The sequence below is a fragment of the Bombus pascuorum genome, chromosome 8, assembly GCF_905332965.1.
Source record: "Bombus pascuorum chromosome 8, iyBomPasc1.1, whole genome shotgun sequence".
NCBI lineage: Eukaryota > Metazoa > Arthropoda > Insecta > Hymenoptera > Apidae > Bombus > Bombus pascuorum.
Genome location: NC_083495.1, coordinates 751366 through 955456, shown reverse-complemented (window position 1 = coordinate 955456; position 204091 = coordinate 751366). Strand labels below are relative to the sequence as shown.

The 204091-nt window shown below is 31.3% G+C and overlaps 7 protein-coding genes and 1 non-coding gene across 22 annotated transcripts; 6 read left to right on the top strand and 2 right to left on the bottom strand.

The window, feature by feature from the left end:
- The first annotated feature begins 523 nt into the window (after window positions 1–523).
- LOC132910212 (large ribosomal subunit protein P2) lies at window positions 524–3213 on the top strand. Of its 2 annotated transcripts, none has more exons than XM_060965789.1 (4): window positions 524–660; window positions 1254–1426; window positions 2869–2970; window positions 3045–3213. In XM_060965789.1, exons 2-4 carry the CDS (start codon window positions 1255–1257, stop codon window positions 3113–3115), a joined length of 345 nt encoding a protein of 114 aa, XP_060821772.1. In that variant the 5' UTR covers window positions 524–660; window position 1254; the 3' UTR covers window positions 3116–3213. The 2 variants fall into 2 exon arrangements, with proteins under 2 accessions (XP_060821772.1, XP_060821773.1); XM_060965790.1 differs by having other exon boundaries at window positions 2869–2976; window positions 3050–3213.
- Window positions 1115–1187, top strand: LOC132910231 (small nucleolar RNA Me28S-Am982). Its single transcript, XR_009658721.1, has one exon. It is a non-coding gene; the product is annotated as a small nucleolar RNA Me28S-Am982 (small nucleolar RNA).
- A 569-nt stretch (window positions 3214–3782) lies between the features above and the next one.
- Window positions 3783–14003, top strand: LOC132910176 (clathrin heavy chain). Its single transcript, XM_060965705.1, has 14 exons — window positions 3783–3921; window positions 4011–4284; window positions 5208–5415; window positions 5489–7336; window positions 7440–7759; window positions 7896–8161; window positions 8246–8480; window positions 8612–8994; window positions 9163–9460; window positions 9569–10009; window positions 10093–10655; window positions 10758–10980; window positions 11058–11133; window positions 11506–14003. The coding sequence occupies exons 2-14, from the start codon at window positions 4243–4245 to the stop codon at window positions 11637–11639; spliced, it is 5037 nt and encodes a 1678-aa protein (XP_060821688.1). The 5' UTR covers window positions 3783–3921; window positions 4011–4242; the 3' UTR covers window positions 11640–14003.
- Window positions 14004–14624: 621 nt separating this feature from the next.
- Window positions 14625–17138, bottom strand: LOC132910203 (ribonuclease P protein subunit p29). 3 transcript variants are annotated; one of them, XM_060965774.1, is made up of 5 exons: window positions 17003–17138; window positions 15622–15811; window positions 15405–15544; window positions 14859–15249; window positions 14625–14761 (listed from the first exon to the last, which is right to left on the bottom strand). In XM_060965774.1, exons 2-5 carry the CDS (start codon window positions 15635–15637, stop codon window positions 14625–14627), a joined length of 684 nt encoding a protein of 227 aa, XP_060821757.1. In that variant the 5' UTR covers window positions 15638–15811; window positions 17003–17138. The 3 variants fall into 3 exon arrangements, with proteins under 3 accessions (XP_060821757.1, XP_060821756.1, XP_060821759.1); XM_060965773.1 differs by having other exon boundaries at window positions 16934–17137; XM_060965776.1 differs by lacking the exon at window positions 17003–17138 and adding an exon at window positions 16043–16178.
- A 166-nt stretch (window positions 17139–17304) lies between these two features.
- On the top strand, window positions 17305–29936 carry LOC132910179 (bridge-like lipid transfer protein family member 3A). Of its 6 annotated transcripts, XM_060965716.1 has the most exons (19): window positions 17305–17543; window positions 17937–18138; window positions 18290–18481; window positions 18569–18794; window positions 18888–19054; window positions 19128–19287; window positions 19356–19613; window positions 19695–19934; window positions 20055–20081; window positions 20978–21070; window positions 21146–21333; window positions 21408–21645; window positions 21731–22935; window positions 23014–23148; window positions 23749–23760; window positions 24759–25121; window positions 25194–25341; window positions 25555–25568; window positions 26490–26590. In XM_060965716.1, the coding sequence occupies exons 1-19, from the start codon at window positions 17500–17502 to the stop codon at window positions 26490–26492; spliced, it is 3915 nt and encodes a 1304-aa protein (XP_060821699.1). In that variant the 5' UTR covers window positions 17305–17499; the 3' UTR covers window positions 26493–26590. The 6 variants fall into 6 exon arrangements, with proteins under 6 accessions (XP_060821699.1, XP_060821693.1, XP_060821695.1 ...); XM_060965710.1 differs by lacking the exon at window positions 25555–25568 and having other exon boundaries at window positions 26490–29936; XM_060965712.1 differs by lacking the exon at window positions 25555–25568 and having other exon boundaries at window positions 21146–21337; window positions 21412–21645; window positions 26490–29936.
- Window positions 29937–30831: 895 nt separating this feature from the next.
- LOC132909707 (zinc finger CCCH domain-containing protein 11C-like) lies at window positions 30832–46113 on the top strand. 3 transcript variants are annotated; one of them, XR_009658589.1, is made up of 7 exons: window positions 31024–31154; window positions 31243–31342; window positions 31938–32057; window positions 32148–32322; window positions 33037–33153; window positions 41752–44306; window positions 44597–46113. XR_009658589.1 is itself a non-coding variant. In XM_060964671.1 (6 exons), exons 2-6 carry the CDS (start codon window positions 31283–31285, stop codon window positions 42678–42680), a joined length of 1401 nt encoding a protein of 466 aa, XP_060820654.1. In that variant the 5' UTR covers window positions 30832–30989; window positions 31243–31282; the 3' UTR covers window positions 42681–46113. The 3 variants fall into 3 exon arrangements, 2 of the variants coding, with proteins under 2 accessions (XP_060820654.1, XP_060820653.1); XM_060964671.1 differs by lacking the exon at window positions 31024–31154 and adding an exon at window positions 30832–30989 and having other exon boundaries at window positions 41752–46113; XM_060964670.1 differs by having other exon boundaries at window positions 41752–46113.
- A 6125-nt stretch (window positions 46114–52238) lies between these two features.
- Window positions 52239–200106, bottom strand: LOC132910093 (paired box protein Pax-6-like). Of its 3 annotated transcripts, none has more exons than XM_060965539.1 (10): window positions 199431–200106; window positions 185303–185426; window positions 154504–154669; window positions 153723–153903; window positions 124653–124843; window positions 123565–123674; window positions 62676–62935; window positions 58689–59002; window positions 57338–57648; window positions 52239–53491 (listed from the first exon to the last, which is right to left on the bottom strand). In XM_060965539.1, the coding sequence occupies exons 2-10, from the start codon at window positions 185313–185315 to the stop codon at window positions 53397–53399; spliced, it is 1641 nt and encodes a 546-aa protein (XP_060821522.1). In that variant the 5' UTR covers window positions 185316–185426; window positions 199431–200106; the 3' UTR covers window positions 52239–53396. The 3 variants fall into 3 exon arrangements, with proteins under 3 accessions (XP_060821522.1, XP_060821523.1, XP_060821524.1); XM_060965540.1 differs by having other exon boundaries at window positions 58689–58975; XM_060965541.1 differs by having other exon boundaries at window positions 53404–53491; window positions 57254–57648.
- Window positions 94223–97460, top strand: LOC132910094 (uncharacterized). Of its 3 annotated transcripts, XM_060965544.1 has the most exons (4): window positions 94233–94335; window positions 94930–95227; window positions 95288–95424; window positions 96830–97460. In XM_060965544.1, exons 1-4 carry the CDS (start codon window positions 94330–94332, stop codon window positions 97271–97273), a joined length of 885 nt encoding a protein of 294 aa, XP_060821527.1. In that variant the 5' UTR covers window positions 94233–94329; the 3' UTR covers window positions 97274–97460. The 3 variants fall into 3 exon arrangements, with proteins under 3 accessions (XP_060821526.1, XP_060821527.1, XP_060821525.1); XM_060965543.1 differs by having other exon boundaries at window positions 94223–94335; window positions 94933–95424; XM_060965542.1 differs by having other exon boundaries at window positions 94930–95424.
- Window positions 200107–204091: the final 3985 nt, after the last annotated feature.

Below are 204091 nucleotides of genomic sequence, written 5' to 3'. Positions count from 1 at the left end.
GATTTTTCACGACTATAACGCGACTCAATTTTCATACGATTTTCCCTAGCAAGTGTCGAGACCTATTTATATGATCGTGGGCGTGAGCACTTTCATTTATTCTCTGGTAAAGCAAAGGAAAAAATAAACTCAAGCTCAGATCATCAAACGCCATCTCTTGGAGTCAATATTGTTAACCAAGAGAAAAAATGAACTAGAACTTGAACTTTAAATCACCAAATATGTATATCAGATAAAATAATTAGAATTAATTTTAAATTAGTGTTTCAATTAATAACATTAACTTAACTTACTCTTGTAACTAAACGTAATAATAAAAGGTATAAAAGAATAAAAACCAAGTATATAATATTCAATTCCTGCCAAGCGACAATAAATGGTAATTATACTTTTATTTAATAATAGTATTTTTGTCCTGAGAGTGTTATATATATATCTCAATTTTTTTATTATGTAAATTCATATTATTGTAGAAATAAAAATTTTATAAGTTGGAAATTTAATATTGTATTTGTCTACGATAGATGGCGTTTCAATAGATATAAACGTTTCCTTCCTTTAAAGTTTGGTGTTCTATGTTCTTTACCTTCTATCAACGCGTTGAAGTGAATATACTTTTCTTTTCGAGCGTGTACACGTTTCGTGTCGCAAGGCTTAAAGGTAAATATATGTATTTAAACGTAATTTATAATAAATAATATTGTTCATTTTAAGTGTGCCACCTATTCATATATTAAATAATTAAATTTATTTATAATATAATATATTACATTACAAGATGATTTACGATACAATACAGATTTCATTATTCATTATTCACGTGTATCTGTTATTCATAATTTTTCTAATACAGTTAATTATATTATATTTCTCAAGTTTTACTACTTCAATATTATGTAATTGTAAAAATTATTATACAAATAATTAATTATACAAATATACATAATAATAATCTGTGTATAGTTAATAGTATTTGAAACGCAAAAATAGGTTTCAGTATAAGGAGACGTAAAAAATTATATTTAGATTCCTATATATCTAATGCTAATTATTTTTCTTGATAAACGAGTGTTGTTTGTTTCCAAATTCACTTATGTATAGTACTAATATGCACTGTATATGATGATATAAATAATCACCATCTTTCGACTGAGAACTGTGATGGCAATTTCTTGCTGAAAAAAACTGATCAATATAAATAATGACGAGATATTAAATTCAAAAGAACATTCAAAATGTATTTCTTATTTCAGAATGCGTTACGTGGCCGCTTATCTGTTAGCTACCCTGGGAGGGAAAGCATCTCCTAGTCAAAATGATATTGAAAAAATTTTATCATCTGTTGGAATTGAAGCAGATACAGAAAAACTTAAGAAAGTCATCTCAGAACTGAATGGAAAATCAGTAGATGAACTTATTGCACAAGGTACAGCTTCTTTAAATTTAAATATTAACACATACATATGTATAGGTAAACTATGAAATAATTCAATGTTTAATATATCTTTTTTATTGATGTCTATAAAAGAAATGATTATTATGTAAGTTTGTCAGAAGTTAAATTAATCACCTCCATTTTATATGTATTTCTCAATTTCATCAAGTTTCAGTTTTGTTAGATACACATTCAACATTTTAACCCTTTGCGCTCAATGACTTTTTTAGTCTGGTGAAGTAGTAACTCGAGATGATTTTGCGCATATGTGATAAGTGTCTTACAGGTAACATAAAATGATTATATACACAAATTAACTTACAAAAACATTATATTCTAATAATTTATTTTAAAAATTTACATTTTTAAAAATATGGTTTTGTAATATTAATTTCTGTATTTTTTGTATGATAATTTATAAAGCATTCACCAAGATGTATCCTTGCTTTGGCCAAAATTTTTTTTTGGTGACATGTCATATTTGCCAAATTGAGTGTTATAACAATGTTCTCCCTCTTATATCTTTTTTGCAGCATAACCGTTTGTTTCACTTATTATTTGATTTATTAGCTTATCGGTAAGAAATATCTTTAAAAATTCAGTGGTCAACATTTGAGGATACCTATAGCCTTCCAGATTTTTCGTCTGCTATGAAATTTATTCTCAGTGGTATTTCGCTAGATTCTTCAAAAGGTGTCCATTCTGATTTATTAGGATTTTGTGGGGCATTACTGTCACTTTCAGATTCACTATCTATTATTCTAATCTTTTGATTTCTTACACTTAATACTATGTCACTATCTCCATCACTGCTTTCATTTTCTTTATCAATAATTCCTTCATAAATATAATTGATCTCGTCTCAACAATTCAAAACCAAATTCATCTTCATTTGAGCAAATTTCATTTCTGAAATTCATTCTTTTAGGGCTTCTAAGCTATATTACCATGATTGTCGAATCCAAACTAATATATGAGATGTCAGACCCATGGTTTTGGAAGAGTTTCAGACTAAATATCTTATCTCCATTTCAAAGTGTGACACTTCACACTTCTAAACAAAGAACATAAAGAGCTAAGAAACCTATTTAAAAAAAATACTGTGCTATCATTAATTGGCGATGACGAAATCTAGCATAAACAGAGACTCTTTTCATTCGCCAGTTGCCGTATGAAACGCTGTAGTGATTGAGTCGCCTCTTGAGCGCAAAGGGTTAAGAAACAAAGGGCTTATTTTCACAAACCTATTTATTACAAAGAAATGGCATATTTATATATCTATTTTTATCTTGACATGGTTTGTTTTGTTTTGGAAATGATGTTTTGTCAAATTAATTAAAAACTGTTTTGTTTCATTAATATCAATGTATTAATATTATTCGACATTCTACTAACACAGGTCATTTTAACAAAAAGATGTTTGATTCTTTCAGGCATGGAAAAATTATTATCCATGCCAGTTGGTGGTGCTGTAGCTGTTAGTGCAGATGCTGCACCTGCAGGAGGTGCCGCAGCCCCAGCTGAAGAAAAGAAGGGTAAATGTTATATGAATATATAATACAATTAGAAATTGTTATATAAAAATTATTGACATAATTTCTGTTTACAGAAGAGAAAAAACCAGCGAAAGAGGAATCTGAATCAGAAGACGACGACATGGGTTTCGGTCTTTTTGATTAAAATGACCAACAATAATATCTGTATAATATTTGTGCAACATATGTATTATACAGTTTTGATAACAGCTCTGAAATGAAATAAATTTTGTTTTTAATTTATTAATACTTAACATACTTTAATTCAATTCATTCTTAATCATCCTTTTGTGTGTATATATTGTCGAATAGTTATAAATACCTATAGACCTCAAATTTTCTGAATTAATATTGCAACATACTTAACATACTTTAATTCAATTAATTAATCATCTACTTGTGTGTATATATTGTCAAATAGTTATAAATACCTATAGACCTCAAATTTTCTGAATTAATATTGCAACATACTTAACGAACTTTAATTCAATTAATTCTTAATTATCTATTTGTGTGTATATATTGTCGAATAGTTATAAATACCTATAGACTTCAAATTTTCTGAATTAATATTGCAACAATCTTCGTGCATAGATATGCGATTCAAAACTTCAAATTCTTGTAAAATCATAATGTTATAATACAACTTTTAGTTATGATTACTATTTCCTTTACTGTAGTAGTAAGTTCTAGTGAGACTGGATATTAATTTCCTATATGAGGAAATGTACATGATAGAAAACGTATACGTAATGTACTCAATTGTGCGCCGTTGCAGCTTCATTCATAGCAAGGAGTGGGGGTTGAGAATTGAAGAAAGGAAGGGGTGATGTTGGAGAGATTTGTTAGAAAATCCAGTTACGTGTATTCTTACGCTACCGAACGTTTAAATTGACGGAATTAAGAAGATAATCGTGATTATTCGATATTCGGTTACAGGTCTTGTACAATGTAACTATTTGGATGCGTTTATAAACGTTTGGCAATATCAGAATATAGGATCGATCGAAACACTTTTGTACTTGAGGGACTATTTTTAGATAGAGGGGCGGTCATTGGCGGCCATGATGGGTGTCAGCGGCAAGTAGTGACGGCATTCACTTTGCGTCAGTTGGTTTTGTGCGCTGATGGTTGGACCGAGGTTTTTTGGTTGAGAAGAGCGCACTATAAGCCAAAACAGTTGTACATAGGAACGATAGACAGCCGCGATAGATTTTTCATTAGGTAACCGCGGCTGAAAAACCTCGAAAATTTTGGGAAAACATTAGGAAAATGACGCAGTTACTACCCATAAGGTTTCAAGAACATCTCCAGGTAGGTGACCTGCTTTCGTACCCGGCTCTTCTATTATTTCGACACGTCGTCAAACATCTTCATTTTCACTAACTACATTTTCAATTTCATTTTACTATTATAACGTTCTTCTAGAAAATTTTTGGCTGCCAGTTTTATTGCTGTAACGAGGAGATACGAATTCCGTTAAAATACTTTTGAATTGACATTACTTTGACAGGTATAATAGTGATCGCATGTTCGTTCGTTATACTAAATTTTAATCAATTTATATGAACGTTCGTAATAGGATATTTAGAGGTTAACTAATCATAATATTATTCTGTATAGCAGTGTCGACGAGAAAAATAAATTGATTTTTTTTATCAACGAGGGCCACGTCTACTCGACATATACGCCCCTTATTTCCGTCTTTATACATCGTGAATTTTCTAATTAAAATATTCGTTGTGTTTCGCAAATCTCGCGATAGCAATATGGAATTAGATTATGATTCATTAATTCGTCGGTAATTTACTTCTTTATAATAATGATTTGCGATTTCGCGTGAAATAGCTTTTAATTGCAATCATGTATCATTATGTATTTTTTATTTTACATTCCAGATAAACTGCATTTAACTAATCTATTTCTCCCATCTTCCTGAAGCTGATGAAATTAATTCCTAGTGAGAAATATAATTTAGTTCAATAACAATTTTTATTAAATTTTCAGATTAGATAAAAATCAATGTGGAACACTTTTATGCTTATTTATGTTAAATTAATTATTAAATATGTTTAATACGAAATTATGTTAAAAACTTCCTCCAATAATTTTGATACATTAAAGTTATTTGTAGAATAAGATACTCTAATTACAATTTATAGAATATTCAGATATATTTCAATTAAAGAGCTGTTTCTCAGTATGATAATTTGTTTTTGTCATTTTCTTTTTTCTAGCTTACAGCTGTTGGGATTAATGCTAACAATGTCAGCTTTAACACACTCACAATGGAATCTGATAAATTTATTTGTGTTCGAGAAAAAGTTGGCGATACTGCACAGGTAGTTATTATCGATATGAATGATTCTGCAAATCCAATCAGGAGACCTATTTCTGCAGATTCTGCGATCATGAATCCTGCAAGTAAAGTAATAGCTTTAAAAGGTAATAATTAATATAAAATAAATACATGGAACTTAATAATAAATTTAATAACATGTTTTATTTTTACTATTAGCAATGAAAACTCTTCAGATTTTTAACATAGAAATGAAATCAAAAATGAAAGCTCACACAATGACAGAAGATGTAGTCTTTTGGAAGTGGATATCATTAAATACTTTGGCATTGGTAACAGAAACTGCAGTTTATCACTGGTCTATGGAAGGAGAATCTACACCGAATAAAATGTTTGACAGACATTCGTCATTAAATGGCTGTCAAATAATTAATTATAGAACTGATCCAAAACAAACATGGCTATTATTGATTGGTATTTCTGCTCAGCACAATAGAGTGGTTGGTGCTATGCAACTTTATTCTGTTGAGAGAAAATGTTCTCAACCAATCGAAGGACATGCTGCTTCTTTTGCCCAATTTAAAATGGAAGGAAACGCAGAACCAAGTAACTTATTTTGTTTTGCTGTTAGAACAGTACAAGGTGCAAAGCTCCATATTATCGAAGTAGGTCAACCTCCTGCTGGTAATCATCCTTTCCCAAAGAAGGCAGTAGATGTTTTTTTCCCACCAGAAGCTGGAAATGACTTTCCTGTTGCTATGCAAGTCAGCTCAAAGTATGATGTTATATATTTAATAACAAAGTATGGCTATATACATATGTATGATATTGAATCTGCTACATGTATATTTATGAATCGCATATCTGGAGAAACTATTTTTGTCACTGCACCGCATGAAGCATCTGGTGGTATAATAGGAGTAAATCGGAAAGGTCAAGTATTATCTGTATCCGTCGATGAAGAAAACATAATTCCATATATAAATGGAGTACTACAAAATTCCGAACTTGCATTGCGAATGGCTGTAAGAAATAATTTGTCAGGAGCTGAAGACTTGTTCGTCAGAAAATTTAATTTGCTTTTCCAAAATGGTCAATACGCGGAAGCAGCCAAAGTTGCAGCAAACGCTCCGAAAGGAATACTTCGAACTCCGGCGACTATTCAACGGTTCCAACAGGTACCAACTACGCAAGGACAAACATCACCCTTATTGCAATATTTTGGAATACTTCTAGATCAAGGACAATTAAATAAATATGAATCTTTAGAATTATGTCGTCCAGTGCTTGTGCAAGGTCGTAAGCAACTTCTTGAGAAATGGTTGAAAGAAGATAAATTAGAATGTAGCGAAGAATTGGGTGACTTAGTGAAACAAGCTGATCCAACCTTAGCTCTTAGTGTTTATTTAAGAGCTAATGTCCCTAATAAAGTTATACAATGTTTTGCAGAAACTGGACAATTCCAGAAAATTGTATTGTATGCTAAGAAAGTTTCTTATACCCCTGATTATATATTTTTGTTAAGAAATGTCATGAGAATTAATCCAGATCAGGGTGTAGCATTCGCCCAGATGTTGGTCCAAGATGATGAACCCTTAGCCGATATCAACCAAATTGTGGATATATTCATGGAACAAAACATGGTTCAACAATGTACAGCATTTTTATTGGATGCTTTGAAAAATAATCGGCCAAGTGAAGGAGCTTTACAAACACGACTTTTAGAAATGAACTTAATGTCTGCTCCACAAGTTGCTGATGCAATCTTAGGAAATCAAATGTTCACACACTATGACAGAGCTCACATTGCACAATTATGTGAAAAAGCTGGCTTATTACAACGTGCTTTAGAACATTACACCGATTTATATGACATTAAGAGAGCTGTAGTACATACACATTTACTTTCTCCAGATTGGCTTGTTGGATTTTTTGGAACATTATCAGTTGAAGATTCTTTGGAATGTTTGAAGGCAATGTTGACTGCTAACATACGACAGAATTTACAAATCTGTATTCAGATTGCAACAAAATATCATGAACAGTTGACTACTAAAGCACTGATAGGTATTTATAATTTGCTAATAATGTTATTTTAAACACATATTGATTTATGTTATTTATATTACTATGTATTGGTTTATTTACTTCATATCATCATTATTTTCAGATCTATTTGAAAGTTTTAAATCATATGAGGGACTGTTTTATTTCCTGGGATCTATTGTTAATTTCAGTCAAGATCAAGAAGTACATTTTAAATATATTCAGGCAGCATGTAAAACTGGACAAATTAAAGAAGTGGAACGAATTTGTAGAGAAAGTAATTGTTACAATCCAGAACGTGTAAAAAATTTCCTCAAAGAGGCAAAATTATCTGATCAGTTACCTTTAATTATTGTTTGTGATCGATTCGATTTTGTACATGATCTTGTACTGTATCTCTACCGAAATAATTTACAAAAGTACATAGAAATTTACGTTCAAAAAGTAAGTTTCATTAATCGTCATTCTGCATCGAATTTAATATAAGAGTTATAAATTTTGTAATGACTAAACTTTACGACAAATAATAATTGCAATATAGTTTCTAGCTTTATTTATTGTAATGGTGGTTTAATTTTAGGTAAATCCGTCACGTCTACCAGTTGTAGTGGGTGGTTTACTTGATGTAGATTGCTCAGAGGATATAATAAAAAATTTAATTCTTGTGGTACGTGGTCAGTTCTCTACTGACGAACTTGTAGAAGAAGTTGAGAAGAGAAACCGTTTGAAGCTCTTACTTCCATGGCTGGAGTCTCGTGTCCATGAAGGTTGTGTTGAACCTGCAACACATAATGCACTAGCAAAGATATACATTGACAGTAATAATAATCCAGAGAGATTTCTTAAGTAAGTAAATCTAAATATATCTTGACATAACAAAAAAATATATTATATAAAATGTTCTTTATTAATTAAATTTTTATTTTACAGAGAGAATCAATTTTATGATAGTAGAGTAGTAGGAAAATATTGTGAAAAACGTGATCCACATTTAGCGTGTATTGCGTATGAGCGTGGTCAATGCGATAGGGAATTGATAAGCGTATGTAACGAAAATAGCCTTTTCAAAAGTGAAGCTAGATATTTAGTGAGACGTAGAGATCCAGATTTATGGGCTGAAGTTCTTCTTGAAAGCAATCCTTACAAAAGGCCGTTGATTGATCAGGTAAGTTTACAGTAAAAGAAAATGATAAAAGTAGTGTCAATAAATTTTTAATCATTTAATGAAAATTTGTTTCTATAATTTCAACTATGCTTGTGTGCAATTGTTATGAAATTATCGAGATTTCTTTGTAGGTTGTACAAACAGCTTTATCAGAAACACAAGATCCTGAAGATATATCGGTTACTGTTAAAGCATTTATGACTGCTGATTTACCCAATGAACTAATTGAGCTTCTTGAGAAAATCGTACTCGACAGTAGTGTATTTAGTGATCATCGCAATTTACAAAATCTTCTGATTTTAACGGCAATAAAGGCTGATCGTACGCGTGTTATGGAGTACATCAATCGGCTGGATAATTATGACGCCCCTGACATTGCTAACATTGCTATTAACAATGAGTTATATGAAGAAGCTTTTGCCATCTTTAAAAAATTCGATGTGAACACGTCAGCTATCCAAGTTTTAATCGAGCAGGTTAATAATTTAGACAGAGCTTACGAATTTGCTGAAAGGTGAGCTATAATGAATTGAATTTGTAGAAAGTACCTATGTATGAAATTTGTAGAAAGTACTGTGTATGAAATTTAACGTGAAATAGTATATTAATGAACTGAATAACATAATTAGTAGAATGGTTGATTGTAATTCATTTTTTAAAAATTAATGGTCTGTTCTTATAGATGTAATGAACCGCCGGTATGGTCTCAATTAGCCAGAGCACAATTACAACAAGGTTTAGTGAAAGAAGCCATAGATAGTTTTATTAAGGCTGACGATCCATCAGCGTATGTAGATGTAGTAGAAACTACTCATCGAACTTCTCATTGGGAGGATTTGGTTCGTTACTTGCAAATGGCTCGCAAAAAAGCGCGTGAATCTTTCATTGAAAGTGAATTAATTTACGCATATGCAAGAACCAATAGACTTGCAGATCTTGAAGAATTTATTTCTGGTCCTAATCATGCCGACATACAAAAGGTAAGTTTTATGTATACATATTAGGCACGTAATATTTATTTATGTATATTATCTCTAAAACAGATATATTTATATCCATAAATGTAAATTTATATTACTTGTTATTAGATTGGCGATAGATGTTTCGACGACAAGATGTACGATGCTGCTAAACTTTTGTACAATAATGTATCGAATTTTGCACGATTAGCTATTACGCTTGTTCACTTAAAAGAATTCCAAGGCGCCGTTGACAGCGCTCGCAAAGCGAACTCAACTCGTACTTGGAAAGAAGTTTGTTTTGCTTGTGTGGATAGCGGAGAATTTAGATTAGCACAAATGTGTGGATTACATATAGTCGTACATGCCGATGAATTAGAAGATTTAATCAATTATTATCAAGATCGGGGGCACTTTGAGGAACTTATTAATTTATTGGAAGCTGCTTTGGGACTTGAAAGAGCGCATATGGGAATGTTCACTGAATTAGCTATACTTTATAGCAAGTATAAACCTCAACGAATGCGAGAACATCTTGAACTTTTCTGGTCTCGAGTTAATATACCGAAGGTATACTATTAATTACATTTAAAATATTTGAATATGAACAAAATGAAAAAGAATGTATTATATTTATTAATAAAAATATATAGGTACTCCGTGCAGCAGAGCAAGCACACTTATGGGCAGAGCTTGTATTTTTATATGATAAATATGAAGAGTACGACAATGCAGTTCTTGCAATGATGCAACACCCCACTGAAGCATGGCGAGAAGGTCATTTCAAAGATGTGATTACTAAAGTGGCAAACGTTGAACTTTATTATAAAGCTATACAGTTTTATGTCGAATATAAACCCCTACTTCTGAATGATATACTACTTGTACTTGCTCCACGCATGGATCATACGAGAGCAGTTGCATATTTCAAGAGAACAGGGCATTTACAACTTGTAAAACCATACTTGAGGTCGGTTCAAGCATTAAATAATAAAGCAATTAATGAAGCATTAAACGGTCTACTTATTGACGAAGAAGATTATCAGGGACTCAGAACATCGATTGATGCGTTCGATAATTTTGATAATATTGCGTTAGCACAACAACTGGAGAAACATGAATTAATTGAATTTAGAAGAATTGCCGCATACTTGTACAAAGGAAATAACAGATGGAAACAATCGGTGGAACTATGTAAAAAGGATCGATTGTTTAGGTAAGTTGCAGTAAAACATTTAAATATTCTATTTATATGAATTTTCATTATTTATTTTTATTTTCGTTATTCAGTATTTTAATTATTCTGTTAACTGAATAGAGATGCTATGGAATATGCAGCAGAATCTCGCAATCCCGAAGTTGCTCAAGAATTATTAGAGTGGTTCTTGGAGAGAGGATCAAAGGATTGTTTCGCAGCATGTCTGTTTCATTGTTATGATTTACTTCATCCAGATGTTATTTTGGAACTTGCGTGGAGACATCGTATTTTACATTTCGCTATGCCGTATCTTATACAAGTTGCACGGGAATATATTACTAAGGTAATACCTCTCATAATTCAATATATTTAATTGTCGACATTTTATTATTATGATAATGACATATATTTTCTTAAAAGGTTGATAAACTGGAAGAAGCTGAAAGTCGTCGCATGGAAGAAACTGATCATCAAGAACATAAACCTATGATTATGCGTAAGTATTTATAGTTTAAATATTTTTTAAGAATTTAAATAAATGATTAAAAAACGATTATAAATTAGAAATTTTTATAAATTGTACATGCGTGAAGAAGGCTATGCTATTTAAAAGGAATATTTGTTTCTCTTTTATTATGATGTGAACAATCTTTTTATAAATTGATCTAGAGCAAAAAATAAAGATTTACAACTTTTCTTTGTATATATACACTAAAGAAATTTCTTATAACATAAAAGTCTTATTCAACACAAAATTATGTAATTATTTTTGATATAATAATATTAGAAAAAAATTCTTGAAGAAATAACGAATATGTGTTATATATATTTTGTATCTTATCATATCATATGTATTTTCTATTTATAGCGGAACCTCAGTTAATGTTGACAGCAGGACCAGGTATGATGGCACCTGGTTATGCACCACAAGGCGTATATGGAGCACCACCGCAAGGTGTCTATGCACCACCTGCAGCGGCGTACCAGGCTTATGGTATGTGAAACACAATGTGCAACACGTTCAGTAACAGAGATCAACAAAATCTACTTTTCTATAATATCTAGGTAGAACAAGATTATTTCAATAGCTCACAATTATATAAAATGCTAAAATAATATCATTAAAGAGAAAAGTGTTGTCGCAAGATAATTGTAACATAAATAAAAATAAAGAATTCGAAGTAAATTACGAAATATTTAAGCGCGAATTTCTAGTTTATGAGTAACATTTATAAAATAATTAATTTACTGTTAAAGTAATTAAAGAGTACACATTGACCATTGTTTATGGAAAAAAGGAAATAACCGTAATAAAAACAAAAAAATACTTAAATATTTTGCAAATACACATCATATAACAAATCTTTAAACGAGTATGCAATAGTAATAATTTTAGTAATCCATATTATATTGCAACATTCTACATTCTACCAATTGGATTGGATTATTTTATGTTACTTCATAAAGTAACTATCAGCATACTTTCACCGAAATATCGATGTATTGCGTACGTACGTGCCTTTGTTTAAGTATTGAAAGAAGTTTTAGTTTAAGATAACATAAAATTAACAATATTAAACAAAAATATTTGTAAGTTTCAATTCAATAAATGTGTCATGAAATTACACAGTGCTTCCTTTTTGGTAAAAGAAAAGAAGAAAATTGGGCTAAACATATTTAAGTGATTATTAAGAGAAACGATAAGTACTCAAAACTAACATATATTCATGTCCATCCAATGGAAAATGAAATATGGTGAAAATATTATTCTAATATATAATTTGTAGTAATAAAATAAAGGATCTATTTATTTAGATTCAATGAAAACGTTGTTGTCACAGTCAAATGTATGAGCCTCAAAATACCTAGCAAGATAAATAAAAGAGAGCGGCATATATCAGTACATCAGTATAACAACAGTGCAAAATAATGCTGAGAAGTCTGTAAACTGTATGTAATGTATCTAGAAATTTAAATATAGTAAGATATGAGATACGTTTGTATGTCCTGTCAGTATATAAGTTTAGTATCTGTGTGTGTTATTGTTGTGGCATGGATAAATAACAAATTTAGCATTTGATCAGGCAGCCAAAATGTGAAGTATAGAATAGTAATATTACATGCTTTCCTAAAGGAAAAAAAAGAAAAAAGAATGATAACAAAGGTAGCTCTCTGATATATTCTCACTAGACAGAGAACATATTTAATCCATTGAAAATATAACAAACTTTATAACGATCTCGTCATATTGATGTATGGATATATGTACTGAGACTTGTTTATGCTGGCTTACAATATTATAATCTTATCTTTTTTGTACACGTTACATTAAAGTATTATAACACTTGTAAAGAAAACTCGGAGGTGTTATAAAAGTATATGAACTACTATAATTTTGTTTTATTAACGTGTTCATTTTTTTAAAAATACGACTTCAAATTCTTTTTTTACTTATTGTATTTGGTTTACATAATGTATGTATAGTATCCTATTTGGATGTATTGTTCAGTATATTAATTGTATTAATGTATAATGACATTACAAGTATTAATGCAAGTTGGTAGTCAGATTCCGATACATATGTAGAGAATGACAGAATCGTATTTGTTGACGTTTCTGTTCATTAAGTGATTCATATTGTCTGTATAAAATGCTCTATTAATAAATCAGGATCCAATACAAGATGTAAAAGGTATATCGGAAAAAATAGTACCTTTTTCTGGCATATCTTACATTCAATGTTCCTAAAGGAGCAACATTATTGCATAACACATTTTTAGTGACATTTTCTTCTGTCACATATTTCAAAAGGAGCAGGAGATATGCACTTATAAATTGTTCTCATTATACATAAATATGAAACAAAAGTTGAAAACTGGAAAATCATAATATCACAATGATAATGTAACAGAATATTATTCAAATATTTGAATAATGTTTGTTGCGATAACGATACTGATCATTGTGAGCAACTTTCGTTTGATATTTAGCGATTGCAGTAATTTTAGCTGCATATATTAAATAAAAGATGTTAAAATTAGATGATACAAAAAAGAGTCTGTAACATTCCCAATAATCACTTCACTTTCATTAAAATTATATAACGAATGAAAATGTAGATTGAAAAATGTATCTAATACCGTTCTGCAAAAAAGATAGTAATGTAATTGTATCATTGTTTGAATATTGTGGATTAAAATAAAATATTAGTAAATTTAGAAATAAATATACCAAAATTGGTTGTTAATTACACGAATATACATATACATGATCAAAATCACATGTCTGTAATGTTGAAAGTCAGTATAAAATGTGAGACATTTGTCGCTATTAAATTTATTTCAATAAACAACTGTATGAATTCAATACACAGTTTACATTAATTTTATATTCCTATATGTATTTCTTCGCTATATATTATATATTTCGATTTAGAATTTTTTTCACAGATACTCCTATGTCAAATACAACTAAATTTTTTTTTTATAAAGAAAAAGAATTTATTTTAAAAAATTCTCGTTGATAAAAGAATTAATAATTTTTGTTTGAAAAGGAACATATTTCTGTTTTATATATGTGTACATATACTCCTATATTGGTGACCAGATTTTTTTATTAAAAAAAAAATTTATTAAAAGAAATTCTCGTTTATAGAAGAATTAATTATTTTTGTTCGAAAAGTAATATATCTGTTTTATATATGTATACATATATCCTATTAGCACAATATTTATCTACTCAGTCAGCAGGTGATATTTGTGAATCATATGTACGAATACCCAATGAATTAATTTTCTTGAAAATAGAATCTTTCTTTTTTTTTTTGGAAGCTTCAACAAAATTCCTTTTTATTTTTTTTGTAGGACAAATTGGTATTGCCCCATCTAGCATAATATTTTGCAGGATAAATATTCTATATATTAATCATTTTGTACATATTAAAAAGAAAGTTTATTTCTAATTTTACAGAAATTACAACAGATTTTACTATAGTTCGTATATACGCCCACATTTAAACTTTTTTATTGTTCGTTCGGTAGGTCTTATACAAAGATCTTTTCCAAAAAACTCCAATTTTATGTTTTTTAAATAAATATTTATAATAACATTATCTTTAGGTATTGCTGAAAATAAACATGAATTAATGATAGGACAAAGGAATAATAATAAAGAATGAGACATAAAAAGGAATAGAAAAAGTATAAAATACAAATTATATACTTCGCATAATATTATCTCTTCCACAAATTCTGAAAATATTTTTTGTATCTTGAATTACAATGCCACTTAATCCAATCAAACTAGGACATTTTGATCCAACAATGGAAATTTCAGCACCATGAAAATCTGCTTTAATTAATTGTTGATTAACATTTTCCCAATTTGGATCTGTAGAATCTTTTGGAATATTATTAAAAAATTTGGAGCCGAGTACTTGTTCCATATAATTTAGCCATAACTGATTTAATGGTAATAAGGCTGTATATTTCATATCACTTTTGCAACTAATCTTACGTAAACCAAGCTGCATTCGTTTCCTACTAGTTAATAACTTTCCTTGACATCGTTTTTTCTTGTTCCATTTATTTTTATGCTTAGCAAATATCAGTGACTGTAAAATAATTATAATTATGTGATAAATTAAATTTCTGGTAATTAATATGAGTGTTCAATATATCAAATTTTATTAGTAATACAATATAATTCTTATTCATTTATTATATATTTATATTATATATATATATATATATTTTATTATTATTATACCTTTCTTAACTCATCTGCTACCGAACCAATATCAGAGGAAGGTAATGCATTTTGTAAAAAATTCGTGATATATTGTTCACTATTTTCACATGTACTAATTTGTTTTGTTATACTTTTGGGTAATGTTAAACATATGCTTTCTGTAACCGTTAAAATAATTAATCATGATAACATTAGTAGCATATATTAACTAACCTTTTAATTAATAGATACGTACGATTTATTTGTGCCATTAGAAATGAGTTAATCAAAGTAGATTTATTTTACTTTATCAAATTATAATAGATCAATTACAAAACGTAAGCACAAAGTACTATCGTCGTTAATATCTTGTATTTCCAGTTCTTTCCTCAAAATTTCTCACGTATATTATATTATTTTTTAGCAAATTATCTTAGATTAGGTGACTAGAAGAATATTTTTTTAGGTTAATTTAAATTCAAACATGTTTAACTAATATTATGATATGTAAATATAATGATATATATCTGTATTAACATAATTATGTCAATATATATATCACTACATATTTTCTTTCTAAAATCTATGAAATTTGAATCAAAACCTGCGAAAACGAGGCAGCACAAATTGCAGGACATGTAAATGAGTACAGCTAAATAGAATAACGGTTCATTTACTCGTAAGTAAGTAAAAATGATAAGTTTATTAGGAATTGGAGAAAAAGAAAAGTTATCAGACATCTATGTAAAGAATGCAAATTTAGCCTTTCTTTCATAAACTTATAAGTAGAACGATTTGTCTACTTTCACCGTGTGTTATAAGATTGTGTATATGTATGGACCAATTTTAAAGAGTAAATATTTAAAGATAAGGTTTACATTTTTTCTGTTTATTATACATCTATTTAACTTATATATTTTTTAACATTATTTATATCGTTATATAAAGTGTTCTAACAATCAAGAGTTAGTTATAGTTATATAGTTGGCAAAGAATGTTTCTAAATGTTGAATATTTCTTTTATTATTCTACGTGAACAAGCAAGTCGAAAATATAGAATACAATTTGTTTATATGACTCCGTTTTCGAAAAAATCGAGTTTGAGAATTTTTCTAGCCTAGAAGCATACTTGAAGTTTAATTGAAGAGAATACATAAACTGAACAGTTGACAGGAGGTTACTTTACGTGTGGAGATAGGTAAAAAATGTAAAATAAAATTTTTTCATAGGATGCTTCATTCGTTTCCAAGAAAATAACATTTGAAAATTTATCTAGTACGTATGTACTAGATCAATTCTTAACTAAATATGTTCAAAGTTTCAAATTTTATTTTTCTCTTGGAATACAAATAAATTAAAAGCTTTTGATCGCTTCAAAGTTCGAATTCCATTTTCCTGAAACGGACAAATTTTATTCTACATGTTTTATTTATTTTCGTATATAAAATAACTTCCTACTGATTGCTTACTCATACTGTCGGTAATTAAACAAATTCACATATGTTAAACAAATTTTCACATTCGATTTTATTGAAAGCGAAGCGCCATATCAAAAAATTTTATTTTACATTTTTGATTTATTTTTTTAAAAGTAGAATCAATCACTTTTTTCGATTGTACCATGCTTATTAGGACACTCTGTATATTGTACTTAAAGATATAATTCGGAAAATCACGAAAAGATAAGCCTTATTTGTACGCTAATACTGTAATGCACAGATGCATGTAAATGAAATAACGCTTGAAACAACATCTTGAACGTCAAATAAATATGTTAAAAAATAAATTAATTTTATTCTTGTATTAAGGACAGACCGATACTCTATTTGTTAAAGTAATATTTCTCCGATAATATAAAAATTAAGAACGTAACTAGGTATATTTTGTTGATCTTAGAATCGAAAGTTAGAAACTTTGAGAGAGGAAGACATTAAAGAAAAAAGTTAAAGAAAGAAACTAGAAATTTAGCAGTGTAGTCTACTTACTGACTACTTGAGTCGAAAGTCGTCGACAATCGTGGCATGTATGGACGGACCGTGTCTATAATCGTCGCTCCGTATAAATGTATAGTGTCAAATTAACCATGTTGAAACGCATATTTGGCATCGTAGAAATCAATTGAAAATAATAAAAAATGGTGTCATTAATAAAAAAGCAACTATTGAAACATTTATCAAGGTATTTACACGCTAAGCTGTTAAATAAATTTCATTATTAATTACACAGTACAATTAAAAATTGTACCACCCTTAATTAAGTAGAACAAGCAAGTTATAATTGTGGACAATTTTATTTATTTTATTAATTACCGTTATTATTATTATCGTTAAATTATTAGTCGTATTTTTTCATGTTTATCTACAATTATTAACGTAATTGTTAACATGACAAGTCTTAGATAATTATTTAAAATTACAATATAAATAAAAATTTTATCTTATGTTTGCATTATGAACAGATTTCAATATGTTATATATAAATTTACAGAAGATAAATCTATTGTAAAAAAGAAATATGCCATTGTATTTTATTCACAATATGATGTTTATGTGTATTTATTTAAATTTATAGGTTTACCAAGAACTTATCAGCTGATAAAATAAATTTAAGTGCATTTAAAGGTGAAGGCGAACTGACAAACTTAGAACTTGATGAAATAGTTCTAACTGATTTGTTAGAATTGCCGTCATGGCTTAGATTAACAAATGCTTGGTGCAATAAAGTTTCATTTCGTATACAATGGACCAAATTAAGAAGTGTTCCTATTTTCTTGGTAAATAACAACTGTCTATTTATACATATTAATTATGTATATTTTTATATATTCATTTTTTTAACTATTTGTCGATATACTTTTCCATAATACAATAGAATTATTAATATTATGTTATAATAAAATTTTGATTAGATCTTGATATTTATAGAGTTTAGATGAAGTTCATATAGAAGTAGAAACATGTGAAGATTTGAGAGATTTATCTTCTCCGCAAGGGCTTTCTTCATATACTGGTCCTGCAAAATATTCTTTTATACATAAAGTAATCGATGGTATAACAGTGACTGTTAATACTGTATCAGTTACATTCAAAAGTCCTGCATTCATTGCTTCAGTTCAGGTACATAGTGTTATTGGTTTATTTATTAATGAAATCTGTCTTCATATTTTTATTAGAAGCTATTATGAAATTATTATTTTGTTATAGATGAATCGCATTATTGTGGAATCGAAATCTGCAACATGGCAACGGTGTGATCTAAGGACTACTAGAGTGAAAGATCCTGATCGTGGACAGTTACTTATTTTTAAAGAATTAGAATGGCAGACAGTTAGAATAGAGGCACAAAGTACTAAAGATAAGAACCTTACGCCATTACGTTTACTTACGAATCAAGCACGGTGTCGGATTACTATTAAAAAAAGAATATCAGGTTAAAAATATTTTAATAAGTAACAAATATATTTCCCATTCTTTTGTTTTCTAAGTACGATAGAATGATATAACATATGAATTTGTATTTTAGATTGTTTTGTTATGGGATCAAGACTGATTCTTATATTAGATGATCTCTTATGGGTTTTAACAGACTCACAGTTGAAAGCAGCACTTCATTTTATTGACTCTTTAGGTGGTTTGATAGAAAAAGCTACAGTATTAGAGCGTAAAACTAAAGCAGCTAGAAAATTAGAGGTTTGTAAGTGCAAAATTAGGAAACAAAATAGAAAGTTTCAATCATATGATAAGTATATTTTTATGGTTTTAGGTATTGCCAGAGTATCAAGCACAAATATCTCAACAATCAAGGACAAAAAATCAATATAATACTGCTATCTCTAAAATTTTTACCAGATATGATGTTGTAGAAACTTCATATCATTTCCTTTGTCAAAGAATTGATTTACATTTATGTGATGATGCTGGTAGTAAGTAAATTCAAATTTTTTATTTCTTTCTAACAACAATGTTGTAATATTATTTATTTTCTACCTAGATGGTAGATCCTCCCATCCTGACTTAAAGGATGGTGGTGCACTGCAAATTTCATTAGTTAGATTTCAAGTTGATTATTATCCATATCACTTAGCAATGGCTGATAGAAAACATTGGGCTAAATACAAAGAAAATGCTACACCTCACAGCCAATGGTTACAGCAATCCTTAAGTTCTTTTCGAAGTCAGTTTATGGATCTCATAGATTCTGGCAGAACACAGCATTCTCCTTTAACTAGGAGTCAAGGAAACATTACAGGTTTGTCTTTAAAAAGTAAACGGTCAATCACAAACACGTATTTTTAATATTAATAAAATATCGTTTCTTATTCTCATTTAGTTAATAATACAAAAGGTTTAGGAGACAATTCAGAAAAGGGTAATCAGTCTCAAAATATAAACATAACTGTTGATGACAAAAAAAAGTCGCAACATCCTAGTGGTAATCCAGTGAAAAATTACATTTTGGAACAGCTGGCTAAGTTAATGACAACATGCATTATAATAAGGATAGATGATTTTACTTTATACAAAGTAACCACAACGTCTCGTAATCCTGTACCAAAAGAATTTGTTATGGGTATGTGTAAGTTTTATGATGATCAAATTAATTTATTTACTAGGTTTATTTTTTTCAAATGATCCTTTATATAAAGCTTTCATATAATATCAATAATTATTTCGTTTAATAATTGCACAGCTCAAACAAGGAAGAAACATGCAACAGGTACAGATTACAAACAGTAATAGTATATTTATATTAATATCGCATTATAAGTACCAATTAAACATAGCTTCATGTTTGAGAAGTTTTGTTGCTTCATGTGTTATGTTGTTATTATATCTTGTATGTATCATATTATTGAGCATTAATTTATAACTTAGTACAAAACGTTTTTAACAGCAGTTCTAAATATATGAATATTATCATTATTATATATTATAAATATTATACATATATTAATTAATATATGTATAATTAATCTGAAGCGTAATTATAATATATTTAAAAGATAATCATAGTATAATTTGCTTTTGTAAATCAAACATTTTAATCAACATTTTTAAATGTTTTTTTATGTTCTTTTAAAAGATACGTATCAGTTCTATTGCAGTTGTAAGTAATATTTAATAATCTTTTATATATTTATTTTATAGTTTCTGAAAAGAAAATTAAAAATGAAGTATGTAAAAAACATTACAAATATTCAAAAAATAAGTAATAAATTATGTAATATACTTTCCAAGTATTTCAAATGGAACGTTATTCTATTTAACATTATCTACTGCTTTTCAATTATAAAAATGTAGAAAATTATAATTCTGTTAATTGAAATTTCAATCATTTATAAAAAAGCATATAACTTTTCGTGTCATTTAAGAAGGCTTCCAATAAAAAAATTTGTTGTATTTATCTTACAGATCCTAGGGACTATGTTGTGTAGATACATATAAATGGTTATACTTCATGCAATCATTGTGGTTTGCATTTTGTAATATGTAACAGATAACATCATGTGAATTTTTACTGTTGTATGGAGTATATTCATAACGCATGTATGTTATTGGAGAATATATTTACATTTCTATTACACCTTATTGAAATATTTTTATGTTGCTTAGGTGACAGAGACAAATTTTGTCTTCCAGAAGATGTTACAATTGTTCATGCTGAATTTACATATTATTATTATCCTGGAGATATTACATTTCCATGTAAGTAAACATATAATTATCACGTTAACAAATTTTAAATTAATCTACAACTTCATCTATTTTGTAATTGTTTAGTGCCACCACCAAAATTTTATGTACAACTGAATCCTATCCAAGTAAACTTTGATGTCTGTTCCTGCTTATGGTTTAATTCATTTGCATTAAATTTATATCATTCTCTAATGAATAAGGATAAACAATCAACATATACTTCCACTAATTTAATGTATTTTGATGTGAAAATCGAAGCTATACTTCCAAGGGCAAGTACTAAGACATTTGTATTATAGGTTAAAGTCTCGTACTACTATACCCCCAATATACTTATTAACTTCAGGTAGTTTTTGAAAGCCAACAAGATTATCCTAATCAGAAGGATAGGCCAAAGTCTTTGCACATACAGACGTCCAGAGCGTCAATAACAAATGTTCGATCCGCAGAAAGATCTTCAAGAGCAGATTTAGCACAGTGTGTAAACGCTTTTCAAATGGGACAGATGTTTTTTGCTACAGACTTTCCAAATAGATTAAATGATTTTCATATTCTTACCGATAAATTTTTGGCACATTGCGCAGGTAAAAGTTTTATACACAAGTACATTTTTCACGTTATTATTATATAGTATGATACATATATTTCACATTCATTTGTTTATTATAGGCACTGATAATATTCGATATCCACCACCTAATTTTAGCAGTAATTCTGTAAATGAATTAGTTCGTCAATTACACCGGGAGCTTTTATGGACTGAAGCTAAAGACATATGGTGTTGTAATTTGGAACCTGTTTGGGGAGATTTTCTTGGTGCTCGTGCGGTCGGACAAAACCGACCTGTGCCGTTCCTTGATGCATTTCCTTTAACTCTATGGTGTTACATGTCTATGAAATCGTCAGAAAAAGATTTATCAGAAAATAAATCTACTGCTGACATTCATGGTCTTGCATACATAAGCAATTTAGTTAGCGTCCAGATAAATCACTATCAATATTTGTTCTTGTTAAGATTATCAGAAGTTTTATCGGAAATGGCAACGTATCTAAATATTGATTCTAATAAAATATTAAAGGTTGATTGTGGTAGTTCACTTGTTATTGGTGCATTGATACCACAAGTAGAAGTAACATTTGTCATGCCGTCACATACCCCTGGTAAAGAAAATTCTGGAGGTGATTTGGAATCCGTTATGCCAGATTCATCTAGCATAGCAGATGACATTCCAGGTTCGTCTATTCCATGGCAAAGTACAGAACGAGTTGAGAGCAGTAGTAAAAAGATTAATATAAATAATGAAACTATAACACCACAAAGTGACGTATCATCAATGTTGTCAATGGATTTTATACATTCTAGTATACCTCAAACTGTTGTAACCTTTAAACAGAATGGTACCAATAAACACGAAAATAATATACAGATAAGAAATGTAGCACACGATAAAAGGTGCATTGCTGTAGAGGAAGAGAAATCATTGCCCACTTTAAGATATACTGCTGATGCTACAAATAAGCATAGCAAAGGAGATTCGTCTTCAAATACACCATTCATTCCTAATAATTTCAACGTTGGTCTCTCTTCTATGAAAAAAGGATTAAGTAATTTGATGACATCAATTGATTCAGCTTTGAAGGCTTCTCCAGAAGATGGTAGCAGTGATACTGTGTCTATAAGAAGTGATGTTAGTTCTGACAGTGAGAACTACGTTTTAATTAATCTTCAAGATCAAGAAAAGTTAGATACAATGTTTTCTGTCGATAATTCAATTAGAATAACAGCAGTAGAAGAAGCTAGTGAAGTAGTTGAAGAAACTCCTGATACTCAGAGTGAAAAATCTATGGATAGTGTGTGTAAACGAAAGGATATTGTAAGTCTATGTTATGTAATATAATAATGTAATACAATTGAAAACTTTAATATCCTGATTAGATATAATCCTTTTTAGGTATCTATGGCAACATTTAAATTATCTAAAGTTGAATTTATTCAACAATCTCTTGGATATGCATCATCAATTAAAGTTCAAATTTCAAATATTGGTAATGATGAATGTTCATCTATCCCATGGGATGAATTTCAGGTAATATTATCTTCTATTCATCTAAATGATAAATTTCCTGTTTGCTGATTACATACAATATGCTATTTTAAATCTATTAAATAGATCTAAATACTAAGGTTTCTTTAATGTTGCTGCAATCAAAAATATATTATTCTTTAGTGTTTCTTTCATACAATAATTTCATTAGAAAGTTTAAACATTTTTTATATACTATATAAAGTGCTTTTTATTGTGTACAGATTTAATATATTTCTAATCAATACAAATTTAACCATTTATAGAGGACATATTGCTCTGAAACTTATGTTAAAATTTGTTAAGATGTTTCGAGTATGAAATTTGATTACATTAAAATAGTAATGCAGTATCTTATTCAAATAATATTTAAGTTTTTTGTATAAACTTGGAATGTATTCATGACTAACATTTTATTCCTAGTTACATACTTCGTGTGCCACGAAACTCTTTTGATTTTATTTCTAGCTTTATATCACATACATTACAAACATTTTTATATTATATATGTATATTTATACAATGTTTGTCTTTAACTTTTTTGCATGCTTCTCCTGCGTCTCTCCTTCTCTTGTGAATGTTTTTATGTGGCACTTGTGGCAGGTCAAGAGAAAGGTATTGGCAAAGTACTCATATATTTCATATTAAATGCCTTGTACTATGTACATTTTATCGCATGTTTATTTCTTTTGACTTAATTATGTCACTATGCTGTACAAATTGCATATATATAAATATTTATCCTATTGATCATTTAAAAAAGATTATTGTGAATGTATAGATTAGCTTTTTAGATTAGTATATAATAACTAAAATATAAGTAGTATATAGTAACTAAAGGAAAATATTCGATGATTTACTTTTAGGTGATAATTTGTAATCCTTATTGATAAGTAATTATTGATATGCAAATGATAAATTTGTAGAGTATGTGACAATTACATACAAGTTTATTATTATATTATTAAGTTGCATAATTAGCAGTTAATATTTTATTGTTATTTTTTATTTGTATATACAAACGAATTATGTAAGCATTTCAAAAGTATACACTTTTACTTTTATGTGAAGGGTTTAAAGCTTTTTAGTTTTTAATTTCATAATATGTATATGTACTCAAAGTGTAATAAGTTCATGTAGCATGGTATGAAATAATGCTTAGCTGGTATTTGAAAAGCTTTCAAATGCGATTGCAGATGTGTATTTTATATGAATTATACGGAAATGAAAGTAGCTTTGTTTATAAAACAAGTCTTCATAGCTTTTTATGTTAAAATTTTTTAACTTATCAGATATTAATAAGAAAAAGTTAACAATATGTAATTTTTGTATTTAAATGTTTAATTACATATTATGGAAATATATATAGATTATGCTTATAAAGAAGCTAATATTAAGGATTTGTTCTTATTATCTAATATATGCAAATAATAATTTAGTCTTCAACGATTTTATAGTTTATTTTCCATAATTTCACATTTATAGCTTAGTTTTAAATTTTTATGAATTTATTACAAAATAAAAGAATTGTAATTCTATTACATAGTAGAAAGTATAATTATAATATAGTTTAAATGTTATACATATATTTTTTAATATTTTTTGTTTATTAGACAAAATTCAGTGCACGATCACGAGGTTGGGTCGAATTACCTTCAGATTCTAACTGTAGATCATGTATTAAACTACGTTTGGATCACGACTTAAAATGCAAGTCAGATTCTTGGAAATTGTCTCAAGCAAGTCGAGCTATAAGGAATAAAAATATGCACTTAAATCAGAATCAAGATAATACAGCTGAAGAAGAGGTAGATACTACTATAGATGTACATAACAAACAAAGTGTTTTGGATTTGTTTGAAGATAAATTAGAAATTAAAGTTACTAATGTATCAATGGCCTTGTCTATGAGTTCAATAAGTGGTCTTACAGACTTAACTGAAGATGAAATTATACCTAGGCCAATACCATTACAGGTATGTTAAATTTTATTGTATTATTTCTTTTAACTTTATTCTTAATTACATAACATTTCTATTTTATTGCAGATATATCTGGAGAGTATATCATTGCGTTTAAATGAAGATCGTCCACCGAATAATATAACTTCGCCAGGACCAATTCCTATAGATCTGAATATTGCAAAGCTTAAGATAGTACGAGATGCAAATGGAGTTTTTCATATCGAACCAGTTGGTAGGTAACAATGTACAATGAAGTTTTGTTATTATTATTTGCCACTTATTATTTTCGTATAAGGAAGATATATAGTGTTTAATATAGTATAGTACAGTAAGTTTATAATATAGTAGGTTTTCGAAATACATTTAAGTGACAAATCCTTTTATTTAAAAATTTGTTTACTTTTTTAAAATTAATGTTATACATTGTATAATTCTGTGCATTCAGACGGCCTTTCTAATGTGAGCATTTATACAAAACAATTAGAAAAATAGTAGTAGCATTTACTGCTTTAATAATATTTTTTAATAGGACATTGAATAAATAGAATTTTAGATTTGCATTTAATTATGCAAAGGCATGTTTTATTTTTTCTCAAATCAAAAGAAAATAATTTCTGCTTATTATCACGTATGCTTATTAAAATTTTTAATGCAATTTATAAAAGCATGAATGAATAACATATAGAGTGTCCAGAAAGGTTGGGACAAAACTTATGCTATATGTTAATGAGGTCAAGTAGATATGAAAAGTTTATGTAAACTTATGACCAAAAATGTTTTATTGAAGAGTTATGAGCGTTCAAAGATTTCTGAGAAGGTAGTTCTTAAGACTCATTATACAGAATTGCAGAAAGACATAAATACATTTACTACTATTTCTACAATAGCAGGAATATTCGAAAAAGTTCAACAATCATTAGTTTGATGAATGATTTGCATCCTTGGCATTATTACAGAAGCAATTTCAAACATTTATTATAACTGTCAAAGTAATTAATACAAATTTTTTGATGCTTATAACTCTTTAATAGCATTTTCGGACATAAGGTTATATAAATTTTTTGATCTACTCGACCTCATTAACATGTAGTATAAGTTTTGTCCTAACATTTTTGCCCCAGTATGTCCTTTTTGGACATGCTGCATATAAGGTACAAAACATTGTTTTATAACGCTGCTTATTGTTCACAAATAGTTTAGATTGTAAATATATATTGTTTACTCACTATCTATGTTCAATAAAAAATATTTAATTTCCTAATTCGTTAAAAGTAACTTTTTATTAGAAGCACAACTTTTTTGTGTATTTTATAGATCACTATAAAATATTTTTTTATACATTGCTCTACTATTAATCTAACTCAAACATTTTATTTCTAGTAAACCTGTTGAGCAGGAGTAATTCCCTTGTAACACTCACAAGCAGTGATACTCAAATAGTCGAAAATATAAATCATGAAATGGAACTAAATATTTTAAGACAGTCTAGTAAACAGTTGAAATTAGATAATGAACAGCTTCGGCGTCGTCTCAATGCTTTGGAGAAAATATCAGAGGAAAATGCGAAATTAATACGTATAAAAGAAGAATCTATTGTAATCAAATCTCATTTAAGTGCAGCACAAGAAGACATACAGCTGCTTTTGAAAGAGAAAAGAGCCTTGCAAGAAACAATAACAGAGCTCCAAAATCGTATAATTGGAAGCGGCCCAGGCAGTGCTACTCGTGCATCTTGGTCATCAAAGAGATAGCATACCAGTTGTTTTGATTGTTCCAAATGTTGTAGTTCGAATAAGTCACAATAATAATTTTATTAATTGTTACTTTTCACATTATTAGAAATGAAATTTTACATAGTTGAATTAATATGTGTTTTCATAGCATCTATATTTAACTTAATGAGAGAAAGGTATGTCATACTAGAACGTTTGGATCCTTACTATACGAATTTAATATGTTACGTTAACTTTTAAGTCTTATAAAGGGAAAACTTGAATAACATATTTATTATAATATGTTATGGGCAAAAATTTTCTGAGTTTACTTGTTCTTTTGTATATTATTTTGTCTACCATATTTATGCTAATAATTGCCTTTATCTATTCAACAGTGCAATCATTAAGATAACATTCAGTTATATAAGATGCACTTAAATGAAATATACTGATTTTTACTATGAGCAAGTACAAGGCGATAAATAATGGCAATAGTAGTCAGTGTTTAGCATTTTCATTAATAAAACAAATGAAGAAAAGATTGGTGGAATGAATATTCTGGATACATACATGTGTATTTATTATATGCGATAATACACGTGTTAAAACGTGATGTATATATGAGGTTGTTAATATTTTTGCGCGCGCGCCCACACACACACACACACACACACACACACACACAAAATTGGTTATATATATTAATATATAATATATTAATTAATAGATAATATAATATAATTATATAATTTATTATTTATATTTAATATATGATTATTAATTATATATTAATATTAATATATTATGTATATAATATATAAATATTATGTAATATTTATATAATAATATATTAATATGTATATATATATATATATTTGTTGCATATATAGATATAAAACGTACATGATAGATTATAGTATGCCAGTCAAATTATTGCAATATATGTTTGGTTTTATAGTAGTGGTCGTTACCTAGTATGAAAACAGAGAATTGAATATAAATTTTTTACCAATGCTTTTTGTTCTTCTCATCGTAAATATTCAGACGAATTTCATAGGCAACTTTTAACAGAATGGGAGAATACAGTAAAGTAATATAATAAATGTAAGATATTAATGGATATTGAATGATAAATTATTTGAGCCTACCAGATAGATTGTCTAGCTTAAAATCACTGAAGAACGATTGTTCGTATTAATGTATATGTATAAGATGTGTATAAGAGTGAATACATGTGATTTAATAATCAGTTACGTGATAAAAATAAAACTGACTATAATATACAATATACAATGATAATCTAGAATGTTTTGATAAGACTGTAAAACTGATGTTATTTCCTGTGTCATTTCCTGTATTTCTATTAAACTGAAGATATGCATTGATTGATATTTATCTTTGGAAATGAATAATATTGAACTACATTAAACCAAAATTAATAGTGTATTATAATGGACTAATAATTTTGTCATATTGTATGTTGTGATATCTTGACATTTTATCATTGTATGTTACAATAAATTTAATTTCCAGGATGGGTTGCTGGCCAATCCTTTTGTTACGAAACAATGAGGTATTTTTCTAATGTGTATTAATGGCAATTGCTAATTAGATTCTTTTTTATTTTAAAATTCTTATGTTTTTCAAATAAAACGAAAACAAAAACAGTTTTTTCCACTATAACAAATTTATTAAATTCAGTGTGTTTTTTAAGAATAAAAAAGTAAAATAAAATTTTTTAATTAATTCACATTAATATGAGATGTTGGAAGAATAATTTTTTTACACTTAAGTATTATGTAGAACATAAAAGTCTTGATTCTTTGTATAATATTTGTTTACTTAGTCAGGAATATTTAACTATTCGATTAGATTAAAATTTTTATATTTTATTTCTATGATTAAATGTAAGTTCTACTTATTATGTTTTATTTTTTAAAATGATATATTTCTGAAATCTTGTATTTAAAATTTTGTAATAAATTTTTATGATTAAAGAATTTTTTATTGTGTTTATTATAATATGCTAAATGAAAATATTTTGGGACATGACCACAGAATCATATATAGGGAAAAATTTGAGTCTATTATGAAAATATATTATATGTTACATATATTATAGTGGAATGAACTGTATATTTATAGTTGTCTGTACATATCTTACATATGTGGGTATGTAAAAAAATTAACCGCAAGAATTTTAGATGTTCACATCACATTTAAACATTGATATGTTCTTATAATCTATGTCTTACAACGGAACATTCAAGTTTTAATTTAATTATAATAAATCTTTACTTTCTTATTATACAATTATGTACTTTTAGTCCTTGAAAGAATAATGCTTGAATCTTTTAAATATTATATATTTGTTACATTGTAATATTGTATAATTTTATCAAATATGTTTGTTAAAAATGTTAATTTAAAATGCTTCTTTTTCATTGTTATTGTATTTTGATTTCTGCAAATATCTTTATTGAAAACAGTATTTATATTGTTGTATATAAAGCATATATTACTTCTAAGCTTTATATGTTATTTAATATGCAAAGAATTAAAATTTTATGATTGAATACGTTATCTTTATAACAAAATAAAATTTAAGACGTTATTTTAATGATTTTAAAATATTTATTTTGATAAATTATTTTTTCCACTCAGTCGACTTAATTACACATTGTTCAAATTTCTGTTTCCTCTTTATATGAATATTTTAGGATGTAACTATTATATTGTTATGAATAAATTATGCCACTTTCGATGAATGTATGTTAAAAAAATTATTATCTTGCAGTAATTCTGTGATAATTATAGTATTTAAGTGACTATATTTCAAAATTTAACTTTATTTGTTAAATTTTAGCTTAAGAAACACATTATTTTAAATATTATATATATTTATTCAAACATATAATTTTTAAATGCAATTATTTTGTAATTTTGTAATCAAATAATGTATAATACAGGTAATATACTTAATATTGACGTTAAGTATTAAAAGTGTATATTTATAAAATCATTTGTAAAAATATTATATGCTAGTATCTCTACTATACAATTTGTGACTGTTATATTACTTTAAATATGCAATTAAATTGTAAATCATTAACTTAAGTGTATTTATTAATCATTTTATATATAACATTTTTTAATGGTTAAATATGAATGTCATACAGCTCAAAGAAATTATTTTTGAATGCTTTTTTGGCTGAATATTTTGTATTTATTTCCGTTAAATATATATTATAACAAATGTATTGCAATTTACAAAAATCTGTTCTAAACTTACAGATGTAAATAAAGTAAAGATGTAAATAATTACTTATTTCACATTTATTATATTCTATATTATATAATATGGATAATTTGTTTTAGCTTAGTTCAGATAATATTTATTGAACAAATAATCATTTATTTCTTAGCAACGATGATTATTTAATGGTATTATTAGCTAAAAATCGAACATGTTACATAAATCATCATTTTAGCATGTAAAGTAGCTCACGAAATACTTGCGATAAAAGAATTTATATATATATATATATAATCTATGTGTTATATAAAACACTTTGAAATTTCATTATTACTGCAATGAAACACGATCATCATGATTATATTGGACTTTGAAACCGATCTTACAAGTAGTTACAAGATATTTACTGCAAACATATATTTAAAAAATAACTATACAATACGAATACTGGTTTATTAATATAATGGATTTTGTGATCTCTGCGAAATTGGTATTTTTATTAAATATTCTATAACTTTTACATGCATTTTCAGATTGGTTTCAAATTTGATCAATATAATCATCATAGTTGTGTCTCATGAAAGTATTAGTAACGTTTGAAAATTGTTTTTATAATTTATATAACATATACAGTTGTATATAAAAGCTTTTAACTTCATTCGTGAGTCACTCAGCTGACTAATAATTGTACTAATTCAAAAAGGCCGCGTAACAAATCGTGTAGTTCCGTGTTTTCTCGGAAGTTGACGTCATCGTATCTGTAGCGGTAGCGAATAGCGTCACTAACGAAAGGGGCGACAAGTGCTACGGTCGAACTATTTACTTGAATCTGTGTGCGAGTTGATTTAGTGTGTGGGTCAAAGCGAAGGGGCAAAAAAGAAGTCATCGTAGGAATCACTGCCATCACACGTAAGTAATGAATATATATTGAATACATGATGAAAAAAGGTCATTATCGTCGGTACAAATATTGGTGGTTGCGAAACCTCTACATTCAAATTAATTTTCCATAACATTGGATCTGGCGGTTGAACACGATACACTATAAGTTGTAATCATGTTTCGCACAAAGTGGTAATAGATACTTTACTTTGATCTTATTCGCTTTGTTCCTATGAAATGTGACATTTAATAGTGATCTGTTTAAATATTTTCTTTTCAGTAAAGAACACGATCACTCATCTTTCTATCGGTTCTTGCAAATGGAGCACAGTCATAAGAATACCGACTGTTATTTTTTCTATTACTCAACATGCACAAAGGTATGTAAAATATAAAATGCACGAAACATTCGTTGTATTTAATCATCACCATAAAATTTGAGATGTTGGATAGATTTGTTCCATATTGTTTCTGATACATTGAATTCGGGAGGTTAGATCGGCCATGTTGGTGGCAGGCTCTACGATATCATCCGTCGTTTTAAAATAATTAGTAAATCGTGTTATTTATGTACTACAACAGTTGTATTTCTTCATTTCATTATTACTTTGAACTTTTTTTACTTTGAAAAATTTAACTCTCTTATATTGTTTACTGTGTTCGTGTCTGAAACAATTTTTGTTACTCATGATGGTAATATTAATTGAAAATTGTGATGTTTGTCATTATGTATAAATAGTTAAATATTTATTTTCATAATGTATTATGAGAAATTATATGAAATAACATTAACTGTTGAATTTTGAATTATTGAAGTTTGAATTATAGATTAGGTTGCAGTATTTACAATGTACATGAGCACTGCAATTATTAATGATCATAATTCTTTGTTAGTTCATTATTATTATACTTTTGATGTATCTGTATTTTATTATTTGTTTTTTTTTTTTTGTTAATTTATAATTATATTTGTAGGGTGATAACTGTCCATTTAGACATGAACCATCTGCCTTGGGTTGCGAAACAATGTGCGTATATTGGAAGCAGGGCAAATGCTTTGATGAACACTGTAACTTTAGGCATATGGAATTAAGAGTAAGCATCATTCAAATATTACAGTTAGATAAATCATTAATTGGAAGTTTAAATAGTTTACTAATGTTTCTTTGTTACTTGTTCGAATAGAAAAATCGCAAGTCGATTCCATGTTATTGGGAAACACAACCTGGTGGTTGTAGAAAGCCACACTGTTCATTTATGCATAAAAACGCTCGTACAATTACTAATGATCCTATTAATCCAGTGAAAAATTTTGATTTAACATCAAAAACAATGAATCAAGAATGGTCAAATCGTCAAGGTAAGAGTATTATGTTATGATATGGGGTATTTCAAAATTAAACAATCAAATTAATATATAGAATATATAGAACAAACATATTACATAAATATAGAAAATATTTTATTAACAAATATGTTTAAATGAGAATATCCAGTATGAAGTAATAGCAGATTTTTTAATATGGTTAATATTTATTCGTTACTATTTCGATATGAAAGTAAATCAACAATGTTTAATTCAATTTTTTATTTTAAATATATGTATTATTTTATATCTTAAAGTATTGTACATTTAATTAAATATAAGTTATTACTATACGACAGCAAAAGAAAAAAAATATGTACATCCATTTAATTTTATATTTCAAAATGCTGTTCTTGTTTTTAATGAGAGCTTTATTATTTATTAATGAAATATTAAATGTAACATTCTGCATATTTTGTTTGTATATTATGTTGAACTTTTTCGCGAATGTTATGCGATACATTATTGTTCTTATAATCTTTCATACAGGAATAAAATAAAATAAAAGGTCAATGATATTTTCATGATTAATATATTTATTACAATTAATTAATAAATTTTTAATTTCTGTTAAATTCATAAAATATATTATTTAATTATTTAATTGTTTCATTTTAGAATACCCTGTAAATTATGATTTTACAATATTTTATAATCTTATGTTGTTATTTTCATTTATTTTATAAGATCTTTTTTCATTGCTAACAGATGACACAAAATATGATGGTAGTAGTACTGAGTCAGATCAAGGTAGAGGAAGCAGTGAAGCAGGCAGTTTTATTGGCAGTCCAGCTGTTGATCCTCTTATCGTCAAATTTGAAGAAGGTATGAGGCTTTACTAGCCCCCCCGTCCATCTTTCAGCGTACATTATCTTACGTCGGCTACTCTTTCCCTTCCACCTAATCTACAAACAAGCATAAATATTCCTAATGCACTGAGTATTCCGAGTAATCTGACAATCCCTAATAACGTGTCTAACAGTCTCAACATACTAAACAATATTAACATTACGAACAATTTGAATATACCACAAGCTAATGTACAAAACTCACAAACTTCCCCTTGCCATCATGCATTATCATTTTCTCACCCACAAAATTTACATTCACATTCTCCTGGACAGTCATTGTCTCCACTACAAAATCAACAGAATTCTCCGCTGCTTCAGCAGCCATCATATTCACCTATTCATACTCAGCAAACTTCTCAACCTCAAACATCAAGATTTCCTTTCCCATACCTTGAAATGACGTCATATAGACGATTTTAAAATTGCCGGGAATGCCCTAATTGTAACAATGTAAGTTTCTATCGACCAATAACCAGTATAGAAAGAATACGTTAATGAAATATTAAAGCAAGTGAGAGAAACACAGATAAAATTATATGAAACAACTAAACATTGTCTTTTAAAAAGAGCTGGTGTAAAGTATTGTATAAACGTACAACATATACAATGCTTTATATGCAAAAGTGAAAAAGTTATACTTTCTATTTTGCAGTAAAATTTATTACAGATCTTTATATTGATTGAGCACCAGGAATGTTAGTACATTTCCGATACTTAATCGATTTTCACTTAATTTATCTGATTCATACAAGACTTATAAATTAATACAATTAAGTTATTTAAGAAAGAAAAAGAAAAAAAAGACAAGTTCATTATGAGAAAACAGCTTAAGCTGCATCAATGTCACTAAAAACTTATATAATATTTTGCTAATAGTAATGGCTTTTGATAGTGTCAGATACATATTGATGTATTGTAAATTTCCACAAGATACATTTTAAATTTCCTCTTCAATAATAAAGACTGCACTACTTAGAATTTATTGATACATATAATAAAATATTAATAGTTTTTATTTAGCTTACATGAAAAATGAAAGAGAGATAAAGATATATATGAAATTATATATATAAATATATGCAAGAAGAATATTTCATTAGTTATGAATATGTAGTGAAAAAGCAATAGGTGATCTATATCGTCGTCTTTATTATTGGATAGAATAAGGTTATAAAATTATATTGATATGTGAAGAATTTCTTTGAAAGATCATTTCGTACGTTTGTGTACATAACACTTTAAGAATTATAGTCAAAGGTGTGTGTTGTTTCAATATAATGATTAAATTACACATATAATTTTGTATACACATACAGTGTATACCATGGGGAAGAGGGATAACATGCAACATTTAGATTGATCCGATAACTCTGTGTTCTCAATGATATTGGTTTGAATTTACTGACTAGTTGTAATCAGAATTTACATCTATATTTGAACACAGTTATGGTTACATTATAATTATATTATAAATTAGAAAAGTTGAGAGTAACTGTATCATCAAAAATGAGCATGGTAACCTAATCATAAACTAAAGGAAAAAAAAACAAAAAAGTTAACAGAATAGAACGAAAAAAGAAAAAAAAAAAATAAAAAAAAAAAAACGTAGATTTGAATATCAATTTTTGCAGGGGCTGCTATATCTAAACTTTGCCTGTAGCCCTCTAACTGCCTATGGCTATCTTTCTCCAGCGGCAGCGCGATGAGCCTTGAATTTTCCCGAATGCCGCATAATAGAAAAAACAAGATCGGAGTATTCACGTCTTTTCGTTGTGTTATAACACTAACGAAACACGAACCTATACCGGATGAAATAAGAAGATAGCTATGGGTCGTCGCTTTGCCACACACACACGATTTGAACTCGCACAGATTTCTTGATAACCAATTCGACATCCGAGACTGGTTTAGGGTGAAGTAGTTTGTTTAGTTTTTAATGGAGACTGAGTTTTCATATGTTTGATGTTTGATCGTTTGAAAAAGGCTCAAAAGAAAGGATACTTCTTTCGTCAGAGAGATGCCCTTAAAGCATAACCATTTGTGCAAAGTGATGAAAAAAAAACAAAAAATCCAAAAAAAGATTATTCTAACATGTACTAATTTTTTGTTTGTGATTTTTAATACGGTTATGCTTTGAGCTAGATGAAGCGTAAGCGAGAGAAAAAAATTATTCGAGTCGAATACTGCCCCAGATATATGCGCACATACGCGCATTTCTTTTTGGTATAATGTTGTATGTATTTTTTACATGCGATTCGTAATAATGTTTTTCGTTTGAAAAGAAAGAAAGACGATAAAGGCGAGATGGACGAACAAGAACGAACAAAGATATATGAACCTTCATTTATAAGGATATATATACATATGTATAAGCAGTATCCGATTCAATCGTAATATCCCAGCCTTGATTTATAATATAGCGCGTACACATGAAAGAAATATGATAAATGCCTTCATATGTTTTGGCTTCCCACACGAATTAGCGAGTTTTCAAATGGCATGGGATAATAAGTATAAAACGAGCAATAGCAGTATAGCTATTCGTGTTTAGGCGAAATTTGTTAATAGCAGCGTGTTGTATCAAAATTTTTTTGTGTTGTACAAACAGAAGGAAAGAAAATCGCTTCTAAATCTTTCGATGTATAAAAGAGGGAAACGAATATTTTTCATCGAATCACGCTGCACGAGACAACACGAATCTTGAATCTGTATAAAAAAAATTCTAACGTAAACATAAAATCTTGCAGCATGTTTCGTTTTACTCAAAGTTTCAATTATCGAAAATGTAAGAAATCTCCATGGTGAACGAGAACGAATGAGAAATTAACGACAGCATCGGGATTAAGAGAACTTTTTATTCTGATGATTCCTTTTAACGAGTTTTTTCAAATTTGTTGATAAGTGAATGTTAATCGTTCGATCTCGACCGAGGGAAATTTTATAGCTTAGATTCGTTTCTTTCGCCGATGATATCGTTATTCGATTATGTTGGATATTCTTGTACTTCGTTTTCCTACGATGAATCAGCGATTAAAAAGATTAGAGCTGAAAGCGAAGTAGATCGCACGGGAATATCAAATAAACGATCGAACAGTGAGGTTATATAATATAAATACGAAGAAGCTACGAGTATAAGTATATGAATATATATCGTCACAAATATATATTTGTGTATTTATACATAAAAACGAGATAATTCCTAAGGAAAGAGGAAAATGCAACTTTATATCACGTATAGCATGCATACACAGATACATATTTACATATACGTACTCTTAAAAAAGAAAAAGAAAAAAAAATAATAAAAAAAGAGAAATAAGAGCGGAACTTGGTGGAATAGTACGTGTAAATTTTGTTTCAGTCGCATTGTGATCGAGTAATAATTATATAATTGCTTCATTATTAGAAATATTTAAAAAAAAGGAAAAAAGACGTAGAATTTCTCATCATAAAAATATTCTAGATCCCAATGAAAGCAAGAATATATATGTACATATATATATGAATATACATATATTCCTTATTTTTATTACGGAATACTATTTGCGCCTAGATCCGCACGAAGAGATATAATGAAAATAAAAAAAAAAATTAAGTGTAATCTGCATTACGAGACTACCGTACAGCATGACGAAGTAATTATATTCTATTTAACTGCTAAATGATATATCCACGATCGAAATTAATCGTCGCCGTGTCTGAATGTTATCATCGATCATGAAATCGATAAATTCGGGATTATTATTGATTCTGCGATTTTATACGGGTAGGATTCTACGTTCTAGTGCCTAGATTTTTGTCTTTATCTTTTATTGAATTTCTCTTTCTTATTTCGATGAAAGCAAAAACAGTAACAACAAAGAAGGGTTAGAATAGAAAAAGAAAAGAACCTATTAGTTTGAGGTAGGAATAGCAGTGATCTTGAATCTCAAGATAACACTGCAGGATCTTGTTATCTTTTGTTTAACTCTTGAACATAAATATGCGAATGAAAAGAACAAAATTTGTGATGTAGATCAAGAAACGCGTATGGAGAAGGGAGAAGGAATGAAAAGAAGAATGAGAAATGCGGATAAGCTTGAAAAAAAGAAAAATTATATATTATAGGCGATATAATAAGTGAGAGAGTGCGTGTATGTACGAGAAATTTCTCGATTTTTCGCTTTTTTCCTTTTTTTTCGCTATTTACAGTCTCTTGTTAGGAAAAAATATTAATTTAAAAGGAAAAAATGAAAAAGAACAAAATAGGCGATAATAGTACGATACAGGTCAGTTCGATAATTACAGGCCACTGTAATTATTGAAATAATCGTTTCCCAATATATGTTTTTGTAATATATTTGCAAATAATGAAAAATAGAGGATCGCGTTTACGAGAGTTAGAAAGAAGTCAGAGAATGGCGAAAGACGTGAAGTATAAGAAAAAGTTTCGTGACAGGCACGCTATACTGTCGAAAATAGATGCAGAGTTAAATGATTGTTTGAAATGCAACAAGATCGTCTTTTGACCCGTTCTCGCGCAGCAAGTGCAATTATCGCATGTTCTTTTCAAAGCACAGGGCCTGTAATGCGTGCCACTTCTTGGCGAATGCGTGTGTGCGTGCTTATTGCGAGACGAAATAGTGTAAAACTTAACCTAGTACGTTTAACGAGCGAGGAGAAGGAAAGAAAAGAAAAAGAGAGAAAAAAGATCAGTAGCTGGGCTCGTGTCGCCGGCGACGACCTTTAATCGCTATTTATTATAGTCGAATAACATTAGTAATTTTAATATATCGTTTGTTTCGTTCGTGTCAACGTTCAGCCAATCAAACGACGCTGGTTTGGCTTGATTTACAATTAATTACTGCGAGGGTCTTTCGATTGATTGAAAGAGTCGTTGATTACAAAATCATTCGCTTATCAGAGGATCGGTAATTTACGTTCTCGTTTTCTATTGTATTTTATGAAAGAAAAATTTCTCGGTCGATCATTGCAATTTATATAATAACACTCTTTATATAAATTCTTTTTTGTTTCGTTGGTATTTTTCAAAGGTCTCAAATTTTAAAGCTTTCCTTTTTTTCCCTTTTGTAACATGCTTCTCGAGTTGTGTTTTTTTCTCCGTTTTAAGGGGTGTTCGATATGCTTTTTTGTTTTTCTTTGATCTGTGAATTATTTTTATTTTTAATTGTTAGTTATCGTGTGCGTTCAGCTGCAAATTGTTCTTAAATCATTGTCCTCCATCCGGGAGATGGACCTTTATTCGAATTATATTATATTACTTCGTCGATAGATGACTTTTTTTTCTGTTTTGTTCCTTTTCCTTTTTTATTTATTGTTACCAAAAGTCGTCATTGCAGCGGCATGACCGTTATTATCTGTCATTCGTATCTCTGTTGTATTGATATATATTGTTACTTACTTGCGTATTTTTCCTCGAATTGTAACGCATGTGTTCTCGAAGTCGCGCGTGCGATGCTTGGATCAACGGCAATTTCAAAAATATGTCTCTATTGAAATATCTATATTCACAAAAAGAAAAATTTGCAAAATATCAACAGGAACATATAATTATTGAAATAATTAAAACAAAAAGAATTATTCTATATTAAGAATGCAAAAAATTATATAGTTTTTAACGATTGAATCATTTCATTGAAAAATTAATAAAGAACGAAGGAAATTGTCGTTGAATTCGTTTAAAATAACTTGTAAACCTTTGTTTGGCGATTGATGATGAAACAAAAGGTGACCAAGTCTCTTCAATTTCGAAAATAAAAACTGATTCGATTAAAAGTGAGAAAGTAGGAGGTGAGAAAGTAAAGAGAGAAAGAGAGAGAGAGAGAAACAGACAGACAGAGAGATAGACAGACAGACAGACAAACAGACAGACAGAGAGATAGACAGACAGACAGACAAACAGACAGACAGAGAGATAGACAGACAGACGGACAAATAGACAGGCGGACAGAGAATGAGGAGAGGAGAGGAGAGGAGAGAGAGAGAGAGAGAGAGAGAGAGAGAGAGAGAGAGAAGTAGAGAGATTATACGCTGAATATGCGATAAATAATTCCGTACTAATCCATGTAAACGAATGGAAAATATTAATTTTTACCGAGACGATTATTTGGATTCCAATAAACTTGATGCCATGAAATGAAAGGGAAAATAATGCTAGTGTGACAGAGACAATTTTTCCAATTTATTATTTATTTATAAAGATACAAGATTCGCGTTTTATAAAATTAATTGTATTGTCTTTTTACATTGGAAGAATAGCTTTTTTGAGCCCATTTTTTTGCATTTGTTGTATCGAATCTGAAACTATCACAAATAGTTATATTTGCATTTATCCAAGGCATTATTATACAACAATTGCATCATACTTTAATATCTAATTAAAAATTAAGAAATATTCTATTTAAAAATTATAAAACACTGTAATTTTTTAATTGCTTGATTCATTAATGATTTAGTGATTAAAAATTACAAAATAATGTATCTTAATATTTCGTTTAGTTTTAAAGTCATCACTATTGCTCTGGACTAATAAATAATCAGTAAATTGCAAAAGCATTCCCAGCGTTGAAATAAATATTATTTGTGATAGTTTTTCTTTCAAATTGCGTTTCAAAATTTTTCAGAATTTCTCATTGAGTGTTGCGAAGCATTTGATCCTTACTAATTTGTGTTTTGTGAAATTTACCATGTCTGCCGCTCTTTTGCGTTAAAACTATGCATCGCGACACATGATATTGCGAATGCCGCATAGTAACACTACACCTTTTTCTCACGACCGAATTGTTGTCCGAAATAATTTAATCTACATGATTGCAAATGGATGATCAATTTAATTTGTAAAATGTTCACAAACATTGTATCTAGTTAAAAAGAAGAAAAAAAAAAAAACAAGAAAAGGGAGATTTTTCGACAACTACTAAATTAAAGATAATTAGACGACAATTTCACTCGAAACTCGGCTTTTCTGGTTATTTTCTCATCGTCAACTTTTTTCTTTGTCGATGATCGATTCTTTGACTGTGTTGTGCCATTGTCGAGCGTTTATCCACGTTTTCTTATTTTTAATATATCTATAATATTTATTATATATGTGTATATATATACATATATATTAAATATTATATTAAACATTATATTAAATATATATAAAATATTTACATATTTATATATATTCATATCCATCTATATAAATAAATAAATATATTAAATATATATATATATATGTTATACAATATACATTATATGTATTATATATATACATATACATTGTAAAAGTCTTAGGCCATTTAAAAAATATTTGTATACAGGAACAAGTCTTTATGGAGCTTCTTGTTCGTAGGTTATCTCGATCCACAATTTATTTAGGAATAGTATTTTAAATTAGAAAAGGGAAATTAAAAACGTGAAAATTATTTGAAATGTTAAAATAGAAATGACAGTTTAAAATAAATTTGTTCACATATTATTCAGAGAAACCAAAAGAAAGTTGCACAAAATATCAATTATTTCAAATTAATAAATATTTTTCAATATATTATTAATAACTCTTGAATTTATATTTTTTTAGCAAATTACCAATAATTCTAGAGTCAAATATTTCTCCCGTAGTTAAAACGGAATTTATTTTTTAGTAAATGAAAATTAAATTTTTTAATAAAAACAAAAAGTTTCCATTTGGTATCTGGCTTAAGATTTTTGCACAATATTGCATATACATATACATATTTATGTATGTATATAGAAGAAGGAGAGAAAGGAAAAGATTATTTTAAATATTGGCTGGTTCGTCTACTTCCCAATTGTCTGGAGAGAGAAGCCTGGAGGCAATTAGAGAAAAATCCAAAAGCGACGAATTTTCAAAGAGACTTTTGAAAAGTAATTAGTAAACAGAGAACCAAAAAGAGAAAGAGAGAGAGGAAATAACAGAGAAAGGAGCACAAAGAGATGATAACGACGACGATATTAATTTACCTATTGGATTTTAAGCATAGATTACCTGATCACGTAAAATCAAAGAAGTTTGTACAGGTAGTGCTAGTTACTCTTAAACTGTAGGAAATAAGAAATTGTTAAAAGGGACGAAAAGAAAAAGAAAGACACAAAAAAAGATGAATAGAAAAAGGGAGGAGAGAGATGGATCACCGAACTCATATCCAAGGAAAATCGGTCAAAGTATTGGAATTGTACTCTACATTTTTGTTGTTTCTATTTTCAAACTCAAACTTTTCCCCATAATCTCAACCGGAGATCGAAGGCTACTTCAATCTACCAAAAACGACATTTAGACAATAACAGAAATAATCTACGATCAAAACTCAGAGTCAGCTCACTTTAGAGTTAATTAAGAGCCTTTCAAATAATTCTAATCTAAAAGATGCTCGGGAGACGCCAAATAGAATTTTAAAACGAATCAAAAGTAAACATAAATAGAAATTTTTTAAAATATTTGTAAAATGCCCTAAAAAAAAAAACGAGAGATGAAACATATCTAAGGATTTTAACAACAAAATGGAACATTCTCGTTCAATAATAAAACAGAGATTTCCGCAATTTCGTGGTATGTTTCTTCCAGAATCGGACAATGAAAGTGTACCGTCTCCAGTAAAGCCGCAGCTGAGGGTACCATACTGCAAGACATACGAGGAGATTCGTCTGGAGGAGATTCAAGCCGAAAGCGCCGCCTACTATTCCTATCAGACTGAAGACTGTCAGAGTGATGTTGGTGGCGGGAAGATCAAGACTCGTAGGACCAAACAGATCTGTCATCTGTCAATGAACAACGAATCGAGCGACAAAAAGGGATTGGACTTTGAGGTTCTCTCACTGGATGAAATTCGCCGTCGAAAATACAAAGGTTTCGAAGAAAATAAAATCAGAAGCACAGAATCGATGGATTCAATCAATACAAAGGAATCGACAGAATTTCTGAAAGGCGCTGTAGAAACTTTCGCTGAATTTAAAGAAGCAGTTTCAATTAGAGGAGTGAAAAGACGTTTGGGAAATGTAGAAGAGGACACTTCTAAGCGCAAAATGAAGTATAATAACGATCGTAGTGCCATCTCGAGCAGTGTGCCGCCTGTGAAGCTCAGAAGATCTCCAAAGAGGTTGAGTTTGCTGCGCAGTGAAGAACGAGATGAAAAAATTGGTCAAGAAGAGCAAATGGAAGAAAAGAAAGAAGGATCTGGTAGCAATAGTCCCGAATTAAGTTCTATGGAAAGATTGAACGAATCAAAGTCAACGAGTTCGAATAGTAGACCTAGGAAGAATGAAGTTGAGGTTAGGTTATGTGATAGCAGCACGAATGAGGATCAGGTGCAATTAGAAAAAAGTGAAGGGAAGAAATCGGTTGATACGAACACTGTGGTGGATTCTAAAGAAGCAGATAGTTTGTTGAATGTGAATGAAGAGGATTATTTGACATTGGACATGGCGTCGGATGATATTTTGAAGGACATCGACGCGTTGCTCAAAGATAAAACCTCGGTTTGGAGGAGATGCTAAGAAACGTGTACTTATGTGAAAAATCGACTGGAATAACATTTGCTCATTTTCTATGGTTTGTTTCTCTTTCTATCTATAATCGATGAGTGGAGAAATAAAATTCTCTGGTCGACTTGCTTTCCACATTTTCGAGTTGACTGAGGGATTCTGTCTGGTTTTTTTACCACAAATGAGATAAGTGAGACTGTCCATAGATAGAATTTTGTCGTAGGTTGATTCTTCAATAGATGAAGAAGATTTTTAGATAATTATTGTACTAACTATTGTTGTGGAGACTAGTAAAGGATGAGGAGAATCGTATCTTCGAATTCGATTGTTTCGTGGAGGCCTGTATTCTATTTAAGCGATGTGGGCGTGATTTGTTTCTGAAGGAATGAATGAAGAATTTTAGATTCTTGCGTGGTTATTGATCAATACCTAATACTTTTGTTCTGATTTATCAGAATATACAGGGTATCCCAGTAATCAAGGTATGATTACATAACACTCTATGTGATAAGGCAAATTGAAAATATAGAATAACATTTGCCAAATTTATCAAATATATTTGAACTTTGCTACACAGGTGTAGATAATCGATATGAGATTATTCTATGTGCGGAAATAATTACAAATTGTACAATACAATTTTTTCATAGGATCAATTTCCGTTTCCGACAATATTAAATTCGACAATTTGTTAAATGCACGTATTACATCAAATCAATTTTTAATTAAATACGTTCGAAGCCTATTTTCTTGAAAACAAGACTTTAAACGGAAGAATTGTATTGTACATTTTTGTCTGATTTTCGCATGTAGAATAATTTCCTGCTGATCGTTCACTCGCATACTAATAAGTAATTATTCAAGTTCACGTGTGGTACCAAACAAATTTTTAAGTTCGATTTTATTAAAAATGAAAATTCCGTATGAAAAACTTTTATTTTATATCTTCGAGTTATTTTTTACGTAGAATCATGCATTTGTTGATTGTACTACGATAGCTAGGATACTCTGTATTCTCAGTATTCCCAATATTTTTAAAATTTAATATTCAATTTCATTCAACATTTTTTCTTTTATCTACTTAATATAAAATATAACAATTGGAAGAATGAATGATTGATTTGGAAAGATAAATTAATTTGGGAAAAATAGTTTCGGTTTAATGTTTGCAGAAGGTTCATGGGCCTTGCTTGTTTATTATTCCAGTATTCCTTTGTTCGATATGATTTTAATATAATGCTATGTATCTTATTATATAGTTTCTGTGTTATAACATTTGGTCACCATGATTACTCTTGGAAACGAATGCATTTCCACCGTTTTTATTTATCCTTCCATATTTTTCTTTTGATTACTATGCGCGTTTTATTTACTCGAACAAACGAGATAAAATTTCTTGTACATCATATATGTATTATATTTATATACAGAGTGTAAAAAAATAATGATCTGAAATTCTAAAAACTTACAATATTTATTAAGCGGAATAAAAGATGCTTAATCAATATTGAATCTATAATTAATTTTTTCAACAAAAATGTAATTTTATATCTTCAAACAATTTAGGTACTTACGTCTCGTGGTAATACTATTATTAAAATTTATTATATAAATCAAATTTAATAATAAAATTCAAATGTAAACAGAAATATTTATCAAAATTGAAATTTAAGGGAAGATACCACCAATATCAAGAAAATATCATAGTCAACCGTAACATTTTATTATTTACTTCAAAGAGACGTTTGATTTGTTTTTTATTTGTATTCAATATTGTGTTATCTTGTTTGATAGATATATACACATTTTCTACTTTTATAATTCAACTACGTTATTAAATAATGTAGTTGATTGAATTAATAGAATTAAGTAAACTAAGTTTGGGGGCTCAGATTATATTCGACGTTATTTACAAGTATTAATTTTAGAACAATGTTGATTGAACATTTTTTATTCTTTTTAGTAGACATCGTAAGTTTTTAAAGTGTAAGATATTTGCTTTTTTAATATTCCTATTATACAGGATAATTCATCTAATTTTAAGTCATCAAATGACTTATAACTCTGATTTTTTATATGAAATATATATCATGTGACTTTTCCCTGAAATGTTTTTTTTTATAACAGTCAAAATTACACGATTAATTTAATTACTCTGTATATAAATAATTAAATAATTTAAACAAGATGCTGAGAATATTTTATTCTCGTGTAGAATGAGATACTTAACGAATAATATTTGAAGGCATCTCCATATTTCTTAAAAATATGTTGTTAGAGAAACATTGCCTTTAAGCATATTTTTTACTGTCCAACGTTTTTGCAATTATTTTTCATTCAAATTATTTTTATTTTGGAGCAATACTTTTTGTCGTTTAACATCATTTGAAGAATCTTAAATGATTGTCAAAAAAAGTTGAGACAAATTATAAATGTGTCGAGATGAGTAAATTTTTAAATAATGATGCTTGTTAATTAACAGTAAAAAACTGTTTTTAAGTCCAATATTGGACTTAAAAATGTCAATTACATTTTTCGTCTAAAGAATGATTTAAATTTCGTTTTTGCTAAAGATTTTTCAAAAGCAGTTTCGATTGAAATTGAATCGAGATTAAGATATAATTGATTATTATAAAATTGCAGCAGGATTAATTTGTCCAAAATTTTGTATTCTATGAAAAATAATAACAACTAATAAGATAGTATGAATGTGTATATATGTTTGTTTAATGTGAAATTCTTTGATCTATTCAATTTTAGATATGTTACGAAACTTTGAATTGAATGGAAGAGTTCTCTGACATCTTGCTAGTATTATCAGTAGCTTTACTGTAATATTAACAATTTATACTTTTAATTTTGTTGTCAATTTCAAAATGTCGTTAGATATTTGTTCAAAAAGAAAAGTTTCGTAAAATATCGAGAATATAAATTATCAAAAAAGTATGGAAGAAAAAATGAACTTTATTAAAAGAAAGTAACATAACATGAATGACGATTAAAAATAATTAAAAAGTATTTAAAAAATAACTGTAGATTAATTAGGTAATAATTTTTTAATTCAAGTAAATGTTATTTTTCAGACGAATTGGTACAAAAGATTTGAACACTTTTTTAAAATGTGAAATTTTTACATTTTTAAGTGATATTCAATTCTCTTTTAATCAAACAACAAACCTATACGCTTACAATCAAGCTACACCTGTGTTTAGACGAATAAACCAAATTTTGTGAAAATTGTTGCCTACGTTTTATTCGATATGAATCTTGTGGTAGGAATTAGAAGGTCAACGAATTTCATGTTGTTTCTCCAAAAGTTAAACGAATTTGTAGATCGTTCATACTGTTGGTCATTCGGTATTTCTACAGATCGAGGTACCTTCTGATGCGATTGTGCCAAAGAAGTATTAAATTGGAACAAATATACGATTGTTACATTTGCAAACTACTGCACGTTATGTTTGTTTTCCTTTATTATAAATTCTATTATATTGATTTATTGGTACTTTTTAAAATTGGGATGTAGGAATGACGAAGGAAAACTCGAATTCATTATTTTTAAAGTAATCAATTAAAGTAGTGTTGTAATATATATTTTAGTAGTATTTTGTAATTGTAATTTTATGATAGTAACTTATATTTGAAAATGTCTGAGTTATGAATTATTTAAAAATTTACGTAGATTTCATTTTATACATTGTATAACCTGATATAATTCAATATAAACAAATATTTGAGAATATCGAAATATTCTATAATGAGAATTTCTAAGGTAAGTATTATTCAAAATTAAAATATATAGATATTAATTAATAATTTTGTGAAATGATATTAAGAAAGAAATTGTATTTATTTGTTTTATATAGAATGACATAAAAATCGTATTTATTTTTTTTAACATAGCTTCAGAATAAATTTGATCTTCTCTTTTGTACGGACTGATACATTTCTTTTAGCATACTTGTATTTTTTTAAATAAAACACTCGAATATTTAGTCATTTAGAAAATAATAAATAAAATAATTGTTTCGAAATATTATTTCACATGTTCAAAATATATATGTTGAAGTGGTTTTTCTCAAATAAAAATTCTCAAGGGAAATAAAACGGGTTTTAAAAATTATGTTTCTATGATTTCGTGGCATATAAATTAACAATTTCAAAATATTTCATTATATTTCAAAGAATAATGCAATCGAAGATTAATACGTATAAAGTTTATTTAAAGTACTTCAAAATTAGTTTCAAAAATTAAAATAGGCTTGATTCGTAAGAAATTAATATTAAGAACATCCACGCGTAAAAAGTAACGCTCTATAAACAAGATGTTGAAGAAATAAATATTTTATTACGAAATCTCTTCCCTTTTGGACAGAGATAACTATTATTGTCCGAAATAAATACATACATATATATCGAAATAAATTATTTGTTTGATATAAATAGTGTTTAAAAATAAAAGCGAGAAGGAGAGCACTCATCGTCAGTGCGGTAGGAGCGTAACTACGTACATATTATATAGTTTTTGTTGTATGAAAAGATACTATTTAGTATTAATTATTTTCAACCTAATATAAACTAAAAAAGTAAAATAAAATACAGATAATTGTAGAAGCTTGAAATAAACGCCAAGTCTCTTCTATAACATCTATTAATTAACTATTAATATTTGTTATAATATCTTTTACGTCATTTTAAATATGTTGGTATAACTTATTTTCAATTTTAGTTATTAATAATAAGTATTGGTAATTGATTAAATAAAATGTAAAGTAAATGTAAAGTAATTGATTTAATAATTGAGTAAATTATTTGATAGATTTTACCGAATTTATAACGCATAGATGTAATATGGATATGTATTGTTAAATTAATATCCTCCTGTAAATAATGAAGAATTGAAGAAAAATAAGATGGAACTTTGAATTGTAAGGTAAGTGGTAAAATCGAAGATTACTTATTGTTAAATTAATATCCTCCTGTAAATAATGAAGAATTGAAGAAAAATAAGATGGAACTTTGAATTGTAAGGTAAGTGGTAAAATCGAAGATTACTTATTGTTAAATTAATATCCTCCTGTAAATAATGAAGAATTGAAGAAAAACAAGATGGAACTTTGAATTGTAAGGTAAGTGGTAAAATCGAAGATTACTTAAATGCACACACTATTTATTTTGAATGCATAATCGTACGGTTAACATACCTGGTTTCGCATCATTCTGGTTGATCAAAATCTTGCACCGGATATAAATCATGAGTTCGACCTCGCTTTTTAATCGAATATTTGGGGGATTAGAATCAACTATAATATAAATGTGAAGATATTCTTTACGATGTACACACAACAAACGTTCAATTACTCTTGCTTCTTTCCGACTCCTTACACGAATATAAATAATACCGACTTAAAAACTATGCTTTTTTACGCTCTCCGTTTTTTTGTTTTATTTATTCGCCTATAGAAATTACGTCTAAGAAACTGTGGTTTAAAATCTCTGCGAGACTCTTGATTGCTAACGAGATTTTTTTCTTTAACGATACCATTATCCTCTATTTTTTCTTTTTCATTATTGTTGTTCTTCCGCAAAAATAATTATTCCGCGAATTTTATTCTACAACTTTTTCCTCTTAAGTTTTCAAACAAATTCTTTTCTTCTTCGAATTGTTCGCTGCTCTGATTCAGATATGAATTACTTTTTCTTTAATTTATGTTATGATAAGTAAAATTGTGGCCTCGTAGTCGGAGAAAATGACGACGCTTGGAATTAAACTTGGTTTACATCGAAGAATGATAAATATTTATGCACAATGTTTTCTTGTAAGAAAATACATACGTCAGATGTTAGGAAAGATTTTTTTTAAATTTTGGAATCAAAAAATACAACATAATTACAAATAACAAAAATAGTAGTCATCATATATTAAACTTGGTCGAAGTATTAACATTTATAATTATAGAGTAAATTTTGGAATTTACGAATTATCAAATTTTCAAATCTTTTGTTTCATGAATTTTTGAATTTTTAATATTTGAAATCTTTAAATTTTCAATTTTCCGAAATTTCAGGTTTTTAAATTATCAAATTGTTGAATTTCCAAGTTTTCGAGTTTACACACTTCATACTCCCAAACTTTCAGCTTTCTGAACTTTCAATTTCTTTTTCATATTTTTCACTTGAGTTTTCAAAAAGATAAAAAAATAGAATGTTATGTAATAATTCAGGAAGGGCATCTTAACTAGTGATAATAAATATACCTGTACATAAATAAACAAAACTTTCCTAACATCGTCTGTATCATACATAGCGCTAACAAAAATCGAAAAATAAATATAAGATTCAAACGTGATACATGTCTAATAATGTTTAACCTCCGATTTTCCTGATTTATTCGTATGACTGTGTTATATTGCCACTCATAACAAAACATTTTAAACATCCAGTTCTCATCGAATGTCTCAAAGACTTTTTCTAAATAGATAAGTTGTTCGATTTCTGCTGGTCGATAATAAGGTATTATACCAATATACCTTGGCTATCTATAATTACTTAATTATCATCGAAACGAAAACACTTCGTTACGTAAATCCCGCTAACAACATATTGAAAAATTTCGGTACCTAGTAGGTTCACTACAAAGAAATTTCATCTATGATGTCATCATGGACTACCATAGATGTTGGCGAATTTAGCGCCATTTTCACTCATTGATAAATGCTTTTTGTAATCGTAACTCGCGATACAAACAAGAGATTTCTTTTATTTAAGAACAAAATTGCACACGTCCTGAGAACTATTTTATTTATTATATTAGAGACCAAAGGAATTTCCTAGTCAAGAATATCTTTTTATCTTGCAGTTGCTTTTAAGGCTCATATAGAAACATTTGAAAATTAGGAAACATGTTTCAACGTTAAAAACTTATATGGGGGTAAAGTAAACTGATGGTAAAATGAGAATCCACGTATACAATCGAATACCTTGATTAACTCGAACCTCTATAGTTTGGAAACCTTTATAAGACTACAATTTTTGTATATGTTCTCTTTCGCTACTGTGAAAAGCTCTAAAAATCGAAATATAAACTTATTTTACTTCGAATTATTTGTTACGCGTTTGACTGTTATTTTACCTCTATAACTCGAATTAGAAGAAGCCCAATCTCTGTCACGAGTCGAATTTTACTTCTATATCGATAGGTAATATATGTATACATACACGTACGTATCTATGTCTTACAATGAAAAATCGTATTTTAATCTGCACTCACCATGATTCTAATTCTTGCATCATATCCATCACATACAATCTATATAATATAAACTGCCATTTATTTTTTTAAACAAATAATAGATCTCTAAAAGTTGAATGTGTTCTTCTTCGAGCTTTTATAATTTGGAGAACATTAATCCTTAACACTTTGACTGCCACGTTGGTCATATATGACTGGCCACGGTTTCTTCTGTGACGCCACGGTGGTCATTGATGACCGGAGCGCTTGAACTTCTTACAATTGTAAAAATTGTATGAAAATTAACAGTTAGGGCATTTTGAATATAACCGATAAATAGAAGATATTTTGAAATAAAAAGTGGCCCATTGAAAAATTAAACACTTTTAGTAGAATATCAACAAAAAAAAAAAAAAAATGAGAACAAATCTTGTATCTAACGGTGCACTGTGTTTGCATCCATATCTTTGAGGTGTAATCTACGAATATTATTATAGACACAGCTTAGAAAATAATCGTAAATATTGCTTTATAATCATATATATAATTGAAGTTAGAAGTGTGCACATACATACATAGAATGAGCAAATACTGTTTACTAATATCTTCTACACGTTCCAACAATATATTCTGCACGTTTTGCGTACGACGAAATAACGAATGCGAATAGTTTGTTGAAATAAACGAAGCCTTGTTATAATATGTCGCTATCAACTGTTACCAAGACGCCACGGTGGTCACTCGTGACCACCAATAAGATAAACGGTCCATTGGGGAGGAATGTTATCTTAAATCATCAATTTATTATTATTTTGCCATTATATGCTTTGAATAATAAAAATACTCCCGCGACGTCCTGAGCAAAACATGTGATTTCGGTGCGGCAGTCAAAGTGTTAACTGATATCGTTGGGTCAGTGGTGTTTTTAACAGTTTGAGTTAAGACACTTGATTTTAAAGTACTTCATTTCAATTTATATTCTGGATTTTTGTATGATAAAGACCATTAGGAGGATTTATTATATAACATATAGAGGACACAAACTAATATTGAATATCCTAGAATTAAGTAATCAATTCACAAATCTAATCTATTGTGATCAATTATGATCCGATGATAACGATACTATTTCAAGGTTAATCTTTGTATTTATTGTGCCTCTTTTGGTGCCGTTTTCGTTTGTTAAATCTCTTTTATTAGATTAGATCAAACTTTCTTATAGATCGGACAAACTCTTCACAACTCGAAGATTTTAGGTTTTCCATTGAGATTCGAGTCATCGAGGTTTCACTGTATCAACAATTACTTTTTTAAATGTTTAATACAAGATCAATTGTCCCTTTAGTATTTTTTCATTTTTCAAGATATGTTAAGATATTTAAAGCTCCCGCTTTTTACCTTTTAAGTAAAGGTATATTATACATTATGAATATTAGTTTTTTTTCGAGATAGTACGGTCCAAGATAACATTTGGAAAACTGGGAGACATGGATCCTATCATTAGACTGCGGATTTCTATGGAAAGTTTGAAAATGCTCAGACACATAGAACGCACATAATATGTAAAAATATACTTTCGATATAAAATATAAAATATCGAATGTATAGCATTCTCTAATATTTATTAAGTAAAATAATATTATACTTATGTAGTTTTCATTTTGTAAATTATGCTCATAAAAATAGAAATTTGCATAAATATCCGCAGTCCACGCATTACAAATGAAACCATTTATATTTTATTTTTAAAATTATGTATAACCTAAATATGTTTAAGTATTATAATTCGTATCGTTATATCATTGTGTCCATTATTAACAAAATTCGTTTCGAAAGAGTTGACGTTTATGTGTTCATATTATATAACAAATGGGTATACAAATTTATTAATGCTTCCAGTTCTACTATATGGCTTCAATTTCTTTCACACAAATTTTACTTTTATTTAATAAATTTATATTCCGCAAAATAATTTTGTTCAATTCAACTTCTTTGGTCTCTAGCATTAGAAAAAATACAACAGCTATATAGAAATGTAAAAGAGATCAAGAGATTACAATCGTTTACGGCATAAACATTACACTATTACCATAGCTGTTTTGATTGTTTTTATAATCAATACGTACTGATTATGTTAATTCCCGACTTGTTTTATTTTCTTCTTACAATATCGACGATACGCGAGTCTACGACTAAGAGACTTCTAAAGATGATCTTTCTGTAAGTCTGCTCGAGGCAAAAGTGTCTTGTCATCATGCTTTTAGGCGTGTACGAGCATTTTGAAATTAATGTTTACCAATCGATCACTTTCTCCTCGATCGATATTCACGAAGCTCGAATTTCTTGTCTTTCGTAGATAAGTCTCCGTTCAGAAGTATCAAGACATTTTCTGGTTTAATAAATCTATCTAGATGTAATAATTGCTTTAAATTATTAACTAAATGATTATAGATGATCATGATTTCGCATGTACGACAATGATATTAAGAGTTTGCAAGAGTTACAAGGTGAATGTACTGAATTAGATAATCTTAATTAAGAATTAATGTTCCTGTGACACAACATATTCTTGAATTTCAGAATTTATAAATCTTCAAATTTTAGAATCTCCGATTTTTTAAATATTCAAATTTTGAAATTTTTGAATGTTTATGTTTTCGAAGTGATAAATAAGTCTTTGGATTTTTGAATTCTTAAACTTTCGAGTTAACAAATTTTTGAGTTTCCAAATCCTTGAATTTTCGAGTTACGAAGTTTCAAACTTATGAATTTTCAAAATTTTAGCATTTCTGAAATACCAACTATAGAGTTTTCAAATTTAGCATTCCCAAATTTTTCCAAACCCTCGAATTTTCAAACTTTCAAACTTTCAAATTTCTAGATTTTCAAATCTTCAAAGTTTTTGAATATATGATTTTTGTATGTATCTTGAGATTCTATTACCTCCATCTGTTTTTCAAACTATATATTAATTCTTAAGGATTATAGTAATAATTTCCCAATTATTTCCAAGATTAATCTCACGTTCTGTAAATATCTTAACACTTACGAACAGTGATATATTTCAAAAGATCGGATGAAAAATTACTTGAAGAAAAAGCAACTGAACATAATTTGTAATTTATACTCGTTCACGTCTAATAATTTGCAAAAACTTTCATCTCGCATAAAAGAAACTTTTTGCAAAACTTGTTCTTTTTTATGTTTGATAGATCTTGTATCAGACGTGACGTTTATCATCGTCATTACTTTTTATTCTCTTTCCTCGTATGTTCTTCGAACGATTTTCAAGAGATCGCCTTTGAATTCTCAAAGGCAGTCGACGATCATCGACGACAGTTGAATCGATATCTTACTGAACGATTGCAAGAGCTGCCCTTTCATCGATTTCGAACGTCTTCTCCTTGCGTTCTCTTGTATCTAACGTTTGTAAAACTAACGTAAGTCAAAGAAGCTCAAGCCTACGGAGAGGATGTCGACACCGATGACCACCACGGTCACTGTAACCGAGGGGACCAATATTGCGCTGCCATATCTGGTGCTGGTTGACCTGGTACTGCAATCGGTACACTGACACCTGGTGATATCAGACCTGCAAGATGATTTAACGTTTATTCAATGGATTTGTTTTATTGCTTAACACATTGCGGATCAGATATTTTATTGTTGACTACGACCAGCTATCTTTTGCATGAAATATTTTAAAATTACTTATTTATTAATCGTTAGTAGTTAAAAATCATTGCCATGTTAGATATTTATTTTCAACAAATATTTCAAAATTATATGCGTTTTCAAAATAAAGGTAATTATAATTTTTCACGTACTAAAAGTTTCTTTAAGTCTGATACTTAGCAAAACGTCCATTTCTTTTTCCATTCATAATGCATACTATGTTGTGTTTTGTGTTACTGCGGAAAAGCAGCTCTTGATTGATGAGGTAGAAATTGCAAGATATCTTGTCTAAAGGCGCAATACAAAATAGTAAATATCTATCTCGTTATTCGTTCGCAATGTGTTAAGATTATATACGTATCGTTAGATGTACAGTTGCTCACGAAAGTATTCGCACACTTATGGAAATCTTTCACAAAACTTTGTTTATTCGAACTAGGACCGAGCATAATTTCAGTTATGCAAAAATAATTATGATGAATATATTCGTAATAAACATGAATAAAACATACAAATAACTCTGTATACAAAGTAAATTTTATAGCGCGTAGTTTAACACAACGATGGAATTTTATTTACGATATTAAATAATAATTCAAGCTATAAAATGTTTTAAGATAAGAATTTTCGAAGTATATGTGTTATATGACGATGTAGTGAATTTGAAAAATAAAAATAAATAGATATAAAAAGTAGTCGACTTTATGAGTTGAAGATAAATTGCAAAATCCTATATTTATAAAAATTGTTAAAGTGAGACAGATGATCATAAATCGTACAATATACTCTATTGTGACACAAAGAACAACTAGATATGTATATAATCGATATATTTAAAATATATACGTTTGAAATTGAAGTATATATTTGAAATGTTGAACATTTTTAATATTTTTCAGGTTTTTTAGTAAGATTTAGAACCGCAAGCGAATTTTACAGGTACATAATTTGTTAATTGTTAAACCAAGAATTGTAATATCTTATTGTTTTTTTCTCTTTAATATCATCCCTTTCAGTGATTTTAATACAATATTATCGAATCAAACTTCTCTATGTATTGTAAGGGCAAGTATTATGTAAAATTTATACATTGCGAAATTTCTATTCATTCTCTATGTGAAGATACCAGATAATAGAAGCCAATTAAACACGGACATATAAAATCAATGATCAATCTTTTCGTTAGTATTCTTATTTTCTAATTTTTTAATTTTTTTCTAATTTTTAATATTTAAAATTTATTTATCAATTTATTCTTATTAATTTTTATTATTTTTTATTAATAAAACATTAGCTTGTGAAGAATGATTATTATTAAACAAAAATATTCATAATCACGTTCAATATCTTATTAATGATTAACAAGTGACCATATTCTCATCATTAACTTACGACCTTTTCTGACCTAAAATGACCTTTTACCAGAGCTCTTTAAATTTATATCTCGTACTCTGGGCATAGAAATATATTAAAGGACATTATCTAAAAAAAAGTCCGGTCACCTTGAAACCTACGAATCTTTGCGATAAAACTACTTTTATCATGCTATCATGAGCTATAGTATTTTTTATATATAGTTATGAAACTTTATAATTTAAGGCGTAAGGATTTGTGTAAAAATATTCAGTTAACATTAGAATTTCTTTAAATTGTGTTCTACCCGACACTACTTATGGTTTTTAAGAAATATAATAATAAAATAATAATTTAAAAAAAGATAAATACTTTGTTTCATTATAACTTAACTGCGCTTTAGTGAAGTTTTGTGAGTATGCGATAGGACTATGAAGAATAAAAAATAAGTTTTTATTTACATATTATTTACATTTTACATATGTCATTTTCAAAGGAAGAAATGGCCACTGAAAGAATTGACCAGTACTGCTCAAAACAGCATGCATTAAAAAATTATGATAATTATTCAGAAAAGGGTACATCTCACCGATTTCGATGATTTTGAAATATTCTCGTTTCATTTTCCTATAGATATTTATAATACTGTATAATATGTATATTATGTATAATAATGGTCTTTCGGCTACAGTTCCCAAGATATTCCCAAAGAGTTTCCATAAAATTTCAGTTAAATTAATTTTATGATTGTACTTCATTCTGGAGTAGTCTGTCACGGTTTTGTGTAGTTTAAACTAAACTTACCTAATTCATCTATAAGAAAAACAACCATTTTTAATACTGTATAAATGAATAAAGAACAATGAATGGGTTATAGGTTGTACTAAAGTAGTAAAGTAGTTCCGACAAAGCTAGCATAAAATATTTTTCGTTGAATCGATTGATGTATGGAATGTCGCAGTTTATTTTAATTTTCAATTTATCAAAAATCTTAACAAATATATTTACCACCGTTGACAAATTGTTTATAGTATAAAAATATATAAAATAAATTGTTAATTAATACATATATTACTAAACGTAGACTGCTTTATAACTTGAAAATTGAAGCTGAGTGGAGATTATATGTATAGGAAAAAATTGTACAAATGTTACACTTGACAACATATTTTAAGGTCATCGAAATTGGCGAGGTGTGCCCTTTCCTGAATAGTTACCAAAATTAAATCTTATAGATTACTTGGATTAATACAGTGAATCATCTTCCAAGGTACCGTTTCCCTTTAAAATCCTCCAAAAATGATAAAAATCAGAAAAATCATATTATTAAACTTGAATTAGCATATGGTGAAAAACTCTCTAATCTAAGAAACGCCCAAGCCACCCAAACTTGATTTAGAGGCTAACAGAGACAACAACATTCATACATATTCATAAGTAGATATACAGGATGATACTATTGCAGCCACGTAACGCACTTTGAACATGCTTTAAAATGAAGTGTGGTTCCTTTATATTTAATTTTTAGTTATTTTATTACATTAAAACGTCATAAATTGAAAATCGCTTTCAAACGACGTTTTATGTCTACTGTTTACATTCAGAAATCTAAACCAGTTTAGATATGTTTATACCGTTGATTGTTGCAATAATCATAATCTATTTATATAGTTCCTTCTGACTGCAACTGTTATACCCTTGAATAGGATAGCGATAAGGATTTCTAAGCCTTAAATGCCAGTGAATGTAGTTTTAACTAGAAAACGTAGCTTTTCCATATAGTTGAAATTTCACACAGGCAGGCAATGTGTTAAAAATAAAATGTGTTGAAAAGTTAAGTATTATTTACTATTTCCATTTTGCAGATAAAAATATCACGTAACATGTTTCCTGAGTTTGTTTTAATGACCACTACAATGTATTAGGTAATGCACGAACATAATAATAAAAATATGACGAAATGGATCATACTTAATTCAATAAAATAATATAAAACAGAAATTGTTGTTCATCTATTATCATCTTATAAAACGAAAGAAACTTTTCGGACAACCTAATAATAAGAAACAACATATGTAGTCCCCTTTATAAAACCCGAGGCTACCTTGGTTTCGCTTTGGAAGTAAACGATCTTCAACTTATGTTATGGTAAATTTTGCTTTAAAACTTTCGTTACATTCCGTAAAAATAAAAATTTCGTTACATAGCCGTAAATGGTTGAAAAATCGTGCGTCGCGTTAGACCGAATGCACTGTATAGATTGCAAATGGGGTTCTGTAACGATAAAAACAGCTTGGGTAACGCAGAAGCGAGTATAATCCATTACCGGGAGGTTGAATAGCGTGTTATCCGTGGTAGTCCATCGGCTAAAGTGCAAGCAGCGAGTGCAGTGAGTGCGGTAGACACTCACCGGTGGAGCTGGTGTTTTGATTGTACTGGTTCAGGCCCGCGGTATGGTATGGTTGAGTGGGGCTGCACGTGGGCCGTGCCCCGTATCCAAGATGAAGAGGCTCGTAACTCGGTGGGCGAGCCACACCACACGAGTATCCGTTGTCTCGTTGTTGAAGACACGCTCCGGGACTCGGTCCCACCGTCATGCCCACGGTCATGCCCATGGGGCCCATCCCACCGCTCGTTGATAACGATGACATGCTGCTGGTAGTGTGCTGGTTTTGCTGACTCCCGCCGGACATAGTGAAACTCGGCATCGACGTCATTGGGCTGACAGGTTTTACAAAAATATGTTAATTTTGGTAATACGATATCTGCTAGTATACGTACTAATAATAGTTGCACTCGTAGGATATATGTAATTGGATTAGGAAATTTGAAATATATGTATGTATATCAATTTTAAAATATTAATATAACGATGTTTAATAATATACATATATGTATTGCATATGTATATTTATATATGTTAATTTTGATAATATAATATTTGATAATGCAATGTCTCGATTGTGTTTTATACTATGATAGAAAATCGCCCATTATGAATATATATACTAATATTTGCATTTGTCATATATGTCTGTCATTGAACCAAAAGGATTTCCAAATATATATTTTAGTTTTAATAATGATATCGAATATGGATCTGTAGATTATATCTTTTTTTCCAAGCGGGTCGCAAAGAATTGCCGTTTTCAAAAGTGCGTCTCAGCCTATAGAAGTTTAGGAGCCTATAGAAGCTTTGTATTATTTAAATATCGAACTCTATTTGACACATTCGTAGCCGGCGACGTCTTTTCTGACGTTTCTACGTCATTTTTAACTTCTCAAGTTATCACCTACCGAAAACGTGATTTTACGTTTTTTCAAAATCTATGGCTGGTTGAGGCTAATGTAATTCTACGAGATCTCTTTTCGTATTAACAACAAGTTATATGCAGTTTATAACGAATAGGGCTTTATTACCTCTTATTAAATCTTTTTTTAGATTATTAACGGCACGACGACTAACATAGTCATAAATGAGCCACAAAGCTTATAGCAGTTTGCAAACCATTGAGTGGCCTGCAGATTTTAAAAAAATTATTTTATATCACACTAGATGACAAATAATAGATAAAACTTTCGTCTGTTCAGCGATAAACAAACGATCAACAACTTTGAAACAGTAATTTTACTATTTAGCTATGTTTAGCTATGGAGTCTTGGAAATTATTAATATTTCATTAGGCGGCGTCCAATTAAGGTTCTTACGTCAGAACCGACGCCAGGCAGCGAATGCGTTAGCAAATCATGTTAATTCTCACCTGTATGAATCAGGCATGCTTGGTATTCCTGGATAAACGGCTGTAGGCGCGAAACCATGATGTATCCTCGGTGGAGAGGGCGGTGCTTGCGGGGGTGGTTGACTAGCCAAAATACCCGAGGCTGGCGGCGGTGTTGGATGGCCAGCGCCAACTAGACTCACACCTCCGGCGTGCTGTTGCTGTTGTTGCTGCTGCTGCGACTGTTGTTGTTGTTGCTGTTGCTGTTGTGACTGCTGGTGTTGCGGGTTGTCCCTCCGTTGCGTGCGCAATTTCTCTTCGCGCCGCCACTTCGCCCGCCGATTCGAAAACCACACCTGAGTTAGTGAACGAGAAGACAGACGAAGATACAGGTCAATCGCTAGGCTACAGGTTCCGCTTAATTTCGGTCGTCCGGAGTATTTTTTTACTGTTTTATATTTTTTTGCCCGATATTCTAAAGATGACGCGAACTCGATAGTAGGGAATTGGCAAATTGGAAATTTGGGATATGTACAGTACATTCTTTGGGATTTACTGTGGTTACAAAAAGTATTCGCATATATCCTTATTTTCCAATGAAGCGTTATTTTATCAGGTTCTACGTTTCAGTCTCATAGTATCAAATATTTGTCACGTGAAAGTACTACTAAATCATACGAAATCTATTATACTTGGATTTAATTATTTGATGCAAATACTATAATAAATACTACATATATGTGAATTCTATGTTACTTAGATTCATGCCTCTTGGAAGCGTGTTTGATGATGAATTATTAAGTCATTAGAAAATGGAGAATTACGGGTGATTCTGTATAAATTTTTGTAACATATTGTTACAAGAATTTAATAGTCACAATGTGCAACGTCAAAACTAATGTGTATCATTGTAAAAATTGGCGAAATGACCGCTTTTTCGATATTTAATAATTTAATTTTTATCGATATTTGGAATATTGACTAAATACAGAGAGTGGTCAGACGTTTTTGGAACTTCCTACAATGTGGACATCTCGAAACAATTGCCTCAAAAATATTTTATATTGCACACGAAGTATATTCTTTTAATTGATCGCTGCGAATATCTCCAAAAACATTCGTGATACTGAAAAATGTTTTAAACAAAAGTTAAATGATTCTGATGTGGGCATAATTTAATATCAGTAGTTGTTCTTGCGACATAACTTTATTTTTTTAATGAAACCACATATCTTTTAATACATTGGGGGAGAAATATGTATATGTCGGGTTCTCATTATGATTAGGGTTAGGGGCGTGTAATGAATCTTCATTGGGACTAGCCATCTTTGTTATACAATCAAGGTAATGTTCATTAGCACAAGTGTGAGTATCACAGAATGGACAAGTAACCGCGGTGATTAGACACTAATGACAATTGTCCTAGGTTCGATAACGAATCCGCGGACAATGGAATAGTATACTGTACTTTCCTCCAAAGTCCAAGTCTGACTCTTTGTTAGAAACGTGAAGTATCCACAGATCGTAAAAGACGTTTTACTCGCTGATGAGATCGCACGAGAGAATGTGTTTTCCGTCGCGGTGATGCTGCAGAGGAAAACTATGATGGAGTGTATCTAAGGACACGAGATCATCGAATTCGTCGAGGAAAACCTTCGCTCGGAAAGTGAGGGAAATGGACGTTGCTGTTAATTGGTTAATTTCTATGTTGGTGGTTAGAGAAAGATGCTAGTCGCTCTTGAGAGAAAGTTGCTAGTGGGAAGTTGTTCGTGAGAAAAGCAGATTTCCCGTACCTTCTCGTAGTAGAGTTAAGGACTGTTAGAATAAAGACTATTTATCCGTTTGAAGGACCTTAGTTAACTAGATCTTAAAATTTATAGCGGGTCCTCAGGCTAGCTGAACATGTCCTGTGGAGATGCATCGACATCTGGTAATCATCGTGCCCGAAGAATAGGATCTGCGTGTGACGAGCCACGGAGCAGAGACCATTGGAATTTTTTTTTTCTTAAGTGTTTATTTATGCCAAGATCTGTTTTTTTTAATACATTGAAGTAATTCACATAAACTATGAATTAGAATAAGGTGTGTTAGGCAAAGGTACCGATACGCGACGGTACGACGTAGCCATACTGTATTGAGTGTCGTGGTTTTTACAATTTTTGTGTTTTCGTTCTTGTGTTGGTTTTTTTTTTTGGATTTAAGCCGCTGGGGAACGGTGCTTTTCTGTGTTCTTGTTTATGTTGTTATTTTTGTACTGAAACTTGGCCTCAAAACACGACGAGAGACCATTGGAATGTTTACTGTCAAGTGTCTCTACAACTATTTCTTTTTAAGGAGAGCTGTACAATTATTCTATACCTTTATTAGGTAAAACGTTCATCCCGTGACCGCGGCTACGTTCGGCGACTAGTTGTCGCCTCGAGCCCAAGCTCATTATCTCAGTCTCGGACAATTATATTTGGGTTAATTTATAAAGACTACAGTATTGGGAATTTTCCAAAGAAGTCCAAAGGGGAGACCCGGTGTCCTTTCATCTCTGACATATATTGTAAAAACTAATAGTTGTTCGACATAAATAGATAAATTACTTTTTAGGAAGAATATCAAGATAGATCGATTGATGTATTAAAAAATGTATGGTTTCATTAAAATAAATAAAGTTGATCTGTATGTTTCTACCTATAGAAATACTATTTCACATTATATCTCCCTTGAAACCATTCAATTTTTGTTTGCAATATTTTCCGACGTCATGAATAATTTCAGAGATATTCGGAGGGATCGATTTAAATGAGACAGTTTGTAATTATACAGTAATAATGTAAACAAATAAACGTGATTGAGGAAGAAAGCCGATTCCGCAACAGCCTATTAGATGTAGGATTTCTGTGCTTATAGTCTTACAGCCTGCAAATTGAAATACATTAGGAATTTTAACATATTAGTTAACATATTACTTTAACATATATTTAACATAGTTTAACATATTATTAGTAGTGCCGATATTTAATTTTTAATATGGTATTATAAAATATATTTACCGCTTCGTTTTTTATATAAGTTACAAAACAATTATGAATATTATGGTAGTCGAAATTAGTTTTGCTTCCTAAAAGTGAAAATATGTAAGTAGATATGTTTTGTTTATAAAAGCATAATATTCTTTCCTTTATATAATAGTAGTACAGCAAAATGATTATCACAAGAAATATAAATATATAGCGATTATTCAGTAATTATATTAGTTGTCAAACAAGTAAATCACTAATGTAGAACTCGTCAGAGACTATAAGGATAATGTTTTTAGATGAGAAAACTTATTATTTTCAATGAGGTATTAAGGATATAGTAAACCAATAAATACGATTGGTAACAGTTTTTCTACGTTTGCAATTACTAAAATCATGCAAGTGTTTATTCTTTTTAATTTTGTTTAAAATTTATCGCAAACTGAAAAATTATATAAACAATGGGATTTACAAAAGAAGCTGGACAAATTTTCATTCGAATTTTGTTTCCTACTTATAAACTAATAGCGTTGTGTCTGCGTGTATGATTAGGTATACATGCTGTGTAATAAAGTAACTATACAATAACTATATTATACTTAGTATTTTAAAGGTTTAACAGTAAGGAATGAAGAATTCGTTGCTTCATTAAAAGAAATTCTTTATATTATAATGGTAGGCGATTCACCTTTGATTTGAAGACGAATAATAAAAAATAAAAGTGTTAGAAAAAAAAAATAATTGTAATCAATTATACTTGAAAACTTATTTAATATACTGTGACTCCCATTAATATTCGGGCATTTATTAGCTTATTATTTCTTATTTAGAAAAAATATGTACATTAGATAAAATATATGTTTCTATTAACTGCAATATTTGTTTTAATATATTAAAAAATAGATAACTAGTTAACTATTAGAAATAGATGTTTATAATAATAATGTTCTGCAAATCGTGGCGCTTGAACATTAATGCGGTTCACTGTATATAGTTAGAGAATATATATATATGTAGTCACCTGTATTCGAGCTTCCGGTAGACCAATCTTTCCAGCGAGTCTCTCCCTGGCGAAAACGTCTGGATAATGCGTTCTCTCAAATTCCTTCTCGAGAGCATCGATTTGCTCGTTACTGAAGCTTGTACGATTCCTTTGAAGCTTCCTTTTTAAGCGAAGACGCGCCTGATCGTCGTCCGTGCCTCCGGATACACTTCCGGCGTTGCTGTTGTCACCTCCACTGTTCGTTTCGTCCGAATGTGTACCACCCTCCAATTCTGCAACTATAAAATAAGTTAACAATTTATGAGTTAACTTTTAAAATTTATTATACATTTAAGATGGCTGTTTATGCGTTTATTAATCTTTTACTAAATGCATATACGTCTGCAGCAAATGTCTTGCAATTTCTATATATGTACATTTTCAGATTGGTTGAGAAACCAGTATAATCATGACAATCGTATCTCATTACAGTTCTAAATGTTTTACGTAACACGTACAATATACATGTATATAAATGTTTTTTATGGTATATGTGAAAATACTTTCGCGAGTCACTGTTGATATTGTATTGGGTGGTTAGAAAAATTTGTTTTGTTACGAATTCCTATCAAATATTAAAATGTTCATTTTACAATTGTGATTTTAAGTTGGGTTAGTGATATACATATTATGTTCTTTCATTTTTCAATAAGTTATCGATCTATCTGTTATTTTATTGACAGATATACCTAGTCTAATATTCGGATTACCTGTATAAAAGCGTTTTCCTGAAAGCCTGAATAAAAGGGACAATTAAGATAATATAAATTAAACAATTAGACATGAAAAGAGATATCAGATAAAGTAAATGTTGTGTTTCTATATCTAATGGAATAATTAACAGAAGAGAGGAATTTATGAATTAATAATATACGATATCAAAGTTTTGAGATTAACTCACAATTGTTAATAATTGAATATATCCAGATGATAAGAAGAAATTACTGTATCAATTAATTATTCATATTATAGTTCTCTGTTAAAATATGTACGTAGAGGTTTATTATAATAATTTATTGGTTTATAATTATTGGTTCTTCCGTTACACGTATGTTTTTTAAAGGTTATTCGCATAAAGTGTTTCATTTCAAGCCGAATACATATAAATTATATAAAAGCACAAATGAGGCAGCAAAGGAATTATGGAGTTATTCACTGATGTAAAATAATTGGAACCAATGGTGTTCATTTTGAATAAAATTTTATATCCATTGATTCTTGTATAATTGTAATTTCATTTTCCATGACATGTTCTTCGAAAAGGATTAAAAAATTAAAAAATTTCAATCAAAAAATCGTTAAACTTAACTTAAAAATACCTATAACTTTACCTTCAAACATGAATCATACTAATAATTTATATAATTGATTGATTTAAAATAGATTTCCACAGAAAATTAAGTTCTATGTTGAATTGAGAAATTTAAAAATAAAATTCATCGCTATTTGTCTCACACTACAAAGAAAGTTTACGGAATAAAATACACCAATAAAATAATATTTACTATATACCATATATTATATATTATAAATATATTTACTATCTATAACGATGCAGTAGATTAAGTAATACTACTACTAATTTATAATAATCTGATAATACTTCCAATCTAGTTTCTATGTAGTTATATTTCTCCATATCAAAATTTTCTACTCCCCTTAAAAAAATAATCGCGAATCACGCGAAATCCTCTCTAAATTGATCCCCAAACTTTATCGATCCCATACAACGTCGCGAGTTTTTACTGACCCTCTCCCTCTTCGTTCCTTCTTTTTCGAGGGTCGTCGACAGAGGCCTTCGTCAGTTTTCTTATATAAATATCCACGTGCGTGCACGGTCTCGTGCATGTATACGTGCATGTAGAAACGCGAGGGGGAGGATTCGAGGGAAAGGAGGCGTTGCTGGGCGAACCTTATCGTCGGTTTCTGGGTGAGCGCGTCGAGGCGTCACTGGGTTTTGGCTCGACGACGAGAACTGCCTGGGGGTTGCACTGGGGGGAGGGTGGGGAAGCTGGTGGAATGGCTGGCTAGGGAAAGAGGGACGCACGATAAGACGTCGAGCGTCCCGACGCCAGTGTCCCTGTTCTCCCTTGCACGATACGCCTCTGTCATCCGTGCAAAGTGCCATCTCCTCTCTCTCTCTCTCTGTCTTCTTCTTCTTCCCTTTACTCTTCCAGTTCTGCTATTCTTTTTGCTTCCCCTTTTTATCTCTGGCTTCTATCTTTCACCTTCTTGCTTTAATTTTCACCTTCGTCGTAGTCTCTTCTTTGTTTCACTTCTTGGGACGATAATCTTCACTTTGGAGTCTTTGCTTTGGAGTCTTCGACGCGTTAATGGAAACCTGATAACAACTTCTCGATAGGGTCGAGCTACCCGTTTCTGTCGAGCCTTGCCGCTTCTTTTCCGACACTTACTGTCTGAGTTAGGTCTTTCTTCGCTTATTTTGGGAGTCTGCTGTATCGTTTTGTACCGTGGATTAGGCAGATGCTAATTCATTGTTGACCAAAAACGCGTTAATATATTTTATCTTAGAATTAATAATAAATACTGTGATCGCTGTAATACGTCTATTGGAAGATCCTATTCTACATTCTACTTTAACATGAAATTTTTAACTTATTAGTTACTACATATAATCATAAAAGATGACTATGTGAAATCATATATAAAGTTGATGGTAAATTATTGGTTAAAGCCGGAATTTTAGTAACTGTTTTATGTTGTAACAGATTAAAGACACTTCTAGTTAGTATGATTGTGAAGACCATATAGGAAAGATATGGTAAAGATATAGTAAATTTGAGTTCTATGCTTGAAATATTAAATTCTATTTTTATTTTAAATTTACCATTGAATAAATTGTATTTAATTGAATTTAATAAATACAATTTTGGCTGGATAATTTATTTTATAAATAAAAAGGTTACAAAATTTAAAGTACAGTTTTTTACTGATTTCTCATACTTAAACTAAAACATATTAACAAACGTGTTATCTTTCAAAATCATCAAACGAAACGTTCATTTCTTCTTTACCTTATTAAATTAATCTATTAAATATTATAACGAATACTATACGATAAATATTTTATATATTTTTGTCCATTAGGTGCATTTTATATATTCCTGCAGCTTCAAATTTCCTATAAATACAAAAAAATCTACAGTTTAGTGATGTATTACCATTTTCCTAAGAAGGACGATGGTTTTCATAATGATATCGTCGAGGAAGTGAGAGAACTCGAGAGATAATCCGTAGTCTCCCCTTTCATGGATGCGGTTAAGGTTCATCGTGGAAGCTGGCAGGGAGCCACGTTTCTAGTACTAAACTTCTCGTGGAATCGGAGGGCTGTTACACCAAGTTTCCACTACAGGATGTAGAATCCAGAACAATGTGGAACTTCCTCTTCCTCTTGCTTCTTTCGTCTTCCATCCTTCGCTCGTTGTCTGTAGCTTCCGCCTCCGGTTAGTTCTACTTTTCGCCTGTCGTTCTCCCTTCTCTCCTCTCTCCTCTTCTCTTCGTCGTTTTTTCCACCTCTCACAGTTTACACTTCGTTTGCCCTAGTTTTTCTCTTTTTGTTCCACTGATTGTTTCTTTCGATTTTTCTACGCTCTTTTCTCTTTTTTCAGGCTATTTTGCGTTTACTTTTCCGAATTTTAAGTTTCGTTTCGTTGGTCTTATTCTTCTTTTTTTAATCTATGGTCGTTTTGCTTTTAAAGTAAGTTTTTATTATTGATGTATTTAATAGAGATTGTTGTATTTTAGTTTATACATATTATTTTTCATTAAACGTCGATGCAAATTCCGATCATTATTTCTTTTTATTGGAAGTATTTAACAAAATCTTGCACCTATTCTACATTTAATAGTGAACAGAATGTATGAAGAAAAGAAACACTACATATATCAAACTAGAAAAGAAAGAAAAAGGAGGAAAATATATTTATGAAAAATTGATGAACAATTTGCGTACATAAAAGAAGGCGGAAAATTCAAACATCCTACAACATTTTAAATATTAATACAAATTACTATTATTTTCCCTTCAAATGTTAATATAAATTACTACTTGTCGCTGACGTCCAATTATTATTGATAGTGCAAAGCAAGTATAAAAAATTGAAAACAATCGAAGTTGAAGCAATGTGAAAAATTAACATTCAAAGTTAGTTTTAGTAAAAACAATCTCGAAATAAATCACTCTTCTAAGATGAATCTGAACATATTTCAAAGCAAAACGTTTTGAGCTTCTTTTCCGTGTAGAGATATTTATTACATTTGTAATATGTAAGCAAATTATACTACATAATTTTAGCGACTATTATTAATTAAGAAAAATCGCATAATATCACAAGGAAATTCAATTTTAAAATTATATTGACTTTAGATGTTTTGTTTGTTAGTCTCGAAAATTTTTTTTCCAATTACTTAAGTCAATCAACATCGAGATACTATATTACGTTAACTTAAGTTTTCGAAACATCTTATATACACATATTTACATACATACATATACATATTCATTATTATAGCAAATTTGAGTTATATATAATACAAATAATTTAACACAAATTCAATAGAAATAAATTTTCTTATTTTTCATCTTTTTCGATTAATAATTTAAAACTCATTAAGTAGATAGTACATATATAATAATTTAGCATCTAAAGTCTATTTGAAAATATCAGTATATGTATAACATATTTGAAATATTATTAATGAGGTATTATAATCTTGATGTGTTAATTTACTTTCATAAAGTTTTCTGTTAATATTAATATTTGTGAATTTTCAAAAATAATATGCACATAGTATTAAAATTAAAAGAATGCTGATGCTTTAGCAGAAACGTGAAAATGAAGTCGGCCATCGCGCTTGAGCGAGCTTGAACTCGGGTTGGTGGATAATACGTTGAACGACGATATGAGAGATTTGGTTGGGGCGAAAGACCAAGGACGAGAGTAAGAGTAAGAGAAACTGAATAGCTAGAAGGGATTCCCCTCCAACGATACATTCTCCTCTCGCTTCCAACATCTGTTGCGATCCTTTCGTTTTTTCCCGACATCTCTTGCGAAATTACAAAAGACTGATCCTTTTATGATAGAAAATATCTCACTTGGTATGAAACGATTACGAAAAGTGGAAAAATGTAATTTTATACTTTGTACATTTACATTTTTATATATTTTTAACTTGTAGCTCAAATATAATGCCATAAATTTCACATTTTAATCTTTATCATCTGTAACATAATTATTTTTTGTATTATCTAAAGAATATATTTTTCATATGTAGTGGTCCAATTTTCAAGTATCTTTCTAATGTATTTGTATTTTTATTTATTATTTCTATACTATTTAAATTTAAGTACATATTACTTTAATATCTGTTGCTTATGATTAAACAATCGAAATTATGTATTTGTTATATCTGATACTAAAAATACATACATATACATATTCATTATTATAGCAAATTTGAGTTATATATAATACAAATAATTTAACACAAACTCAATAGAAATAAATTTTTTTATTTTTCATCTTTTTCGATTAATAATTTAAAACTCATTAAGTAGATAGTACATATATAATAATTTAACATCTAAAGTCTATTTGAAAATATCAGTATATGTATAACATATTTGAAATATTATCAATGAGGTATTATAATCTTGAATGTGTTAGGGTGAAGAAATAATTTTATCCATTTCAAACGAAAAGTGTTCAACCCTGATTATTGCTCTTCGTGTACCTATGATCGTCGATTTTTCAACAGCTGATTGATTTTTGATTGAAACAATGCTACTTTGATCGCTCTTACGTAACAATAACTATAGTTTCAACGGTACGTAACTCACTCGTGACCAATTGTTATATTTAAATCTGATCAATGTGTGGGATCTTGATGGTTGAACGGGAGGTCTTTTTCATTATGGAATTGATCGATGGTCAATGATTGGTAAAGTGGCAAACGCTATTTGGAAGTGGCGCGGTTGTTTCGTCGAAACGTTTTTGATACGCTTGGGTTAGTCTTGTGTTGTTTGGCTTCTTTGTTGGGTAATTGTTGCTGTTTAAGCGTGGTTAAGCAACGAGAAGTGGGTTTCTGCGAACTTTCGGATGCAGGTTTCATGTATTTGTGAATTTTATGGGTTTTAAAATAGTATCTAAAAGATAGGATATAAATAATGTTAAATAGTGTAAAAACACAAATAGGTAGAAAAATACTTGAAAAGAAAGGCATTGTATTAAAAAATATTTAGGTAAGACTAAAAATCGAAATATAAAAGAAGAATGGTATGTCTGAAACGAAATAAAAATTGATTTCGATAATGCCCAATCCTGCCAGAAATGGTTCCTTTTTGTCTTCTGGAGAGTCTCTCGAAGAAGCAGAAAGGCACGCGTACGGTACCATATAGAACTTCAACCTCAGACCATAGAGAAAAATAGTTCCTTTGTTGTTACACCCTTCCATCCAGCTCTTCTGATGATCGTTCACGCATTTCCAATCTTCTCGAGGACTTCTCGTGTTACGAGAAATAATAAACTGTACACTAGCCACGAGTGGCATATTCGTGGTTGCCATTGTAGCAGCCGTGGTTCGTTCGAGTACGATAGAAAAATTCCAGGGGCGAAGTGGCGACGTTTAGCTAAGTGCACCGACGACCATTATCGGCGTTAATAATGCCGTTCGCCACTCGTGTGCTCGCGGCCATTACCCAGCCAGCTTTTTCTTTTCACCGATGCTGCTCTGGACTGGCTGCGTGACTTTATAGCTCGAGTTTCTCGATTCTCGAGTTAGGGACGATGTTTTAACGGTCTCGCTCGCGAGACCGTAGAAATCTACAGCTTTACGAGCTCTCATTATTCTTCAGACTTCTCCTCCGCCGCATACACGCAAATTGTCGACTCTATGCTTTCGTAAAGATGTTTGACTATTTTGAGGATTTCTCTGCGAGAATTGGGAATGTTGGCATATAAAATTGTATTCTTGTTGGTATTATACAGATACAGGTTGCGTTACGCAATTGGGATGGCTTATAATATTGAATTTGTTAAATGATAGAAAAATTTTGTTCAGAGGAAAGTTATAGCAGTGTCTATTTTCTTCATACTTCACTTTCTTTATATGCATCAAAATTGCACGAAAGATTCAATTGAAATCTTTTTTTAAATACTCTATTAAAGATATTCTGCCTTCACATAGTTTCTTTATGTTTTTCTTTAAAAATTAATAACAGTAGCTACGCACTAATAATATTAATGTAATTAACTCAATGATAGTAATATTTATTAATATTTGTCACAAAATTAAGTTTGTCGAAGATTGGATGTAATTTTCGGGAATACTATCGTAGAAACACTATCGAACACTCAACTTTTCAAGGAATCCGAATCTAAGATTTTTAGGTTGGAGTTTGTCGACTAACGGTTTCGTAAAGATAATCTGTGGAAAAAATTTCATTTATTGCCAAGGAGAAAAGAGTTAACAAAAGTAGTATTTCGTATTAACACTACATACGTAGTCGGATATTGCCAGTATCAAACGAAGGAAGAAGTATTTATAAACTGATATTTGTATGCGCTCCGTACGCTACCAACAATGTACGAAATAGTACTTTTATCGCATTTTATGTGTTACGATAACAACGAATAAACAAAAAATTCCATGGAATTAACAGAAACTGATATTTCTTACATACTTAAAATAAGCTTATCTGTGTAAATAGTTGAAATATCACACTATATATCGTCGAAGGGGTAACAAGGGGCACGGGGGCCAGATGCACCGTTCCCTGCGCATCGAATGTTCGAATAGCTACCAATGATACAGATGTTAGCAGGATTATTCTGCGGTGTTCATCGAAGCGAAGCCGAAGTCACCAGCCTCGGGCCCGAAAATTCAGCAAAAACAGCCAGGGTATTAAGGGTCGGCTAATAACGCGTAATACCAACCACGTCCCTTCCTGCTCGCACATTTTTATTATCCCTCTACCTTTTCCCCTCCTTTTTTTCTTCTCTACACGTTTTTGGCATTCGCTAGCCAACCCCGTAGTCTCGACACGCCATAGGTGAATCCTGTGTCGAGGGGTGGTATCCGCCAGGGAAAATAAAAAAAGATTACGCACATTGGGCCACTCGTTCCAGCGTGACACCTCGTACCCCCCGACGCGTTACGTCGCGATTATCATTTTGAAATCGACTAGAAAAGCCAGTCAGTGACAATAGCCGGCCATGATGCGTTAGTAACGGCCATTCACCGACCGGACCAGCGAAAGAATGGAACGGATGGATAGAGGGGAGGGGGAGGTTACATCAAGGGAAGGTTTCTAGACGGAGAGAGAATGAGAGGGATGATAGTTAAACGATATATTCTCGAATGGGAAACCAGTACAAAACGGTATAGGTACGTAAGGTTTTAGATGTATAATTTTGTAATGTATGAAACAAATTGTGTAACTAAAATTATAATTGTTAAATACATTCACGGTGAACATAAAATAAAAGTAGAATTGAAAAGTTCAAATATAGCTCTCAAATCGACGATAAATAAAATCCTTACATATACGATAAAATTTACTATATCATACCTACGTGACGTTCATGATCGTATTTTATTTATAATTAATAATCGTATTTTTTATAGTTAACTGTTTTATCTTAAATATAACGATGCAACAATATAAGAGTAATTTTAACTATAAAAAATACGATTATTAATTTAAATAAAACTTCTGTTCTAATCGATAGTTCGTCAATTCTACGAATAATGACCCATAAAAGTATTTGAATAGCTATTGTAAAAATCTTTCACGAATATATTATATTTCTTAATATATTTTTGAGATTTCATTAGCGTCGCGAAGAAACACTGTTGAAATACAACGATATTACACGCATAGGCATAAATACTCTTACACAGACACCTACACAGGCATTTGAACAGGACACTTACACAGGTCATACTCATTACTGTGTAGAGAATGGGGTTCAAAATATTTAAGGGATCATGGGTCACTACCTACGTCTACTCTGAGAGTAACTGGCCAACAATCAACAATTCTTGCACACGTTGTTAATTATATCATATCACTCGCTTATATACATTTGATTCTGTAGTTCTGTTTAATAAATATCACTGAATATTATTTTAACATAAACATTGTGTCTTCCACAGATTATTAATCTTAACTTTAAGATTAAATTCTAACAAACACGAGTACTATATGATTATGTCGGTGAAGTTTGAAACTAATCTGAATATTTTTATAGAGCTTACAACAAGTCGAGGCCGTTGACCTTCTAGAATTATGAAGTTATGAAAATAAATGATAAACAGCTTTATTTTGTTATACGGTTTTGTAGTGACTATTTAATCTAGTTTTGCTTGGCACGCTTCAAAAACCAAATTTTAATGTAAAAATGGAAAGATACGACAAACGCAGCTGTAAAATGATTGCATCAATTAATTTTCACTATTTCCATTTTCTTGGTGACATAAGTTTATCAATAGTAAATGACTTAAATCTCTACAAATTTTCATTCTGTACACTACAATAATATTTTCAAACACTATCCAATACGTGATTTAAAGCTGTACGAATTTTCATAATAAACATCACAATATTATTTTTACCCCCAAACAAATATTACCAAACTAAAACCTACCTAATCCAACTTTCTCAAACAACTATAATAATATACTTCGACCCCCTTAGACATTACAAGACAACATTAAGAAGACAACCAACCTCATAAGTAACGCCACAACATTTAAGGCATTAATATACTCGGTACAGTAATTGTTCGAACGAATTCCAACCCCTAATCCAAGGGGTACGTTTTCACCGCCAGTGTTTCCAACTCGAAACTTCTCTACGCGCATATATTCGGCATTAAGGACTGAGAATCCAATAAATTTGTCCGTGGGATTAGGCATTAGACCGAAGCGGATTATACGTTGGATTCCTATCCGGCGCCCGCGGGACGATAGCGATCAACCCTCGCTCTGTCACTCTTTCCGTCTCTCTCTCTTTAAGCTTCCTATAGCTAGCGATGGGCTCAAGTGCGTCGGAAGTAGATTCGAACGTTGATTGACTATTAGATGCGAAGCCTCCATAAGTGTTTCGAGAAAAAAAGGGGTAGTGCTTTTAAGTAGAAATCCAATCTATCGTATACGTGACAGACTCGAACCTCTATGAGTATTTTGGGAAATAACGAAGGTTTCCAAAGTAGAATCAAACGCTGCTCGAATAAGTCTTGTTCAGTTTTTTTCTGTTTAAATTTTAACATTTAGAAGCTTCAAAATTTAGAGACACCGAAATTCGAAAACTTGAATATTCGAACATACATAATTATAAATAAATCCTAAAAATTTGCAAATACTCGAGCGAACCGTTATATCTTAAGAACCCTCTGAAGCGGATGCTGGATTTACGTATCGGATTTGATTCGGATTTATGAGTACGTATTGAACTTGATCCCATCGCTAGCTATAGCGTATAACATATCGCAGCCAAGGATGATCCTTCTCAACTTGTATCAGTCGTTACAAGCCACTCGATATACAGAACCCTGCTACCCTCGTAATTACTTTCGCGCGATGCTAGCCACAAAAAAGAGATATTAAAAACGATTTTGGAGAATTTTCGAGCGTGAGTAAGCTAAATATATCTATACACCATGGGGCTCGATTCACGATGAAAGTAAAATCATAGAGATTTTACGGCTTGAAATAAGATGAAAATCAAGATAATAAAATTGTATTGGAAGCGTATCATTCACGTTGTATCCGTATTTCCCACTTATGAAACATCATATAGGGATACCATGTCTGAATATTAATTCATTGTAACTGAAATTTCAATCAATTTTTTTGTGGATTAAAAAAGAGAAATTTTTTAAATACATACCATTTTAATGATACGTATATAGGGTTACTCCCTCCTTACGACGAAAATATTTGAACACTTAAAATGTTATATGTATAGTGGGATGTGTTAAATACTTTGAAACTTCATTATCATTATAGCGAAGAACTGCCATGATTTACACTAGTCAAATCCGAAAATCTGTGCACCAATTATTTACAAGATATTTATTACAAATACATCGATATTTTATATCAACAATAGTATTTAACAAATAAGACAATCATGAAACTTGTCAGTATTATCTACACAGAGAACAGTTAAAAGTTTGATTTAAATCGATATTATGATTATATGAAAATTTATAAAGAAGTAACGAGATATTTATTAGAAATATATCAGTATTTTATAAACGATGCACATGGATCGATCACGAATTTTTTAAGTATTACTTATATTTATATCTACTTATATCTACTCAGAGGATTGTCAAGAATACCCTTGTTGTATGTACATTGATTTAAATGGATATCTCAATTGATTCTGAAATATAGACGTATGTAAACACGAGCTTAGTAGCTAATAGTAAAAGAACGTAGAAACTATTTGTCACTGATCAGCGTTCTATTATCGTGGTTGTGATTGGTCAGTAACACGGTGAGAGTGACAGGTTCATGTGTGTGAGAGAGACAGTGATCGAGAATTATTGAAGAATCCGGATCTCTTCAAACGATGATATCTCAGTAACAGAAAATCGGACCGAAATGAAACAAATAGTATTTTATAGGGCAATTTATTCTTTTTCACTCCAACTGGGTTTGTAGACTTCCATTGGTTTTGTAACAATAATTCTTTAAACTCTTTGCGGTTTTAATAGGTGTTACTCATATATTTAAGGTGTATTACAATAAATGTGTAATATATTGTAATATATTTAATACAAAATATTTTTTAGAAAAAAATGTGATAGGTATAAAAATGAACTCTTTCCGATTTTTGTGTAAAATGGAAGTTTTATTGTCGGGAAGAACTCATTTCTACTTTTAATATACGTGTATTTAATAAAAAATTAGTATACAGCATAAATAATCATCCTTAGCGTATAAATGTTAAAAATAGTCTCACTGAATGTGTGATTATTTAAATATATTTGTGATTTTCGCGAACTACGTATATCATTATAGTAATTAGACCAAGTATCTTGTAATTTCTACATATGTAGATATGTAGATTTGTTTTAAATTTTACCAGCATAATTGTAATAATTGGTTGTTATTACTATACTACGGATTTTTATACATTTACAGGATATGTAACCTCTTGGGTGCGATGTCTCGCTATAGTGGCTTTCGCGGATGTCATCTTATATTACGACACGCCACTATGGTGGCTCACTTTACTACTCATTCGCTCACCGTTTGAACTAAGTGATCTTTTTCATTTGTCTTGCTTCACACTTTTTTTGTCCTTGCAACGTTTTATGACAGTGTTAACAATATACAAGCAGAATATACAGGGTGCGCCGTTAGAATTCGGACAGAATTCAATTTGTAGTTCCCACCATATTAGAATTCAGATGTTTGTGCTGATTGACTCTGAAGTTAGTTAAATATGTCAATAAGTCTTCTATAACCTCAAAATGACAGAACTCGTTAAGCAAAACCCGGAATACGATAGAAGAGCGGCGATTATAGAAAGTCTTCGCGCCGGGAGAACGCCGGTCGAAATTATAAAATTCTTTAGCTACCCAAGATCGACGGTAATTTAATTTTGTTGTGGGCAAAACCAAATTTCCAGCAAGTGTTCACGTTTTGAGCGTTGTCTCAAGTGAGGGCGACGTCATGCCTCCGCACTTCTTCCAAAAAGGCGAAAGAATCACAAAGGAGGTTTATTTGGAGGTCCTGAAGACAGTAATAAAGCCGTGGATGGAAATTACGGCTTCTGGAAGGCCGTATTTATTTCAACAAGATGGCGCACCTGCTCACACAAGTCATCTTGTTCAAAATTGGCTCTCTGACAATGTGGACATGTTTTGGTCGAAAGATTTCTGGCCTCCTAACAGTCCCGACCTAAACCCATTGGACTATTACGTGTGGGGCGTTATCGAGAGACAAACTAATAAATGCAGGCACCCCAACGTCAACTCCCTACGAGCTGCTATCGAGTCAGAATTCGCGACAATTAAACGCGACCAGTTGAAGTCAGCGTGCTCGCGCTTTAGAGCAAGAATAGAGCAGGTCATAGAGGCAGAGGGTGGTTACATAGAATAAAAGTTCTCAGCAAGGACCCTTTAAATGAGATATAACAACATTTTCATGTGTTTTTGTGTATTGACTTAAATAAACAACTTTCTGCACAAAACTTCTTTTGTCCGGATTCTAACGGCGCACCCTGTATAGTCTTTGTTTTTGATACGTCAGTGCCAGATATCAATTGTTGCTTTTCGTTAAAATAAATATGCCATTATTAGATGCTCTTTTTAACATGCCGATTCGTATCCTTATAATTTTTTAGAATCTTCAACCTCAAAATGTCGCTACAATATATAAAACGAAGAGCAATTTGCTGCAATTCAGAAATAAACTTGGGTCACTATAATATATAAAATATGAAATCAAAAAATTGAAAATTTTGGGTTTGAATATAATTTTTTATAGAATTGATTACGATATTTTTTAATATATCGTCAAACTACCTTAGATTTAATAAAAAGTCATCATTCTACGTTAATTTAAAAAGCTACTGCTGAGATAATGTAGGTGCCAGCAGTTTTAAGGTGAAATTTCAATTTCAAATCTGTTCACAGGCGTCACCGCATGCGGTCATTACCCCCATTCCACAGCTGTATCTACGTCCTTCTTATACCAAAATTTTATAATTTTTATTAAAGCACAATCAATTGAAATTTTTTCTGTAAACTCATTATGTTTCTTTCTATAACATGTTTTTCAATAATGACGCTCAATTTCTCACAAGTATCAAACGCATACATCGCATTTCTAATGACCTTCCATTACCTTATTTAATTTTCTACCTGCAATAACGAGTTCGATTAGATGTCTCCGTTAGATCCGATTAATGCAGGTAATAAATTAATTTACCTAGAATGCTTTCCGAATAAGCACTGTTTCACGACAGTGACTTCGTATCTATATGAATGATATGATGTTCAAATGATAAAAATTAACATATTAATCAGCAAGTAATAAATTACGCGAATCGTCGTTGGAAAAGCTTCATACATCTGTTTAACTTTGCTTGTCTCAAACAATTAACAATTCGATAACAATCGATAAAGATTTTTTCATTAATTGAAATCCAGATCATATTAGCTTTATATTTGGCATTTTAAATTTTACCGGATTTATACCGAATATCTAAATATAAAATAATATGGTATAAAAATAACATGGAATTACAATAAATAATATCGTAAAATATAAACTGTACATTAATCGAAAAAAGTGTTTCAGATAGAACTTATCCTATTTTGAGAGGGACATCTGTCCATGGTCCCAGATCTTATTTAGGTAGATGCACCTCCAAGACTTGAGAGTGGTCTTTGCTTTTCTAAATGGCATAATACAGTTTTTAGATGGCGTTCGATGCAGTTTTTAATTCTCTACAGAGGAGTATACAGGTACTTGATTCGAAAAATGATTAGTTTAAAAGATATCTTAAATTTAATATTGTAAGGCTTGTCGTATGAATGCCAAGGAAAGATAAGAGAGCGTTTACAAGTTTCTAAGCTTTTATTAGCTTTTATTTAGTAATAATACAAATATATATACAAAAATACAAATATATACATAAAACAATACATATAACAAACAAAAAGAGTGTCTGGTGAGGTATCCCAACTCCAATCAGTGTGTTCCCATGTCTCTCGGGAATTCTCCCGGCTGACGGTCCAATAGCAACCTTGCGGTCATTGCTTCTCTTGGGGAAGGGTCGATGTTCACCAGGCATCCTGACCGTCTCAATATGGTAAGTTGGACCACAAGATGTCTCAGCGCTTGGTCCACTTGGTCGCGCACGTCTGGCAGGCGGATCTTTCTGGCCCATGGCGCCATCCTCGCCAACTTCCGTGGCAATAACCGAATCGAACTGAGGTTTTGATTGGTTTCTATCCCTCAGTCGATTAAAAAACGGTGTAACCCGTCGCCGTTTGTTGCAAGAGTAAAATAGCTCTGTCTCAAAAGTAAGCACTTTCAAAATTTGCTAGCATGGCGACGAGCATGCCTGGTCTCAAACTTCTCGCCTTCGGCTAGTACACTATGGGCTGCGGGCATCATCTCCCAATTGCGTTTCGATTATTTTGGCCATCCTTCCATGCGGACCCAAATGGCAGTAAGCGTCTCGATTCGCACTGCTCTGACACGAATCCCTTCTCGGAAACAATCATTCGTACGTTGCAAAATCTCCATCTTCTAGAAGTTTTGTCAAAAATTTCGAATGTCAGTGTTTGACTATGCTGATTTGCCTAGTCACTTCTCGCGGTGAGACGACGCTCTGTATTTACCGGACCGCCCTTATATAGAGAGTGGATGTCATCTTATATTGCGAATAATAGTGAGACTACAGTGGTTCACTCTACTATTCATTCGTTCACCGTTTGAATTAAACGATCTTTTTCATTTGTCTTGCTTCACACTTTTCTTGTTCTCGCAACGTTTTATGACAGTGTTAACAATATACAGACAGAAAATATAGCCTTTGTTTTTGATACGCCAGTGTCAGATATCAATTGCTGCTTTTCGTTAAAATAAATGTACCATTATTGGATGCTCTTTTTAATATGCCGACTCGTATCGTTATAATTTTTTAGAACCTTCAAGCTCAAAATGTCGCTTCAAAATAAAAAATGAAAAGCATTTTGTAAAACACTATCGCGCTATGAGTGTGAAAATTGTGACGTGGGTTTATGTATCGTACCGTGCTTTAAAATATATCACACTCAATTGTATTATTAATTATTAAAGGTAAAGTATATGCGTCATATCTTTAAGAAAAATTATAATTTAATTATCAAAAACTTTATTCCAATGTGCTTGCGTAGAGAACAGCATTATCCGCTACACATTGCAGTGCTGTATCGTTTACGCGTAATTCGCGTCTAGCTCTACATTACAGAGAAATAGCCCCGCACAAAATTCAGCCGTACCTAAGAGGTTAAAAATAAACAATTAAATACAAAGCACAAAAATGCAAAAATGTATAAAATAACTAAAGTATAACGCCCGTTATAGTACATATTTGGCGAATGCAAATTTTACTCAGGTCCTATTTCTTCACTTGTGTTGATAGAAATATGGAACTGTACAGATTAGTTATAAAAGTGTTAATGAAATTTTAAAATGTCTTGTATAACGCACATAATATATTTACAAAAGGTTTCTAATATTCGAATACTTTCGTGATTAAGTCTAATTCCTAGATGTCTTTTGAATTAAAAAGTGAATTAAAAATTTGTGCAAATTTCGTTTTATAATCTCCAAATGGGAATTATGATAACTAATGGGTTAATGCGAGTCATTATATTTTCTAAATTATCCATTCTGAATTGTTCATCTTCTTATTACACAGTCAAAAGGTTAAAACATTAACACGTAGTCAAATGAGCGCTGTGTAACGTTCTCATTCATGTTTGTAATGTTATCGTCATAATATTTTCATGACAAAGAAGTAAATATGATGGACCATGAACGAGCGACAGCTAACGTTAAATGGTTGGAAAGAAATGCGAAATCGTCTATTCTGTTGTGCACTGCACATTCAATGAACATGTTACATAGCAGTGTTTATGATGCTGTCGTATGAATACAAATAGACTATAACTTTATAGATCCATTCAAATGAATGAGACACACATGTGTTTTATGCATATGCTTACGCATGCGAAAGAGAACAATTAAAGGGCAACTTACCAAACGTAACAAGATCTTTTTAACCTTTTTTCGTTTAATTTTTGTATACATAGCTATTGTATATATAGCTAGGGGATCTGTACATCTAGAATTGTTTGTAATGGCTGTAGAAGTAGGCTTTCTTAACGGCTCAGCGAACGATTGAGAATTTCAACAGATTTTTAAAAAAATTATTCAAATATTTAAGAATGTGACGAATGCAAGAAGGAAACATACGTGGCGATCTTACCGCGAATGTTAATTTTATAATGTGAATTTATGTAAACAGAAGGGTAGTTAGAAAAACGTAAAAAGGGTTTTTTGAAAAAAAATGTTAATCAGTGGTAAAATTTCACACATTTTTAAAATGTGTGTTGCACCAGTACAACATTGGGGGAGTTGGAGGATTAATATAAAAATATTAAAAAGTTAAGAGTATGCATTATTAAGTATTCATTTTTACTTTATACAAATTGAAAAGACGGTCCAAACACTCGATAACTAAACTTGGTGTCCTCATCCAAATCTCCTACATTCCCATCGGTCTAAATCAATATTAGAATAAAACTAAAAGAAAGTGAAAAAAGGAAGAACGAAGACCGAATGGAAACCGATTGAAAACGCGTTTCATCTGGAAAAGAAACGGAAACACGGTCGAAGTAGGGGAGAACAGAACGAAAAATGAAAGGTTTCAAATGAATCGCGTAATAACCTCTGTAGCCTGTTGGTTTCTTTCTCCTTCTCCCGACGTTTATTCTCTCCCCTTCGTTTGCTGCCGATGGAAGAGCTGCTTATGTATTCCGGTGCACGGCTGGTTGCACCACTCCTAATGGAGTTTCCAATATTTTCCTTTCCGTCGACTCGCCTCTGTTCCTCGTTCCCTTGTGCACGTTCTCCAGCCACCTCACCAACCCCGCCGTCGTCTGTTCTCACTGTGTTGATCGATTGCCAAACTCCTTCCGCTTAAACGTGCCCCTCTCTATCTCTCTGGCTCCCTTTTAGTATCCTCTTCTTGTAGCAACGTGTTAATTGTCGTTAGCTCGTTAGGATTGGCCGCGACACTTCCGCCTTTGTAATTGTTTCTCCTACTTTATTTACCTATTCGCCATCACGGGTTAATCGTTAAAATTTTTAATATATGTATCGAAACTGTTATCGATTTTTCTCCGTTCGTTTGTGAACATTAATTGCGAAAAATAAAAAATATATAGCAGGAATGATTTTATTTAAAAAAATAAAAGTATTTGAATACATACAGCATATAATTGTATAAAATGTATTTAGAAATGCTCTTTTTTTTTAGTATTTTTATTTTAACAGAAAAGTTGATACATATGATAAGGATGATAGTGCAGCTTACATTAGCTGGAAGGGTAAAAGTTAACTCAAGTGGTAGAAATGACATATATCTATAGGATTAGGGAAACGATGCAATGTACGATATGCAATAACTACGAATTGAAAACTAAAGAATATATATTGTACAAATGTCTGCAGTATTCAGCGTGCAGATTTTATACTACAACGGGATACCGTGCGAATAACTAAAAAAGAGCAAGCGAAAGCAATATATTATTTTATACAATGTTAAAAATAACGGAGAAACAAAAGAATATTTAGAATAGGAAATAAGAAAAATGCCTATACCCATTGAGACAAGATCATGATAGGCGAAAATCGTGAGGCGACTATTATTATTATTATCATTATTATTATTTTATTAACAAAAAAATAAATTCCCTCTTAAGTTTGTTAAATTTTGTACATGTATATATATCATAATATAATATATATTATATATATATAAATGTTAATAAAACTTAAAAGTTTAAAAACTTTTAATAGTTAAAAAATTGACAATTTTTCAGTTGTTTTGTAATTCTTTAATTTTAGGTACTAATGAAAAAATATAAATTTGCGCTTCAGTGATATCGTAATTTGATTGAAATAAAACGGTTTCTTCTCTTCACAAATATTCATATTATTATTTGAAGATCACAGGAAAAAAGTATAATGTGAATAATTTTGTTGGTTTTTAAATTTTTACTTTACTTTATAACAAAAAGAAATACTTTAATATCTTCGATATTTTAATATTATAATAGCATTTTTCAAAGTATTAAATAAATGAAAAGCACGTGTTTAGTCTCAAAATGAAGTAGAAGAACAATTTCAGTAACATGGGATTAATTGATGTGATACTATAACATAAACGTAATTTATGTATTACGTGTTCTTCATTCGTTATATCTAGACGTGGATGTTTATGCAAATTCAAATTTTTACGAATACATCGAAAGAAATCGAGCTTAAGCAGAAATTTGTTTCATTCTCCAATTCATAATATGTAGATGCTTTATCATCAGTATTTTATATATTTGTATATGTTATAATATGCACTTTTGTATCTTTCAATGTGCCTTTGAATTGTGCATAATTGTACCTTTAAATTTTGCGAAACTACATAAAAATCCAATTTAATTGTATCATTATTATCATTATAATGAAATTCAATTTTCACGTATCCTACTTCGGCAGAACATTAAGCAACGAAGCGGAACAATCGTTCTAATAATGCCCAGACAGCGAAACGTGTCAATTTAGTCGCGTCGATTAACGAGTATATACTATGTCGAATTAATCCTTCTTCATACTCGAGAGTCTCGTAATCCAAGCACTATGTAATTAGAAAGTAGCGATCTCTTGTATCTTTCTTCTTAATTCGGACCACCGAAATCTTCGGCAGCCACTAAATGCCGTGAAATCAGCCGGTGATAACATAGATTCGCGCTGCGCAGACTTCACGCGATTACTTCCGGCCTCTTGAGTCGCGATGTACTTTTGCAAGTTTCGTCTTCAAACTCCCAATCGCCCTTTCCTGTAACCCCTTCACGGCATCCTCCTTCTCGACCTCCTCTTCTCTTCACTTCTCTTCTCTTCACTTCACTTCTCTTCTCTTCTCTTCTCTTCTCTTCTCTTCTCTTCTCTTCTCTTCTCACCTCCTCTCCTCATCTCTTACCTTCCATCCTCTTCCCTTTTCCCTTCTCTTTTCGTTTCCTCTCTTCTCTTTTCTTTTCTTCTCTTCTCTTCTTTTGTCGTAAAATCGACATTCTACGTTTCTCTGACTCGTACATAATATGTCTATTATGTTTCCTTATCTTGTTACTCTTTTCTTATCCTTTGTTTTATTCATATCATGTTTTTACTTCTAATATGTATTTTGTTCCTTAAATATTTGTTTTGTATTGAAATATAACGAAGTATTTTGATATTGGTGATTTATGTGTCAGGAGATTATAGAAAAATAATTTTGAAAAGCTATTTTATTATTTCGTAACTTTCTAGTATTCCTGGAAAAGAAGTTAGAATATATGTACAGTATATTCTGTATTCATTTTATTCATATATACTTATTCATTATTATTTTTAATAATTATTATTTACTTTTCCACATTTTTATTACTCTTTTCTTCTTAACATTACCTAATCCTAGTTTTTTTACCTCTGTTGCTCACTATTCTTCTTTTATTTTTCTCGTTTCCTCTTCTTTCTACTAGCTCATCTTGATCTTTACTCGATTCTTAATCGTGTTAAATAATATTATAAATTGATATTAATTTATAACGTCCAATATGAGTAAACTAGATTAAATAGCATGTACAATTCATTACTGTATGTCCACAAAAAACTAGCCATCCATTAAGAATAGAATTTATCGCATAAATATTAGTTCTAATATTAAGTTCCAGATTATTCCCCCTTATACTAGCTTTCTTCTTTATACTTTCCTATATAACTTTATTATATAGTACTAATAAAATTTATACAGTACGTATGACACCTCAGAATAAAATGTACTATCAAAAAAAATAAAAAAAAATAAAAACACGACGAACTATTAATAATCAAGAACATCGCAAGAATCTAAGGAAGTCATTTTCCAAGTAAACGAGCAACTTCAACGGCGAACAGAGCAGGAAATCCAGAACGACTATCACCAATTCTTAACCGCGACATCGTATTTCCAAGCAAATGATTCTGGAAGATTTGTGAAGTTGTCAAGTGCAAATTTGTATAAAAAACAAACAGTATTCGTCTGATTACGATTTGTTAAAATTTTCGTTCACGGAGCGCTGATGTCGAATTTTTTTAAATTTTAGTTTGGTGATAACCTTTTCTGAATGACGTACAAAAGAAAAATTTTGTTCATGGATAAACGAATACTGTGTATTTTTCATAAAAGTTTGCCCTCGTAGATCTGATCGCCAATTTCGTAGATCTGATTCTTGGAATTAATTTCTCTCTAATCAAGCGATTGTCCTGACTGTTACGCGAGTTGTACGAATTATAACCGAAACAGTCTGCGAACTAGCGAAAAGCGTGGGGTTGCCGAGATTGCGACAAAAGCCCCAAGGAAACTGTGGATCGCAGGAGAAGCTCTGGCTGCATAAACGGAGCTTAACTATACCTTGATATAAGTTGTGAAACGGGAGTTGAAACAGGATCACAAGGATCATGAGTAGTGATGTGCGCAAATATGTCACAAGTAGGACTTGATTCGAATGCTTTATAAGTATTTTGCCAAATAAAAATCCAAGTAGATTCGGATAGATCAACTGCTCGAATAGATCAGGAACGTCACGAATGTTTTAATAGAAATTCTCCATTTGATCAAAATCATTTCTTTCGGCTATCGTTCTTAAATATTTGCAAGTGTAAAGTTCAAATAAGAAGTATAGAAATCCTGTCTACTGTCTATAATTTTACAGGATTTTCTTAAATTTGTTGGAGAAATTCAATGAAATAGTTATGTCTTTTTGACTCTAGTAATTCGATTGCCATTTGCAGAAGATTCCATTCGTGCGAATATCGAAACAGCTTTAATTAGGTTTTCGAAAGTTGTAAGTACTTGTTTCAAGATTCGAAACCAGCCTGTGAAGATCGAATACTTGGCAAGTATTTGGATTCATAAGTACATATGGAACTTGATGCCATCACTAAGCACGGTAACCTTCGAATGCATAGCGTTGCCATTTGCAACTTACACATAATGTGTATTTGACACGTACTTCATTACGATATTCGATACATACATACATATAATTTATTATCATAATAAATTCACACTACCAGTATTATATGTTTTGATGTAAATTGGCAATTTCAAAATTTTTTAAGTTCTATGAATAACTCATACATTTTAGAGTTAACATATCAATTAGATCAATTATATTCACAAAATATAGCAAAAAGGATTCTTAATTTCGATATCAATTAAGAACGATCCTCAATTTCCCCTTTTCCTCAATTACACACATCCAAACCAAATCGTCAACAAGAATCACACGCAATTAACACCTCAAAATCAGAATCGGAAACGTTAAATTACATTGGTCAAAGCTTAAAAGCAATTGACCGGTGTGCTACACAGAGCAATTTGTATTGGAGCCACCCCGTTAACCGCGATGTAAATCAATGACCAAGGGTGATCTCTTCTCTGGTTGGGATGAATGGCCGCGTTGAAAAGCCCTAATTCGTTTACGACTTGCAAAACGAGCCTTTTGGGAGCACGCAACTGGTAGCCAAACAATTTCTCTATCGTTATACATCCCCTTGATTCGTCCCAGGGGCTGCATTGCCAAATAAAATCGACCATCGACCGGTGGTCTCGCTCTAGCAACTTCAGAAAGCGAGGGTGGTACGTGTTCGTTTGCATCGGGATAAGAAACACGTTTTCACACTCGATGTTTATCATACTGTCATTGAACTAATTAACCTAGATATCCTTTTTCCAAATTTTGAAATACTTTATTCATGAATGGTGTGAAATACATGAAAAAAGTAATATTATATAATACAAATATATCGAGTACTAAAACCAAAATATTTAAGCATCATGTATATTTTGGTATTTATTAAATTGTAATTTCATTTTAGGTCATACAAAAACATTTGAAAGACAACAAAACTGGAAGAAAAATATCAAGAAATATTAAAAACTCACTTGCAGGACTGAACTCGTGAAGGTATTAATAGCTCAAAAACAAAAAAATTTTAGTTGTGTTATTGTTGAAACGAGCGATTTTAATCTTTCAGTATCGTTGGACTATACATAGATGTCTGTACATAATTATTTATATCAAATTACTAAAATTTAAAGTATTGAATTTTATCTAACAATTCTCCGTGATAAAGATTCCTGATAAAATGAAACTAAATTAAAAATTTCAAAATTAAATAATTTATCCTTGAATTAATTATGGCGCCCAATGATTCATTGATACAAGTTAAGAGTTAATACATGTGAAATATTCAGGTTCCTTCCTTGCACATAGCTACAGAATTTGATGATTATGTCATTGCAATCGTTATCGACAACGGTCACTTGTGAAACAGTATTCGTGAATCTTTACGGCGAAATTTAGCCTGCATGGATTCAAGAAACACTGGCAGTAGAGGGGAAAGAAGAGAAGAACGTGCTTGACTAGACTGACTCGTGTCATCGATCAAAAGGTGAAACAGTAATTAGAAGTCATGTCAGGTGCTGTTGAGTAGCAAACAATATGTTTCATCACGGAACCTTCTCTGTTTGATGCATGATTTTTGTCTACGTAGATATGAATACACTTCTGTTAATTTGTTAATTTTTCTATCAATTTCTGTTAATTTTTGCGTGCACTGAACATCGTTTGGTGTTCGATACCTATAAATGTATATATATATACATTGAATGACGAGAGTATTTGAACATTTACCATAGAACGTTTTGTAAGTATAGGTAATACATTTTGAAATTTCATTAGTATTATAACGAGACACTGTTATGACTATTTGTATAATTATCTATATAGGTCAAATTTGGAACCGATGAGAAAATGAATATAGAAATTATAAATACGTATTATACTGCAAATGTATATTTAACAAAAAATTACTATACAGTTTGAATTATATTAAGCATGTGCTTGTTTTTATAATAAGTGTTAATTATGTAATAAGTGTTAAAAATGGCCCTATTGAATATTTATGCTTATTAATACAACGGATAGTTAATTGGCTGTTTAAATACTTTTGCGATTTTTGCGAAATATAATATGTACATGTACACATACTTATACTAAATTTTTAAATATTTCGTATAATAAAATATAATACAGGATATTTCAGAATATATAGGAAATATTTTATGGACGACTTTAACGCATCTAAACAATAAAGAAACTTCGTATAAACATATATCCTATTTGATATTGTTCCCTAGTTATGCTGTATTTCATTTTCGACAAACTGTATCTGCTTGCTTTCATAAGATACGTTCGAAATGACCTTCCCGCATCTGAATTGTAAGCTTGTAGATGTCTTACCAGTGACGAAATTGTCTAGAAATTCGGCTAAGATATGGTAGAGTATCATCGTGTATAAACTGTGGAGATTTGCCTGTTAATTTATTACTTAGGAGAAATAAATTATATAAAATTTATTATAAAATTTATTTCTCGTTATTTCTGTTCCATATAATCTAAATTGTTGCTGGTGTCTTGGTGTACAATTCTCTATAATGCAAAAATAAAATCAAAGAGAACATATGTCTATATGAAATTTTTTTTTATTCTTTCGATGTACCGAAACCACCTGCCAAATATTTCCCACTTATTTTGGGATATTCTGTATATTCGTGAAAGGTCTCCATAAATGTTCGAATACTTTCATGGGCATTTGTAATACAAGGTGTCGCAGGTTACTCTATAAATCTCCTTAAATTTTTCGTTATTTGAAACCAAAGCGTTATAAACGGAATTTATTCTGTTTCGAGGAACCATAATGTTTGTAACTGCTTAATGGAGATGTTTAGCTTTTTTGTAAGTGAATGCATCAAACATATATGAAAGTCAACATTATTTTTTTAAATTCAATTGTTCAATTTTTAATGTATCGATCGATTCATCTCAGGATTCTCCACAAAACATATTTACCTACATATCTCGAAAAATCGTGACTTTATAATAAACATTTTAATTTTTATTTTGTAAAATTTATTATATGATTATTTATAATATTATTTAAAAAAATAACATTGACCTTCATATGTCCTTCACGTATCCACCTACAAAAAATCTAATTAATTAAATTACTTTCTCCTCGAAACAGAACATCTATTTGTAACATTTTTCAAATGACGAACAATTCGGAGAGATAATTGCATTTATAGATTAAAATGGAATACCCTGTATTTAATTTTGATGAAATTGATTTGCGTTAGAACATTGGAAAATACTGTATTTCATTCGAATTTACGTCGATATGTTATGTTAAAATGTCTAATATGTGTATATATGGGCTCAAAATTAAATAAGAAACATAGTTTGATAATGAATGGTTTAGAAATTAATCCTATATAAAAATGTGACTTGTTATAGATATTATTCCTTTGTAGCCTTCATATTTACATATTATGATTATAAAGATCAATCGTTACAATTCGATACATTTCTAATTTAAAAATTAAATTACACGTTATTTAAGATAACTAAGTGTCAAAATATTTTTAAAAAATAATATAGTTCCCTCCTCTTCGCTATCGCCTTACATTTATCAATTTAAATCTCACGAAATTTGAACCTAACTTCGAACGAGAAGTATCTCTGTATATTCTTATCCCTTACATAACAGTAACAAATGAAAACAAAGCTTGAGCGCAACATAGACGCGTTGTTTCGAATTCCCCATGGGGATCTGATTGCAAACGAATGCGGCGGGGGTTACAGTCTCCCTTCATAGACGATTAATCCAGTTTACTCGCAGACGTTGCCTCGGTATGGGGTTCCTGTAAGCCGAGAATCCGCACAAACGTCCCTCCCGCGCTTAAATATATTCGATTACGTGGCTTGGCCCTGGACGGACTCTCTTCTCTTGGCTTTCTTTTCTTTTTTTCTTTTCTTCTTTACACTCAGCTTTGTCGCTTTCGGCTATCGCTTTTTTGACCCCTATACTACTTTTCAACCCCTTTCGTAACCGTAACTGGAGGATTCACGCGTTACTGTTTCATTCCATGTGAGATTCACGTTTATACTGTGTAGTATGTACAGTGACTGATAAAAGTATTCGTACATCTACTATAGAACATTTTTATATGTATGTTTTGGGTATTATACAAAACATTAACACTATAATGAGACACGACTGCCATGATTATATTGGCAAAATTTGAGTTCATTTTAAAAATATATATAGAAGTTACAAAATATTCACCGCCAACTTATATTTACTAAAAAATTAGTATGTACTCTATGAATAGCCACCGTAAGTCTTAAGCACATAATATGTGTTAAAGTATTCAAAATAGGAAAGTATAACACATGTAATATGTTCATAAAAGACGTCGGCAATTATATGAAATGTACGAATACTTTATGAGCCGTTACATATCTTCGGATAGGATAGAACACATTGAGAATTCGGTAAATGAAACACGTGTTTTTTAAACTTCTAAATATTGAAAACATATAAGAATAGTTCATTGACCATCGGAGTAGAAGCATGTATAAAAATTGCATTCTTATATCTACGACGCTAAATCAAAAAAACAAATTGTCTTTGGCTACCCAAATTAATTTATTACTTCATAACATCACAGATTTTACTGAAAAATATTCCCATTTCATCATATTCAAGCAATTTGTTCAATTTGAATGTCATGGAAAATGTATAGGTTCTGAAAAAGTTATTTGTGGATCTATCTCTGATCATTACATGGAGCGGTTTAAAATTTTTTTATAAAAGAAAAAGGAAGCAAAACAATTAAGATACATAGATAGTACGTGAAGATTGCACAGAAACAGAATGATAAATTAATTTTTATCAACTTTCTGAATTTGATGTCACTTTTAATATGACGTAGTTGAAAGGGATACACGAATACATACTTACACACAATTAATATTTTTAAAATACTCAACATATGTATCTTTAATCTTAAAACTAACTGATTTACACCGCGGTAAATTTAGAAATTGGTTCTTTATAAAAATCTGACATCATATTTTTCCTTTGTGCTCTTTATATGACACAAATTATGTTAGAAAGATTGCAGACTATAATTTAGACAAGGGATACGTAGATATAACACAAATGTTATTAAAGTGTACAAGTGTAATATTTTAATGATTCAGAAAGTTTACCATCATACATATAGGTACGTATATAAAATTTTAGATTTTGGACTTTTACCGTAATTATAAAGTACCTGTATTCCTTGGAGTTTCGATTGTGTTTTTAATAGCGCGTTCAACTTTCTTCCGACGTAATGTTTCGTGAACATTATAATTCACATTCATCATTTTGCGATCGCGAGCTTGCGAAATTTACATATAGATATAAAAATTTACATAAATTAGTATTTTTATCAATATAATTAGTAATATAGAATTTATATAGGATATTATTCTACCTATTAAATATTACAGGGAGTACTTTATTTTGGGTATTTTGTATATTCCATTTCTAAACTGCTTTTTATGTGAATTTTTGTATTTTTGGATCTCCAAATTTCCCATAAACGCACAAAAATCCGCAATCTACTCATTGTTTCATAATGCATCTTCACCACTAACTATTCTATCAATTTTATCAATCCTAATCTATCTCTACCACTGCTCCACCTCATAAAAGGTCAAGGATATCTCATCAAGGCGATTTATCTTGCATTTAACGTGGATTCGAGCAGTTCTCTCGTCTCGTACTTTCTCCCTATTATATGCTCGATGTATAGACACGTTCACACACAGAGCTGTAGTGGAATAGCGTACAGAAAAATGAACGCAAAGAAGAGGTTTAGAACTGAAGACAAAGATGGAGGCACGAAAAAAACAGCAAAAGAGAGAGCGAGAGGGATAAAAAAAAAGGAGAGTTAAGCCTGCAGGCTGCAGGCAAAGGTATCGGGCACTGGCAAAGCGAAAGCAGAAGGGAGACAGGCATCTCGCCCTTCTTTTGTCCCTGAGCCTCGGTCCGATATTGAAATGGAGTCATTTGAGTGTGAATAATTTGCTTTAGCCAGACCACCCCTCCGCTTGCCCCTACTTGCTATCCTTTCCTTCTCTTCTATATTCATCTCTGTTCGCTGCCAGACTCTCCCTTTTCTCTCTTATGAGATCGCCCTTCGACATTGCCACATTCCGCGAGTCACGGTTACCGATTCGTACTTTCTGATGATTTTATGTTAACCCTCCATAGGCAACCTGGGTCGTTTACACCCCGGGCGAAATTACATTCGTGAATTTTTTGGAAGCGAAATTGTTATTTTTCCTTAAAAAAACCTATTAATATTTTATTTAAGAAATGTTTGATAGAGGCATTAATAAATATCCTAGAAATTTTCCTGAAGGCCTAGAGCAGCAAAAGAGCTAGGCGTTAACATAGGTGACTCAGCTTACTTACGGCAAATGCGAAAATATGTTTGTTTGTAAAGGCTTAAATCATCAGATGATACGCGAATTCTCATGACGGTGCAAAAGTAAGGTTAGGGTAGGTGTTATTGGTAGATGGCGGATATTTATGCAATTTTGTAATATATTTTTATGAGTGAAACTTAAGAATTGGAATTTAAATGGGAATTTACTTCAGTTACTAAATACTATAATAAGCATTTTACTTTGAATATTTTATATATTTTTGCACTGATATTATACACAAAATATAATACCGAAGTTTTTATATGTAAAATAATAATTAGACTGCCGATGTTTATAGAATTTTATATCTTTATGAATGAAATTAAGGAAATGGAACAAATAGAAATTTATTTAATTTATAAAATATTATAATTAGTAAGTAAATATCGTTTATACACGTACACACGTTTATACATTATATAATTTACTTGTTTGTTATATCTGATAGGAAGAGACGACTTATGCTTAGCTGCCTCTTGTCGTTATTTTCAATTCATTGTTACGAAATATATTAGAATTCAAATAGGCAAAATTAATTTATGAGAAATTAAAAAATAATATCAATTGCAAGTAGAAGATCAAAACAAAAAGTGAGGAAATAAACATTTGTAGATAACTAATTAATTAAACACAACAAACCTGACCTAGATATAACATATTTACATAAATCACAAGATGGAAAGGAAGAAAACAATAAATCGTTAAAATTTTATTTCTATTCATTACGTAAAAATTCGACCATCATTTTCAAAAATTCGATTACAAATTCCGTAGTGTATGTACTTGCAATTGCAAAACTCATAAATATATAGGCAACCAAAATTAAATTTAACCATAGATAAAACGTACGCAGAACAAAAAACACTGAAAATCTGATAAATTCTATTTTCGTTGATTGCGTAATAATTCGACCTTTGTTTTAAAAAATTCGATTAGGGATTTGATCGTATTCGAAACTTTCGGATAAAATTTAACGGCGTCTGGTGTCGACCACGAGATTCTTTTGCCAACTATCGCATGAATCACTTGCTGACAGAATTGTATCTGTCATTATAAATTCTAAAGGATGAACGCACGCTCGACCCTGATATCGCCGTGCACGTTTTCTTCATCCTTCTTTTCTCTGATGCTGCTCGAGGATCGAGTTCACCGCTGAATTTATTAGCGCGAAAATCATAGTCACGCGTTCTGCGTGCGAGGAATCAATTAAAATGACTCCTGGAGCGTGCCGTCATCGATTCGTCGCCTGCTTTAATATTAAATCGATGTGGATTCACGATACACAGGAATTGTATATTAGATGTATTATATATAGTGATTGCAAAAAATATTTGTACATACATACATATCCATATATATGTACCTACGCTTATTTTTCAATAGAGCGTTTTTCTAGCGGATGCGTTTCATTTCCATAGTATCAATCTTTCGTAGTCATACGAAAGTAGGTACTTACTAAATCACATGAAATTTAGTTTATTGGAATCTAATCAGTTAGTGTATAAATGCTATAATAAACACAATAGTGTGCAAATACTTTCTGTGAACATTGCGTACATATTACAGTGCTCATGAAAGCTTTCTTTTTAATTTATTGAACGTCGTTATTTTTTTATTTAACATCGCGTTATCTTATTAGCCACTGACGAACACGCACTGTTACTTTAACAATTATAAAAATTCATTTCTCAACTTACGTTAACTATTATTTGAATCCTTAACGTGGAAAATTTGTATCATAGTATATGAGGCTCATGAAACATTTTAGTATTTCATTAACACATATTGATAAAATTTGAAGCCAACTTGGAAATATTCATATACGTAGGTATATACGGAAATTACAAGACATTTATCGTAAATATATATTTAGTAAAAAATAGTAAATTGAAAATTTAGGAAGAAATTTGCCACCTAAGTACCTCGGTACTCGTATATAGTAAGTTGTAAATATGGTCTTATTGAATATCAATATTTATTAGTATAAGTAATGGATAATTGACTGCTTAAATAAATCGTGATCGGAATATTTGTACCAAATATGTATCTTGTAAATTCTATATACAGGAGGCATTTATAAATATTTACATATGTCCCTTAAATATAAAATATCGTAATAAAAATATTCTAACGCAAATATAAAATATTTTCTTGATTCTGTCGTATATTGTATAAGTACTATAAAATTGTATACTGCACTCGCACATACATGCAGAAAGCGGCCGCAAGTTACGAAAGAGAGAGTAGCTAAAAAATAGGAACAAAGTACAAGTACGTATGATTTATAGTAAGCTCTATTTACTAATTACGAATTAACAATAATTTAGTACTTGCAATGCGTAATTTTATCAAGTTTACTTCAGGTTTCTATGTACGATCTGTGATTCGACGTAATCGATGTTATTTTGTCGATGAACAAGAATCGGCCATGGACAATGAATGATAAATTCTTGCTGATTCAGATGACGACTCGTAGAATAAGAATGAGACTTAGAAATTTGTGATGATTAGCATATGTTTGAGATTCCTCGATTCGGATTAAAAATATCGTGATAAAGACCGTTTTGATACCGATGCGTCTACTAAATTTTACTTTTAAATGTTATTCTGCTATTGTGCATTATTAATTTGACTGTACGTACAGGCGAATATTTAAGAGATTTTTTTTATTTATAGAGAATTGTCTCGAAGTACGATTAGAAATTTGATAGCTGCCGAAGGTCGTTTTTGGATTAGAACTGTTGCGTGTTATTAAATGTTATATATATCTATATATACATATATATACATAGATAGATGTTTGTTTCACTTATTAAGCGGTATAACAGGTACTGTATTTTAGATATTTTATGTACTTTATATACTTATATTCTTATATACATACATACCTAAACTTATTTTTTATATACATTTTCTGTATTATGTACATTCTATGCATTTTTGCAGCTTTAAATTTCCAATAAATGGCAAAAATCTGCAGTATGGTAATCTAGTAATAAGATAATTGAATGTATGAAATAGCGTAAAGGTTAAAGGAATAGTCAACGATTGAAATTACTCTAAATCTTATTATATCTCCACTGCTTACTATGATGGAAACTAAGATGAACAAGAAGTAAATCTAATTCGAGAAAGAAGGTAACAAAGTTCGAATAAACGAAATGTGGTGTTCATTCAGTACGTGTCTTGAAACGCCGAAATAAGCGAAGGTAAGACGCGACCGGATGGTGAGCCAACAATGATAGAGGATTCATCAGTGTTTTAGGAGGTCAATGTCACTTGATGGCAAACTGGTATAATTCTTTTTAAACATGCAGTGCGCATACGAGACTCAGTGTATATAATCCAGCTCGTCGACTTTGGAAATCAGTCAACTCGACAGTTCAACCGAGTAACTTACTAGCACCACAATGAAGGTACTTCTTACAATTAGCGTGATATCTTCAAAGAACAAATTCGTAATCACTTTATTACAAACATCAAAAATTTCAAATTTTACTTGAACAGTTTTCGAAATAATACATATATTACATATACGTTCAATTATGCAACAGCAAGTTGTTCTTAAGCATCGGAGAAGCGTTTGTAACATTAATTTTAATTTAATATATTCAAAGTTTGTTAAAATTTAGTTTTTAAAGATATGTAATTGGAATAAAGAGCAATTTTTTAATAGCACTAATTTGATACTTTTATGATCGATTATAGCTATGTACTACTAACAAAAAATAATTATAGACTCCTAGAAAAACTCAGAACAAGCAATTTTGAAATTCAATAATCAATTTTCTGCTACAAAAATTTATTTGATTGTGGAATTAGATACGTAGTTTTGCGTTTTAGTAGACATTTCAAAAGTGGTTATTTAAATTTCTGTTTGTAAGAACCATATTTTTAAACCAAAAAAGTTGTTTCTTTTAGAACAATATGAAATCTATATATAATCTGTATAAAAGATAGTAGATTTCGATTGGAAGGATACTATTAATTTAATATTTCATTCTTAAAAGCAGCTCTTCGTCGCTTTCGTTCTTCTGATCGCCACGGTGATGGCAGAACCACCAAGATACCGTCCTCAACAACAAAGGCAATTCTACTTTGCCAGGCAGCAGGAAGAAACCACCACTGTTGCTAGTGCACCTTATGCACCTTCTGGATGGAGATCTCCTGGACCAGCCTTCAATCTTCCCCCAAGAGAACCTCAGAGACAATACGGAGCACCTAGCGCACCTCAACAGCAATATGGCGCACCTGCTGCTCCTCAGCAACTGTACAGAGCACCCAGTGCTCCTCAACAGCAATATGGAGGCCCTAGTGCACCGCAGCAGCAATACGGAGCACCTGCTACTCCTCAGCAACAATATGGAGCTCCTAGTGTTCCTCAATCACAATATGGGCCACCTGCGGTTCCTCAACAACAGTATGGACCACCACAGGAAACTACTACTACGGAAGTGCCAGATACTACTGAAGTAGATACGGTTGCTAGTGTCACTGAGTCTGAGGTAAGAGAATTTTAATTTAGATTCTTTTGATATTTAAGTTTGGTGTCAGTGAGTTTCAGATAAGAGAATTTCGTTTTGTATTTTCTTTATTTCGTATTTAATACTAGGATTAGTGACGAATATTAGGATTTTCTATGCTGCATTGCCACAAATAATTGCCTAAGATCAAAATATGTTCTGTATACATATAAGTATCTAATATATAACGCACAGCGCACATTGCAATATTAAAGTGAAACAAATCTCTATTTAGATTCCATTTTTCAAATCGTGTTAATAAAAATATGAATTTCTATAAACAGTCTAATAATTATATTATAACAATTACTTTTAAAATATTCGAAGCTATTGAACTTTTCAAACACAACAACCTAAGCCATATTTTGTTAATTTTTAGTAAGAAAATTACACTCGAAATTAGTATTATTACAAATCATAGTCATAGTTTTTGAAGAAAATTGGTTTCGAAAATGTCGAATCAGTTCGTCAATCCATATAAAACATCTCAAACACAACAATGAATCGATCTAGAAGGAGACAATTAAGTTATCGTCGGAATTTTCGAAAACGTTCAATCGAAAGGATGATAACGAGAATGATCGGAGGAACTGAAATCACGGATCACTGCATCACGGATTGTATCACGCCGCCTTTGAATTTGGTAGGGGCATACGCGTGCCTGCACAGCGATCGAAAGTAAACGATGAGTAGAATACTAATGTTGTTAGGACGGCCGAAAAAGGAGAACGAGACAGAAAGGAACCAAGGGAAAGACAGGAACGAACGATTCTCTGACGCGATTTAAAATTCCGTGGAAACCTCGCGTTGTGTTTCTCGTGTAGCCTTGTGCCAAACGGGCCTGCACTCTCCCAATCTTCTTTTCTTCTCCTTCGTTGTACCAAATAAGACGATAACAAGTCTGATAATACGTAACACGATGTTTCAACGTCGATGAAATTTAAGCGCCTCTTCCGTTCTCTTTGGTGAGCCTTCTTTACTTTGCTCGTTTTAGCGAGTGCAGCGAGAATATATATGAAATTGGTATTGTTGCAGGAGTTCTTTTTGGCTATAAGAAAAATTCTTAGAACTTTTAGAAGAATTTTTTTAAATAGGAATAATAGGAATCTTATTCTTAGGATTTTTAGATTTGAAATTTATTAATTCACAGATTTTTGATAATATCTTTACATTAGGAAGTCATTTAGTTTTCAAATTCTTAATAATATTTTTAGGCTGGAAAATTTTGTGGTTTTTAAATTCCGCATATGATTTTTGGAAGAAGGTTATTTGTTCGTTTATTGGAAAATATCATATTTTGATTCATTACTTTTACACGCAGAATCATCTCTTTTTCGGTTGTACCTTATATAAATCTAATTCTATTCCTATTTTTCTGTTTTATCAGTCCGAGCCCGTCAACTCCGTGAACGAGCTCGATGACGAAGAAGTAGATGAACAACAGCCGCAGCAATCTGGCGAGTACTACGTAGCTCTACCCGATGGTCGTCTTCAACGAGTCCGCTACGTCAGCCGCCAGAACATCGAAGCCATGAAGTACTTCGCAAAGATTCGTGCTGAAAACGTGGAACCTCTCCGTGGACCCATCTACGCCTACGCTCCTCTCCAAAAATTGCAAATCGTGCCAGCTGGACTACAAGTGTCTGTCGCTCCAGTTGCACCGATCGCAACACCAGCAGAATCGAAACCGCAAAAATTAGAAATTCAACCGGTTGCTACACAAGTACAGTATCAATACGATAATCCCGCTGGAGTACTTCCATTGGGCAGTGGATCTTATGCTACTTACACCGGACCAAGCGACTCTAGATACTTTTTGACCTTACCGTAGGTCAATTAGAGGACTTACTTGTGAATTTATTGGATTTATGCGTAATTGTAGATTTATAAGTTGACGAGGACCATGAGCGCCCAATTTGAAAGTAGTTTTAAGAGAATTGTAAATATTACGTACATACGAGATATGGATCGTATTTTAAGTTACTTGCGAAAACAATAAAGACGACGTTAACGAGCAATGAGTAATTGTTATTTGAATCTCTCAGGAACCAAACTGATCGACTCTGCTTTTTGTCAATTCCTCAATATCATTACATATTTTATATTTAATTCTCAAGGAACAAACGACGTTCATAATATTTTTAGGCTGGAAAATTTTGTAGTTTTTAAATTCCGTAGTAATAAATTCAGAAGTTCATTTATTGCAAAAATAGCGATATAAATAATAGTAAATTCTAAATTTAAAGAATAGTATTTGCAACATTATCGTTTTTTTTCTGCTTTCGGAGTTGATCAATGTCACTTCTAACGATTCATTTCTAGACTACGGATGATTATGCTTCACTATAGGAAATTTAAAGGCGCAACAGTTCACATATAAGGCACTTTGAAAAACAAATCTCTGTTTAAATTGGATACATTTCTTTAGTTATATTCATAAAAGTATGAATTTGTAAATATTGAATATTGGATCTTTGTGTAGGTCGACTATTGGTATCGTGTATTTGAAAGAAAGATTGATGTCTTCGACAAACATTAAAGAGGAGAAATTAATAAATTAAGATGAGAAGATATCAAATCGAGCAAAGAAAAAAATTTGAAAAGATTTCCTCGATGATTCAGACTTAACATTAACGTCATTCTTAAATACTATAAGCACATAGTAGTTGATAGTTAATTTCTTCAATTTCAGGTTCTACAATCAACCATAACAAATAGGTTTTTTTTATATAATCAAGCAAAACATCAATCACTTAGAGTTAACTATGCTGCGAATCTTAACTAGCTAGCAACAATGAAAGTCAGAAATCAAACGTACCGCCTTTATCCGAGCCATATTACGTACCAATACAAGCATATTGAATAACTATGCGGAGACAGGCGGTATCGAGATGGTAATGGGAGAAATCCTGTGAAAGAATTTTCTTAGCCACGGCACGTGGACACGAGCACAGAAACGCGGATGTGTTGGTGGCAGACCCGTCGGCATGTAGACGCGCCTAACCGCAAAATTCCAGAAATTTAATATCTCGCTCGACTCTACCGGGGTTGGCCGTTTCATAAGTTCACTCCGACACAGCCAATCCCTCGTCAGGATCCTCCTGAAATTCTACAGCCACGTTCCAACCCACCAAAATGTTCCCCCTTCCTCGCCCTTCTCCTCGCCATTCCATGCTTTTCATCATATCCCGCAACCACCGCGGCCAGTTCTCTTCTTTCTTCCCTTCTCCTACTTCCTGGCCGCGGTAAAATTGAAAAAAGGGAGGAGAGAGTCGGTTTTCCGTTGTTTGGATAACAATGACTAGATATGTATATATTGCTTTTTGGTTTATCAGACCGATAACATTTGTTAAGAATTAGAAACAATTGGTACTTTTTCTTTAAATTGATTGGCAATGCTTTGTTTATTGATGTATATTGATAGTATTTTCTAGAAAAGTTATTTTCACAAATTAGTAATGATTTAATTATCGATAAGTGTTAACTTTGATTTATTGGATTGGTAACATTTGTTGAACATTATTTTGACGAGATTGTACTTAGGTTACTCGTTTAGAAGAAATTATGTAGTTAAATCGTAAAAAAAAAAAGATAGAAAATGTATGTTTTTCAGACAATATAATACAATGTTCTATCCGAACAGAAGAAAGACAAACTACGCACAATTTCTGATAAGTGATGTATCGCATAAGCTTCTATCATAAGAATATTTGATCACCAAAGTAACAAGGTTTCAGTATATAAACATTTCTGTAATACGAATACATATGTTTGAACAGTATGCAATATTATATTATTATATTTCCTATATCGGGAAATATAGATGTGTTAAGTAATTGATACTACATACTAATTACCAATTAATTATCCATGCGCATTAAAAATCATAAGACTATCGTTAAACTTATCTTTAACAATCCACATTGAAACAATCGAACCGAACTCCAATTCCTCGAACTTTTCCAAACATTAAATACGGCTTCTCGTTTCGTTGAGAACAAAGAGATTTTGAGGACGCCTTCAAATGGCCTCAAGATTCAGCCAGCAGCTAGTTTCGAAACCGAATTTCGGATCGGCCAATTACTCCGGTCAAGCGGTCAAGACCAATTAAACTGATCTTAAAGACCAAACCAACCCCAGTCGATGAGAGAGAGAGAGAGAGAGAGAGTTGTGCGGTCGTTTGAAAGCTCGTGAATTCCGTGAGCCAGAGTTTCTTTGGGATACTCTAAACTCGACGCTCCTCGAAAAATATCTATTCTCAGGGTTATCCCTGAGAACAAAGAGCAAAACCACAAAAGGGAGGCGAATAGTTGTTAGTGATGGGATCAAGTTTAACGTGTACTAATAGCAAAGGATCCCTTCATAGAGTTCGAATTACTGGTATTAGTTATCTACATATATTCCTAAGAGACATACTATTTTGTTCGAGCATCTGCATATTTGTAAGTTTTGAGAATTTGTCTAAGATTACATCGATATTTTAACAAATTGTCAAATTTTCGTATTTGGGAATTTTGGAATTTTGAAATCTTCAAATTTTAGAATTTTAGGTATCGACATTTCGGAATTGTAGGATGTTGAAATTTTCAAATTTTCGAGCTCTCGAGATTTTAAACTCACGAACTGTTAAAGTTTCAACCTTTCAAATTTTTAAATTTCCGAATTTTGGGATTTTCAAATTTCCAAATGTTGAAGTGTATTTCAATGTTCGAATGCATCGAATTCTTTCCCAGTAGCAATCGAATTATGAGAATCACGAAATTGATTGGTTTTAATAAATTTAACGGGAATGCTATAAATTCAATTTCAATTCAAGATGCACGTAAAATTTCAAATCTATTTCAGCAGTATTCCACTCTATTTGCAAGTATCTATTTTATCTCTCAAAGTATTTATAGAGAGTTTGAATATACTTGAAAAAGTACCGCTTCTTGTTTTCAAGCTATTTATAGAGGGATTGAATCTATTCGGTGAATGTTCCATTCTGCACACTGTCTGCGACATATTTGAGGCCATCGCTAGAAGTTGCTTTGGAAAACAAAGTTTCCCGTCTGGTTCCCTCTACTCTTGCCAGGTCTGCACTTGAGCTAACAGCCGGTGCACCGTCCTTCCCACGAGATATTAATTTTTCCGGAAGTAACCTCCGCCACTTTTCACTCCCCTTCTATGTCGCGACGGTCTTTCTCTTCCTCTCCCTCTCTCCCTCTTTTTCTCTCTCTCTTTCTGTCTCCTCGTTTTCATCTAGAGGTGTTATTTTTAACAGAAAAAAATGGAAAAGGAGAAAGAGGAAGAGAAAGAGAAAACACACAAAGTGAGAGCGAAAGTGTTGCGCATTTAGGGCTGCCGCTTATTGTGTGGAGAATAATTGCGGGAGAGGAGATTTTAAATAACTGGTCTTCCGCGCGAGATTACCTCCGTGTTGTAAATTAAGCCTGAGGTCAGAGTCGCATCGTGCGTGTGATGAAATTTGTCCTTTGTCTGTGATTTGTTTATATTTCAAGCGAATCTATTATAGCATTGTGTTTTTGAGCCTTCGCCAGTTTGACTTTTGTAATTTAAGAATTTTTAGACATTTAACGAGTTGATAATAAAATAGAATTATTATATTATATAAAAATATTAAAAGAGTATAGAATTTTAATATTCAATTTTAATATTAGACTTTAATATTCGATATAATATTTACTAATATTATAATTATTTTCATCATCTTAATCTTTTTTATTATTCTTGCTATTTTTTATCGGATAATACATATGTATGTACACACCTATATATGTATACTATATTGTATATATTTACAGATAGATGGGTACAATTATGTACCGTATTTACATGAATTGTATTTTTAATATTTATCTTCATAAAACATTTCTAACGTAAGTAAACTTATCTATTTTACTTGGAAAGTCTAACAATTAAACTTCTAATACTGCAATTATTAAATTTTAATATGTACCTACTTACACACATCCCACACATAATTATTAAATTTATGGGATGAATTAAATAAATTTTCTTACTTTTCAAACATTTTATGAAGATAAGTTGCAATATTAAAATTTTTCAATTTTGTTCTTAGAATATAAATATGTATATACATACATATTTATTAGCCTTTGCTAAGGACCCAGCAATTTTATGAAAATCATATTAATCGAACTGAAAGAGTCGTTTCTGTAATATCTTTATCTACGTTAAACATCCCCTAACATGATGATTATGCAAACTGTAATACTATACGTTTTGGGTAAATTATTTTTAAGCAGATTAATCTCGTTAAATCAGCCCTGAAACAGAGAGAGATATGCAGCTGCATTGTCGATTACTATATTCAATCAGATAAATCTACCCTTGCACCGTGAACAACAATGTTCTACTGTGAAATTCAACACGCAAACATCCGTTGCGTAACTGATGATTATCGAGACAGGAAACAAAACTACTACATTCGCGTGAAAATAACAGAATGTATTAAATTATGCATCACATTACGCTATATAAAATTACATCATACAAATATATTAATTACAATTAATTTAATTTTCTACAAATTTGTTTAATATGTATAGATTTGAAACTCAGTGCTTTTGGTTTTACATATATCATAATAATAATATAAATTTACTTATTGATGTATCATAATAATTGAATTTTAACAATTTGGAGTTTGTTTCGTTTTTGAGTTTGGAAAGATACATAGATACAATAATTAAATCAGGACAGAAAGTGTATCTAAATTCATAGATAGAAATGAAAGAATATAGTAAATGTCATACTATAGGTTTCCTTTTATTTTTAAATATTCATTTTAAATATTCTTCTAACTCAAATAATCTTATCTTACTCTATTACTTTTAAATCTTTAAATCTTATTATCTATATGCTTAAGGTGGCTATCTATACTGTATACTAATATTTTACTAAAGTTAAGTTCGCAGTGAATATTTTATAACTTCTACATATACATATTTTTGTATTGACATCAAGGTCTACCTATGTGACCATGATAGTAAAATGTCTTTATTCAAAATGTTTTAAATGTTGTATTTAATACACGCACAATATACGTATAAAAGTTATCTATCATAAATGCAGAAATACTTTCGTGAGCCACTATAAATAAATAATTTTTCCTGGTTCCCACTGAAAGAGGAGGATATCGGTTTGGTCAAATTCCCACAGGCACTGCGGGAACCTCCCGCTATTTTCTTAATATGGGCGCGAGACAAACAACCGAGAATACAGAGAGAACGCAGGATACCCGCGGTGTAAGGGCGCGAGGAAACCAAGCTACCCCCTTTCGTGACCCTAAACAATCCCAGACGAGAACGAGTAACCCCCGTGACTCGAAACACGAGAATCAGATTCGCTCACCGTCGAAACATCCGCCCTGACCTCCAATCTTTTTTCTCAGCTCTCTGTTCCTTCTTTCTTTCGCGTCTTTTCTTTTTTCGTGCTTTTAGTCTTTTCCGTGTTTGCGGGTGGTCGTAGTGGTCTGATTCTCAGGATTTTTAATTTTGGCTTCTCTTCGTCTCACGGTCTGTGTCCGAAACGTGGCGTTTGTCTTTTGTTTGAAGCTGTGTTTGGAATTTGAAAGTACAGGTTGTTGAAAACATTGAGTTATGCTATGTTGAAATTCGTAAGTTGATTCATTGGAATAACGAATGACGAATTTGTAAAATTAATCATCAGTATTTATCTGTATATTGTATGATTTGATTATAATAAAATAATTAACAGTAACATTGAATGTCTTGAAGTTGGCTCATACGAAATAAATACGTAATTATATAATGGATTTATTACAGTATACGAATTGGAAAATTTTTGTTCTGAATGTGTCTTTTCTGAAATATTTTAGGTCGCTAAAGCCGAAAATGAGGGTCATCTTTTATGGAAATTAACGATTCTAAAAATGCCTCATGGACATTTGGCCATATGTTTCAAGATGTTTGGTCGTTTTTAGTTAGTAAGTTTTATTAGTAAATCGTATATGTTTACGTATAGTTTGGTATAATGAATTACAACTCACATTGACTTACTTAATTCCTTGATTTCACTAATTTTATCCTCTAAGCACATTCTTAACCTTCGCAACTAGAAGCTTTCAGATTCGAATCGTCGATTTGAGAAACGACTTACGCCTGAATCAATTACATCTAACAATAACTGTAAGCTTCGTATGTTTTAGTGGTATTTCTATGTCACAGAAGTTAATGGTATGAAAACGAAATGTGTAGAACCTGACAAGAAGGCTCTTCAATGGGAAGTAAGGATAGTGCTATAAGTGCTAATACTTTTGTAGCCACTGCATTTCTTTATACTATGATAGATTCATGTGAATGGAGTACGTACTACTGTATATTGTCTTACTTCTATCACACAGCTTGCCGAGTTCTCGTGTGGCAGGCGACAGAGGGGAAACAATGAGCGTAAGAAAAGGGAAGGTAGATCCCGCTGAAAGTCAGCGGTAGCTCCCACGTATGGCAGACGCTGCCTGCCAGTGATTGGAGATCCCCCGTCGACAGCTACGTCGAACTCTTTTCGACTCTCTTTCGAAGTCGGCACCTGCTTTTACTTGCCCGCCTGGCTGGTTGCTTGCAACGAGAAAAGCCTTTGTGATCCTTCCGTTTCTCCGCCTGTGTCTACATCTACATATATATACATATATCTCTATATACATATACATAGCTTTTGCTGTTGAGTTTTTAGAATATTTGCGCCCGCTCGAACACACGTTTGTATAGGTTAAGGCTATGTCTGTGTCTCTGTGTGTATGAGCGTGATGTGCAACCAGTGTAAGCATATACGCATTGCGTCACAGGGCACGTCGATATTGAACCGGAGGGTACCAAAACAATAAGTTTCCTACTGCGCTTACATCGGTAAGCCTTTGTACGCGAGAACTCGCTGCTTGATTAATATCGCCGAATTAATATGGATGCAGAGAGGGAAAAGGATGGAGGGATAAATGAAGGAATGGCGATCCTCCGGCTTCCTACGCTCTCGCGCGAATTTTTTATGTTTTTGTTAAAGATGAATATGGAGAACAAGATCGATCGCGATCTATTTTCGATGTTCTTTTCAGGCGATTTTATCGTTGGATTCAGAATTTGTTGATATTCTAAAAGAAAAGCGACTTGAAAATTTCGTGTATCGAGGGTTTTATAGGATTTTGAATTGTAGGATAGAAGTTAGGAATAATTGAATTATTAATCTCTTTATGTGTTTGGCTATTGGTTGTTAATATAATTGGTTAATTTAATAAAGTAGTTAGATTCTACTTTGAATATTTTGAATAGTGATCTGTAAATGCATAATGTAGGAAGACATTAATTATTAATTTCTTCGTGCTTTTTTTATTGTTGGTTATAAACTTAATTCATGATTATTAATGATCAACATAATAGTTCGCACGTAAATTTACACAAAGATTTACGAAGGAATACGATATTGTAGGAATAATTTAATTATTGTTCTATTTCGAATACATTGAGTAGAGATTATTACCATAAATACATAAAATAAGAATATATATATAGTTATATTTTATTGTTAATTATTAATCCATTTGTGTATGTTAAGATTACTAATATTACCTATCACAAATACGAAATTGTAATAAAATATTGCGATTAACATTCTAGAACAGCGTAATTTATTTTATATATTAACCATAATTAAATAAAATAATATTGATAAAATAATATTGCGTAAAGTAGAAAATAATAGAAAAATAAAGTGATTCCTAACCGCGTAGCATGTAACGTGCTATCAGTTACATAAGTCAGTGTGTCGTTAGCACACAGATCAATCACCGGAGGGATTACGTAATGTTACACAATCGGACGAGCATGTTCATCGTACCAGAGACGATTGAATTATGATCTCTATGCACGCGGAATTCTGTATGATTTCACTCCACGTCCGGCCTAATATTCTCGATTCGCTTTTGTAAATTCAAATGTAACATCTGACCGACATTTTCATTTTCCTTTTCTATTTCTCTTTCTTCAGTTAATATACTTTCAATGAAAACATATTATTAATACATTTTTTATGAAACGTAACAAAGTGAGCAAAGTTTGCATTTGGATAGATAAGACGAGGTAAATATATGAAATTAATTCAGCTATTGCAGATCAGAATTTAATAGAATATTGCCGAAAATAGATTCTTAATGACAAATTTTGAAATGGTCTACAATTTAATCGACTCCATATGAAAATATGATAATAAATATAAATATAACCGATATACGACATATCATAATAAATGTTTTACTTTCAATATTTTATTTTGTATATTTTATATTTTTTAACTTTTCTTATATTTTTTCGAGATATGTTTAAGAGTCTACATTTATTTATTCTTACTTCAATAATTTTCAAAAAATTTACAAAGTATGATTTTCTCCATTTTTCCACAAAATGAAACATATACTTTATGATATTACATTTAATACGAATTAAGCCTTCTATAGAACTTTATATTTCTTAACTACACAAAACTATACCGATTGTATCAACTTTTTAATAGTTAATCATTAACAAAATAACTAACATTCGCCATTATTACATGATACCTACATCCATGACCTATAGCAATAAAGCCAACATCAAAATCCATATCAATTCATTAAAGAGCAAGCAGAGAAATAATATGTGAAATTTACATATATATATAATATGTATTCAATATATATAAGAATAACAAATATTCTTCAGAAGTTCACCACAAAAATTGTAGACAAAACAAGAACTTTCCATGATTAAAAAATTTTTTAGCAGGCAGTTCGAAATATTCGAAGAAAAAAGAGAAATAATAAATATTAAGCATATATTGAACAAATCTTTGAAAATCTTTCTTAATCCATAACATTAAAACACGTAATTCCATGAAATTATTGGATTTAATTATTCCATTTTATGAATTATTATTCCATGAAGTAATTGACGTAAATTGGCTGAAAACATATTGCAAATGAAATGTTATGTTTTTCTCTGTTTTTACCACAATCCTATGTCCATATTTTACGCTTACAAATTAGAATTAGAAACCTCTTTCAATAATTAAATAACTCTAAAATACCAAATAGTAAGGAAAGGAACATTTCAAAAGCAAACTGATTTGAAAAAGAAAAATTTGTGAAATTTCAAATCTGAAAACGCACAGAAGCAGAGAAAACAATAAAACAAAATCAAAAAAGTAAACCGAAGAAAGAGGAAAAGAGAGTTCCAAGGGATTGTTGACGACTCCCCTTAAACTGCCTCTTCCCTCTGACTCCGCCCACGGCTCGAAACACGGAAGTCACAGCCGGAGTGCCTTTTACAGAGCGGATCCTCGCGCGTCTTTATACACACGTAACACGTACTCGGTATTATTCATACGCGAGTCACGTTATATTCATCCCCCATACGGGGGTTTGGCTATACTGCACGTATCAACCGTGTGAACGTTGCCTAAAAGGCTGTCTAAGAAAAAGAGAAACGCACTTATACGGGGTGAATCAATATGGGTACTACCATTTGAAATAACTCGTTATTTGTTGACTTTATACAAAAATGTTCGAATTGAAATTTATTTGATGGGGCTGGTAGAGCATTTTGATTTTTTGATGTCTTAGGTGTATTTTGTGAGATATTAAGGTGACCTGAAGTTCTTTGAATTCCATTGCATATTTTTTTCTTGATATTCCGTTATAGTCGCTAAAAACACGAATTTGACGACCTATAACAGGGAGATTTTCAGGTTGTACCGAACCTCTAACCGAAATGAAACTTAGTAGCACAAAACTGCATTACTTGGGATTTTTACATGTGTATTCATTTTTATCCTTATATTTTTTAAACATATATTTATTTTAAAAATCTAGTGAAAGCAATTTGGGTGATTGTGCAGCTATTAAAACATAAAATTGACTATATCTCATAAATGACATCAAATAAGACATACGTTTATATGATCTTTTTTCGGTCTTTAGATGCTGAATGAGTTTCTCAAATATTTCTCACATAATACATCCTATAATTTATACTAAACAACACATTTCCGCATTTTTTATAAAGTTATATAAACTGGTCATATATGTACATTTATATGTACCATCATATCATATATATCATATTAACATATTAATACATTAATAGAATAAATTACATAAATACTATTGAACTATAATATTTCCAGAAATTATATTACAATAAGTAATCACTGGTTGAAATAAAAATGTTGTAAGAAAATCCTAGATAAGGTGAAAATTCAGCTACAAAATGAACACAAAATTCCTTATATCACGTAAACAAGCTTAAATAGAATATGTGTTCATATAAACTTTTTTCATTATTTTCAGATACTGATTGAGTCTGAAATATTTCCCACATGTTACGGGACACCCTGTGTATATCGATTGGCATTACGAGGCAGATCAGTCAACTCTGGACCCCCCCCTGCTCTCTTCACCGAGGAAAACGGTGGCTAAGGAGAGATCTCTTCTCTAGCCCGGCACCCCACTCTACAGCTCCTTCTTCTTATCCCGTTCGCGGCTGAGACACTTTGTCACCCTCTCACGCGCTTCCCTCGATTGAGCATAGCTTCGCTCGACGAGAAGGCTCCGCGTCAAAAAGAGTTACACAAGGGGGAAGAACGAAGACGGATAGATCTTTATTGTCGTCTTCGGCGAGAGAAAGAGTTAGGCAAGGTGGAAGATTGATCGTTGGAGCGAGTGGAAAATTGTTTTTTCGAGCAGTAGTGGTATGTACGTATACGTGGATTGTTTTTAGTTGTGCGAGGTAAGCTGTGAAATATGAAAATTTGTTGGTAACTTGTAAGCAACAGATTAATCGAAATTTTTAACTATATCTATTTTTGAAAGAAATTTAGAAACTTTACGATTTTTTGAAAGAAGTTTTTTCAGACAAAGTAAGGAATCTCTTGACTTTTGGGAGAATTTAAGGAACTTTTTGATTTTTCAGAGGAATTTAAGAATTTTTTATTTTTGACAAAAATAATACATCTTAATAAGAAGTTTCAGTAAGAATACATATTTCGATTTTTGGGAGTTCATTTGAGAAATTGTAAATTGCAAAAGCAACTCTTACGTAAAACTCTTATGTATAATTTAGAAATTGTGGAGCTCGATATATCAAACGGTTTGTCTTACATTTAGAAATTTTTAAGTACAGAGAGTTATTTGTCATTTCTTAGTAATCGTCTTCTAAATGATGCCTCATTTATATTTCCAATGTCATACATGTCCAAACAACCGCCAAAGCACAAAAATTAGTGTTACTTAGTGAAAAGCATGTCGCGCGATAACCTGCGAGTTCGTGCATAAAATGGAGTCTTATTGACAGTGACGGAACTGGAAGATCGGTTGGGCTACAGACCCGTTTCAAACCAACCGATACACTAGCAAACCGACCAACTATAGCCGAAACGTCGGTGCATCAGATCACGTATTTGCAGCGGCCGCGGAATTTCATCTCCGAATTCCGGCCTGTATTTTCCAACTAGTTCGAACGAAAGAATTTTTCCTCGACCATCGATTTCTAGATGCGGTTGGGAATTCGTAATAGCATAGACCGCGGATCGAATGATTCGCATACACGCCTGTATACTGTATATTCGTACAGACACATACAAATATACAGAAGGCGTATCTACTGCAAAATAGAACAAGAGAAAAACAAGGATGTTTGTTATTTCGATGTATGTGAGTATGTACCTACATATGTATAGCATAAACGTATTATATGTCTTATATGAAACATTTTGGAATCTTATTAGTATTGTAGTGACATTCGATTATCATCACTAAAATTTTTTAACGATGTTAAAAATCTACATAGAAGCTACAAGATATTCATTATAAATATACAGGGTGATAAGGGAATAGGTTAAACTTTGATACCGTATTTTACTGTTTCTGAGGATCAGAAAAGGTGATGGAGACATAGATTCGGAAATTTTTCCTTTGCGAAATATAGACAGACCTTTTGCTTGCATCAAAAATTCACCAAAATAGCTGTCAGAATTTCAAGCACTGTTATCGTCTCTTTTGTTGGAAGTAAATAATATGTTACAGTAAGTCAATATATATTTAAACATTTTATAGTGAAGACAATGTTACTATCAGAATGATTATTCTAATATCGAGTGTACAGATATTCACTTGTGAATACTGAAAACTGTATGGATAAGGTAACGGAAACGTCAGAGAAATTCAGTGTCTCTATCAGCAGACTTTTCTCAAAGACGATGTCTTTCTAAAAGTACTTACTTGTTTCGAGGCATCATAGGATTAGAGATACTGGATCTTATTCGTCTACTACAATTAACCGAGGACGATACCAATTTACTATGAAACATGCTGCTTCTAATGTCAACATAACTTGTTTTAACATATTATTTACTTCTAACAAAAGAAATAATAACAGTGCTTGAAACTTGAAATATTACGTCCGATTGTTATTTTAGTGAATTTTCAATATAAGAAGAATGTGTCTATATTTTGGAAAAGAAGAGTTTTCGGATTTATATTTACATGTTCTCTTTTTCATCCTTAGGAACAGTAGAATGGGGTACTATCATAGTTTGGTCACCTACATATTTTCTTGTCAACCTGTATATTTCGGGATGATCACAAAAATATTTAAATGAGCAATCATTCGCAACATTGCTCAGTTTCAGTATGTGTTCAATGGGATCATCTTTAACACTTATTATATATATGCTTAAGGTGACTACTTTTACTGTATTCTAATTCTTTTTCTAAATATAAGTTTCTTGTAACTTCTATGTATTATTTCCAGACTGGATTCAAATTTTGTTAGCATAATTATAGCATTCACTGTCGTATCTTGCTATCTATAGAGCTAATGAAATTTCAAAATGTACGAATATTTTTATAAGCTGTATAGACAAATACAACTAGATAGGATGTAGGCTAACTTTTCTCTTTGTGGAAGACCGCAGAGCTTCCACGCGCATGCCTCGCCGCAAAAGCTCAACGATGCGTTTTGCTCGATCCGTGCGCCATGCGAGCGCATTGACATTCGCCCACGATGCACGTTCACGCTTGATCTTTTTATTCGTCATATAAATTGTCCATGTCCATATGCGGTTTTTGTGCGTTAGACGCGTTAACAAGCGACTTTTTATTCTTCTTGTTGCGGTAGATACAGTGATTCGCAAAAGTACTCGTAGACTTACTACAGCAAATTGTTATGTGTGGGTATCTTGTGTAGGTTATTTAAAACATTTTGGGATTTTATTAGCCTTATAACGAGATGCGTCTGCTATGATTATGTTAGCAACATTTGAAACTAAATTGAAAATGTTATATGTATATAGAAATTGCGAGATATTTACTGGAAACTTATAATTTAGTAAAAAAGTTAGTGCTATATAGGCTTCGAAGTAACAGAATAGCTATCTTAAGCATGTAATAAGTGTTAAAAATAGTCCCAATGACTACTGATACCTATTAATATTGTAGATTGCTTGTTTAGATACTTTTGTGACATAGATATTCTGAAATATAGGTACATGCCTATACTTATAATAAATATTTTGTAACTTCTATATAGATTTTCTGAACCGTTTAAAATTTTACCAATATATATCTATAACCGTAGTTAACATCATTAACTAATTAACACTCTGATTAAACTCCGATAAAAAACATTTGTTCAAAAACAATTGGTTAAAATCTCTCCTAAATAAATAGAAACTCCAATCTATTTTCTATACTCGACTTGAACTTCTTTATAAGAGACATATCATTGTTTCTAGAATAAATCACGGAGATAAAAATATTGAAGTTAGTGCATCATGTTAGGTCTTAAATCGTAAAATATTCATCTGAACCACAATTTTCGCTAAAATTATCATTTACAAAGTTATCCCGAAATGGAACCGATGACGTTCTCCATTCCTATATATTTGATTGCGAGTACCTATCACTTAATTGAAAACAACATCAAAGTTCTATTTATATTACAGATGTTATAAGCAATTTTCATTAGATTTTATTGGAACTTTGTATTATATAGATATGTATATTATGCATATATATATATATATATATGTAATATATATATAATGTAATATATAAAAATATATAATAAAATATATATGTAATATATAACATATATGTATATATAATATACATATGTACATATATATATGCATAATATATGTAATATATATAATGTAGTATATAAAAATATATAATAAAATATATATGTAATATATAACATATATGTATATATAATATACATATGTACATATGTAATATATATAATATAATATATAAAAATATATAATAAAATATATATGTAATATATGTAATATATAACACACACACACATATATATATATATATGTTCAGAATGAAATACTTTTCTAAAAATAATATAAAAGTGTAACGAGTAGCATTAACAGTGCAACGTCTACCTTCAAATAAGAAAAATGATACAACTTCTCACAGTTAATTAACTGACTTAATCTTTTAACGCACTATATGGTATACAAACGATAAATATTTTTCACGTTCAAATGCTTGTTCAATATAGAAAGACATTTGTGTCTTTGGAATATGACTTTCATATTGCTGTACAACTTCATTCATAATTTTAAGCAAAATTAGTTCAATTAGCATATAAGTCTAAATAGTTAAATTAGTGCAAATATTAAATTTATATGAATTTTTTTCCACTAAATGAACTATATTCATCGTTTCACCGCAACCTAAATAAATCCTCATATTTCCATTAAAAAATCCCCCAAATTTCTCATTCCTAATTAAACACAATAAGCAAAATCCTTTTCAAGTCATCCAAATTCAGCCATAAAAATTCTGTTAGAAAAAATACGTATTTAGACTACACATTAGTGCACGTGCATAAATGTTCTTTTCATATCTTAGAAATGATATGTGACGAGATACACAGTCTACTTTGTTGCTAATTCTTTGTGTTCATTGTTTTTTGTTAGCGAATTATGAGTTTATTGTCTCTCCCGTTTCGTGCTATTGTTATATTGCTCTTTGAAAAATTCTGTATTATTTGTACTGGCCTGGGATGGCTTTCATTAATCTTTTAGCCAACTTGCTGGTTACATTGATGAGTTAACAGTAGCTATTTTTTATAAATATTGATATATTACTATTTAATGAAGATATACGAACGGTGAAGAATATACAATACGTTCAGTGACTTTGAAGGAATGGGGCTTAAAGTGTTTATTAGATTTCATTTTAAATTCGGAGATTCAAATCTAATCCAATGAAGCCTGAAATCTGAATCAATAGGTACAGATAATATTCGAAGACATATACGTTTATTCATATTTGAATATAATGCAGTGAAGGAGAATTTTGTAAGTCATTTTAAAGACATAAATAACGTTATAACATTTGATGATTTTAATAGAGAATTAAATAAATCAAAATGCTTTGTCCTTCAAATTTTCTTTTTTCCTCACAATACACGTATAATTCACGATAGTTAAACATTAACATCCTAACTCTTATACTTGTTGGTGGAGCTGGTGGTCGTGTTAATAGTTTATCGTCATACTATGAATATCGCATACTCTATTCTTCCATATTTTGTAACATTTTATGCTATTGTTACTACATTAACACGCCTGTCCGCGTGAGAAACGGATAGAAGCAATCACCTTTAGTGTTAATTAACAATCACGTTTTTGTATTTATGAAAACACTTGTTTTCATTCACTTCTTAACTTGTGGACACTTACATAATCCAGACGCAACTGTTAAAAACAAAATTGAGCATTTTCGAACAGTTAGATCGAAAAATAGTTTAGGTTTAAATATAGGTATATATTCTAAGAGTATGGTGTGTATTAATGAAACTAAGACTGTTCATCGGACAAAGATTCCCAATAATTTCAGTCTCCCCGTTCCAGCATATAAAACAGACATATTTACAAGGTGTTCTCCACATCACGTTCTTGGCCGCGTTCTCGTCGGCAACGTGTCGACAGAGAAACTCTATGCATTGGATTCGCAGGTCAGTGGGTTGTCGCGTCGAGTCATTCAAACCGGTGTCAGCAGCGCTCGATTTATCGTGTTCGTCAATCTTGGAAGACTGACCTCCCGTCATGGCTCCGGTTACCGTCCACGACGATGTTACCCACCCTCGCGTTCCACGGCCGCTGCCGCCATCACGTTATCCTGGCGAGCACGCTCCTTTGTTTTCCATTTTATTCCGGTCCGCGGCGATCAACGAACGACAGCGATGAATATCTACGCCGCCGAGCGAACGATAAAAAGACGGCTGTTCCGTGATCGCGACTCCTCTGCACCGCAACGCTCGAGCACCGAGCGTATACGTGAGCACATCGAGCCGCGACACCTTGATTATGCGGATGTAAGGAGTGGAACGGCTGATAGTTGATTCTTGGAACAATGCTTTCCCTATAATAAATGGGATCTTTTCTTTTTACGCATTTGGATTTACTTTATTTGATATAGGTGAATCATTAGAGCAGCTATTTGTATTATTTGAGTGAGTTTTGTACAAAATGACTGTGTTTTCATATGTTCATTTCATTGGTGAAAAAAGTAAGAGGCACAGCTTTAAAGAAAACAATCGTTGTAATTTATAAATCCATGGATAATACGATCTTCTACTTAATCGTATTATAGTATTATATAGTTATTATATAGTAATCGTATTATATATTCGTATTATATATATATTATATAATCGTATTATATAATCGTATTATATAGTAGACATTTTGTTTAGGAGGAAAACGTAATAATCAGTCGCATTTTGCGTGTCTAAACATTTACGCCGTCGATTAATGTTATATTTTTAATCTTAAATGAGTGTATATGTACTCTTACCGAGTTACACCACCTTTATTATGTAGATGTAAGAAATGGAATGACTGATATTTGATTCTTGGAAAAATGCTTTTGCTATGATAGATATTTAGTTCTTCGTTGAAAGTTACCAATTTATATTTGTAAATATATTTGAGAAAGTTTCTAGTATACAGCATGAAAACCATCTTGACCAGATAATAAGGGTCAAATATGGTCCCACTGCAAATTGATGTTTATAAATATAATGACTGCTTAAATACTTTTATGATGTCTGCGACATATTCTTAAATTTGTTTTAAATTTTACCAATATAATTATAATAATCAAGCTTCATAACAATGCTAATGGAGTTTCAAAATGTTTCGTGTAAAACACATAATATATTATTAAAAAGTTTCTATAAATGTTCAAATACATTTGTGAGTCACCGTACTTACGTGTGTCGACATGATTCTACAACTACTAAAGTAGCACGTCTAGCAGAAGGCCGGCGAATGAGCTCGTGACCTTAAACGGAGCACACACGCGAGCGATAGAGGGTAGTAATCAGAGACCGAGAGTGGAAAATCTTACTCTATCGAATTTCATGCTCGTGGAAACGCGACAGCTATGGAAACTTTCGACTTGCTGTTGCGTCGAATAATGATTCCGCGAGCGACGTTTCGAGTGAGTCGCCGAGAGGGCACTGCCAAGTGGTTCTTAAGCGACGTTCACCAACTGTCGAGGATGTGGAGAAAATGAGGAATCGGATTGAATCTTAATATACAATCGCGTCAAGCAGGATTATACAGTGTAGAATGTACACGGTTTTGTTCGATATTGTTGGAGGGCGTTTCAGCGTAAAAAAGATAAAAAGGCGACAATTGAAAAGAATGTGCGTCCATTATTCGATAAAATCGTAAAATGAAAATCATCGTGTTTTTTAACATCGTATTTACATTTCATGATAGTTAGTAGTTTAATATATGCTCTTTTTTTGCAAATATGAAAAATATTTCATAGGTTTAATAACACGTACAATAGTAGCAATTAATTAGTAATTAATTGGTAGTAGCAATTTATGTAGTGATGATTGGTAGTATTGAGTTAGGTATTTATTATTATCAAATAGCGGATATTTATGCATTTATGAAAAATTAAAAAATGTACACGTGTATAGAAAGCTCATAATATGTAGATATATGCAGATAAAACATCCAAAATACAGCACTTTTTACAATATTTAGTATCTAGATAATACGATCTTCTACTTAATCGTATTATAGTTATTATATAGTTATTATATAGTAGACATTTTGTTTAGATAAGGCGTACTTATTTTTGTTAGTAAACTTAATAAAACTGGAATATGAAATAAAAGAATATGGTATAATATAGATTTGCGCAATTTATAGAAAGTTCTCTAATTACAATATGATAATGATGATTATATAAATATGATATGATTTTTAAACTTCTTTAAGTATATAGTTTTAGAATATAAATTCAATCATTTTCATTTTTAGTTTTTTCAAATATGTGTTTTCACTGGCTATTGTTAATAGCTAAGGACAAATAATTTCAATAGTCACTTTATTCTAATTTTTCACTTTAAACAAAGACCTCCATCTCCAATTCACATCTATCTATTTCAAATCTAATTCAATAACATACTTCAGCTTTCAGCTATTTTACATTAAAATATTCCTTTTTAGTCATAAAACGGCATTAGAATAAAAAATCATATTTTTTTCCTAATCTTCAATTGATAAGGGTGTTGATGTTGCCACCTGTTTAAGTCAACATTAATTTTGCCAAAAGTATATGCATATATTTAGCAACTTTCAGCATTTAGTAATATTTAGCAATTATACCTGTTTTTAATAAAAATAAAAAATCTGAATCTTGTGAAACTCATGTCGTTTTCCTGTGATCTTCAATTGTTCTGTAAATTAAAATCAAAGAAAGCAAGTTCCTCTACCATCAGTCAGTTGCAATCACGCGTCGTCTCATCAAACAATTTCACAGAATTCTTTCCATTAACAATAAAGGTCAAAAAACAAAACGAAACGTGAAAAAGCTAGAATAATGAAGAAGAACAATAAAAAAGAAAGAAAAAAAGAATCTGCGCTGAACCCTCTGAATTTCTCTTGAAAAACTTTTCCTTTTCTTCGTTTCAGCGAAAGGATTCACCATCACAGAAAACTGGGGGAGGGGGAGACGTGTATACAAAAGCTATCGGAGAACCATTAATACGCGGATCGCGCGTTTCCACGAGGATCCACGGTAGTGGCGAGAACAACGACAACGAGTACGATGCTTACTCGACGACAAACCAAACCTACAACGAAAGACAGAGATAGACAGAGAGAGACAGAGAAACAGGAAGATAGATAGATAGATAGTGTGTGTGTATGTGTGTGTGTTTGAGAGTGAGAGAGGGGGAGGAGAGAGAGAGACTGTGCATTGTCCTGCTCGACGATAAAAGGTTTCGCATCGTTGCAACGTGCCTACCTACTGGGACATGGGGCTCCAGAAGACGAAGTAGAAGCAGTAGAAACGCAGAGACGACAAAACGCGTATGAGGAAAGAGAAAGGGAGGGAGAGATAGAGAGAGAGAGAGAGAGAGAGAGAGAATAGAGAAAAGAAGAAAAGATAAAGGGAGATCGGGTGCAACAGATAAAGAGGTCGACGATAATGCTCTCAGTACACCCTGGGTTTGCTAGCGTACCAGGACGGCCATTATATTGTTTTACCTCTGTATCTCAACCAGAGATCAACCATGGAGAACTCTGAGTACTTACCTCTCACCGGTGAGAATCATGATGGTTTCTGACGATGGAACGAATCACTGGGGATTAGGAGTATGTAGAAGAAAGAATGTTGGCAGTAGACCGCGAATGTTTATGCAAATTTATATCTTTATGAAGATGATTGAAAACGTGGAATCTAAGTAGAAGGTTGTCTTACCTATTAAATATGATAACAAGTCCTACATATGTTTTGGATATTAAAGTTTCTCATAAATAAGTGCATAGAAATCTGTAGTCTAGTCGTAAATAAAATGAGACGAATGTTTTGGAATATTGATGGTTGTAGATTGTATGAGCAATAGTGAGCAGGTTTGCTCTGGTTGGTTAAGTATGAAAAGATACAATCGAGGTTACATTTTGAAGAATTCGATGGAAAGGAAACGTTAGTGGTAGATACCATAATTGCATTTTCATTTTTGGTAATTAAGGTTTTGGTGTATTTGTGCGAAAGATCGTTCGAAGTTGTTGATGTTTGTCTGGAGTGGTTTTAATGAGAGTAACTTAGATTTTTCTATGGTCTCTAAAAAACCTCTATATTTTAATATTCAGTGATAACAACAACAAATTACAGTGTTCGCCAACGTATCAATTTAGATGCTGAAAAAATTCTGAATTTGTCAATTCAATGATGCTGGAACATTCAATGATACGCTACCCATCGTAACGATATCCATGTGGATTACAATATCCACTAAAATAACAATTCACATTTTAAAATCTAATCTTACCCTGAAACATTCGACAATATTCAATAAACTCCAGATTATAATATCCACCAAAATATGAACTTGCATCCCAAAAGTCCGAAAAATTCAACAATTTCTCTATTAAATGCCAAACTAAACGACTATATTACGACACAGTTGGTGTCTTCTTCGCAACCATCCATCACATCTGTGAAGGTTCGCCATCTCGACAACGTTGGCGTCGGTATTGGCGGGGTGTCTGCTGAGGCTGATTCACAATGCATCCCCGAGTTGCATTGTGCCGTTGCACGAGACACGAGACACGGTACGGGACGAGACGAGACGAGACGAGACGAGACGTAACAGCAGCAGCGGCATGCAGAAGAATTCTATGAGAGCGGGTGGCGAGAAAGGAGAGGAAGCCAGAATAAAACTGGAGAGAAGAGAAAAAGAGAGGACGACGGCGACGCCAGAAACGATGAACAAGAGAGGCCAAGAAAGAAAGGAGACAAGGGTGCAAAGAGACTCCGTGCTCGATCGAAACGAAAGGGGTTCGGGTCGTATAGGCATTGTTTTTTCACCTCTCGGGTCCCGTACTACGAGGCGAACGGGAGGGGAATGAAAAAGAAGAAATAGAACGAAAGAGAGAAGGAAAGAGAACACGAGTTCTGAATGCCATACCAGAATTTCAATATCTCTGACATGTCGCTCACGCGATCGCGGCCGCGTTCTCATTTCAATTGGAAAAACTGATTTCGTAGATCGATCATGATTTTCTCGGATGATGATACGATGATCGATGGTAGATATACATACGTACACAGTCTCGTTTATAAATAGACTCTGGATAATCATATGTGTTAAATATGCAAGAAACATATGACTTGTGTGGAAACCACTGGAGGAAGATATGATAAGTACATTTCTTTTAATTTTCTGATTTTGATACCGTTTTATATAACTGGACAATAGTATTTTAACATGATCTACTTGAAAAAAGTCTTTGTAAATATATGCATTAAGTATGTAATAATTTAAAAAGAAATTTAGTAGTAGCGTTTTGAAAAATGCTAATAACAATGTTGTTATAATTATATAAATTTGAACATAATGGAAAGAATTAAAAAAAATAATATTAGAATTTAGACTAGCAGTTACGTTATAGGAAATTCTTATATACCGTTACTTGTATTCTTTTACTTCCATGATAGTTAAGTTTTCCTTATTTCTTAGTTTTTTAGATTCTAATATATCGCATTTTATCCTACTGAAATTATCTACTTTAATTACAAAGGATATCTTAAATAATGAAAAGAAATATTTTTTTAAATACTTATATATACATATTATGTAAAAATTCTCATCAAGTTATCATCGATTCTGTACAATTTTCTTGTCTAAGATTGAAACGTTTGAAGATTCGACAGTTTTCAGAAGCAGAGGAACTGATGTTAAAGGATCGACGCTATGATTGCAGCATAATGTGCTTTCGCTTTGCTCTCGCGAACGGGGTGCCAGTTGTCGTTTCTGTTTGGCCCGAGGCGATTTCCGCCTCTTGGAATCGGTCGTTGTCGAAACACTATGCAAAAACAGAGAAGAGGAAACTTCGAAGGACGAGGACGAACCGATAGAATCTCAAACAGACGGATGCAGATAGGAAAATAGAGGCGTAAGTTGAAAGAGAAAGGAGAGAGAAACAACCCTCCTGACACAAGTTATCCTATAAACGATGGCAAGCCCGCAGCTACGTGGAGATAATCCGGCCCCGGGGGTCCGCGTGTGGTTGAGTGCTCGCAACAGTTACCATATTTGATTGTATCCCTTCTATCCTGCTGGAATACAAAATAATAACGCGTCCTGTGTAGAATCGAAGGGCTCGATTAACAACGCTTTGCGAAGAGGATGATTTCGGACGAGGAGTTTGCGATGATGGTGAATGGCGAAGAATTGTATGTACAGTTGCACATGAAAGTATTCGTACACTCGTAGAAATCTTTTATGAATATGGTACATAGTTAGTAACAAAAATCTGTATATACCATTTAATAATAATAAAATATAAAATATCGTAGTAAAAACGTTAGATTTATTTTTTCGACGCATTAAGATGCATATTGTTAAAATGTAACACGATTGTATTCACTCTTCCTTTCATTAACAAAAAGCAAATTACAATATTTAAAATACAATATTAAATAAATTATATATACGTGTTACATGAAATCATGAAAATAATAAAATTAATATTATATTAATATCTTGTAAATCTCCTCTATGTAAAGATCTACTAATACCTATGTAAATATATATTGTTTATTTATTAAAATTAATTAATTAAAATTACATCTAAACTACTATCTCCTTAGCATTGAATTAAAGGTTTTGTAATTTCTAAATGTTTTAATTCTTTTAATTTTATTTCAGAAATTTATTAATAATGATTATACGGATATATATATATATGTATAATTTTGTAATTTCTCTGAGAAGTGATATAGGTATGTAGAATTCGACTTTTTTATGACTGTCTGTGTTATGCAAAACATTTTGAAAATTTTGAATGTTTTAAAGGATGGTATCGTCTTTATGAATTGCTTGTTTGTCGGAATAAGAAATGGTTTCGTTCTTAGCTTTCTTGAACTATATCTGTGCTTGGTTTAGAATTTTTCTGAATTTTGAAGTTGCTGCATGCCCCTTATAAGTAATAAATAAATATAGATCAATCATCATCATCAACAAATCATAAACAAATACTACTTCATATTACTTAGTAATATTTCTTAGTTATGATCGCGTAATGATAATATTAATAAATCATTATAACGATGATAGCCATGATAGTGATATGTCTTTTCGAAGATTTTCATTCAGATTTTCGCAATTTACTGATTTAGAAGGTGAGAATAATAACATTGGAATAGATCTTAATATGTAGAAAACAACTGATGGACCAATTACATTGGCACCTTTTGAAGGAAATCGGAATAAAAATTGTGATAAAATTTGAAGAACGTGTAACATATATCATAAATTTACTTTCTTTTTGGAGTTCTATTTGAACGTATGTTTAAAGATATTATTATCAAATAGAGAACAAATACAGAAAATTATCAAAGTCAATTAAGTGGACGGATATTATAGCATTGGAAAGGAATCTGCAATGCTACTAGGTCTTAATATTCAATGGGGTCGTTTTTAACACTTATTATACGTTTAAGGTAAAGTATTCATATTGTATAATAATTTTTACTAAGTACGAGGTTGCAATAAATATCTTGCAACTTCCATATATTTTCAGATCGCGTCCAAATTTTGCCAATATGTAATCATGGCAATCGCTTCTCACTATAGTGTTAATGAAATTTCAAAATGTATTACATAATATATGTAATTATCCGCATAAGCGTTTATCTATGGTAAGTGTATGAATACTTCTGCGAACCGCTGTATGCGATGCTCTGCCAATTGCAATAAACAATGCGAGATATAAAAGTAACGTTCCTTACAACATAACTTTCCGTAGGCGCGATATTTCATCGACTCACCATAAATACTTTAAAAACAGCCTCACGTATGAATCAAACTTACCCATACGTTGGTTTTTTGCTGCTTGTGACACCGTTCGCCACCCTGGCGTTGGAAAACGATCGGCCAAAAGAAATCGCGCGTTTGATATGCCGCCAAAGGGATACGCGTGCACGCTCATGTACCATGAAAGAGAGGCAAACAAGGGGGATGAAGAGGGGTTAGTTCAACGAGTGCATGAGAGAGAAAGAGAGAATATTCCGTCGGTTGAGTTACAATTTCGTGTGGGTTGGACGGTCGACTGCAACCACGCTTTCCACCCCATCCAACCCCCGTGTACCCCTTCGTCTGTGTCCTTCTCGTTTCGCTTAAACGTAACAATTATTACCGGAAAAGCGCTGCACACGCATGCGGCAAACCGCGGGGCCCGCCGACGGAATTACATTGATATTAGTATCGTTTCAGCCAGCAGATTAATTAATTAAAACGCGCCGCCTCTTCCCCCTATTCTCGAAACCACTCCCTCGTGTGTACCCCTCGCTTGTCTGGATTTCTCACCGCTGGCCACTTTTACATATGTGTGAAGGTGTATTGTATTTTAGCGTGTGTATGCGTGTGTATGAATGTTTGAAGATTTTTGATAGGTTTGTGGCGGATGTAAGAGTGGAGGTGTACTGGCAAGTATGGATTGTTCTAGAAATTCTGTTTGATGTTGGGCTAGTTTGTACCTTTTTGGAGTTTTGGGTTTAGGATTGTTTATTAATTTCAATGTTTCCTTTTAAAAGGGCGTACTTTTAGAGGAGTCTATATTGGAAAGCTTGGATTACTTTAGAAATTTCGTTTGACATTGGCTTAGTTTATATATATTTTTGATTTTGGGTTTGATTTTAGGGTTGTTTGTTAATTTTAATACTTTCCTTTTCTTGGACTTTAAGACAGTTGATAAGACAGTTCATGGCTGAACTATTGATTGCACATAGACTGTACAGATATTTATGCGTTTGCTATAATTTTAAAGATACAATAATATATATACATAAGATGCATATGTACGTATGTACATAAAATATACAAAGAAAAAATATTCTATTTAGATCTCATTTATTCAGTTATGTTCATCAAAATGTGAATTTTTATGAACATGGGCAGTCAATTTATAATTATCGTGGCATTTCAATCGATTTATAATAACGGTATACGAATTTTATCCAAATTTAGAAATTAATGAGAAATTGATGACTGGAAGTAGCATCTACCAGTATTTTCCTATGGAATCAGCAGATTCTACTGATCTAGATTTATATAATATAATGCATTAAAATCATACGAATTTCGTCAATTTATGTACTATTTTTGATGTTATTGCCGATTTCTCAAATATTTAGACGGTCGTAAGTGCTAAAAAACAATTTTAATAAATGTAATAATCATGTAGAATAAAATACCTGATTGAAAATTAATTGTACAAAATAAATAAGTTTCTATTCAGATATTTTTAAGCTATGATTTATATCAAATGATCGATACAATATCTATATTTAAAAGAAGAAACTTCAGTTTTCTAAAAGGTGTATAAGAAGACGCAGCATATACGTTACACGATAAATAAATAATAGTTCATATATTTGATGTAGTGTGGAATGCAGAAATAACGCTTTCATTCGTTATTAGATATTGATCGTTTTTAATTGTTTGTTTTTAACCGTTTATTATATTTAATAGTTCATTATCTTAAACATAAATGTTTAATTTTAGAAATTGAAGTGTTGAGCAGTCCTAACACTATTTATTACGTATAGTTATTATCGGTCTTACATATTGATAATCAGTGTTAAATAAAGAATACATAAAGTTTCTGTGACAGAACTATTCGTGGCCCCTGTTAAACGATTATTTGATTATAATGTTAATTATATTTGACTAGAGTAATCAGAAAGATTTAACGTAATAGAAAAATGTTAAGATCAAGTTCCGTAAGACTTCGATTTTTTAATAATACCTTGTTAATCTTTAATCTTATTTAATAGGACGTCATTCTATATTGTACATTAGTATATATTTTATGTTAATTATGTATATTTTTGAACACGTCAATTTCTGACACGCATTCTATATTATCGCAATATCGCTGACTATATTTTCAAATAGAATATTGATAAAAATGAAGACTGGAAGACAGTCGGTGAAATGTAGCGAAGCGTGTAAATATCTTAATTTAAATAAAGTATTTACTAGTATTAATTTCACTTACCTTTCTTTGCATGCAGAATATCCGCAGGATCCGGCGGCAAGGCTGTACAATGACTTGGACTCAAGCTGGGCTGCAGGGATGGAAACGGACTGCCAGCACCAGATGGATACCTAATGTGAAATAAAATTTTAAAATAAAGGGATTATGGCCTTTGCGCTTTTTCGACTGAATTATCTCTCATTTCTTTAGGGCAATTTTCTAATTTTGATAATTTTCAATGTAAAACTATAAAGATTACGAAACTTTTTACAATCAAACAAATTTTGCAAAAGGGAAAAATTTTAAATAATAGAATAATATTGAATCGAAAACTACCAACAATTTTTAGTGAACAGAATAATATTGCATTGAAAGCTATCAAAGATCATGTTATTGATACATAAATAAGGATTGTGTTATTAAAGAAATTCTAAACGTGATTTAAGGTATGATGTAAGTAATTAAGTAGTAGTTCTTATATAATATAATTTCTGTTGCTTTACTGCTTAATATATATTATATTGGAAATGTTCTTATGTCTATCTCTACACATATTCGTAAAGATACAAGAAGGGATATAAAATCTTACATTTAAAGATAGAATTTTATATCAATTTCTATTATCGTGGTATTTAAAAAAGGGTACTTATACGTAAAATTACTTCTATAAGAAAATTATTCTTTTAAAAATCTTGACATTTCTTCTTGACAAATCTTGACAGTTATTTTATCTACCATTACTTTTTATTATATTATTTCATCTTCAGAGAATGAATACATGAAAGTAATATAATTATCGTGTCATCGTTTGTAATTGCATTATCAAGCGATTTTAACTGTTTAGTCTGTTTTATAATTACGTACTTCAACTTTTTATTTATTTTGTATTTCATACTTTGTACTTTGTATTTCGTACTTTGTATTTCATATACCGTTTAAAATGTAATAAAAAATCTCTTATCAAATTTTTTGTATTTCTACGTAAAAATTGGAAAATTAAAAAACTATCTTTCTTTGTAACTTTTTCAGTTCTCATAAATTACTATACATAGTTTCATAATGGTTTTATAGAAAAAAATGGTACAATGATAAAAGGAAGAATAAGTTACCATGGATTGGGCCTCGGCCAGCCTGTGGTTTGCCCATTCAGTAGCCTCAATTTGTCGTAAACGCTCTCAGCTGGGCTACCAGCACCAACTCCAACACCAACAGCAGCCACCCCTTGCTGCTGCTGTTGCTGTTGTTGCCGTTGCTCCTTCTGTGCTGCTAAATTTCTCAGTACCCTATTTATAGATGACACCTAAAATTAGAAATAGAATAAGAGGAATTAATTATAATTAATTGTAACTATAATCTACGTCTTACTTACAATCATTATAATTTATATTTTTATTAACATACAACGTATTTTTAAGTATATACTTATGTTAATATAAGGATAATTTAAAGAACATATGCTCGGAAAGTGAATAACTTTTACCTATTAGTAGAAAATTAATTATTATTGTCAACCATTCACAGAATGGGTACCTAACTTATTATCCCTGTATATATTCAATATAAATTACTATATTAATCATTTCACGTAAAATTTAATCAAAATTAATCATATTGTAAATATATATTGTTCGTTTAAAGATATTTGAAATGTTTTTAAAATGTAAATTTTATACGAAATGATCAGTACTAGTTACTGTTTAATATAAATAAAGACAAAAAACTATTTATTCTGTTTCATATTATACAATGTTATAATTTTGTATTATAATCCATTATAATCACAATATTATAATGAAATTAATTGAGATTTTTAAATCTGAATATTTACTGATTGAACATTTCTATAACTTATGTTTTAATTTATGATATGAAACGAAATATTTAAAATGGTTAATATAATATTTAAAGAATGAAAATATTAGAAATTTTTGTATACAATATAGACTTATTTTTGAAATATTTTTAAAGTTATATTGTGATATATTTTCTTCATAACTGTTATTTTACATTCATTACAAGAACATGTAATAAATACAATTTTTATCATACCACTTGTTTCACAAATCCAAAAATTATAGATCTAAAATCTTAAATACAGTCTTGTATAGATTTCCCATATATTATATTCGTATTATAGATTCGTATTATGAGCCCTTGTAAGATCTAATTATGGACATATTATGTAATTGAGATTTCCTTCAGAGAAACCCTACAAAACGAGCTACACATCATGAGCCATGGGACATGCAGATAGAGGAACTCAGAAAAGAAACTTCCATCACTCGTTTATTTTGAATCACGTTTATCCGTACAATATCAGTTTCGAGGGACGCCTTTAATAGATTGCGCATTGGTTGGAGAGGCATCGGATTTATTATAAACACGAAACATACCGGTTCAACCGAGTTAAACCATCGAGATAGAGAAAGATGAGAGGAGTTCGGGGGGTGCGCTTCTGCCCGATGAAATGCGATGAGAGCGGTAATTAAAACGATGCGGTGAGCGGCTTGTGCTCCACGAGGGAGTTAATTACCTCCGGCTTCAATTATATCCGTCTCGCGTCACTCCAAGGGGACTTTGGCTTCTGCCAACCTAAGTACGCACTCGCGCGTCTGCGGCGCGAAACACGTGCACGCGGTCGCCTACACGCGCGATGCTACTTCCGTCGATCGACGTGTAGTACGAGAGACCTGGAGTCTGCTATAATTTCTGAGTCTTCGTTGGAATTAAGCGGAATTTCGTGAGACCTTCGTGAGATACGACGGGGGAGGTCGAACTGGCGATTGAGTTTTGGGTGTTAATATTAGACCTTACGTTGACATAAGCAAGTCGTATTCATTATATATATATATATTAGTGTGTATGTAAAAAACCCTAAATTTAAGGAACGTTAAGACGTTGCGAACGATGCGACGTGATTCTTACCTAAATAATTAAAGAGAACTTTGGCGCGAGAGATAGGAATTTCTGCTCAAAGGTGTTTGAGCGGCTTTGGTTTGCGAATCTTGTTTCGTAAATAAAAGTAGCGTAACTGGCTTATTTTGCACAAAATAAACTCTTACACTGCTTATCCCTTTCTAATCTTTTTCGAGAAAGGCAAAACATTAACATCTCAATTCTTTTAGACTGTGTTTAAGCTGATGGATACAGAGGCTGCCTCTGTAACTTTGTTAAATGAAACGTTTGGTTTGAAGAAATAGGTATATATCATAGGTTTCCGTAATTTTTTTAGATAACACTATATATATTTTTATACTCAGATACGCTTTTTATGTCCTATAAGGTACTTGTGTCTGAAAATGGTTAGTTTAAAACATATCTCTTTCTTAATCTCATCAAATTTAATATATGAAGGACACGGAAAACATAAACATAAGGGTACTGTTCTGTGTCTCCCATTGACTACCATATATGAAATTTTACAAATTGTAAAGGACAAGACTGAGGGAGAGAGAGAAATGAACTATCAGGAAATTATTAAACCACTTATTATCACTGTATATATTCGATATAAATTACTACATTAATCATTTCACGTAAAATTTATTTAAAATTAATCATATTGCAAATACATATTGTTCGTTTAAAATTATTTGAAATGTGGTTAATTTTGCATAAATTTTATACGAAATGATCAGTTTAGAATCTTGGAATCACTCAGGATGTGTCATTTTAAATTATCTACGAATGATTTGTTATATGAAGTTTATTTTGTGTTTTATAAATAATAATTGTAATTCGAAAAAATATTGAAGTATATGAGTTAGGTTTGGATTAGGTTTTATCTTTTTCGTGTTAAAGAGATTAGCTGCAATATATTTATTATCTAATTTATTTCTCCGCATTAGTTTTTGTTTTATAAGTATTTTTGACATACTATTTCAAAACATAGAGTATAGGATATGTAATTCTAAGGTGTCAGATACCGCGAATGTTTTCTAAACATATTAGAAATATTAAATAATTGTTAGCGAAAGTAGATTGCATTGACTTGTATTTTACTATGAGTTCTATTTATTGCGAATGTTTCTTATGAATTATTTGTTTATATGTAGGATAATTTTTCGATATTAGTGAAATTGCATAATATCGATTGAAACTTTTATGAACAGCATTGCGCATAAATACACGCAGTCTTAATTAAAGTAATTTATATGGATTTTACACGTTGTAAATATTTTTAATTACTAATCATAAGTCGTCTAATTATCATATTATTTTGTAGTTTAGTTATATTTTTGTTTTAATATATCTTTTTCAGCAATTATCGCGAAGAGTTAAGAGAAAAGAGAAACAGAGATTTATTTTTGTAAATATTTATCAGAACTTTTGTTAGGTGTTTATAAGACTTTTGTTCCATATAATATTTTTTAAATAGTTGTTTGTAAGTAGACTTCATTGATGAAAAAAGTTTTTTATAATTAATTTATCTTGCGAGTGTTTCAGTCTATAAAAATATTGTAAAGATATATTTTATAAAAATATCCAATTCCTAATAAATTCAACTTAAATTGTGTTGTTCAAAGTAAATAATAATATTATTTAAAATTTTATTGTCTAAATTTTGAAACAACACTGTAATCTATATCTGACTCCATATCTGACTCCATAGTCTAAAAAGTCTATCTTCTACTCAATTATTTTCTTCACTTAAAATAGAATTATAAATTTATTTCATCTTTCAATTACAAAGAAACAATTACCTGTTCTTCTAAATTAGTCTTTTATACAGGTGTTGCAGTACGGGGCAAAATTATAAAACACTTGGTCTACTTTCGATTCTTACGATTTCTACCCAGATATAGAAGTGAAAATCTGTCATTTACTCATAATATTAATGTATTCATTTAAAAGGAAAAGAACTAATGGGTCGACGAAATGTTAGTTAAGAATGAAGTTGGCTGAATCCTGCTGTTGCAGCTAGAAAAGTATACGATTTACAGAATTATATACATATAAGGTATTTATATAATGTGTTACATTTTCTTCTTTTGTATATATAAACGAAATATGCTAACACGTAAAGTATCTTATAATTTCGTCAAATATTGTACATAACAAAATCTAACCCTCACTACATTTTCAGTATACTCGTTATCGTTCCTGTTAGCCACATATATGCGCAGTTGATACGATTAAAACATATTTTTAAAAAATTGTTTTTTCGTCTCACCAAATAAACGCGATCATAATTTCGAAAACGACATTCGGCATTAATGATTGATGTATGTGCGTATCGAAGAATATCCAGAGCGCCCCCATTCCCCTTGGTTGTCGTATCTTTTATTTATCCTCTGGGCGACGTGAGCTGCTTTCGTCGGTTCTGTCACTTACAGCTCGTATAAATCCCAGCCAAGTCGTAAAAGAATTCCCACGAACTAAAGCGGTACGTTCTTCTGCTGCCGATAGTTTCGCAATTCATTTCCCAGACGTGTATTTTCTTCCATGCGTCGCCAGCTATTCGCGCGATAACGTTAACGTAAAGTTCTTGTGGTCTCATATAAAACATTTTGGTCCTCCATTTTTAACAATTAAATATTTATTATTGAGCCGTGAGTATTTACACACACTAAATATGCAAGAAACGTGTGATGTTTAACATAATGAATTAATAATTTCATATTCAACACAATAATAAATATTAAATATTAAATATTAAGTACAAGCTTATGTAAGCAAATATCTTTACATAGACATATTTTTTCAATATCCATAATTTTATTCCAAATATTTTTAATATATATCGACTAAAATGTCTACATAGGTACAAATAGATTGCGGACATACAATATGTAAATTGTAAATTTATATATTTCTGAATATAATTAAAAAAATGGTACTTGGATAAAAAATTGTTTTATCTATTAAATATTATAAAGGGTATTATATTTTGGATATTTTATATATTTTTGCATATTCTGTGCACTTTTACATCTCCAAATTTTCCATAAATACATAAAAATCCGTACTCTTGTTATAAATAACAATACGTAAAAATGACATACAGACATTTAAATATCTGCAAATACATTTCTTCAATATGCTTCATAGTTTACACCCCTAATTTCATATCCTACTCTATTGAACATACATACATTTAAATCGAAATATAAGATATTTGAATCTGTTTAGAGTTACCTTAAACTAAAGACTTTTTCGTTTCATCACGAGAAAGATTGTATACAGTATATAGTATACAGGAGAAGAGGAGAAATCGCGTGTCCAAGGATTACGCGCAAAGTTCTGTGATTGGCCATGGGAGATTTTCGTTCCCCAAGGTTTGTTAGACCCGGTGTCAGGGTTCCATAGCGTTGAAGCGAGCTGACATCTCGGACCCATGAGCGGAGTACTGTCATCCCCCTCAGTGCACACGCGGACACACCGCTATCACGAACACGTCCCAAACACGAAACAGACATCGCTGATACTCTCCCTCGACTTGTCTTCGATGTCCTCTGACATTCTGACTTCGATTCTGGACTTCGACTCTTCTCCTTTTAATCTTATCAACATCATCAAAATTGACTTTTGTATAAAGATTACACATGATGTAATTTTAAAGATTGTAATTTTAAAGAGCAGTATTATGCTTTCGTTAGTAATTTTAGATTGGAAATATTTTAGAGGAGGTTGCAGTTCATACAATTTGTTTGAGACTATTAGACTGCGGATTTTTATGTATCTGTGAGAAATGTGAAGATATGATATGTATAGAATTGCACTTAATATGCAAAAATATATAAAATCTCCACAGACATAGTACTCGTTATAACACTTAGCACGTAAAACAATTCTCTACCTACATTTCTTTTTTCTAATTATCTTTATAAAAATATGAAGTTGGAATGAATATTCGCAGTCTAGAGATTATATAAGAATAGTTCTTACTGTCTTGGATACTACAGTTTAAAAAACATTGTATTTGGAATATCAAGAATATTATCAAGTATCAACATTGTGTAATACCACAAATGTTCAAATTTGAAATATTTTAATGATGTTTTTAAATTCGAAATATTGTAGAGGAAATTAAAGTTATATAACGAAGTTTGTTTGAGATTAAAAAAATATGTATATGTATAGATATGTCAGTTTTATGATTTTGTGTGCATATTAAATTTAGTATTCATATGTTTAGTATTATTTATGTTTAGTATACATAGTACACTTCGTTTATTGGGTGTACGTGACTGCGCAATCACTTAGTTGTCAACCCAATAGTATTATATTTGAAATGTTAACAGTATTATCAAATTTCAATATTATTCTAATTCGGTACTCTAATTTAGAATATAATAGGATACAATGTATATCGTTATACAATTTTGTCGCTACATTTCATGATTTTCCAGTTTATATTCGTCATTCGATATGTATAACATAAATATACGCGCTAACTATATTCATGCGGAATGAACGTGTTAGGAAGTATAAAAAACGAATGAAAGCAACCACATAAACCAAAATAAAGCAATATACAACCTCCATGCTCCACAATAATCTATAACAGTTCTCTTAGGCAACTTACAAAGTACCAAACCCAGTATTTCCAATTTTCCAGTGTCAGCTCAAACAAACGGGGTTTCTTCCGGCTTTCGTCTTAACGCGATGTCATGAAACGCACAAAAGCGTCCAAGCCGAGTGACTCCTCGACGTCACAAGCCCGACACAATGAAAAGTCGTTGCGGTAAAGAAGGTTCTCCCTGCGACAAAGCTGACGTTCTAAAGAACGGGTGCCAGTCAAACGACAATCCCGCTGTGACATCGAGTGTCCTGGCTGTGTTTGGCTGTTTTTCTCCTTTTTTTTATTCACCGCGAATATCCTTCTCTTTATTCCATTCCAACACATTTGCGCCCTGTGTCACCCTCGTCATTATATCGTGACAATCGTAACCATACTAGAAATCGATCCCACAATGCTTTTTATGTAAGCTTTATGGCAAACCACTTGCCAAAGATTGAAATTGGTGACACATTTTCATTGGTTGATCGTGAAGAAAAGAGTTTTACGTTTTATCAACGTGTGTTTAGTATATTTTTATGGGTGTGGAGCTATCATGGATTGCGGCTTTGGTAATGCATTTAGTGGCGGTAGGATTCAACGATTGATATTTTCAAGTTCTGAGTATTATTTCACGTCAAGAGGCTATGGAACTTTTTTACTTAAGGAATACTACAGCTAGTCACGAAAGTCTACGTACTCATATTTGTGTATTTGACTTATCAAAGAAATTAGCAACGCAATTTGTCACAGAATTCCTTGTACTTACGTATCAATACAATTATCGTTAATGTATTTCTAAAATAAATTAAACAAATTAAACAAATTAAAGCATTTTACTCACAAAAGTCTTAGAATTAAGATAGTTAAGTTTGTTTCTTGCGTATTTGTAAATTTTGTTGCTTATTGAATCTGATTGATAATTGACTATAATTAATTGTTTATTTAAATTAATTGAACGTTTTATTGGTGTTGAACGATTAAGTTTCTAAATATTAATAGAATTTTTACGAATTTCCTGAAATTTTGTTTTTACCATTAAAACTAAGAAATACAACATTAAATACATCTGTCTTGATAAGTAAACAACACATCTCTTCTCAATTTTATTTTTAAATTTAATGGAATCGAGGTTTAATTAAGATTTCAAACTAATGATATAAATCTTTTAAGGCAATAATATCGATTAATTCTTAAATAAGAACTAAAAAGATTTTAAAAAGATAATATTAGAGCTGTTTATTTTACGTATTCCGGATATACAAATGTGAAAATTGAATTCAATCTAAATATTACAAAAATTTCTTTCATTTCTTTTTGTTATTTTTCATAATTACAGTTTATATACTTGAAAAGTACCAACACGTTATTTCAAAATAATCCATTTTATTTTGGAGTTATCATTGTTATCGAACCGTTTAGAATAATAGCGAAGATAATATTATGACGTCTCTACCCGACACCCTTTTCGATGATTGGCCACCCTCTTCACAGATCATGCTAATTTCATCGATCCACCGGATTCTTTTTAGTTCGTAGTGTGTTTCCCAACCCTCGCCGAGTATCGTTCTTCATGCGAGTCACATGGACTGCGGATAATATCTCCGACCCTTTTATGTTTATCATAACGCGAAGTATTATGATATGTAGCATAAAAAAACGTGTTGAGATACGTACCGTCGACGATCTTTTGATAGAATAATAAACTTCGGGATTTATATCTTGATAAATAAACTTCTGGACGTAATTCAGTTATTTTTTGAGAATTCGAACTCTAACTCTATATCCAGACAAAATTGAGAAATTGACAAACGTTAGAGTTGATGATGCTTAGAGTTGAACTTGGTTTCCCAGAAACTTCCCAGAAATTTAACAAGTTGGTATTGTTTCGTAAAATTCAAATTTGAAATAAACGGCATTTCGTATTATAGCAATTTAATTTAAGCACATTATTGAATGACTCTATAGAAAGCAAAAGTCAATGTCTTATACAACATCAACAATATCTATTGAGTTCGTTCATTTAATATTGAAGCAAAGCAGCTCGCATTATCATCGCGTTGATTTATCGTTTATGTGAAACATGAGGCGAGAAGCGGTGGTTATTCAAAACAGGATACGAGCGAGTCGTTCACTGAAAACAGTGTGACATTCGCGTACAGCCCTTAACCAAGACTTTCATGACTTTTAAATAACCCTCGTAAAGTGCTTTTGACCAGGCTTGGATCGGTCGAACTACTATTTCAGGATGTTTTTGTCATAATAAAGCCGCGGTGTATGGGGCACGTTCAGACCCTAGGATAACGGAAGTAAACTGAATGGGGAAAGGAGAGAGGAATCGCACCCTTCGCTTCTTCCGCTTTTCTCGCTTGATACACTCCGTTCCTGTGAATTTATGCAGGCTATTACAGGATTGGTTCTTATTAGAATAAAATAATTACTGACATTTTCACGTTTGGAATTACATTACTTGAAATATTACTTCAATATTATTTCTTTTGTTCAAGGAATAATCTGAGATGATTATTTCAAAGTGATATTATTTCAAATGAATCGATAGTATCTGTACCTATTATCAAATTAAAGTAACAGTGTATTTGATAAATAAATTATTCCAAATACGATATTTATGTACCTACACATTTCATTAAGAAAATAAAGATATTTTGCAATTTTTATTTTATCTGTTATTTTGTTTTAAACGAAATTATTTGTAGTATAGAATTTATTATATAAAATGCAGCTGAATATTGGGATAAATATAAAAAACGAGGAACTTATTGTAGAAAAGATTTGAAAGGTTAGTAAACTAATTAATTTTTATCCTGAGTCTTCTAAAAATTTCTTACAGAGAACAATAGAATGTATTGATTAGTAATATTAGAAAGTGTACTGTGCAATTTACGCTTCTAGTTCCGGAATGGATATATGTATATATATACACCGAATCACGCATCATTCGAAATCATTTAATTTTGTGTAATGAAATTTTTCAATTGTCTCGACATTGCTGTCGGGGAATTTTTTTATATAGCGGATAATTGTAATTAGCGATAATTTGCATTTACGGATTAGTATTTAACACCCTTTATATAGCAGAAAGCAGTGGTTGCAAAATGTCATATAACCTGTCATTAAATCACCCCTTTTATTCCAAGAAGCATAGTGTGTAGTAGTGGCACCTAAATCACAGGTTACATGATTTCTGGATCGGTTGCTATACGTTGCCACGTAATAAGAGTATATCGTGTTATGCGGTTTCCACTCTTCGACACGTGATAACGATTTAGCGCTTCGCTTCTAAGCACGCCCCTTGTTGTACTGTGCAAGGTATAATTGTCATTTGCTCGAGCAACGTGTTTTATGAGACGTATTGAGAGGAAAGAAGATTAAAATTTTAGATGAATAGGACATTTAATTTTTGGCTAAAGGTCGGCGATTTAGTGTAGCTTTACAGAAATATTTCACTGAAATGAATTAAACTAGAGAAATAAAATAAAAGTATTTAATATACTGTTCAAATTTTTTCTTATATTTTATATATTATATAAAACTATTTATGTATCGAATGTATATTAAAAATACGGACCAAATTAAATTGAAGTTGAGTCTAGAAAGTATCTTTTGGAAAGGATTATACCTATTATAATAATTTAATAATTTATTTTTATTTTGGCCTCCTCAGCCTGGTAATGGATTTAGCTTATAATTCTTTTCATTTATCTTTCCGTACTCCTCATAACCGAAAACAAACTACCCGCAAATTTACTTAACGTATCCCATTATATTGACACTTTAGCTCTAATTTCAGTATACTATCATTTTATTGCCCCCTTTTCCTTTCCTAGTTCTCGCCGACAATTGACTGTTTCTTCGTAGTATCCTCCTTTTACTCTTACTAAACTTCCTCTTAACCTCCTCACTCCCCCACATCCTTCTGTGTAGTGTTTCAGTGATCCCTCCCTAGTCGCACACATACCCTACATTTCCTTTTGTTTTCAACTAACCAGCATCTGCTCGTCTTTTCCATATTTCTACGTCTTACTCTCGCTATTGATCTCCGATTACGTGTTTTTACTTCCGCAAGTAAGAGGATTACGATTATTTGTTTATCATTGTCGAACAATTAAATAATGTGATGAAAAACATTAATAAAAGGATACAAAAATATTTAGGTATAATAGTAAAATATTTGAACTTTTAAATGGAGTAAAATATCTCAAAAGTATTTAATTTTCAATAACTTTATCTTATATCTTTTATATATAAAATGATAGGGAGAATCGATTTATGAAAAAAAAAGATCTATTACTACGATTTAAGTAAAAACTATAAATGTATTTTGCAGGTAATATATTTGTAGAAAAATTGCACAGTGGGATATGACACAGGTTATTAAGTAGTGCAATTTCTAACGTCACTTCAGATTAATTATAGTTCCTCTTAGTTACTAGAGTCATTCTGTATATACAATCAGCCACGAAAGCCTACATATACATACTTATCGTATTTTGTGCATAACTTATCAAAGAAAGTAATAATACTTGTCACAAAATCATTCATTCTTATATATATGTATCAACATGATCATTATTAATGTATTTCTCAAGGGAATTAAAGAAATTTAGCTATAGCATTTAACTCACAAACGCCTTAGAACGAAATTACATCAGAAATTACAAAAACACTAGTTGTTTCAACATTAAGGAGATATCAGGACATTGTTCGTGATTACGTATACACAACATATATATATATATATCTTAATGTGTTTTAACAGTATGTGCCTTAATATAATAATGGTAAAGTTTCTACTAGAGCTTACTTTTAATACCTAACATTTAAGACTGACTGTGCTTCCTGTAAAGCATAACTACAATTTAAATGTAGTTCGACTAAATACCATTTATAAAACTTACGTCATTATATTCTTTCCTTTGTATAAATCCAAAATTTTTTATATTATATTATAGTGAAGTATGGTCGCTGTATGTATTAACGACAGTTTCTACGGGAGGTAAAACAGGCAAATGGCGCAATTTTTCGCCGATTATTCGAAATTGCGATCGCAACGAATTCGTACGTGTCGAAATTGGGGTGAACCGGTGCGGCACGCGTCGATACGCCGATTTGCAGTATAAATCTTGCACCCTACGTTGTCACGATGTCGCGCAGTCACCCCATAACGCGTGGGAAATCACGACTGGATCAAGTCGAAGGATAGCAGAGGAAAGAAAGATGTGAAACGCGTGCACCGCGATTGTGTAACGTGACAGCTCTATTATGTACTCTCGATCCTCCGACTCGCCTCTGCTTAAGTTGATCTGACCGCTCTGAATATTTCCGTCACCCTTCCTGCCCTTCTTCAACGAAAATGACACGCTGACGTTGTAACTCTATTAAGGTTATGGTTTTTGGTGTGCTTTCTACAGGAAAAAGCAGATAAGATATGAAGATTATAGGAGTAAAATACAATGAGCGGTAATTTGTCATTTTTATGATTTATAACGGAACAATTTTGAAATTCAATACGTTTTATACTTTCAATTCCTCCCTTTTTATTTAACTTTGATTAAATATTATTTGGTATTAATTGTAACTGAATTGGGGATTTCTATGCATTCATGTAAGATTTAAAGATGCAAAAATTGTATAAAATATATACAAAATATACAAGAATATATGTATATAGGTAATGTACTAAGTAAAATGTTCGTTACAATTTTGAATAGGTAAAACGTATTTCTATTTATGTTCTTTTATAATTGTGCCCACAAATATTATAACAGTAGAAGTGAAGTAAAGCATAAAAGGTGTCTAAGCAGTAATAGGAAAGGAATTGGGGCTTAAACTAGATTCTTTGTATACATATACTAATTGTGGCATACTTATTTTAATTGTGGCATTAACTGCTCTAGATTCGATCATGTAATAATTCATCATCATTAATTGAACATCTATAGCTCATTACAATTTCTCCTGTTATTGCAATTGTTCCTATTATTATATTTAGAATAATTTATTAGACAAAAACATTATGTTTTCAATGAGCAAAAACATTATACAATATATTTATATATTGTATTTATATATCGTGGGTACCATACAAAAGATAAGCACAAGTAAATAACGAAATGACAATATAAGGAGTAACCGAATCGGTTCACACAAATAGTTAACTGTATCCTCTTAATAGAATGCTTCGTAATAGATTAGCAATTGAATCACCGCGATATAAATTAACCATCTATATCGGAGTAGAACTAGACGCGAAAACCAATTCTGGCCAACGAAAACGATCTTTTCCCGTGTATCGTTATCTAGCAGGCCATTATTCCACAAGTTATCGCTATTGCTTTGATTTATTATTCGAAGCACTAAGAAGCTTTGCCGAACCCTTGGTTACATCATGGAATTCTTGTTTCCAAACGGTTATACTAAGAAAATGGCACCAGGGAAGAGATAACGTAATAAGAGGACGGGGAAAAATGAATACAATGGGTTACAAAGGTATTCGTATCAACCTCAAATTGTCAATTTTGAACGACTTGTATCTTTGTAGAAGTTTTAAAATTTGTATTAATGAAGTTTAATTACGTCAACATATATCATTATTGGTAAGAATTTTGAAATTTGTGTTGTAAAACAATATCAATCGTTCGGTCAATAATTGAAAGCCTTACTTCTGAATATTTCTGTCACTATATATTCGAAAAGAAAAAATTTTCCGACAATATTTCTGTTATGAGGTATAATATTAATTTTAGTAGTATGCTTGATGATTTTTGGAAATAGTCGAGTATTTTGGAAATGGAAATTATTCCTAGAGAGAAGGAATTTTGGAGAATTTTAGAGGAAGATCCTTGGAATTTTTAAAGTTTTTGTTGGTAAGGAAAAATTGTGCAGTATTAATTGTAAAAATCGAGAATCAAAACTGATTTTAATGTGCATCATAATTTTCGGAAATATATTATTTTATTTATAGGTATTTATTTTATATTATTTTATTATTTATTTGGGAATATATACACAAAGTAGAGACTTTTATCGTTATACATATGTATGTACACTCGCGCGCACGCACACACACATATATTCTAGGAAGTTACATTTACGATAAAAGTCTTTACTATTTCAATTTTGCTTATGATTACTTTTGAAAATGAACTACTCAGTTCTATAAAAGCTATGTTCGTGCAGGACAAAAATTATATCGTTAGTTGTAATTTTACATTCAGTGCACATTTCAATCATATATTTCATATTTTTTTAAAATATTGGAATATTCTGTGCGAGCTGTAAGTTATACAATATCTTAAACAATACATCTGATATTTCCTAAAAAGCTTCTGTAGAAGTTCTATGTAATAGAATCTAGATATTCTACAAATGTCATTTAGTCTATACACAATATGACAACCATACACTGATAATGTAAAGTGCTCATTAATAACATTTGAAGATACATGTGGTCTAAAATTCAAAATAAAGAAAAAAATTAAAAAAGATAGCAATTGAAATCAAAACCAAGAAACGAAGGGAACATATTTTCAAAAATTTTCGCTATCATACCCACTAAACGTGAACCAGTGAAAGAAAAGCGAGCAGGAACCAGAGTAAAAGGGAGCGATAGCGATTGCGCGGGCAAGATACAAATTACATTTAAATAGAAGTCGAGGAACGCACGGTATTCGCAATTTAAACGGATACAGAGCGAAAGAGAGATAGAAGAAAACAAGAAAGCACAGAGTGGAACACGCGAGCGAAGAAGAGACATGAAAGGCCGATTCTAAAATACAACGTGAAACAACAACGGATAGAACAGGAAATCAGAGGGGAAATACATCCACTTTTACTCGACGAAAGATCGTAGAGAGTTAGAGAACAGTGGGATCAAGTTCAATATGTGTATTGTAGTTACAAATCCTAATCAAATTCAACATCCAAGCTTCTGTTCATAAGGCGCGGAATAATAAAAGAGTTAATGATTCGTTCAAGCATTTATAAGTTTCAAAACTCTATTTGTGACTATTCTGATATTTAAACAAATTTTTAAGTTTATACGCTTTTAAATTCTTGAATTTTTCAGTTTCCGAATTCACGAGAAACATGAGAATTTCAAATTCGTTATGGTGTAATAATGTTGCACGTATGTTTCATGATTAAATTATCCTATGATAAGGTTATTTGAGTCTATGAGATATATAGAAACGAAAAAAAAAAATAACTAACAAAATTATTTGCTAAGATTAAGAAATATACACACGAATCATGATAATTATAATTGAGGATATTAACATTACTTGTACTAATTTTTCTTCTTAAAATAAGTAGAAGTATGATATATTCTACTGTATATTTCATTGTATCGCATCATTAATAACGTGTTAATTAAAGAAAATAATTAATTAAACAAACAGCAATAACTGTTTTCAAAGGTAGATCGCTTGAAAATTGTTTATAACGAAATTTCACGAATTACAAGCAAATTATTTGGTTTGTACTTATCATTCGAGTCAGCCAACTTCATCCTATTGTTGAAATTTCAAAGAGTTTCGTGTAACACGCATAATATATTCATAAAAATGCGTACGCAGACTATCCAAATGCAATACTTTCGTATATCACTATATTATACTTGCGAAGTACTTGAATCCATCACTAGTGTTAGACGTCTGATGCCACGTATAATCACAGCTTTTAATCTGGAACGACGAAGGGTAGTTTTCGGCGGCGATAGAAGGGCTGCTGCTTCGAAGACGCCCATGGGGTGGTACTCTGTTTCATGGTGAAACGGGGGATACGGTATTTAGCAACGCGCCAGGGGGTTCCCTAAAGTAATAGAGGGGCGGCGAGCGCGCCACGCGTCGCACGTTATTGCCTCCTGCACGTACCACGGTGAACGCGCCACCAGCAACCCTTACCACCTTCGGATTCCTATGATCCAGCGTAGCTTTCGATAGATGCTCCTCGAATAGAGGGCATCGGTCACGTGCGTGATTTTCTGGATTATATCTCATCAGTTGCATGATGATTGGAATAGAGAGGTGGTATAACAGTGAGGAGGGATGGTATAACTAGATAACAGGTGATGTACAGTGGCTCATAAAAGTACAGGTATTTGTACATTTACTAATATAAACAATAAACAGTTTTTATGCTTAGTTATGTCGTGCGTATTATATAAGACATTTTGAAATTTCATTAGCACTATAATGAGTGCGACTGCCATGACTATATTGGCAAAACTTGAATAATAAATACATTATTTTCGAAGTTTTATGTATGCATGTCCCCGTATTATGTGCATTCTGCACATTTGTGTAATTAAAAACCCGCAATCTACTTATATCAAACACATTGCTATATTTCACATATATAAATATCCTATACGTGTGTATGTGTGTTTCTAGGATATTAAATATGAAAGTTCATATTTTCACAGATATAATTAAAAGAACGGATCCTACATATACACAACTGTTTTACTTATTAAATATTATAACAGATACACAATATTTCAGATATTTTTGCATATTATATGCATTTTTGCACTTTCGGCAATATATTCATATCTAAAGTTCCGAAAAAAATGTAATACTCGCGATTCAGTGTTTCCTTTCAGCGAATGAATTTTAATTCTTACAGTGGCTTGGCGCATGGCAACGAAAACTCAAGGCCTCCTGACGAAGGATACCTCTGTCGAAGCGGTTAACGTCACTTTAACCGGGCCAGCAATCTTATACTGAGCCGTTCAAGTTCAACCACCGTGTGGCGGCTGTCTCGTCCAATCAGAAACGATCGACGTGCGTAAACGACCGTGTGTCGTCTTGGAGACGAGCCCTGTACGGAAACTGTACATGCACGGACCGGTATAGCCGAAGGATATCGGTTTACAGGTTGACCGATTGTCTTCAACATTTCTCTTTTAAAAGGCTATCAGACACTTCGATCTTCCAGCTATGTATTTTTATTTTTGGTTTGGTTTGGTTTTGAGAGACTGGTCTCTCGCCTTGAAATTACTCTGTGAATTCCTTTGCTTTGTCTTATATTCCTCTAGAAGCATAAATATGTGGAATTGTTTGTTATTATTAAACGCTGGTATTTATGCAAATTTCATATAAAGTAGTAATTCTTAAAGATCTTGACAGTTTACTAGTGGTTTTCCCTTAATTCTTCTTGATTGTCTTAATATAATCTTGTTCTTATATAACACATTATAGTCCATAATAAAAGTTAATTCCACAAGATTATTATTATTATCGATAGTTCAATGATTAATAGATTGCGAATTCTAGTGCAAATTTATATTCTTACGAATACAAGGGAAGAAATGGAATTCGAACAGAAGTTTATTTCATCTATGAAAAAATTATGATCAGTATATTGCTCGCGAAATGTTATGTATTTCTCCATATTTAATCAGAATATTAGAATCTCCAAATTATTTATGACACTTTCACAGTGACTATTTAATTCTATTATTCCAAACTAGGAATTACCAGTTTTAGAAATCAAAAATTCTGGGAACGGAGCTGCTATAATTTTATCACTTAAAATAATTTATCTGTTAAAAGATTGCTCTTTAGCGTAACTATCCATTTTTGTATTTTTAAATTTCGCGCAAACGTATAAAAATCCGCAGTATAGTGATTAAAAAGGAAGACTCGCGTCTAAAGAAAAAAAAAAGACTTCACCGACAGCTCCTGTAAAAGATCGGCCATGGAAATAAGGGGAACCATAGCTTACGAGATTCAGAAGGAAACGAAGCAGTAGAGAAAGAAAGGATAGCGTACGAAGAAACGCCTGACCAAGGAGATGAAAAAGGGTGAGAGTTAGTGGCGGTTCTCTGAGAAATACATAATGCAGTAGCCGGACGTCTCCAACACCCTGTCCCTGCCACCCTTCACCGACTCTATCTCTGTCTAGAGACCAAGAAGAGAGCCGTGAGAGGATACACAGAGGGGTTGGTGCAGCGAGGAGGGCTGGTAACGCGAGAGGACGAAGGGGTGCATTGATTTACGCGGCCAGGCCAAGCCGAGGGTGTCTCCAAGGCGGACGTACAGGGGCCAACAATTCACTCGCTTCGGCTTCCACCAGCCATCCATTACTTTGCCTCTTCTACCGGCTGAGATCTAACTCTCCCTCCCCTTTGATACCTCCAACCACTGTTGCTGAGTCTTCTTCCTTGGCTCTGCTGGAATTGTTGCGGTCACTTATTGTTAGGTGTGTGTATCGGAATGGACAGATGTGTAGTATTTTGATTGGTGGGTTGGTGTCTTTTGGTGTGATGAAATATGGCCTTTCTGTGCTAAATTATACGTATATGCAGTCTTCTAAAGAATATTGTAAGATCGCGGATTTTTATCCATTTATGAGAAATTTCAAGGTGTAAAAATGTAGAAGATGTACATAATACGTAAAAAGTGAAAAAAAGTACAAGGTGACTTATTATAATATTTAGCCAATAAAATAAACCTTTATCTAGTTTCCATTTAATTACTCGTGTTACTAAAAATGTGAAATTACATAGTACTCGGTAGTCTAATTATAATTAATGCAAAGTTAAAATCTCAAAATTTCAAATTATTAATTAAAAACTTAGAAATCGCTAAATATAGAAGCTCCCAATTGCATCACTGATATTTGACAGAAATCCCTATAACGCGGTAAATATGTGTTCGGAATAAGTTCCAGGAGTCTGTTCATTAAATTTATATCTCTTCCTCTTTTAGAGTATTTAAAAATCCTTGAAAGTCGTAGTTACAAAATTTCATGTGTTTGTAAATCACAATTAAGTCTTTTAGGAATTCGACGTGTTACTTTTCCTTTCAACTATGTTACATTAAATCTTCATTTTTACATATTAAGCGTTAATCTCCATATATTATATGTTTTCATATTACACGTATTTTGAAAATTTCTGCACTTTCAAAATTTCCACGAATGAAATGAAATAGATCTTTACAGTTTATTTTTTACGCTATCAAAAAATTCGTTTCATATTAAACTATTCCAAAATCTTTTGTCATTCTTAAATAAAAATATAAATTTTTATTATCGATTATTTGTATGTAAAAAACGGGCAACTATATAGGAAGAGAATATTGGAAATGGCGCAAGACGTGACCAACATGCTAATAGAGACGATTGGTCGTTGAAACGTTCGTCCAGTTTGCTCAAACACGTGGAAATAGCGTGCAAACACGTCCCCGAGATGGTCCATTCACTGCGGGAGACTATTAATTACAGGAACACGCTCGGTCACCACGGGAAATCGTGCTATCCCTCGATTCAACTCTCTTGCGGTACTCGTGATTTTCCACCCCTGAGTCAGGGAGGCAGAGGGAACAACGATGGTGTAGATATCACATAGTCACCACCTGTGAAAACGCCTCTGGTATCGTTTCGACATCCAATTCCCTCTTTACACAGTTAAATCAATCTAATTGATTCAAGTGGTAATGAGATGTATACGTTAATTCTACTCATTATTAATTCTTATTATTAGAAAAAATTCGTGAATTCGAAGGAGTCTATACTTCTGAGATAATATTGTAATATTTTGAAGAACCTTTGTTATTTATGAAATATTCATATTATAATGATTAAAACTTAGAAAATGTTAATAAAATCGTATTTTTTTTATTAATTTATATTATATCTATTCGTTCCTCTTGTGGATCATAATCCCATTTTCCAAAACTCTTGTTCCTCTTGCTCATCCTTTTCATCTTTCCAAATTATTTATTTCTAAACTATATTTCGTTTATTCGCGTAATAAAAAAATTGGTACTCCTTCTTTGAAAATGCATTTTAAACAGAAGAATTTATCAATACATTTTTCAAATTTTTGAAAGATGTTTTAAATCTCTATTTCTTACTACTTTTTGATCAGAATTCGATATCAAAATAAAATTGTTAACTTTTGATAGCAACGGAGCAGGGATTGAGTTGCAGAAGCAACCTTAACTTTTAGATCGAGTGCTGTACACAGCAACCACTCGTGATTTCGAAGTGTTCATTGGGGGTGAGACATCAACGTCAACTCCCGGAAAGAACGATCGCGGTCAGGCTGACCAGCTCAACGAATGTAATCTCGTTTGACAGTGGTTCTCTCTTATTTTACAAAACTGCTTTCTGTATCAATTATTATTATGTAATTATGCTTTGCAAATCAACGATATTTCGCTCGAATGTTTACTTAAAATTTGCTTACAGTATTTACTTTTGAATTTTATAATAGAGATTTCTTTCATTTTTCTCCTTTGATAAAGTATAGAAGAAATATACCATAGTTGTGTATGTATCTATTTCTTTTCTATGGAAAAAAAATCAGTTTAAGATCTTTTATTGTTTTTAAATATGATACAAAAACTAGAGTTTATAATAATGGAAGCTTAAAGAAGTTCTCCCTATTTTCATTATATCAATACCTATATTTGTTCTACTATTTATATTTTTACTTTTATTATTTTCGCTATTATTTAACGCTTCATTTTTTCGTGTTTTTTTTGAGAAATAAATTGCCAAACAACTACGTATAAATAAAGTCATACATCAGCTAAAAAATTCTTAACACCTAAACAATAATCATAAAACATTTAAATCTCTGCATCTTTAGTTCCACCGAGGTATGCAATTTAATCTATTCAGAGAATAAATATCTATACTACTAAATTCTAATAAAAGAGGAAAGTAAAATAGTAGAGAAACATTTGAAAAAAATTCTTAACAATTTTTTATAAAATTTCTTACATTTTTCGATGTTAATGAGAAAGAAACGCTTGAAACAAAATTGCAAAAAGTTATTTATGAAATATTCTATTCTATAGAATCCTAATAGGAAATAAAACAAAGAGATAAAGAATCTTTCTAAAGTAATTTCCTAAAAAATGTTTAATAAAACATTATACTCTTCCTTTCCATTATCTAATTGTAATAAAAAAAGAGGAAAAAGTGATTTAAAATCAACATTGGAAACTGAATTTCTGAAAAATTCTTTTCTTTTCTACTGTACTGAATTCCAATGAAGGAAAAATAAAATAGCAGAAAATATTTGAAATCAAATTCTTAAGAAATTCTTTTTTTTCCTAATACATATATACAGTTTTACTACAAAAGAAACTAGCAAACAAATATTCGGAAGTAAATTTCTAAAAAAATTCTTTTCCTTTTTATACTATATATTTTGAATAAAAACAATTTTAAAATATAAAAATTCTAAAAAAAACCTAATAAAGTACCTAATAACAAAATACTTTAAATTAAAGTATTTAAAGTATTTAAAGTATTTAAAGTAATTAAAGTATTTTTTTCTTTTCTACCATTCAATTCCAATAAAAATAAAGTAAAAGTTTCTTCCTAAAATCTAAAAATCTAAAAAAATTCTTTTCTAAAGATGTTATTCTTAATATATAACGTATCAATAATTGAATACATAAGTGAAAATCCTGTAAATTTTATAATTTATTCTAAACAAAACAAACAAAAAAAAAGAAAAAAAATGTTTAAAATCAAATTCTTAGAAAATTTTTAATAAAATATTATTCTAAATATTGTTTATATTATAATATGATCGTATATAAAATATTATTAAATGAAATTCCTAAAACTCTATAAACCTGATCGTAATAAAAACACAATAACGAAAGAAACTTTTAAAATGAAATTCCTAAAAAATTTTGTATGAAATATTATTAAATGAGAATCTGAAAAATTTCATAATCTTGATAAGAAAATTTTCACGGCCTAAAAATGAAAACGACCGGACAATTTTCAACCATGGATGGTATACCTTGGAGAATTGGCCGAGAACCACTGATAGTATCCCGGAATCAGTGGTGCGAGTAAACCAATAACGCGTCCGCCACGCCGGGTGCCAGATTCAAATCCAACCGAGGGCTGAAACGGCATTCGACGACGAAACGGATAGCGAAAGCTTCACAGGACATTTCGAATCCGACGCCACGTCCTGCAGCCGTTTCGGGTTTGTCAAATCATTGTCCATTCGATCGTGCACCCGTTCGTTCTCAAAGAGAGAGAATGCCTACCTATTTTATTTTCTCCGTTTTTTTTGTTTCGTTCGTTTCTTTCTCGTTAGTTCGTTTTATTCTACTTCCTAAACAGACCGGAGTAATTGGACGTTTTTTGTGACAGTAACTCGTTTCCCAAAGAATTTTTCAGATTTTTCTGTATCCTTCACTTTTTTATTGGCAGTTTTCAATTTCGTTTAATGAGACTTTAAAGATTAGTTTTGGTAGCTTGATTCTTGCAAGCTATTTCAATTTTATTTGTGATTTCTGAATTTTTCATTGAGAGTTTTCAATTTTGTTTAATGATTTTTTTGTGATTAGGAATGGGCAGTATGGTTTGTATGAGTGATATTTGATTTATTTTTGATTTTTGAGTTTTTATCGAGTTTACAACTTTATTTAATAAAGTTTTTGATACTAAGAGGAGTAATTGCAGTTTACCTTTCGGTTCCTCAAGTTTCTCATAAGAATTGAAAGAAGATATATAATTTCGCAGAATATTACGATCTTGTTTTATGAAAGTAAAGAAAGAATATATTTTAGGTATAGCTTTCTTTCGTCAACTATCGATTTACTTATCATAAAATAATTATATAAAATAGGTATTTGTAAGAAATAGAAAGTTGAAATTTGCTAATTAATGTCACCAGACTCAAACAAAATTTCAAAAAAATCCGCCACATATCTCTTCAAAAAAAGAATACCTAAATCTACTTTAAGCACTTTACAAAAATCCAGAATTCGTTATAAAAAATTAAAAATTAGTCTAATTATATTTAAAAAAGATAACAATTTTATTAAAGTTTCTGCCTCCAAAAGACAATAAATTTTTCTCAAATAGTTTAAGTGAGTCCAAAATTTGTTATTGAAGATTCAAAGCTACTTAACTCTTGCCTTCAGAAGAAGCAATATACCTTTAAGTACTTTACAAAAATCGAAAATTTATTACTACAAATTCAAAATTATTCAAATCATATATTAAAAGTTATGAATTCAATCAATGTTAAAGAAAGGAATAAATCTTTTTCAAACATGATACAAAAATCAAGAATTTGTTATTAGAAATCCAAAGTTATTCCAATAATAGTTAAAAAAAATATAAAAATTTTATTAAATTCTCCGCCTTCAAAAAAGTCTTCAAACATTTGAAACAAATTTAGATTTTATTATTAAAAATTCAAACTAGATTCCCGTCCATTGTCGCGTTCTCTCGAGCAAGCAGGAGTTTTGGATATTCAAGGATATCCCGGCCGTTTTACGGGGGTGTACGAAGCGTATCCAATTTGATGGCATTACAATAACGGGGGTAATGTCTGAGAATAATGAAATTTCCCTCAATCACCGCGACCCGCTTGGAATACGTTCTTCTACCCTCCTACCACTGTTCAACTCCCGTTTTCATCCCCCTTCTTCTCTTGTCTCTGAGCTACGAGCTTCCAACGCGGCGAGGACAAACGAAAGGAACGGAAAGGATAGGAAAGGAGAGGAGAGGAGAGGAAAGAAAAGGAAGGGAAAGAAAAGGAAAGGAATGGAAAGGAAAGGATAGGAGCGGAGAGGAGAGGAGAGGAAAGGATAGGAGCGGAGAGGAGAGGAGAGGAGAGAAGAGGAGAGGAAAGGATACAATGAAAGGCGAGGAAGAAATGTGCAGACGGTTCGAACGATATTGACGTTAGCGAATCGATTTCGTTCGCGTGCTATTTCGCTCCTTATCGAGGCAGAAAACGAAGAGTACTCGCGCGCCGTTTCATTCCCGACGTCGAGGGTTCGAGTTCCGGTTCTTGATTCGCGACGCGATTTTTGTGACGTTCTGGAGAAATAAAGGTTCTCAGAAATTTGACTTTTAGACGAGAAGCAAATTTTAGGTTTCGGAGAAAGAAGAATTTTTGCGGAATTTTGATCGAAGAATTTCTCGTGGAGCTGCAGCGAATTGTGATTTATGGTTTACTAATAAAATATATTTATGCAAATACTATATTATTTTAATATTATTTTCAAATTATACAATTTATATAATATAATTTTCAAATTTTGTTCAAATATATTAAAATTTGGATGAAATTTCCCATCGTAAGATCAAATAAAATATTATCATTTGTATAACTGTCATAAAACGAATGATTTAAAAAGAAATGTCTTTTATTATAAATTTCCTCCATATTTTCTAAATTCTAACTTCCTCAAATAGGTAACAAAATTTGAAACTTCTATAATTACTAACTTATTTATTTTATAATTTAACTGTATCCAAATCAACATTTTTAATTAAATTCCAAAATTGAGTTTTTGTTTGTCCAAAATTTATTTTAAGTTAAAATCACATAAAATAGTAATGGCGTCGCCATTCCAGTTTCTTTAATATTAGTTGCGTTTATCATTAAAATGATACTTAATGGAGCTTCAAATATGCTCTTTTTATTACAAAACAAAGAAAAATTTCATAATCAATAATTCAACTGTTCGATTACAGAATACACTTATTTATCATAAACCTATATGTTCATCCTTTTTGAATAAGTTCCTCAATTTTAAGCTTACTCCTCAACGTTTCTAATGTTAAATTAAATTATCATCTTTACTACAGCTAGTGTGAAAGAAAGTAAAGCACTTCCATTACTTAATAATTTCCAAATCCTATACTTTGTAAAATTTAAATTGGTAGCATGAAACCTAAGAGATCTACAGGTATTATCATTACCGTAAATGCTATTCGAAAAGACAATTATTTCACAAATCGCAATCTTAATCTCAAATATTCAAACGTACCTGCAATTTTAAAATCCTAAGGAACTTAAAAAATCTGAAGCAACTAAATCATCGTTTTCGTTGGAGCCGTCCCGTCGCGAAGAGAAATTGCTTCTATCGCGAATTTCCTTTTATTTCTCGATCCGCTCGATCTACTAACTCCACTCCCTTTCCTTCCAACATTTTCCAACGCGACGACGTCGACGCAATAATTCTCGAGCGAACTGTACATAATGGAATATTACACGGGCCATTAAAGAAACGTTAATCTTGGCCACAACAAGTTCAGAAGCGCTTACAGGATGCTCAAACGCGGCCGGGATTATACTTTGTACACCAGCTTTGATTCTCCATCGCCCTGGAGGCTGTTTCGCTCTCTCTTTCTCTCTTTCGTTATATTCGACCCTCCGTCCGCGTAATTTGTTAAAGCGCTAAATTCCGCGATCATCCCGCCCCGTGTCGGAACACAAGCTTCTGCTGGAACTTACGCTACCCGTTTAGGTTAATTGACTGCTCGTTTTAATTCCTCCGACTGTCGGTGTTTTGCGATTTGGGAACAGCGGAATTGAATTCTTGGTGTTTCATTAGATGCTTGTGTAAATCTGGTGTGGAGATACGGTTTATATGTTTGCGTGTTTCGCGTGAAAAATACATGTAAAGTATTGGTTCTTTTTTACTAGAGATCTTTATTTCACTTGTATCTGTAGTCTACAAAAAATATTTGAATATTATTGCATTTTTGTAGCATTTATATACTAATTAACTAAGTATATTAAAAACTATACGAATTATTATTTATTATTATTTGACAAGCATTAGAATCTAAGTATAAATTCATTTCATCCACTTAATATCATTAAATGTATAATAGGCGCTATGCTTTGAATATTTTATATATTTTTGCATACCGTATATATTCTGTACATTTTCATGCATAAATGAATAAGTACCCGCGGTCTATTAATAATAATGTTTTAAAATAATACCAAATAAAAGCTCTAAAGTAAACATTTTCTATTAATTGCGCACCGGTCAAGTAAATATATTTATATCTCTTATTTCTTACTTTTATCTTTTTTACTTTTATAAAATTCTTGCAAATGTTTCGAATTCCAAAAGCAATGAACGCGATCGCTCACTAAATCAAATTATGTAACGCTTTAGCAATTGCAAAGTATAATAAAACATATAATAAATAATACTATTAGTACTTTACGTAATCACAGCTTGACATGTTGTAAGAATTTCAAAATATTGCATATTTTTTCAGTTATAGTAATTCTTCTACGGGTAACTTCATATAAAATATATACAAGAATTTCTGCCGACGGTTAAGTGATGAGTTAAATATTGTGATAATATAATATATAATATAACGCAATATTTTTAGACACTCTTCATAGTATTTACCTCACAGTTTTAACAAAAAGCATTTCGTTTTCAATTCTTAGCTCATAAACTTAAAAAAAAGGATCGAATAAAAAAAGCATCTCATCCCGGTGTTATTCCCTTTTCTTCGAGAATTCTTACTCGAGCATCTTGCCGGAAATACGTACACTTCGGAACCATTACCAAGGCGCGATGGAGAGAAAGACAAAGAAGAAAGAGTAGTCAGCAGAGAAGAAGAGCGGTGAGAGGAAAAGAGAATTTAGCGACCCTCTTTCGTTTTTTACCCTGAGCAAGAGTCGAGAGCCCCTTAGCCACCGTTTATTGGACGCATGCAAATATCCATGGCAACGAGGGACCACCATGAGAAGCAACCCCCTCGTCGCGAGCTTTCTTCGTATTAGTGGGTGGAGTGCGAGTCTTCGAGATATCACGAAGAAAAGGGGAGGACCTTTGGGAAAAATTTTCTTTTGATCCGCTGCGCTGTTCCTACCACCGCCAGCGATTTCTTAATTGATTCCTTTGTCTCGCGAAATCCACCTCCTCCACTTTAGGGAAATGAACGATTCCCAGATCGTTTGGACCAGTTTAATAAGAATGTTTATTAGAAAATTTTTGGAATTACATTTAACAGTTTAACAGTGTTGCGCTAATCATCGTTATTACACGAACACTGTTTGATACTTTCAAGAGTTAAATGTGACAGTGTTATCCGAGCTGTGAAAATCTCAAGATCCTCATGCTTTGGAGTTGTCTGTAATTAGTCAATTGTGAATGTATGCATTTTTGAGAATTCAAGGGTGTAGCATTCCACACAGTATATATAATGTGTAAAACTGTGTAAATCGTTCAAGGTAGAGTACTTATTATAATATGTAGTAGATGAACGAAATTTTTACTTAGATTCAATTTTTTTAGTTATGTTCATTCAAATATAAAAATGTATAAACATCCGCCGTAGTAATTAATATAACGAAGAAAATTCTTAAAAACTGGATATGGTATAGATATAGTAAGATATAACATGTTTAGTTTTAATTCCTTCAGTACCGTCTATTTTAATTTGCGAAGATAACCGTTTCTTATTAGATATTAATGACTTTTGTAAAGAAGACATAACATCCTAAGATTCAGTTAAAATGAGCTAAAACTAGTGAATGCATGTGCAATGTATAGCTATATTTATTTTACTTTTATATAATACCATTTTTCTCCTATATTGAATTTTCAATGAACAATCATTGTTGTAGAATATTTTTGTACAATTGCCATCTGATATTTAAAAGAATGATATTTTGCAATATTCTAGAACGAGAATGATCCTATAGGTATATGCCAGAAATTGTAAAAGATCCTTAAGGAACGCAAATATGTAAATGACAAATACAAAAGTGAATAGGTACTTCTTAAGTATAAAAAGATTGTATAATAAAATTCTTGTAAATACTTTCTACAATGTTTCGCCACGCATTCTAAATCACCATCTTATACAAGTATCCCTTAAATATAAAATATTATAGCAAAAACGTTAGATCTATGAATTTTGCCATCACATTAAGACACATATTGTTAAAACAACAAAATTTATTCACTTTTACCATTATTAAGAAACAAGAAGGAAAAATACAAAATGCAATGTGCTAGAAAAATTATATACATCCTCTGTTATACCTATATAAAAGTAGTACGCTTAATATTGTATTGAGATCTTGCAGATCCTACACAAGTATCAATAATATTCTGCTATATAAAGCTAATAATGCATCATGTAATTATATCCCAATATTTTTAAGCGTTATATTTTTTAATCTTTCCCATTTCTCTTCGAAATATATTGTAACAATAATATGTGTGTATGTTAATACGTAATTATAAATAATCTTGTGACAAAGTATGTTTTTAGTTCTTTTGGTAAGTCAGATATATATAGTTTGATAAGTGTATGTATACTTTCGTGATTGACTGTACATTCCTAACAACTTGAACCATAGTTACTTGATACTTGTGAACGATGGAGTATCGAGGTTTTTTTAATTCATCATTCAATTGTACCATACTAATCACATAACAAGATTATATACTTGTCTTGTGATAGCAGCTTCAAATGGGATGACAACGATGGAATTCATGTCGTTCTCTTTATACAGGGATTTCATCGGTTGGCATAAACACACTCCCACAGTCACCTCGCAGAAAACTGATTTCCACCCTCCCCCCGTTCCACTCGCTTCCCAGCCCTTCGACTATCTATGCAAATGCGTTTCTGTTTTGTGTGCGTGCAGAAAGCCCCGTTGACAATACGCTTGCGCGCTTACGACCTCTACCCTACAAAAGTCAAGCTCTATTACGCGTGTTTTGCGACATGCTTTATAAACTGTCGTCCTTGTTACCGTGGAAAGCATCATTGGACCCAAAGCTCCCTCTTTTTGCGCCCGTTTCATTTAATGTTCCGTTAACGTAAGCGCGTAAACCTCGCGTTTCCTGCTGTAATGGCTTCTGATGACTCATCGGAATTTTGTTAAATACTGTCCATTTGTCATGTTGTTTTTAACGCTAGAATTATCAGACTAGTGGAAATTATCGGTTTGTATTTTTTTATAGAAATATTATAAGTAGATATACGACAGGGTATTTTTGGAAATTTGAATGATTTTTTACATACCCCAGCTCATAAATATACAGGATTAGTCAAAATTCAGAATGAGATTTGAGGAGTTAATAACTTTTGTGTCAGCGATATTACATAAAATAAATGCCTAACGTGTGGAAATTTGTCCGACTAGATACTAAAGAGAATTTTTTAAATAAGTTCCATTCGCCGCCTCGCAAAGTTGGACTTTTTCGATTGTATTGTTCATGATTGTATTGCGGATTTTTATGCATTTATAAGTGAAGACGTAAAAATGAGCAGAATTCGCATAATATCCTAAAATACAGAAAATTTCCAAAATATAATTATCCGTTATAATGTTTAGTGCGTAAAAATGATCTACTTAGATATCACTTTTTTCATTCGATTCATAAAAATATGAATTTACATAAATATCCGCAATAGTTATATTATATTTTATAATTAAATAAATTAACATGATCATTTTAGGATTTGCAGCTTTCATTACGGATCAGAGGATTTTAAGTAAGTGAGCATTTGTTCCGCCAACGCGACATCTGAATCCGAATATAATCTGGCTGTTGTCGCCATAATCCATTATAACATTAGTTAATGTATGAGGATTTAGCATTCGAATTTCTGCACACGGTTTGTTCACGCACACTTGAGCAACTCATGGAGAATATCCGTCGAAAAACAAATTTTCTGGAATATCTTGAAAACTATTTCAAATAGAAGAATCGTGTTAATCGACGGATTTTGTGTTTTGGAACACAACATATTTGATCATGTAAACAGATTTGAAAAGAGTTCACTTGGATTTCGACGGTTTAAAATTTATTTATTCTACTTTTTTCTCTTCAATTTCTTCAAAATTTCAATTAAAAGAAGTTTCCGTACTCACACTAGGGATGTTATCGTTGGTGCAGACGCCTTCCTGGAGCAAACGATCTCTGATTTCCCACGCAAAGATAGAGGGGCATTCGCTTTTGTAAAGGGAAATCTTGCTTACGACTTCTGCTGTGGCTACGCGCGGTTTACTGCCACCGATTGCTCTGGGCCTGATGGATCCGGTTTCATAGTACCTGCAATAATAATAATTTGCGGTACAATACGGTACATGTTAGTAACTCATGTTTGAGGTAAATTCGGAAACTTAAAATTCTCTACTATGTAAATACATTATTGTTTATAAGTATTAAAAATAATGATTACAAGTATTGCTACTATATTAGTATGAAAGCATTAAATAAGTATCAGTTACTTATACTGTTATCAGGTTAATAACTGTGATTATTGATGTAATAACAGTTGTTTTTGAAATTTTTACGAAAATAGTTACTGCAAGGAAGGTAATTTTTGTTTAAATGAAAGATAGTCGTCACGTAAATCATTTTTCAAAAAATTGAATGAATAAAACATATTAATTTTTAAATATTATGGTTATAAGTAACTATTGTAAATGACCAACATTTTGTCTTTGCGGTAACCATTATCGATGACAGAAATTGTTTTTGATTATCGATAACCATTATAGATGACGGAATCTTTTTCTTAGTTACAATTAACCATTAACGATGAGAAATTTTTCTAGTTTAAAACGATGTAAAGTAGTACATTATAGTTAATAATATTTTTGTCTATTTGTACGATATAGAGATAAAGTGAGCAATATTTCAACCAACCTCCCAAGAATCTTCGAGACGCAGCCATTACTAACTTGCAAAATCCTCGAAATGTCACAAGGTCGTGCGCCCGAATGCGCTAGCTCGACGATCTTTTGCCTCGTCGAGTCTGGAAGCGGCCTACCGCCGACGAAAACACCTCCGAGCTGATTGACGCCACTGTGACCTAGAAAAAAAGCAAAACATCGATGGAAAGATTGTTACCAAATTCTTTTCAATAGATTTTTTAACAATTTTGAATATAAACGTTCGGTTTTTTAATTGTAAGATATTATTGACGTAATTTATTAAAACCTTGTCAAATGTACCATAGATATAAACAGTAATGACTTCTAAACCCCATTAACATTTTTGAATTAAAAACATTTTTGGCATTTTAAATTATTATTTGATCTTAATAAGATGTAATCAAATACATCAGTATAATAATTATCAAATAAGAATAGTGGAAGAACATTTGTTTTGCATTTGATGTAAACGTAAGAATAATAACTACATAGCACACAGATAGCTTATGCATACTGTAAAGACGTTTGGTAATGTCGTAAAAGCATCTTTCGAATATCCCATGTCAGAAACAATTTGTTTCACAACATTAATCAATTTTTTAAATACATTTTCAAAAATTCGCAATATCTAGCAATTGTGTATTTCAATCACAATAGTAATTCAATTTCTTACAACACTAAAAATTACCATCCTTCATTATTTCCCAATTTTCTTTATATCGTTAAGACATTTTTCAAATAAATTGCCGAAATTTCTTAAACTCCAATAACAATATATTTTAATCACAATGACTATTCAATTCTTCAATTCTATAAAATTCTTCTAACACTGAAAATCCACATTTTCTTCCAAGAGAACACCTTCTACTGACCATTTCTCTATTTTTCTTCGTCGAAAGTCAGCTAGCTTGTGGTTTTCACCCCCGAGAAATTAGGGCGTGGCAGGGTTGCGACACCGTGGCCCGTCTTCTTCACGGCGAGTGCGGGAATATAAAAGATTCGCGAGGAGGACACCGAAGGCTGCTGACTTTCGTGTGTGTTCGCCGTGTCACCGACACAATGAGTCGAAGATTATCTACGATGGGATTCGCTAACGTTTTAACGTCTGCAGCCAACCCCCCATCCATGCTCGTTCAACCCTCTTGGAGAACGAACAGCTCCGAGAAGAAAAGAGACCGTGCCCCTCCCTTTTTTCTCCTTCGTCGGTCTTTTTCCTTTTTTTATTTACCAGCGATTTCGAAGAGGGGGAAAATACGTGATCTATGACGATGAAGGTATTATATAGGAGATGTGAGAATGTTTTAGAGGTTTTTAGAGGTGGAGATATTCGTTGGAATTTTAGTTCTCTGAAGAGGTGAATTTCGTTAAATTCGTAGATTTGTTTATATAGAAACACGTTTGTAGACGGTATTCATCAAATGATGGAAAAATATCATATCAGGCATGAATCGACAAATTAATATTTTCAAAGTTGCAAACAATTTTTCGTTTTGATTAAAGCGACTGATTTGCATGCTATGTATCGTGCTAAATAAATAAGTGGATTATCTGTTCTCTTGCCACTTGATACATAACGTTGTCCTTCTAACGTATTACCAATATAAATTACCAATATTACCACATGAATAATCAATTACGTCGGAAAATACATAATGTCAGTAAAACAGTAAGAAAACATGAGAACTCAATTCTCTGATATATTTTCTCTAATATCTCGATGTCGCGCGTATATCGAAATAGGATAAAGAAAATATAGAAAATTTTTTGTAATTCAGAAGTTAGACAATTTTCATGTAACAGAATGATTCTCGAAGCGAGGAAATCATTGGCTTCAGTCGAAACGAAAAATTGTTTGTTGCTTTAGAAATATTAACTTTTCGACCAATTCAGTAAGACTGTCTTCATTTGCTGCTTCATTAACTTACATAAATACTAGAGAGAAACTTTTCAATTGGTAACAGTTACATTTGAGATTTATTTATCGAGGTATTAGAGTCTGTAGTGTCTCGATAACGAATTTTTCTGGTTAATCGAATTTTGGTTCATTAGAAATTAGAAAGGTCAAAAGTACCATTTTGAAATTTCAAAAATTATCTTTGCCACTTTACCACATTTAGAACATTCTCTGTAAACATGCTTTATTAATAAATTACGAACATCCTGTCTACTACTGTTTCGTACTACTTTTATATTGTTATCAAATCAATGAAATTATATCAATGGAATATATATATACGAAATACATTCCTTAGTTATCATGAGCACTTCAAGTACCATTGCGAATTAATTGAATGCATCAGAGTGATTTTTTCTGATGACTTTAACAAACAATTGAATAAATTCAAATGATTTTTCCATATTACATATTAATTTTTTTGTGCTCATAATTCGCGATAGCTAAGCTTCTATATTCTGAGCTATTTTCATACTTATTTTATAACTTCTGTTTCTTTCATTTCCACTATCATTCTGTATTCTTATGTGAACGTTAGATCCGGAAGAATTAATCAATTTTAGCTCCTTGATAATAGCACCGCAACATAATAGAAAATACATTTAAGACATCCCAGAAATAATCTGTTTCCCTTTGCAAATCTTCTTTTGCCCCCCTTGCAGGAATTCTTTTCCCAGAGCTACCTTCAATTTACGAAGTAGAACGATGTGCGAAAGAGTGTTTAGACGTTGCCGATTGGTGACTTATAGATGTAGGAATGGAAGAAAAGGTATTTCGAATGAAAGGAACACTCGTATCGTCTAGTCTAGGTATAGAAACACCACGATCCTCGCGCGCGAGGCCCATTTTCGAAAGTCAATCGACCGTAAGCCCCCCTTTCGTCAATCGCATACGCTCGTAAATCTTTCTTATAACTTGCGCCGACTCGGTTAGTCGTCGTCGTCGTCGTCATCGCCAGCGACGGCGGCTGTTCGAGTCGGCGCGAATTAGTCTTGTCTGGAAATTTTAGTCATTCGGCATTTACTAACTTTCGTTTCACGCGAAAGAAACCGCCAATCCAAAAATAATTGTCGTTTCGATACCTTGCTTTGTTCTTTTTGTAAGGTAAAATTATTTGGGGCAGAAGTATATTTGTATCAAATTGAGTAATTTCTTATGAACGTACGTGCTGTGGTAAAATTGACGTATTATTATTATAATCAGTCGAGGTATCGAAGAATTTTACTAACTGTTCATAACGTAAAAACGAAATGAGCATATACCATTCGATTTTTCCAATTTTGATATGAAAATTTATTCTTTCGCGTTATATTCCATATAATTAATTTAATTCAATAGAAATATCTCAAGACGCTGAAAATATAATATGACAGCATTTAGAAGTAATTTATTGATTATAATTACTTTGGATGAAATGTCAAATGCTCGGCATCTGCTCTTTAAAAGGTATACTATAGAACTAACTATATAAGAGAAAAAAGAAAGTATTAATATCTTGTTATTATTTATAATAAGGGTACAATTGGATCGATTTAAAATACCCATGGCATCAGAGCAAAGAGCAAAGAGAAACAAGGGGATCCAAAACGGCTAATGAAGTCCTAATAAACGGTAGGCTTAGAGTCTGGCACCCTTCCTTGATATTTAATACAAACGTTACAATATCAAAACACATTCTCTGGCAGAATGGCCACTCGAGAACACCCTTTCATCGCACGTTGCTAATACGGACAGGGTTATGCTCTGGTTGACTTAAGGGTGTACCCTTCTACACTTACACTGTGTTATAAACAGAAGCACGCGTAAAGGTATACACAATCAAGCTGTAATTCTTCCTCTTTCTCTCTCTCTTTCTCTCTCCCTTTTTACACTCCGTAATAGAAAGATAGCACATCTCAAAAATTTGATGTTTCCAGAATTGTTATGTATTAAATATAATTGAATTGGCGGATGTCTCAAAACTTTGTTTACATACAAATTATATATTTTATTCCAACATTATTCAACAATGTAATTAAACCAAATATACATTATTCTGATTAATTTTCTGACATCTATTGGATACCAACCTACCAATATTCCATTACTTCAAAACAAAAACATTACTTCAGAAAGGTCAAAGACTTATTCGATAACCCAGAAACATTTATTTTTCGGTGCAGAAACATTTCTGATATGTAATAGAATTTATTACTACAAAAAATAGATATAGACCTATTATTTTAAAGTATTTCAAAATAACTGAAAATCCTTCAGTTAAATTAAAACATAAAAGCGCTTATTTCATTTGTTTTCTTTAAATCCCAGTATCATTTCAGGATTTTTTATTTCAACGTCATCTTATAACTAAAAAAGAATATTTTGATATAAGATATGGGAAAATCCTGGAAAGGTTCCATAACAGGCCATGTTTTTTAAATGACAAAGGAAGATGGGAACAATTATTAAATTATAAGTATGAATTTTCAATTAGAAGAATTTAATTGTTAATGGAGAATCTTCAATTAAAGGATTATTAATGTCACAGGAAGATGATAAATAACAAAAAAATAAAAGGATTTTAAATGGTATAGATTTGAATCAGAAAATCTACACACATGCATATATACATGTATGTATCACAAAATGAAATACTCGTACTTAAATAAGCAGCTAAGTATCTTCATTCAAGGAGGCTGTTACACGCACTCAACTATACAGAGTTATTAACACATCAGCATTCATAAATCAACAGCGAAAGGGCAACACGCTGTAACAAAGGGACAAACAAAAAATGCAACGGGAGCAAATGTCGCTAAATCTCTCTCGCCCTCTCTCTCTCACATTCTCCCTCGACCCTCGTTGTGGAAAGGGTGTGGAAGGCAGCGAATTGTCGAGTTTCGAATGCCAGTCCTTAACGAGCGATAATAACTCGAGCAAATAGCGTGCATTTCTAGAGTTAGTTTCTGCTCGTGTTATGCGTCCATTGTAAACGTGAACCAAGAAAGGGAGATGAAGAGAGAAAAAGAAAAAGAACGCGAAAGAAATGTAGGAAAGGAAGAAAAAAGCAGGAAAGGGGTAGAAATGTGAGAGAAGAAAAGAATCTTGGATATTGAAGAATATAGTAAAAAAAAAAATAGATTTACAAGTTTGGAAAGGAAATTGAGAGAAAGGAAAAGAGAAAAAGAAAATGAGATAAACGAAAATGAAGGAGAGAAGTGGGTGATGTCTTGGTTATTCAAAGAAAGATAGTGAAAAAAAAATAGAAGATGGAAGAAAGAGATCGGGAGCGAAAAGAATCACGGCAAGAGGATGAAAGGGAAAAAAGTGAAAAATGAAATGAAAATAAAAAATTCAGAAATTATTTTAACTATTTCATAAAAAATCCTGATAGGCATCCAATTCGTCTAATATTGCGTCGTAATGTAAATTTTCCCTGTTTTTGTATGTATCGTATAAACAAAGAAAATATTACGATTTAATACAACTGATTTTCGCCTGATATATTGCAAAAATCCAAATTCCAAATTTACACACGATAAATAACATTTATTATTCTCCTAAACAATCATGAGAGTTTCTAAACAAGTTGTTTACTATGCAAAATCTTCACTCTTTAAACTCTTTTTCAAAGATCTTTCATTCCTCATTTTCATCCTCTTCCTTAGAACAGTAACTTGAAGTACCGTTAAAACGAAAAATAAAATAGTAAAATCCTTCCTTTACTTCCTGGTAACTTACACGAGGAACGATTAACGACGGCGAAACTCTCTTTGGCGGCTTTTCGCCAAGAAAAGATTCATCGTGGTCGAGACTTTTCACTGACATGACAGTATGATAAATTGCGTTCTACGTAGAATCTCGTATAATCGATAATTGATCACCGTTCTTTTGTTTTTCATAATACTCCTGATAGCGAATCAGCTATTATAACGCTAGTAGAAAACAGAAAACCAAAAATCGTTTTCGTCGAATTTAATCCACGATGATAGTTCGCTTTTCATTGTTGCTCGTACTCGGACATTTTAGTCGGTTTATAGGAATAACACGCGAATGTTAGTAAAACATATAAATTGTTGATAAACTTATGACAAGACTGTGAATGTTTAGGTATGCACGTTAAATACGCAATTATTATTCATTTAAATCATTCATTTGTACATTTTTATCAAATGTAGCTTCTAATTATTATTAAATAATTGTTATATTTTGTATGCTTTTATCATACGCAGCTTTTAAATTTTATTTTATTATTATCTATGATTTGTATACTTTTATCATACACAGAGTTTTTAATTATTTAGTCAACATTAATTTCTACACTTTTATCAGATCAAGGTAGTATTACCATAAATCGGTTAAAGCGTCGAAATACTTACGAACGATAGTATCTGTAACACTTGAGGGCACGCGACGTGCAAAGGGTCCCCTAAATTTCAATAGCTTTACCGGTTCACCATTGTTCTGTGTAATTGATTATATTACACGGTGAACCAGAGGACCACCTGGACGAAGTTGAATGAAACTAAAGAAGAAAATGAGAAGCTACAACGTGGCAAGAATAAGAAGTTGTTCGGATGATGAATGTACCTTCTGAGCCGTCGCGTCAGCGAGGCTCTGTTTCTCGTTTGTAAACGAGCTTCCCTCTTTTTCTTGTTGACATAGACGCTATTTTACTCATTTTTATCGGTGTTCTATCTGCAGGAAGAGAAATATTTGTCCTATACTTGATAAGCATATCTAACCATTTAACTTGGATAAAATAAATTTCGCGTAATTAGCGGATAGATTATGATTCCGCAATATTTGCACATTTCCGGAATTTTGATAAAATGTATAGGAAACCTGTACGAAAGATTACATATTTAAGGCTCTATATCTGTAACTTCTTAACTAAATGAAACAAATTCTGTAATGAAAATTGTATCTATTAGATATTAAAGTTAGATACCAGACTAAAACGTTCAAATATAATACTTTACAATTTATTAAATTTACTACATTTACAATAGGATAGAACCTTTTCTTTTTCCGATTTTGGCACATGGACTGACTAAAGCCGCACAATTTAATTTGACGATTTCAAACAAATAAACTTTGTAATCAGTAAAATGATTAAAAGTACATAAGTTGAAGTATTATTATGTTTCTAAATCGCATAACTTTGAAAAATGATTATAATTATATTATAATTTATTTTTGTATTTTTATAATATTTGCACTACTTTTATAATATTTTCTATATCTTGACACACTGCACTATACTACAACAAACTTTTCAAACAAGACCATTTATTACTAATTCCATCCATTAAATCAAAATTCCTATATAGCAACTATAATACAAAGACAAGTTTCACAATCGAATAAGACCAGTAAAGCTACGATATAGTATCCATTAACTCAAGTCATTTTACGTCATTGTACTCAATTGCTCTCTTTCTAATCTAAAATGGGAGAGAGAAGGAGAGAGAGAGAGAGAGAGAGAGAGAATTCGTAACAAGCATGGAAGCAACTTGTAAAGTCTGAACAATGCATTCTGTAACTGGATGACAAACGGTTAGTGAACGATTAAGGTTGGTTCATCTGTTGTCGGTGTCTCAATCGGCTCGACGTACAAGTGTTTCCGGGGAATGAATGAACAAGACACCCCTGGAACCATTTCAAGCCGCTCAACTTCCAAGAGGGAGGAGTCAAGGGATGCCCACTTGGCCTCGAGTACTTACTTTCGTGGTGTCGAACGTTTCTGCACTCAGCGAGGATAATCGTTTCACAGGATGAAAGAGGACGTGGCCGACCGATTCTACGTCGTCCAGTTTGCTTCTGCGGATATTTTAATGTAGACTTCAAATATTGACTGAAGGATGATATGTTGTAGAAATGGCACCAAGGTGAAGAAAATGGGAAGTGAATAAGGGTGAAAGAGCGAAAATATATGACTCTAGGGGAAAAATAAGAGAATACAATTTTGTTGATTTTCTGATTTTAAACGCAGTAGTTGAAGGAATGTACTTTAATGTACACAGTTAAAAAGGGGAACAACTTATTCGGTCCAGAGGTATAAGTTTGTTTTAACTAGAGATGGCAAATATATTGTTTTGTGAACAAAGTAATGGCATACCTAAAACCTTAATATTCTTGAAGAAAACCCATAACCTTGAATGAAAGAAACAGTTTTGGTAATATTTGATCGGTTGACAAGTTGTTAGATGTTAAAATTGCTCGCGTATGAAAAACGAAATAAATAGTGCGTTTGAACTGGTGAGCGATGTATAATTCAACGTGTCAATACACGTTAGTGTAATCGAATGAGTCTTATGAATCTTATGAATGAAATTTATTAGTGAAATTTCTATTTTATGTCAATAACATCAACAATGGACTTCTGATAATTAAAAATCATATTTAACGATACAAAAAAGCTACCAAATAATTTCAATGATTTCTCCCAATAATAAATAAAATCACAAAGATTCCAGACAATTGATCAGATAAATCAACTCTACTCTCTGCACTCAAATCAGAATTGACAGGGAAATAATAAAATACGCAACTTCTATAACCTATAAAATCCCCCATTACATCGATACCCTTCAGACATACGACAAGCCAATACCAAAAGATCAATTCCAATCTATCAACCTTTAACATCGAACATATACAAAATTCCGTATGTCGTCGGCAAACGTGACCTATTCTGTCGGCAAAATCATCCTGTTAGAAAACGGGACTCTCCTCTCTTGTTCACAATCCCATATATCTTACCATGCTATATTGAGATACCTAACAGTGAAACTACACTGACGAGGGTCAACTACGTGTAAAACTGACCGGCAGGTAAGAATATTGGAAAAACGACGGAAAAGTAAAAAAAGAATCACCAATGACGATATAGGATCGTCATAATAGCATCATTGTTGTGGACATGTTTTCAAAATGAGGACTCTTCAAAAATCTATCCCTCTTTTCCTATACTTCTTTCCACTGTGCTAGTGATGGGTTCAAATACGTCCCAAGTATAGTAAGTTAGGAAGTATTTGAATACTAAACATAAAAACTGTTATGAAAAAAGTATTATTCTGTAATCTTATTGATTACCTTGTATTCTTATTAAGTAGATTGTTACTTTACTTTTTGCGGGTGGAGTTTTGTAAATCCTAAGATTCTAAAATATAGAAATTCAAAGGAATGAAAATGTTAATAATTGCAAATTGACATTGAAGTAAAATGAATAAAACAATTACATACTATGAAATATTACTTCGCATGTTATACATTAGTACAGTGTTTCAATTCAAAATATTTAAATAAGGTTTAGTTTTAACAAAATAACATTACATTGATAAATAAAAAATAGTTTTCTGTTAATATACTCCCTACAAATACAAGAAGTAAAAATGTTTTTACAATATTTCTATTCTTTTGGAGATATAAATAGGTATCATTCTCTAAAATAAATACAACAGTGAGTATATTAAGCTTGATCCCATCACTAGTTCTCGTGAATACAGCACAATAAGTCTTCGAGTATTTGTTGTGCCGCTGTTTGTAGCCAATCTGCCGCATGCTTTGGCCTACGTAGTACCTCTTCAGTCACATATACACGATCGTGTTCCCCTCTTTTCCTTTTCATTCCTTTTTTGAAGCAGGGTTCGATCTTTAAGAGAAGGACGTTTTTCCGAAAATTTGGTTCCGACAGTTATTAGCGTTATTAATGGCCGTGCATTGACAACTCGATTCATCGTCGATCGCCTATTTGTAGCGAGGGGATCGACTGTTGTACAGGCAGATGTACACCTTCTGCTCAAGGGTCAAAGGAATACGGGGATGATTCTGAAAGGCGTCAACTGTGAACAAGAGTAGGTACATGGTTCTTGTGGATAGCATTGATCGTCGTTGTTATTCTTAGTTGCGAGCGGGACATTTCTTGTAAAGTAGTTACTCGATGATAGTATCTATTAATCCTTTCAAAAACATCACAATAATGAGCTTCTTCTGCATAAACGTCACATATCTCTTACATATATTTTACACACATAGATATTTACAGGCCAGTGATAAGTCCTCTTCAAGAAATATTAAAGATTTTGTTTTCAATGTATGTTCAATTCCGTTTATTATTTTCACATATGCTTCAATCTTTCTATGAACTATTAAATTCAAATCAAGAATATGTGGTTGAACATAATCTGAATCCTGATTTGTTTTCAAAAAGTTATCAACATTACTTGAATCTTGGCTGGTCGATGCAAAGATAACGAAGGTAAACGGAGTGGTTGGGCTACGAAGAGAAATATGTGCGGATAGGCTAGGAAGCTCGTGGATGGGCCTTTTCCACATGATGCACCCGGAGAAGCGGCTCTGACAGATCCGTTGGCGTGGAATAACGCGTTTACGAGCTCTTTGTCCGGTCCGCTTTGGACCACGACCGCCTTGTGCTACCGTCGCTGTTGCTGCTACCTTGGCTGTCGTCGATCCAGATCTATTCGAGCAGGAAAGCTCGAAAGCACAGGTTAACCCCCCTAGATAATTGGATAATTTGAACCCGAAGCCAAAAAGACCAGATTAAGTAAAAAATCGCAAACGAACAGCGATAGCTGATGTGATTTGCATTCTGCGCAAATTCTCCAAATGGATTATGCTATGACGAACGAGTATTGCAATGACCAGTTCTTAGTAATAAGATTCTATAATTCTGTTTACATGTTCTATAACGAACAATTCTTAAGCCTAATAAAATTCTCCGATCATCTTTATAGAGGTCCAAATGAGTAACATGCGCGAATGTAAAATGATCGCTTCTGAAAAAATCTGAAGATTTACACCTGAAGATTGAACACCTATAGAAACTACTAGAAATCTTTTAGAAATAGATTATACAAAACATTTTGAAATTTCATTAACATTGCAATGAAGCTCGACTATTATGATATATTAGTAATGTTTCAAAGAAATTTAAAAGTGTATATAGGGGCTACAAAATATCTAGTTTTTGTGCAAGTGATTTCACAGATACCACAAAAGTATTTAAACAGCCAATCACACATTATATTAATAAATAGACTGTAGATTTTTACACATTTATAGGAAATTTAGAATTGAAGAAATCTACATAATACGTAGAGATATACAAAATACTTAAAGTACAGGTAGCATTTATCATAATATTTAGTGGATGAAATCAATTTTTACTTAGATTCTATTTGTGTAATTAAGTTTATAATCATACGAATTCGCATAAAGGTTCGCAATCTAATTCTTACTAAAAAAATTCTATAATCCTTTCCTGTAACACGGAATTTCGTCTTATATAAGTCAGAGTTAGATAAAAAGTTTCTTTTTTAATGTAGCAGAAAACGATACTCGCAATAACTGAACATATCCTAACATTCCAAACCTAACCCACATCGTTCCAGAATAAATACCAAAATAAACTAAAAAGCGAAAGAAAAAAGCAGGAAAATTCCATCCACAATAAGAAATGACATATGTTCCAAACTTTTAATCCTCGTAACAATTTCGCGAAATCGTATAGATCCAAAAATAGAGAAAATCCTAATCGCAATTTCTACTCGGGGGATAGTTGAGTAAACTAACTGGGGATCTCTTTTTTTTTTTTGGTTATTGCGAAAAACGCGAGAAGGTCCCAGCACGAAAACACAGAAAGAGCGAGACGAGGGTTGAACCACGTTACTAGGAAATAAAGGCGACGAAAGGGGCCTTTTAACGTGAACACAATCGGGCATAAGGTGCACAATGACATCGACTGGCTCTCGTATTGTGGTCGACGCGGTCCCGCTTGTTCCCATGGGACTCGTGTCCACCGAGGGTTTTGACATAATTAGTTCACGTATCGGAATGATCAGCTGTGGGAATAGCGAGCCATAGCTGTCGATCTACATCTAGTTTCCAAAATGAAATGTGAGCGTTATTGATTGAAGAGAGATTGAGTCTTTATCCTTGACGTTCCGTTCCGACGTGTTTGATGAGGTTTCTGAAAGATTTGGGGTGAATTTACGGAGGTTACGATTGTGTAAATTTGAAACGTCCATAGAGAATATAACGACGCAATAAACTTTATTTTAATTTCATGCTGTGTAAATATTCATCCGATATTAGTATAATTATTTGTACTATTAAAATCTGAATTAATTGAATCTTAATTTTTATAAAAACAAAACTCGTAATATACTTATGTAAATGAATGCTTATACACGTTGTATTCAAATTGGGGATTTTAGCCTCATTTATATCTATAAAGTACCTATTTTTTCATTTCTTAATTATTCGTTAATAGAAACAATAAGAAATATTAAATATATATAAACAGGTATAACTAGAAATACAGGTAACAAAATTTAGAATTTCTGCTAATTCCACTAGTAAGTACACAATATTCTAAAGAGTATTATTTACTTTCATGAGCATTTCTTACAAGAAAACGACATATATACATAGTAGCAAACTAGGTACATTAAAAAGATAGTGTTTGCAACATTGTCATCCTTTTCTGCCTTTTAACATTTAGAGTTGATCAATATGATTTCTGAACGGCAAATATATAAATAGTCTTTATCAATTCTACAAATAAGCATGAAAGTCCAACCATCCTTTAACCACCAGTCCTTCACAAGCGACAAAGTATCATCTCAAGGAGGATTAGAAATACGAAGCCACGAGTCTCCACAGAGACCAAGCGATTTGGCCTCGTTACCAAAATACGAAAAATATGGGTCAGGCAAAAGTAAAGCACATTCGGTGAGATTAGTCGAGTCGTCAGGACCTGAAGAGGCTCTGGGAGCAGGTGTGCGGGTGGAATGGTTATTATTGTGCTTGTAGAACGGTCCAGAACTTTCAGAACGTGAAGTGGAGGACCACTCGAGAGTCCTTTTCAGAAAAAATGTTTTCACCACTCCTGTGTTCCTGTGTGTCTGTACAAGTTCAAGCGCGCGAAACGAAAGGAAAAGAGGGGAAAAAGACGAGAAGGGAGGAGCGAACAGTGGTGCACAAATGAACCTTTCAGAAAATTAAATGGAAAATCCGAACGCGACGTCATTATCGTCCTATTAAGTCACATTCGCTAACGATCCACGCATTTCGCGTCTGTTCCTCACGCAGCGTCGTCATTTTCATCTGGAGAGAAAAACAAACGACGATGGATAGAGAAATTGCACTTCAACAGAGGTTTTTTTATGAATTTTTGTTTTCTTTTATATGGTATATATATAAGGAGAAACGAGCTTATGTGCACTTTGAACACATATGGGGGAATGTAAACGTACGTTTAATAAGCGTTTTGCTGAAGATTATTTAACGATTCTCCCGCAGAACATCGTTGACGAGATATACATGAAATTACGAGGCACCAATGAATTTCTTGAATGTTTCTTGATACTAAAACAGTGAGCCGTAAATGCAAATCTAACATAAATAATTAAAATAAAGTAAGTACGTGCGCAATTATACACTCAAACCACCAAACATCAATTTAGCGTTAACGCGTGGGTAGGAATAAGTGCTCATCATTTAATCGGACTACTTTTTTTTAATGGAAAATTGTCGGGTGAATCATACACCAACTTTTTAAGAGAAAATTTAAATGATTTATTGGTAGATATTAAATTCGATGTTGTGCGTCGCATGTGCTTCGTGTATAACGGTGCAACCTTCCGCTTCAACAGATTAGCAATATTTTTAAACGATTGATTCTCGAATACATGAATCGGTCGTGGAGATTAAGTCCAAATTATTAAATTAATTTCAATAAATTTTAATCCCTGGTGGCAACTGAAGCAGTTAGTTTACAACACAGCATTATTGTACACAGTATTATTGAGAATCGTTGACAAATGTGCATAATACCAATCAACTCTGAACGAGTCAAAATTCAGTGATGGGAAGTCTGCACGCTTCTATTCGAGTCGAAGCGAAGGTGACCACTTCGAATAATTTTTATAAAGGCAGGTAAACAATTTACGTAATACAAAAACGGCCATACCGGAAAAAAAATCCTACTGGGCATATGTTTGTTTGAACGTGTTTTTTATTTTAGTGTGTGGAATCTACCAGTGAAGTTATGCTCACATGTTCTGGAACATCTCGTATATATAGATATGTATAAAATTTCTACATATTCCATTAGTTTATAAAAATACTATGTACATATCTCTTATCATTTTGTGGCGGAGAATTGTTTTCGATCAGGTTTGTACTTTGAAACGTCAAGTTGCTGTAGTGATCTTGTTAGGGGGATGAAAAATTGACAAGCAACGTACAGCAGTTATATCAACCACGGGTAAAGAGTTCTAAACGAAGTGTTCTACTCATGGTTTTGTTGAAGATGATTTATTGAGTTTCAGTTTCAGTTGAAATAGAGAGATACGCGAGGTACCTATAAAAGCAGATATCGGAAGTGTTTGTTGAAGAGAACATTTTGAGACGGCTTAAAGTTTTGATTGTTCTGTAGATATTGAAAATGAGAACGAGTGAAACTTGTAAAAAGTGGATAAAAATTCCAATTTACCCAACAGAGATCTATCAATTGATTCTGAAATATATTTTTAAATTGTAGGTTTTTGAATATATTGCATTTAACGGTAACATTTATTTCCTTTAGGATGGATATCTTACAACTGGTGAGTATGTATTATTTATAATCAGTTGTCAATACTATATTGATATATTGCACGATGTTTATGAATTATCCCGCGTTAACAACCTCTAATAATTAAATTGAATTACGATATGTCTAAGAGTATTCCATATTACGTAAAATATCATTTGTTTTTCTTAAATGAGACGTGCCAATCAATAACAAAATATAACTTTCTTAAATTCTATTTCCTTTATTCATAATTTAGAAGCTTTCTGGGAAACAAGCACATAAAACAAAATGATGAATTGAATAAATTGCTATTTAGTAACTACGATGAAATTATCTTAAAGAACATTGTTCTATTTATATTTACAAAATCAATAAAAATTTCATGTATATATCGTATTTCTAAATAATACTAAAATACTAAACTGTATATTCGGTACTTATACATACATATATTTACCATAAAACTGTAGAAACTTTCTCCAGAAAATTTTTCAATTAAAAATTAAATTGTCAATCAAGAATTAAAGTAAAATCTTTTTTTTAGGAATCTTCACGATAAAGATGAAATTAATAATTGAATTATTAAATTTTATTAACTATATAGTGAAATGATACCTGCAAAAATTTATTTTTGTGGTAATGTACTGTTTTTGTGCGATTTTTTGTAAAATCTATATTTAATGTACTAGAATTTTGCATGGTTATCGAGTTTTACTGTCTGTACTCTGTATTAATTTTGATAATGAAATAATTTTTTTTTCTTTAATAATAAAAATATGTAGAAAATATTATTTCTATAATATTGTCAATTTTTCTATAAATCTTCAGAATTTTATATAAATGTCCAATTTTATTAACCATGCAATAGGTATAATAAAATTTTGTAGTAAGAAATAATACTTAAAAAGTTTTCTCTCGGAAAGTTCCTCGGTTAAACATTTAAATTAATAACTAAAAATTAAAGTACTTTTTCCGTGTATCCCGATATATCGTCAACAACTATAGGCACTATAGCATATTAAAGACATTTGTTTTTTTATCCAAAAACTACACGGACCTCTGTTGCAAGGGCAAATCTGTGATCCACGGGGAAAGTACAATGAGAATCCGATGTAATCTCCGGAAATGTTTAGGGGAAAATTAGGCCGACAGTTGTCGACGTACCCATGGATATTACTGCCCCCTCTGAAGCAGTTTGTCAAAATATTTATTCAGTTCGGTATTCGTCGTTTTTTTCTTTCTCCTCTCGATTCTATTAGATCCATCAGAAAGTTCTGTCGCTTTTTCTCTTGCCACCGTTCGAATCGCGAAGCATAGATGCTCCGAAATTCTGTTCATTTTCGTCTTCATCGCGCATAATACATTTTTCTACTGTTCTTCTTATTTTTATTTTTATTGACATTAATTCTTAAATTATCCACGAAATTATCATATAATTCATCAGAATATAATATAAGCATCATATAATTATTCAGTTAATTATCAAATTCAGTCTTATAGACTACTTATCATAAATGGATTTATTTAGAATAATTTCTTATACATATTTAATTGTTGATGGATGATGAATGGATTGCGGACTTTTATGCATTTATGGGAAATTTTAAAGTATATGCAGAAATGCATTGAATGCATATAATATACTCATAAATACATAAAACAGTAAACATATAACCTACTTATAATATATAGGTATAAAAATATGTATATATAAATATGAGTGTGTAAATAGCCGTAGTCTAATTATGAAGTAAGTGTGATGATATTATACATATTACCTATTCTAAAATATTATCTCATAGATTTAGTGATCCATATTGATTTACGTGATCTATCTTAATCGAACACGTAAATATCGCTCTTATTTTTAATGACATGAGAAATATTCTCGGACAATTTCTATTTCATTTCTATTTTATTTAGATACATATGTAAGAACGATTAGATTATCCATTTACTTACTAACCAACGTACTAAATATATCGCGACTTCCTTACAGCCGACGCAAAATGCCATAAAATGCATCTGGCGTAGCAATAAATATCAACTCGTTTATATTTATATTATTCAAATTTCAATTGCATTAAATTGCTACATATTATATCACAAAAACATCGTCCGTGTATAAATTACGCTCGATGTATAAATAATGTACCTAATGGTTAGTGGAATTATATACACAGCAAGCTATCATTTTCTTAAGGCACAATCGTTACAATTACTGACGTTATATAATTAAAAATGGAAATAGACTATATATTAGTGGTATTTTTAAATTTGTGCTGCTTTCGGAAAGTTGCGGTATATTTATTTTGCTGTTTAATAAATAAGTAGATAATCTAATCGTTGTTGCGTACGTGTCTCAATGAAATATAGATGAAATAGAAATTATTTCATATTTTTTAGCGCTTTCCGAAGTTGGTAATAGCTTTCTGACAAGAAATCTTTTATTTCACATTTTGTAGTGAAGCGATTGATATTACAGAACTAAAATAAAATACTTTTCATTATTATTAATAAGTAATTCTCTTCTATTTGTTTATTGTTTATTTCAATTTTTCATTCTTATTAATGGAAAAAATGTATGGGTTATCCCTCCATGCAAATAAAAAATAAGTCAACCGTATTCCGCAACTAATATTATGCTGCGAACAGTGACAGAGAAGGATTAATAGTGTGTCACATTTCATTTCGCAACGAAAGTGGACTTATGTCCAAAAAGGAATCCGCAGAACAATATTTCCTGTGACGAAAACACGAGTTGAAGCCTACAGTAAGGGGATTTCAAAGTGCTTACTGAGACTGTTGCTTTGAAACCATCTTGATATCAATCTAACAGTTACAAAGCAATCACCGAACTTACGTAAATGAAATTGTTAAACAACAAATTTTTTGCAACAACAATAGTTAACAATGAACAAATGGGAGAAATTTTGCAAAGAGGGTCCAACACCGCTAGAGGATGCAGAAGGTTCCATTCCGATAGTTTAATCCAATCCTCAACAATCGAACATTTATAAAAATTGAATTTTTGCAAAAAATATAGTTTACAAAAAACAAATGAAAAAAGGTTTTCTAACTGGACCAGCGGGAGAACATACCCCACAAGTTACAAAAGAAATTACCTTGATTGATCAAGCCGTTTTGGAGAAATCGACGAACATATATGAAATTGGTGCAAAAATAAAAGTTTTTTGAAAAAAAATAGTTTACGCTGACCGAATTGTCAAAGTTTTTTAACAGGACCAACCGGAGAATATGCTCTACAAGATACAAAAAGAATTATCCCGATTGGTTAAGCCGCTTCAGAGAAATCGGTGGATGTACATAAAAAAGAAAATATGCGTGTCGGATCGAGGTATCTTTCTTCTTCCCCAAAGTCGGTATAAAAAATATGATATAATTTCAATTTATACTGCTCTTTCGTCGGGAAAAACGTCTAATAGGCCATCACAATCCCTCCCAAATATTTCTCGTTTTTCACTTTTAATTAATTTCAATAGTATATACATTATCGTAACACTACCTCAGAATTTAATTATTTCATCAATGTTCAAGATTGTCAAATTAAATAATTCTACAAAAAAGAAACCTTTGTGAAATTTTTTGTGAAGATCAAACACAGTTCTTCTATGATATAATTACAGATACATTTACAGCAATTGTGTAATATGTAGATTATTTTGTACAAATAAATTGGTGTATACTGAACAAAAATTAAAGGTACTATAATATTCTTTCGTTTCTCTAGAAAGGATAAACATGAACAAGGATTATTTTTGTCGTGTGTCGTTAATTGTCGGAGGGGACAATTAACACTCAAACAATATCACTTTGTTATAATTGACTATAACAATTCATGGAAAATTCTTAAAAAGAAAATTTAGTTTATTTATTATTATATATTATTTTCATATTGATTAATTTGTTTATTATTTACTATTATCATTATTATCTTGTCCCGCATATTTCGTGATAGAAATTAATAATAAATAAAATGAGATTAGATCAAAGATTCCAAAATTAAGTGTACTCTAATTCTGAATTGTTATTATGCCTAATGGCCCAATACTAGCACACCTAAAACTTAATATTGTAGATCGTCAATTTAGGTATTTTTAATTATAAGGAAAAATAAGTTACAAAGAACGAATTTAGCTCGGCAGATTTGGAAAACTCGTCTCAACGATTAAAGCTAAATCTCACGCTACGCCGTCGCCGACTAGCGTTCACAGGCGAACAAAAGCGACGGCGACACGTCGTCGTCGCGGTATCTTTTCATACTGCCGCTATTTTCTCGGAACCACCCTCCTCGCGACAGTTTCGTAAGGGCGCGGTTTACGTCACATTTTTTGTTTGAGCTATTAGTCATATAGCACGTGCTATAGTCGCGGAATGACGCTCTCGTATCACCAAAAAGCAAAGTTCTGCAAAAAAATTAAGAAGGATTCTCGAAAAAAACGTTGAAATAAAAGAATAAAACATTTTGATTATATTTATTAATGATATTATAGTGTTAAAATATTTATGAAAATTTATACTTTACGGACTTATAGCAAGAAGAGCTTTTATTTTTGTATTTATAATAGATTTTCTAAATACACATAGGTTTTGATTGGTGGTTAGAGATTAATTCTAGGTTTATACATACATATATCGCTTAGTTGCATTAATTAAATGGGAAGCTAATTGGATAAGAAAGTAAGAAATTGAAAGTTAAAGACTGAGTAAAGAAATAAGTATTAGGTCATTTATAAAAAATGGATGTTAGCTTAGCCAAGTATTAGGAAATTATTAAAATATTTAAGAATTATTATGTCTTCTTATAATATTACGAGATACTTACTGCAAACATACAGTATGCAGCATGAATAGCCATCTTAAGCGTGTAATAGATGTTAAATATCGGGAGTTATTAATATAATGAATAATTGACTATTTAAATACTTTTGTCATCTTTACGAAATGTATCCTGCAATAATAATATTTTTCAGCCTCTATGTTCATATCTGTTTTTAAATTTATCAGCATGTTTTACATTCTCCGTGATAGAGACCAGTAACAAAATAAAATTAATAAATTTCTAATTCTAAATTTTTGATTCCCAATGGCTCAATGATACCAGTTAAGAGTAAAATGCATTTAATATTCATTCCATGAAAATGTTTCTATTTTTACATTAACAAAGCAAAAATATACGACAGACAGAGAAGGGAATAGAGAAGTGCATTAGCGTGGAAGCTCATTAACGCGGCGAAAGAAAAGAACGAGTGGCCCGACGACCCTCGCCATTGTCAAGACGTGAAGCTATTGCGATGGGAATTTCATGGATTCTTCACGGGGCCGTCGTGATCGTTTCACTGATTTAACACAGAAAAGTGGACGAAGGGAGCCGAAGACGTAACGCGATTGGGTGTTCCTTTTAACGCTGCCCTTTCACCCGATTTATTGTGTCGCGAATCCTCTCAGAAATTATCCACGCAATCGATGATAAATCAAATTAATTCAACGCGTCTTTATTAAATAAACACTATGTGTGTTTATAGTTACTCGCAAATTTAAGATTAACTTTCTGTTTTTAGTACTAGAGCTACAAAATCAGTCAAAATAATTCACATTAGACTTTTGTCTTTCCAATTATCAACAACATACAATTGTTGTTTGCCATATTAATATTTATTCTTATTGAGATATAAACATGGTCACCAAACTTAAGATGTCTAAGTATGTATGGAAAATTTGAAAATGCAAGAACGCATAGAATATAAATATACATAAAATATTTAAATTATAATAGTTGTTATGATATTTAGTATTGGATGAAACAGATCCTTGTTTAGGTTCCATTCTTTTAGTTGTATTTGTGAAAATATGAATCTACATAAACACCCGCAGGCTAGTGATTACATATACAATTACTCACGAAAGTACTCGAATACTTATAGAAACTTTGCATGAATATTTTGAGTTGATGCAAAGGTAATGGGAGTATTGCAGTTTCGTTTATAAAATACTGTATTTGTAAAATACATTATTTTGTTTAATTAATAATGTAGTTGTCATTATTGTTTACAACTTGCTGTTATCTGTTAACAGCTTCAAAAATTCCTTCCCGATAAAAATTGATAGATTTAGAGGCAAAAGAGGTATCAACAGCACGTATAATTTCGTCAACATTGCTAAATCCTTTACCAGAAAGAAAAATTTACAATGATCGAATTATAATGAAGTGTGGTAGATGCGTCGTAATATTTCATACAAGCCTACTGTAATTTTTGAGCATTGCCTTGGTATGGTTGCGATAGTCGGATGCCGTAAAACAAAGCCGGGCATTTTTCTTCAATTGATGTGTTTAATTTGTTCAACTACTGATAATAGTGCTGCTGAAAGTAGTGCTGCTAACAGGTCAAGTGCTAACAACACGTTGAAAAGACTCTTATAACATATACTTACAATACCAATTCATAACAATGCCCTATGGTAAGTATTTGAATACTTTCATGGACCACTTGTACATGTAAGATAATTCAAACATCTTTCCCACTCTAATATGTACTATACATGGTATGATAATTTCATACAACTGCATTTTGCACGCACGAGTTGCCCTCAAATCAGCATCAACCAACCACTTCCTCGTAACAGCTCGCGTTCTATTCCATATTGCTATATTCCAAAGTATCGAAGAATGGCTGTGCGTCGCATACTCGTTTCCGCTATTGCGGCTGCAGTAGAGATTCTACAGGCTCTAGAATACAGCGTGATTCCACCAAAACATTCTAGTAAGTACAAGGTCCCGTTTTGCCTGTTCTCGAAGCCAGCACAAGAAAGCAGAGCCATAGATTTTACGGCTATCTATCTATCGAGCCATTTCGTACGTGTACTGGGTACAGCGGTGAATTTTCTCGAGTTGTACTCTCTTGCTGTCTGTGTTGGACCAGAAATTCCTTCGGGTCACCCCTGGCCTCCCATCTTTTTCAGCCTGGACCAAGCCAGCCGCCGAAATGTGCCAGCCACCCGTTTCTGTTTGAAGAGGGAATTTTACAGTCGAATACATCTGATGCAAGACGTACAGTTCTACGTCCGACTATCTTCTGCCACCGGCAGGCGTCTTCCGTTTCGATGTTGGCTTCCATGGATGGATGAGTTTTTAGACGTAGATGGTTCATTGGTGGGAGGGCTAGTCTTTGTGATTTTACGGGTATGACGATTAATACTTAATTGGTACTATCAGGGAAATTTAAAGTAAATATTACATATTGGAAAGTATTCGTCAAATTTTATTATTTTATTAACAAAATTTTATCTATGTAATAGGTAACACGTATGAGAATGCAACGAACGAATAAATATGCAATTGGATAAAAATTTATCCGGCTAGGAATTGGATATCATTAAGAATTATATTAAGAATAATTATAAGTAAGTTACTCAACTAAGTAATATCTAATGATTGCTTTGATGTTAGCTTCAACGTATGCTAGAATGGCTTTTTGGAATAAATAAGATGATCAGTGAGAAGAGAATTAATTTTTAAGATTTTAAAGCGGAACGATGATCGATATTTAATCATTCTGAAATTCGCACGAGAAAAATTGAAATTAGACAAGGATAATGGCTATTTAAGTCAAACTACAAACTAAATAGGTAATTTGCCTCGTAATTTGGTAAATTCGGTTATGAACAATTTTTAAGCGATCTACGTTTAAAAATAAGTTATTTTAACTCGTTATTAGTAACGTAATAAACAGTAAAATATATTATATACCTACATTAACGCATTATTTCCTCATTCTTTCATTATTACATTGAAGACTAATGGCGTATCATAATATATGCATAACGTGCAGTTTTAATATAAAATAATTGATGAAACAACGATCTTATATGTATGTATCTTAAATTGTATTTCGTTTCTTGGAATTAGTGCGAAATAAGTAGATACCATTTAACGTTTAACTACTTTTTGAACAATTCCCTGTAAATTTCTTTCGAAACTAATATTAAATGACATTCAAAAGTATCAAGCTATTAATTATTAAACGAATCCTATTTTTTCTATTTACTTCAATATTTACTTCAACCTATCATATCTTCGATATTGAATTTAAGGAGTAATGAGAACCATTTAATATTTAGTCACCAAGTTCTGAAAATTTCCTTTGAATTTTCTTATTTTTATAATAACATTAACAAACGTGTAAAAGAATCTATTTACCAAGAACGAGTCTGTTTATATTTAGTTCAATATGGAAATTAAATATTCTATTAAACATTGAACAATGCACGTAAGTCTCAATACACCAAGATAAACACACGGGAAAGGAAAAGATGAAAAGAGAGTACGAATCGACGAGCAGAAGGCTGGCTGTTTAAAATGCCAGGCAGTCGTGTAAAACAGATAGAGGGCTTCTTTGATACCTCAGCCATATTTCTTGCAGCGTCCTCGAGGGGCGGCAACCTCTCCTTGTGTCATTCAATTAATTCGTAACTGCCCCCACATAAAAATACCGACACCCTTTTTCTTTTCTTCCTTCTTAAGGAGAAAGGGGTGCGGTAGCTGTGTGGAATTCCGCGTTCAAAGCTCACTTCTTTTCCCAGGGACCTTTACAGGGTAGGATAGCTTCCTTTGCTCCGCTCTTTCTGCTACTTTGTCTTGTTCTGCTACTTCTTCTGATACTTCTTTGTCTCTGTTTTCGTTCCTTCTTTTTTTTCTTTCTTTTACTTCGTTTAACAGTTAGAAGAGTCGTTCGTGGAACGATGGTAGCGTGTTTGCACAGGGAACAGTTACTGCTCTCGTTTCTTAGTCGAGGCGAAGAAGAAGCGGGGCTCCTTTTGTACGTCGACGCTTCGCTGCAAAGGGAACTCTCACTGCAGAGGAAACGTTCGCCTCGTTTTCAGCTGCTTCCCAGCGATACTTCGACATTACGATTACGTTACGAGAATTATTAACGATTTCCATCAAAAATCTTTTTACCCATCTACGTATTTCAGATTTTTCTTCACTTTATGGAGAAATCATATTGAATGTGCGTAAAATTGACACATTCCAAGGTGGAAACATTTGCGATGGCTTTAGGTAAGCACGTATTAGATTGTCCGGAAAGTGTCTTCCTTTCGCAAACGTGTTTTTTACAACAGTGCACCGTCGTACAAATGTGAAACTAAGTCTGTGAAATGTCGCGGTGTTTATCTCAACAGAACAAAATGGATCGTATGTAATTCGACAAAATAATATAAAACAAAAAACGTTGTGCGTCTATTACTTTCTCATAAAACGAAAAAAACTTTTCGGACAACCTAATATAATGTGCAAGTTATGGAAAATCATTAGAAAATTATTAAGTTTTAAGAATTCTCATTTCATTTTAAATAATATGATATTCGAATAATAATCTCATCAAATTGGTAATAATTGGTAATTGGTAATTGGTAATAAAATTTATATTAAATATCGCTTTAAGTGTACGACTTTGAAAATATATTGTAACTTACGAAAATTGAAGCATATGAAAAATCAAATTATCCAAATTTTTAAGTATCATTAATTCATTTATACTAATATATAACTTCGAATAATTATGCGAGTTACTGTATACGCAATCATTTGCGAGCGGAACCCATTTCACGCGCTTGCTGCGCGATTGATAATTCAGGAACCTTAATTCTTTCTCTACGGCACACGTACCGCGAGTATGCGGATTGGTAACAGTATCCATGATTCATTAGATGGATGCCGACTATAGTCGTATATATTCGTATTCACAGGATCACGCATGTCATGACCATAGTCAGCGTTAGGAATGAAAGGGTTAAAGAATCGTTCGATCTACGGATTCGGAGTTACGCATTCGGGCAAACGCCTGTCAACGCGTCACGATGTCGACAAATCATTCTTCCGTGACACCCCTGCCGATCCTCGTAAAGGATCACGATACATAGTGGCAGTTAAAGGAAGAGAAAGATAAAACACGCGAAATAAGAATATGAAGAAACCGTTATGTTTCCTGTTTTCTCCTCTTTCTCTCTTATATCTTAACCGACAAACGAGCGATAGAGGCGAAAAGGAGAGTGGGTCGAGGCATTGATCGTTTCTGAATTCTGAAGGATAGTAAGGCGGCGTGTCTTTTATTCTACCCGATTCCGCTTCGTCGCGGGTACGTGTGAACAAAAACGATCTGTGTATATGTATCATGTTAAATTTGTCCTATGTTATCTCATCAATGCGTGATATTTTCTAAAACTGTATTATATATGCATTATGCATGATATATTTTATAATTAAAATATATATTTTTTATAATTAATGTAATGATGTTATTGAAAAATGTTTTAAATAGAAGTTAAATGATTTCAAGGGATATAAGCTGACATAATTAGCTCTTTTGTAGGAGAATGCGTAAAGGACGCATGAAAGACAAGTTTTGTTTTTTTTAAATAGGATTACATGTATTTGTTAACACGTATTGATTCTTTGGAATATTCTACGTCAAAACATATTAAGGTATAATATAATTTTTAATTAAAACGTGAGATATTTTATATAAAAATCTGAAATATCTCACGAATTATTGATTTTTTTAACATTGTACCGTAATGTTTTATTACACAGAATGTTTCAAAGAGTTGGTCCATAATAACAAATATACAATTCGCGTAAAGGACACAAGTATTTTTTTATACGAAAGTGAACAAATGCACTTTTTAAATACAAAACTTCTGTTGCTTTCTGTAATAGATCGATTCTTCGAAACATCCTGTCTAACAAAGCATAAAAGTACAATGTCAACCAAATCGTGAGATATTTCAGTTTTTTATATGAAGTATTATATCTATATATTATTGAAAATAAATCATATTCTTTAACAAGAACGGGATTCAGTCATAATAATTTTTATAATAGACACTAACCCATCCAATGACCAATAGTTAGACTGTATTTTGCACATTATTCAAGCAAACTAGCTAACAACTAAATCTATGAGGTATTTTTTGTATTAATATTTCAAAATGAAGCACATATGTACTTTTAAGTTAAACTTGTGTAAAGGTATTTTTTGTATAATGTAATATTTTTAAAGTCAGAATAACAAAAACGCAATTTTACAAGGACACAGAAAGTTTGTCCATATTGTTCACTAGGTGAACAATTGCCATTCTTCGAACAATAAAATACACATAAATGAAACCTAGAACAAAAATTCTATGGCTTGGTATTGGAAAATAACATCAAACTCTACAAAAAAAGGATGTCACGAAAAAAGAAGGAATGGAAATTGAAAAACTTTCTAAAGAATTTATGATAAAAACAATCTCATAAAATATATTTTCAAATGTCTTTGCATGAATTTCATAATTTCATACCTACTTTACTGTAACACAATCTTGTGGTGTTTCATTTTATCCTTTTCATTCATGGAAGTGAAGAATGTGTAAAGTTGACGTAAAATTAGGAGCTTGTTAGCAGAGCTGCTAACATTGTGAACCATTAGCAAATTAATGACAGAATTTATGGAGTCTCGGTTTCGTGAACTACACGAGGACTTGTCAAACTTTCGAAACTCTCACCCAGAAATTAGAACCAAGTCCTCGTCGTTACTCTCAGAGTTCCTTCACGTGGGCTACCTACTCTTGTATGATCCTAAAAACTTGATTAAATCCGATAGCATTTCCCCGCGAACACCTTATTCGTTACAACTATCTCATTTGACATCCGAGTTACAAAAGAATTGACTATTTATTCGTAATAGTAAGTTTTTTCAGACTACGAGGCACAATAAATCACTAATTAATATTATTTAGTGAATTTATAAGTTGTATTACAGGTATTTATTATAATTTTACAAGTTACAAAATAAATCATTAATGTTACTAGTGCATCTTACAAATGTTCATAGGTGATTATTGTATATTTCAAATTAATTAACTAAACAAAGTGTTTCCAAGGTGCAAACATAATAATTAGATGTAGCTATTGTGGAGATACATTTTATAATTGAAATTGACACTTTCTGTTACGTGATTTCATGTAGCATATTGTATCATTTTGTTTCCTTCTTTCGATTTAAAAACGAAGAATTTCTGATAGTAAGAAATAACAGCGAATGGAAGATAACAAAATTGCTGCTAGATATTTATTTAAAAATTCAGTCACACTACTTCATCATCACTGCTTTTTAACATTTGAAACGAAATTTAAGTTATATATAAAAATTTAGGATGTGAATTTAATCCTGTGTGCAATACATATAGTATATGATATTTCTTATGAATATTTTATGCATATTTTAACAGCCATATTTAAAATAGATAAATTACTATATTGCAATTCTGCACTAGTCCATGAATAAATACTAATATTATTTTAACTTATAATAAAAAAATTAAACTTTATTATAAGTTAATATTATAATACATGTAATATATAATAATTAATAATAATTTGTAAATATAATCGAAATTATTACAAGCATTAATACAATGCTCCAATAATACCGAAAGTTAAAAATCTACGATACGCAATTGTTAAACATGAATTAAGCAAAATGAGTTTTAAATTTGAAAAAATGCTATCGAATCGCGTAAACAACAATCGCCAACGAAAAAAGGAAGAAACGAGATAAAAAAAGGATGGAAAGAAAATAGAAAAAAAGAGGAAACTCGATTTGTTCCCGTGACGAGGAGAAACCGGAAACACGATTTGTACGTACGATCGATCAAAACCCTCGTCTGGTGGGATCGCGGCCGACGTCGTTCCCATCGAAGCGATTCGATGAGCTAACGCCAACTTAACGCTACACACCCCACTGAGCCGCACTCGGTCAGATAACTCGTGGATTTTCGAGCACCGTGCAGATTCCCGCTCGCTCACTTGTAGATTCTTCGATGATTTAATTCCTATCGACCATTTAACACGTCACTTTGAGACTCCTGCCGCAAAAAGGATACCGTAAAAAGATTGGTACTAGCTGACTTATTATATTAGAATTGTAGGAGTTGAAGAAAAATCATTTTATTTATTAGTAGACTGCGGATGCTTATACAAATTTATATTTTTATAAAGGCGCCTGAAGAACGTAAACTAAGCAAAGGTACATGTGTGTTTCATCTAAAATATATTATTTATTATTTATATAAAAAAATTATTATACCGTATATATAATTTTTATATATGTAATATTATATATTTCACCTAAATGTTATTTTACATATTGCAGTATTTAAGAGGTGTACATAGACTTTTGCGACTGACTATGTTATTGATAATGTATACTTTTGTGAACTTCTTGAGCAAGTAGGAAAAGCGTTACTTTTGCAAGATTAATTGTTTTACGAGAAACATGTTCTCGCGTCACGCTCTCCTTCACCACGTAATAGATTGATCACAGATAATTCACAATAACAAACGCTCTATACGATCATTTTAAAGTGTCGATTTTCATTTGACGGATGGAAGGGGATGAATTCGCGGAAAAGGGTGAACGTTGTAAAGCGTAAGAGAATGGAAATCAATACGTGAAGTGAGCAGCCAGTTTCAGGGCAGGAGCCTCGGTGTCGGCTTTAGAAAGCCTTGAGACGTCGTCTGTTCATCCTCTTTGGACCCCCTTCCGTGTTAAGAGAGCTCGAGCAAACGGGAGGAAACGGAGGAAACTTGGAAAGACAAGGAGAAAGAGAGACCACGGTGAACTTCCATTCAGGACTAATGGGGTTAAACGCCTTAGCCATCAACCGAACGTCTCCCTCTTGATTCTCGGACGTTTCGATTCGGCCTCACGGCTATTTCCCAGTTCGTAGTTTCCTGGACCATCCTCTCCTTCTTGTTCTGTAAGGCTGGTATAATTTGCCGGGGTTCACTGTGCCGCGAGTTTCGCGAGTTTTCGCTTTAAATGCCTTGTATGTGGTTATTATACGTTGGGGTGGTACTATAGTGTCGTATCGTAGGAAATTTGGCGTGAAAGAGCACGCGTACAGGTGGATCTTCGTCTCAGAATAATTGCTTCTACGTTAATGCGAAATACATATTGTTTTGTGTTTGAGATTAGCATATTTTTAGTTGACAATCATAGTGGATTTTGAAAGTATTCGTACAGTAACAAATTTCAATAATATCTTCATAGTTAATAAGTCAATTTTTGTTATATTTGTGTACTCAAACTTATCTCTTTTTTACTATCATAAACTTAATCGTGTACGAGTAAATATTATACGTGTGTATATTATATATGTATGTATTTTTTTGCGAATCGTAATATGCTTTTTGTGAAATTCATTTCGGAGATTTCTAAGATTATGTACTGTCTTTTCGTTGTTAAAATGTTGTAAATTAATGAAAGTTTTGCAAAGTTTGAAATAGGCTACTGTACAGATACTTTGTATGGTCACCATAGTTTGGAATTAGTACTGATTAAATCCATTTAAATTCATCATAATGTGAAAGTACATGAATAAACTAAAGCAAAGCTCTGTTTACAATATTCAACTATGTATTATGTGTGATATATTTCTTATACTTGTCAAAAAATTAGCAAAAAACGGGCTAGAAGATTTGATTAAAGCAGTACCGATCGAATATATATATAAGAGATTACGTATTCAGTTTCGTGATAGCTAAAAGTTTCTTTCATGAATGACGAAGATATGAAAAATGAATTATTTAACATGAAAAACTTTTTATTGCGTTTTATTGTCCGAACATCCCCTTCATCCGAACATCTTCGTTTTTTTATTCGTTTGAAAATGGAAAACTCTGCTGTATCATAAGTACAATATAAATGAAAGGAAAAACCAATCCTAAAAACTAAGCGATCCATCAATTGTTTGACATTCATAATAATTATATTTAAACAATAACATCTATTTGATTACATTAAGAATCAACTAACTAAATAGAAAATTCATTGACCTATATGCATGTACCCGCGTAAATAATTGAATAATTAAATAATAATAATAAATTGAATAATAATTCAATAAAAAATTGTGGAGACCACCATACATGATACTTGATCTTTCATGTTAAAGTATGTTATAAGAAAACATTTTGTTAAAAATTCAATATTGTGCCCTATTTATAAACATTATTATTTACATTTATACTTTATTATATTAGTACTGTATATACATATATGTATATTTATCTTTTAATTGAAAATGTAAACAGTATTTACCTCGAACGAATAAATAATTTTTATAAAATTCGCAGCGAACCCGCCTGCAAATATTTTTGTTATAATCGCCTCTTTAATAACCTTTTAAAGCATGAAAGAGTAAAAGACATAGGTGCATAAAGGAGAGAAGAATTTAATAAACGTGAATTAAATTCCTTCAACGAAGATATATATTTTCTTTCTTTGTTTTCTGTTATTCGATATTTGTCGGAATAAAAATTATGTCTATATAATGAGTGAAATTAATTTTTCTACTACTATTAAGATGATTATTACCTTTCCGATTATCAAATAAATTATTTAAAAGGTTGTTCAAAAAATCATATTTAAAGAAGATATATTCTGTATAGGTACATTTTCTTTCTTGCGACAGAAACCTAGGAATTATTATAGTTATCTTTGCACGAAATTTATAAATTATTATTTATTATTAATACATAATGTTAAATAATAATAATATATTATTAATAACTAAATTTTATAACATTACGCATAAGATATAAAATACACTATTTACGATGATTTTAGAAAATTTATATTTTAGAGAATTTATAAAATATTCATTATTATAAATATTCTCACGATATAATTAAAATTTAAATTTCCAAAAAAATATCTTTCTGTCTCAATAATAATGTATTAAATGTACATTAAACGTTAAAAACAAATTTACGGAATTATCTGAAAACAAAAATTCCAAATCATCATATTTTTTCGAAAATATATTTAAATAATGATTTTTCAGAATAGTGAAAAGTTAAATTTCTGGTACTGTAATACAAAATTTAACAAATTGAGTGTCATTAAGACTTAAAGCGATAATACTGTCTAAAGGTCATCTACCATATATTGGAGTAACGGATACATTGATTTTTATTATTGTATATATGTAATATTGTACTTCTACGTATTATTATATGTATAATAACAAAAATTAATTTATTTCATATCTCAATATTTAGAGAGTTATTAATTTTTGAGATAAACATATATATATTATATTTTGATATAAATATATCAAAATATAATTTCAAAACTTTAATTATTCCAAACAATATAAAAAAAAAAAAAAAACGAAGAAATTTACCTTTGTGTGCCATATCGTCAGCGGTGACAGAGGCTAGGAGGCCGGTGGCGCCCGGCCATGGAGCGACCGCAGCGCCCAGCTGCTGCGAAGGCAGAATCTTCGGGCCTTTAGGCACTTCCGGTCACTGAAACAATGAAATTTTTTACTTCAAATCACCTTCACTTTGATCACCGACAACATATTCAATTCCACGATAAACTTCATAACTTTTCGTATAAAATATTTATTAAGGAATTTACTTAATTATTGATATAGTTGGAAAGAAATTCGAAAAATTATTCAAATTATTGGATTTATATTTGTTGCTTTACTCTGAAATAGATATAAAAATAATTAATATCTAACTAAGGATAATTAATTTTTAATCATGAATATTTAATAAATAATATTTAATATTTTACATAATAATTAATTATAACTATTATTTAGTACTGTTTATGGACCAGTGCCCAAAGTTTAAATCAAACAAATATCTAATATCGAATAATAGTAGATAACTAATATTAGTCGTATATTATATTAACAATATAACTAATAATATAATATTCTAATTAATAATATAATAATAACGCTGTGCTGATTCTAATAACTGATATGAAGATGATAAATTTATAATACCGCATTATAATAATTTATAATATTTTTATAATACCGTAAAAATAAGTATGTAGAACGAAAGCTGTAATAAATTCTGTACACGCGCAAAGACTTTTTAAAACTGTGCCGTGTACGACTTTTGAGATTAGACCAGCGCTATTTCCAAAAATGTGTTCGCATCACTGACACCTGTGTAAATTCTTCTCATTTGCGAGTCACGCAAGTGTGATTTCACTATCTTAAAAATAATCGAAAACACGGTGTTCTACGACAAGTGTCTATTCCACAATGAAACAGCTGCTGTAGATTTCGATATATCTAACGTTAATAAGAACTTATAATTATTTGTATAAGAAAGAAAATATTTATATACTGTGATGTATTTACATATATCTATTGTATACACTTACAATTTTGATGTCGAATTCTTCGAGATGTTAATTATTATGCAAGACGCACCTTTGACTTAATAATTTTTAATTAGTTTTGTGAGTTTTGAAATTTAATAATAAAATATTGTGATAATATTTCATTTATACACTTATATATCTACATATTTATATATACATATAAATATGTCTATATCTACATATACATATAAATATATCTATATCTACATATTTATATGAACATATTCATGTAATCAGAAATAAACTTCCATTGAAATCTCAAATGCTTAAAAGAAAAAGGTATGTTTCGCTCTCAAAATATTTAAGTACATCTTTTACTCCATGTAAAGAAACTGTAGGCCATTTACTTTATTTACTATCTTTTTTTCTGTACCATTTGAGTTTCCAATTTTTTATAAACACATAAACATACATAGTCTATATATAAATAATTTCAATTTAACTTATATATTTGTAAATAGTTACGTTATGAACTTAAATGCAAGTTTGAAATTTCCTTTGTGCTTACTTGAACAAATTAAAATGATAATAATTTACATTCATCAATATCACTCTCACGCCTAATTAATAGACGTTCATTAATCCGAATGGCAGGAGAATCGTCTCATAATTACCTCCCGTAACATAGCGTGCAACAAACATTGAAAAGGTGTCCCTGCGTTCTAATTGGCTCGATCGCGGAACAACCGTGGCTCTAGAAAAGGCACGACTTGTTGAGCAAAAGAATCGGCATCCTATGAGAGAACTCAAGGGCACAATGCGTTCCTCTGCGGACGTGAAAACCCTTTTTAAAAGCTTAGATACACAGATACATTCGTATAAGCCACATATACACGTGTGTACACATAAGTATTTCTTCATTTTGAACGTGACGACATGTCGAGTGTTGTAATTACCCTCCTTGCGTCGCTTCTGAACAGAACACGTGTAACATGTATCGTCTGTTGGAACCTGTCAGCCAGTGGCGGAATTAAAGCGAAAAAGCAGAAATGGTGTATCATCCGGAAACGCGAAGGGGTCGAGAGTGGCGACAGTGACGCGATAATTAGCGCACAAACGAGGATCGATCTGGATACAGTGAGAGGAGAACTCCATCTGTAACTTCGCTGTTCTTGATCAATCGCAAAGAAGTCAGGGTGATTCTCACCCTTCGGTAATGTCGCGGGTTTTTAGCGATATAATGTTATTACATGTTTAATTATCAATTTCAAAGTATTGTACATTGTTTTCTCATTACGATTAATAAAGAGGATGTTAAAATGCAGACAGAGGGCTGAGATGACTGAAATCATTATATGAGATTTGTGAGTGCGATGTATTTACAAGTTCTGTGAAATTATTTGAAGAATTGAAGGTTTAATTAAATCACATATTATAGGTTTGTTGTTATGCGTGTGTGTAAACATTTTTTGGCACACACGCGATATAAAATTATATTAGATATAGATCTATATTATGCGCTGTTTAATTATCATTCAATAATTACCAGTGATAGTCGCTACTGGTAACGACATAAATTTTGATTATTTATAATCTTTTGGTCACTTAAAAATTAATATTTTTTATTTAATTTTTTGACAAATCTGTAGTATTTTTCGTAAAAGTTTTAAAAATAATTATTATTTTTGGCCCACAGTTAAGACACTTGCTTGTCACATTTATCGAAAATTGTACTAAAAAATTACCACAAACAGACTTTTAATATCAATATCTAACACTATTCTGTCATAAAACTTCTCTTTCTCTAAAACATCAACATCTTTTTGATGACAGTCTTATTCACGGTAACTGGCATTAAATCACTCATTCACCTTGTTCTCGCGATCGTCCTGAATAAAAGTCGCCGACGATAATGAACCGTGGTTGCGTTTCATTTTTTCACGTTGCACTAGCTTCTCACTCCATTGAAACTCGACTTCCCTCTGTCGCTTGCGTGCTTCGACAGCCATAGCAAAAAATAACGATTTCAAGATTTATTACGTCCTAATTAGTTCATTACTCTCGTGTTTTTATCTCGTCGCGGCTCACAGAGCACGGTATTACGCGTTTGGTTCCGGGACAAGCGACGAGACACTGTGCATTTCTTTTTACCAACCAGAACTCTGTTTATAGCGAATACACTTGCGAGCTAAAACGATGATTGTATAAAAGATTATCTTTGTTGTAATGATCTCATTTATTATTATAAATAGACTGCGGATATTTATACAATTTCATGTTTTTATGGACATAACTAAAATAATGAATCTAAATGGAAATTTATTTTATTCCATATTCATTGAATATTGTAACTAATACATTATCTTGGAAATTTTATACATTTTTGTATATTGTATACGTTCTGTATATTTGTGTATATTCAAATTTTCCATAAATACATAAAAAGCCGCAATCTAATCATAAAGCTAATTGTTATGCCTTGTTGTTATTTTGATATTAAGTGAGATGAAAAAAAAAATATCAGGGATCAAGGACAATAATTACTACAAAAATTTTTATTAGGAAAAGGTTAATTTTTGTTTGAAAGGAAGATAGTAAACACTACATCTTAAAGAAAACTTTTCTCTTTAAACTAAGTAATTAAGAAATATGAATTTTTAAGTATTCTGGTTACGTATAACCATTATAAAATCATTTAAACCAAGATACTAATTCTTATACTGTAACTTGTTTAGTTTGGGTTATAGCTGTTATGATTCCTGGAAAATAAATTTAATATGGAAGTTTGAGTAACGTTCTAGTAAACTTCACTTCTCGAAAATTTCTGAATTTCATTATATGAATATATGATCAATTTTTAGTTCTCAAAAGATAAATGACATAACTTTATTTTAATTTATAATTTAAAAGTTGTATTATATTATCGTACAATTCAATCAATTAGAGTAGCGGATGTCTTTTTGTTTGATCGTGTTTTTTTCACCTAAGTCAACCAAAAACATTTATGTACGTGATAGCCTAAATATTTTCTTTGTCGCTTCTGGAATTGTTCTCAAACCTTGAGTTAGTTTTAACAAATTATATAAAAAAGTTCTCCGGATCTATTAAAATGTAGATACCGTATTGTTCAGAAATAATTGCAGCTTTTTATTCTTTAATAAAAAATTTAAAAAGAAATGAAAGAAGACAAAAAGAAATTGTTTCACTCGTTTCTGCGTTTCGTTTCCACTATCGTTTCATCGAGAGACAAAAATAGTACTAAATGTGAGACAGAGGATTATAACAAGATTGAGAAGAGTATGAAAAAGGGAGAAGAAGAGAATGAAGGAAAAAGTGTAGCGGAAAGGGAGAAAAAGTACATCGCACTCGCATATTGTGCAAGAGGATTACCTCGGATTATGCGCGACTGAGCGCAAACAAGATCGCGCTGGTTTGTGTTTACAAGACGCCAAGCTGTCGATTTAGTAAACTCCAGCGCACAGTCTATCAGCATCTATGTACTCTCTGTCGATTTACATTAAGTCCAAACGTCACTAATCAAAAACTTGACCCAAGATTTATAAAAGTATAGTGATAAGAAGCTTAAATTGAATATTTCTATCAGATGTATGTTAACTTTTCCTTTGTTATTCATATTATTTTTATACATTTAGTTGATCAGATTAAGTCTTTAATCTTATTACTAGATGTTTATACATTTGTGGAAGATTTAAAGATGTAAAAAATTTGTAGAATGTACGTAACATGAAAAAATATATAAAATGTCCAACACGAAGTATACACGAAACAAGTTCTATTTAGATTACTTATATTCTTTCGTAGAGGACTGTGTATAGAGGATGTCTGATCGTGAGATTTATTAGATGTTATTGCTTGTTGTCGAAACCGTCGAATATATTTAAAATAATAAATTAGTGTACAGACTATATTCGCTGATACGCTCGTACAGTGTGTAAATCGCGAAGTAAGATCGCCAATGACTCGTTAATTAGATCACTGATAATTCGTTGATAACTCGGTAGATAACTCTTGATAACTCTTAGATAACTCGGTGATACTAAACCCCTTTCGGTTGCGTCCGTTTATTTATACTGGTCGGAGGAGACTCGGAAAATTCAAATTCGTTTTCGTTCGACGGTTGCACGTAGCGGCGGCATTGTTTTGTCCGGAGTTTATTCATTCTTAGATTACATGTATCCTAACGATCTTGATACTCCGAGGCAAAACAACAACGTGATTTGAATTGTCATCTACTCATATGCCGCTACACTTTTAACCATTTTGACAAAAATATAAATTTGCATATTATAAATATATATATACTATATTTATTATTATTACTTTATTAAATTATTACTTTATAATTTGTGGTTTTTAATGTATATAACCTTCGAATTCTTAATAGAAATTGAAAGACCTTTTTATAAATCTTCTAGATGATAAATAGGCAAGACAATAACTTGATCTACATTTTACAGATCTTCCACTTCTTCAACTCGGAGTAACAACGCGAAATAACGGTAGAGGTTCGCATTATACAAGCGGGTGGTAATAGGTTCCATATCCACGAGCTAGCAGCGCATTATGCTTTACATTTCCGACGAAACACTGTTAATGGCACCAGTACCCACCATCACCACCAGCAAACCAACACGGCGACGCACTCTAAATCTACCCCCACAACGTAATACACGAGCAAACCCGCAGGAATTAACTGCTCGCTCGCGCTGCTGTACGCACTGACTTCCGCCGCCATTCTATTTCGCTCACAGCCATTAATTAATAATTTCTTGGAGAAAGGGAGATGAATTTGTATCAATGGATGGAATTTAGAGATTCTTATTTTCGATAATTTGTATTATATAGGATCCTTTATTAATTAATAATTTTAAGTAAAATCAAAATATTATTTTATGCATTTATATTGAGGCCATTTATTATACACTCGATACTGATAAATTTTGATCTAAAATTGTTTTTTGTTAGGTACTTGGCCGCAAACAGCTGAAAATTTGTTCGTTAGGCGAAATATCTTGTATATGATTAATTGTTATCTAGTCTGTCTTTTATTTTTCTAATTATTAAGTTGTTTTTAAAATTTGGTCCTGAAAGCAATACATAGTACCAGTGAATTTTGTTCTACTTACTATATTACTATATACTAAATACTTACTAGTATTGCTTTTAGAAAAATTTTAGAAAATTTGAAGATGCAAAATTCTAAAGAATATATATATATACAATATGCAGAAATATATGTATAACATACCCAATATAAAAAGCTTTCTGTAATAAAATTTTTATGCAACATTAATATACTATTTTTTAATAAAAGTTAGCAACGAATTTGTTATATACTTTGATGTGGTAAAAGAACTAGAGTACAAAATTATTCATTTACTTTATTTTCTTTTTAAATTCTTTGCATAATAATATTCTTGTTTATATCTTTTTATTAACTACCATGTCAACTGACATTAATTTATTCTATGTTATTAACTAAAAATACTTGTCGCTAAAAATTATTATAGTTGAAAACAAATAACTTTCAAATGAAAAAAGGTGGTTTTAAAATATATTTTTCATGGTTGCTTTTATATTACGTTATTTTATAAATATGCTGAAAACACAGATTTCGTAGCGTGCACCTCGTTCATCACGCGAGACAAGGAAAGCACAAAAGGTTAATGAATTTAGGATAATTTATTTCCATAATGGTAGTTTTTCTATATGTATGTAATAAATTGCTGGACGCTCCATTGATCAATGTTAATGCACATATGTATATCATTTACGCGATATCCACGGCTGCTTAACGACACGTTAATAATATGTATAGTTAACTGGCCGTTAAACGATTATAGATCTTATGGAAGCCTCTTCAGGCGTGTAAAACGATTTACTTTAATGCAATTCTAGTCTCCCAAGAGAAAAATCTCTACTTACATACGTTCTTAAAACGTTTCTTCATTACTAGAGTGCAAACATTTTTGTAAATTGATATTTTTACGGGACCAGCTAAAGAAATCAGACTTAATATATAATATCTAATATATTAAAAATTACAACAAATACTCTGAATATTCTATATTTTTTTGTATGTTATCTGAATTTAATTTGAATTTCGCATAAATATATAAAAATCAGCAGTCTATTACTAATATAGTTATGCTTATTGAAACACTTTCATTTTCATTGACATTATTAGTGTGAATTAAATTTTTTCTTAAAATATTTAAAATTAGGAAAATTTGACATTTAAAAAGATATTTTCTATTATGTAGTTTACTCAACAAAACTTCGACAACTTATCAGCTACTTTTAAAAAGCTTACATCTTTGGTCCTAGTATTTTCATTTTCTGCGATATACGTTAAAATTATTCCATATTATGTATTTATCAAGTTCTTCATTATTACATTACACATATTCACAATTACATTATAAACTTTCATTTATCATATACCACACTAAACTAAAACCTAATTTTCCAACAGCAGTAACTCTTCTAAGTAACCGAGCATGCGATTGTTCGAAACAGATGGACCATAAAGGGTTGTAGAATCTCTTTCACCCTCAAATCGTACGATCACCTCTTCATATACAATCAATACACGCTGTCGTCTACGTAACGTGGTAGACCTATGCACGCACAAAACAGTTTTTAAGCGTCGAAAACTGAGAGAACCACCGCTAGAAAAGCCTGGCGAACAACGAACCCTTGACTCAAGGGAAAGGCACGTTCACAATGTGCACGTCGAATGTCACCGCGGGGTGTCCAACACTTGTACGCGAGGCATTCACCGCGGATGTACGAGACTCGTTCGCTTCACGGAGTTTACGCGTCGAGTCATGTAGTCTATTGCCTAATTACACCATAATACTGTACGAACGACACGATGAAAGAGACAGAGAAACGGGAGCACTCAGACAGGCAGATGATACACACTGTTCGACGAAATATGCAGTGGTTCACGAAAGTATTCGAACATTATTGAAGACTTTTTACGTATATATTCGCTATATATTCGTATGTAATTACATATATATATTCACGTATACATTACAAAACATTCCGAAATTTCATTGACACTGTAACGAGACACGACTATCATGAATATATTAATAAAGTTTAAAGGATATCTAAGAATTAAAAGTGACAACATAATTGTGGAAAACATACACTTTGTAAAAATCATTAAAGTATTCAAACAGTCAACTTTTCACTATTATTCACTATAAATAAGCAAACGGTACAGATAATAAAAATATCTTTAGCGCTAATCGTATGTTTAGGGTCACTATTTATGTTGTATACTAATTTTTTACTAAGTATATGCTTGCAATAATCTATATAGTATATCTTGTAACTTCTAGTACATTTTCGTATTGGTTTCAAAAATTCTACTATTATAATTATAATAGTCGTGTCTCATTACATCGCTAATGAAATTTCAGAAAGTTTTGTATAATGACATAATATATTCATAAAAAAAATTCGTAAGTTTTCGAATACATACTTTTATAAGCTACTGTATCTGCAGTTATTACAAAATGTATTTGCACATCACTGTATTTATCATAGCATTTACATATTAATTAATTAGGTTCAATTATATTACATTTCATGTGGTAGTAATTTCATATGACCATAAAAGTTTTATATCATGAAAATGAAATGTATTAAATCTGATAAAAATTCGTTGGAAATATATTTTTGGAATATGTACAAAAGTATTTTTTAATTCATATTTTAACCACTGTACATATATAATATACACTAGTTGTAAATGTATTCACTAATGACCAAATGTTTAGAATCACTATGGGTTACATAGAATCCAAGAATTAAAAAAGGGTATTAGAATTCAATATATTTTATTAAACTAGAATTTAATATATTTTGCGCCAAATAAAAATTTTACATTATGACAATTATAACTTATAATTGTAACATTAATTTAACAAACTAATTTATAGTTGGATTAGGTTTATTAATTTTATTAATTGTATAGAATAGTTAAACTTCTGAATAGAAGTTATATACCCGAAGAGAACTTGAGGCATATTCAGGCCGTTGAGGCATATTATTTTTATGTAACGTTTGTTTAAATATCGTCTTTATATAACGAATTAAGTAGTATGTTTTCACTATAAATCGCTTAAAAATGTGTAGATCGTTTAAAAGTTGTTAATAATCGAATTTATCGAGTTACAAGGCAAATTTCTTAGCTTCGCTCAAATGTACTTTTCAATCAAATCAAATAAGGTGGGAGCACCTTACCTTATTCGCTCCAGATATAAGAACATTTTGATTTTTGTGTCATCTCTGTATTTTGTGTGTTAAATAGAATTATGATAGATATATACTTATTAACAAATGTATCTTTTTAAAGAATACATTGTATGTATTAGACAGGGAAAATTAGTAAAGTAATCAATTTTTTGACCAAAGTGTCTTAATGCTATGTTATAGACAATAACAAGGCAAATTACTTAGCTTGACTCAAATTAGAATTCAATATACATATTTCGATAGCTCTGTGGAATAAAATTCTGTGTTGTGATAATTTTACATTGTTAACTAACAATCAATTCGATTTTAAAACTGTTTCTCTGTAAAAAGTAGGAAATTTGACTTATCAAGTTCTTCCCCTGTAGTCTTCAGTTCCGCCGCTAAATGGTATCACGTTTGTGGCATCGAAAGGTGCGTGTTTTCTGACGCAGCGCGTAATCGGTTTTCAGAAACGTGACTCTCTTCTGCTCGCACGCGCGATACGCTAAATGCACGCCGGTGCGGTGGCGAAAGGAGGCAACCCTCGCGCTTGTCTTGCCGCTTAATAGTCGGTATCAGCGGTGAACGCGAGTACGCGGTGCGTGTGCGAGGATGCAGATTGCATACACATACCGTATAATACAGCTTAAGGCACAATACACCCTCTATAGGCGCGCTATATCAAGGATGAATGTGATTGAACGGTACGTTGAGTTTCACTGTCTCTATTTTGCCGTTTCTCTCGCTTACACACGCGTGTTTCCCTTCCGTTGCTTACACATTCGAACACAGTACAGAAGATCTTTCTGTAAGATCTGTTGAACTAACTGGTAAAAAGTCTAAACGCAGCCGTGGATATGAAATATAGCGAATATACGATGAATATACGATGTTTGTGAGATTTATGTAAGATCCTACAGATCATTGTACTAGTAAATAATATAAATGTAGGAGAAAACTCTATAGAACTATATATATGCTTACAGTGGCTCACGAAAGTACCCGAACACTTGTAGAAATCTTTTACGAATATATTATGTTATACGAAAAAATTGATAAAGTTTAACTTTCATGATTAACTATCATTTATTGGTCAAGTTTGAAACAAACCTGAAAATGTATATAGAAGCTACAATAATTCCATAACTAATTAAAAAAAGCCGACGGCTATTGGACCGTTACTTCCTCCATATCAAAATATCCATCAATAAAAATTTATTATAAAACACGCATAATGCGGCTAATTATTAAATTCCTTGGGTTTTCAAGCGTTCCGATTTTATTTTCAACTTTCAAAGTGTATTATAACATTTTGCTAATTCCTAAATAAGTTACACGAAGAAATATATTAATACCATTTACTTAAATTATGTTTCAAAAATTGTTGTCAATCATTTTTGCCTTTGTATTTAGTTGTAAACAGATTATATTCATACGTTCTGAACATAACCACACGAGATAAAATCGTCACGTAAAAGATTGAATTCTGAAACCCATAAGCTGTCATTAAATCTGTTGACAGTAATAATTAGAAAACAAATATTGTCAGGCACAACAGCTAAAACAATTTAACCTAGAGAAAGAAAATAATGATGAAAATCACTCTTACGTATATTGTCAAGATAAATATGGTGTAAACCAATAAATGAAAATTACGTAAGTGTATAGGATGTGGTGGATGGGCATATGTCAATTGCACTAGATCCGAAGAACTAAATGATTTTCAATATTAGCATTGTTAGTTTGGATAATATCGTATAGTGCTCCTATATGGTTTTTCCCAGCCTAAGTGTAAAAATCAGAAAAAGAACAAATATTTCTTTCATTTAATAAACACATACCATTTTGATTATGCAGTTTGTTTCATAATTATAGACTTAGAATCTTAAGCAAAAGGTTTTGTACGGGTCCTATACTATAATCAGTAAATTCAGAAATAATTTCATTTCTCTGCGATTGTAATAATTATTTTAATTATTAATTAAATAAAGTATTATTTGGTAAAATGTTGATTGGAATTTCTTAACGAGTTCGACAATTATAATTTAGTTGATGTGGGTAATTGTTGTAACAAGGATTTTGTTTAAATAATTAATATTGAGAGTAATTTATATGATTAAGTAATTACTATTTAATTTTTATTTAATACAATGATATGATTTTTATTGTTAGAAAGAATTATACGAATTTCATTTAGATTTTGTGGATATTGATGTGGTAGTATTATGTATGCAAAGAATTTTACGTTAGAGTAGGTAGGTATCCAAAAAAAAAAAAAAAAAAAAAAGTGAATGGGAGTCAAAGAAGTAATGATTAAACTTACTTGTAAAATTTCGCATTCTTATATTCATGCACACCAACAGCTAAAATTAGTAATTATTTTCTAGGAGAATGTTCTAAGCTAATAAAGTTTTGAACTGATTTCTTTTTAAATCTTGTATCCTATAGTAGTAATAGCGATTTCAATCTTTTCATTCACAATGTATGTATAACTGATGTTTATAGAAGTGCAATTTATAATTTTGTAGTACAAATAAAATAAAATCATTAATTGAAATGAGTATCTATAAATAATAAAATTACCTATTCATTAAATTTATACGCGATATTTAGACAATGCAACTGAAATATTCACTTTTGTTGTTTTTAAAACTGTATTTCATCGAAGCAAATTGTTACACAAGAAGTTTTATTCAAATTCCCTAATTCCGAATAGGGGTAAAAATTCAATCAACTGAACTAATACTTCTCAAGTCATGTAATAAATCAATTTAACGCTCAGGTTTTCATTGCTCAATCAATTAATAACTGCTCGATTTAACATTAATGGTTTAAATGAAATAATTTTAAGTCTCAATTAGATTTTGCAATTATTTCGATTAAGAACAAATAACTCAAATAAACTACATGATATGAACATTGTTAACTCTCTGTGGTCCTACAATGTATATCGAATTGAATTTAACACTATTTCATTTCAGTCTTCTTGGTTCTAATGTACAAAACACATTCTTTTATACGCAATTTAGTTGCTGTCCTGAAATATTTACACCCCAACCCCATCTTCGTTTTAACCAATAAAAGAATGTTTAATTTTCGAAGAAATAATTTTGCATGCACTTATAACGGCAAATCATGTATATTAAAAACAATTCTTTCATACTTTCTCCAAACCTAAGAAGTTTCTTAACAATAAAGAAACTTAAAGAAAACAATACAAAAACGAAAAACGATTGGACAGAAAATGATCCCAAGAACACAGTAGGGTTGATCTAACGAAAATACAGTGACTACAGAAAGTATTTATACACATTCTTATTTTCTAATAATACGTTTATTTCTTAAATTCTATACATTTCATTTTCACAGTATGTATAAAATTGTTGTAGTTATATGAAAATATTACTAGATGATACGAAATTATATATTCCTGGCTGTAATTATTTAGTTCATTTGTAAATGCTCTAATAAATACAATAATGAGCAAATAATTTTTGTAGGTAATATATATTAATGTTATTAATAGAATGCGGATTTTTATGTAATCTAGAAAAATTTGAAGATACCTATATACAAAGATACATAGCATGAGCATGATATGCCAAAATATATAAAATATCCAAAATGTAGTAGGTACCCACTTTTTATTAATTAGCAACAATAAATACCCGAAATAACAAATTGCTGTCTAGGTCCTATTCTTTTGATTGTATTCATGAAAATATAAATTTGCATAAAAATCAGCAGTTTAACTATTAGCTACGAAGATCCAAAAATACGTTCAAGTTACGAATATCCTTAGATAGTATGTATCTTGTCGAGTATGAATCATTTGGGATAATAAGTCGAATTTTTCTCGGGACGTACAGGATTAATAAAAGTTTTGAATTCACGATTTCAGTTTATACTTCGCGTTTCTGATTCAGCACTGGCTGTGAGAACTTTAACATTTAATAAACGTTCTTTTGTTTTTTGCAAATATTTAGAACCAAAGCATATTTTTCTAAATGTTTAGAATTTGGATATGACATCGTTGAAAATATATAAACATTTTTCTGTATAATAAAATCTAATGGAGAATTCGGAAAAACTGTCAATAATATTTCATGTCTTATCGAATATTTTCTTATTTACAAATCTATTCTGAAATTAAAAAATATACTGTGATCTTACACCTATCTTAATGTTCTCTCTTTCTCTTACATAGGCCCATAAAGCCTCTGTGTCTCTGTTATTCGCGATATCAAAAACACTTAACTAATGTAAACTTAATATCAAAAGTTTGTTCAAATATTGCTTCATGCACGAACTTTCTATGTTTCCAAGAATTTCTAATCAATCGGTTATTTACACAATTTTATTTCCACAAAAAATTAAAACAGAACCATAGAAAAATTACTTGATTGACTAAGTCTTAATTATAGAAATCATATGATTAGTAGAGTAAATAACAAACCTCTCGAAACTTTCAATCTTACACAAATTTTGTCTGTCCAAAGCCACAGAAGAATAATATAACGTTTGGGGGAAATAATCACAATAATAAATGAACTAAATACCAAATTTCTGAAGCCTTTATGAATTATTAACCCTTTCACATTGGATTACACAATATCTTTTACCAGTTAGTAATAATCGAGCAAAAGTGATTCTAACATTAATGTATTACCTTCTCCACAAAAATATTGGAGAGATAAATTATTAAATTGATTTTTATCAATTTATCTTGTATGTTCAATTATTTAATATTAATTGAACATTATATTATTTATGTATTTAATTCACAAAATAAAATTACCTCTGTAGTCCGAAAAATATTAATCGGTCGATTCAAAACAAGCAGACTGGGCGAAACATCGCTGAATTTTAATATCACTCGTATCAAACGAAGTCACGTGATTACATACCAAAAGCTGCCGTCGGCCGATGCCTATCTCCCGACCAGCCTCCTTCGGACGCCGCACGGGGAATCCGGAATAAGCAACGTGGTATCGTCACACGGTGTACTTTGGCACAATCTTCACGAAACCACGCTAATCGCGTCTATTACAGTCACTCGCGTTTCCTACCACTATTCAACTCTGCCTTGCCTAAGAAACCGAGACTCACGTCCCTGATAAAACTCAACAATCAACAAACACCGAAAACCGTGTTCGACAAACCTTCAACCAATCAATCTACAATTCTCTCTCCTTTATCTGCTTATGTAAGCCAATCTTCTTATTCCAAAATATCGTGTCCTTATACACCAAATTCACCCCGATCAAACGAGTCCAAACCGCGTGAAACCTTGTCGAACCGAGTGAAACCGAGTGAAACCGCGTGAGACCGTGTCCTCACGGTGATAATCGCGGAAAATTAACGCTTAGTAGCAAGTAAACGCGACGGGGGTGGCTCGTACGATCCGCACGAGCGCAGCACACGTGCTGCTCTGCAGCGTGATTCTTCTGCTTTCTTGGCTCTCTCTCTGGAGAGAGAACTCCTGTGCCTCCACACACACGGGGGTTAGGCAACGTGCGATATAGAAAGAGAAAGAGAAAGAGAAACAGAGAAAGCGAGAGAGATAGAAGGAGAGAGAGAGAGAGAGAGAGAACAAGAGGCGAGGAGAGACGAGAGAGAGCACTAGCGGGCAATGCTGGCCGTGGAAATATTATTAGGTAAAGCACACGCACGGACTGGCACGCAACGACTTGCGGACTCTCGTTGGGTCGTGCTGGCGACCCTGCGATTCGTGTTGGTGCGTCGAGTACGTTGGACCAATGGGCGGAGGGCAACGTTGCCACCACCACCCTCGGAACTGGCCGACAGTGGGGATGCTGGCTCCGCTTCGTGACATCATCGATTCTGAATGGTGGAAATGCTCAACCGTGCGGAAGGCTCATCGAGGGCGCGTGGTACGGCTATGACGCGCATGCGCGTCAACGAAGTTGGGAAAAGGGTATGTGCGATAAGTTCGCGCCAGATGGAGACCGACTGCCTACTTGTGCGCCACGCTGTCTGTTTGCGAATTATTTTTTACCGAATTAAAAGCTTATTGTTTTCCCCGTTTCGCACAACTTTTGTATTGCTCTCTGAAGAATTCTGTATTATTGTTAACAATTTGCGACGATTTTCATCAGATGGATTCCTTACTTATCAAAATGTTTTTTCCTCCTTGTATGTTAAGATTCTCTTTGTGTTTATAATTCCTGATAATTAAGTTTCCGCATCATGAAACTCTCCTTATACATACCCGTTTCTTTTTTAATTAACATCTTATGCGCGGGGTATTTTACGCATTTTAACCCATGTGCCGGAGACTACTTTTGGCGGCTTCCTGAAGTACACCAGATATCGCTAAAAGTAACATGACATTCGTAGTTGGAATTTCTCCACTGTTCGCAGATAAGCGTTTTAAGAGCACCTAAACACGGAATATTCCATCCCGTATTACTACAAAGCGTTAAGCTTGAAAAAAAAATCCCGATAAAAAATTATATGGCATTACACGTTAACTTTTACACGAAGTTCATACATTATAAATTTTCTATTTCCCGCGGTACATGTGATTTTAAATGCCTGTTGTAGAAAGTTTTAATTTGGGAAACGGTATAATAAATTTTCGAATTATTTGTAAGAACTGAAAGACGAATTTTCCTGGAAGGTTTTCAATTAGAATTCTTGCTTCTTTATTTGATTGTAGGTTTCGGAAGCAAGACTTTGAGGAAAGTTAAATGTTTCGAACATAGATTTTGTTTCGCAACTTACTTACAGGAACTCACATCGGCTGTTTTTACGCGAGTTTTGTTTGAAATTATTCTTTGTGCGTTTAAATTTTTGAAACAAAAGTTTGAAGATAGTTAAATGATTCGAGGATTTCGTTGTAGGGATTATTTACAACAACTCAGAGTAAGTCTTTTCTAGAGACATTTTCAGTTGAAGTTGGTCTTTATGCATTTTCATGTCCTTTGAAAATGTTATTTCAGGAGAGATTGAGCAATACCGATTATTGGATGTTTGGAGAATAGTAGTATATACTTATATCATTTAGATCTTTCTACGTATACAATAATAGGTACGTAATTGGTAGATTTTTCATTTCTTTATATTTACATCATTTATTTCACTTTAGTAAACCAAACTTTAAAATTTCCAGTATTTCTTAGGAGATCACTAACAACTTCCATTCAAACTTGAAAAGTTTTGGCAGAAACCTAGCCCTCGTAAGCTCTCAAATTCATCACCATTGCCATGGAAATATCTACACGAGTTCCACGTTCTCACCTTGGAAACCCGGGGCGAAAGTCCCGGTAGATGTATTAAAATATAATTTCCAGTGGCCCCCTTTACGCGAAAACGGTATCTAGTCACGCGTGGCTCGGTTGTGGGTGCTATGCACTCGAAAGTACGTGGCGTATACAGGGGGTGAGTCACCCTCTCTTCTTCTGTGACGGGCCCGCACAATCTACCCCGCGAGTCGCTTCGAGACGAGGGGTGTCCCGGCAGGGAAAGAAATAACTGCATCAACCCCTGTCAGTGGCGCGCACGTTTAGGTCCTCCCTTTGCTAAGAAACAAGCTCGTTTCACACAAAACGCCTCGAACAACGAATTACAACCGATTTTCTATTTCTTCCCGATGATACTATGATACATTCTATAAATTCTATCCGAAATTTTGGTCGATGTTCTAAATTATGTTTTTATACCTACTAAAGTCTTTTCAGATAATACGATGAATCTAAAGATTTGGCCTAATATCTTTTTTTTTATCTTATTCGTATAAGTTACTGTATTATAGCAAAATAATCATAAATAATACCTACTTTTTTGTAGATTTTTTTTATCTTTTTATAAGTTAGAAAATAAGTTAAGGTCAAATATATAGTAATGCAAGTTCTAATATTTATAATTTATTGCATTATCAACTTAGGTCCATTAATGCATTATTGCTAAGTTGCTATATTATTTTCAGTTTACACTTATGTAACATTTTTAACATGTACGGATATGTTAAAGATATGTTGAATTCTTTGATAAATGTTTCAACTAAAAATGAAATAATTATGAAATAAACAATTTTTCCATCGAGAAAATCTATGGACGCGAATTATGCACAGAATTCTTCATCTTGTATTCTCAGCAAGAAGACAAAAAGGGTTTCAGAGTTAAAATAAGAAAACAGTATAATTTTATAAAATAAAATTATAATTATCAAGTATAATAAATAAATAAACTAGATGAGTATCGTTAAAAAGTGTCTAATAAAAAGGTTACATGGGTAGGTAATATTTATATTATACTTAAGGACCAATTTTAAACTTTCCTTCTTTTGTCCGTCATTATATACCTAAATATACTCGTATGCTTATAAAGAGAAGTTTGATATTTTATTCCAACACCCGTGTTTATACATTTTTGTATAGTTATTGTTAACAAACTACATTCATAAAATAGGATAAGACTTGTTAGAAACTAGTGTCTTACTATGATTTCTGTGAAAATATTACTTTACTATAAATGTCCTACTGAATTTGGCGAGAACGTGCTATAAACATTTAACGTAGTCATTAATGAAGCAATGGTCAATTGCAATTAACGAAGCTGTCCCGACGCTTGCGCGCAAGTTTGATCAAAGACCAAATAGCTGGATGGAGGGTGGAAGTGTCTATATTTTTTTGAGCAATCGAATGTTTGCTCAGTATGCTCATTTTTTATTAAATTTTTTATAGTATCTGTAATATGTTGCTTAATATTGTTACGTTTAGTAAAAGTGGACATAGTCCCAAGTTTTAACTATAAATTAACTGTATTAATGAAATTATAATTAAAATTACAAAGTTAAACTGTTAAAATTATAATTGAAATTGGAACAGAACCACTTAATATTAATAAATTTTAATTATAACCTATAGTTAATATTATAATTTTGGGAGCACAGCGAGGCAATGAAAATAACAAAAGAGTTTCATACAAACGAAACATCGTTTGATTTTCTGAAATATAAAAAAATTACATTATTTGAAAATTGTCAGAGTATATTGATTGGAAAAGTATACATGGCTAACTATAGTTTCTCAAGTTTCAGAAGCACGTATCATATAATAAAGGGAATTTGAGCTAAAAGTTTCTGTAATGATTGATTTGTTCGGTCTTAAATTAGAGTTTTCTTTATAGATACGGACAGTATAATTAGATCTTTATCTTTAAAACATTTATACACACTAATATGCAACATGTATAGATATATAGGCTTATTAACAAGCACATATTATGGCTACTAAGTGTTATAATTAGATTTTCATATATGTAAGATTTACGTTTAATCAGCTTAACTTTATAATTTTCTAATTTAATTATTTTATAACTTCGACAATTGTTTTATAATTTATATTATATATTATTTATATGGTAATTATTTACATAATTACTCATACATCGTACATAAAATCGAGCTTAAAATAATTTATTAGAAAACTTAAATTTAATAAAATTCAATATTTATATATATTATTATTATTATTATTTAATAATTCAATATATTATATAAAAAGCTCATTGTGTTATGTATAGATTCATAGGTCCTTCAGTC

What these genes read in the sequence shown, in the direction of transcription:
- LOC132910212 (XM_060965789.1), top strand. Translation starts at nt 1,255, where the DNA reads ATGCGTTACGTGGCCGCTTATCTGTTAGCTACCCTGGGAGGGAAAGCA. An exon ending in AGATGAACTTATTGCACAAG is followed by an intron (nt 1,427 to 2,868) that starts GTACAGCTTCTT and finishes TGATTCTTTCAG; the next exon opens with GCATGGAAAAATTATTATCC. An exon ending in CCCAGCTGAAGAAAAGAAGG is followed by an intron (nt 2,971 to 3,044) that starts GTAAATGTTATA and finishes TTCTGTTTACAG; the next exon opens with AAGAGAAAAAACCAGCGAAA.
- LOC132910093 (XM_060965539.1), bottom strand. An exon ending in TGGCCGAGGCCCAATCCATG is followed by an intron (nt 123,675 to 124,652) that starts GTAACTTATTCT and finishes ATTTCACATTAG; the next exon opens with GTATCCATCTGGTGCTGGCA. An exon ending in TCAAAACACCAGCTCCACCG is followed by an intron (nt 53,492 to 57,337) that starts GTGAGTGTCTAC and finishes ATCATCTTGCAG; the next exon opens with GTCTGATATCACCAGGTGTC.
- LOC132910179 (XM_060965710.1), top strand. Translation starts at nt 17,500, where the DNA reads ATGGTGTCATTAATAAAAAAGCAACTATTGAAACATTTATCAAG. An exon ending in ACCAAAAGAATTTGTTATGG is followed by an intron (nt 19,935 to 20,054) that starts GTATGTGTAAGT and finishes ATAATTGCACAG; the next exon opens with CTCAAACAAGGAAGAAACAT. An exon ending in ATTTTTGGCACATTGCGCAG is followed by an intron (nt 21,646 to 21,730) that starts GTAAAAGTTTTA and finishes TGTTTATTATAG; the next exon opens with GCACTGATAATATTCGATAT.
- LOC132909707 (XM_060964670.1), top strand. An exon ending in TTAGGCATATGGAATTAAGA is followed by an intron (nt 32,058 to 32,147) that starts GTAAGCATCATT and finishes TTGTTCGAATAG; the next exon opens with AAAAATCGCAAGTCGATTCC. An exon ending in TATCGTCAAATTTGAAGAAG is followed by an intron (nt 33,154 to 41,751) that starts GTATGAGGCTTT and finishes TGTTTCTTCCAG; the next exon opens with AATCGGACAATGAAAGTGTA.
- LOC132910176 (XM_060965705.1), top strand. Translation starts at nt 4,243, where the DNA reads ATGACGCAGTTACTACCCATAAGGTTTCAAGAACATCTCCAG. An exon ending in AATCCAGAGAGATTTCTTAA is followed by an intron (nt 8,162 to 8,245) that starts GTAAGTAAATCT and finishes TTTATTTTACAG; the next exon opens with AGAGAATCAATTTTATGATA. An exon ending in AAAAAGGATCGATTGTTTAG is followed by an intron (nt 10,656 to 10,757) that starts GTAAGTTGCAGT and finishes TTAACTGAATAG; the next exon opens with AGATGCTATGGAATATGCAG.
- LOC132910203 (XM_060965774.1), bottom strand. An exon ending in TAGCAGATGAGTTAAGAAAG is followed by an intron (nt 15,250 to 15,404) that starts GTATAATAATAA and finishes ATTATTTTACAG; the next exon opens with TCACTGATATTTGCTAAGCA. An exon ending in AAGAGATAATATTATGCGAA is followed by an intron (nt 14,762 to 14,858) that starts GTATATAATTTG and finishes GTTTATTTTCAG; the next exon opens with CAATACCTAAAGATAATGTT.
- LOC132910094 (XM_060965542.1), top strand. An exon ending in CTAGTGTCACTGAGTCTGAG is followed by an intron (nt 95,425 to 96,829) that starts GTAAGAGAATTT and finishes CTGTTTTATCAG; the next exon opens with TCCGAGCCCGTCAACTCCGT.